General features: G+C 43.7%; 3 protein-coding genes, 1 long non-coding RNA gene and 1 pseudogene across 5 annotated transcripts; 4 read left to right on the top strand and 1 right to left on the bottom strand.

The window, feature by feature from the left end:
* Positions 1–15,419: 15,419 nt before the first annotated feature.
* On the top strand, positions 15,420–77,603 carry NUDT14 (nudix hydrolase 14). Its single transcript, XM_063333878.1, has 5 exons — positions 15,420–15,601; positions 43,238–43,281; positions 57,958–58,022; positions 62,857–63,094; positions 74,667–77,603. The coding sequence occupies exons 1-5, from the start codon at positions 15,521–15,523 to the stop codon at positions 74,905–74,907; spliced, it is 669 nt and encodes a 222-aa protein (XP_063189948.1). The 5' UTR covers positions 15,420–15,520; the 3' UTR covers positions 74,908–77,603.
* A 14,400-nt stretch (positions 77,604–92,003) lies between these two features.
* Positions 92,004–93,439, top strand: LOC134515111 (inositol 1,4,5-trisphosphate receptor-interacting protein-like 1; annotated as a pseudogene).
* A 4,121-nt stretch (positions 93,440–97,560) lies between these two features.
* LOC134514854 (inositol 1,4,5-trisphosphate receptor-interacting protein-like 1) lies at positions 97,561–99,087 on the top strand. Its single transcript, XM_063333171.1, has one exon. The coding sequence runs from the start codon at positions 97,561–97,563 to the stop codon at positions 99,085–99,087; it is 1,527 nt and encodes a 508-aa protein (XP_063189241.1).
* Positions 99,088–103,190: 4,103 nt separating this feature from the next.
* Positions 103,191–121,968, bottom strand: LOC134514101 (uncharacterized). Its single transcript, XR_010070645.1, has 3 exons — positions 121,901–121,968; positions 113,849–113,943; positions 103,191–103,343 (listed from the first exon to the last, which is right to left on the bottom strand). It is a non-coding gene; the product is annotated as an uncharacterized LOC134514101 (long non-coding RNA).
* An 11,323-nt stretch (positions 121,969–133,291) lies between these two features.
* Positions 133,292–205,439, top strand: JAG2 (jagged canonical Notch ligand 2). 2 transcript variants are annotated; one of them, XM_063333360.1, is made up of 26 exons: positions 133,292–133,624; positions 133,908–134,231; positions 161,030–161,084; positions 167,910–168,164; positions 169,200–169,260; positions 180,446–180,576; positions 180,961–181,080; positions 183,440–183,553; positions 184,374–184,487; positions 185,067–185,180; positions 185,736–185,782; positions 186,063–186,236; positions 188,616–188,766; positions 189,072–189,236; positions 189,836–189,949; positions 191,148–191,261; positions 191,640–191,753; positions 192,650–192,766; positions 193,751–193,778; positions 194,820–194,905; positions 197,140–197,253; positions 197,437–197,552; positions 199,181–199,426; positions 199,862–199,993; positions 201,003–201,159; positions 203,117–205,439. In XM_063333360.1, exons 1-26 carry the CDS (start codon positions 133,292–133,294, stop codon positions 203,587–203,589), a joined length of 3,969 nt encoding a protein of 1,322 aa, XP_063189430.1. In that variant the 3' UTR covers positions 203,590–205,439. The 2 variants fall into 2 exon arrangements, with proteins under 2 accessions (XP_063189430.1, XP_063189431.1); XM_063333361.1 differs by lacking the exon at positions 185,067–185,180 and having other exon boundaries at positions 133,395–133,624.
* The last annotated feature ends 82,919 nt before the right edge of the window (positions 205,440–288,358 follow it).

Below are 288,358 nucleotides of genomic sequence, written 5' to 3'. Positions count from 1 at the left end.
ATAAATTTCTTTCTATTAGTGAAGCAGCTATAGTGAATGCAATTATCCCTAAAATAAGGATGGAAAAGAAGAAAATCTGAACACAAATGTGTTGATACAGAGCAGAAGTTAAGCACAAGGAAATCAGATTCTTTGCTGTAATTATTTAATACTATTTTAGTATGAAATATTTGTCTCTATTATTTAAACTATTATGTCAAACCATCTCCATTTAACACACATATGTAATTACGGATGGAGGTACACATATTACATTTATCTATGTATCTCAAGAACACTGTGTTTTTGTTGGATCTCTCAGGATTATTTGGTCAGTACAGATCCCTTGATCATACTAAAGAAGAATTTTAAGTCAGGAATTTATATTTACACTGAACCAAAAATCTGAGCAAATGGGTATTTCATTAGAGCTAACTTTTCATCTTCATCCAGACCCAGTTCTCAAACACCCCTTCCTGGATATCCTCTCTCGTCTCTGCCCAAGGGTTTTGCCATCTCACTCTGTCTTTTGACACCACCCTGTTGTTTGGCTAGCGAGGTGCGTTGTTTCTCTACCCAGATCAAGGATTTTGCCAAGTCCTGTTGCTTCCACTTCTGTAGCATAGTTAGAATTCCTCCAGCCCTCTCTATCTCAAAATTCTTGGCCCTGCACAATTGTTTTATTTTGGCTGCTAGAAGCCCATACTAACCTAACCAGATTTTGGCTGGTAACACAGACCTTTTTAACCATGTCTGTTTTTCCCTGGGCACATCCTTGTTTACCGAGTCTGATGGTGGTGGAACCAGTACAGTAAAAGTCAGCATATAAAGACACCGAGGAAAATCCGTGACGACCCTTTGAAACAAATAAAAGTGCCACAAAAGAGAGCTGAGGACATGGCTTAGCCTAAGACTCAGGTTTTCTTTGATTTTTTTTTTTTTGAGGATACCTGTATCTGTCTACTGACTACAGCATCTTTTTAATGTTTCCAAAATGTAAGCATACGACGCACAATTTTAATTTTTTCCTGCCCAGTTTGCACACAGGTGAATGCCCACAAGCAACTGTCTCTGGGTAATGGCAAACATGATGCAGAGACTATGGGATTCTCCAATTAGAGCTGACTGAATTGGGCTATTACAGCTAATAATGTCTGTTAATACATGAGTGGATTGCTAGTTTAATGTACACTGGCAGATAAATGTAGATGTTGGTATTGATGATGGCAGTGATAAAAATATAACAGTACAAACACACTATATTCTGCTGCAAATCACTTCTTCTTCTATTACCTTCCCTAGCGTTTTAGGTAAAATTCAGCTTCAATTTTAATAGCAAGCCTTTAAGCAAAGCTCAGATAACATTTATTCCATGACCACTTTTATCACTATTATTTTCCTCCTTCGGCAGGTTAGATAGAGCACTAACTTCAACAGTTTTCCTATGCAGAAAATGCACAAGATATTGCTTTAATTTAAGAGTTGCCTCAGTGGTTTACTAAAAGACAAAGTTCATAATTTTTTATTTTTTTTTAAAAAAGCTTTTTATAAAACCCATTTTGGCTGAACTTGGAAAATGTGACTATACAATGGGAAAGGGCAGGCCGTTGTTGTTTTGTTTTTTTGTCTGAACACAATGGCAGGATAAGGGAGGCACCGCTCATTACAAGGAATACACTTTAATCAAGTTGCCCAGCACTGAGTATTCGTCTTTGGCCACTCTAGATGCCAATGTTTGTTTTCTGTCTGGGAGAAGAAACAGACAACACTTTTCATTTTAATAAAAATCTTTCAGAATGAAGCAAACAGATGACTTAATTTGGAGGATCTCCTTCTTGGTTTGCAAGTGACTTAGGAGGTAAAGATGGCTGGAGTGTCTCCCATTACAGCTTTGCTGGAGGAGATTTAACACTTTCCTGCTCAGTTTGCTAGCTGAGAAGTGTGATACCCATTGCAATGGTGTTTGGTATGACTCTCACGGCTTCAACAGCATTGCCATTACTATCACATACAGCTTCGCTTGAGTGGGAACTGCAAAATATGCTGCTATGACTAAAACTGCAGTTGGAAAGATGGAAATCTAGTTTTATTAAACACATGCGGGCAACTGTTAAAATTACTTCTGCCACTAAACCCAGGAATTCATCTTCAGTCTCGTAACAGTCCCATTCTCTGGTACAACAGCATCCAATGTTGCCAGTTTTAAGGATATCATCACAAGGCTTCTGATATGTTTTTTATCCTACAGTACTGGGTGTCTAAGTATATGAAGACAAGTAATCATAACCACAAAAAAGACTCATCTTTCACCTAAATAATTCATTTCAAGCCTCCAAGTTTGTGCAGAAAAACACAAAAGCCTTAAAGACTCCTAGTTCAGGAAAATTGAAATGCTTATTTATTTTGAATCCTCATTATATCATGGCCAATCTCCAGGACTTCGGGGTTCGAGTGATACATTTTTTATACTGTTTGCTGACAGCAGATACTAACAACACTTGAGGGCTCCAAGCATCTTGTCCTGTCTGGATGTAGCATCTGATAGCAGAGATTTATTTTATTATCTGTGACCAGCTAGAAATAACAGCCTGAAGACTCCTGTTCTAGGATTCATCTCCTTTAAAGCCAGATCTCCCACCCTTTTCTCCCAGCAGCACTGAACTCCCCAAAATCAAGGGAGGGAAGGGTAAGAGGAAGGGTGAAAAGGCAGAAACATGAAACCTAAGTCCTCTTTCCCCATCATCACCTCACATACCATGGGAGCAGCCCTGATGTCACTGAGCTGCAGGTAGAAAAGACACCAGCACTCCAGGTTGTCCTCTGCTGTGAACACAGGAGGGACACCAGGGAAGAGGAGACACGAGGTAGTGGTGGACTGGAACCAAGGTGTTTTCTGCCATGCACTTCTCCCCCGATAAATCCCTATTTGCCTTGGTCACACAGCCCATAACAGCTGAAACTTGGTGGGATCTGTCAACTTCTCCACAAACTTCAAAAAAATATGGTATTAACTGTCAGCTATCTGCAGATGGTTTCCCTTGGAACTTGTGCTCCAGTGGTGAATGACCCCCACTGTCGGAAACGCGTGTCTTATTTCCCATTCAAACTTGCCTCACTGGAGCTTCCTACCACTAATTCTTGGTATCGCAGTGCAATACAGCATCTCCCTGTATGGGTGCATGAGGCAAAACCAGGCACACAAAGACACTGCAATTTTTTTGCAAGTAGAAGCTGAGACCTGAACTGAACTGGAGAACACAGCAGGTATTACTGAGAGCATGCAGCTGTTTGAGGCCCAGGCTTCCTGTGCAATGTACTAACGTAAGAAATACATGGTCTGCTGTACGGATCTTGCAGTAATATCTGGCAAAACACACACTGGACACTGTATACCTTGAGAGGGGCATTCACTGGTGACAAGCATGGGATACAATCCTTGTCCCAGAGCCATCCATGAATGGATTAGACCTCATTTTCCTAAAATCTTTGTTTATTGTACTGGCCTACTAATTACTACTATTAAAGCAAATGGTACCTTGTATGGTCTTGCATATGCATTACTAACAGCACCGACAACCTAAAGCTGCCAGTCACCTAGATGTGTTGCAAGGTGCTGCATGCAAACGTCGACACCCATCAGATGGGCATTTCTTTGATTATCCTATTGTTTTACCATTTCAGAGGTGACAGCCAGGAGGATGTAGGGATTTATTTTCCTCTACCAAAACCAGCAACACTATGTCAGCAGAGGGTTTTTTCCCACAGGCTAAATTGGAGCTGGACATGCAGTACTCGTGGTGACTTAAATAACCGATTATTCTGGAGAGGTTCTGTAGAAATCCTGCTAAAGCTCACCCACGAGAGATGGTGAGAAAAACAGCTGAACTCAAACATCTCATCATTCATTAGTCATAATCTTTTCTCTTTTTTTGTAGTTGTGAAAAAATGTTTTTCTTCTACCCAGACCTTTAAAAACAGTTTTTGTTTAGCAGTCTGTTGTCCCTGCTTGGGAAGTGAAGAAAACAAGCGGAGAAATACAAATTCATTTTCTATAGATTGGAAATCTTTTTTTTCCGGTCAGCTCCGTTACTGAGTCAGCTATCCGTGTGCACTGCCAAAGGAAGTAATGGGAGTTGTCTATACAAAACAGAGCGAGCACAAATCAACAGGAGAGAAAATTGGGTTTCTCTTGAGCCACCGGCAAAAACAAACCTATCAATGATGTACAACAAGACAGGGCTCACTGCAGACTTGCAGATTCCCTGTACTGGATTGATGATACCTACGTTGCATGCCTGCTTTGCAGCTCCTTTTCCTTTATTCCAAATAGTATCAGCCTTCAGACTGCTTCTCGGCATATCTGTCTGCTTGCAGACACTAGTCCATTGACTTCCATCTGGTGCACGTTTTAAGTTTTCTTCGCAACTTTGAGGATTAACTGCCCCTTTTTTTTTACAGAAGTTTAGATTGTGAAGCATGCTCAAGAAAACAATCACAGCAAAGAAGCACCAAATCTCTTGCAAACTCTCCCCTGATCATTGGGCATTCAAAGATCTACCAGCAGCTGTTAATGTAACGTTATGGATGTTTAGCAGAACTTCCTGTATCTAATGAACATGGCTCTTTCAGTGAGGAGACAAAGTGCAATGCTGTCCCAGGAAAATAAAAACGATGTAACATTCAGTCAGGAATGCACTTACTACATGGGCTGGAATGGGGAATTGATCTCATGCTTCTGTAACAAAGATCTCATCTGTAGTCCCCACGCACTGCAGGCACTGGCGTGGCTTCAGAACGAGTTCCCAAAAGGAACTGATTAAGAGGGATCTTCCAGGAGTTATTCGATACAGGCAGCACAATCCAGAACGTCATTTATAGAGTAAAAAAAAAAAAAAATAAATACAACAATCTTAAATATTTTTATGGCTAAGAATCCCAACAGCATCATCTAACTGACAGGGAAAAATAAAAGCTTTTTAAGCAGTCTTATCAGCATGGTGTTCTGGACTTCAAGTGGGCAGAGTGGATGGACAGACGTTTTGGTGTGAGCACGGCACGGAAGAGAAAAAGGTCGGTTGTTTTCCACTGCTTTGCTCTTAACAGGAATTATACATGTAGGTCCATTTAAAATGCTACTGCTCATTTCTCTATGCCTTGTTGCACACAGAATGTATCCCGGGATATGTGAAGCAAAATGTAAAGGTGTGAGGTGAGCCAGTGCTGTTGGAAACAAGGAGGATGTAAGTAACATGGGCAACTTGTAAGAAAGGCTTTCGGCATCTTTTGCCAAATATACAACTTGTGGCAACAGTGCAAGCAAGGGAGTGAAAATGTACTCGGACTTTTGCTTCATCAATACTATAAAATAAACCTAAGTTAAAATGGGTGTTGCCCAATCCAATTGTCAAACATCGCTGCTCAATATGAAGACAAATGTTTATTGGCTTAACTTTGAAACTGCAGTAAATGCTCTTCTATTCAATTAGATAAACAAATACAGTACTGAGTATATAATAGGGTCCCTTCAAGTAAATTATGCTTCCTAAGTCATGTGTAAAAGAAAAATGACTTTTAATGTTTATATTCCTGTAAAGTAAGAAACCATCAAGGCTCTCCTTCTGTTATATTCCAAATATATGAAAAAAAGAAGGTTTAAATGATGGCAACATGAGCAAAGCAAAGAAGTATAGTCAGAATGACATTCCAGCTTTTACTCTCACTATTAGGAGAGAGAGGGAGAAAAAATTCTCTGTTCTGTTCTCATTTACAGTAGCACAAATCCCCAGGAACTACACTGACTTCAGTTGGTTATTCTGGAATTATGGCAGACTGAAAGAGATTAGAATTTGGTCACACATGAATGAAGAACAGGACATCCACATTCACTCTAAATATATTTTCCTTTCTTATGTACACAAAACAGCAATGCTGTCCTTAGCAATGACAGATTATGTGCTGTTGGTTAACCTGATTGCCTAGACATATTTATACAGGTACCAAGTGGGATGCTTCAGTGAAGGAAGTACACGGTTACCTTTTCCAGCAAATGCATCCCCATCTATGTCCTGAAAGAACTGCATTCTCTACAGGATCAGGACGTTAGGCAAAAGGCTAAAATGCATACATACAGCATTATGCATTCAGTGATGAGAACCACCTGTTTGTGAGTCTGTTCTATTGTTTCTGCCAAATATTGGCTCTAAATCATGACAATCTCTCATGCAGATACATTAGCATCCATGGATTGTATATCCTTAAAATACCAAGCAGAAAACTAGTAGTTATTGCAGAGCACTATGGTTAAAACAACATATAATTCCTGATCTTGATGAAGGAAGGCATTTTCTTCATCCAGCCTGCTTAATTATGAGAATCTCAGATCTAGTTTCAGCAAAAAAGCAATGCAATGAATAGCTCCCTATCGATTTAAAAGCAATGATGCTCCCTGCACAGCACAAACCAACTTCGAATCACAGAATCTTAGTGGTTGGAAGGGACCTCTGAGATCATCGAGTCCAACCACAAAAAAAAAATAATAATTTTTTTTTTTCCTAATTCTAATGCCCCATGCCTCGTCCGTCTTGTTCAGCTGAGGTGGAACATCCTTACGTACAAGGAAGCAGCCAAAAAGCGTCTTTCCTTTGGTCTTGACACCAATCAACATTAAATACATCCGCCTCTTCCATTTTGCAGGCTTTCTAATGAAGTGGCTGCAGGCAAGGAAGAGGCATTAAGAGAGGGAGCGTTGCAAAAGTAAAGAGAAAATAGGCTGCTCCAGGAGATCGACAGAGATTAGGGTTTGATACCCCATGGCTCACTTTTACTGTGAGCACACTAATCTCCAATGAAATGCTGTGGAAACCTTCTCTGCATCCTCCAAGAACACAGTACAAAATAATAAATCCAGCAAGACAGTTCACAAACAGGAAAGGGGTAAGGGTTGATTTTTGTGGTTTGCTTTTTTTTTCTTTTTTCTGAACTATAATCAAAGAATTGAAAATGCCTGAATATGCAGAACATTTATTAAAAAAACCACCAACATTGTCAAGGTTTCAAAGCCAAGCACTCAAAAATTAGGAAATGTCAGTGCCAACAGTTTTGAGAGTCCAATGTAAGATGCCTAGGATTCTATTTTTCAGATTTTTATGAAGACCCAGTCTCTTAAAGACCCAGTGTCTAACTTTGCAGCGAGCTCCCAACAACAGATCAGCTCAACTACTTGCAAGTTACTTGCTAAATCACCTCAGCTCAACCAGCCCAACCCTTATATTGTATTCTGACTTTAACTCTCCTATACTGTAAATCCTGCTGCTCCTTATCTCCAGCCCACGTCCCACACTGCTGTAGCACTCCCAGGCTCCGTTCTCCATGCTGCCCTTCAACCACACACGCTCTTTGATGAAAGTTACACCCCCTTGCATTAGGTTATGGAGAGCTTACCCTGTCCTTCCTCAGAGCTCTCCTCCAACTCACTCCTAACCATAAGACTCTCACAAAAGCATTTAGGCTATTTTGTTCTGTGTTTTGATACTGATGAGCACAATAAAGTTCTGGATTCCTAAGCACTGCTGCAACACAAATAAATAAGAAAATAATACAGTATGCCTAATGAAGAAGAAGCAGAAAAATGCCCAGGATCGCCTTACCCTTCTATCTCATAAATACATATATGTATATTTAAATTTGTCAAAATAGAAATCAGGTACCTGCTCTCTACATCTGGTGGAAAACAAACCCTCCGACTATTTTTTTTTCTTTGGAATGTCTCAATTTACCGAACAGAAACATTTCATACCGACAAGTATTCAATTAAATTCCTTCGGAAAACAGGCAAGCTTCCACTGGAGCTATGCCAGCCCCGGCTTCTGAGCAGCCCAGCTGGTAGTCTCCTGAGCACCATGGCTTCCAGCTCCCACAGCTTCTACAAATCTTGCTAGGCAAACTGCCTGAAGATTAAGGACCCTTGGGCTTATAATGCCTGCAGTCCAGGGCAGGCTACCAGGCATAGCACAGTGTCATGGTGATTGGAGAGCTCACAGATACCAGGGTCATGGCGAGAGCCATGGCCGACACTCAAGTATCCAACAACTCGGGCTCCAGTCCTTTTTACAGACAATTTCAAACTATTGGAACATCAAGGTTCCCTGAGAAATCAAAATACTTTTCTCCTTCCAGCTCTATTGCATACATATGGGGCAAACAAAAGCAGATTCTTCTTATTCCTTTACTTTCCTTCATCTGTTCCTTATTATTGTACGTTAGTCTTGTTTGTTCCTTTGTATGAATTAGTTTGCAGCTCCTTTGGGAAAGACACCATTTTTCTACCTGTATTTGAACAGTTTCTAGCATAATGAGACCCAGATTGTAGCTGTACATGGTACTGTAATACAAGCAACAAAGTGTTATCATTTTCTTTTTTTCCCTCATTAGAGGAGCTTATTGAAAAATCAAAGTCTTCCTTCTAATCATTTTCACTCTGTTAGCTGTAGGCAACATTTGTTGGATAGTAATTAAAATAATTTAAAAGTATCTAAATTTTTCATGCATATTGTCTCTTATTTTTTCACAGACTATGTGTTTGTTCTTCCCCCAGCTGAAAAGCTAGAAATCAGAATTTACTTCCCATTTTCTCACCTCCCTCTCTCTACTTTATACCATATTGCAACTTGTCATACTATATTATGAATATCTTATGAACTGTCTAATTGACATATTAGTTACATATTTACATTGAAAAGCTTTTTTCCTCCACTACTTTTAGAGAGATCAATTTTGCATGTCATGATACCATATCTATATTTATACTGAATGGATTTCAATTATTTTTTTTCTTACCGTATTTAGTTCAAGGATTTTAATGATGACATGCACTGAAAAAAAGAACTTTGTATCTGCCCTTCATTTCACAAGGCAGATGGATAAATTTCAGTTCTTCTGGGAAATCGCACTATTCTGCTAGACATAGGTGAGTTTTCCACTACAGCCATGCGACAGTACTTTGCAAAGTAACGACCAAAGTGGTCGCTTCTCATTAAAAGAGAGATACACTTCGGTTTTCTGAAAACAAGGAGGAGCATAATGAAAACATCTAAGGGCAAAAAACTGAAATATTCTAACTCGCTGTGGTGCACATCAGCAATACCACACACCATTCATGTCTTTCTCATGCTGTCAGTCCTTATGAACCAAATTCTGCAAACTCGTACATGAATAATTACTCTGAGTTCTTCGGACTGAGGCTATTCATGTGATTAAAGCAGCTCTCAACCAACTGGTGGTGAATAAAACTGTTGGAACATAATGTTATGTACTGCACTGCGGACCTCTAATTTTATATTTTGTAATAGAAATGTAAATTACTTTTTTAAAAAAAGTCGTCTCTTAGAAAAGTTACTACTAAAATAAAAACAAATTTCTCTAGGGCTCTATTTACAATGCCAGAAGAATTGCATAAGCACGATTCCTGACTTTCATGAATGTAACCAGGGTGGTTATGCCCCAGAACTGAATAATAATTAAAAGCTAGATATTGGCAGCTTCAGGCTTGCTTTTCCACAGGAGCCTAAGGGGTAAACTTCAGACGGCAAACTTCACAACAGCCACTTCATTATGGAAAGAACCTGCATCTGATCCCCAGAAAGGCACTCAAAACTAACGTCTCTGTGGCGATGCAAGGATGGCCCACATGAAGAGGACAAGCTTTCATGCTGCCAACCGTAAGGATTCCTAAAATAAGTTTACAAAATACACTGGATTTTGGACATTTTCATCCCTCTATCTCACTAAGCCTCTACAGCAAAGGTGTACAATCTGCCTGATGATACCCTTATTGTGACCTTAACAAAAACTGCACGTGTCCTGGGGAGCTGAGGAGGAAGAGGAGGAGGTTCTGGGAGAAGTTTCCAGCCAAAAGACTGGCTCCGCAGGCATCCGAGCCATCTGCTGATGGATGGGGCTGATCTGGGCACACGGCTGGATCCTGGGTCAGCCAGCGCCCACTGGCTTCAGCAGCCTCTGCAGGCTTTCTTCTGCCCAGACCTGGGAATTCGGGTTAGCTGTCACCCCAAGATCAAAGCCTTTCTACTATATATGTGGCATCACCTTGGCACAGGACCTCTGCTTAACAGCTCACAAACCATAGGTTTGCTGTAGTTTACATTTCCTGGTTTCTTTTCTGTAACCATGAGGGTTAGAAATCGTTTTTAAAAAATGAAAGCTGAGAATTGCAAGTCAGTATGCCCCTAGTTGCTGAGGCTTTTGTACTCACGGTATCTTAGGAACTACAGTACTCAAAAATATAAAAAAAAAATATACGAAAGTAATGATACTCTACAATATATTAAGGAGCCCTCTGGAGATAAGAAAGGCTCAGGACTTGATGATTTTTGTTTATTGAGCAATGGCATGTCAAAGAGCAAAGGGAGCCTGGTAAGTATTGACTGAACTTAAAAGCATGTGCAGAAACGTACACACGCAAAGATCACTATGAAAAATGTGCTGCCAAACTGTGCATGAACGAACCCAGCAGCTCAGGCAGCCTGCTAAGCTCCATCAGTAAGAGGGAAATACCGCAAGGGACATTCCTGGGTGCCCACCCAGAGTAAACAGTGGGGCTGCTGCCTGCACGGATGGGCCGGGGCAGGTGGGAAAGGACTGTCCTGACTCCATGCAGGCATGTGGAGTCGAGAGGGTGTACTGGCTCCCAGGGCCATGGTGGGCAGGAGAAGGGCAGTAGCACCAGACTTGCACGGGAAACATTCCCTGTTGTGTCCCAAAGCAAACAGCAATAAAACACACCGCTAATGAGGATGCAACCTGACCCTCTGCAAAGTACATGCCCGAGGACTGTGCGTTTGCCCATGTTTAAGGGGAAGGGAAGGACCGTGCCGGCAAAAACTTCAAGCTCAAGGGGATTTTTTTAAAAGAGCAACAAAAAAAACTGTTTGGATGTTTTGCTGGTAATAAAAGTTACTCACAAAGTAACAGAGAGCAAACACTGCTTTGAAGGAAAGAGAAGTCTATTAAACAAAGAACCTTACCCTGCGGAAAGAATTCCTCTTAACGCTAATGTTAACATATAATTTTTTATAAGAAATCCCAGTGAATCTTCCCTTGAGACTCTTCAGCTCCAGACAAGACAATTCACTTTTTCCTCTCTGCCTGTTGACCTACTCTGCTGATCTTTCTTTGCAGGAAAGAAACAAACTTTTACTCCCATTTTTTGCTTTTCTTTACTAGGCTGTTTATCACACCGTTACACAAACCGTTCTCAGACCCGTTAGAGCCTGTGCAGGCAAAACATCTAGATTTTAATATTCTACAGCAGGAGACCAGCAGCTCCAGGAAGCTAAAGAACCCATGATGAAACCGCACATGACAGCATTCATAACCTTATATCTGTTATTTTAAAAGTCAAGAAAACAACATACAATACAGAAGCCACTTCTAAGGAAGATAAAAGAATGTATTTAATGTAGTGAAAGGCAACCTGTCATCCTGACACCTTCCTGGTTTTGGGGGAGTCAAATTAACAACACTTAGCAAGGTAGATGTGACAGCACAAAGCGGTTGGGTTACTGAAGCAATCATCAACATCTATTTCAATTAGGAGCATAATGTTAAACATGGATAGTGCTCTGGAAAGAAATTAGGATGGTGGAGAGCAATCCAGGATGTAAGAAGTTTAGGAACTGATGACCTAGGGACAGTATCATAGAAGTATAAATGATACTCTATGGAGTAGTGCTAATCAAAACCAAAAGATTTTGATCTCATCCCTGGAAATGTTCAAGGCCAGGCTGGATGGGGCTTTGAGCAGCCTGGAGTGGGAGGTGTCTCTGCCCATGGCAGGGGGGTTGGAACTAGATGATCTTTAAGGTCCCTTCCAACCCGAACCATTCTTTGATTCTATATGATTCTATGATTTTGCAGGCAGTTAAACATAGGCTTATATTTAAGTATCAGAATCATCTCATTGAAGCTATTAGACATGAACACAGTACTCGAACACCTTGGAATGATGAATGTCTATTTTCACAAGTTTCTGGAGGCGCACCACCCCTAGTACTTCTGCTTTAAAAAAGGAGCAGGCACACAGGGATGTCAAATAACACACCACAGAGTAGTTCCAGAGATTTGCAAGCTGATCGCTACACGAGGCTATAAATCCATATGGGGCAGTGCTCTGTCTGAGCAAAAATGCCTGGTCTCTCGATGTCCTTTGGGATCAAGTTACCCCAGCAGAAGTGGTGAGTGCATGGTGGGCACTTCTGCCCTGGTGGGGCTTTATGTGTGAACACAGCTCTCCTGACCCCCAAGCCAAGCTGCTGAGTAGAATCTCTGCATTGTATCCTCTTGTACTTCTTGCTGTGAAGCCAGTGCATTTAGAGCCAAGTCAGAGTGACTGCGCCAGTCAGCAGAGGCAAGCTACAAAAGTAGCGCAAGGGAACAGGAAAGCAGGTGTGCATCTCACCCATCCGAAAGTAAGTTATTCCCCTGTGTTATTGACCATGGGAATAAGTGAGATCTGAGGGGCATCTCCTTCCCAGGAGTGTTCCCAGACTAGCAAAGGCAAAACCACTTGCTGCACCGGGTATCTAGGCCTTAATGAAGAATTGTAATGAAATTCAGGTCCAGCTGCTCAACACTAGTCCCACTATGCAGGACACATTTTTCCTATTTTCTCACTCAGATTTCACCTGTAAAATGGTAACACTAAGGCAGCTCCTCAATCCCATCCTTAGTTCAGCAGCATAATCACAAAGAATATTTTCTGATAAAGAAGAGCACGCTGAAATGCGTTTTCCTGCAACAACTGTTCTAGGTACCTTAGCAAGATCAGGTCTGTGACACATCACAACCCCAAAAGCTCCCCACCTTAGACTAAGAATGGAACAAGCAATCCATCACACGCTATGACACATTCCCCAAAACACGCACACACTCAAAACCCTAAAGTGGTGTCAGAATGTTTATTGAAGAGGGCGATCTAACTGGCTGAACCAAACCTGGGTAGCCGGTAACTTTTAACATAAGCAAACAGAGATACTGTAAACTTGCTGTGCATGGAAACTGTGTTTATACTTAAACTGGACTTGGAAGACTGAAATAATTTAATAGAAAAATACAGCTTAAGTTCCCAGGAGCTCTGAATGACCTCAAGATTGTTCTGAAAAAAACAGAAATATAGGGACATATCCAATGGTGCAAATAGAGTTACACAAATTTTCAAAGTCAACTAATAAAATACATTTAGTTGCCTATTTGTCATGATAGCTTTGCAAATATGCTTTTAAAACCCCACTTTTCAGTCCCACCAAACATTTTTTTGTCACTTGAGTTATCAGAACTGATGGTACGCGTTCTGCAATGTAAGTGCTGCCTCATTTACTTCTTAGTGAGTTTTGTAATTGCTGGATCTGTTCTTTCTAGCCATACTGTTAAGATTCTTACTAGCACATGACACGACAGTCAACTTAGTGATGCAGTGGAAGTAGATTAGAAGAGGAAAAAAAGGAACAGATGCAAGAATAAGAGAATGGTTTAGGCTGGAGAGGACCTTAAAGATCATCTTGCTCCAAACCCCCTGCCATGGGCAAGGACACCTCCCACTAGACCAGGCTGCTCAAAGCCCCATCCTGCTTGTTCTTGAACGCTTCGAGGTATGGGGCATCCGTAACTTCTCTGGGCAACCTGTTCCAGTGTCTCACCACCCTCATAGTGAAAAATTCCTTCCTGATATCTAATCTAAATCTACCCTCTTCCAGTTTAAAGCCAATACCCCTTGACCTATCAGTACATACTTGTAAAAAGTCCTTCTCCAGCTTCCTTGTGGGCCCCCTTCAGGTACTGGAAGGCTGCTATAAGGTCTCCCCGGAGCCTTCTCTTCTCCAGGCCGAACCACCCCAACTCTCTCAGCCTGTCTTCCTAGGAGAGGTGCTCCTGCCCTCTGATCATCCTTGTGGCCCTCCTCTGGACCCTCTCCAACAGGTACACGTCCTTCTTGTGCTGAGGGCTCCAGAGCTGGATGTGGTGCTCCAGGTGGGGTCTCACGAGACCGGAGTAGATGGGGAGAATCACCTCCCTTGACCTGCTGGCCACGGTTCTTTTGTTGCAGCCCAGGACGCAGTTGGCTTCCTGGGCTTTGAGTGCACATTGCTGGCTCTTGTCAAGCTTCTCATTGACCAACACCCCCAAGTCCTTCTCCTCAGGGCTGCTCTCAATCCATTCTCCACCCAGCGTGTATTTGTGCTTGGGATTGCCACGGCCCAGGTGCAAGACCTTTCACTTGGCCTGGTTGAACTTCTTAAAGTTTGCACAGGCCCACCTCTCCAGCCTGTCCCTCTCTCTCTGGATGGCATCCCTATCCTCAGTGCAGTCAATATATTGAAAAAATAATTTGATTCACCTAGCAATTAAAATAGCTGCACACTGGAACATCTGCATGGACAGTGAACACATCCTGGAGAGATAATGACCACGACAAACTGTGAGCTCTGTTGCTCATGAATCTAGAAAATAATTATTGGGAATATTAAAACACAAGGGGAATATAACCTAATGTTGCACAACGATGATCAAAACTCCTATGATAATCAGGAAATCATTAAATATAATAGTGTTTTGTTTAAAAAAAATGAAGTAAAAGGGGAGCGGGTAATTATTTTGTAACTTTCTTGCTGAAAACAGCGTTAACAGTCTAATGAAGCTGCATTTACTCTTCTGCCATCGGCTGGGTGCGTGGCCACGAACGGAAGCTGACCCTGAGGGAAAATTTGAATGGCACCAAATGACACTGCAGGTTACCAACTGTCTTGGTGTTTGTACCTGCATTTTCCATACCACTCACACAGGTCCCATTTTGACATAAGAACATCACGCAGGCAGACACGACACAATGAACAGCAAGGTCCTCATCCTGCAAAACTTGACATATGTCCAGGATTGGGGCGACCTGTGGCGAAATTTGGCACATCGGTTACATCAAGTCTTCAGAGGAGGGGGCCTGGTTTAGTGCAGGAGTACCCATGAATTCTGGTGTAACATGTGGAAATTCCCGACCCCTGGAGAGCATTCGCCAACCTTCTGAGAAAACAGCACCACAAATAGGTGTTTTTGTGGAGTAAAGGTGACAAGGCCCCTGTGTGCTGCTGCTGCGTCCCCGTTTTGGGGGGTGAAACCCGGCATTTCGGCTCCTCGCTGAGGGAAGAGAGCAGGAGGGCGCCGCAGCCCCCTCCCGACACCTCAGCCGCCTCCTGTCGCCGCTCGGCGGGCCGGCCGGCACGGGAGGGAGCTGCCGGACTCCCCACCGCGCCGGGGGCCCGGCCCTGCGCTGCTGCCGCCCGTCCGGCCGCGGGCACCGCCGCGGACTCTGCTTGCGCCGGGGTCGCGCCGCGCTCTGACCGGCTCGGCTCGGCCCGGCCGGGCCCTGCCCGCCGCCTTCGGCCCGGCTGCCAGCGGCTGCGCACGCCTCTCCCCTTCCTCCTCCTCCTCCTCCTCCTCCTCCACCACCTCCTCCTGTCGGCCGCTGCCCCTGGCAGGGATGGAGGCCATCGAAGAGCTGGAGCTCAAACCCTGCACCTCCTCCCTCTACCTGCGTCCTTTCCGCCTCTGTTACCGGCAGGTGAGTGGGGCCAGCGGCTCGCCCCTTGGCGCCCGCCCAGCCCCTTCCCTCACGGCCGGGCCCTCCCGTCCCGTCCCCCCGCCCCTTCCCTCCGCCGCGGCCGGGCGGCGGGGCCTCTGTCCCCTCGTCGCGGCGCAGAGAGGCAGGAGGCCGAAGGAGAAGGGCCGGCCGACCCGCCGGCCTCTCTGGTGTCCTGTCGCCCCCTCCCCGCCTCCGCCATTTTGGGACACGGGCGATGTCGCCGGAGGAGCCTGCGCCTCAGCCTCATGGCGCCCTCCCGCCCCACACCGCCCGGGACCGCCCCTCAGGCGGTTGCTCTGCGCCTGCCCGCCCGCCGCAGCCTTCCTTGGCCGGCGGGGAAGGTGGGGCTCAAGGCGGCCAGTGGAGGTAGCTCGAAAGACAGGTGCCTGCGGAGGGCACTGCCTCGCGGTGTGCCACCAACTCCAGCTCCTTCATGTCCCGCTACCTCAGCGGGGTTTGGAGCTGTCTCCTTATCCCCATTCCTTTTTTTGGGGGTTCGCCTTTGAGCAGGGCACGTCTTGATTTGGGCCTTGCTTTGGTGCAGGGTTGGTAGATGGAGCCCGTTGTTGCTGGCCAGCCCTCAGCGTGGCACGTTTTTACTTACGTCGGCAAGCTAATGCCGCTGCTCTGTCAGCCTCGGCGCTGGCAAGTGGGAAGCGGGGAAGGAAATCCCTTTCCTTATCATGTTTGTATCAACGTGAGTCACCTCGCACAGGATGCCTGAGAACTGGTACCTCCAACAGTGGCGGGAAAGGAAAGTGGCTTCTCACAGCATAAAGTGCTGCCTGTTCCTTTTCTGCGAGCGAGGTCATGCACAAACCCTGTTGTTTCTATGGCTGACAATGCGGCATTGGCTGGTCCAGGGTGAGCTTTTACCCAGGTTGGAGGAGTGGAAGTGGAAATGCGGAAGAATTTAGGCAGCCCTAGAAATGCATGCTGCAGACCACATCTTCTCTTATTCCCTCTTTGCTTTGCTTCTAAACACATCAGTTGGAAAGGCAGAAGAGGGAATGTATATGGAGGAGGTGTGTTTAAGTCCAACAGTGAGATACGATACAGAAAAGGAAAAACAAGGGTTGATAGCTTGCATCAAAGCAGATGAACTGATTTTTTTACCTTTTTTAAAGACATTTGGTACATGATTTTCCTAAAGAAATCTCTCTTCTTATTGGTTGGGATAAGTAAAACATTTTGATTTGTGAACAGCTGAAAGCTTTATACTGAATTATTTCTTTTTAGGTATGAGAAGAAAACCTGAAGAACATTCTTTCATGTTCTGAATTTTTGCTGGCTTAGTTTATAAGGGAGAAATCTTTCTTCTTAATTTCATTTTTATTTCTGAGTCATGCGCTATTTACATGAAAAATAGGATTTAATTAAAATGTACAAAACAGTATTACAAAATTACATTTAATTGAATACAAGTGCCTTAAATGTGATGAGTACAGTAAAGAAGAAATAAGGATGCGTTTGGTCACGTGCTGTGATTTGACAGAGGCCAGCATTGCCCCCCAAAGAAGCAGATTTGCCCTTTCTTCATAACTTGCTGCTTCCTCTCTTGCACAAGTGTTTGTGCAGCAACACAGTGAGCTGTATCAAGGGATCTGGTCCAGGTCAAACCTAATCTGGCCAAATAAAGAAGTTAGTTTTAACCTAAACAAGGTCTCTGATTCAATTCAAATGCTTATGCTGGCAGACAGGAGGTGGTAACGTGGTGGTTAGGGAAGAGCGTTTGGGGGCTGGTTGAGGGCAGAGATTGCTTCTCTTGGCCACAGCACTGTCTTAAAATGAACAGGAAAACGTAGTTTATATGGCATCTGTACAGAAGCTGGCTTGTGTCCAGCCTACTGAGAGCATAAGCTCAATGAGTGCACAACTGTCTGCACGTGACCTGGGAGACAGGCCCTACGTTTATTAAAAACACATTTTGCATTTAAAAACTGACTTACTAACCAGAGGAAATGCTAAATATTTTTAGTCATTTGACTAATTCTTTCAAAGGCATTTAGGCCTGCTGAAAACCCCATTAAATACCTAAACAGTAAAGTGTCTTAAATCTAAGGGAGTTAGGTGCCTGATCTGCCTAAGAATTTTTGAAAATTCCACCACTCGTCTAAAACTGAAAATGACTTCTGAAATCTAGCCCTTGATCTTAATGGTTTTATGCTGAGTAGATCTTCTCCTTGTCCAACATTTTTTTATTCATTAGCTGAAAAAAGGAAAGAAACTTTTCTTCTTCTAATTTGTGCTTTATCTTAGAGTAAAATTAAAACTACCACTTTTCTGTGCAAACAGGAAATTGAAAGAATTTTTACATACATGTGATTTTAAGATTATTTCTAGGCATTCATGAACACGTTACAGCATTGGTTTGTAGACATTTCATCATGAATGTGTATGTTACAGCATTGATTCTAAGACATTTCATGTAAAAATTATACTACTTGTGTGGAGGTAATTTTGATCCCATCACTATGGCTAAACCAGTTAAGTTTTCAACAAGTACACATAAATTTAGATATAGGTGATTTATATCACAGTTTACCCTGCAAGTCTGGTTTTATCCATTCCACCTGCAGCCCACTGAGCTGAAAAACACACTTAGTCTATCAGGTTTGCAGACCACCAGAAATCCTCAAGACATCAGAAAGGGATCCTGGAGGGGGGTGAAATCTAAACAAAATGCTGAGGAAATACTGTTGTAGGCCCACATAGGTTACACATCTGAAGAAGGTTGTGGTCACACCTGATCAAGTGTGGAGCCAGAGACTTGGGTGGTTGTCTACCTGTTCGTTGCAGGCACTTAACAGATTCAGAATTGTAGCCCCAAAGATCGGATTAGTGTTTTGGCCAGCTGAGTATTTTCCTTGGGTATGTTACTATCATGTTAGGCAAAACTCCAGCAGCATCTTTCTAGGTTTGTGCTCAAGTCCTAAGTTCCCCTTGTTCCAAGAGCTTGACTTGTCCTTTGGATTGGACCTGTTGCATTTGGTTACATAGAGAAATACTATTCGAAAATATCATGAGAAAAAAATGTAGGTTTCTGGCTATTTAATTGTAGTAAGGATTGTCGTAATTTTTAGGACTTCCTGAAGTTACAGCAATTTATGCCCACGGTGGATCTGCTCTTCTAATAGAGGGTCTTGAGATCTTTTTGTATGAGGTCTTTCATTTTTCTCTTCCTCTGCCCATCCATCTTGTTTTAAATAAAAGTCATGAGCGCTGCATATTTATTATTTATATTCTTATAAAGTGTAAAAGTAAGTGTACGCCCTTCTGGAAGAATTTTAGGCTTTGAACCATGTGAATGGAGGCAGCTTGGTGTTAGGCATCCAAGTTTTGGGGAGTAGCCTGGCTCTCCAGACAAATCACTGTACCAACCACTTTCTAACTCATTTGTTCTGTCTTTGTAAGTGCAAAGGCAGAAACAGAAGTGCAGCAAACGAGTCATGGAATTGGGCAAGCTGCAGGCAGATTTGGTTAGGGCCAATGTGGAGGGGTAAGGTACAGTTTAAAACTATGGTCTTCAAACTAGACACTGAACAGCTCCTCAAAGTGGACCTCACTTTTCTACTTGCGATTTTCAGCTGTCAACCCTTTCCTCAAGATGAGGCCGTCAGTCAAGTGAGCCATGTTATTTTAAGTGGGGTGGCCTGAGGGTAATAGATGGACAAAGTACCTCATATAGCCTGATGAATATCCTCTTCGTTTTGTCAGTAGGAATCCTGTTTATGTATTTTTTTTCTGCTTAATTCTGAAAGGAGAGAATTCATTTATCTCACATACAGGATGGCATCTGGCTAGTTTAAATGTGTGCTTGCCCTCAAAGTGCAAATTGATCTATTGTCTAAAGAGTTTTGGGTTTTTTTTTTTTTAAACATATATCACCTCCTGAAGAATTGGCTTCTTTACCAGAACTCCATGGTAAGTCTCTTTTCACTTTTTCCTATTGAAGTTTTTCTGCTTTTCATAAATAATTTATTCAAGAGACCAGAGGGATGGCTAATGAGAGATTAACTCAATGCCCAAGGGCTGGGGCATTTCCCTGGGATGTGGTAGAGTCAGGCTGCAAGATCTTGCTTCAATTAATATTGCTTCCCACATCACAGGAGAGCGTGCTCACTGCTGGGAAACACATTTGTGTGTAAATCCTCAGCTCTCTTTTGTGTATGTTAGCCAGCCACTGGCCTATATATTAGACAAAAAAAAATACCAAGTTTAAGAATTGTACTGAGACTAAGTCATGAAGCAGACTCCAAGTAGTAACAGTGGAATGGAGTTGTTGGGTTTGGGGCAGCATTAAGTATCCAAATGGGAATCTGGATTCAACATAGTCTTCTTAATCAGCACCTGCACAGGGATTTCAGTGGTTCTGCATGTTGGATTTGGACCCTAACACAGCATTTTGACAGACAGTGGTCTGGTGAATCTTGCTGTAGTAACTTAAGAAGTTACTGCCTGCAATTGTTTGTTCCTGTGCTAGTGGTTATTACCCTCCAAGAATCAGCAGAAAGGAAAGTAGTTTTGCTCCAGCTCTTACTCCGCTGTTCGAGGTCAAACCCACCTCCATCAGTCCTTGAAGCTAAATTACTGAGCTTTGCACAGGGCTAAGTGTAGTGCCTTTGCATATTTTTGGTGACCTCTGTGCTGGGGACAATATCCTTCAAGGAGAGGCAGAGCATCAGCTGTGGGGAAGCATCTAGCCAGGGGAATAATATCTTGAACCGTTACAGACACTTTTGCCCAGAGCTCACATATCAAAGCCTTTGTGGATCTAGACCAGACTCCTATAGCTTTGTTTTTGAAGGTTGTTCTGGCAAGGGAGCTCTTGCCACTGTTTCCTCGCATTGTATAAACATACACGTGCATTCTGCCCAGGAACTTTTAGAAGTTTGCTACTAGACTAATATCAACTGTCAGTAATTTTCCCAGAATGTATGTAAGTGAGTTTGTATTTCAAATCTGTGGAATGGCGAATGGGCACCTGTTCCAGCGATGCAGGATAAAGCTCAAAAACTCCATGCATATCTATGGAACCACACAGTCAGTAGGGGTAAATTGGAACTTTTTTTGTGAACTTCACGTTCCCTCCACACTTCAGAGTAGTCCAGTGCCTGAGCATCACATTTCCTCTATTGATTTAATGTATAGAATCATTCATTTTGAAGTTAAACATGAAAAATGCTCCCTTTGATTTCATTTTAATGCATAATGTTTACATGCAGTGTTAAGGGAATTCAGTTTTAATCTTTTACAGCTGTTCTACAGTAATTTTCAACACTATTGTAGATTTTAACACATCATGAATTTTTATAATGGTTGGAAAATGTACTTCAGCAGTAGTGCACAATTCATCATGAAGAAGGAATTTCTTATTTCTAATCTTAGATTTGCTGCTTTGCTTTCTTTTGTGACCGTGAGCAGCCACTCTGTTTCTGTGCCTTACAATTTAACTGTCTTGGAGATGTAATGAAGATTAAAACCCTGATTCTATGTATACATGGAGAGAGAAGTGAGGCCTGTATCATTGATGTAATGAAAACTTTGAAGATGAAAAAAGCAAAGTGGTGCAGTGTTACAATAATATTAATAATCTGATTTTACATTCAGAATTTTTTTTTATATGGTAATAGCAAAATGAATGTGCCCAGCTGCCTGAAATATTCTCTGGAACTTCCGTCTGCTTTTTTATAAACATAAAACATTCTTTTCTATTTTGACAGTTAAAAACGATGCTGTTGAGGGAGTAAACAGATTTTTAAGTTACCTGTTCAAACAAGTAAGTCTTCTGTTGAATCTTCAAAAGGCTCCAGTAGTAGGAAATATGCTACCAAGTAATACATTTACTTGCAGTTCAATTTTTCAGTGAAGAAGTGCAATAAAAGGAGATGCCATTTTCGCTGCAAAATTTGTCTCATTTTCTTCAGCTTGTCACGTCTGTTATGTCAGTATATAGTGTTAATCTTAAATGCAAACATACCGCTTCTAGCTCAGGAAGTCTCAGAGCTGCAAATGGCAGGAGACTGAGAGTACTTTAACAATATATTCTTCCTTAGGCATCTTGGCTTCTGTTAGAGACAGATTTTTGATCTGACTGCTCCTGTGTTAACCGGGAATTATGGTTGAAGTGCAGTATAATTCTTTTATATGGGTGAAAGAAAAGAAACGTGAAGTTTTTGCAACAACAGCATTAGGGAGTTAAGTACCAAGGGAACATAATTTTCTTTGAGAGAAACCGTGTTCTTTGCAATTAGAGCACAGGTATAAGAAAAGAAATGAAGGAATCTCGGTGTATCTGCTTCTGGCTCTGACATACACTTTGAATTAAACTCTGGAAATGTGTACAAGTTATTTTTGTAGGAGACAATTATGAATTACTAAAGGGGGAAATGAGAAGAATTAGTTAATAAAAGTAGTAGTTGAAAAGAACACTAGTACTTGTTTTTATGTCAGTGAATATTATTTTGTATTCATCTTAATTTCTTTATCCAGCAGGCTTTGACAAGTGAACGTAGGGTTCTTTGAAGTAAATACATGAAAAGTAGTTGGCAGTGACAAAACTTCACATTTTTAGGTCAGTCATACTATGATTTAACAAACTTACGACAGCAAATGTCGCTTATTGGAAAGGGTAAGGCTCTGTCAAACATCTTTTGTAGCATCCTTGCACAGGGCTGAACTGTGTCTACACTTGCATAAATGAACATTACGATCTCATTTAATGTCATCAATAGCTAGACTACTTGGGTTACTGTGCAATAGCTATGAAGTTAAGACTGACTATTAGGAGGAGGTATGTAAGTTGTAGTTAGTTTAACGCAGTATTTTCAAGTTCTGATATGTAGCTCACTGAGGGTCATTGGATAACTTGTAGGTCATCCACGTGAGTCGACGAAGAAAAGCAGATCAATTATCAGCAGATTTTAATGTGCTACCAAAGTCTGCAGCTTCACTGGAAGATGTTTCCAGGTCTGCAGATGAAGAGGTTGCAAACCATTGGCTTTGACAATACCACTCCAGTACCTTCATCTGCAAGGGCTTGTCTACACAGGACTTTCCTGATTAACTCCATGTCTCATTCTACAACAAAGAGTCTCATTCTGTTTACGTTAAACCATTTTCAAAGTACGATTGCACTTTGAATTCTTACCCTACCTTAATCCATGTTAACTTTTCAGTGCATGCCCTAAGGGAGCAGTAAACTAAACTGAATGACTGTGTCCACATAGGGGTTTAATGGAGTTTAACTACCAGAACTCAAGTTCATCAAGGTACTTATTTCAGATTCATTTTCTTGATGTCCTGGTATAGACAAGCCCTAAGAATGAAAGTGGTTTAGTTCTAAGTGAATGAACCATGTTATAAAATCCATCACTGAGATCTTACTATATTTTCTGTGTGTGTGAAATACAACTACTGCAGGGTATAAAGTAGGCTTTTGTGACTTGCGTGGTACCGTGTCTTTTGTAGTAATTGCAGTTAGATCTGAAAAATAAAACAGTGTTCATGTTCTTCTAGAACTGAGTGCTGTATTTGTTTTTCAATTTAGATCAAAATACATATGTTTGCTTAAATAGCAGAAACTTCTTTTTCCCAGTACAAAAAAATCTGTCAGCTGAATCATACTTTCAGCTATGACATTATGTGTATTTGGTATGTTTTAAAGCAGATGAACATTGTAACATTTTAAGTGTTTACAGCAAATCTGACTGTTCTGGAAATTAGACATTTTCTGTAAATGGGAATATTCTTTAAAATGTCTGGTTTTGATGGTCTATATGGGATGAAACTATACTTCATTATATTTCTGAAAATACAAGCGTATTTTAAATAACAATTTTACCTCAACTGCTGCCTATTTTAAAATACATTTGTATTTTCAGCTGTAACTCATAAAGGTTCATCTCCCATGCTTTGAAAACTCTACACAAGTTGTTGTTGCATAAATAAGCATGTTTTACACAGCAGGCACATAAAGCTAACTGCTCCTCTGACTTGCATTCAGATTAATTATTCTTCATAATTTTTAATGAAAACAAGGTAAAGAATTTGCTTTTTGGTAGTGTCCTTGAGACATTGATCAAAATCTTGTTAATACAGTAACGCTAAAGTTTACTGAAGTTTAAACAAAGTAAAGCTCAGTTTTTCCTAGTGGTCAGCTCATGTCACACTAAAGCCCCGATCAGTGATCAAAACAGCATTAATTACTTGTTTCACGTTGCGGTTGCTGTGTCAAAATCCTTTAAATACCTCTTGGAGCTGAGAGGGAATCTTACGGCCTGTGACAGAGCAGCTGGTCTGGACATGGGCTGATGCCCCAGTTGACAGGTTGTTGGATTAGAAAGAATATCAAAGGCAGTGAGTAAGATTAGGGATAAGTGAACATCTGACAGCAGTTTGCAGCAGGGGAGAACAGATGATAAACAATGGGAGCGGGGTGCGTGGGGGGGTGAGAGGTGAGAAGGCCATGGGAAAAGTGTGGCGGCAATCACTAAAGCTCCAGGTTGCTGAGCCTCATGAATAGAACAGGAAATGGGATTTGCTGGGACAGATGTGCTGAGCGGTGATGAATACATTATAGGGAAATGAGGCTAAACTCCTAAAGGTGAGAGATGTTCTTTCTCTGGAAATAGAAAATACGGGGGGAAAAAAGTTTACCCTCCTGGCGAAGTAAGCATTACGACTTGAAAATTAATACAGAAAGAAATAATGATAATGGTAATTTTAATTAAATGGTTATTCTGCAGTAGCATTCATGGCAAACTCTAGGTCATGTACTTCTGGCATACAGTCTTACAGTGCTGTTACATATAGAGTATTGCAAGTATTTATTTTAAACCTAAAATTGAACAAATGGTAGAATAGTTTGGATGATGGAACAGCCTGAATGGAGGCTCTGACTGGATAATGCTCAGATGCATATTCTCTATTTGGCATGTATTATATAGCACTCACATAACATATGTTTGATCCTGCCACCGTTAAAAGAGAGTTGTACTGAGTGATCTTGTGAGGTCCTTCCAGCCTTACATTTTTTCAATTCTGTAAAGTGATTGTATGCTGGTAGAAAATTAAACATAACTGTTCCTGTTCCTTAGGATATTGTTTCTATAATTCTCAGACTTCTTTAGTTTATATTCTTGATGGATCCCTTTCCAACATTTACGATATAATTTTCTCAGAAAGCCAACAGAAACTTTTTGTGTGGTTACTGATAGGACTGTATGTCAGTTCACTAACTTGGAATTTCTTCTATGGTTTTTGTTGTTTTATTTTTATTTTATTTTTTAAAGAAAATCTCATTTTAAAAATCTCACATTAACATTTTAATAGTGTATTACTTTAGCAGAAGGGGGAGATGTAGAAAGTATGCTGACGTTGCTCTGAGAAAGTATCAGTGAGATTTATTCTCAGACATCTAGAAGTTTATTCCACAGTGTGTTCTCCCAGTTTGTTTTACAAATATGAGCTTGTTAAAATAAAGTTGAAACACAACCTGTGAGAGTCACTAACTGGAAAACATAAAGCTCAATGGTGTAAGGACAAGAGGTGACTTGGCTGTAATGGGAATGCCAGCCATCTGTCTTTTCTGACCTCAAATCTCTCGCATGTGCTGCCCCTGTCCTCAAGATGAGGAGACATGTACCTGGCCTGCTTCAGTCCCTGTTTGCTCCCAGCCATGTGTATTGTGAACTGTAGCTCTGGTTTTTAAAATAACAAGGGATTGTAACAAGTATCTGGGATGAATAGGTATGTTCCATATCCCTGCTTCATGGAAGTAGCTCTTCATGTTGTAGAAATACCACGTGTGGTATTTTGATCATAGTGGCATCACTTCAATACAGCAACTGAATAGTCTGTGGAGCTCTGCAGTTCCAGAAGTTTGCAATATTAGTGATCAACAAAGATTGTACTTCAAATGGCCATAATAATAAAAAAAGAAAATGGTGGTGAGCACAGCAAAACATAGATAAAAAAGTATGCTTTACTAATTCCAGTCAGCATAAGTACTATCCTAATAGTTCTGTATTCCATAAAACTTTGATTTCTACATTTGCATGAAACTATAACTGAAGAACTTAACATTTCTTATGGAAAGTTCCCATTTTGGAGAGCGATTGGAGATTATTTGCAGTTGGCTTGCATAGTTCTTTAGTTTATATCCCAAGATTTAAACTGTTTACAGGATCACTGCCATTATGAAGGTTTCATAAATACTGCAGTAAAACACAGAACTGTATATAAATCACTAATCAATTAATCACTAATTAAATCAATTAATTGAATGACAGTTGTATATGACTTTTAAGCACCAGGTACGTTTCGCTGTACCAGTGTGCTCTTCAGAATAGATGACGGGTTAGAAGATGTTTCAAAGTTATTTTTTTAATCTTTCTGTGTACTACTTTTTCCCAGCGGGAAGATATGAGGAGATGACCACCACTAGGCGAATCAGGTTTCAGTCGAGTCTATCAAAATTGAGAGGTAAAAATGAAATTAAGAAAATAGCAAAACCTGGAGCTAGTTGCATCTGTCACTTTGAACTGATTTTTGGGGGGGTGGGGAGACAGGAGAGGATGAAAAGCCCTGAGGATCTTTGTGAGGAGGGTCTGTGAGAAAGTCTTAGGAGAAAAATCTAAAGATTGTTACTAAGCCTTGGCTTCTATTAGCCCCCTGCTGCTGTTCTTCATCAAGTTGTTTTAAAGGCTTTCAAAGCAAGTGAGTGGAAAATGGTTTCTCTGGAACTTTAAGGAGACTGAACTGAAAACTGTCATTGCTTTATAAGTAGAACACATCAAAGATTGATGGAAGAATTGCTTGTTAAACACATTGTAGATTTTAATTAAAAAAAATGGGAGATATCATAAAAGAGACATCAGATCATCATAACTACCTAAAGGTGAAAGTTTAATGGCTTGTCATCTGCTCAGGAACCTGTGTTAAGTATCTCTTTCATAGCTTTTGTGACCCTCTGTGTGTGTGCATGTGTGCAAGATTTTATTTTCTTTTCCCAAGACCTTTTTTTTTTTCTCCTAATGTACAGGAGAAGTACACAGGCACAAAAACGTAGGTGGTGGTTACTGTGCTTTTTAATTTTCTTTCCCCTGCATTTAGGGATGCCGCCTTCTGATATTTTTAACTACCTAGTGCTTCAAATTCTGAAATGTATTTCTTAAATATTTTTCTTTGTGTTGCAGTGTATAAGATATGTTCTGCGTGTTCAGTGTGTACAAAGTGCATTAATGTATCATCTAGTAATTGCGTGAGTGTTTCTTCTGCAACCTGGTCCTCTCACTTTCCTCTCCCCACCTTCTTTTCCCTTCACAGTCTTCCCAGACAGTAAATAGTGTGTTTTTTAGAGTTGTGTAGTAGATGTAATTAAAAAAAAAGTGAAAAAAAAAAAAGCATGCATAGTAAACAACATTTCCACTGAGACTTTGAGCTTCATTCTTTACGCCAAAATGCTTGTTCTGGTATGTCATGCTGCATATGATCAAGGTGCATGTTTGGTAAGCAGATACAAACAGTTGTTTTAAAAGACTAGAATTCCTCAGCAAGCTGATAAATCACACCGTGTATTATTCACTCTCTTAAGATTTCAGAAATGTTCAATGTTGTAGTTTCAGTTTTAATTCATGAGCTCTTTCTGGAGTTAAACAGCTACATCTATGCATGATTCTGACCCTAGATCTGATTCTTAATGTAGAAAATTGTTTTTCCCAAGAGCCTAATATGTGATTATGTGATGACTGCAATTACTGGATTTTCTGCACAATATGCTTAGAAAAGGTATATACCATCAAAAAGCATAACTTTATGTGAGTGATTCTGTAAGATTTTCACGATGTGCAAGATCACTTAAATTAGGAGTAGCGATATTGACTATGCAATCAACTACATAGAATTTGATAACTTGGTGTTACTGTTTTAAGGATTCTTGTCAATGATATTTGTCATTTTAACCGATGTTTTAATTAGCTATAATGGTTATTTGTGAACTTGGAAGGGATGTAGAATTTTGTTTTGATGCATAAAAATGTTCTAGACTAGAAATGGTTCTGGCCAGACACTAAGATGCTTAGCATGTATTTTTATAAACTTTTGAAATTCCAACCTTGCTGAATAAAATGATATTTTTGCTCCCCTCATTGGTGAGGTCAGGTCTTCACTTGCATTTCTTCTACTTAATCCTAGTGTAGGCAAAGTCTAAAGCAATTTGACTAACAGATTTTTTTTACATAGAAAGTAAGGTGATGGGAGTTGCAGCAGTTCAGTGCTTTTTGACCAGAAATTACATGTTCTGGCAAACTGAACCGCAAGTCAAGATGTGAAAAAAATAGGGGAAACAGGTAAAGTTGTATATTGAGTAGAACATTGTAAATAATTAAAAAAATTATTTAGGATATGAACCTTTACAGCTCTTGTCTATATTCTTATCTTGAACTGATGAAATAAGCTACCAATGTTGGCTTCATTCAATTTTGTTTTGGCTTTAAGACCTACTTTTGTTATTATTTGGCCACGTAGGCTTGTTGAGCTTTTGAAGCAGCAGGATTAGAAGAAAAGTTGGTTATCATATCTTTGGGCAAATCTGTTTTAGAATTTCATATGTACGTCTGCTCTGTTTTCAGCATTGTTACATTCTGACGCTTTAAAATATTGGGCATAGGTAGGCAGTTTCTGGCTTACTTTGCCTGCAAGGCTTGTGTTACTCTTTAGAGTGACATTCCCATAGCACTGCAGTTTGTACGGCCTTAAATTTGATCTGTAACTCATCTGATTTGTGCTGCTTAGATAGGTTAAAGAATAACGTGAGATTATTGGCTTCCAATTCAGTGAAACCAGTCAGTAATCATTAGTACAGAAATTACTACAATAGGATTTTATGGGGTAGTTCCTTCAAATTTGAAACCTGGTTGTTTCCCCTGTTGTTTCTGTAAAACATCCTTTTTTCTCATCGAGGAGAGATGGTTGACCTGTCAGTCTGGAGAACCCCGTTTCCTTTTATCTCATTACTTTCTCTTTGATCTGTCTAGGAGTTAAAACCTCTTGGCAGAACTCTCACAAGACTCAAGGGAACATATGAGCCTCCCTAGAGCATTATGGTACACACCATAGAGAAAGATTAATTTGTAAAAGTAATAATATAAATGTCAAGATTTAAGTGTAAGAATTATGTTGGGGGGGTGGGAGGGAGTAGAGATTTAATCACACCCAGGGGCTGAAAAAAGATAGTCAGGGAAACTATTTCACTAAACGGAAAAACTGTTGGAATATTTGCTTTTGAAGTATTTCTCAAAAAAACCCAGATGAATGCCAGTTGGCATTGTCTTCCCTCCCCTCTGTCTGTACATTCTTCTGCAGCCCTTACGATAGAGCGGTGGCATGCCTTCCAGTACTGCATTAAGTGGGATGACAAACCACACCTAACAGTTGTGCCTTGGGGAGAGGATGAAAGAGAAAAGAAACAACCTTCTGCAGTGCTATGTTTTGTATACTTTTTGGTCAGAAAAGTGCGTCTTGCTCTTGCAAGAGAAGGTGTGTAATTGTCTGTAGTACTTGTGGAAGTTACTTCTTCATTCTCAGACCAGCCCTGCTGAATCTGTGGAGTGAATTTGTGACCTTCATTCTTTGTCTAAGATTTTAGGCTGTTCTCTGTATGCTGGGTTCATGCCATTGCATGCTCAGGATAAAGTCTTAGAGCTTAAGGTGCGTTGGTATTCTGTTGAAGGAGCCAACAGAAATGGCAAAAAATAGTTTTAACATGCTCATGGTATTCAGTACTGCTGAGGAGACATGCTGAAAATCCCGGGACCGTGTATAGGAGAACACTTGCAGTAAGCGGTAGCCTTGAGTTCCTGTGAGACATGGTGTGCAGGAGGTGTCGTTCCCTGCTTTTGCTTCACCATGGAAACACCACAGTGCTGCACCTGGCTTTGCTCCCAACTTTGTTGAAACTTAGGATCTCCCAAGTGCTGCTTGCTAACCTTGTTCAATCTTGTTAATGCTGGTTCTTGGTTGGCATTTACTAGGCTGGTGTGTGATGCAAGGTGTACAGTTCATTGGCTGTATTGTTCCTGTATTGATTTGACTTTGGTATCAAAAATATTTTGTCCTTCATAAGTTATAAATAAATGAATAGATTTGTTAATTACTTTTTAAAATCATACTTACGTGACCATGCAATTGCTTTACAGGGCCATTTGTGAAACCAAATAACTTTGAAGTTATACATGACAGATTGCTTTCTGTGTTTGTTTGGTTGGTTTTTTTGTGATACAACAGTCTATACACAGACTTTTTCTTACCAGTGTTCTGCTTCAGGTGACACAATTGGTAGTTTTTGTTTCTGAAATTAGACCAGTGTTCATCAACTGCATAGTTTTTGAGTGCAGCTTTATTATCTATCCAAAAATGGAGCGGTCCAGTACTGTGGTAGAAGAGGGATAGGTTTTTTTGTTCTGCTGGCTCTTTGTCAACCAGAGAAGATTTTAATCAGACCCTGTATAAGTTGCAGTGGAATTTGTTAGAATGACTAAAGAGTTAATGAGAAATACTAGGCAATTGATGGTGGTGATTAGCATTTGGCTGAAATACCAGTGGCAACTTAAACTGTGGTTTTATGGTGTTGTCAGTGTTGTTTTCCTGAATGGCATAGTGAAATTAATGATGAAAGGACAGTTTCTTTCCTTCCTCTTCTGGATGAGGGTCATGACCTAGGGTAGCAAAGAAGAAGAAATTATGCTTGTAGGCGTAGTGGTTGCCCTGGGACTGATGATTTTAAGGTTCCTTTTCTCCTTCTACTTGCTATACTTGTGTTTTCTTCTCTCCCTGCCGTGTCTGCAGAGACGAGGTGAGATCCCTAAATCCTGGCAAAGTCAGTGGGGTGAATGTCTCTCTGAGTCAGAGATTCTACTTGAGGTTATCTTCACAGTCCCAAATTCTTTGGCGTGCTATAGCAGTAAGTGGTCAGGGGAATCACGAGTCGTGGGAATGAGATTTGGACCAAAGCAGTGTTTGTCCAGTATGTAATATTTGGAGTCTTCTTCCTAAGGTGTTGAAAGGATATTTTGACTAATGAGCTCACAGGATGAGTATGGGAAGGAGTTCAAGAATGTCAAGTGAGATTTCTCATCTACTGTGGGGTCTCGGACTCGCAATGGGTACTTTATATTGAATCTCACTCTGTCTTGAAACAGCTACTACAGACATAATTGATCTATGCATGTTATGATGAGTGCAGAATTATTTCCCCAGCCTGTCATTAAATATCGCTAGTCTGAAATTTCACAGGACCTTTATCTCGGTAACTCTGGTCAAAAGAAGTAGCTGCTGATGGGCCAGAAAAGATTGAAACAGGTTTTCTGGAGATGTTTTTCATTCTTTTGGTCTCTTTAAAATTTTAAAGTTTATTTATCTTATAGTTAGCTGTGCCTCAGTAAAATTTAGCAGTTTGGAAAATGTTGCCTTTAGTGACTTAGGAGTGTAAGTGCCATTTTCCAAAGAATCTGGAGGAATCAGGAATTCTCAGTGAATTTCACTAAGGCTCCATCAGGTAGCAGAGTAGAGATGGTTTTGTAACCTTAGGACAAATATTGCAGTTTAAATCCCACCACAGAATATGACACTATTCAGTAAAGGTGTTTCTGGTATTTGCTTGAAATGACAGTGGTTCAGAGTAAAGTCTAAATTCAGATCTTTCATATTTCCAGTGAGTGCCTTCAAATTTAAGGTTATTGAATGCTACAAAGCGCTTTCTAGAATTTTGTCTTTTGGAGTTGTTCATGAATTATTATAAATTGGAAGAGGGATATGAACCCATGGCTCTTGCTCCCCAGATTAGTTTATTACTGAACTACAAATGACATGTTTTTTTATTTGTTTCTAACTCAATGAATATGTAACAATTCATACAAATAAGGAAAACTCCAGAAAAAGAAATGAAACATAGAACACCTAGGAGTTCTCAGCAGCTCTCCAGTTGAGGTATTTCCCTGGCTTTTAATCTCTGAGCTGGAACAAGCAGATGTGCCTCCTGGATCTATGTTTCTCAGCCTCTTAAGTTGTCTAGGGAATTTTATTTTTCATTTCCCTTAACGTTCACTCAATGTCTAATGTGCAGAATAAACTAAAAAACAAATAAAACCATGCTCCTTTTCCACAAGGATGTGCTTCTAATGTTAGTATCACTTTGCTTGTCCTGATGCAGAATTCAGAAGACAAAACGTTACAATTTCTGATCACAGTTCACCTGAGTGCCTCACACTGAGACAACCCAGTTGTCTCAATTGCTTCTAGCTTCTGATCCTCTTCGAAGGTGTATTAATCCCATTGAACCTCATCAAGTCTGGTATGTCCTTAATTATCTGGCAGATCAGAATTGTAGAATGTGAGACATGAAATTACAGGTACAGTTGTCCCTTCTTTTGTGTGGCACATACCTTTATGTAGTGGCAACATGATTGACAATGGAGAAGCTTTTTTGTGCTGAGTTACTTTAGTCACCAGGTGACATCTTTAGTGTGGTTCAGTGTGTGGTTGCAGAAATGTTTATTCGGTTTGCACACAGAAGACTGTGCAGAAAGCAGGGAAAGGGAAGGTGGTACCATTTTGATGGAATCGCTGATTGAGGTCAGATCAAGCAGAAAGTATGGCAAAAGAAATCTTAGTGTTTTAAATTTCCCAAGTTTTTGACCCTTTGATAGTAATTTTGCAAATAAATAGTTCTGGCAAATTGAGATTTTTTTTCTTTAACAATAACAGAAAAATACAGAGAAAAGATTACAAAAAAATGGCCTTTGCTGTGCAGTTTTCAGCAAGTCTGGATATATGTGGTTGTATGAGATGTATAATAAATCTGTTCAAAAAACACAGTACTTAGAGAAAAGTATTTTGCTGTCACATCAGCTGAATGCACAGTTTGCAAATGATACTCTCTGTTAAATCATCTTTCCTTATTAGGAATATATTCTTTAACTATGTCCAGTCAAAGTTTCAGATTTCATGTTTTACTGTAACTTTGTGGAAAAAGTAGTGTTAGTGATTTTGTAAATATGGAAAGTGTATATTCCTTTTATCCCTGCAAAATAAGGAAGTTTGTCACAGGCTTCAAAGGGAAAACACACTTCAGTGAAAATGGGAAAATACATGATGCAAAATTTAATAATACGAGAGGAATTTAAGTAAAACACAGAGCAGTTGAATACTTGCTTTAAATTTTGTCATTTGTGTACTTTTCAGTCTAGAGTCTGAAAAGTCTATGTTAGCAATTGGTTCCTTTCAACAGAATTGGAGTTAGCTTAGTACTAGGAAAACCCCATCTGTATCTCAACTTACAACCTTAAATTATATGCTGACCTGGCAGTAAAATGATGTGAGAAAAGCCATAAATTTGACCTTTGCGCATATCGTGTTTCTTAATGCAAGCATTATATCCTTATTCTTTGTAGTATGGATTTCAATATGCTGTTATGTATTTGCCTTGGAATAAAGTATGTTTGATGTGTATATGCAGTTGTTCTCAATAATAATGTATATTAAAAACAGAAAAACAAGGAAAGAAAGGAGATTTGACTTAATTTAGTGTACTTATATATGCTTAATTCTCATGTTTTATAAATTTCATTCAAAGGTAAGTGATCTTACTGATAGCCGAATGCCAAGCTAAACTGCAACAACTCCATTGTTGAAAAGTACACACAAAAAACAAACTGTGACCTGAAAAGTAAACTTCCAGAGGATTATACAAGAAAGTTTACTTACACATCAAGTATCTTAGTTGTAATTGTTCTGGCAGTTGATGTACATAAAATGAACAAAGTGGCTTGGCCCAGTATTGCATTAACAGTTGAATAAATTAATGCGTTCTCCACTGTTTATTTTACCTCCTAAAGTGTGAAAAAATTGCACCTTTGAACAGTAAACTCTATTGCCATAACCATCTGTTTGCATTTTCATCACAAACTCCTACCAGAATAACCCTCACTTTGAAGAGAAAATTGATATGGGTTGTAAAAATTACAGTCTATGACCTGAAGTTTTGTGTTTCTTGAGGTATCCCCTGGTGTGGTCTCCGCTGGCATACATTATGATATCTTCAAGAAGTACCTTTATGTCTTCCAGCTAATTTCAGATAAGAAGTCAGGTCCATACCTCAAAGAGTTTGCTGTCACATAGAGCTGAGCGCCTCGGTCTCTTGTTCAAGATCCTTAAACATGAAATGGGTGTAGTGGAGACCACAGCCCTAAACAGAACTGCTGTGTCAGCTGGAGATGGCATGTTGTCTTTAGTGTATAGGAGGGCTTGTCCCCGTGAACTATGCTAGCTTAGTCTTACTTATGAAATTGTTAATATTGTCAGTTAAAACCAATTAGCAGCAGTAGTGTTTGTGCTTCATCTAGAATGTTCATTTTTAATATTGTTGAAAAGTCATCAGTTTGTGTATTTTTGGTGCAGATTCCACAATGGCACTAAAACCAGTCATTTCTAACTGAAACATTTGAGTACAGGTAAGCTAAAAACTGCAAAACAACACTATTTGTAATCATGATGCTTTTAAAATAAACATTCTGGATAGTTTAGTAATGAAATCTTACAAGCTTTGTTTAAAAAACAAACATTCCCCCCCTTCCTCTTGAGCTTAAACAGTGGCTTGTTTAAAAAACAGTAAAATTCCATAACACTTAAAACTCTTTTGAAGTAGTTCTTCAACATCAGCAAGTAATTCTGCAAATTGCTTTTGAAGATGAGACTTCATTTACTCCAGCGTGTGCAGTCTGATGGAGTGGATTAGTGGGTGTGGACTGAAATTGTAATGTAGGCTTTTTTGTGTGCATGTGTCTTTCTCTAAAACACTCCTTATCAGATACATCTCTATCCTCTTGGAATAATTTTGAATAGAGCAAGGCTGTTCTGTGTAATAGGCATTGATGAAAATTTGGTATGTATATAGTGGTATTACATTCAAGTTAATGACTAAAAATCAAATTTTTCATCAGGTTTTATAGTAGAGCTTTTTTTTTTTGAATTATTATTATTATTATTATTATTATCAGATCAGTTCCCAGAACGAGCTTGCTGCGTGGTTACACAAATGTCAATGATGGGGTAGGGGTAGAGCAGAGATGTGCAGCTGGGTAGGAAAAGGGGCAGCCTGCGTTTCGATTGACTTCCACTGGTACGGGACTGCACCCTGGGACTCAGTGAATTTAATAACCACACTTTGCATTTAAATTAGTAGTTGTGTTACAGGATAGCCAAGCATAAGGCAGTTCCCTAATACCGATGTATACATTCAAAAGGAAAAAAAGAGGGCTGGGCACTCAACTAATGCAAATTAGAATGATTTTATTGATTTTATTAGTTTTTTGAATTGAGTTGCATGGTTTTATGCCAGCTCCTTTCATTTTGAAAGATAGGTGATACTTTCTATGAAATCTGTAATTATATAAAAAGAAGACAGCTTTTCCCTGCTTATCACAAATCAAACCTTTAAAGTAGACAAAAAAACCTGTGAGGTTATTATTTCAAACAGATTTCGTATGCAAAATAGTCTGTTCAGGACAGGGTTTTTCTTATAGATGAAAAAGTTGAATATTAATTGTCCTTGAATTTCTTGACTGTTTCTTTGCACTGTTTTTTTGTGGATGAAGAAGATTTTTAGATACAGCATGGAAGCTCTCTAGCTTCTATAGACAAAAGTCCACACCACTAATTTATTAATCCAATAAAAACATTCAACAGGAAGCAATGAAACTTAAAGTGTATGGAACAGGTATTTTATTTCATTCTTATTTGGAAAACTTCACAAGTCCAAACTTGCTTTAGCTGTCTTTCTCTGTTTGATTTCTGTTCTTCATACAGGTTTCCAAGCGTCATGTTGACTACTAATGCTTTATTTCTTAAACACATCCCAAACTATGGATTTTTGGGAGTCAAAGCTGGTGTTTTTTTTTTTTTAATTTTTTTACATGATTTTTGTATGTGGTGTAGTGTTGAAAATACTATGAAAATATTCAGACAGTGCAAGGTCACTAATTGTATGATAGGAAAAGTGAAAAGCATAAAGTCGTCAGTCTTGAGTCTGGCCTGGAAGTAGAGCTTCTGTGGGCACGTCATTGCGGACACTGGAAACATTATGTATTGATTATATATAACAAAGAGTTATAGCATTAATAATTCAGCTGGCAAGAAATGGTTCATATATTAGATTATAAATCCTCATATATTTCCACTGAAAACTGCTACAGATGTGACATCAGATTCCATTAAGCTGAAAGAAGAAATGTAACCAGGAAATCTCAACTGATAGGAGCACTTCTGTAGCAGATGGAGAAAGAAACGGAAAGGTTCGTTTATAGAGGGATGAGGGCTTATCCAGTATCTCCTGTCTTGCCAGGTTTAGCACGGGGGAGGTCCACCCTGTTTAGCCCAAGAACTGTGGCTCAGGCAGAAGCAGCAGCTAATGCACACCTTCAGGGCATATTTTCCCATTGTAGTAGCATATATTTTATAAACCAAAAAAGCAATGAATTACTGAGTTGCTTTTATTGCAAATTTACATTGTGGCAGCTTTTATTGGTCATAAAAAGGTGAATATGACTGAAAAGCATTAAGCTAAGACCACTTAAGGAAATAAAAGTGGCAGGAGGCTGCAGGAGCTGACTGTGCTAGTGCCGATTTTTGTCTGTCTTCAGGAGCCAGTCACTTGATTCCCCAGGCGTGCCGCTCATCTGGATTAACCTGACGAAAACCCATCTAATGAAGTGACAAGCTTGGTGTTCTCTTACCATGCGGTTCTGGGCAACAAGTAGACACCTCAACGAGAGAATGCGTAGTGAATTTCCAGACAGAGGCATTGCTGTGCACGTTGGTATTAAACTGTGTAGATAAATTTATCGAAGATTAGTTGAATGTGAAAATGACTGTAATAGAAAAGCAAGTTTTACACGTTTTTAAAGAAAAAAATACCCTCATACCTTTAAAAAAATTCTTTGAGAACAGAAAAAAGCAAAATCTGTTTATTCCTGTAGGGAGTTTTATGCTCTGTTACATGTAAATCATTAAACAGAGACCGCACACTTGCTTGGCTTTGCTGACTCTGGTTTAAGACCGTTATTTGCCAATTAATTCTCCTATGTATTTTTCTTTACCTATAGTGTTAGTATTTTATTGGATGAAGAATGGTCATAATCCCTTTGCATTAAGGACAGTAACTGCTTTTGTGTCTTAGGAGCGTGGAAACAGTAAATGGAACAGTGAGGACAGAGTTATTTTTATGTTATAATTGCTTTGACTTCTTGAGTTGTGGGTTTTGGTGGGGGTTTTTTTGTTTTTTTTTTTCACGAACATGGAACATTTAGTTCTTGGATGACTGCTTTAAACCCAGTCCAACTGGTAGAGGCTAGGGGATCATGACTGTTGTTTGCCATTTTAACCCTCATAACTTGTGCACGTAGCTTATCTATACCATAATGTATTTGTCTTTTTTCCTTAACTGCCTCTGTTTGTTTACACCAACTTTTGTCTGGGCTCTAACTGAATTGTAAGATCATTGAACAGGAACTGTTCCCACTACATATGTTCAGTGCCTATCACAATGGGTCGCCAAACGTCGTGTTGTCTCTCCTGTAATGTAAACAGTAAGAAGTTAATCATTGTCACGAACAGATTTTTTTTTTTTCTTTTAGTGGCATATGTGAAGTTAGTTTGCTTATTTTGGACATAGGTCTCCAGCATTTTAAGCCATGTGCCTGCTTGGCTTGTTACCAGTCTCCTCAAAAATCTGTAATACAAAGTATGAGCCATGTGTACTGAGGTGGTTTTGGTGTGACTTTACAGCTCTTGGCAACTTTGGATTTGTCTGTCCCAGCAGAATTTTTCTGTGGATAAATGTGGGAGATGACATAGGGCAGCCGCTTTTAAAATTATAAAATACTTAAATAAGGCAAATAAGATAGGAGAAGCTTTAAGCAGCTTTTGGGTAAGTATCGTTTCTGCTTCAGTCACGTGTTGTCTGCCCAGAGCTCATGACAAGAAGTCATTTAAATCGGTGCAAATCCAACAAAAATTTTGATTTGCTGCATGGTCTGAACTCCCAACAGAGTAACTACAGGAAATCTGTTACTGTAAACCTGAGTGTTGAGGATTTATTTTAGACACCCTTGTGTGATGTTGTGAAACAACTATTACATAGAGTTAAAGGAAGCATTTAAAGAGGTTTTGTGAGTGTTCTTGTCCCTGTTACACTAAAATGTTTTCAGTTTACTCTTCAGAATAAAACTTTTAATAAAATCTAAGAAGTGTAAACCCTTAATTATGTGTGTTTAAAATATATATGTAATACAGTTGGCATGTAGGTGTTTCAGAAGCTATCAGTTAATGATTTTATACATAGAACAAGGCAAACTTCTCTGTGCAGCTGCTGGACTTTAGCACGGGGTCCTTGAAAGGAGACAGTTCAATGCCCAGATAAGCCTTAACCTTTCTCCTCAGGTAGCCAGCTATGATATAGTGCTTCTATATTATGAGAAATAGTGGATAATTGTTTCACATTCACCATCTCCATGTCATATATGATATTACAGACTTCTGCGATGTCAGCCCTTAGTGTGGCACTGTACCTAAGGTTACCTTTAGCTGCATGGCACGGCCTGCTGCACTACTATCCCTTTCTCTTCTCATTCTTTGGGAGGGTCCTTGGAGATGGTCCGTGGGGAAAGTCTGTCTCTCTAAACATCTGTCTACATCTGTCTCTCTAAAATTATGTTTAAGTACTTATTCTCTCCATTTGCAAAAGCCACATCTACAGAGAGATTGTTGTGAGTCCCAGCAGGGCTGTACACAACAGTAGAGACTACAGCCGAACTGAGGAGGGTTTGGTTTGTTTGGGTTGGGGTTATTTTGAAGGCCCAGAATAGTATCAGTGTAACGCTGAGTATTGATGCTTGCGGAGACACGTTTACCTGATGTGTGAGCTGTTTCAAGAGCTGGGTGCTGCCCTCAGGGAAAAGAGGGAGGAAGGCATTCAGGCTGCCCCAAATGGAGACTGGAGGGAAACTCCCAGGCGACTTGTTTCAGAGCATGTCCAGCGTCTGTCACATGTGGAGCACACCCAGTATCGCCATAAGACCGGTGCCAGTGAATGTTTCTTCCTACGTCGTTAGCATAGCATGGCCTTTTTATATGCTTCATTGGCTAGCCTGGGCTAAGTCTTAGGGGAGTTTCTCTAGTAAGCAAAAGTTATCCTTTGCGTAGGTGTCCTGACAGCAATTTGACCGTGTTGTTCAGGTATTGCCTAAGGTAGTGGAGGAAAGCAGAGGAGAGCGATATCCCTGGTGCAGTGATTCTTAAGGCATTTTAGACAGAGAGAGTGTAGGTGGGGAAAAAGAATGGTGTTTTGATTATAGGCTGCAGACAAATCTAACTTATCCGTAACAGACAGTGTGAACAGGTTCCTGCCTATAATTATGGCAATGTGCAGGTGCAGGAAGAGTCTTAGGAAAACAATTCCAAGGATGGACGGAGGACAGAGAATGTGGAGATCAAGTATGGGTGGCATCATAAACAGCTCTCTGCTGGTAGGAGCCACATCTGCTGAACTTGCATCCACTGTCAACAGTTGTCAGAGCAGAGAGCTCTTCGCAGTGCATGGTTGTCCTGGAATCACTTGAATAAAAGGGATTGAATTCTCCTTGTGCGGACGGTCAAGCTGGTAGCATACTGTTGTAATTCTGACAATTCTGTAATTCTAACAAGTCATCAATGCCATTATCAAGTCAGTGTTGTAGACAAGATAAGCAGGACTTGTGACATGCTATTGCACATTCAAATAGTATGGAAATGGCGATTTGTGCTTGCTTTTTGGGATGGGGGGAGAACTTTTTAGAGTTGCCTTTTTGAGGGATTGTCTTTTGACACTTTTCAGCTCATCAAAGGCTTAGAAAGAGTATTCTGGGGAAGCATTGCTGTATGCTTCCTCTGTTCTTAAATTTTCCTTTCGCTGTTAGAGACACGATACTAGGCAAGATGGACATCTCATCTGACCTGATACGGCTTTCTTATGCAATTTGTGCTTATGTAAGTAATCTGTCTTCTGTGTAATATGAAACGAAGTTGTCTCACATGCTGCCTCTCCTGAAATACAGCTTTATTAATTTGCACATACTATATGCACTAGTACAGCATTGCAACATCACAGAACCTGATCACTGAGCACAGAACTACAGTGTGATTACTTTGTGATTAAAGATTTACCAAATCAAGTATGTGTTATACAAGGTAGTTGCAGGATCAGAATTGCTATTCTGAACAGATAAAAAATAATATAAAATACTTTTGACATATTTGTCTTTATAAAACATCACAGGACACATCTATTTGAAGAATAATTTTTAAATCCTTCTCAAATGTAATAATATACTTCTTTCTCCTCCCTGTCATCAGTGTGTAGACCTACCAGTGATCAATTATACCTCTCTCACTTCATTGAGAGATACTTTGATTGTTCCTTATTAGATATTAGAGAATGGTCTATTTTATAATAATGTAAATGTATATGTTTATTAAAATGAAGAGTGTCAAGGGTTTGGTAGAGCTTTTGTATTTCACAGAGATAATTCTCTTTTTTGGGAGTGACGTTGACCATTGATACCTTTACATCTTTCCAACTATCTGTGGTGATAGGAGAGCATTGTCAAAGGCCGGGATATGTGGAATGGAATGGTTTAACAAGTAATCATGGCTACTTGGCTTTTAAAAGCATGAATCTTGATCAGTTTCAGCAATTAATATTTTTGTCTTAAAGATAAGATAGGGATATTACATACAGCTTGATATAGTTGGTTAGAAACTGGTTAGAATTAATGTTCTGTAAAGTATGTAAAGCAGCATAAGAACCATTGGTAACTGTTTACATGCTATTAATAATTAGCAACCTTCATACTAGTCTGTTAGGAAAGAACCACGCATTGGGTACAACAGAAACTCAACTCCATACGGTTGGGTTCAAATTACATTTGACTTGGACAATAGGGCATGAATGGGGCTCATTTGAGTTTCTGCCACTATAAACAATGAGATGTTGGAATGTTTCATTTGTTTATTGATTTATTTATTTGGACAGGTGCAGGTTGATCATAAGAAATATTTTTTTATTCAAATATAAGCAGAAAATAGCTTAACAAACATTGTCCACTCAGAGTGTATGATGATAACCAACATCTTGAATGGACAGACTCAAATTAATTTAGCCTCTAACTGGTTTTGAATTTGGATCTTAAACTAATCAAATCATATTCTGAAGAAAGTGCTTTATGTGCTGTCCAACCACTTAGAAAATAGAAAATATAGATTTTATTTTCTGATTAGTTTCTTTTTAGGTACTAAGTTCCTTCTTTTACCTTCTGTTAAAAATTATATGCACGTCTGTGAGGTAGATTCTGTTAATGCTAATGGGGCTTATCCTTGAGAAGAGGTCATTCATGTCTGATGGATCCCATCTGGAAGAGGATCATTCTCTAGGGTGTAATTTTCCTCAGCTATTTGAAACCCTTTCATAAGTGCTCCAAAGCAGTCAGGTTCTATAATTTGCAAAATGACGGCAGGAGGAAAGAGCCAGGAAGATTGTTGCTGGGATCATACGTTAAGAAGTAGCATCACAGGACTAATAGCCTAAATTAATGCAAGGAGAGCCTTGATTCAGGCTTTTTTGTCCTCTCCATCAGCTGGACACCCGCATTTCTCCCAAGTGGACACTACAAAGGGAGAATGGATGATGGTAGCACATCTTACCGTTTGGGGCAGGGGAAGGTTGTAATGAGAAACAACATGAAGGAACATGCAGAAGACATTATTCTTGGTCCTGAGTTTCCCAACTAACTCATGTTAAATAGAAAATTGCACAGCAATCTGCAAACAAGAGAAAAATCCCACAAATACATGTCTTACAGGTAGAAATAAACCTACAAAAGGATTAGGCAAACCTTAGACTTTTAATACCTTAAATTATCTTACCACACAATATAGCCTATGCTATTAAGTTCAAGTGTTGCAACTATGTGTTTTGTCATAGTCCTTGCAAAGTTGTTCCTCTGTTTCTCACCAGGTGGAACGGATTGGATATATGCTCATCTTGATAAACAACGGCTTTAATTTTTCAGCTCATGCTGAGAATTTGCTGTCTTAATTTCTCTTTCAACATTATATTGCATTTAAGCATCGACAGAGCTTCTCTTCTAATGCATGCGTTTGATTCCTGTCAATGCTAACAGAAGGTATGCACAGACACCAATGGAAGAGTAGACTAGAGTTTCTCTTGAGGTGAACAACTGTTTATAATTAGAGTTGTGGGAATGAAGGAAAACCCAGCTAGCAAGCAAGCAGTCACTCTTCCAAAAAGCTTGGTAAACTCATAAAGCTCAGGAGCTTAATCACTGAACCAGAGTGCTTGTTATCTAATCCCCACCAGCTGTTGTGTACTTGGTAGCCATGACATCTGTAATAGAGCTGAAGGGCCTGTCTATATTGGTTGGCACCTTTACCCACCAACTGAACTTGATTCTTCTTTTATTGCTCACATTTACCTGCTTTAAATCATTAACCAACTGTTGCTCAGGGTTTGATCATCCATTTAAGCATACTTTATAATAGAGATCTTGTGCTTCTTTTCACATTAAGCATATTTTAGGTATGTAGATTTTCAGCAGGTCTAGTTTTTGCCTTGCTAATAAGAGAAAGGTATCAACCAAAAGAATTTCCTTTGGTTGCATAGTAATTCCTTAGATAGACTTAAAACTGTCCTTAGAGTAAGATTTGTTGAGTTGTATTTCAGCTGAAAAATACCGTCACACTTCTAATAAGCATTTCTGTTAACTGGTGTGTATGAATTGATAGAGGTGATTCTAGAAGATAGAATATGAATGTAAGCAAGCGTGTATGTGTTCCTTATAACTGTGGAAGAATTCTTGTTTTCAGGGATTGGTTTCAGCTGTGCTGTAGTGGGTGTCATTCTTTTGACATAGCAGAGGACAGAAATGGGCCCAATTTGAGAAAAGAATCCATTTTAAGTCTCCTAGTGAGTGCTGTGACTTAAAGCCTAGTGTTTGGCACTATCCTCATCACCACAAGCAGTGCAGAGTAACAGCTGTTGGGCCTTGTAAGGAGGTAGAGGGAAGGATGTCTTGTTCCAGGATCCCAAATGAGTCTAGTTAGGAGCTAAGCACTGAGCTCCTAAAACCATTTTTGGACATGGAAGAACTTAGATCTATGGGTTATTTTACTGGTTAAAACTTAGCTGCTGATAGCTTCCTAGCACCTGAATGATTAGATTGGACATCTAAAGCTGATACTGTGGCCAAAATTGGCTGCGAAGACTACCACAGTTTTAAGTTAGCTGTCAGCATAATGTTGTGGATCTGAGATTTTTTAACTGTCCTAAGACAGTTCTCAGTATCTATACTACTTACTGTCAAAATCCAGAATAATAGTCTCATAAATAAAACCAGCTATACTAAATTTTCAAAGAAATGTCTGTTAAAATTTTGTCAAATTTCATTATAGTCAGTTTTCATTTGGAATTCATTTTACTGATGGATCTATTTATTTTTTTTCTCACAGAATGGCACTAAGAAGTTCTGGGATTTTATGAGGACACATGACAGGTAACAGATGGAATCACATTATTTCCTTTTGTCTTTATGTTGGTTTTTGCACTGTATTCTCTTCCATTGGTCAAATCTTGTTGATGTGGAGTTACTTTGTTTTCCTCCAATTTCCTCTTCAATTCTCACTTCTTGTATAATACCTGCAGCTATTCTACAAAAAATCTACTATTTTATGCAGAATTAACAGAAATTATAAACTCTTCTTATGGTTTATTATGTTTTCAGTAAGTTTTTTCTGTGCTTGACTTTTCAAATATTAGTTTTGGCACGTGATGTATTGCACATTTTAATGATTACATAGAAGATGGAACTGAGTGTTTGGATTGTGGACATTTTTGAGCGTGAATATATCACCTGAAGGAATGACTCTGCCCCCCCACATATTTAACCCTGTTGTTATTTGTGCTGTTAAATGGTCTAGTCCCACATGTGACCATATTCTCCCAGGTATTGTGAATATATAATCCCAGGTATTGTCCTAATATAAAGACTGTTAGAAAGCAATATAAAGTTATGCTCGTACTGTTTGATTTTTTTTTTCCCACTGGCAATTACTTGGAATAAGGTAGAGATTGTGTTTTATGTTTGAGCAAATCCTAGTATCATGCTAACTTTTTTATTTTAAACTTCTCTATCACTGCTATATAAGGTAGTTTCAGGCAAAGCCTAATTCAAGTAACTTTACAAATGCCTGAAACCTTTCAGGCCCTACATTCTGTACACGAAACCCCTCTCCTAAGCACATGGGAAGAAATGGATGGCCACCAACTTTGTTCTGTCTTTCCAATTGTATTTCTTCTATCAGGGAAGAAAAGCAGTTAATTCCTGACTTCAAACATCAGTTCATGCAAAGTTATAACAAATAGGATATATGTGAAACAGACCTAGTCTCAGAGTTACTAAATACTAAAATATTCTTATGTCTTTTTTTAAAGTATAAATATTTAATGTAGTCACTGAAAATTCAGGTACTACAAGATAAAAATAAAGAGCAAAGGTAACAACTTTTCCCTAGAAAAAGCTTTTCTAAATCTATTAAATGTAAAAAATGTAGCAAAACACGAATAGCAAAAGAAATTGTGGCTTAAAACCAAAACCATTTTGAGAGATGTGTTATTCTTGTGTGTGAAATAAGTAGGAAAAAACGATTGCATTTTTGGAAATTTTTCTCCGTTGGAACCCTCTAAATCCTTACAGGCAGTCTTTGTGTGTGTAGGTACCAGGGATGGACATAAAGGGATAACAACACTTTTTATCAATACAAATATTAGGAAGGTAAAAGTTCCATGAAGGCTGGGAAAAGAGATAGATTAAAAATGCCTGTACTGCTTGAGAATGAGGACAGAAAAGGGAGTGACATTTCAATACTGAACTTCACACTTGCTTTTGGAATTTGCCTGGAAGACAGTTCTGTCTTTGCACTGTGTCTATCCATATGGGCATGTGCCTGGATTTATGATTGCAGATACAAAGGCTGAAATGATAATTGATTGCTGGAAATTTAATATGTGCCCTGTACTTTCAAGCGAATGAATCCAGCCTCAAGTCACAGTGCTGAGAACATGACTTCCAGATGAATAATTTGTATTACTATTTTTGTTTAAACTTTAGATTATCGCTTTGTGATAATGTGTGAATATATGCAACTAACTGAGTGGGGTAAATATTAAAGGATCAGTTTTCCATGAACTTCTTGGGAACAGTATTTGTGAAGGACTTTTGTGGACATTTTTAAAATAGCTGAGAACATAACTGTATAAAAAGGCTACGGCCACATGTCATGCCAGTCATCTCTGGTCACATAACATTTGTTAGCTTCAGATGCACAACAGCTGCCATCCCAACTTATTAGTGACTACTGTTGAACTGTAGAATGTCTAATGCTCTTTCACAAGTAAATTCAATGCAACTTCTGATACCAAAGGTAATAATGTGAACTTTCTGTATAGGAAATCCATGGTTTTACATTAATTCTATCTGTGAATATGAAGCCAATTATTATCAGATAAATTGGTCAGGTTCAAAATCCCTTATAATGCATAAAAGTCCTACATTTTACTGTATTTTAATGGGACAGCTGTGAGGCTTGCTATATGGAAAAGCCATATTGTCTAGTTGCTGAAGATGATAGAGGACTTTATGCTTAGAAGGCTCTTAGAGGTTCATTACTCTTAATGAAGGATAAAATCTTGAAGAGGAGGGGTTTCCAGGACGCACGTCCTGTTGGTCAGGATTTCCTTGTAGGTATGTCTTCTTCAGGAAATTGTAGGTGTTTTCCATAATTAAGATCCCTTTTCCATAACACTTTTTCAAAAGTATTCAAAACTTATTTTAATTCTGAAAATTCTATAACACTGTTAAATGCTCTAACTGTTTTTAATAAGGCTGTTTACATAAATTGAACATACACATTGGAATGCCAGATCTGTAAAGTACACATATGTATGTATTATGTGTTTACATATAATTGATATGTTTAATGAATTTAATGATGCTGAATAAAAAAAAACCATTGTGCTAATCATATAAAACCAGACATTGAGCCTAACTCGTGTCTTTGTCTGTCATCCTCTTTCAGCAGCACAAGTAAATGTGTGCTTAAGACTGACTTCCTTGCCGTATGACAGTGAACTGAGAGCTTGTGTGCTGGGTTCCTTTGGGACCCAAGTGCTTGTTCTTGTTTCAAATGAGGTCAACATAAGCCAATATTCAATAGATTTGTATCAGAATATAGACTTGATACAGGAAAATATTTATCAGGAGAGATTAAGTTATTTTCCTATAAATTTATCCTTTCTAACTGTTCAGATGAACAGCTGATTAAATTATACAAAGACAAAAACATGAGGACTGCAGTAGTCATTTCATTTGCCTTAAGTGTGAGTCACCTTTTAAAATCTCACAATATATTGCAGTGGGACAAGATCCTTTAGCCATATGCAAGCTGGCGTAATACTAGCACAAGCTGAAATAGCAGAATTTTTGTTAGATGTTACTCTTTTTTTTTTTTCCTTTTCCTTTCCTTTTCCTTTCCTTTTCTTCTTAGTTATTGCAGATCTGGACTTGACTCTGGAGCGTGTAGCTCCTGAGCTTTCTTAAGATCAAGACCATCAGAACTAAAGTATCAGTCCTAGAGTCACCTCTGCTTTACATCGTTTGTAATTTATCCTGAACAAATAATTGCTTACTGTCAATCCCTCCATGCCACTTAAAAGACACACACAAAAAAAGTTTTGTGCAAACTTATTACTGGTGACACAATAAACTGTTACCAAGGCAGATGTCTAAACCCTGTGCTGCCACAAGTCAACTGAGTGTCAGTATAGACGAAAGATTCGGCATTTCCTACCATATTGAGGTTTGAATTGTAACAGAAGGAAGAGCCAGGGCATAAAGACATAGACACGGAGAGTAGTTAAGTCCTGAAATGCTTTGCCCCTCTGGGCAAAGCATTCCCTGGCGAAATTCAAACCTTGACTGGACAAGGTTCTGAGAAATCAGACCTAACTTAGAAGTTCACCTGATTTTGAGCAGAGGGTTGGATCAGGTGATCTTCCAAAACTCTCCTCTAACCTGAAGGTTTCTATGATTTTGTAAGTAGATAAAATACTTAATGAATGTTACAGTTGCCATCTGACAACTGTCAAAAATTTGTAAACTTGTCAATAAATTTGTCAACTTATAAACTATTTTTCCATTGGAAAAGAACACTTCTACTACCGTTCTTGTCCTGTGGAGTTACATTTAAGTTAATCTTTCTTCGAAACATGCAGATGAACAATTAGCAGAGCTCATTGCAAGATTTTATTACATCATCAGAAACAATGGTGAAGATTATTAAAAATGGATGACAAAAAGTAAAAATACTTGATTACCTCTTTTTGATTGTAATTATTTAACAAGTTTATTGAGGTGCTGCTCCGTAAATGTTACATAATTCTGGCCTGTTGTGTTAGGCAGTGACACACAGCAAAAGATGCTTTCTGCAGTTATTTTATGTAGTGCTTGCTTTTCTAACTAGTTTAATTTTCCTCTGAATGCTCAGCTGATGTGTTTGCTCATTATTAAACATATCCTTATGAAAATCAAGCAGAGTGCAAGCAATGAAAATTTAAATGCAAGGTGTATTACAAGGTGTTTCTTAGACTTGGGTCTGTTGGAACTAGTTAGCAATTTGTGGTGGTGTGATTTGCAGGGGGAGGAGTTGTTAATTTTTTTTAAGGTCAGTGCTTTTAAAAATAAAACACTTGATCAGGAGGACTCCTTTTTTGCTTAGCGATATGGTTTAGTGATGGTTTTTGTCAGTGTTAGGTCAGTGGTTGGACTCAATGAAGTGAAAGGTCCCTTCCAACCTAGACAGTTCTGTGATTCTATGACATTTTCCTTCTGCAAATGTATGGCGATTTTCTGTCAGAAACAGAAACGTACTAAGTATTACAAAGTAATCATCAATGCCTGTAACAAAAAATTATTCTCTAAAACCAGACTCATGTTCTAGTCATATTCTCTCATCCTAATTTTGCTATATTTAGTACAGTAAGAGCCTGAAATGTAATACTTAAGTTTTACATTCATCTACTTTATAAAGCAATAGATCAAGATCGTTTCAGGTTTCAGCAACTCCCCTTAAACGGATTCAAGGCTTTTAAAAGGCATAATTTGGGAACAGATGAAGGTCACGGTACAGTCATGTGCTCACTTTTGTGCTTTGAGTAATAACGTTCGAGAACAGAAATATAACCGTACCTTTTGCTAGTTGACAAGTAAAAGGACAGGTTTCCAACTGCATTGTGAATGGTTAAAAAGCAAAATTATGGCTACTTCTCTATTTAAAAGTATGAAAATTTCACTGTAAAGTACACTACATTTAAAAGAAAATAAAATTGAGAGACTGAATTGCATGTAAGATTGTTATGAGTTCCTCTCAACCCTGAAAATATCATGTGACAAGGAAAAGGCATTTGGACTAAAAAACTTATAACTCTGCATGGGCATTGAACCCGTTTTATACTGTGTTTTTACCTACAGAAACATGACACGGAGGCTCAGTAATAGTTCCTGCTTCAAAAATTCTTAATGGAAAAAAATGGTCTTTTCTTATCTCTTTAAAAAGAGGAAGAAATAATATTACTGCCTTATAAGATTGGCTTCTTTCAAGTAAAGAGATTAATTTATTTCACATTTAAAACAAATTAATTCCTAATTTAATTTAATCGTTTGCTCAGAAAAGAGGCTTCATACATTTTCTATTACAAAGAGGACTGAAAAGTGTAGTTTTCCATCAGGAGGGAGTTTGGAGGCTGAAGGGAACGAAGGCAATCTGCACCTTGGCGTGTTGTCTCCTGACAGGTACCGGCGCTGGGGATAAACAGAGAGAGGTTCTCGAGGCAAGTTAAAAATGAACATGTGTCAGAACAGGAAGGTGAATATACTCAACTGGTCACTCTGTGCTCTGGAGTTACCTGGCCGAGCGCTGGCTTCTGCGCACCGCTGAAGTCGGGGAGCACGGCTGCGCAGGGGGGAGCGAGGAATGCTCCTGCTGAACAGCTGCGCTGGGAGCCTGCCGCATCCCGGCCATGGCCACGAGAGCTGGCCAGGTGATGGGTCTCTAGAGCCACACGAGTGGCCTGGAGAAGCCAGGGTTGCTATTCTGGCACGGTGGCTGTAGCAGGCAGCTATGGAGACAGGGTGGAAGTCATGTGCCCTGACCACATTATAGGAGTGGATTAAATTCCTTCTCCTATTTCATATGCCAGATCATTTGGGCTTTATGGAAACTTAATCCTGTATGTATTTTTCTGGTTTATGTCCTAGTGTATTATAAGACACCGTGAAATTTAACTCAGATGCTCCCTTTGTGCAGGAATTACCACAGTATCTTTAAAATGGATAAAATACAGCTTTTTAACATCTTTATAGGTAAAAAACCAAATAATTCTTGGGTGGCATGTGCCTTTTATATGCAATGATGTGCTGTTGTGCTGTAAACCTTGTCTGTCTTTGTAACGTCTCCTCCAGGGTGTCAATGGTGTAGAATTTTCATTATTATCTTCAAAGATAGTGCAGAAGATAATGCACTGTTTAAAATAAACTGGATGTAGTTCAACAAACAACAAAAATGATGAAAAGTTTAGGGAAATAATAGCTGAGAGAAGGTAATGATGGCTGGGCATGTTCATGCAAAGGATAACACAACTGAAGAGAAAAATTACTACTTATCACAAAACTATAAAGGAATCTTATAAAGCAGGCTGGAATCATTTTAATTTCATCAGTAATCAATGACAGAACAAGAAATAGTGTCTCATGTGGAAAGTATTTCTTAAATTAAACAGTTAAGAAATCATTTTTACCAATAGGCAATAAGACAATCTAGGAAGGCATGTTTTGTAATCACTGTCATTGAAAACACTCAGGTCTAGACTTGATATCAGTCTATCAGATATTTGTGCTATCAAGATAATGGTATTTTTCCTGCTATTAGAAGGAAAAAAATTTAGTAGCCTATTAGTTGCCTTCAACCAAGTAATTACATGATTTGTTTGCATAAGATATTTGCAAATAAAATGCCCTTAATGCTTGTGTTTTTTTGGTTTTCATTTTTGTGTTTTTTTTTTTTTAAGCAAAGGCTTGACAGATCCTCTGCTTATGTGCCAGGAATTCTGCAGGCGTATTCTGTCTTTTAAGATGTCTTATTATGTTGTTACCGTAGGATCCGATCTAAATAAAATCACCAATGGGGCAAAAATAAATGTATTTGATGCTGTAAAGTTAGCAGAGAAAAACACAAAATCGAAAGCCAAATGTTTAGATTCTCATTTCACCTTTTTAAGTATGTGATATGAAAGCACCATATAGCATATAAACTCTTTTCTGCTGTATCACTGAAATAGGGTAAAATGGCGATAAAATATTTATTGGGAAGTTAAACATTAGTCTAGTTTTAAGAACGGAATCCATAAAAATTCTTAAAACTAAGCAGGTACACAAGAATTTTGGCAGATCAGTCATAAATTTCTAAATACAGGTTTCTGGTATTCAGATTAGAGGCATCTTGTTTGTACAACTTTAGGGATTTCATTTTTTAGTGTTTGCAATAATATGCAAAACAAGTGGATGTGTTTATTCTCTTATAGTCACCGAAATCAAGAAAAGTCTTCCCTCTGCTTCCAGGTGGTTTTAAAATGTAATCTCTTCTGTCTGAAGAGTGCCAGAAGTTTTTACATGATCTAGAGACAGTAGCGTGGTCGTGGCCTGCATTTGGAATTGGTAAAAATAATCTTACGAAAGCTAGGAAATGTTCTGTAATTGGAGTGCCTATAATTTTAGAATTTGATTTGAAAATATCTCTTGGAAAAGAGGAAAGTATTGAAACCATTAATCTAGAAATGGGAAGATGAGGTAAAATGTGAACAACTGCCAGTTTCTCAGTCTATGTTTCTCACGAACGGTAGTGAGACTGTACATTTAGACCTGGCTTCATATTTGGGTTTTGGTAGGTAAGGAACAAAAGTTGCTCGTTTGTCCGTTACTTTAGGTAGGGCAGAACACTTGAGCTTTTTTTATTTTGTGAGCTATCCTTGAAACCGGATATTGTTTTAGAACTTTGTTTTTTGCCATTTGAGAATGGAGTCATACCTTTTAGATGGATTATTTATTGGTCTTATTATGTGATAGCATTTATAAATGGCAGTTTCACAAATAATTAGGAATTGGAACAAAAGCCCATCAGGCTCTGACATCTGTTGCACATAATGCTCACAAAGCTTTATTTAATCGAATAAGTTAGCATAAAACCTGAATTTATTTATTAAAATATTTTGTTGAAAGAATCCCATTGAGATGCAATGTGTCATTTCCAAGGGTATCCTGGGATACGGGCCAAGATATGACACTTAAAGAATGTTACTGAGAGCAACATGCTTTGATGTCTCATTTATTTTGCAGTTGAATTTGCTTTCTATTTTTTTCTTTGTTATATGAAAACAGGGTGCTGTGAGGATTGTTCACTCCAAAGAAGTTGTCCTGCATCATATTCTCCTGTTGAGCACAAATTACTACTTTACAAGTAGACAGAGATTATGTTTTAAAAGTGCATGTATATGGATTTCTTAGCACTTCTTAATTCATTCTTCTACTGGTCTGATGATTAACCAAACATATGCTTCCTGCTTTATGGTGTCATGAACAACTTCCTGCTGCAGTTCAGTTTACTGAAACCAATCTTCCTTTTGATTTTTTCCAAAGTAACATTTATTTTCTTAAGCATACATGTCTTGCCACTTTATTCTGGTTTTACTTAGTATTTAATATTTAAGTTGTATTGGAGAAAGCGTTCAAATTTCATCAGAATACAGAAGTCTTCTAGCCGTCTCTAATTATCTTTTGCCAAATCCACTTTATCTGTGATTAGTATGAAAGGCTGAATGTTTTTGTCAGGAGCTTATAGCTTTGCTTTTGTAATAGGCTGCGTTTTAAGCAGCCAATTGGATTGGTGTTGGCCTTTGAAAAATGTAAAATGCTTTGAAGGAAGACTTAAATGAACCAGTAAAGGTTGTGCAAGCACACACATTTAATCTCAGGACTATCTGCATTATAGTTAAAGCTCGGGGGAAACTAAAGGAATTGCACTGGAGAATAATCAAAGGGTACAGCTTTATTACATGTCTGTTCTGAAAATGAAGGGACTGTTTTATCTGGCTTAGGATGCTAGGTGCTGCTTTGATAAAAGGAAGAAGACAGCACTTTAGATACCACATCAGACGTTTTCAGGGACGTGTCCAACTGTGAAATGGATGGTTAATTTGAATACAGAAGTGACACAGGGGCTGATGCAATTCTTTCTGATGGTCACCAAAAATAATTTTGAAATAACTTAAGATGAAGTAGGCCTTCCTGAAGTGTGAATCCTCCCAAAGAATTACTTTGGATTGTTAGCTCTCAAACAAGTTGGGGGGTTTTTGATTGTCACTTTAAAATTGAAAGCACAGTCATTTCTGATTTGAACAAGAAAAGGACATGTGTTCACTAACATGCTTTAATCCGGGGTGTTTATCAAACATAATATTTTAAAAAGACTAGATGGAATTATAGTCTTGACGTGGAAAACAATATGAAACATCAATTTGTCAACACTGTATGAACAAAAAAAGCCAAATTCATATAGCTTCAAGAAGAAAAACAAATTTCTACTTTAAAGCTAAAATAATTATGGGAATTCTAAATGATTTATTTATTTTCTTACTATCTTTCCTTCTAGTATGATTCATAAGTCTTGACATTTTCTCCGTTATGAGCTATAGGCAAAAATACTTCATGTGTGTTTTATATTCACATGCTCTCCAGCTGAGATGAATACATCTCTAAATACTTCTGTGGTTGCACACTACATTTGATTATTTTCTTCTGATTGTATTAAAGGGATTTTTAATACCAAATATCTGTTGAGAGTCAAGGGGACTGATTAAATCAATTACTTGTTTTTATTCCTGCGTGCCATTTTTGTGTTTCTTTTTTGGAATCTGCCATTCTTTTTTCGTTGTGTTCGTTGAGAATAGTAACTGAATTACCTGATTAGCTTTGATAAAGCTCTGATAGTGTTGAAGTGGTTTTGGTGTTTTGCTTTGGTTTGTTTGTTGCATTTTTTTTAAAAAATCAAATAACATTACTTCCTAAAGTCTCGGCTATGGAGCTGAGATTATTGTTTGTAGGCAGCACAAATAATATTAGACTTTCAGCTAATTTTGAGATAATTTTTAGCCTTTATAATAAGTAGGTGGAAATGGGTGAGGTTAATAGCTGGGAAGCCCTCACTTTCAATGTTAATGTCGATCTTTTTTTAGGTGCTTTATCTTCCATTATTCAATTCTGATCACAATTTTTGTGGCACACACATACCCATGCTAGACACAAGGAGATCCTGAGTTGCTCTTACCATGATTAAAGAAAGGCCAGTTTCTTTGCCCGTATTACCGCATCAATTACTTAGCATACTATAGTATTAGCACAAGATTATCATTAAAAGTCCTCATCTCCAGCCTTGAGAGTCTTATTTCATTCACAGAAACACAAGAGAATCTTGTCCTTTTCTTTGCTTTTACTATGTTGTGATTTCTTTTTAAATTATTTTTTAGTTTTGAAAATTCACATTTGTAAAGTATGCATTAAGGTCACATCTAAGAATAATGAAAGGCTGAATCAATCTTTATTTATTAAAGGATTTTAAAAGTTTGTCTCATGAAAAGCAATTAGTAAGTGTTAGCAGTTGCTTGTGGATTAACTGTAGCTCAGGTCAACAACTGACAAATCATCAAGATAGAAGATTACCAAACCAATGCCTACAAGGTGAAATTACATTTCTTCCTAAAAAAACCACCACCACCAAAAAGCAAGAAAAAACCCTCAAACAAAAAATACACAACTTAACCCCCCACAAAACCCCCTAATCCTCAACCCCCCAAACCTACCTTCAAGTATCGGAGCTCTAGAAGTACATACATGTTCTTGTAGCTTTGGCAAAGCTTATTTGCTGATCTTAATCACTAGGTTATATTTCAAATGAATTAACTTTCCGTCCCTCCATATGTGTGTGCACATTTTAACAGGATGTCAGTGTTCATCTGTCCCCTACCTCGTAACTGCTGTGGTCAAATACTGTGTTTTTTACATTGCTCCTGGAAACACCACCTTCCTTTCTCAGGTTGGAGTGTGTGAAGTTGTAGTAATATTTCTATATAAATGTCTGATCAGCTGGAATGTCATAAAGCATCAGTTACCATGAGTTCAATAAATACAGAGCTGTACTATATTAAGGGAAGGGAAAAAATTGGAAACAGTTTTGTAGGCCAATAGCACACAACAGAGTCATTTCCTAAACTCTTGTAAGGTACGTTTTCAACTATAAAGGTTGTATTCAGGTGAATATCTTCTCTTTCAATGAGAATCTTAATTAAGATTCTGGACTGCTGTGTTGCAGATGTCCATGGGTCAGCTGTATGTAATTTCTGCACATTGACTTAGATATTTTAAGGAAGCTTAATAGGCAGTAGAGAATCCTAATACCTACAAATTTCAGTCAGGGTTTTCTTTGACATTTAAATGGTTAACTGCTATGTGAGATGCGTGCATTGTTCGGGAGAAATGCTACTGTAATTGCAGCAGTGATCTATCGTATGTATAAAGTGAGCAGGAGCCACTACAGGGGGAAGACAAGGAGGGGGTGAACCGAAGACTGAGCAGGCCTGTGGTCTTCAACAGCCCTGGAAGACACTGTACAAACCTGTGTCATCTCTTAACATGGTGTCTTTCTGTTCCGTTGTAGTTCCTAAAGCAGCCACTGACAGATGCAGTGTGGAGGAGCCAAGTCTCCTTCATTGATCCGAGGTGTTCAATGAAGTTCCTAAATGAGATGTAGAGCACATTTTGAAGAGTTTGCTTCTTAGCCACCTCTTGCCTGCAAAGTTGGCATGTCCACTGGTAGTGGCAAGTACCGAACATGATACCTGTGTGTGACGGTTGTGTTGTGTGCTCGGCAAGTCCCAGGTGCGCAGGTCTGTGGCTCAGTGGCTTTGCGTTTGCATTAATGACCTCTTCTTTTACACGAGCGATTTCCCAGGGTGTCAGCTGCTGCAGGATTAGCCAACAGAGATTTACATCTGTGGAATAAGGTAAAAAGTAATAATCCACCACCCAAAATGAAAAGGTTGGCAGGTCTAAGGTGAGACAGTGTTTCACTTCTGCAAACATGTTATAGCTTGTTTTAAGGTCTGGAGGCAAGTTTTGGATCCATGGTGATCCTTTTACACCTGAATATTTTTTTCCTTTTTAAAAAATAACAAAAAAGTGATCTTGTGCTCCTCTTTGGACGCGGACACATGAAGCCGGTTGCTAGGCTAGAACCTTTGATGTCCATTTCAGATTAAATTCTTGTCTAGGATTCCTGCCTTTTTAAGGAAATTTGGCTGGGCTTTTTTATTTTCTTTTCTAGTGGTTATGTGTGATTTTTCTCTGATAACATACAGCTTGGGCTTTGTTTATCTTCTGTATCTTCTATTTGTGGAGATGTTCTCAAAAGTCATTCTCAAGGTTTTAATTTTTTATTTTATATGTTTACTCTTTATTGATCACTTTAAAGCTGACAGATGCATATATAATATTCTACAATAGAATTGGTTGTAATATTTTAAAGGGAATTGCCTTGAAACATCATTGCCCTTGTAATATCATGTGGTATACCACTGAAAAATGTATTTGCAACTCTGCTTTTGTAGTAGTCCTCTTTGGTAGCCCATATTATATGTACACCTAGTAACCTCGAAATAATTTTGTAGTGAATTCTTTGTATGATTATTTAAAACTCCAGCAGATAAATACTTTCCTTATCGCATAGGCCAGACCAGACAGCTGGGTCATTGCAGCAATAAAGCATTGAAAGCGGTGGACTGGGGGATCCACCACTTAGATCAATTGAACAGTCTTTCCCAAACTTCCTATAATACTCAAATAACTGTCCTGAATGAAGCTTCAAATGGGTTTTCAGAAGTTATAAACCTACTAAGCTCACGTTATATTGTTTCTTGTGGAATAAGAAATACCAAATGGCATTCGTCATGCCACACTCCTCCTAAGAAGGTGTAATTCTGAACTTTCTCCTCCGTGACTCTGCAGCTCTGACAAGAAATATTAGAACTTGTGTGTTGTGGTTTGTTAAAAAATGTAAATTTATGTTCAAAATTGCTTGTCACTGTCTCAGAAAATTAGAAGTAATTAAATAGAAAGTTCTACAGATTTGTGCCATTTCTGTACCCTCTCATCTCAAGATGGTGTGAGAAGCAGACAATTGTAATAACTTGCTGCTATTCCTTTCCAGCTTAATTTGATCTTGTTCCTTAATTCTGACAGATTGTTTTTAATTTTCCCATCTGTTCCATAAAAATCTCAAATGATTGACTCTTAGGAAAAAATAATGTCTAATAGCTGAGCCATTTTTAATGAGTTGGTGTGAGTTTTTTAATGAGACGTGCTGAAGAAGGCAAGCCAAGCGAAAGATTGAGCCTGGGGTGACGGGTGTAAAGAAAGGTAAAGGGCAACCGTATGCTTCAGGAAGTCTCTTCTCTTTAACCTCAGTTTTAGACCGCTGCTGTCTCCAATTTCAAGCAGTGCACATCCTTAGACCCATGGTCAAAAAACAAAGGTTCAGTAGCAGTAATTCCTTTTCCCCTTTTGTTTAGTGCAGTATCTACCCTCAAACAGTACCACTTTGGGGAGAGGAACAGTCATACAAAGGGAAAAAAAAACCAAACCAAACCAAAAAGACCAAAGAATTACACCTAAGTAAACTTAAGAACATTGTAGGCTGTGGTTTAACTTCATGTCTTCTAGCAACCTGCACCATAACTCACAGATATTCTGGTGGTAGGTCTGAATGAACCCCTGTGCCAGTAGAGAGAGTGAATGTTCTCCTCCAGCCTCTCTGAAGGTTAAAACCCTTTGCTTTAAAATTGCCTGCAGACGACATCTCCTGGGGCAGGAAGCCATCAGTATGCAGTACGAGTCTTTGAGAATGGCAACCATGAATATACACGTTAACATCTGGACTTCTCCCTTCTCTTTTGGTTTTTATATATTATTATAATAAACATTAACATTATTTTTAATAATCATCAAATAGCAGTTTCTCTGGCAGCCTGAGACTTCATTATTAATCAAATAGTGAAAATAAATATACAGCTCTTTTACAGAGAAAGTTGAAATTTTGACTCAACTCTGCAAATATGCCATTGTTAGTCTAATCTTTTGTAGAATTCGTAGAATAGTGAATTAACTTTACAATTGCACACAAAGTGAGGCATAATAAATGAGAGAATGCTACCATGGTAATAAGCAAAGTATACACTTGTTTCTGCAGGTTTTAATAGTCTACCAACTAAAGAGAGAGAGCTTTTGTCTACACTTTTTTTAACTAGTAAAATCTGAGGGTAATTTAAGTGAGAGGAGAACATCAGTACTCCACACTTTTAGAGCATCTCCAAATACTCAGCCTGCCAGGTTTCCCTATAACATTTATTTCAAACAACCAAAGAGGATGGTGCAAGGATTAAAATGTGACTTTTAAAAACTACTGAATGTGGTAGCAATTAAAATTCCTTCTGGTTTAAATTTGCACAAAGTTGGAGTTGGATGGTATCTGTTTTAAGGCCTAAGCTCAGCAAGTAGCCAGAGACAGGACATGCTCCGTGCTTATACAGAAGTGTCTGGCTCTGAATGAAACTAGACTGTGCCTAAGAGTTAACTATCCTAATCTGGGATGGATAAAAGGGAAGAAAATGTGTTTATTTTTAAGGATTTTTTTTCTTGTTATAACTATCTAGTAGCTAGAGTTGGACTTCTTTTTTTCTGTTGGAGAGAAGGAATCGATTGGTGGCGTACTTAGTCTGCACAGCAGGAGACAAAAGTGACTTAATTTTGGGTGAATTCTCATGGGCTTTGGGAGCATGACCCATTATCTATCCCTCTTGATGGATTCTGGGCAAGGACCTTGTTGCATCGTGGCTTTACTGATAAATCTTGTGTGTACTTATGTAGTGAAAACTAAATTCAGAAGACGTAAGTTTAATAGTTTTGCATTAAGCCTTCATAAAGCATTGATCTTTTGTTTTTTATCTTCTTCCTCAGTGTGTCAATCCTGATCTTTAATACTTCTCGGCAGTGCTTTGTTGTGGTGAAGCAGTTCCGCCCAGGTAATCCTCTTTTTTCAGATTGACTTTTGCTCTCTAGTGAAGCAAGCTTTTAAGGGTTTAGCAGTTAAAAGTTGGTGCATCTGTGGTGATAAAATCTTTGTTCTATATTCTGTTTCTTTGTATGATAGCCCACCCTCTTCAGTTGGTCAGAATTTCTTACCAGGGAAATTTCCATTACAGATGAAACGAATGATCAGGGTAGCCTTACATTCTGCTTTTGGGCTAGTCATTGTGCTCTTTTGGATGAAATTACAAACAGGTCTACAATGATCATGCAATAGATTGCTTTTATTTGAATTTCCTTCTTCATCTATCTAGTATTTAGTGGGCAGCTTCTGTGCAGAAGCGCAATATTTCTTTTTTTTTTTTGTCTTAAATATTCCTTTTTAAAAATGTGTTACTGTGCATTGTATAGTTGGGAATTTGGGACTTTAAAATGAGGGAAATTCAGGACTGTATGCTTTTTCATCAATACATGGACAGCTTCACTTTACCAGTTATTATTATGAGTTTAGGTTAATATACTAATTTTTTTTCTGAGTTTTTGAATCAGTTATTTCAATTCAAATCAATATTTACTTTTTAGAAATTAAAAATGAAATGCATATTCTCTGCATGCTAATTAAAAAAACCCCACAAGATACTTCACCGACTGTTGCTAAGAGACCGTCTCAAGACTGTTCCTGGTAGGGTTTATAGGAAGCTTTCTAGGGTGGTGTCGTGCTGTTGTTTCTTACCGACAGCAATTGACAGGCTCTTCAGTGTTGTACAGCACTGTTGTACTGACAGTGCATACTTCTCACGAAGCACTATGTTGACGGTTGTAAAGAGAAAGTGTTTGTTTATTTGTTGATCTATAGTCCAGTGTCTTTTATTTGCCAGCTGAATAAAATGGCTCATATAGTTGTTGCTCTATTTCAGGCAATCTTGGGTAGAAGCCTTCACATATGTGCATATATATGTACTGAACAGCGACACATTCATTACATCATCCCTGTGGAAGTGTAAAATCTGCCTCAAAAGACTGGACTATTCTTGACGTTAAAGTGTTTCAGAGGCTAGAGCTGCTCAGAAACCTGGCCTTAGGGGCAGTGGTCAGTCAGGCATCCCGTAGTAGTTCGGTGATTGCAACCATGCCCTAACATTACTCCCATCACTATAATTATATTTCCATTCTGTGGTTATTATCTGCCTTAGGGCCTGTTCCACAAACAAAAATTAAGGCCAAGACTTTTCTCATTGCTTGCTCCTATCAGGGTCCCACCAGGTAGCTCGTTGCTTGTGAGCAAACAGCTGCCGCTCGCTCACCAGGCATGTCCCCTGCACGTGTGCTGGTTGACATATGTGCTTGCCCTTCCTTAGGGTGCCGTGTCACGATCAGGTTTTCCCACTGAAGTCCGTGCTGCTTGTAGAGGCAGTCACCCCTCCCTCTGTGTACACTCCCACCCCATTCCCTCTGGCAGCACCAGCCCTTACGCAGCCACAGCGGAGGTTGTATATGGCTGCAGACTGATAATGTTGAGGATTAGGCAGCTTAACTGACTGGCCTGAAAGAGTTCATGCTGGCTTGAGGGGTACCAGAGCACACAACCAGGGTGAGGCAGGCAGGACCATATTTTTCAGTGTACTGGGGACTTAGATCATCTTGAATGAATCATTTGGAAAGAGCAGAGAGAAAAAAGTTACACACAGATCTCAGTAGTTTTCATAATAGTTCCTCACCTGTGACTGATTAGCCAAGGTCTTGGGCAACGCTCATTTTGGTAGTCAATTGTCCACGTGTTTTCAAATATAATAAAATAATATGTTCCTGGGAAAGGCTAGGGTTAGTACCTATGAACATGTGCCCTGTTTTTGTCACCGTAAGTATAATGGCCTTTTGATGGATTGTGGTGTTTATTTTTGCATTGACTTAAAATAAACAGTGACAAAGATCTGAATCATAAGCCATGTTCTGTTTCAGGAGGTACGAAACACTGGTGCAATCAAAGAGAAATCAGAAGTTTAAAGAAAAGCTAGCACATTCCCCAGTCAGCTAAACCCCACTAACCTCTCAGTCCATGTTTTCTTCTCTTTAGGGTTAGCAAACAAGTCCCTTTTTATATGAGTCATCTAAAAAGGCTGCTTTAAATAACCGTTATTATTTTGTTTGACTGGTTTGGTTGAGCCATCTTTCCTTTGTCCCAGTTTTGCAGAAAGGAAGGCAAGGTACCATCAACTCTACTGGAGTTTCCACTGTGAAACTTCTTACGGCTTCATGGCTCTGGGGTAATTAGTCAAAACGTTTAATGAGCACTAGGTGATTGAGTCCGCACTGTGCTGCTGCTCATCACATGTGTCCATCTGATGATGGAGGAGACTGATGGAGGTGATGATGAAGTGGCAGTTTCTGACTAAAGTAGCATAAGCCATCAGAAAAGAAGAGAGCAATCAGACAGGGGACTAGTGCGTGGGTGTCTGTGCTGGGAGCTGAGTTCGTGCTTCCAGTTTCTGCTCTCCAAAAGCTCTCCAAACTCTGTGCATTTGCAATAAGCTGACAACCTGTAATGAGGAAGAGGGGAGTCACAGATTTCCCTTTAAGAGTGTACCCTAGCCAGTAGGCCACAAACTCTATCTCCCTGGGGCATGTCTTGTGCAGGCGATTTTGTACCTTTAGGAGAGGTGTGGGGGACTGCTCTGTTCCCTGATACTGGCAGGCAGCTTGGTTTTCTAGGCTTTGCTTATCTATGAGGGTTAAATTGAGTTTGAACCTTTCTGAACCTGCTGATAATAGATTCATACTGTGATTCCCTGGTGAATGCTGTAATTTTTGGACTCTTACAGAAGAAGTGGCTCGTACCATTTCCTTTCTTCCTTATCTGCAGAGAAAAGCTGTTAGTGTGCTTTGAGTGTTGGCTTTGCCCTGAAGAGGACTGCTGGATTGGGTCCTGGATTGGGAATGTAGGTTTTGATCTATGTGGAGCCCAGTTGTGCTGAGGGAGAGCAGCAGGTGCCTGCTGGAATGACATGATGGGTTTGGGGGATTCAAGAGACTTGTAACAGAGAGTTACTTTAATCACAGTTTCATATTTCTGTACCCACACTCTTACCTGCATCCTGTTTTGGTGCCCAAGTCCTTTCCTGGGATGCGTGCGTTGTTTCTTTTTGTGTTTACTGATACGGATAAGTCAATACTGAAAAAGCAGTAAAATCTTAAGAGTATTTGTCTCATCTCAGAGAAATCCTGGAGGTAGTTCTCATTTATGGTAATTGTCGTAGCTTTTAGAAGTTTTTGGAATAAGGACAATAGACAAGCTTCAAAGATCTGTCTTTCAGACTCTGCCTGGAATATTTTTTTTTGCCACCTTCTTGCTGCATTTTAAAAAGAAAACCAAGTTCTAGTCGTATTTCTCAACTAAGAAGTGGAAGCTCCTTTCCTTAAATGTTTGACTCTCAAAGGCCTAGATGTATCTACTGCAAACACCTTTGAAAGTTTTAAGTTCTGGAGAAAGATTAATTTTGGGGCAAACTTCTGCACTTCCTGTTTCTTTTTAGACTCATCTAGACATGTCCCTTTCAGGTGCTGATCTTGCTATACTATACTTCTGAGGCAAGAAGAGTTCTAGAAGGAGCCTAGGCACAAACTTCTAGGGTATAGACTCCTCCCCAGAGACCAAGTGCTTGAGAAGTCACTGTGCTACTTTACTTTTATGCGACAATATTTCTTTAGGGACCTTGTTGTATATCACAGTTTTAAGCAATAATAAGCTAAATACAGTAATTGAAAGAACAAAAAGTTGTCCATTAAACTTGAGCTGTTTTATATACTAGTTAGATTTCGAATGGGAAATAAAAGATAAGCTCATTTGAAAACTGGTATGTGTATATGAAATATGTATGTAAAAATATTTTAATGGAATAAAAATAATTTCAGATTTGTAAATAGTTTTATTCAGGATGTTTTGTAACACACTCATGGTAACCTTTCATGAAAAGCAAAGTGATAGCCATGAGGAAATTTCAAAGAAGAAACAGGTGGGATTGTACCTGTAGATTAAAGTTATAATGATCTGGAATTGTCAGTAACGATTCTTTGTGTGTTAACATCCAGTCCTGCAGTTCCCACTCAGGCAAAATTTCTGTTGACATGAGTGAGAGGTTTTGCTTAAATAAGGGCTAAAATCTGGCATTTGCACTTTCTTTAGGAGTACATTACAGTGGCAGCTGTTTGTAGATTAATTCAAGAAGTCTTTTTCAGACTCCACACAGGAATCTGTGCAAGGAACTATATGTTCAAAAGAGGATTTTTTTTTTTTTTTTTCAAACAAACATACATGCTTTTCATACCCTTTCTAAATAACAGCTGAGTTGACAGGCTGAAAGACTCATCATTGTGCACATGGTACGTAATGTGCAACCCAACTTTCCTGCAAGATAACCGCATAGTTTAAATTAAATCCTGATATCCGCATTGCCCAACAAATGGAAGCTGTATCACACTTCTGGAACTTAGACTTCTTGGATGGATTAGCTTCCTTTTTTTTAATTCTTATTTATTTTAAGGTGTGCGTGAATTAATTCCAAATGATGTAAGCACAAACTGAGTTTAAAGAATAATTCTACAGAAATGGCAAGAGAACCTTTGTTCTCTAAAATTCCAATTTCAGTGTGTCGTAATTTTAACAGATAACACAAGTGAATTTGTTGTTACTCTCAAGTACTCTGATGGTTATGAATTTCCAGGCAAAATTTGTGTACCGTCTTTTTTTTCTATTTAACATAAATAAACTAACATCCCTCCCCACTTACTTCTTTTTCTTTTGTGTTTGGTTTGTTTTTTTTTTTCTTTTGAAAGCTGTTTACATGTGTGAAGTAGAAAGGCATCATCCTGAAGTCCTTCAGAACCAGGACAAGGAGAGCTTCTCTCGTCTCGAGGATCCCTTGCCTGCTGTGGTAGGAGTGACCTATGAACTCTGTGCTGGCATTGTAGACAAACCAGGCCTTTCTTTAGAAGAAATTGCATGTGGGGAAGTCTTAGAGGAGTGTGGCTATCGTGTTCCCATTACAGACCTAAGGAGGATCACTTCTTACAGGTAAATAGCAGTAAGTTAAAACACTTTGTATTTTGTTGTTTCACAGATTGCTGAAGTGGCTTGAACGTAAATCAATGTTCCCCGTTTAAGCAGTGTGTTGGAGGAACATGGACATCCGAAAGTATATGAAAGGTGTAATTTTCAGCAAGTGAGAGGAGGATGTACAGAGACTTAAGGAATTATAAACTCATAATTATGGGATTGAATTCACAGTAAGAATGATACTATTGTGATTTATTCCAAAGACTATTAGAACTGGGAAAAGTTGCATTGGGCTCTTCAGAGCAGTTTGTTACAGCACTAGAAAACAGCTGGTCTTTACTGTGTCAGCCGTTTTCCATCTCTGATTCTTCTTATTCTGATTAACAACAGACGCTGCCCAAGATGGACTCTGATTTACCATTAACACAATTTTGTAGAAGCATGAGAACCTGTTCCATTAGGTCTCTTCGTAATATTTGGGCTGTAATTAGGCCTTCTTGGAATTGGATAATAATAAATGTTATATGTGAAGATTTTGCTGATCTGACTGTGAAAAATTTTACATTATATTTTTTGCAGGGTTTCAAATAGTTATTGAAATAGATTTTAAGATGTTTTAAAACCTATGTTAGGAATAAAAGGAAAACTTAATATGTAAGAGGGAAAATACAAAATGTGAGGTTTTGGAGGGGAAAAAAACCCCACAAAACCCTCAGGAGAAACTTTGCACGCAGCTTTAATCCCATTAGATCTCCTTCCCAGCTTTTAGTATTGTTATCCAAAATGTATGTATGTTTCTATTTTATGGAGAAAGCAGCAGGTTTTTTACTTTCTTTATTTTGCTTGACATCTCCATTGAACTAGGCCCTGTCATTGGTTTTTAATTTGGGAATTGAATACAAATCCACAGCTGTCAATCCTGGCAAATGTTATTTCCTGATGGATTAACAAGCAGTGCTTCTGTTGAGGGGAGGGAGTGAATCACAGGAGCTGTCTTTTACAACTCCTTGAAACTAGATTAAGGATTTGTTCTACTGAAAGAAAAAGTGCCTGCTAGATTTATGAGCAAAAGCTGTCTATAGAATTTCATGGGTTGGGTGACACTGACAGGCCATAGCATGCAGATATGTACATATGTATATGTACGTATATATGTGTATACACACAGAAACAAAATAGGAGAGTGGAATATCGTTTCTGTAGCTGTAGAATTTTGTAGCTTCAGTGTAGAAGTTTGACTCAACATTAATAAGTCTCTTCTGGCTAAAAAACCATATGTTTTTTCGTTGATAAATGTCTTTGTATCTTACAGGTGGTTTTTCTTTCAGTTGCCTTTTTTTGTTGTTGTTTTAATTGCACTGACTTGCAAAGAGCGTATACAATTGCATTTTTCTCTGTTGAGACCCGTGTAAAGGATACTTAATATGTTAATCCCACAATCTTGCTTTGTCTGTGTGGACACAGCTTTCTGCCCACGGAGATCCACACTGAAGTCAGAAGGGCCTGTGTAGTATTTACTTTTTTAGATTAATATGAAAGGTTGAAGCCTCAAAGGTGATATTTTACAGTTTCTTTTGTTGGATTTACTGTGCCCTGTATTATAATTTTATTCTAAATGTTACGGTCTTCCTATTAGGAGTGTCCTGCTCTTCTTCCTTCAGCCAAAGACTGGCATATCTGTTTGATCCTTGACCATTTGATGCAAAGACAGGAAGTAACTGGTTCCCCTATGGTCTGCTAAGGACATTTTTTCCATAATGGCTGTATTACATATAAGAATTTCTGGGGTTTTTCTAAGTGTAACACGTTTTTCCAAATGGTTTATGCTGCTGTTTCATGGTGTGACTGCCAATACAAATCACTGACACAAAGTGTTAGGTTAACGCATATGTGTGCTGTTAATAGCTACAATACATCCTACACTTCTACTATTATCTGCCATCCCAGTGATCCATGAGGTAGCTGCTCGATATTATTTACTGATCCAGTGCATCAGGTCAGAGAGAAGCTTTAGAAAACAGAATTGGAAGGAATTTTGGGAGGATCTCATATAGACTGCTCCTCTTCCTAAGAGCTCAGCTGGATTTAAATCACTTCTGACAAATGTGCATCTGTGTTTTGTCTAAAATCTGATCATTTCATAGCCTCTCCAAGCATTCTGTCTGAAGTATCTATCTGTACCATGAGCAAGTTTTTCCTCATGTCTTGCCTAAATTTCCCTTTTTTTTACTTCAAGTCTGTGACTTACTGCCCTATTCCCTGTGGACATGAAATACTTCTACACCTTCCACACATTCATTTGACCATGTCTCCCCTTTATTTTTTCCCTATACAAAGCTATCTTAGTTAATTTAAGCTTTCTCTTTAGACCGTGTTTTCTAGATGTCTGATCATTCCTTCTGCGGTCCTCTGCCTTCTCTCCGTCTGGTCTGCATGTTGCTTAAAAACATAGTGCCCAAGCTGGAGTACAGTATTTTAGTGGGGGCTTTGCCAGTGTCACGTAGAGCCATTCACCTCCTGTCTGGATTTGTGCTGAACACAGAGCCTTAAGCTTGTCTGCACTGAATTGCACCCTACTTTTTTTCACATCATTTCTCCACGTTGTTGGGATGATTTTGAATTCTAATATTCATCTCTGGCTTCTTATAAATAATCCATTTCAGCTTTGCTATCTGCAGTCTGTATTTCGGCGTATAAATCCTAAAACGAAATACTGAATTCTATTGAATGGAGGAAGGTCCCCAGTGGAATCCTATTTGGTTTGTATTTCCAATTTGACAGTGATACCACTCCATGAATACCATTTCCATGCTGGTTTTGCGCCTACTTCACAGTTTCTTTGATTTCTAAGTATATCATGATCTCCTAACTTCTTAATGAAACCGTCACATTAGATAGCGTTCAAAGCCTTAATAAACTGAAGTTACATTGTTTGTGTTGCTGCCCCTATCCACAAGACCTGTTATCCTATTGTAGCTGATACTTGCCTACACTTGATATATTCCTGACAAATCTGTTAGCTGTTGTTCCTTTCTTGATGCAAATAAAGCCACATTAAAATGTTTAGATAAATATAATTAATAATTACTGAGTTAAGTCTGTTAGATTTTTGTAGATAAAAACTCAGAATTGCTTGCACGGTGAGAAGGCTTTCGTATAAGCAAGGGTTTCTGCATCATCACACCCTTTGGTCTGAAAGCAAGGAGTTGTCTTGTATTTCTAATGACAGCCCTTTCTGGAATCATGGTCACGAGAAGGAAACTGCCTGACTGGAATAAAAACAGGATTTAAGCTAGACTTGACAGAAGGACGTGGAAAGCAGAAGACACATCAAATGTAAAGGGAGAAACGTTTTGGGGTAAGGAGGTCAATGCAGTTCTCTGGCAAACGGATTAAGAAGGGGAGGGCATGGACAATGTGTAGGGAGAACTTAGACTAGGGGGAAAAATGGAATAGAAAATCCTTGAGTAGAAAAAGAAAAAGAGGAAGAAGAGATGAAGGACCAATGAAGAGAAGAAACTGGCTGAGAACTTAAAGGACTTGAGGAAAGTGTGTTCATATGGTGGAGGGGAATTCTTTTTAACAAAATTAGGAAAGTACTTAGTCTGTTTTTAAGCAGAACTTTGCTTTGTTCTCAGGCAGTGGATGCAGTAAAGATCGGAGGTAATCTGAAGATGGCATTTTCTTATTTATTATCAGAGACTGCAGCAGTGGTTTGGGGAGATTTTTTTTTACATTTCCCGGCTAAGCAGAAAAGATTAACTACAATACTGCTACGGATATTTCAAACACACGTACAAATAAGCTGTTGGACCCCATTCTTAAGCTCTGTCAAAGCTCCTGTGACATGATACTCATCAGATAGAAGTCAGGCACTGAATTAAGCAGATCTGACTTAATTGCCTTTATGATCCACAGAGTAGCTGTGGAGTCAATGAGAAATCAGGAAAGAAGCCAGGAGTTGGGGAATTTACGCTAGTTGAGCAAGAGTCTTAGGAACAAGTTGTTCCAGCAACAGGAGGATAGTATGGCGTGGGTGAATGAAGGAGACTGGATTGGGGGCAGATAATGAAAAAGGCAAACATGCTAAGAGGGACTTGACTGGAGGAGGTCAGAGGAGTTACACTTCGAAGAATCAGAAATATCTATTTCTGTAATAGAATAATGCCAGCCAGAAGGAGAATTTAAGTCCAAGTGGTTCGTTTTGCTGTGTAGATGGATGCAGGAATCATTCTGGAAAAAATTCTGTATTGTTTGCAGCCTGTGTGGTGAGCTTCCTCTTCTCATTGTGGCTACACAAACTGCTACTTTTGTGCTTGGCGTACAATAAGTAACCTCATTTTGGCATTACAAAAAGTTTGTTTTCTGTTCTGGCAGCAGCTAATCCACTTTTGGAGGCTTCACAAAAGTTTGGACGCCTACTGGTGTGTTGAGCTCTCATCAACTCTACGTATGGCTTCAGTCAGAAATGGCATAGGTGGTAGATGTGATGGGTATAAAGGAACAGTTTAGATCAATAATAAAATGAAGCTAATATAGTAGTATAATTGTAAATTGAGGTTTCATGTAAATGATTGTGAGTTAAATTCTTCATTTTCTAAAGCAATTCTCTAAGGTTCCCTCTGGTTTTTTTGTGGGTTTTTTTTGACCCTGCGTGCAAAATTTTGTAAGTGAATGACTTCAGACTTACTCATCTATCAGATATAACAAATTTTCTACCTTTCATGGTATCCCAGCATTTTACAGTTTGAATCCCATGTGAAATTCAGCTGTGAGTTAATTCCTTAGGTTGAAGTACTTCCAGTTATCTTCCTTGAGACTTGTTTCTTTACAAGACAGGGGCAGGGAAATATGTTGTTGTTGTTGTTAAAGATGTTATTATTGCCATTGCAACTTACAGTATTTTCTTTTAGTTCTTGAAATGTTTGGTCTTCGTGAAGAATATTTATAAAATTATTTGTACCTAAATAACATCTCAGAGCATCAGGATAAAGTTAAACCAGCACTTCTGGCTCCACATCCTTTTCCCTTCATTCTGTCTTTATTTTCCCCCAGAGGTTGTAATAAACTCTTGGCTATGAACTGGATACAATAGGAGCTGCAGGTTCTCAGCCCCACTGCAAGAAAAAAAAAAAAGATGGATTAGTTTAAGGGTCTAACTGTATTAACATAGGTACTTACTTTAATCTTCCTACATTTGATTTTCTTCCAAAAGTATACAACAAAGAAGAGCATTCAGAGAATTAATATTGGATGTTCCAATTACTGTGCCATGGCTATTAGCCCCTGTGCGATGAGGAAAAAATGGTTTGTATTCACAGGTTATTATGTAGAAAGAATAATAGCCTTGAAAATGTTGGAGTGCATTATAATTAGAAAGATCACCTGCTAGTACACCTGTTGGGTGATGGCATAATGTAATATAATTTTATGTTAATTACTTCTCTGCTTTTTTCCTGCACCTGCTGCTTATAATGTCAGAAGTGTACAAAGGTCCTAAGAAGTGACAATAGGAGCTGCATGTCACTGTTCATCAGTTTACATGTTGCATGCCTAAATAGGTCTTGATTTCAGCGTAAACAACAGAGATTTGTGTCGCATTTATTTGTCAGCATGAATTATGTATTCACTATATACCCAAATTATTTATAATATATATTGCATTTAGGAATTTTCACATTAACTATGTCAGATTAAAACCAAAAAATGTATTTCTGTGTTGATAGGAACAGTTAAATGTTGATTTTTTTAATATATTTTATATCTGTTAAATATTTAGAAATTATCAGAAATTTAGCTTTTAATTGCCGTCTATCAGATATCTGAGTTAAAATAGTAAGTCTTCACAATGGTTAGTCAATTTATTTGTTCCCCACATTGCAGCAGAGGAGTAGACTATAAGATATGGTTTATTTTCTCATGCATGTTTGTTCCTTCAAATTAAAAATGTAGTATTTATGGATGTAATAACTGGTTGGCATAGATGAGCATGCAGACATGAGAAGGCAGCGAAGCTAATCTTGAGTCCATGCTTTGAATTTCGACCCTGCTTATAAATGTATACACACGTGCACACACACACTCAGTTTGAAGAAGAAACTCGCTGTTACTGAGCGTGGGCAAACATACACGGTGGACTCAGTCTCACTTGTGGCCTTTAGGTGCTACTAAGCTTTCTTTTTTTTTTCTTTTTTAAAGCAATAAGATACTGTTACCAACTTGTGATAAAAAAAAAAAGTGTGTGTAATGTATCTTTATGCTTATGAACTTAGATATGACAAGTGAAAAGTCCCATTTTATGAGCACTATTTCACGTGTTACGTATTTCCTCGTGCATTTAATGAAAGGGAAGAGCTAAACAAAGGTTTTGTGCTAGCTGCTATTGACATGTTTCGAAAACAGATTGGAGTGACAGTCTGTCTCTTGTGTTTTCCCTGGTCTAAGAAGGAAGTAGATGATAGAAAATACTGTAGTTACAGGCTGGTTCTGCCAGCCAGTCCCACCCCTGGGCAGGAGGTGAGGAGAAGCACTTCGCAGCCATTCTGCAGAAACTGCTCTCCGCTGTGCTGTTGCCTACGAGTGCGTTGCCCAGAGCTTTTGAAAGCTATAGCATGATTTAATCACAGTGTTTGAGTGTTTTATTTAAAATGAAATATGGGAATGCAGCATACAATCTTGTTTTGATATGTTAAACTTACATTTAAGTTACTGTTGTGATGAAAACCATACCGCTTTGGCATCCTTACTTTGACATGCTTACATTCTTAGACTTGCTGTTGTCAAAGGTAATGGAGATTTCTAATTGTCTCTGAAGCAAGGCTAAAAGTTTAGTGCTAATACACTTTTGGTTTTAAAAATATCTCTCTGTTGAAGTTAGAGGGTTTGTGAGCTTAAGCCCTAATGATTTGACAAAGAGTATTTGTCAGCCACGTAGCTGTTAATTGAAACAACTATAAACTGTTCATAGGAAACTGATCCTCATGATAAAGAGACAAGGAACACAGAGCTGTGCTTTGTACAGATCATTTGCATTTGTCCCACAGTGGTAAATAAGAGTCAAGCACTGTACAGACACGTCAAAATACATCTGGAACAATCAGCTAGGTCAAGCCAGGCTTAGTAGGTCTGGGTCAGTATGAGCTATGACATGCCTGGTCTGGGCAACATGGTGCTAAACCCATGGAGTGAAACTGAAGCCTGGAGTCTCAGCCTGGTCCGGTGCTGTGAGTTCAGACCCTGCCTGCCCTCCCCCACTAGCCTCCCTTGTACCGGGAAGGGGAGACACCTTTATCAGGAAGGTGGTTTTCCCAGGGTGAAACTCATCCCTTGCAGTGCGGGTGTGCTGACCCCTGTGATTTCCACAGATGCAAAGCTAATGAATATAGCTGTAATCTGTTAATAGGTGACTAATTTCAGACCATGGCAAAAGCATTTTATTTGTAATGTGAAATACTAGGGCAAGGAAAAGGCTGTGTCACAGACTTGGGATAGAGGAAGAAGGCAGCAGAAAAAGTAATATAACCATGGATAAAGGCACATCAAAATTAGTTAAACATCACACTCGCAAAGTGCAAGTAAGCGTGCAAAAGCATAGGAAGCACCTAGTGACAGATAAACCTGAAATCATACTGAAAGCATAATAGCAGCCTGTTGCCTCTTCACCAGTCAGACCCAACTTCTCCCTCTCTCCTTTCTTCCTCCTCCAGCCCCAAGTACCCAAAGTCACTGAAATCCATACACATTTCCCAAGGGTATGTGTTAAAACACTTTATTTTTTTAACGAGATGGAAGCTCAGAATGGTTTCAAAGCAACAAACCTGCTGACTTTTGATTTCTATAAAAATCAAAGGTACTAAGACAAATGAGATGTCAATATTGATTTTTGGACAATTTTCTAAGGACAGGCAGGGTTCATTAATATCTAAGAGTCTGGAAATGTTGGGAAGGACAGCAGTAGGCAATATTGGAGAATATTTAATTTAGTAAAGGGCATTCCATGTGGGTCCATGCAAAAATGATCAATTGGCAGAGTAAGCCAGAGCATTTAGAGAAAAATAAATCAAATTAAAAAAGGTAAGAAATACATCTTTTTTATTATATAAAGTATATTACTGTATCTTTCAACCTCTTTCTGAAACCATTGAAATATACATGTAGTTAGACAATACAAGCCATGAAATATATACATAAATAATGATGTCATGCGATAGTCTCCACAGTCATCTCTCTAAATAGTGAGGGGATTCTGAGTAGTCTTAGAAACATTAAATTTGCTGGGGTATTTTTTGGGGGGGGAAGAGTAGAAGAGAATAACATGAGCATTAATACCATCACTCTTTGATTTTATTTATAACTCATTTGGAAGTTTTTATTAGTTTTTAATTAATAACTCACAGCAAAGTTGCACCAGAGCAAAGTAAGTTAGGTAATAAAATAAGAAAGAACGAACGTGTGGGTATTTCCTCCCTTGAATGTGTGTTGTTGCAAATTTTTCATTGGTTTCTGTGGCAAATGACAGGCCAGTATATGAGAAGAAGTGCCTTAAGTTTGGGCATATAACAAAGGAGAGATACTGATGTCCAGTGCTTTCCCCTTTTAAACTATATTCAGTGTAGTAGCCACTCTTGATGTATTTAGTTCATAAGAAAACAAACGCTGATTTAGTAGAAGTATCATGTGAGTAAATGCAATGAAACAATGGCATATTGAAATCACTCTATGCTATTTGAGTTACAGTGGCAAGAAACTGAATCTTATGGTGTGGCACCTCGGGAAGCTGTTTTCCTTTAAAGATGTGTGGAAAGGGAACTCCCACGATTTCTGCAGCTGCAGCTATTTCATAAGGAAATGGTCACAGGTGGTATAGAAGGAGATGATGCTGTACATAATCAAGCCAGAACGTTCTTATAGAAGGGCTTCTTAAATAAAGTCTCTGTGGTTTTGTAGCTAATCTTTACATAATACCAGGTGGACGTGGGTATACTCAGTTTAAGAGCAATTTCATTCTCCAGGTGGGGCATGCCAGATGAAGCTCAGAGTTGACATTCATCAGAAATAACATGACACTAAATATATTACGCATAATCCTGTGGTTTTTCATAGTACCTATGGAGATTAGCAAGCTGCATTCTTTGTCTTGAAAATTTTACTGTATAAAACAACGAGGTTTTTATTTTTATTATCAGTTTCAAAGAACATTTAATTTACTTAAAACATGTATTTAATTAATAAAAATGCAATTCTTGCAGAAACAATGGAAGAAAAAATAATCACTATATAAAGAGGAAAACAGATTTCATTTTTTAGATTATTAAGAAAAATCCTTTCTGCCTCCTCACACAAGAAAAGAAGGGAAAGAGGGAGCAAAAAATGAGCCAACAATCTACTGTTCCACCACAAACACGTTCTCCCAGTGAGGCTCCTTCCAATGGACATGGTAGCGGCAGTGAGGAGTGGGCACGCACGGGTCAGTGGTCAGTGACAGGTATCAGGGTGACTAAGCTGGGGGAGACTCTTCACTGAATGACTAGAGCTTAAATAGCCAGCCGTGATGGATTGTGGAAAAGATCTGTTTGCTCTTAGTATTTAATTTCCAGTGTTGCTTTTTAACAGTATATATTACTGCTTGATAATACCAAGAAAACTGTATTGTATTTTAACACAAAGGGACTCTAGTAAACTGTGCCATCACCCTCACGGCAGAAAGGGCACCGATAGCACATGAGCATAAAAAATAGCATTCCAACTTTTACGAGCTGGTTGCTGATAGGTAGATCCATTTTTCATCAAGTTGCTTACTTTTATAATGAGATCAGAATGGTTAAGGCAGCAGGCGGGCCCAGTGTGCAACTTCTCCTGCTTTCAAAGACTGCACTTGCGTTGTGCTGTCGGCTGGTTGGTTCTTCGGCTGAGGTGCGATGAGTGGCTCTTTTATTGGCAAACCATCTCTGGTGGTCATTGGAATAGTGTACAAATACCAAGGACAGGGGCTACAGAAAAGAGGTCGCTGGGGAAAGTAAACACTGAATCAGATTGACCGAGGGAGGAGGTCATATACTTTGGTGAAAATGGAAGAGACAGGGAAAACTCTTAGTCTGGCTTCTTGCTGGATCCTAGTAGGTCACATTTTGTTGGTTAAAATGTGTATCAAAAACCCCTCTACTGACACAGAAATAAAGTGGTGAGCCCAGAATCAAAGAAATCCCATAGCAGTCTCCCAAAAGTTCCTGGAAGTGCCAAAGATGATGCATAAGTTTCTTGAGCACTTCGTAGAGATACAGGAATGATTCTGGAGTTGTGGAATGTCTTTCCCAAAGTCACATGATGTATCAGTAGTAATTTTAGTAAAAAGAATTTCCTATTTTGTGTTTAAAAAAGGAGTGTATATTGATATAAGAAACTTCAATAACCACTATTCTCCAAACAAAATAATTGCTAGTGTTCATGGAGCATGGAGAGACAAATGATTAGTTCCTGCTATGGGGTGTGATTTATGCTGGATTAACGGAAAGATTTGTTGACTAGTGGTTGGGTAAGTATTGATACGCGCTCTAAGATCATAACACTGCTACAAATCTTAGAATCCTCTGTATGTATAATAATATGGAAGCTAATTTTTCGGCATGCCCTAATGCCAGATTGATAGTTTCAGTGAACTTTGGATTCAATGTGAAAAGTCGCTTGTAATCATGTGAAATGAAGAAGTTGCGATTACAATGTGAATATTTTCTTGGAAGAACTAAATGAGTGGATTATGTACTTATCCCTTATTTAATAATACCTAAATGAAATAGTCCTAAGGAAATAGAGGATTAACAAATAAGAAGTCTAATACACAGCAAGCGGTCTAGCTGAGGAAAGACTACATAATCTAAAATATCCTCAACTAAATCCACTGTAAAAAATTTAGCAGGGAGACTGAATTACTTCAGATAGATGCGTGCTTACAGTGGTCCATTTGGGTCAAGGCTAAAGTTCAGGAAGGATAGAGAAAGACTCCCAGGCTGCCTTTCTGTTCTTGTACCTATCCAGTCCATGAGTAGAGGGCTCCAGCTGTGAACGGACATAATCTTCTTAAGAATAAAACTTCTAAATATTTGTGTAAAAAATCTAAATATTTGTGTAAAAACAGGCAAAAATGTAGCATGATAGCATACAGATGCTCTGAGGAGCTTCATTCTGTTGTTTGTAAATCTCTGTGAGTGATCGTGCAGTCCAGCTCTCACTAAGGTCAGTTGGAAAACCTTCTGTTGACTTCAGTGTATGTAAAACAACAGTTCACCAATTCAAAACCCATTTGTTTTATTTTCTCCCAAACTAACATTTTTCCAAAGTTGCAGAATATATTTGAAGACAAATCCATTTCCTGTGCAACTGTGTTCAAAAGTGTTGGTATTTCTGCGTGAAAGTTGCAGTCAATTTCAATGTTAACAAAATTGCGTTTATAGGTTCTAAATGACATTAATAGACAGTGATGACACGCGTTTTGATGTTGCTTAGTGACACAAGTTAAGGACCCAGGTTTCCACTCCTACTTCCTATCTACCTTCTTTTTATCTAAAACAAAGTTTCCTCTCTGTTTTTTTTCCAGGTCTGGAGTTGGTGTGACAGGTTCTAGGCAGACATTATTTTATGCAGAAGTAACAGACCAAATGAGAACTGGTGAAGGAGGTGGCCAGCCGGAAGAAGGAGAGCTGATTGAAGTTGTCGAAATACCTTTAGAAGATTCCATGAAGTTTGCTTATGATGAGACTCTCCCGAAGACGATGGGTGTCATCTTCAGCTTCATGTGGTTCCAAAACAACATCGCACCTAAACTACCAAAAAAATAAAAGCACCATGATTTTAAGAAAAGTTTTCCTGCTGGGACTGTGGGTACAGAAAACTGCAAATCTGCCTGCCTCGATCATCTCCAACTTTTCACAGAGCAAATCTTTCTTGAAATAAACTTGGAAGTAAAATCTGAATTAAAATCCTCACTCAATTTCCATCATTAGCAAAACACTTACGGGCTTCACTGGGGCCAGGATTTACCTCCGAGTGGCAAATGTTGATTTCCACACACAGGCTAAGTAAATGTGTCCAGTTCTCCTTTTCATGGCATGGCTCTACCGCTATTTTGAAGAGTTGCTCAGGACCTCGGTGCAGCTGCTCCACCAGCCTGTCACTGTGGTCTGTACGTACCAGCAGCTGTGTATTCACTGTAGTTTCCGATTTTTTTTTTTTTTTTTTTTGGGGGGGGTGGGGGGGGATGCAGCAAACCTTAATAGTCACAGATATCCTAACTACGTTTCTAAGTTCTGCACAGCTTTCTGGGAGCAGCTTTCTCTGTGGTGCGTAGCTCCTGTACAGAGAAAATGTTTGCATTTCTAAACATGCAGACCTTTATTTCATAAGCAAACATATGTGTAAATCCTTCTGCTAATGTGTCATTTTGACAATACACCAGCTGTAAGATTATGTGCTTCTGTTTGTTCCCTCTATAATGCTGAGCAGCAGCGATGGTGATTGATAGAGAGATTAATGATGGGGGGCTTCTAGTGGAACACATGCTTCTTTGTTTGTTTTATGGGTAATACTTGATTAATTAGATCAAACTTTGTCCTCTAGAGCGGGACTTGAGAGGCCAAATTCCTTTAATTTGGGTCTGAGGTGACTAATACAAGTGATTTCTCTGAGGTGTTCTGTGGTCTCGGTTTCCTTATCGCCGAAATGGGAAGAATGGGACTTACCCCTCGGATAACGCTCCTTGAAATCCAATGATCGGAAGTGCTTTATTGAGAGATTTAATCATCATTTGGGCAGTTTACATTGAAGCCTGCACAGCCCGCACAGACGTACTGAGCAACACGATTTGATTTAATAAAGTGGTCTGATTAGGATGTATATTATTTGTTCAGTCAGCGTAGTTTAGATGTGGGATATTTGTCCTGTGAAACTGTTAAGAGCATGAATGAAAGAGAATCAAGGCTGGCAATTTAATTGTGCACTGGTTTATGTTATTCACAGACTTACTGTTAATTAACATGACTGCATTACGTGTGCTTCTAGGATTGCTGAGGTACTAAGTATGTTTAGAAGACGAGTACTGTGAACATGCAAACTTTCATATAGCAACTGGAGTAAATGCATTAGAGACACGTGATGGTATCCGGTGCCTGATTTAAAATCACTGCATATCGAAATAGGTGTATAAATAAATAATGTTTTAAAAAAATGCTATTAGAACCGATACTTGCTGGTTCTCCTACTGACGGGGAGGAAAGATCCTTGGAAAGCCACCGGAGAAAGAGCAGCCTTCATCTCTGGGAGTCAGACACCTTTTGTGAAAGTTCAGACACGTTTGCGTTGAACTGTGCCTGGTCTGTGGTGAGTCAAGGGCTGAGTTATCGTAAAAAGCAAATAAATTCTGTCTGTCTGATGTATTTACATTGGAAGGTGTTTTAAGGCTGCTCTGTGCCTTTACAGTGTCTGGTGCAATGTGTCCTGATCGCTGCTGAGGCCTTTACAAACTAGTACAATATCTATAATAATTAATGTTTTATTTCAGGCTGGAGTTACCACAGTATCTCTTTGATTCCATCAAAGTTATTACACAGTAGCTTGTTGATCTGTTTAGTGTCAAGCTAGTAAGTGTGTTCATATGCATGACAAAGGCCTTTTTTCCTGTATAATGCAGTAATTTGGAAAAATAAATCCATGTAGTGGAGGGGGGGTCAGAGTTTGAAACTCTTCAAAGCAGCATTTATGTATTTATACCGTTTGCCCCAGAATTACAAATGGACAAAACTCCACTTCTGATGAGGTTCTCAATGCAATGGCGAGAGCTTTCCCCCAGTCAGGACGTTCCCTCCCCTGCCACATCCAGGACCTGGAGTCGGCGCTTCACAAGGTGTGCTCACATTGCAGTAACGACCTTGGGGAGAGCCCAAGGCTTTGACCCACCCGTGTGGGTGACAAGCGTTCAAGGTGCGATTCATCAGACTAAACACACATTTCACCTATTAATCTGCCTGGAAGTGCCTTCAAGTCTGGGCACCTGCATTCAGTTTGGACTCATCAGACCACCCCTGGAGGAGGCGGGTCAGCCAGCACTGGATCTGTAGTGCCACCGTGAACTACGGGCTGCGGGGCCACCAGAGAGAGCGCACGGCCATACCCAGCGAGGGGGAGGATGAAGGCCCTAAAAATCTCTTTGTGCATCTGGTGCCAGCCGCTCGTGCATTGGCTGCTGGTCTTTGAGCTGGACAGGTTGAAACACACGCGTATTTTGCCCGCTCCAAGGTGCTGTGCCTGTCCCTCTAACATACCAGCCCTCCCGAAGAGCGTGTGTGCTGGGGGAGCACCAAAGGCAGGGCCAGACTTGCCAAAATCTAGCCCAAACTACTGCCGCTTGTCAGCAGAAGGCTGTTGCCGATCACTCGGCGAGTTGTAGGTGCCTGAAGCCTGTCTGCTTCACAGCCCAGCCCTGGGGCCGCGCAGGGTGATGCAGAGGAGCTGCCACCACCAGAGCAGCAGCAGGGGTTTCCCGGGCATGGTTTGGGGGTGGGGAGTCACGGCGCGGGCAGAGGGGTCGCGTGGGGCGGCAGCATGGAGGGGTGCGTGGGGAGGGAAGCCGCAGCCTTCGTGAAGGCACAGGGACAGCTGTGTGGCACCACTGTGCTCCGAGGCGACGTCGCCAATGCAAGCCACGGGCTTCAGACTAATTGATGCAATTGATATTTCTCTCCCAGTTAATCACGACGGAGGGCAGCTGGGTGAGCTGGGCAGTCCCTCAGCACTTCGTGATCCAGGAGGCCGGGCGAGAAGCCGAGCAGCATTGCCCACACCTCCCAGTCCCTCCCTCCCCAGGGGGTCTATGGGGCAGACACCTACAAAACCCCGGGGGATTGCGGTGGCTCTGAAGCCTTTGCACCCCAAGGGATGCTACCCCCTGGCCCTATGCTCTGCCTGGCCGTCCCCGCAATTTGTAATTCTCGAACAGAAACAAAATGGTCAAGGGATTGCTTTGGTTTCCTTCCACAGTCTGGCAGCTTTCCACAGAAATATCAGTGATGCAATTTAGTGAAAGCTTTGCATAAAGCGATGCTGTATCTGGTGTTTGGCTTTGTAATATTAAATACGAATGTATCTTCATCCTTTTCCCTTTTTTCCCTGTTAATTTTGGTGGGGATCTTTATAAGGAATCAGGAAGGTTTGAAAATGCTGGAGAAAGGGCTTGAACTTTTTGTGATGATTCATTTTTATAAAAATAAAAACAGAGCAATTCAGATGCCACTTCTCTCGTCAGGGCTCATTTCAAAGATCATAATTAGAGCAAATCCGATATACATCAGCCAAGCCCAGGCAGGAAAAAAGTGCTTCTAATGGAAGCTTGGAATCACGTCTGTGTTTTAGACACATCCTTCGGACGTGCCCCCACACATATGTCCACGGAGAGCAGACAGTTCAGAATAAAACAGGGTTCCCATTTGCTGCTAATGAATACTGACTCCAGCCAGCAAAACTCTTGTCTGATCTCATCCAGCCATCCCCATGAGATCAGCGTCTTTCTTTTATTGAGTACGACCGAGTGGTCCGCCTTTAAAAAACAAATCGTAGCATCTCTCGTCTTTATGATGTGGCTTTGGGATACAGAGATAATCTCATGAACCTGCAATTATGACTCAGGCTTCTAACGAAGCCTGAAATGACACAGCCTTGAATGTAATGTCACTGTCAGGCTCGCCATTAGATGTCAGAGGAGACATCACCAGCACCTTGCAAGTACATGGACCTCGTTCATTATTGTTGTTTATTACCCTGTTTGTAAAGCATCTACAAGCCCTGGGCTACTCCCACATCTCGTGGTTTTAAGCACTGAACAGTGATACAATTAAAATGCCTTCTCTAAGAGGCTGACACGTTAAATAAATGAGCTGAATTACACCGTGGGGTAGGTGGGGGCCGGAGCAGGGATGGGGCGCAGGGTCCCCCCGGCACAGGGGGATGCTCCTGGGGCTGCTGGCCGCGGCTCCCCTGGCAGGCGGCCGCTTGCCTTTTCGCCCGCTCCCTCATTTCCATCCCTCCCCGCCGATGAGAAAAGCGGCGTGCCCCGACTCCCCGCAGGGCCATGGCCGGGGCCAGGCCCAGGGCAACCGATATAATTGCTCCTGAAATACACGTGCCGACCGAGCAGGGCGACCCACTGGACAAATAGGATTTTTGCTAAATTAGGACAATTGCCGAGCACGCTTCATCCCCCTCGCCGGCGCTCTATACATAGATGAAAGGCACACCCAGTTGTGAAATCTGTTGAAATGGCACACCTGGCGCTGTCTGCAAGTCTATTCACAACCGTTAGCAGGTGCGACTTGGCCTTTGTGGCCATAAAAGTCTGGCTGCGCGGCTCCTGCTGTGCTCCCTGCGCCTCCACCGCCCCGCGCGCTTTGGCAAGGGAGGCTGTCGCAGATTAATGCGCTCGTTTGAAGCTGTTGGGAGCTACCGCCTCAAGCATGTAGCGGCTTCAGAGGGATCAGAATAAGGCCTGTGCACACAGGATGGATTTGCAGCTTCGGCCTCGGTGGCTGCACCGGGTGGGTGGGGGCAACAGGCAGGGCAGGGTGGCTGCCTGCACAGGGACACGGCGCGGCACCGTCTCCGCAGTCCCAGGGATGCTCTGAGTGGCCTGGCCAGCAGGTACCTGTGATTTGCAATCTAGCCCCTGTTTGGGCTCAGCCTCTGCGAAAAGGATTTTGCTTGCTCTGCTTTGCTACATCTCAACCAGGGGGGCAGCACTAAGGTGGAGCTCTGAAAGCCCCAGCCCTAATCTGGATCCAAATTTGATTTAAGGAAGGATGCCGTGGACTTTGGAGCAGGTTTCCAGCGGGAGTTTGCATTCCCGCCAGTTCACAAAGGATTTTGCTTGATTAGAATAAAAATGGGATGCTCATACAAACCCTGTGCTACTGCAAAAGTTACTAGTCAATTTGTCTAATCCTTCAGAGCCAGTCTCACTCTTTAATTGGGAGTGCATTTTTACAAGGGCTTTAATGGCTCTCTGGATGAATCACGAGGGAGGAGAAGAAGTTGTAATGCAGCTAAATGGCCCAGATTTGTGGCGCTCAGAGCTCTCTCTCTGGCCTGCCTCAGGACTGGCTTCAGTGCATTTCTCGTAATTGCAAACACAGTCAGATGGGTACTAAACCCTGCCAGCCGCGCACTGTGCTGCTTTGCTGCCGAAGCACTCAATATCCTGTGCTGGCTTCGGCCTCTAATAAAACATTCAGAAGCAGCAGCGGTGCTCTGAGAAACCCCTTTTGGACACTTGGTTACAATGAAAATGGGCTGTGAATGGGCAATGCGGGAACGACTGTCAGTCTCCTCAATTAATGGCTACCCTCATGCTCCAACCTCGTTAACAGAAATATCCCTGGGCTCTTCTTGTGTCCACCTGTGGTTCAGTGTTTGGGGTACGGGTGCAATGGGTAGAGCATTCGATAGTAAGATAAGCGTGATTTTATCATCTTACAAGAGCAAAACGTTGCTGTCATCACCACCGACATGCTTGTGGCAACCAGGAGCCAGCCCTGGCTCAGCACATCTGTCGAGCCAGGGACAGCCCAGGTGCCACCTGAGCCCCGAGCAGCGTGTGTGTGTGTGGGGACCTCCTGGGGTCAAGGCCACCCGTGTGAGAGCCCAGCCCCTCCGAACGGTGCTGTTGGAGTACACGTCCATCGCCAGGTACACACAGCCTGGATTTAACCCTGTTCCCTTGGAGTTGTGGAGGGGGGCTTGGTGAAAAAGAACAGTTAATTAATGCCCCTGAAAATAAGCCTAGGAGGACAACACCCCACCCGGCCCCGGGTGCAATGGAAACACGGGTGATGAGCCTTGCCCCGCTGCTTCAGGGTGTCTGTCCCAGCACCGGTCCTGTCCTCAGCCCTTTCCAAAGTCCTCAGTGGGTGCTGGCGGGCAGAGCCAGGTGCTCGCTGTGCCCCGTGGGTGGCAGAGCCTGGCCGCCACCTCCAAAGCCTCACAGGAGCCGCTGGCAAGGACCGGGGGTATGGAGAATGGTGTGTTCCAGCCTGCTGGTCCCCTCCAGGGCTGCAGCTGCTCCTGCGAGCCTGGGGATGAGGATGGGTTTCAGGGCCAGAGTCACTAATTGGGTTTCTGATGAGCCTGGCCAACGGAGGGGGTGGTGAGTAAAACACGCCTCCAGGTCCTGCCCGCCACTGTGTGTTTGTGGGGATGGGGTGTTCAGGTAACACTTTTGCTCGTGCAGCAATTGCCAAAATACTGGACAAGGCACAATCATGCACTTGAGAGTGCTAGAAACAATTTAAGAAATGTCCTTGGGACAAACGGCGGGTGCTGTGCAAACAGCTCCCCAGGGTTTGCGAGAGGGGCCCTGGCTGCCCAGCCTGCCCGGCCCCGCAGGAATGCACTCCTACCGATAACCTGCTCCGCTCCTTTCGTAACCTCCTTCAGGCTCCCCCCGCTCCCCCCCTGGGGTTTCGGGGTTCTCCTTGTGCAATAAAATCAGGAAAACAAAACCAGAGGTATTGCAAGCCCATGCCACGCTACCTCCAGCTCCTCTTTTCTATTCAATATGAAGGTGAGGGACTTTGTAAGGACTTTGACACTCCCCACGGGTCTCCCCAGAGATGTAATTTGGGTTTTGCCCCTCCACGGCTTCCCAACTTCAGCAGACTTTAAGCTGAAGCTGGCTGGCCCGGCCGGGGTCGTACCGCAGCCCGAGCACTGCTGACCCCGGAGCTGGCCATGCAGCAGGGATGCGAGGGCTTGAGTTACAGCAATCCATCAGCTGCTAATCCACTCTGCCAGCCCCACCGCTCCATGCTGCTATCAATCACACACGGAGCCCCGGGGCGGGTTTGCAGCATGTTTGCTCCTGCTCCTGCGGGTTAGCAGGGTTGCAGCAGTGCAAGGGAACCCTAAACGTATGGGGGCTATACACAGTCCCCAGAGCTGGGACCTTCCACGGGCAAGGGGAGAGGGAGGGGGACATCCGCAATGTGTCTCCCTGGTCTTTGGGACGGGTGTCAGGATCTGTCCCGTGTCTTCCCATCACGGTCAGGGAAGTCGGGGGACCAGCATCAGTGCACCTCAGGAACCGGCAAAGCAGCCGCGGTCATGTTCAAGATTTGTGCCTAGTCATGGAAGTGCTTCAGAAAACCCCATTTGCTGTGGTGAGCAACCTCTGCCTTGGATACTTTTGTCAGATATTTATGAAATGTCTTTAAAGAGCCGGGAAGGGGGTTTGCAACAGGCTCCCGCTGTAAAAAGGGAGCAGAGTTAGGCGGATGGTGGGTGTGTATCAAAAATTGCACGGTCTCATGTTGGCCCCCCAAAGCAGCCTCAACCCTTTGCATCCCTGGCCAGCTGGTGTTGCAGGGGTGGGGGCCGTCCCATCTGCAGCAGCCCTGGTTGGCGGCGGTGGTGTGACGCTGAGCAGCGCAGCCGGAGCAACGCGCGGGAGACGGACAAGCCAGGTACCAGCTTCGTACCCAACGTCCTCATCTGCTGCATCTTCCCAGCCATGCTGCCAGCTTCATCTTTTCAAATGGCTTTCCTTTACCTCTAATGCCTTTGTTCATTTTTTTTTTCCTTCCTCTATTTTTTTTTCTTTCTTTTATTGCTCTCCCACGCAATCTGATGCCAGACTCTCAGATGAGCACAGTCAAAATAACACCAATACATCAAAATAATAAGATCTCATTCCAGGGGCTCTCGCAGAGCCAAGGCACTGAGCGACGGCTAACGGGTTTATTGATCACAGCAGAGCGACAGCTCTCTCTAGCACAGGATTTAGCTCCTAAATGGACACCAGTGTGTAGATTTGGGGTTCTTCTCACCGGCAAAAGCAATGTGTAAATATTCTGCAGTTAATGATACAGGTCTGCTCCTAGTTCGATTAATGGGGGAGGTGTCAGCAAACATGAAAAGAAGCAAAAAAAAACTGAGGTGAAGGTCTTGCCTTCAACAACCGCATGACTGATCCTAATGCCCTGTCCTTTTTCTATCAATCAAGGCTGATTGGCAAAGCTTTTTAATTCAAGTCTCTAAGCAGGATGATCGGCGTTTACTTAGCTAGTGTTGATTTCCCCCCGACGAGGCTGGTCTGGAGTAAGGTATCGTCTTATAGCGCAAACCCTCTTACAAGGGATAAAGAAACTGAGACCACCTCGATCCTCCTTGTTACCTCCTCAGGCCTAACGATCGTCCCCAGCAGCTCTTGGTGTGGGCTGGGGGGACGGGGGTCCCACAGCAGCCGGGCTGGCACCCAGCGGGGACAGGGGCTGGGAGCGAGGGGGTGCAGAGCGCAGGGCATCGCCTTTGGCCCCAGCCCAGCTGCAGTGGCTGGCCCGTGGCTGCCAGCTCCACGTCCCCCCACTCGATCCCTGGCCCTCGCCCCCGGGCACCGCGCGTGGCCTGGGCCCGAGTCCCAGCGCTGCCGCAATATAAATCACACCTGGCACCGGGAGCACGCGGCCTGTGGCACATCTCCCCTGGCTATTTTTAGCTGCTTTTCCAGAGAAAATTGGGTTTGTGCAGCCTGCCTCCGAGTGCGGGGGCTCTGGCTACTGCCCGCCCCCCGCCACCTCTGCGTCTCAGGTGGGTTAGTTGTTCCCGGATGGGTTTAACAATGCTATTGGAGAGGGCGAACCCATGGGGCCGAGACACGAGCATCCCACAGCCACGGCCCCAGAGCTTTGCTACTCGCGGAGCGACACGTGTCTCCCAGTGTTTCTTCTGCCATCTGCAGCCGGGCACCCACCCAGGGCTGCCCGGCGGGGAGAGAGAGGAGACGGAAACGTGCGATGCCATGAGTTTAATGTTCAGTGAAGTTACTGATTTTTCTGTGTAGCGGAGTTGTTTCCCTGTAAAACATGTTCTCTAAGGCCCTGTTTTTCTGGAGAAGACCAGAGAGGGTCTTGCGGGTGGGAGCTGAGTGCGGGGGTTCAGCTTTGCAGGGCTGGCTTTGCCTCACCAGCTTCACAGAGCACATCCAGAACATGCATATAACAGTGCAGAATTAATACGGAGCACTTACTCTTGATATAAAAATGATGAACTTCTTTTTCCTCAGGTAATATATTTAGATCTTTTGTGTGGAATAAGAATTTTGGGGGTTTGAGTGTGTTCTTTTTTTCATGAAAAGTAGAGAACCAGTGCTGAGCCCTTGGAAGCAGGTAGATCTGGGAGGGGAGTCTGGAGCCAGGCAGGGCATCTCTGCACGCTTTGGGGGGCTCAGGACCCACCACTGGCCGAGACTCCCATGGCACAGGGAAGCCCTGGGTGCTCAGGAAAGGCCCACGAGGCTACAGAAGCAGTAGTCTGGTGTCCCGTGCAACACACCCTACTGCTCCAGCCGTCCTCCAGCTGCAAATGTCCATCTTATCCATTGCTCAAAACCAAAAGCAAAGCGCTCGCCTACAGGAAAAGGGTCGTATGCGGCTCGGGTCGTTTCACGGCTCCTCTCGTTTTAGCAGCAAAGCAGCACGCATTCTGCCACGTAACACCAGGCCGAGCTGTAGGTATGAGACAGAGGAGTCAAGAGGAGCCATCTGTGCAGGTTAGGAACTATTTCCCTCTCTTTAACCAGTTTCAGGCCAGCCGGGTGATTCTGGGGCACAGGGGTGTGTGCCTGTCCCTTTGTGCCACCTGGAGACGTCAGATCCCACGCAGCAGCATCCGAAACAGAGTGCATCAATGGTATTCCAGGTCATTAAGCGGATGCAACGCTCAGCCCATCCGCCAGCCATTTGCGTGCAGATCACAGCGGCTCCAGATCAAATTAGTTCTTCTCAAGTTTCTGTAATTTTCAACATTTGTGTACATAAGCCCAACAAGTAAAAAATGGTCACCAAAGAACCAGGACTTCAGGAACTGTATTGCAGTACAAAGGCAGGGATCCCATTTTTCTCTCTACCCATTTCTGTGATCCAGCCATCTGCGCTCTGCCATGGGGTCCGTGTTTGAGCACTGACTTTTTGAACGTGCTCGCCTCCTCTTTACCGAATTAAAGCATTTATCTGTTGTTGTTTAGTGTGCCAGTGTATTCACATAAACAAGATATAGTGCATCTCAGCTCATAATACTGTCTTAGCTTACAATAGGTTGGCATTCGCATTTAAAGAAATGTAAAGGCCAAACAATAAAAATATCAGATGATTCCTCTAAGCCTGTGTGTACACTAATATTCCTATTAGGCTACAAAACACCCTATTAAGCATGGAAGGACTATTGCACTAATGCCCCTTATAAAACCAGCCTGAGTTTTAGTACTCAGAAAGCTGCTTATCTGATCCTTCGGACTAAGAAGACTCAAATGCCTTTCAATTATTAAAAAGGCTGAATTATGTCTCAGTCTGAACTTGGAAGTCAGAGGAGCCACAGACCTCTCAAGGAAGTAAAGTCCTTTAAACCCAAGCCCAACTTTTCAGGAAGACCATCCGACTTCAGGAGGGATCCCTTATTTGTTTGTTTGCTTGTCTGTTTTCAACTGAACTTACTTCCAAGTGCTTTGCATTAACACGCTTCACGGGCTTCAGCTTTCCAGTCCTTCAAAGAAAGTCCCAGCCTCAAGGACTGTGCCGTCCCGTGTGATAACGGAGGGACGTGCAGGGAAGGACTCAGTGCCCAGTCCTCTGCGTGCAGGTCAGTCCCACTCCCTCCCAGCAGCATGCCACCAACCAACCTTTTATAAGGGATGTTGTTTTCACCTGAAAATTTGGAGAGCAGGAAGCTCAATCTGTTTATTTAGTACAACCTAACAAAGCGAGAGGTTTTAGCATCAAAGGCAATCGTTTCACTTAGGAGGTGCTAAAGCTTTGAAAATGGAGTTTTCCTTTGTCAAACACCAGCCCTGGGTGAAAGCCTAGGTCCCGAGGGTTGAAGGATGATAGGGAAATACAGCAGACCTACAAGGATACTGGATATATTTTCTATTTGCAGATTTATGTGCCTGTCCTGGCATGTGTTTTTTGTCATGCATACAGCAGGAGCACTGTATTTGACACTCTAAATCAAGGAATAAAGGACTCAAACAGTCGAGGAGACTAAATTGAATCGAATTGATTTGTTTATCCTGCAAATCAGCATCTGCTCAGACCTATTTCTTTCCACTCTGAAGTTGTCATAGCGGAATATTTTGCCTTCTGCTCAGTCTAATCATAGGCACACGAGCCAAAAGCTCTTAATTTTGCTCACAGCCGTCCACAGGAGCTTTGCTGCTGCACTGAGAGTGGGCAGGGTTAAATCAAGCTGTGTTTAAAAGGCTCATTTTCAGGAAGGTTTTTCCCAAGGAAGTTGTGCGTTGGGACCTTTCTAAGGTGATGTTTTTACACGGAATTCTTTGTATAGCTGCTTTTCGGCACTGAGGAAAATCATCACAAAAGAAGACACCCGATCCCAAAGGATCAGATCTGCCCAGGCTGGGCTGGAGGAAATGCGCTCGGTGGCACGTAGTGCTGTCATTGTCACCCTGCAGTGCCCAGGAGCAGCCGGACCTGTGCCACAGCACAAATGAAGCATCCCCCACCACAGAGGGCCCCAGAAGGGCTCCTAACTCCATAAATAACCATCAAGAAAGCCTTTCCTTCCTCCTCATGTGGAAGCGTGGCTCAAGAAAGCCTTTCCTTCCTCCTCATGTGGAAGTGCGGCTCCTGCAGGATGGAGGTACACAGGCTGGGGCAACCGTGGGGCTGGTGGCTCCACCAAGCCCAGGATAGAGATGCTGCGAGGCCAGCGGCATCAGCCTGGGGAGCCTGAGCCTGGTGCAGGCTTGTCCACACACCTTCGACTGTGGCATGTATATGACCTTAGCAACCATGATCATTAGGCTGCATTTCTCAAATTACATCCTTTTCCTGACACCCCCATGAGAAGTCCAGGTGTCCCACACTGTAATGGTAAAGGACGGTGGCTAAATTCTTACAGGTTTCATAAATTTTCTCGGAAATATGTGGCATCCCCACTTCAAGAACTCTCCAAAAGCAGAGGGAAATTTTCAGCCGCTTGCTGTCCTGATAGAAATGATACGGCTTTATTTGCAGCCTCAGGGCCAAACCAGGTTGGGTGCAAATAAATACAGCTCCACTGTTGTCAGAGAAGGATCTATGTTTACTTGCACTACACAGGAAGATAGCATCGCTTTTCTTTGCCTTGATTGTTTTGGCACAGCTCCTGAAGCGACATGTCCAGCCTATAAGGAACTGTCAACACCGAACTCCAGATCTGCTGTTGAAGAAAAGGAGCACTCACAAGGTTTCCATAACTTCTGACCATGGAGCTGATGAGAAAAAGGACACAGGGAGGGAAACGTGCAGGGGGAATTGCTTTTCCCTCCCTTCAGAGCCATACCCGTCTCTGAGCTCCTATCAGGACCTTTTTGTGGTCAAGAAAGTGTCTCCATCATCCATCAGTGGCTGCCCCCCACCCGTGAGGGCCTGCCCTGCGGCTCCTTGAGATGTTGTCTGCCTGCCTTACCACCCTACTGATGCTGCTGCTTATCAGCAGCCCTGGCTTGAGGCTACCCCAGTAATTGTTGGTCTCAATGCGTGGCCATTATTTCCTCTGTAGAGTTGCAGAGTTGGGTATAACAACAAGCTATTCCCAGCGTTTGATATTCACAGCTGTGGGTTGCAAACTAATTAACTCCCCTATCTAAAGTCATCTTCAGCACACCAACTAGGTCTTCTTTGAGCAAGGCTCATTTTAAAAAGAGCATCTCGTTAGCAGTATCGGGCCTCATACATTTAGGGTTTTCTCGGAGAGGCTTGGGGAGATGAAGAGGTTTTGCCCTTAAGTCACAATCTTCAGATTTAAGTGATTTTCTCTCCATTAGAAGTATGCCCTGGAAAACACATCTGCTGAAAGCAATCCCTGTGCATAGGTCTGTATTGGCGTACACACAGGAGGGGTCAGGATGGTTGTTTAACTTCCCTCCATGGATAGGTTTGGTTGCCTACAGCACCTTCCTTACCTGGTGCCTCTGGAACCTCGGTCAGAGTGGTTGCCTCAGACATCCCGTGGATCTCACCCCTGGTTATGATATATTGGACCAGAACTTTAGGTTTAATACTGCCATTGAGTTTAATAGTGCCATTTAAAAATATACAGTATTAAAAGAAAAGCTGCTATGAATATCAGCCCACCGATTCACATGAGCAGCTCAGTTGGAAGTTCATCTTGGAGAAGCAAAAGCACCTCAGTGAGAGCAAATGTGGAAGTGGTCCAGATGTTCCCTGCAAAATGTGGAACAAACAGCTGGGGGGAAGTTAGTGCTGGGGTTAGTTATTGTGATGCTGACTAGCAAATGGGCACAAGAGACCTGGGACAAACGGACATGGTAACCATCCTTATTCCTCCAAACACTGCAAAATGTCTGCCTTTCTCTGAAGGGTACCTGGCTGGTCTCTTCAGCTGGATTTTAGGTTCTCATGAACAATGAAACAGGGTGTGAGGTAGAGCAGGAATGTGCCTGGTGAAACCTTGACCTGCACAAGTCAATCCAGTAGTTTTGGTAGGGGCAGGATTTGACCCTGCCACCTGCCCTGTGACTGTAATCCTGTGTAAAGAGTGTGGCAGCGACTGGATGTAACTGCTATATCCCAAACATCTGCAGGGGCTTCTCTGCCAGTGGAACAGGCTTTCTCCAAGCTGTAAGGCTTGGAAAATGAAGGCAGCACTTAAGCAATATCCTCTCCCAGAGTCCGAACAGGAATTTGGAGCACTTAAATAGTCCATCCCCAAAGAATCTTTTCCAGGTCTGACCCTGCTCCTGGTGCATGCTGAGACAGGACTATGCGAATTCGTAATCAGTGCTGTAGACATGATTTAAGACCCTATAATATGTATCTCACTATCACATCACAGTGCTTTGAAAGGAGGAGCTCGAAGTATTGTATTTTCATGCATATAGCCTGCATCTCAGATAACTCGCACCACTGTAAAAGAACTGTCCTCTGCAAACAAGTACTTAGCTAATCTGCATCCTCAGATAACCCAGAGGTCATCTCAGAGTATCAGTTATGAGTGTGAAATCATGGGTATAGGGTGGCAAGCAGCAGTCCCTTCCTTCTTCTAAGCCTCAACCATTCGTTCCTGCTCCCACCAGCTTCCCACAAGAAGACGAGTTTTCTGCAGTCCCCGTCTCCCTCCCAGTGTGCAGCCTCTGTGACAGATGGGACAATAGGGCCTCCAGCATGTCATGCTGCTCACATCTACCCTCTGGTTCGGTTTGTTTCTACATGTAACTCTTGGTGCTGGCACCGAGCATGGACCGCTCCACGAGCTCCAGGGGATGGTCAGCATGGTGGCAGCCTGCGGCCACTGGGAGCTGTCGTGAGGAGGATGGAAAGATGGGGGGAAGTCACAGGTTTGGCCCCAAAACTGCTGAAAACCAAAATAATTCTATCTGTATTGCGTGGGTTGCCCTCTCAGAGGCAGCTCCATCCAGATGATACTTCTGTGTCTTGATTTCTTATTCTCAAATCGAGTGCAAACTGTAAAGCCTCCCTGATGCATATTTCCACTCCAGCCTACAGAAGCTTGGCAGACGAGCTGAGAATTTACAGCGATGCTCGCTGCAGCCAAGAGCCTAAAATTAGACTTTTAATGCCACAGCCAGCACCCAAGAGGTGACCTGATTTTCAGAAGTGGGGGAAAATTTCAAAGCCTGGTCCAAAGCTTGATACTCCATGGAAGCGGGCTGAGCCTGCAGCAGCTCTGAATCAGCTGCTTAAACCTTATTTTGCACTGCTTGGGCACTTGTGCAACATGGCAAGACACCACACACGAAAAACCCAACTGCCCTCTCATTAGGGGACTTACCTGCAGAGGTGTTTCATCTGTGGCAAATTTATTGGCCTACCTTGCCTCCTCCAAGCTCTTCTCACTTGCAAAAGTGTCCGATTATCCCTTTCAAGTTCTGCAGTTGAGCAACTTTGCACATGCATTTATTCAGCTGATGAGATAACGGCATAATGTATTTGCAAACATCAGCTCACGGGCACAGAAATTTGCCAGGCTACAGTGTTTATTTAAAAGCATAAATATATTTCATGGTTTTAAAATGAGCCAAAGAAATAACTCACTTCCCATCCGGCAGCAGCAATGCTGCTGGGTGTACACAAGGCCAGCCAGCTTCAGCAAGCCAGTGGCACATAAACCCTTTTTAATAACGAAACCTTTGAGTGTATCAACCCCTTTGCACATGCTGCACCTTAGGGCCTGTGTTCGGTTTTGACCAACGTCATCAAATGCATTACAGCCTCATTGCAGGGTTTGTTAGAAAGGTCTTTGAAAGCAGATGGGATTGTGAAACGCACTTACTACACCTAATGCATTGCAAATAGCAGTGAAAAAGCTGACAGCAGGCTGGAATGCTGAGAAAATTTCTTTGATAAACTAAAGTGTTTAAAATAAACTTTAATGTTTTTAACCCATGTCGGGAAGCTGAAGCAAGAAGCAGTCTTTCTAGAGTAAATGATTTCAGCTTCAAGTCCCTGTAGAATTTAAAAAACAATACCACAGGGAGCAAGAATTAATCTGTGAAAATTAGAGATGTATGAGCCATCATAGAAGAAAATAAACACAGACTGGGCATCCCCTAAAACTTGTTCTGGTTTTATTATTTTCTTTCGCAGAGGAATACGAGCATCCCAGCTGGCGCCGTGTGCCCTAGCGTGAGAAGGAGGATGGAGGATGCAGAGGGTGGAAGCACGCCGTCCCTGGCAGCGCTGTCCTTTGGGCAGTGGAGAGCTCACCAAACGCCTGTGCCAGGCAGCACCGAAGGGCCATCACCCGTGCTGGGGCTGAGCCAGGCCCCTTCCAGGCAATGTGTTTTAGAAGACATCTCATTAGATTTTCATGACAAAGCCACTCCATGCCTTTGGTAGCTCCTATATTGCCACATGGAGATGGCGTCCCATGGTTCAGTCTCTGAAACTGAGCGGACACAACATGTTCAACACCAGGCAAAGGCAGTGGAGAAGGGGCGGGCCCTGTGATCACATAACATTGTCTATTAAAGCTGTGAAACAAGGAATCAGCACTTGCTGGAATAAAGCTGGCAGAGAGTCGCTAAGTCTCTCGCCCCCATGTCATCCCAAGCATGGGGACATGGGGGTTATCTTTGCACCACTACACACTGGGAGGAGCAACAGTGACAATCTTCTACAGGCAAATGTCCCCAGAGCCACCAAAATACACAGAATCTAAATGATTCTATGATTCTTTGACTTATCATTAAGGTTGCCTAGAGTCACGGGTTGGATTGCAAAGATCCTTGTGGGCCCCTTCCAAACCAGGATATTCCATGATTATGAGATTGCCATTGGCAGACAGATGATAATAAAACCACAATATAGCGCCATGCAACTTCCTATGAAGAAAATTACCTCTAGCCCAGTGTCAACAAGTACACCAGGGCAGATGGGAGTCGCTGAGCTGAGGTGGCACCGCAGGGCTGGGCTGGTTGCCGGCCATGCCTGTGATACGCTCTGTGGCATGGGACACCACAGGGGACACATCACAATTTGGAGGGGTGGCTATAAAGGGCAGCAGCAGCAGCGCTGCCCCAGTACGGCCTGGGCTAGCGGTGAGTGGGCTGGCGGGGGGAGGCTGGGCTGGACCAGGGCCGGGGCAGAAACGCCGGCCCCCGCGGGGTGGGTTCTCACCCAGCATCGAGGGCCCAGCCACTGGCCCCTGGGCTGGGCACAGGCCTTGCTGCCTCCCCGCTGCCTCGTCCCCTCCCCTGCCTGCCCCCATCTTCCTCCGGCTCCCATCCCCATTCCCCCTGACGCCAGCTCCCTCCCTCCCTCCCAGCCCCACTGAACCCCTTCTCTCCCTACTCCTACAGGCTATGGCTGCAATAAGGGTCCTCACCTTGCTTGTGCTAAGCATCTTCCAGCTCCTGCCGATGGTCGGCGATGAGCAGGATGATGGCAAGCATGAGCGCGTGCAGCAGCGTGTGGAGCAGCTGAGCCTGGAGATGACTCGACTGCTGCAGGAGCATGAGTGGAGCAGCTTTGGGAAGCCCTGGTCTTTGCTGCCTTGCAGCAGTGGCAGTTCTGGGCGATTGCTGGAGTCCCAGGCCTGCTCTTCAGGCTCTGCTGGTGGCTCCGGAAAAGGAGCCAACGGCCAGAGATCAGCCATGAAGAGGAGAGCTCCAGCAGCAGCACAGAGCTGGAGGAGGAAGCGTGTGAAGGAGGAGATTCTGATGAAGAGGGGCGTCTGGTCAGGGATTATGCAAAGCGCATCCAATTGTCAGTGAAGAGCATGGCCTACAGGAGACAGGTGGTGGAAGAGCTGGCGAGCGACCTCCTCACTGTCTTACAAGAACGCTTGTCAAATAGTTTCTTCCCGGCGCTGCAGCCAGCCATCGGGGTGGGCAGCGCCTTTGAAGGTTGGAGTCCCGCTGGGCATGATGCTGTCTACCGCCTGCTTGTGCCCATGAAGCCCCCCCGGGGCCACACCTTCCACCTGGAGCTGGGCGCTGCGGGGGAGATGCCGGCAAAGAACTGCGTCCGCGTGGAGCTGGAGTGCACCTGCACCAGGGACCAAGGCATGGAGAATGTGCTGTGCTTCCTCCACCAACCCGAGGAGGGGCTAGGCAGAAATCAGGTTTCGAGCCTCCTAGGCATCCTCTGCACCGGCTCCTACCTAGATATCGAGAAGATTGCCCGCTGGTTCCAGAAGTTGGTGAGGTCAGCCTGGCGGGAGATGCCTCAGTCGCGTCTCTACACTATGAAGGTGCTGCCTTCCAGCCGCTCCTGCAAGCTGCAGCTGACAAACGCCTCCGGGAGATCCCTCTTCATTGAGATGATGTTTGGGGTGCAGCGAGGCGACTCGGACATCTTCCTGAGCAGCCAGACTGCAGAAGCCGCCTTCACCCTAAGCACCACGTGGGCAGAGACCTATGATGTGGCAGAGGCAAAGTTCTTCAGGCATGTGGCCAGGCAGGCCCCGCGTGACACCTCCCACCTCAAATGCCTGCAGCTCTGCGCTGGTAGCCTGGTGGGCACAGGCTTTTCCTCTGATGTCTTGAAAACGGTTGTGATGCGCCTCCTGAACACCATACCCCCGTCAAGCTGGAGAAGGAGGGAATTCCTGATGCGGCTGCAGGATATCATGTGGTACCTGCACGGCTGCTTGGAGGAAAAACGCCTGCACCACTTCTTCTTTGGTAATGAGAACATGCCTGAGGACATCGTCTTGCCCGCAGCCTTCCAAGCGGCTGAGCCAATCAACCTCTTCCAGTGCCTGCTGCAGGATCAAGCTGCCCACGCCAAGGCACTGCATGACTTTGAGGAAGTGCAAGGTCGGCTCACAAGACTGGTCTTCTGCGGAGACTGAAAGAGGTCTTCCCGGACAGAGCTGTGTTTGTGTCCCCTTGACTGCCCGTGCATCTTTGAAGAGCGTCCCTTCCTTCTAGGGCTCTACTTTGCGCAAAGTTGACAATAAAGAGTGTGTTTGAACAAAAGCTGCATCTCTGAGTGAGTGCGCATCAGTTTTTTGGGGAATGCGGGCACAGGGGGCTGAGTGCTGATGTGGTGGGCTCTGGTTTCACTGATTCTCTAGCTACGGCTCCCCATCCTGCCTGTGCTCCTGCACTGGGGCAATGGGAATAATTTGTCACCCTCCACAGCTGGGCACATTGCCTGTGTGGCTCCGCAGGGAGGGAGCCTGACGTGGCTTCCTTGGGGGCCATACACAAAGCAAGCCCTGGGAGCGCCATAGCATTGCCCTTGGGTGACCCCAGCGAGGTGGGAATGACGCCGGCCGAGTGGGGAGCCCTTTGCACGGGGGACGAGTGCCACGACGGCAGAGCGGGGCTCTGGCGGCTCTGGCTCCTGTACCAGCATGAGACTCATGCTCCACACCCTCTCGTCACCTCAAGCTTGGGTTCCCACCACTTTAACACGGGAGACTTAACACGTGCAGCAAGGTTAAAGAAAGCTTTTGAGATGCCTCCAATTCCAGGCATGCACTGGCGCAGTCCGTGCCACGTTTCTGAGAAGCAGTGGCCTGGCAGCAGCCATGGCGGCAGGAGAGCTGCACTCATCCCTGTCTTTGGGACACCTCTAGTGGAAATCCAAGGATGGTCTATGGGAGAAGATTTGGAAGATCTTCGATAGTTATCACGTCAAAAGAACTGCCCGTGTCTGAGTGCTAAAGAAGCCCAACGGGTGCCTGGTGCCCATCAGCCCAAGGGACGTGGCTTTTCCGGGCTCTGCGAGGGCCGTGCTGTTTTAAAACCAACTCTTGCCTTTTATCACAGCAGACCTAGTTGGGGCCAGCTCTGCTGTCTGTCTCTCCTGGCCCCGCGCTCTGAGCTTCTCCTCCGAGCCCAATCTGAGAGCAAAATGCCAGCTCCTCTCAGAAGCACCGCCCCAGGGTGTAGCGAGAGGTGCAGCGAGTCACTGAGTGTCTGCCCAAGCCATCGCTGCCCGTGGTACACTGCTGATGTGCCTTCTGGAGAAGTGGACACCTTCACAGCTGCCTTGGATCAACGAGCCACCCGAACTAGCACTCTGCGCTGTCACTGTGAAGCTTCATGCTGGAACTCAGTCGCGTTGGGGGCAAGATGTCCTGCAGACGGGGTTCGGCCACTGAAAGCCTGCCACAGCCCTTGACATACTGCTTCACAAGGGTCTCTGCACAGTTCCCTCTGCTGCCAGGAGATCTCAGGCTTGCAAGACAGCTCTGGGGGGTGTCTGAGGGCGTTTCTGTGCCCCTGACACCCTTGGGCTGTGTGTGGGAGGGACTGGCAGGTCGGCAGGTCCTGAGGCAGTTGGGGGGTGCTGGCTGTCCCCGCGGCCCCTTCCAACCATGGGATGGGTTTGGAAACCTTCACAACTGGCCTGTGCCAAGCCAGGAGAGAGGCTGGGATGCAAAGTACAGAAATTCAAGAGTAACGCTTTATTCATGCGCATGAGGTGTCCCGTTCAAATTGGCGCACCCTGAATGCGGTTTTACATGAGGTTCTTCTACCTCTCTCTACCATTCAGGTACAACATGATGTGGCCAATCCCTACTTAACACACGCATACTACAATTTTCAAAGCAGCTCTGATTCTGTGGCGTCGCCATCCATCTGCTTCTGTCTTGATCTGCACGACCCTGGGCTTGGTCTGGCTACAGCTCCTTCTCTCTGGTGCCAGGCAAGGGGAGGGTTTCACAGAGGTGGTAGAGGGGCTAGGATGCAGACATGATAGTCCGGGATTGGGGAATTCAGGGCATGGGAGTAACGGACAGGATTCAGGAAAAGTCAAGCCGGCAGAGTTGAGCCACCCACCCGCATTAGAACCTGTGCCACTAGGAAAGCACGCAAGGTATTAGCAATTGGAGATTCCTTACTGGGAGGCGCTGAAGCAGCTCTTTGCCGTCCAGACAATTTCTCCAGAGAAGTTTGCTGCCCACCAGGAGCTCACACTCGGGACGTCACTGAGAGGCTGCCAAGACCTGAACCCTGCAGGTTATCACCCACTCCTACTACACGATGTAGGGTCTGACGACACTGTGACGAGGCAACTTAGAACCATCCAGAGAGACTGTATGTTCCTTGGAGCAATGTTCAAAGGATGAGGAGCAGAGGTGGTGTTCTCCTCTCTCCTCCCAGTCAGAGGAAGGGGTTCAGGAAGGAGGAGGCAAATTGAACAGGTGAATGCCTGGCTGCACAGCTGCTGCTCAAGCTTCTGTGATTGTGGATCACAGAAAAAGCTGCTGGCTCCTGTGATCGTGGATCAATGTTGGAGAAGCTGGATCTGTTGGGAGCTGATGGCATTCCCCTGACCTCATACTGCAGGGAAAAAGACGGGAGAATGGGCGACACAGAAAGGAAAGGGAAATGCCCGCGCAGCAGCCCTCTGCCAACAGCGGCAGCGTGCTCCTCGCAATGGTCTCCCCAGCACACCAGCCAGTGAAGACCGTGGCGGCTGCAAAGATGATTTTTGCACTGCTTTCCCTTCACACTGTCATGACTGTGGTGGTGATTTGACAAGGGCCAGGAAACTCCCTGGCAGCTCTGGCTGGGCAGGGACCAAGTGAGAGGAACCGCTGAGGTGTTTCCACGTGTTCACCGGGATCAAGGCAAAGCATCTGCCCATCCCAGACACTCCTTGGGGAGTTGGTGCCACAGAACAGAACGTGCTGGACATGGAGAAGCTGGAGAAGCATGGAGAAGCTGCAACCCCCAAAGAGGGAGTTGCTCGTTGGGAAATCTCCACCCGCACCCCCAACATCACCCTTGGGAAATGGCTCCTTGGAAGCAGTGTCCTCTTGCCGTGGCACAGTTGGAACAGAGGTCCTGCTATCGACAGGCCCAATCCCTCCACCAGGATATGCACCACCACCTACCCATCAGTGTCATGAAGGCACCGAGAGCACACCCACCATCGCAAGCTCAGAGGCCAGCACCAAGGCAGCCGATTCCATCACTCAGGATGGGATCTCAAGGAGCAAGTAAAGCATCCACAGGCCACAATGCCCCTTTTTATGTTTGCTAAGGGTTTGGGGCTGCTTCTGTGATGGTGTGGTCCCCGCCAGGCACCATCATGACCTTTATAGCCCATAACCCTGCCCAAGCAATAACCACCTGTGGTGGTCACAATGGGTGCATCTGGTCATGATGGTGGCATCCGGGGCTCCAAGGTGGTTTTGGGGAGTCAGATAAAAACACAATAGCCAAGGACCAACTTAAGCAATGCTGGTACTCTGGTCAATATGCAAATAGGGCTACAGGGCAACCATCTTACCCCCATAAATAGTCAACCCCCCAAGAGCCTTTGTAATTCTCCTGCACGGCAGCATCTCCCCTTAAGTAGCAACGCCTCTCAAGATTACTTCTCGAGATGCAGAGATTCCTTGACACAACAGATCCTGGGTAAGTGACTAACAGCACGCTAAACTCTGAAATCTCAGCTAAGCGATACAAAGGATTGATTGGGAAGATACAGTCCTTTTGACATAAACCCTTGACCAGGGCTGGGACTGGATCCAGCTGCCCCTGGACTCCTCTCTGAGAAGGAGTTTGGAAAGCAAGAGGGTCCTCTCTGAACCTCCTGATTCCACGGGAGGCTCTCCCTCACAGTTCTGACTGACCCTGCCCTCCATGCAGTAAATGACCGATTGCACCTCGCCATCCAATCCTCTTAAAACACACTCACATTTACTACAAAAAGCTGTCACTGAGCCGGGGGGGTGCCCAAGGGCGGGGCTGGCTGCCGGCCTGTGATGCGCTCTGTCGCCTGGGACACCACAGGGGATGCGTCACAATGGGGGGCAGCTATAAAAGGCGCCAGCAGCAGCGCTGCCCCAGTACGGCCTGGGCTAGCGGTGAGTGGGCTGGCGGGGGCAGGCTGGGCTGGACCAGGGCCGGGGCAGAAACGCCGGCCCCCGCGGGGTGGGTTCTCACCCAGCATCAAGGGCCCAGCCACTGGCCCCTCTGCTGGGCACAGGCCTTACTCCTACAGGCTATGGCTGCAATAAGGGCCCTCGCCTTGCTTGTGCTAAGCATCTTCCGGCTCCTGCCGATGGTTGGCGATGAGCTGGACGAGGCCACGCGCGAGCATGTGCAGCAGCGTATGGAGCATCTGATGGCTCGGATGACTTGGCTGCTGCAGGAGCTGGAGCAGAGGAGCCTGGAGCAGAGGAGCCAGAAGCCAGCCTTTGCCTGGGGAGGCCTGGTCTTTGCTGCCTTGCAGCAGTGGCAGTTCTGGGCTATTGCTGGAGTCCCAGTCCTGCTCTTCAGGCTCTGCTGGTGGCACTGGAAAAGGAGGCGACAGCCAGAGATCGGCCATGAAGAGGAGAGCTCCAGCAGCAGCACAGAGCTGGAGGAGGATGAAAGTGAAGAAGAAGATGCTGATGATTATCAGAGGTGTCTGCTGAATTCTATCACAAAGCGCATCCGATTGTCAGTGAAGAGCATGGCCTACAGGAGACAGGTGGTGGAAGAGCTGGCGAGCGACCTCCTCACTGTCTTACAAGAACGCCTGTCAAATAGTTTCTTCCCGGCGCTGCAGCCAGCCATCGGGGTGGGCAGCGCCTTTGAAGGTTGGAGTCCCGCTGGGCATGATGCTGTCTACCGCCTGCTTGTGCCCATGAAGCCCCCCCGGGGCCACACCTTCCACCTGGAGCTGGGCGCTGCGGGGGAGATGCCGGCAAAGAACTGCGTCCGCGTGGAGCTGGAGTGCACCTGCACCAGGGACCAAGGCATGGAGAATGTGCTGTGCTTCCTCCACCAACCCGAGGAGGGGCTAGGCAGAAATCAGGTTTCGAGCCTCCTAGGCATCCTCTGCACTGGCTCCTACCTAGATGTTGAGAAAATTGCCCGCTGTTTTCAGAACATGGTGATCTCAGCCTGGCGGGAGATGCCTCAGTCACGTCTCTACACTATGAAGGTGCTGCCTTCCAGCCGCTCCTGCAAGCTGCAGCTGACAAACGCCTCCGGGAGATCCCTCTTCATTGAGATGATGTTTGGGGTGCAGCGAGGCGACTCAGACATCTTCCTGAGCAGCCAGACTGCAGAGGCCATCTTCACCCCAAGCACAATTTGGGCAGAGAGCTATGCTGTGGCCGAGGTGAAGTTCTTCAGGCATGTGGCCAGGCAGGCCCCGCGTGACACCTCCCACCTCAAATGCCTGCAGCTCTGCGCTGGTACCCTGGTGGGAACAGGCTTTTCCACCTATACCTTGAAGACAATTGTGATGCACCTCCTGAACACCATACCCTCGTCAAGCTGGAGAAGGAGGGAATTCCTGATGCGGCTGCAGGATATCATGTGGTACCTGCACGGCTGCTTGGAGGAAAAACGCCTGCACCACTTCTTCTTTGGTAATGAGAACATGCCTGAGGACATCGTCTTACCCCCAGACACCCAAACAGCTAAGCCTATCAACCTATTCCAGTACCTGGTGCATGATCCAACAGCCCACACCAAGGCACTGCGTGAGTTCAGTGTACTGCAAGATCAGCTCATAAGACTGGTCTTCTACAGACTTTGAAAGAGGTCTTCCCGGACAGAGCTGTGTTTGTGTCCCCTAAATGGCTTACGCCTCTTCAAAGAGAGTCCCTTCCTTCTGGGAGTTTTACCCTTTACAAAGATGACAGTATATCACTTGTTTAAAACATAAATACTGTGTCTGTGAGTGTCTGTGCATCCATTTTTTGGGGAACATGGGCATAGTGTTTTTGGGGAACACGAGCATAGCTGAGCTTTGCTCAGCTGCCCTAGAGTTGGGCAGCTTTTTGCTGAAGAGCTGATGTGGTGGGCGCTGGTTTCATGATTCATTGGGCTTTGGCTTCCTCAGTTGTGTGTTTAATCCCAGTAGTCAGCTTGGCATCACACAGCTGCTCCATCACCTAGAATCACAGAATCATAGAATTGTTAGGGTTGGAAGGGACCTTAAAGATCATCTAGTTCCAACCCCCCTGCCATGGGCAGGGACAACTCCCACTACATCAGGTTGCTCAGAGACCCATCCAGCCTGGCCTTAAAAACTTCCAGGGACAGGGCTTCCACCACCTCTCTGGGCAACCTGTTCCAGTGTCTCACCACCCTCATGGTGAAGAACTTCTTCCTAACGTCCAGTCTGAATCAACCCATCTCTAGGTTTAATCCATTCCCTCTAGTCCTACCACTACCCAACATCCTAAAAAGTCCCTCACCAGCTTTCTTGTAGGCCCCCTTAAGATACTGGTAGACCACTATAAGGTCTCCTCGGAGCCTTCTTTTCTCCAGATGGAACAACCCCAACTCTCTCCGTCTGTCCTCATAGGAGAGGTGCTCCAGCCCTCTGATCATCCTCGTGGCCCTTCTCTGGACATGTTCCAGTACGTCCATATCTCTCTTTTAATAGGGGCTCCAGAACTGGACGCAGTACTCCAGGTGGGGTCTCACGAGAGTGGAGCAGAGGGGGAGAATCCCCTCCCTCGACCTGCTGGACACGCTTCTCCTGATGCAGCCCAGGATACGATTGGCTTTCTGGGCTGCTAGTGCACACTGACAGCTCACGTTGAGCCTCTCGTCCACCAGCACCCCCAAGGCCTTTTCTTCAGGGCTGCTCTCAAGCCAGTCACCGCCCAGCCTATATCAGTGCTTGGGATTGCCCCGACCCAGATGGAGGACCTTGCACGTGGTCTTGTTGAACTTCATGAGGTTGGCACGGGCCCACCTCTCCAGCCTGTCAAGGTCCCTCTGGATGGCATCCCTTCCCTCCAGTGTGTCAGCCACCCCACACAGCTTGGTGTCATTGGTAAACTTGCTGAGGGTGTACTCTATGCCACTGTCCATGTCGTTGACAACACTTGCCCCCAGTGGGATCGTCAGGAGAATCTGAAGAGTAAATTTGGGAAAATTATGAGTTCAGCTAAGACAGTTTAATAGGCAAAAGGAGCTATACATCTAAGAAGTAAAGCAAAATAAATAATTCCTTCACTACTCCCCTGGTCTGCCGACCAGACCTGCCTTTTCAGGAAGCGTTCTGCCTCCCTGGAGCTCAGGTTTCCATGAAACTTCCTAGCCTTGTACAATCCTCAGATTATTATCATAGAACCATAGCATACCTCAAGTTGTAAGGGACCCATAAGTAACATCGAGCTCAACTCCCTACTCCTCACAGGACTACCTACCACTAAATCATATGATTAAGAATGTTGTCCAGATACTCTTTGAACTCTGACAGGCTTTGTGCTGTAACCACTTCCTTGCGGAGCCTATTCCAGTGACCAACCACCGTTTGTCTTAGGGAAGAACCCTTTCCTAATGTCCAGTCTGAACTTCCTCTGATGGAGCTTTATTCCATTTGTTCCTCCTATTGCTTGCATTTCTCCTGTCCATAGAGACAGAGTAGTGTTTGCAGCCCAAGGGACCAGGCAGTGGCCTCCCAAACCTCCTCCAGCAGAGACATCTGCTTCAGGGAAGTGGCAGTACACAGGGCAGCTGCTCCATGGATACGTGGCCAATGGATGTGCCGCGCTGGTGTGGACATGCCTGGAGAGTCAGGCCCATCGCACACCAGTCCTACCAAGCAGGCTGGAGGGGCAGCCAGCCCCATCCCTGGGCACTGGGATATCCCCTGTGCCAGCTGCCTGCGTCCTCTGGATCGTCCCTCCTGCCTTAGATGTTGGCATTAATGCGGAGCTGACAGGGCTTGTCCGGCCATTGCTGTTTCTTATCAATGCGATCGATCACTTGCCTTCTGAGATGAGAGCAGAACACATTACTCTCTCCCAGGAGCTTTTCTGCTTGTCCCCCTTCCTCTGATCCCGTCCCTCCTTCCTGGCTGTGCAGGTCCCATTTCTGCTCAAGGATTATGTCAGTCACACAGAATCACAGAATCACAGAATCTTAGTGGTTGGAAGGGACCTTTGAGATCATCGAGTCCAACCACATTAAAAAAAAAAAAAAAAAAAAAAAAACCAACACAAAAAAAAAGCACCCACCAACTAAACTCCACACCCACAACCCCACACACAACACCCCACCACAAACCAATAATCTTGGGCACTAGAGCATGCCCTGAAGAGCCATGTCTACACGTTTCTTAAATACCTCCAGGGATGGTGACTCCACCACCTCCCTGGGCAGGTTGTTCCAGTGCCTGACCACTCACATCCATCTCCGTTCGATGGTAGTCGAAGCAGAAGACTAAATAGCCAAACAAACACTATTGACAGTCCAGGAGAGCTAGGAAATGCTACCTCCTGCCCAGGCCATGTCATAGATCTGGGCTGGGACGGGGGTCTTTGAACTGACCCCGGATTTGAGGCTTTAATGCCCTGTACTGCCCCACATTCAAATCTCCTTGCACAGGCCTTGAACTGAGCAGAGGGTCAGATTTGTTAAGGCAGATTTGTAAAGGCCACTTGCTTACTTCTTTTTCCTGGAAATCTCCCAGCCAGCTGCTGCCATGGCCTTGTCTTGTTTGGCTAACGAGGTCTGATAGGATCACAGCCTGAGACAGTACAACTGCGGGCCAAAACGACTGGTGTCATCTGCTCCTCACTTGTAGGAACAACCCCGAGGACCCAGTGGTGACAGGTCTGTAGGGCCCCTCTTTGTGGTCCTCCTGTGTGCAGCACCCTCTCTGCAGAAAGGATGTTGCTGATACATATTCTAGGTCTCTGCTTTTAAAAACCACAAAATAACCTGCATTTGTCTCCAGGCTTTGGTAGATATGATTATGTAAAGCAGCTGCTTAACCCCTGAGGGCTCTGTGCTCTCCTTTTGTCTCAGAGTCTCAGGATATGCAAGCAAGATATAACCAAAATCTCACGGTGAAACAGCTCTGCTGGATTCAGGGACAGGGGACACACGACAGGAGTGCAGGACCCCCAGCTCCAGCCCCTTTTGTGACTTGATCTCTCTCTGCCATAACCCACTTTCCTACAGCAGCTGAGGCTTCGGTGCTTTGCTTTTTGCACATACCAACGCAACCCATCTGGGTATTAAATCCTACCTCAGGTCCAAGTCTTTAAAAATATATAACAATATGCACCATTTCTGAAAGTCTATTGGAACTGGAAATGGCCCTGGTGTTGGATTACAGAGATATTAGGGGATCAAATAATAATAATAAAAAAACTCGAATGAACCAGTTTAAGGTAATGACTGCTCCTTGGGTGGGCACTAAAGGCTGGGCCCCACGTGACAACGTCCCCCCCACCCTGCCCCATCCCGGCGTGTGCTGGTGGCCATGGCAATACCTACATTTGGAACCAGGGAGCCAATTGTGGGCCAAAAATGGCAGAGCATGGCATAAAAAAGAGGGTGTGATTTGGCCCCGCAGATGTATTTTTAGACTTTCTATTTCAGACTACTCATCTCTAGCATAACATCTGCTGGATCATTTTGTAGCTGTGATTGTTTACTGGTGACCGGCTGACACTGACACTGCACGGATTTGATAATAGTATTTTTTCTGTGTATCTGTAGCTACATGTTACTGGAAGGCAGTGGGGACGCGTAAAAGAGCTGTATTTAAACACCATGGCAAAGGGAATACATTTTTAAATCAATCATTTTCTTCCTACTTGTAGGATTGTCTAGTCTGTAGAAGACAAAAGAAGCAAGCTCTAGGCTAATGTTTGCTCTTCAGAGATTACCTTGAATTTGACCCTTCTGCTCAATTTACTCTGTAGAAGGTGCTGAAATGGTCATGTCCAAATGCCACAGAGTCAATTAATCCGGGCTTTGCAGTTGCAGGTCTGTCCAGGGACTCCATGGTTTCTGCACTGTCAGTTCCTGTCAGAGCCTTATCTGCAGGGCACATCGGACAAAGGAAAGTGAGGGGGTTTTAAATGATAAAATTGTGGTTTATTCCAACAAAAGAGGAGGGAGAGAGGCAGGGAGGACAGGCGGTTTCCATGAGAGGAGAATCAATCCGGGCAGAATTTCCAGCAAGGCACATTTAGGCTCGGCATGTAATGGAGATTACATTGATTTTCCTCCATTTACTGTAAGGTAACTGCGAGTGAAACTGTAACAGGAAACTTAGAAATGCACTTCACAGGAGCTATATTTAGGCAGACACACTGACATGATACCACTGAATAAAATAAACATGCAGGAGACAACCAGTCCTGAGAGACTTTCAGCTCCATCCGCATGACATGCAGCAAGGGGAGTGCATTATTCCCAAGCCATCTATGCGACCTTTACTGTGGAAACCTATAGAAAGCCAGCAGGCTGCTGGGCAACAACCTGGATAAACTGGGGGCATCTCACTTAAATGCAAAGGTTTTGCCCTTCCCTGCTAAAACAAAATCCCGCTAGCTGGCCGGAGCACAGCTCCTGGGGCTGCTGTTCCCTTTTATATAACAGGATAATTTACAGCTTGTTGTCAACAGAAAGAGGAACATTTTCTTTTTTTGCAGTGCAGGCTAGAAGAGATGAGTTTTCTCGGAAGTCGGGGTCATTTCTGGAGTTAAGGGGCAGCTGCTTCTTTAAAGCCTCTGGCATCGTCTCCAACATGAAATTAAGCTGTGCAGCAGGTCCAGCTGCCTGGTCTCGGTGATGCCAGCACAGTGTATGCAAGGGCCTGATTTTCCACAGGGTACCCAAAACTTGATCCAGCTGCCTGATCCAGCCGAATTCCCTATTGCTCCTTTCTCACCGGCAAGGGACACCTTTCCCTGAAATGACAGCTCTCCAGATCCCTGGGAAAGAGAGCAGCCCTGTGCCCTGGGGCTCTGCTGGCTTTTAGTTCCTGCAAGGGTCTTTCCAGAGCGGCCATGGACGAATGACTTAACTCCCCTGTAAGTGGGAGCGATGACGCTTTCCCTCCTCGCAGCCTGCACGTGACACACGCTATGTAAATATTTAGTATTTGAGCCAACTAATGCTTGCCGGAGTGGCACAAGTGAATATCAGATCTGCAAACATTATGTCCAGGAATGCAGCAGAGAACACTGTTTATTTTTATGAGCTAAGTGCACACCTTCTCCCCTTGGCTGCAAAGGCTGCTCTGTGATGGGAGGGGAAAGCGTAGATGTCTGAACACTGTCCCAGATCTCAGCTTATTCATCCTTGGCACAGCATCCACATTGAAGTTAGCCTTGTGGGCATTAAGGAAAAGATGTGAAATGACCTTCCCACTGGGCTGGAAGACCTCAGGGTGCCACCACCATTCCCCAAGAGTTGGGGAAGACAGTGAGTTTCGTCAGGCAGTAGTGAAACTCTCTGCCCAGGCTCTGAAGAAACGGGTGCTGAGGCCAAATACCCTCAGAGATGAGAAAGCAAAGTCAGAGGATAGTGTGGGGCTGACAGTGTCTGCAAAGGAGGCACGGGGAGCTACGCCAGCTGGTCTTTGCCATGATCCATTCTTGAGGATCCCTCCTGAGCAGCTGGGGAATAAAGATAATCCACGCAGACAGAGGGTATATTTCAGCCCAAGACGGTGACCCGTGTAATCTACTCTTCGTTATCAAGCAAGCCCATTGTTCCCAATCTTTTGGTTTATACCAAGTGCCAAAATGATGGATTCGTTTGTGGGAATCAGACGTGTGAAATCAAGCCTTTGTTTTTGCATACCTGGGGTTAAGTCACTTCTCTGTGCATTAAAGCAGGTTTTATCTCTCTGCCCACCAGAAAATAAATTCATGGCTCTTGACCCAGATTGATTGCCAGGTTGGGGGAGTTGCACAAGCAACACCTTTTTCCATTTCGTGTGCGCGCTTAACGTTTGGTTACATTAATCACACAAAACTGATCGCTAGGCTGTTTCTTCTGGCAGGCAGAGGCAAAACCTCCTTACTCCGTGGTTACAGACTGCAGGACATGCTTAGTGCTGAAGCCACGAGCTAAGGTAAATGTGTTGCGTAGACATTTCAAACATTTGCAATGGCTCAAAATCCAGCTGTTTCCAGGACGAGTTTCTGTACGAGCTTCACTTTCTACAGACAAGTGTCTGTAAGGCATCTCCAAGGCTTTTATCCTGAGCACACTCCATCTTTCAGATGACTACTGTGGTAAATCAGCACAAGACATCTACTGTAAAAATCTGCCGCATGACAATTAGACGTGTTTGCCGGTGCCACTCATCCTCGTTATTTTTAGCAACATGAGCACCAGGTGGGCCAGCGAGGGCTGACCCGCTGCAAGGGAGAGTGTGGATGATCTCACTCCCCTGCAGCCCAACGGTGCGGGAGGGGAGGAGGAGGCATCAGCAGCGGCCAAGGAGAACAAAGGATATATGTCATTTTTCAGCTATTTGTCTGCCTTTTTTATGGTTTGGTCCAGGTCACAGGGAGGCCACTGGCCAAGGCAAAGAGGCATCTCTGCCACCTCTCTGGGGAACGTTTCTCTGCAGCATCAATAGCTTGAGCCAAGTGGTACCCACTCATTAGGAGTGCACAGCCACAGGCAGCGGCTGGATATCTTTAAACAGGAGAAAGAGCATGGTCCAGCGGTTGCACCCCCAAGAGATGATGTGATGGGGCACAATGTTGGGGGAGGGAATTGGAGCCTGGAGAAGGGTGAAACGTGCGCGAGGAGTTGCGGACACAACACAAGCCGTCGAGTGCCATCTGCTGCTATCTGGAGATCATGTTAGCTCTGCGAAGGGCACGACACTTAGGGGTCTGCCTAATATGGAAGGAAAAGCAGGAATGAGCTCAGTGGTGCTGCATCTGCTCTCTCAGGCTAAGGACAAGCAAGGAAAGGGTCTGGAAATTGTATAGATCCACCATCTGGCTCGGCACAGCCCCGATGCAGAGCCTAGCTGTGCCCCTGCACCGGGGAGGAAAGCCTTTCCCACTGATGTTTTTCTTGTCACTAAACGTTAATAAAGTGGTGTGAGGTCCTTGCAGACAGGCAACTGCTGCCCTTTCTCCTCCTGCTGCAGAGCTCTCTGAGGTGATGTTTTTTGCTGCTGCAGGGACGGCTGGTTTTCATGGCCCTCGCTGCCACCCTGCAGGGCCTCCAGCAGCGGAGCTGGCAAATGGCTCATAGGTGCAAAGGAGCAGCTGTGTAGATCCCAAAATAGTTGGCTTGTGCCATTTCGGTCCCAGTGGGCCAAAGCCAGCACCATTGCAGAGCCATTGCGAAGCTGTTTGGGCAGCGTTCGCTGCTTGCACAACCCTTCCTTGTCTTCTCCGGATGGATGGAGCTGCCACACCAGGATGTCACTTGTTGGCCACCAAGGGAACTTCACAGCACAGAGGGTGTGTGACACACGGTTGCCTGACCTCCTCTGCCATAGCCCACAGCACCCCAAATCGTGCCTTAACCATGGCAGGGCTTTGCCAGAAGACAGAAGATACACCCTGCAGCAGCAGCACCACAGCCAAAATCCCCTTGCCCATGCCTGACTCAAGGAAATGCAACTCCTCCCCTTGCCTTCCTCCTTGACCTCTCCCTAAATGCAAAGTGAGGTCCAGCTCTGGTGTCCATGCCTTGTCTCGGTGCGTGGTGAGCTGTACATACCGGGCTGAGGTGGCTGAATTACTTTACTCTCAGGCAGTGCAAGACCCGCAATTTTCGAACAAGTGCTCCAGTGATTATTTCATTGCAGCATCATGTGAGTTTGGCTCCTCCTGTCATTCCATTGAGAAAGACTGACGCGGTTAGGAGGGCAGGTTCATTTGTCAGTGGTGTAACAGCTGCAGTTAAATCCAGTTCTCATCCCTGCCGCGCAGCTGACCAACTTGTTCGCAGCCCTACCCCGATCGCCCAGCTACGATACCATACCCTGCTCCATGCCGCACTCAGCACTGAGAATGGTGATTTCTTTAGAATTACAGATGCATCACATAAATGATGAGACAGTCTCGGGGTGGAAAACACTTTGTTTTCTGATGCCAGACTCCTCTTGTGCACTGCAAAACTCTTTCTTCCTCATTGAGATGTAAAGCAAACAGTAAAATGCTTTTCACCTATATGGGTCTTTGGATGTTGTGAACTACTTTATGTCGTCATTTCTCTGACTCCACCGGCAGCAGGACAGGTATGGGCAGAATCCGTCCTCGATGCTGGGGATGGGGGATGCCAGGGGAGAAGTGCTGGGGCTCGGTATGGAGGCAGGGGTGGAGAAAGTGGCACGTGCCATCTTCTGCCAGCAGCACCTGCTTGCATGTGAGTCAACTGCGGAGCAGGAGGCTCTTGAGAGAACATAAGGAGGAAAGCAGATATTTAAGAAATTAGTCACAAACATAATGGCTTAATCAAGAGCCTGTTGGAGGCAGTTGGGCTCCGTCTCACCAGAGCCTGCTCTGACCACCTGGGCCAAGATGCAGGGGTGAGGGTCTCATTCAAGAGCCTGGCTGGCTCTCGGCATTCCTGCATCCCTCCATGCTTCACCCCTTGCCAGTGCCAGGGAAACTCTCCCTCCACGTACCCACCCATGCTTCCTTGAGCCAGTCCAAGAAACTGATCCAGCTAGAAAATAACACGGGGAAGGAGAAAAAAAAAATATCACATTTTCCCCACAGACAAATCTGATCTCTGCTACTGTCCTCACCAGACCCTGGTACCCTCCCGCAAACATGGCCAAGAGGAATGAGCAGGGTAGGAGCAAATGGCTGTGAGGGAGGGGTGTGAAGGGCTGGTTCATCTGAAACTCATCATGGCTGGAGCTAATGAGCCTGGAGATGGGTCGTTGGCTTGGGCTGGTGCATCCAGGTGGGGTGTCGCACCACCCTGTACAGCACTGGTACCTGGGCCACCATGCTGAGCTGTGCAAGCGACACCTTCAGGCCTTCAAAGTCTCCAAAACAGACAATGAGGTGATGGCCTCCCCTCCTTCAGGGGGGGGAGTCTGATGCTCCTTTAGCTGTTGCTGCTTATCATAACAACAGTTCATATATGTATTTATAATGACAACCTGTGTATTGCTACAGTAGAACCAAGGGAACAGAGGGGTGAGATGCTGAAAAGCGTTTGCATGTTTATGCTGTTCACACTTGGTGACCGATTAGGTCTTTAGTGCAAAATAGACATTGAAGGTAAACTAAGTGCATCTCCCACATAGGAAAATAAGGATTATTGCATGAACAAAGAAAATTCAGACTGAATCATCTGAACCTAGGAATTCAGAGGCTGAAACTACTTTGTATTAATAGGTGTCTATTTAATTTCAAGTACTGACTTGAATGTATCCTACTCATAGATAGGAGCAGAGGGCACACTGCTATTAGTGAATTTAGTTGAAAGATTTCTGCTGAAACATTTTTGAGAGCAGAAACAGTAATTTTCACACGTAAAAGCCTTTCTCTGTTCCATAAAAGAAATCCAGGTTTTCCTTAGGAAAGCCAAAATGCTTCAATGTAGCTAAAACTTAATTTTGACAAAAAATATCTCAGTTGGAAAAGAGGAGGAAGAGATAAGGAGAGGATTTTCCTAGTCCACTCTAGCTATTAGCCCCTTTTCCCTTGATATCTTGATTTCATGACCTCTAATAAAATGTCAAGCTAAAGGACAGGGAAGAGTCCCTGAGTGATGAAGTTATTTTTTCTGTCTCTACAAAACGCCTCAGTGCAAGAGATTGGCCCAATGCAAGAAGCTCTGATAAGAGATATTGCCAATAAATTCCCAGCTGCATTAGGATGTAAACATAAAAGACAACCGTTACAGAAAAAAAAAAGGGGGGGGAAAAAAGTAACAAATTATGTTAAGAGCATTCAGGATGGAAAAAGCAGTTGCTATAAACAAAGCAAGAGGCTTGAATTAGATCTTTCTTTTGTTTAGCCCACCTACTTCAATCTGACTCAGGAACTGAAGGCAGAATCTGGCTTTTTCACTGTATGTCTGCAGTTTGTGTATCAGGTCTATGAAAATGTGCTATCAAACTTAAATTGTTACTTCTCCTCTGTTCCTTAAAGGCGAACCCTTTGCACAGAGGAGTAAAACCATGTGGCCACATTTTCCTTACAATAAAACAAATGAGAGCAAGGAGGGAATAAAAGCCACCAGCAAAACCCACTCCTTCTGTTTAAAATTATAGATGTAAGCAAAGAGCCCAGGGAGCAGCCCATATTAGGCAAAGTGCACTCTTTTCTTGTAAAAAGTTTGAAGAATTGAAGGTCTGCTGTCCCCACTTACAATCGTCAGCTCGCTTGTGTACTGCAAATGAAAACAAGAGAAGATGCGAGGATATCAGAGCAAAAGGAAAGGCTTTAAACTCCTTGCTGTGGGGAATGAGGGGTGGAGAGGGTGATGAGATGTGCAGAGAGGGAAATCACGGGGTCACCTCCGCTTCGGCTTGGTCCCCACAGCCGAGCCGGGATTGTCATCACCACTGCACCCGCTCTGCAGTCAAGAGGGGCTCTTTTGTCCAGGCTCCCAGGGAGAAGGGACAGCCCCAGGGAGAGCCGCATCCAGGAGGCTTCTCCAGGCTGCCCACCTCCATGCCGCAGGTAACGGTGATGGGCCATGCTCAGCCCCGCGGCTGATGGCACTTTGCTTGGCAGCCCAGCAAAGAGCACCCCGCGCTCCCAAAGCACCATCAGACTGTGAGCACCCAAGGCACAAAGCTCTGCCTGCGATGACAAAAATCAAAGCTCATTTTAGCTCCAAGAGCCTCACTGTACGTGACAGCACTGGGCAACCTAGCGAGGACATCGCCAGTAATCAAACCTGTTTGAAGCACGATGCAATGCTATACCTGGGTCAGGATCCCAGGTATGATTTCTGCCAGCTCTGCAGCTGAAAATGTGCTTGCTGGTATCTGGTCTCTCTCAAGCTTCAGGGATCAGATTGGTTTATGAACCTGCTTATATTAAGAGCAAACAATTTATCATGGCAGATTTTCCGTGGATTCGCCTCGCTGTTGTTCCTCTGGTTTCACAGCTACCTGCCCCCAAGAGCTTGAACCTCAGCCCGTGGCTTTTGGGAGCGGTGCAGTCTGTGGTGACTCCGTGGGTACCTCTTCCTCCTTCTGCCTCCAAGCCACAACTCAAACCTGGCAATTTTAACCTTTCTTTTTACTTTTCCTGTAATTCTTCCTGCAAGGTGTCTTTGATCACAAACATTGCATAAAGGGTGCTGGTGCATAACACGAGTGAGAATGGTACACTCTCTATCCTTTTCACACGGTTTTCTTCTTTACTTGCCATGGGTTTGGGGTTGGTTACACCACAATCAATAAGGTGTGGTTTTTTTCCATATAGGCTCCACATACCATACAGTATGTTTAAAATTGCTGCATCAACAAATCAAAGTAAACAACCTTCCTCTCCTCTGTGAGATGATGAAAAACATAAATTATGTAGTCTTTAAACAAATGGTAAAGAGTTTCCTTATTAGGCTTCAGGGTCCTGTGTGTGTATATGCCCCTTGTAAAATCCTTGTCATTCCTGGGTCTGTAGGTCTGTATAATGTTCTTCACAGATTCAATTGAGTGGTCAGCATACCATGCCTGGGCTGGGGGATTTGACATAGACACACACACACATACACATGCAGATATATATATATTTATCAACTGCAGTGAAAAAGTTAAAATCTCTGCTGATTCTTTTGCAGAAATTTTCTTGAGGGTGAAAGCTTGCCTTGCTTTTGGTAGATTGCCTCTTCCATTTCCCTTCTGTAGTATTTTGTCCATTTCTTGGCTTGCACAGAAATGTTTCCTATGTTCAGTCTCTTGCTTTACCAGGTAAGAAAGACACAGGCTGGGGACATGACCTTCTCCTTCCCAGCCAGGTGTGCTCCAGTCCACCTCCAAACAAAGGATCTGGTCACATCCTCACTCACAGCCCGTCCCTGCCCACCACCTTCTCCTGGGCCACAGCCACCACGGCACCTGAAAACCAGGGAAGACCTTGGTTCAAAATCTAAAAAGGACCCTGAAAACACTGAAGAAAAATCTATCAGCAGCTTTGCTTAGTTTCTCAATGGCAAGCTGGGCTGTAGCAGACTTCTGGGTGAGCTTCCCAGGGCAAGCTGGGTGGGAAGAGCCATGAGGTGCTGTGTTTGCTGCCCCAGGCTGTCAGCGCTGCCCGTGGGCAGGGGACCGGGGCAGCTCACCGCAGCCTTGCGGGAAACGGCTCCTTTGAAACAGGACATCGCCGTGACCATCGGCTACCCGAGAGCGCCTGCGAGTATGAGAGTCACAGCGCCGGCCTTCCCTACATAAATAATTTTGCTTGAACAAATAGCATCTAGTTCATTGTACTTGTTATGGGAAATATCTTGAATAAGGCAAATACTGACGTTATCAGAGAGATATGTCTTATCTAATGCAAATGGCAATTTTTAGGGGGGTCATCACTGTTGACTGATTAAACACAATCCTGATGGGATGTCTGGCATGAACTTATCCATAGAAATGCCTCACTTTTTCTGGGTAGCCTTTGAGAGCAAAACCCAGTCCTGGTCTATTGCCCAACTTCTATTTCCCATGCAATTACCTGTTATCTCAAAGCAAATGTACAGCAAAGGAGGAGAACCAACAAGAACTTTGTAAAATGGGGTGCTGAACCACAGCAAGGGCTACAAGGATTACAGCAACACAAATAAAAAGTGTGTGTAGCCAAATGTGCTCAATAGCTCACCATCCTGGCAATTCTCCATCTCCTTTCTACACTGGCTTTTCACCCCACCATGTTGTTGTGTCTAATTTGAGATGTAACTCACATTGAAGCTAGCAAATCTTTCAAGTTACTTTAACTGAGTCAGTGAACACCTATCCTAGGAACAAGCCATGAAACTGCAATCTCTGAGGATGATCGTTCTTTCCCCTCTTATTTCTCAAGGACAGGGAAGAAACTGTTCATATCTTTGAAACTATAAACAGGACTGGAAAACCAAGTACTGCACAGGTAAAACAGCAGGATTAAGGATGTCTTCAACTACATCATGACCTCTATTTTCTTGCCCCATTGCTAATGACTGCTCTTTGCAGTAGCTGAGCAGTTTGCCAGCATTGAGGAGTCCACCAGCATGACTCTCTGAGAGACTTGGTGGCGTTACCTCTTTTTGAAAGCTGGAAAAAGAAAAAAACTAGGAGATTTAGGTCAGACCTGCCATCTTCCCAATTACTAGGAGTGCTCAGCTTGAGATTTTTCTGAATGCTTCATGTTTTATAGCATAAAGCAGACTTTGTGGTTTGAACACAAAGACTTTGCACTGGCTGTGAGCGCTCAGACGAGTATTAATCCAGGGCTTGTGCCCTTACATCCCTACTGAAGCAAAGCCAAGCCAATGGATATCTGCCATCCCTCCCCTCTCCTCTCTCCTCCAGTGTGGACATACATGCCTGCTCAGCAGATCCATGAAGGGACAGGAGAGACCAAAGAGCAAATAATGAAATAATCATCGATGTCCAGGGACTACATTTTGGCTCTCCACTTCGCGTGGAAGGCACTGAGGTGTTATAAAGTGTGGTGGCAATGTATCACAGTAAAATAAATGAGTCTCTCATGCTGGGCACATAAAAAATGAGAAATTCATTAAGAAAATCGCATGTGGGTAATTTGTCACATACTTTGTGCAACTTGCATGATGGGAGGTGCAGGGGAAGAAACAGTTTCTCCAGCCTTGCGTTCAAACACCCTCCTCAGACCATCTCTTCTCCCTCAGCTAACTCACCAGCTGCTTTCTTTGGCAGACACTGAAAGACTCCCCCAGAGCCCTGTGTGCTCCCAGCACAAGAGTTTCCCACCTTGTCTTACAATCAACTGAGCCTCCAGTCAGCTGGATTCGCCGTATGTGCAGGAGCAAAAGAGAAGGCAATCACCTCTGTCGCTGCCACTGGGCAGGGTTTGCCCCTTGTGTTCCACTTGGCTGCCCAGCCCCGGGGTGTGGGACACGGACACCAAGCTGTCCACCATGGCACAGGTATACTGGTTGTGTGGGATATATCCCAGCTGCGTGACAAATAAGACCTTGTCCAGACTGCATGGGGTCTTGACTGAAACCAGTCTCTGAATTTGGTTAAGGAGATTGTTTTCAATTAAATGGGCACTTTCTAAGGTGATGAATAATTTGAAGGTGATTTTTGGCTTTGATGTCTTAACCCACCCTGCAGTTGGCTTCTTTAAATCACCGCTTTTTAAAAACCCCAAAGTAAGACTATCCACAGTTTCTTCTCCACTTTCAGTACCAGCAGTCTTTCATGATACCACATTATTTTTATCTGATTACTCCTAATTGTACTTGTCCTGCCTGGTGAGAATTCCCTGGAGTACCAGCCCTTGCATTCTCACCCGTGGCTTTCAAGCTGAAAGGTTCATGGTCTGGAAAAGTGGGTAAAGAGTTTCTGACTGTGAGAAAAAAAAACCAGCTCATGCAAGGAAAGCTAAAGATACGCATTTAAAAATCATAAATACCTGCCATTTTACCCGACTGGAGATTTTTCTTCCACAGGTAATTCAAAGCAGTTTAACGTAACGTTAAGGGCCTGATTCCCATTTCGTTTACCTCACTGAAAAAACAGAATAAATCCATTCTGTTCAGAGGAACTAAACCATTTTTAAAAGGATTGCAGGTCACAAGTAGGCGTATGAAATCTAGGCAAATTTACATGATGTAGGAGTCCCCAGCTTCTCAGCCACAGTGTAGCTATTAAGTGAATGATCAGCGGTTCATTATATTAGTGTTGGCACGCAGTACAAGGTAGCAGATGACTGGCTAACACATTTCAAGCGATCGCTGTGAATCAGATTTAACTGACGCTTTCACTGAGGGCTGCTCACCATTACTTCCTGCGCAGATCTTTTCAGGCACCAGCTTTGGGGGAGTGTACATGCACTGAAATGCTCTCTCCCTATAGATCAATAGACGTAGAGAGAGGTGGAGCAGGAGGTCAATGATCTGCACACCTGCGCCCAGCAGGACCAAGGTGGACACTGCAGAAAGCAGCCCCTACGTGGACCAGCAGAGCTTCAAAGCCTCATTGCAGCATCTCCTACCCAGGGTGGAAATCACTGCCCATCCCTGCACTCCCGGGACAGTTCGTGCTGGGGTAGCACCAACAAAGAGATGGTGTTTACATCTCCACTTCCTCACTCTAAATGTCAGGAGGGTTATGGGGTATAACTTGCTTTCGTGCGCAGCGCTCATGAGGTACATCCCACGTTTCCTGCTCTCGGTTTTGCCCGTGCATGCACTGATTGTGTGGATGCTGCCTTATCTTTACCCCAGCTAAGCTTTTTTATCTGGACTCTGCTGTTTATTGCTTAACACATCCCCATATAGTCATTTGCTGGCTGAACATATGCCTTGTGAAAGGAAGGAAAGAAGTGGAAGGGCACTTACAGTAGATTTAGAGACTTATTACAGTAACCAGCAGTTTGTGCCAAACACTGTACAGCCAAAGCACTGAATAGGATTTCAAAATCTACCAAAATCCAGAGATTTTAGGCTGATTTTTCTGTTATTTCTTTATCCACCATTACTGGCTCAAAATAGTGCTTTTCAGCGTACAGACCTATACCAGCACTATTTTTCCACATGGGTAAAATAAAGACCCCGAGCACAAGCACACAGGTCTCCAGAGGAGAAAAGAATTAGCAGCTCTGTGCCTCCAAACAGCTCCCCGGCAGTGGCGGTGGCGGCCAGACGAAGCTTTCTCCTGAATGCTCAGGGAGGAGGAGCAGCGCCCATGACCCAGCAATCTGCCATGGAGAAGAACCGCTAATGGCACTTCTTATCTCTTGGCAAAAGCTGCTGGTGATCGCAATTTCCATTTCTACCCATTCCCACCTCCCATTAGACCAATTTGTCTCCTGCAGCAAAGTAGAAGAATAAAGTATTTGCAGCACTGGTACACACGGTCACCTCAGTGGCCAGCATGCCCAGCTGTGCAATGCAACTCATTTGGAAAGTCATCACCAGGATTTAGAGACATTCTGGTGCTTTCTTTGCTTTTTCCTCACTCCTCTTTCTTCATCCCTCTGTTTTTTGCCACCAGGACTGCTGACTTCATTTGTGGCTTCCAACATGGGCAGAGACACCCTCAGCGACCGGCTCTGCCTGGTGTGTCGCTCAGCCTGAGCTGATACCTGCACAGCACCTGGAGCAACAACGTACCCCATCTGGGACAGACGGTCAGGTCACAGTGCCCCTTCCACATCCACGGGAGGACTTGAAAATAGCATAAATGTTGCTGTGTGCAGTATCTGCGTCCAGGAACAGGGTTTGCAATCCCTAAGCAGGCATCTGACCTCTCCAAACACCTTTCTCACCCATCCCAGTTTGCAGACCCTCCCTTCCCAGGAGATGTCCTGGCAGGAAACTGAGGCCTGCTGGCAACAGGGTTGCCTTGCCTACGCTACAGATCCACGTCCGTGTTGTTTGGTATGAAGTCATTTGTGCCAGCTCAATGGACGGATGGGATGGTGAGAGTGTGGGATCACCAGCGAAGTCTTTGAGGTCATGAGGACTCCTTACGGTGACACTGTTGTCACTTCCACTGCACCAGATGAGCCCCAGCTGTGGATCCAGCTATACACCACATTTACTCCCCAAACGCTGGGTGCAAAAGGTGGCTCTCCTGAGGCAGCAGCACCTCTCCTTGCTTTCCTTCTCACAGATGGAGGGCAGGCAGCCGGGGATCGGGCCCCCTGAGGAGAGCCAGGCTGCAGAGCTGGGGCTTGGAGCCCCTCAAAGGGCAGCCGTGTTTGGACGTAGGAGCTTCATTCAGTCTGCGGTGAAGACAGAGCCTGTTTGCAAATGTGGATTGTGGATTTCAGCAGGGCTCAAAAATCCCAAAGACATCCTGTGATTTAAATGGGGCATGTCTGTCTTAAACGTTCATTCTGGAAAGAGTTTAGCTCTTAATCCTTCCTTCTTGAGCCAGAAGGGAAGAATCTGTCCCTTCTGTTTTCCTCCTATTGTATAGCGCCGTCTGAAAAATCATTAGACCCTTAGTGATGTTTAGATATAACAGTGACGGGCACATCATGAACTCCTTAGAAAAATAAATTTGCTTTGACTGTTTTAAGTTAATTGGGGATTTATTTTCTTTAAAGCCTGTAGCCCCACCTCTTTGGTGTCTGGGTTGGTTTGAATAGGACTCAGAGGCCCAGTGTTCAACCTGGGCTTTGAATAGAGTCCCACAAAGCATTTGCTTCGCTCAGACCCCGAATGTGATGGCGAGTGCCCAACAAGTGAGTCAGTGAGGTTCTGTGAATCTGTTTATCAGACAGCAACAATCATTTGTGGAAATGTCTTTCGTAGCAACAGAAGAGTCTATTTGATGGTAGCACTGACTAATGTAAATGAGGATTAATTAATGTTTTCCTGCAGTGATGTTGGCACTGATAGCGCCTTATTCATGTAATTTAATTTCTATTGACAGGCTGCTAATGGAAATGGATAGCAATGGGTGTCTCTTCCATCAGGCATGCTCTGCCACAAAAATAATTCTCCGAACTGGCAGTTGGGCTCATTTGTTGCTGGAAACGTAAGGCAGTAAAAGAGGACGAGTCAGAAATGGGAAACAAAGGGACTTATTGTCCAATTCATAGCAGTCATCTCCCAGGTATTTGAACCAGGATAAATTTGGGGGTTCAGGTCCGGTTTGGGCTCAGCTACCCCTGAACCCCAGCTTCGATTTGGCCCCAAATCATGGATGCGTGGCTTCACAGTGGGAAGGAGCGTATTTAAAGAGGGCAGGGGGATATGCAGGCAGCTCCATCACTCAGGGCTTGGGAAGGTACAGGCTCAGCTTCTGACTTCTGCCTCCCTCGCAGCCCAGCACCGCAGCCGGGGGAGGCAGGGTATAACCAGGAGAGACTGGGGTTAATATGCACAAAGTCAGGTCTTTCCCTCCCCACAGGAAAATACTGCACGTACAGATGTAGAACAGTCCCTGAACAGGTCCTCAGGAAAGCCGCTGGTGTTATTCTAAAGCAGTAAACAGCAGCGACTGCTGGTGTTCAGGGATGGTTTGAGTCCAGCAAAAGACTCAGGCTTGTGAGCCCATTATGAACTGAGAAAAACGGGCCATTTTTTTTCTAGTCTTCAACTCCACACTGTCCACAACTGCTATCCTTAATGTTCTGAAGCGCAGTTGGGGAACTGCAGTTCATCCGAAATCACAGAAGCAGGAAAGCAGAAGGAAATAATCCGGTGAAAAAAAAACCATATTCCCTGTTACCTAGCTAGTTCATGTACAAAATTCACATACAAATACTTTTTCTGTTTAATGTAATTAATTCTAAACATTGCTTACTTCTTAAGCAAAGATACACTTTCTAAGTGTCCTTTTCTCCATGGGAACTCATGGTGAACTTCCAAGGGACCATCATTTTATCCTGTACTGAGGAAGCCCCACACAAAGATGACTGAAAGGTCCTCCGGGTGACTGGATTACCACCCCATCAGAGCCTGACACGTGCAATTGCCCCTCTCCTTGCAGAACTGAATGGCAGAAAACCACCTGTCAACACCTCTGCATCTTCAAGCACCACCAAATGTCTGACACAGAAGAAATTTTATCTGTTGAAGGTCTTTCATATGGGCAACCTGAAACAATCAAGGTGACATTTTGGGTTGTGCTCCCGCTCATATGACAGCCAGCAGAAAAATACTTTGAAACGTGAAATGTAAGTGTGAAATGTAAGACATAGTAAGTGTGAAGGGTGGAACAAGAGCAACATACCAACCTGCCACAACCAACCCAGCAATAAGGCACAGCAGCACCTCTCCCAGAGGCAGGAGCAGCCAAAGCAAGAGCCCCGTGGCCAGTAGCTGCCCCATAACTCTGCTTGTCCCCACACGTAAGGGCCTGCAGCTCTCCCTCTAATCTGATCACCTGTTTAGATGCTCACCATTAGCATTTGCTTAATCCTCATACCTTCACTGAACTCCATCCTTGTCCTTTCAAAGGGAGAGCAATAACCTCTCCCCTCCGGGTATGCTGCTGCTGATATCCCCATTCTCTAACCAAACCGGAGGCTCTAATTTGATGCTTCTGCTGCCCAGATTGCAGCAACAATGAGGAGAGCCCAGCACCTCAGAAAATTAAATCTTTGCCATTTAAAGTCAAGCACCCAGGACCGGAGGATGCTGAAGTCGTGAGGGGTCGTGATGTCCGAGTGAACCGCAATGCTACCCCATACATCAAGGGGGTAGATCATCTGGGTGAGATCAGCTGTGCTCAGAGCTGCGTCCTGGGTGGTGGCAGCAAAGCTGTGGTGGCCCAGCCTGCACAAACCCTGCCAAGATCCTGGTAGCTGAAACCGTTGCTGCAGTAGCATTTTATTCCCTGCTGCTTTTTGGGGTATCTCCTTGCTGCTGTGAGCAGGAAGGAGCCCAGCTATGGGGACCAGACCCCCTGGTTCCCACCATGGGCACGTTCAGAAGAGCAGCCAAACCCGCAGGATGGCACCTGTGCCTGGCTGGGGTACAGAGGCATTCATTCTCCATCCCTCCTCCCGCTGATGCTGAATCAAAAATAACTGAGGCTTTCCTTAGCCAGGAGATGAGGAGAGGAAACAGCTCCCCAGCCTCACACTCAGGGCACCCCTAAGGAAAGCACTTTGCATTTAAAATTAAACAGATGCTGAAAGAGTTGGGAGAAGAGGGGCAACAGCAGAGGGCTTTCCTCTCCCTGCCATTAAGCAAGGCCAGGGTTGTATGGAGATATAATGACCCTCATCAGACAAGCTCACATCGTTAGAGAAAACAGGTCTAAAAGCCCTTCTTTAGGTTTGAAAGAGAAGCAGCAGTTCCAGCCTAGGGATATCTGAGCACAATTTCTTGAGTTTGATTTTGTTAATTACTTAAAGTAAGTGAAAAAGAAGGGTTAGCACCTGCACAGAAGAGAGAACTATTAGCAAAGTGGTAAGGTTAAGAAAAAAAAGGAGCAAGAATTACTGCCTAAGGAAGGGAGAGAGGTTAATTCAAGGTAAGACCTGAGGTAAAGTATTAATAAAAGCCTGTGGAGTCCTTGTTTTTTTGCAGTCAGCAGAGCTATGGAGTCCGGTTTCCAGGCTCACCTTTGTCACCGAGGTATTTCTCTCCTTTGCCCTCCTTTCCTACAAGCACCTGCCTGAACAGAGTCCTAAGCATCTCATCTGTGACCAGGCAGCGAGAGTGCTCCCCTAAAAGGTGAAGGGAATGGGGCTTGGACCTGTCCTCTCTTACAGAAGTGCTCTAATTAGGTGATGGTATGCAAAGTGACTCCAGCCCACCTCTCCCCCCTCCCTGCCTAGGGCAGGGAGCTGAGCAGCAGCCTTGGCCCCTTTTAATGGGGATGCCAGATGGGGGGTTTATGCAGAATGGCTTCTCTTTCCTCTTTCAGCGTCGTACAGCCATGTGCTGTGGCTGCCGCCCGGATTGGGCCCCTCGTTGCCTGCCTGCAGGTAGGCAGGGGCAAGCAGGAATTCCCACCCAGATCGCAGGCTGGTAGGGGACGTGTGGGAGAGTGGGGAACGTATTTGGGTGACAGACAGAAACTGCAGCTGCGTGCCACGGGATGCTTGATGCTCAGCGCTCGATGCTCCCAGTTCATGCTCCGGCCGTGCCTGCACGTGCCCCTTTTCTGGGGATTCGGCTGTGCCGGGGACTCACTAGCTGATTTTACGGGGCTGCCCTGAGGTTTTGCTGCCAGGCTGCGTGCATGGGCAGTTCACACCCAGTGCACAGCACCCCTGGGACACCGCAGCTCTGAGAGAACCGAACCTGCTCCTGCCTCAGCAGTAGTGGGTGCCCAGCAGCACCCCTGTGTAGGTCTTGAAAACCATTGCCTTGACAGAGGCACGGCTAAGGAGGTTGGGCAGCTCTGGGGTGTGCAGAAGAGGTTCAACTTTGGGTGCTTCCTCTTATTTTTAACATGTATATCCTTTGCTGAGCATAGCTTACAGCAGCCCCGCACCAGGTTATGGCCCGTGGAAGCACGGGCTTGCACAGAGGCTGGCCGATGCCACAGTGATGGAACTGAAACAGTGGCACAGGTGATGGGAGGTGTTTTGTGAGAATCACTTTTGCACCGTTACGGGATCCTGCATTTTGGGCACTGACAAACGTCTTAAAAAACACTTCCATACATTTGATCCCTGGGAGGCTGAGCGCTGAGCTTCCATCTGCAAGTTTGTTTATTTTCCGACGGGGTACCAATAATTTCTTATTCTTTTTTCCCCATGCGTCTGTTGCTTGCTGAGCCCATCAACTGCCTTCCATGAACTTCGTCACTTGGATCGTGTGTCAAGGAGATGTGACCAGCAGGACTCGCTTTCTGCTGGGTCCATCAAGACCACCTAGCAGCGTCTGACAAGCATGCTGGCTGATCTTCCTATAATAATACCATGTCACCCTACATCTTCAACGCTCCTACCCCACGCAGGCTTTCCGTATCTGTTTCATTTACAGAACACAGTAATTATCCATTTTACACGTGAAGACACCAGCGGCAGCCCGGCATTGTTCGGCTCGCGGTGTTTCGCCGCAGGTTGTAGTCTACTCTCGCAGCCCGAGAGGTAAACAAACAGCCTATTTAATAAGTACCAAATTCTGTCAATGCTGGTAGTTGCTATGGTGAGAATTCCCAGCACGGCGCTGCAGCCCTTGGTCACTCCAGGCAGACACACGTGGGCGTTTCGGATCACAACACTCTGTTTACCGAGGTAGGTCTGAAACGCATCGGAGGGCAGGGGCGGAGGTTGCTGGAACGGGGAGCCTGCTAAGGAAACCACCAGAAAAAAACACTGGCGGATGGTAAGGTTTAGGAATAATCAGAAAACCAGCTCAGGTCGGCAGCACCGGATTCGGCGCTGGCTGAGAGCTGCTTGGTTTCTGTTGCACTGGTATTTTTCAGGGCAACCCAGAGTGCTCAGGGATCCAGAGCACAAAATCCCTCGGCACAGCAGCCAGCAAAGGCACCAGCCAGCAGCTGCAGATGGAGAAATATCTGCTCTTTCAGCCCTTGGGGAAGGCTGTGCAGAAGAGATGAGAAGGCTGATAGCACGTTGCTTGATCTGCCTGCTGCATCCTCACAGCGCGAGGAAGATTGCAGGCTCCAGGGCTGTCAAACCGTCAACTTTCACTTGGTTTGACAACAAACTCGCTTCACATATATGGTTACACTTAAAGAAAATAAGAGGAGGGAAAAAAGAAAGCTGTTGGAGCAAGCAATGTCCACAGATGCTTCCTAGAAGTAGAACGTTATTTTGCGATCTGGCACCGACATTTTAGCAGCCTATAAAAGGTAAAGTTGGTACTACAGCCAGCCATTTGTACTGTACAAATAAGAGCTGCGAATATATTCTGGAAGTAACGTCAAAGAGGACCAGATGGGAAATGAGCAGCATTCATTCTAATTTAACAAAGACAGCTAACCCAGAATATGCATTAACATGTAGCGTTTTTCGTCTGCCTCCATTCAGAACAGATTCTCGGTATCATTTCCAAGCAAAGGAAATTGAAGGAATACTTACTCCTTGGTGAATTACTGTTCTCTCGTAATTGGAAAAGTTTGGCATCCGAAGCTAGGTGTAATATGTTTTGCCTGGAAATGTATGCAAGGACACAATACACCCACAAAACCCTGCGTTTGGGCGTGCAGCCAGCTCCGTGTGTTTTGGTCCACGCTGGATGGATCCAGGGTTTCGGAGGCCCCGGGCACGTTGCTGGTCTGTGGAGGGAGATTTCACAGGGCACGGCAGCGAGGGGAGGCTGTGCCAGCCGTACGGTGGGTCTGACGCAGGAGCTGGGGGGGGGTGTCTCTCCAGGCAGGGGTCAGTTTGCACATTAAAGTAAGAGCAAGCCCGATTCCTTGTTTCCTTGCATACACCCATCAAGGCTTGTGTGCGACATAGGCTTTGGACACACACTTTGAGGGCTAAAACCAAATTTGGAGGCTACCAACTACTAAATGTAAATTTTAAAAACACAAACTCATTTTTTTAGCTCTTCCAGTACTGCATCAAGTAGGGTGAGGGTGCAATAAACTGTGGGATTTCTTCTTGTGTTTAGTAGAACCTCTGATCCTGTTTTTAAACAAAACACCATTTCCATTCCCCCCCTTTTTTTTTTTTCCTTAAATATTTAGAGGGGATTAACTACAGAAAACAAGCCACATCCTGAACATTTTTTTGCAGCTTGAACTCAATCTTTTTATTCAGAATTGTTCATTACTGGAACTTCTCTCAACTTCCAAGCTCCTTCGTGTAACATTTCTTTTTTTGAAGTCCAGAACTGCCGCAGTTCCCCCAACCCCCCCATCCCGCCACATTACAAAGCCAAACTTTTATAACATTCTGATCAGTGGAGCTCTGCGTTTAAAACATACCATTAATTTACGATAGCGATGCAACTTCAAGAAGTGGTTAATGAACATGTCTCTGCTCCACTCCAGAGCACTCTTCCTTTGCCAGGAGAAATGCAGACACAAATCATGCCAGGTCCTGGAGCTTTTTCTCTGCGGCTCAGCGGTGTTTTCTCAGTTTGTTATGCAGCCCCCAGGCCAAATCCCGGAAGGGTGAGCGAGTGGCCCTTCCTGAACCGAACTCAGGGTGCCTGGCCGCACAGCCTCTCTTAATAACAGCAAACGGAGCGAAAGCCTGAAAACCAGTTAAGGTCAGACCGGGTCGCCATCAAGTTTCCATCTGACCTTGAAAAATCTGATCAAAATGCACAGCTCTGACTGTGAGTTGACACTGTACACAAAATGCTTTTTGGACGACTGAAGCATCTGGTTTAATGGATCCCTTCAGTACCTCAGCTTTTTCTATGCAGAATCGCATTTGGAGCAGCTACGTGTAACGCCTGGCCAGTGATCTGCCTCCGCAGGGCACAAATCCTCTTTCTGTCTCTCTCAGTAACACCTACAATACATCCAGCTGGTATGTGAAGAAGCCACTTTCAGAAGCAGAATGGGATCTCCAGCTTTCCAGGCGAAGGCTCTGCCCTTGATCCCAGGGACAGCTGTGCCAGCCCGGCTCCGCGGGGGACCCCGGCACACTGGGGCAGAGCAAATCCCGCAGCAATTCCCGGCTAAGGTCTGCAGCCAGTGCCAGATCCGTCCCAGCGGACTCACCCAAATCTCCGCTTCCCCCATCTCTGGGATTCTATCCCATAGGTCCCTGCACTGCTTCCTACAGGGTCCCTGCACTAACATATATGAACTGTGTAATCCTCCATGAGTAAGATGCAGCGGAGCCTGCTGAAAGCGGTGGCAACCTGTTTCGCTCCCTGCTTCATGGCTGCTCCAAGTGCTACACAGGGGGAAAACTGGCTGCCGGTGAGTGAAGCGAGGTACACGCTTTGAGCCTTGCTCGTTCATGGCTTTGAGAACGTAAAGCAATACTGAACAATGTGAGACTGCTGCTGCGTGAGCATGCTAGGGATCACCACGGCCAGGAACAAAAGCACCGGCTGGAAAAAATCTCAACCTGCAATTACGTGCAGCACAGTGCACCAAATCCTCTACGCCCAACAACCTTTTTTTTTTTTTTTTTTTTTGCCACGCTTTCAGCCTCCGCAAAGCTAAGGTGCAGGTTGTGTCCTATTCATTAGGGCTGGAATAATGACTTACAACGGCTCCTGAAATCGCTATCCTTGCTGGCAAGGGCAAAGAAAGCAGCATGAATCTTTATAGGCAAGAAAGACTAATAATGTCTCTCCCTTCTCCCTTCCTCTAAAATCCACCCTCACCCCTCCTCTCCCGGAACAAACACACTTTTAAAAAGGCTTTTAAATAATCTCATGTTCCTTAACAAAATTACAGCAGCAGTTTCCTCCTTTAATAGCACTCTTCTTCTCAGTAATCTTGTTTTAGCTACAGTTTTTGATGGGAGAGTGCTGGTAGATGAATCATCTGTTGCCCCTCTTGGTTATTTTGCCTGCCTCCAGGAAGAAGGAATTCTTTTTCGGAGCAAGGTCTCTTGTTCAGAAGAGGAAGCTCCCATTTATGTCTGCTTTTAACTAGGAGTGATAAAAATTTTATTTGAATGGTTAATCAGGGCATAAACAGATGAATTGTGAATGTGACTGATCCAGCACAATGGATGGCATGGTCCTGGCTCTGAGTCACTTATCTCAAATGAATTGAGCTGTCTTCTGCAAGCTACAGGTCCGCTCCTGCACACTGCCTTCCTACAGAAAGCGCTGGAAGGCACTGGCTGCAAGAAGGGTCAAAGACTGACTGAGATCCCCGTGTTAATGGAGACAGGGGGCACAACTATTTTAGTTCAAGAGCTCTGATGTGGACGATCACTTCTCTGACAACCTCAACTATAGGTAAGGCTAAAGAGAGAATTTTTTAGAGAGAGATCTGATTTTATTTATCAAAATATAAGGGGCTGGAGGTGCCAGTGAGGGAGAAGAAAGATTGCATGAACATGCACATCAGATCAAATTATGCATCAAGCAGTGATTCAAATAAATGCATTAGTAACTGGAAAAAAAAATCTAGAGGAATGTCATAGCTATTGGTCTTTTTTTTTTCTTTTTTTAAATCAGTGTCACTGTGTAAATTCATTACCACGCCTTTGCACTAGAAGAGCTTCTCAGGCACTTCTCTACTGCTGAGGCTGCACTGGCATGATGCTCAAAGTGACATCACCAGCGTGGTGTTCAGCAGCGCCACATACAAATCTGCATTTCCTTAGGTCTGACTGCTTTACTCTCAAGCACGTTGTGTTACAGCAGTCCCTACATGGCAGAAGACCCTAATAAAAAACAATCCCTCCTCCTCCAGCATTGGGTAGGTTTTCCAGGTGACCAGAAATAGTGGAGGGTATCAGCTGAGGATGCTGCTGTGCAAGAGCCTAATATCAGTGAGGAATGCATGAACTCTACTCCACTGACAATGAGTAGGATGCTTTCAAACAAAGGAGATGGAATAATAGATTTAAACACTTCATGTTTTTTCTTCTGTCATCTACCATACTCTTCACCTTACTCACATTTAAGTTTCAGAAGCTGTGAGCTGGTCAAGGCCAACCACACGGCTAATGTGGTGAAAGGAATGTCTTTGTATGAAGAGAAATGTACCATTATATCTATGTACATGTGTCTGATACCTCAACCCATTGCACCTTAACAATTCATCGCAGAGATACATGTCTGCTTTCCTCCCTTCTCCACAGACGTGGATATTTTATTGCATTTTACTGAATTCTGCAACCTCCTCTTGGCATGACAACAGCACCTCCTGGTCAACAACAGCTCCTGCTCCGGCAAGCAGTCCAGATGCAGGAGAAGGATGTCAGGCCTCTCTCCTCTGACAGCAGATTATCCAAGATGTCAGAGGCTTAGTCTGAATTTAGATTGGGTTTTAATTAGATAAACTTCTAACTGCATCTTGGATGATTTCCCTATGAATTTTCCATGGGAATTAGAGATCTGACATGTTGGCAGTTGGCTAGAATCAACATATCCAGAGTGGGTTTTCTTAGCATTGGTCAGACCGGTTCATGTATGAAAGGAGGAAGGAAAAATTCCTTCCATGAATAAAGCACTAGCTATTTTGGTCATGAGTGGCATCAGCTACTTATAACTCTTTTCCTAGAAATGAATACATGGCTGTGCAGGTGGAATCACCAGGAAGGTTTTGACTTGCTTGAAATTGATGAACGTTCCAAGAAAAAGAACTGGTGATCAGAACTAGCATTCACCTCACAAGGCAGGAAGAGCATCTCTGTGCCCTGACCTGCTGCATTAATGCAACTAGGATCCTCAAGGACTGGTTTCAAAAGTGAACAGGTAAATACAAGCATCAAGTACTTGGGCAGACGCGTTATAAACTAGGGGAAATACCATTACTCATAAGAAAATCATCGGAGGAGTGCTGAAGAGGATAATGAATTGCCTGATAAAATAATGCAAAGAGCATAAGGAATAAATAAGGAGAGATTAAAACCTTGATACATAGTCAAAATGAGAACTGAATTTGACTCTAACCAAAGAGAAGGAACTGCTTATAACATGCAAGAGGAATGCAGCTTGGGTGAGAATGACCATGAAACAACAGAGTTCACAAGTCATAGGAAAGGAAGGAAGGAGAACAGCAAAATAAATACAATGGACTTCCAGAAACCATATTTCAAAAACCTCATAGAACTGATAATCATGAGAAACAAGTTTCAGAGAAAAGAGAATTCAGGAAAGCTGGCAGCACCTTAAAGAAACAATGGTAAGGACATCAATTCAAACAGTCCCAGCAGAGAAGGGAAACCAAGTGTTGTAAGAGACGGGTGATTTGCTTAAATCATGACCACTTCATTGATCTCCAATGCAAGAAAGAGTGCATTCAGAAAATGGAAGAGGGACTCACTTGCATGTGAATTTAAATGCATAGGCTGAAGATGTAGGGACCAAACCAGGGAAGTCAAGATGTAAAAAGAAATACAGGATCAACAGGACATTAAGAAAACATAAAATAAATTAGCAAGGACATGAGGGCCATGGAAGAACTACCCAACCAGGAAGGAAAGCTAGCAAGGCGTGATGGAAGCACTTGCGTTTTTTACTTCAGCTTTCAGTAAAAAGACCACTTGCACACAATTAGTGTCATGGATGACAGAGAAAGAACTCAGTCTGGAAGGAAGAAAGAATAAGTGAAGAATGCTTAGCTGGATTAAATACTGTATGCTTAGGCTGCTTGTTGAAGCAATCTCATGGATGTTAGCAGCTCTCTGAGACCCCACAGACAACTAGCAAGGTGTCAGAAGACTGGAACAAACAGAGAAATTTTCTATAAACATCCAGAAAATAACAAAGAAGTGAGTGACAGCTAACACAAATTTGTTAAATAATAACCCAGATATTTTTCCTGTCACTGGGGCAGCAGGATACACAAGAACTGGTAGATGCAACAATCCTATTGTTTATTAGGGATTTTGACACTCATATCACATTCTCATAACTAGAAAACATGATCTAAAGCTCCAAGGGTAAAAAGCCGCTCAGTAGAGGGCAAACCAAACTTAAGTCAACAACATCATACTGTTGCAAGAAAGAGAAGGAACACTAAAGCAAGCATCATGCTTGCACGTATAGCAAGGACTGACTTCTGCCTGGTCTGTGATGTATTCCTCCCACTTCATCCAGCGCTGCTAAGATCTCACCAGAACTCTGTGTCCAATCTGGGGCACTGGATTTTAAGAAAATCGAGGAACAATAGCAGAGAGACTACCGTAGGACCACAAGAATGATCAAGGGTCTAGAAAATATGGTCTACAATCATGTAAGACCAGAAAAATACTGGGTTTTTCTTTCTTTGTAAAGAAGAGACATCAGAGGGAGGCACAACCATAGTCTTCAAATACATAAAGGATAGCAGCAGAGAGGAAGGGAATATGCTGTGCTCCACATCCGCTGCAAACAGGTCAAGAAGTGGGATCAAAGCACAGCAAGGCAGTAGCATATGTTTTCTGATGGTTAACCACTAGAACAGGTTATCACAGCTAAGAAATTTCTATCTGGGGATGTTTTTAAGAAGAGGTCGGACACCCATCTGTTATGCAAGGAGCAGGCACTGTTTGTCCTTCTTTGTGGAATTTGATAAACTAGATAATCTCTGGATATCCCTTCTGACCTTATTTTCTGTGATTCTTGCACCAGGAAAATCACAGGTAGAGGTTTCTTTGAGGATGACTGCCATGAACCTGAAGAACAAAGGCCGGCTGTGGATAGCAGATGCAGCATGGGTCACTCAGTTTTGAGAGGGCTTCTCAGATGGGTTGTCTTCTGAAAATCCACAAAGAACCAGTTAACACCTCCACCCTTACCCCAAGTGTTAACATTTTAGCAGGGCTTTAAAAAACGGGAGGAACTCTCAAAGACTGTGTTCAGTAGATCTCCTTCATTTTACTAATATTGCTGGCCTCTAGTGCCAAGCTGTACAAACTGAGACCAATTGACTTCTCAGGCCAGACTCAGCATATGCTTCTGCTGGCAGAAGCCCAGGACCCAAAAGCAGAAAGGAAAGCATGCCAGGCAGCAAAGTTGAAACGATAGGAAACCACCTTCTTTCTGCTCTGGAGCCTGCAGAGACCCACGCCAGCTCAGAGCTGGGCAACCACTGAAATAGGAAAGGGCAGTGCCAAGATCTCAGCTTCTTTCCTGGCACAACTTCCATCAAGCGTAACTTTACTTTCCTAGTAGTAGTCAGGAAGGGAAACAGATACAAGCACTACCTTATTCCTTCTCTACTTGGTCTTCTCTTGGGCTGTACTAGCGGCTCAATCCTAACTAAGAGACGCCACTCCCAGGTCTTACATTGGAAGATATTTAAAAACAACATCCTCACAGTTCAAGTCTGCTTTGCTTCCATGAAGAGCATGCACATGCATGTACACACTCGTTAAAGACATTACATAAGCCATACAAATCCAACAGGACTCTTCAGTCAAAGTCAAGGGAGAAGACATGTCTTTACGCTGCCAAGTCCACAGCAAAGCTCAAAATACCTTGCTCCAGCCAAGTTCCACACAGAAGAGAGAAAGAAAAATCCTTCTCCTCTGGTTACCCTCTAGCTCTCTTCCTGAGCAGTCTTCTCCATTCATATTCTTAGCCCTGGCCCACAAGGCTTCCCATGGAGGAGGAAGGAGAGAAATTAATTCTTCACAGCTGGTTCTGTCCTGCAATGCCTTGCTCTCAGGACAGGCAGCTGTAGCCTTTCTAGCCAGAAAGGGAGGGTTAACTCCTGCCCTGCCAAGTTTCAGATGGACAACATCCAAAATGATCTTCTTGCCTTTAACTTTCCCAAGCGGACACATTCTGGCCTGGGTAAATGAGATATATGTCTATATCCATATCCACATGCATACTGACAAATGACATCCCTGTACCTCTGCTGTCTCTAAGACAAATGGATGAACCCTGCCCCTTCCTAGCTGCTATGATCCTCCAGGGATATTTTATGCAAATGATTTAATGAGCATGCTTGCAAAGGATTTGCATACAGGCATAAACTTAGCACAAGAGTGCAGCCAGAGCACAAAAGCAAAAATCCTGGCCCAGAGGGCTGGGAATGAGGAGGTGCGGGATGCCGGCACTCCACCCTGCCTGAGACTGGCGGTGAGCGCGTCCCTCCCCTGCCAGAGGGACCGATGTTCTCCAGTCGCGTCCCTTGTGCAGGATGAGTAACTGCTGACTGCAAGCTCAAACCCCAGTTAAAATCAAGCACGAGTTTCCTCAGCCCTATTTCCACCCCTCTCTCATACGTGGCCCCCCATTCCCACTTGCTACGCTCATCAGGGGTTGCTGGAGAAAGGAGAAGGAACAGCAGCAGGAGGAAGCAACAATGTGAGGATATTTACGGTTTTTTTTAATCTGGATCTTGACAGCCCTTGTACTGGTGGGGAAGGAGTGAAAGAAGAGCACCTCAAAGCTTGTGCTCGGCATAGGGAAATTTATATTGACTTCCCCTGAGCAGCAGGCAGGTGCCTGCAGGACACCTCATGGACGGTCCCACGACTAAAGGCAAAGGGACCCTTCTCCAGGAACGGCGAGGGGAGGATGACCCCGCAGTGGCAAAGGAAAGGTCCCAGCCTCACTCACCGGGAAAAGGACGGCTGCCGGTGCAGCCAGATGCAGTACAGCCGGGAAAGCCAGCGGGTTGGGTGACAGCAGGCTGGGCTGCAGGTGTGGGTGTAAGAGGAGACACGTTACACTTGGCAGCCAGGGCCTCGAGCGGGTCTTGGAGAGCGCAGCTGATTGGGAATGAGTTATGGAGCCTCCGGCGCGCTTGCTCAGAGCAGGGGAAGCCCGGTCCCGCGAGCTGTCATGCGACTGGAGCAGGAGCGGGGCGAATCCTGCCACCTGGATGCAGAAGAGTTCAATGGCCTGTTCGAAGTGTCCAAGCCACCCCAAGGGCTGCACAGGACCTTTTGCTTTTCATCTTATCTAACTTTATCTCCCCCCAAGTGCTAGTGGGAGGCAGCCCCCTCAGGAAGGCAGGGACTACACGGGAGGCTGGACTGTCCCACTTCGGGGCTGGTCCTACAGAGACAGTCTGAGGTGGGTTGTCCAAGCTGCAAGGGATGACTCCTCTTAGCCTTGCTCAGCATTCACCTCCAGATCTGGCCACTGGGCTTTTTTAGGAACTCAGAGTTTGTACGCTAAGAAATATTTTTGCTGCATTTCCTGAAAACTGTCACTATCTGTGCATAACTAAAATGAAACAACTTTGCATACCTGCAGAAGAAAAGAGTGAATCTCCATGGCGCTCGAGAAATAACGACCACAATAAGAGAACTAAGTAGTTCAGGCTGAAAATGGGGCTGCAGCACCGAGAAGAATAAAATGAAAATTCTCCTGAGCAGAGAGAATGCCTGGAAATAGCTGCACCTCCCCACTCTGCTCCTGTGAAGTCAGGTTACAGCGAGAAAAGGCATTTTTAAATGGCACCAGAGTTGTTGAGTACTGTAGGATATTTAAAAGGTGAAACCAAAGCATAAAAAGAACATGCAGCATGCTCAAGGTAACAAAGAAATTCTGTGATACAGCAGGTAACCGAGCTTGGCTCTGCAGAGACCGAGCATATGCTGTAACTACTGGATCATCTTTCTTCTGTATTACATTTGCTTAGCTTGCTGATAAAAATATATGTCTTCCTCCACAGGCATATTGACCGCATAATGCTGAACGAGGATTATGAGGTTTTATGTTTGTTTATGATGATACATGCAAACAAAATACCTGTCTTGCAAAATATTTTGGCTGCCATCCACCACAAAATAATCTTTAGGCAGTAAGCTAGTCTAAGAAACTCCTTCCCTTCAGCCACCAGAATAGGTAATTAAAACTAAAGAGCATTTGCCTGTCTATTTGGAAGCACGCAGCTGGGCAAGGGTAGGGGCCCAGCAAAGTTTCTGATTAACAAAAAGTAGTGACTTTAAAATAACACCTCAAACCAAGGCCCTGGCCCTCCCTCAGCTCCCCCTCCTTTCCCTTTGCCACCTTCTAAAGGCGGTTATACCAGAGGTTATCTTAACCAGAAAAATGCTTGAACACAGTTATGTTGGGAGGCACAGTTTCAAAGAGAGGACACATAAAATAATTAAAAGCAATATTCACCGCTCCACTTCAGAGAGCTCCTGTTTGAGCTCAAGGAGGGATGAGAGGGAAAGTAGGGGATGCTTCCTGGAGAGCAAGTAAGGTGAATCAGGACAGCAGAGGGGTAGGCTCAGGACAGCGGGGAGGTAGGAAACCGGAGCAGATTGTGGCGAGTGGGAGACGTGGGTGGGGAAGGAGAAGCAGGTCTGTAGGTGGGGAGGCAGGAAAGCAAGGGGAGCAGGGCGGACAAGAGGATTTTGGAGAGCGGCTAGCCAGCTGGCACACATATAGCAGCTGCTGCTGTGTCAGCCTAGGAGAGTAGCTGCAGCTGCAGGCTGGCCATGAATAGCAGAGGAGCAGCGTGCCGGCTGGCTGCTGGAGGGACGGGAGGCAGCCGGGGCACTGAAAAGGCAGGGGGAGGCTCTGTGAAAGGTTTTCCGTGCAGGGAAACATGACAGCCCTTTGATTTCTGAGCTGTTTGTTCTCCAATTGTCCACTCTGGTGGGTGATCAGCGCTAAAGAGTTAAAACGGGGAGAAGGGGGAGGGAGGGAGAGCAACAGAAGGAAAACTTAGGTCCTAAATGCAGATCCGGGCTTTGATACCGTATCCATAGCATGCAGTTTTCTGGATGTATAGCTTTCATAGTTGTCAGCAAGGATCAAAATCACAGGATCCTTATACTAAAGGAGAAATCTCTGCTCGCTCTCATAGTTGCTTGAGCCACCACTGGAGAAGGACATGATCCCACCACTTGGCCATCTGCTCTCTGTACCGCACACGTCACTGAGAACACTCTATAAGCGATCCTGTGTGAACTCCTATGTGGCTGTGGGTGCGCGCACCCTTTGTGCTTCAACATGAGTGTGGGCGCACACATCCCATGTGCTCCCCCACAGCTGCAGGTGCATGCACCTCACACACTTCTCAGGCTGTGGGTGCTCCCACCTTCTGTGTTTCTCTACATCCGCAGGTGCACGCAGCCCATACACTCCCCCACAGCTGCACATGCATCCACTATGCATGCTCTTCCACAGCCGAGGGACGATCCCACCCTGTGTTCTCCTCCACAGCTACGCTTGCGTGCACCATGTGTGCTCCTACATGGCTGCGGGCACTCCCAACCAGCACAGTCCTCCATGACTGTGAGCCCATACATCATGCGCACTCCTCCGCAGCTGTGGGTGCTCTCACCCTGTGGGCTCCTCCACAGCTGTAGGTGATCCCACCCTGCCCACTCCCGCACAGCTGCAGGTGCTCCCACCCTGCCCACTCCTGCACAGCTGTGGGTGCATGAACTATGCGTGCTCCTGCGTCGCTGGGGTGCTCCCACCCCAAGCCCTTCTCCTTGACCCTGTGTGCTTGCACCACGCGTGCTCCTCCACGCCTGTCTGTGCGCACACCCCGTGCGGTCCCACACCAGTGGGGATGCGTGTATCCCACGTGCTCCTCCATGGCCAGGGCTGCACCCACCCCACGCACCCCTCCACCGCCGCGGGCGCGCACGTCCCACGGCTGCTCCTCCGGCACTGCGGGTGCAGGCGCCCCGCGGGCTCCTCCCCACCCACCGACACGCGAGTGCGGGCACACGCACCCCGCAGCGCTCCTCCGCGGCACGCGTGGGGGCGCGTACCTCACTGCCCGTGGGGGTACTCCCCCAACATCCCCTCTGGGTCTAACAGACCCCCCGCTGCCGGCAAGGCAGGGCGGGGGCTACCACCGCCGCCCTTTAAGAGCCGCGGCGGGAGCGGCGCTGGCCCCACCCGCCGGCCGCGGGGCCGGGCCGTCCCCCTCATTAATATGAAGGCAGCGGCAGCGGCGGCGAATGGGTAATGAAGCTGTCACTCCGGCACCTACTTGTTGGGTGTCCGCGGAGCCGAGGCGCACAGAGGGCGAGCGGAGCCCGCGGGAGGGGAGCGGCGGCGGAACGCTCCGGGCGGCCCCGCCGGCAGCCCATGCCCTGCGCCCTCCGGCGCGCTGCGGGCGGCTCCCCCGCCGCCCATGCGGCGAGCGGCCGCCGGTCCGTGGCCGGTGGGCTCGGCGGGCTCCTCTGAGGCGGCGGCGCGGAGCGGCAGGCATGCGGGGCGCCGGCCGGCGGAGCCGGGCCCCCCGCGCCGCCGCGCTCAGCCTGGCGCTGCTCCTCGCCTCCTGCGTGCAGGTAGGGGGGCGCGGGGGGCTCCGCTCCCGGCCGGTGGCGCGGCTCCCTTCTCCCTACTCCGCTTCTACTTTGCGCACATCATATATCTATATATACACATATATGTATATAGTGTGTATATATATATATACATACATATATGTGCTGCCGCGGTGGGGCTAAACCCGCAGCCGGCGAAAGTTGGGGGGGGGGGTGTACCGGGGAGCGCTCGCCGCAGCCCCGCGCTGCCGCTGGGCCGCGGTAGTAAAGGAGGCTGTCTCTTCCCTTTGATTTTTATTTTTAGGTGTCCCGGTCCACGGGCTATTTCGAGCTGCGGCTTAACTCGGTGCGGAATGTAAACGGCGAGTTGTTCAATGGGGAATGCTGCGATGGCATGAAAAGCCCCCAGAACCTGGACTGTACCCGGGACGAGTGCGACACTTACGTGAAAGTCTGCCTCAAGGAATACCAGGCCAAGATCACTCCGGTCGGACCCTGCAACTACGGATTCGGATCTACCCCCGTTCTCGGTGGAAATATTTTCTATTTGAACAGCAACAAATACTCCCATCAAGGCAGAACCCCCGAGACGGGCAGGATTGTTATTCCCTTTCAGTTTGCGTGGCCGGTAGGTTGATGATGGGGCTGCTGTTATCGCCCCTCTTTTTGTTTGTTTCTGCCACCCCCCCCCCGCCGCCACCCCCCCCCGTCGGTTCTGCAGCGCCTGCCCGCTCCCCCGTTAGGAAGCCGGGCGAGCTGCCGGTGCGCTGCCCGGGCGGGGCCGGCTGCCTGCCGGGGCTTGCGGGGGCACGGAGCGGGGGTGTGGGGAGGGCGGCGGGGCACGCCGCCCTCGCCCCGCGGAGGGGCGCGGGGGCCGCGACAGCCTCGCAAGGGGCTCTCGGCGGCGGGGAGCGGCTGCGGCGTGGACGGCGGTTGCGGGCGGAGCGCGTGACGGGCTCCCGCACGAGCCGCAGGTGCGGCTCGTGCGCCGAAAATGTTTTTAAAAAAAAAAAAAGGGGGGGGGGGGGAAGATAATAATGGCGAAAAGCCGCCTGCGAAAGCCCGACGGCAGCCGCGCAGCGCGACCCGGTGCCTCCGAGCCCCCGCGGCTCCGCGCAGTGCGGGGTTGCGGCCGGCAGGGGGCGCCGCCGGGCGGCGCGCGGCGCAGGTGGGGGCGCGGCGCGGGGCGCGTGCCGCGGCTGGAGGGCGCGAGCTGCCGCCTCTCCCGGGGCGCGGGCGGGGCCGCGCGGCGGCGGCGGCGGCAGCAGCAGCAGCGCGCGCGGGGGTCGGAGGGGCGGGAGCCGCCGGCCGTGGGTGTGAGGGCGGGGGCCGGCCGCGTCCCGAGCGCTGCGAGCCCTCCCTGTCCGCCCCCCGACACACACCTGCGCGGGGCTGAGCGCGGCGCTCGCCGCCGCCCCGGTGGCGAAGGGAGGCCGGAGTTGGCCGCCTCCGGGCGCACGAATCGTGAGGGGGCGTCCGGAGCGGAGCCTCATCCTGTCAGACACCGGACCCGTGCCTCGGCCGTGTGGCGGCGGGAGCTGTGGGCGTCTGCCGGCGATACCCCGGTGCTGCCCCCGTCCTTCTCTGCTCCTCTCTCCCCTCAGGATCTCGGGGGGTTTTCTGCAGCCCTATCGGTTACCTCAGCCCCCACCTCCCCGTGCGCCTCCCCCCCACCCCTCCGTCAGGGTCTGCAGGCCAAGGCTCGTCCCCGTCCTCGGCGGCCGGGGGGGTGCTTCCTTCTGCTTTTTTGGGGGCGCTGGGTGCGGAGCAGGGCCCGTGGTGGGGAGCGGCGGGCGGGCGGGAGGAAAGGCCGGGCTTCCTGCCCGGCTGCAGGCAGGTAGGATCCTGCAGGGAGGTTCACAGCTGTTGCTCCTGGCCCTTCCAAGTGGGCCACGGGGTGGAAGCTGGCAAGTTGCGAGGCGCTGAGGAATGGGGATGGTGCAATGCCCTAGCTCAGGAGGGAGATGAGTATCGGAAGCGCTGGTACCTGCAGATCGTGTTTGGCACCTGGTGACTAACAGATGAAATGGCCCTTACCGACCTCTTGAGATTATGTAGCTCGCAGGATCTTTGTTACTTGGAAAACTGCTGCTGGGAATGGTTAGGGACAAAACTGCTCACTTGTATTTTGTACTAAGGGCAACCGGTCCCCATAAATCGCTTAACTTTCTGTGGTCCCTGGGACCCTCCACTCTCATGCTCATGCATCTCAAATTAAGAACTGTCTGCTATTTTAAGGCAGGGGTTTTGCTCAAGTTAGATGGTTAAAAAAAATGGTACAACTGATGAATTTCTCTGCACAGGAGTGACTACATTCTGATTTCCAAGTTGGGGTGTTTTGATTGCATTTGGTGGTGCTGTGGAAGTTGAAAAATTCCTGTTAACAGGTATAGCAAATACCATAAAACCAGGTTATTTAGAACTCTGTTCTTAAGTTATAAGATCAAAGGTAGAATTAAGATTCTTTCTCCTCTTTATTGACCATTTAATATGGGCTTCATGAAATCATAAACTCCTCAGTAGGAGATTTCAGGAGCATTAGTGCCTCAAACTTTATATGTTATCTGCATGAGGAAGTAAAGGTAACTTAACTCGTACTTTTATTTTGCCAGTTTCTAGTATTTCTACTTGAAATGAGAGGAGGGTTTGATAATCCTTACAATGCAAGTCCCTAAGCCCAGCCTTCTTCAGTTTTCCTCTGTTGGAATAAGCACATTCCTACCTTGCAGCTGCCGGATATTGTTGTTCTATGCTCATCAACTCCTAAGAAAGGCCTGTTTGACCTACCTCTTGCAGGTAAATTGCCACAGTGTCTCTAGCATACAATACCATGTCTGCTGCTATTTTTTTTATCACTGCCTCCAGCATTTTAAAGGACTTGAAATATTTGGTCTTTCTTTCCACTGTTTTTTTTCTTGCAGCTGTTGCAAAGCAGCCTGTAATTTATTTAAACAGTCCCAGTGCAGTTTAGTGGGTGGCTGGCTGATTTTTGGAAGGTTTACTGAATACTGTCCCTGCCCACCCTCAATTCTAAAAATAAATTGTGGAGTAGTTGTACTTTTAAAAACAGTCCCTCTACTGCAGTCCGTGGATGCACTTGTGGAAAGAAGTCCCTTCTGAATGTTGTAGTTACATCTTGAATTCTGGACATTCAGTCTGTTGATGGGGAACACAGCATCTTTGTCGGAACTGTATATAACCTCTATAGACTCTGCAACGAGAAGCTTAATTGTAATGCTAGTTTAATGCAATAGATTGAGTTCCTGGGTTAGGTTTCAACTCACTGGCGTAATTTGGAAATTATTCTAAAATACTATTCTCTCTTTACTCAAGTTTGCAAACAAGAAAGGACAATACGGATATAGTCTTTTCATGTGATTTTTTTTTTTTTTTGCTATGTGACACTAATGAAATTAATGTTCATTTATTGAATATGCTGGGAAGGGACAAGACTAAGGAGAATTGGAAATTGTGTCTTTTGCTTATGAAACGAATTTGCCTTGGTACTGGCAGTGGGCAAAGGAGTTACTGTGGTAGTTCTAGATTAGATTTTTAAGACTGAGAAATCCAACCCTAATGTAAGCCAGCAATGGTATATGTGGACTTCTTACTGAACCTCATCTGAGTGATAACTCGCTCACATAAGGAGACTAATGTGTTAATGTATAAATCACTCGAGGGAGGCTTTCTTGATGTCTGTTTGATATTGCAGTGTCCTGAGCTAGCAGTAGCTGTAAGGCAAGTAGTATCTTGAAAGGTGGCTTTTTGCCTTGGTTTTGTTAAACTGTTTTGTTTTTTGTTTGTTTTTTTTTTTTTTTAATTTTGCATGGTAAAATTTTACCTAAAATGTGGACAAGTGTCTCTTCTGTAAAGCTGCAGTACCAGAGTTCAGTGACTTCCACTGTTTGATACAGTGTCAGTTATCCAGTTTATTCCTATTTCCTGTCTTTTTAATAATGTTAATCTGATCTCTGATTTGCAAGAGGAGCTTGGGATATTGCCAAAAAGTTCTTAAAATTGCTACCTTGGGATACATCATCCACAGAAATCTGGCAGTGGGAGAGGCTGAGGAACAGCTAGAACAATACAGCTGTCTTCTTCACCCACCTACCTCACATTTTTTTCTTTGCCTCCTGCTGTAAAACTTGAAGCTTAATGCCCATTTGAGATTGTTAATAAACAAATGATGCAATTAAAATTTGTGTGCAACTTTAAAACAAAAAAGACAGAAGAATTCAAGTAGTTTTGAAGAATCGATTCTGGTAACTTACACAGTTCAGGTTTATTAGTCTTGAGCAATTTGTGACACAGAGCTGTTCGACACTGAAGCTTCAGAAATACCTTGCGCAGCAATATTTATCAATAACAATTAGGGTATTGGCAGAATTTTAGACTTGGATTTAATTAAAGGCTGTTTCTGAAGATGATGTTTTAAAGTTATAGGTGTTCTGTTGGGTCGGTTACGTGGAGCCATTTTTCATACTCCTTTGCAAGATGGCATGAAATGGAGTTGTGTGTGTGTGTGGTTTTTTTACCTCCACCCTGTTCCTTCCCTCAGGGAACTCGCAGCTTTTCCTGCACCGTAAATATTGGTATGGCATCCATTACTTCAGTTAATTAGTCATATAGAGGAATTGTTCTGACTAGTTGTGGATGTCGAAATCATACATTACAGTATGCATCACTATATCCCCTCAGCCCCTCTGTTTTTGAGATTCTGGTGTGACTGACAGTGCAGTATACGTATCAGTATAGTATACTCTGAACTCCACAGGTGAACTTCAGAGTTCAGGGCCTTGGAGATAAGTAGCAGAAACAAGCAATTTCACTTCTCTCTTTCCTTGAGAGATCACAAATCCTCTTAGCTAGGACTCTGTGTACCTATCTGAAGAAGAGGTTGTAGAGGCTCAGGCAGCCCTCACAGCTTGCTTGGGTAAAGGGTGCCTTCCCCACTAGAATGTGGGCAACTAGTTGATTACTTTTGTAAGCACTGATCTTAAGTTTTTCCTATTCGGAGTGTGATTGTAGCACCTCTCTCTAAACTTCTGAAGTACTGTTAACTTTCAGGTTGATAAAAATGGGTGAAAGTATATAAAACTAATATCCAAGCTCTGTGTGAGTTTCATCCATGTGCAGTCCACGTGTGAGTCTCATCCAAATGCCTGGAAGGGTTCAGTCTTGATCTGAAACATACACAGGAGCATGAACCATCAAATATGTAAAGCTGTTGAGAGAATAACTTGGCTGCAGCTGTAAATGCTGAATTTCTTAGAAAGCAACCCCTCCCCTGCCAAAACCCAAGCAGGAATACTTGACCTTATAGCTTTATTACTTAATGGGTACAGTGTTCTGTTTGGCACTTTCAGATGTTTATTTCAATATAGGATTCTGCGTCAAGCTCTCTCAGTCCTTCTAATGTGAAAAATTAAGTTGGAAGGCATCTATCCTTGAAGCGCCTTATCTGGGATCCTTGGTGCCTGTAGGGAGCTAGGCAGCCTGACTGTAGGAAGTGTTCTTGTCTGTTTTTGTTTGGCTGGTAGATCTACAGTTGGTCTACCTTCTGTCTTAACACAGCCATCACTGCTCTCTGATCAGGATCTTGAGGCTTTGTAATGAAAACATCCTGGATTAGATTACTCCGTGCTCCCTGATAGAGTAAACATGCATCCTGTCAGCTTGAATGACAACGCATTGTGACAGATAGGCTTAAATTAAGCAGGTTAAAGTTAGGCCGTTTACCACTGGAAAAGGTGCTTGTACACAGCTGTACTTGAGAAACAGTACATACGCTTCTTTCATGGAAAAAGATCAGAATTTGACAAATGAAGTACCTTCAAGTAATACACAGCAAGCTTTACCTCTAAATAGTTGTTCTTTGCTCCATTCAAATTCCCCTTAAAAAAAAAAAGTGCATGCAAACATACAGTCCAAGCAAGACTTGAGGGCAGGGAATAAGAAGTGAGAGCAAGACCTCATGCCAAAATGTAAAATTCACCTGCTATAGCGATGGGTTATAACGTACATGCATCACACCTTGTTAGCAGAGGAAATTATCATGAAAAAAATAAACTGGTTGATAGCCATATATTGATGAATTACATACATGTTTGTCTTATTTGCCAGCAGCCTAACTTTTTTTTTCCCGGGTGGAAGGCTCTGCTGATAGCTCAAAGCTTCCTTTTTAATGCTTGACCACTTTCCCCCTCCCTGAGCTTGCTGCTTGCTTACTGACTCTGCCTGATGGCTTTGCATGTAGACTCTAAGACTGCTGTGGTAACTGGCATGCCAAACTGTTTCTTATTTTGACAAAACACCTGTGGTCCTTGTGCTTATAAGGCCTTCCCTTGCCTGTTGCAATTCATGGAGAAGATGTAGTGTGGATCAGAAAACGTGGATCCGTGTTTTCTCAGTCTTGGAAAGTAGATCAGGGAATCAAATGTTTTCACCTGCTCACTACTGTATTTACTTTCAAACTTTTTTCATCAGAAATGAAAGGTTGAGGTCGGAGGAACGGTTTATTGTATAACTGATATCCCTTTAGTTTCAAGTTACACTAACATGAAGAGTAGCTTGCAGGTTTTGTTATACTCTTGGCTAAAAGAAGATAATTGGGTGATGTTTTAGAGACTGACTTTACCAATGCTGGGTAGTGACAACTCCAGTTGATTTCAATAGCAGCTGCAGGTGTCACCTCTAAAAAAGAATCAAGGCCTTAATGGTGAGCACTACTGAACCACTCTTTGAAAAAGGGATTTATTATTGGCATGCTGTGTGTGCCAGCAACTATTTGCAGCTTGCCCAGAATAGAAAGCCTAAAGACTTAAGTTTCATGTAACTATAGAAAATCTATCTTCTAACTTTAAGCAGAAGTGTTCTTTGCACTCTAGTCTTTCATACGTTGATGTCACTAAATCTAGAATTTGTTCTGACTTTGAAATAAATATGCCTCAGAGGACAGTATTCTACTAACTGCTTAAGCTTTTATACCTTAAAGTTCTAGGGGTTTTTTGAATGTCACGGAGGTGGTGAGATAGTAAAGAACACTTCTATTTATACTCCTTGAAAGCTTCCTTAAATAAACACTTGCTTATTTATCAGAAACACTGAGGCTGAACTCAAAACTTGCGGACAAATAACTTTACCTCCCAGACACTGAGAGTTGTATGCTTATACACCTCTTGTCAACTTTCTAATCTTTATTCCAGAAGGTACTCTAGCCAGCCTATCAGTGAAATACTACACTCTTAGCTACACAGCTGGTGCGGGCATTAAATCTTTGACTGAAAATGGAGTAGGTATTAAAGTAGTCAGGATTACTCTTACACTACAGGATGTGAGCTGGACAAGAGGGTGAGGAAGAAACAGAGTATGTTCGATTCACCGCAGTGTGATGGAAGCTTTGTAGCACTGTCTTTGGGCTGTTTGAAGATGTTTCAAACAGTGTTTTGTCAAAAAAAAAAAAAAGTCTGCTAACGACATGACTACTTGCAGCTGTAATCTTGAACAATCAGGTTTATCTGTAAAGTAGTTGTTTGGGGTAAAACCATAATTGCTTGTATTTATATCAGATTTGTGATGTTTGGCCTAATTGGGCTGCGTTCCCACTGTTTTGCAGACTTTCTGAGCAATCCCGTGAAGTTCAAGGAAGTCTGTTGGTGTAGATATTGAGGAGCTTTGTGTTGGAAAAGCTGCCTTCTGTGTTTGATGCTGCTGCTTGTATTCCTTGTGCAAGTCCAGCTTGCCTTGAGTTACTGTTACAGTTCACTGTTTGTCAGCACAAAAGCTGCAAAAGATTAAGCTTCTGTCAAACAATGGATGATGTGAAATGACTATGTTTTGTGGATGTAAAAAATGCGAAAAATAGTTTAGTACATTTTTAATCTGTTTGTCATTAATCAGTTGCCACAAAATTTTTCTTCATAGAATCATAAAATGGTTTAGGTTGAAAGGGACCTTAAAGATCATCTAGTTCCAACTCCCCCTGCCATAGGCAGGGACACTTCTCACTAGGCTAGGTTTCTTCTTGTGTAAGCAGGATTGTATTTGAGACAGATGTGCAGGTAAATGATGATGATTTAGTATTTTTTTTTAAACTTTTAAAATTAATTGTGTTTGTGCTATCCCTGTGGGCTGGTGGCTGTCTGGCCCCTCTTTTGAGCAACACCATCGAGTCACTTAGGTGTAGGTGAGATGAGTAGAATTCATCCTTTCTATGTAGTCTGACTCCTTCACTTGTTTTTTCTGTAGGTGTTGCTTTGTGCAAGTGTTGGCTCTGAAATACATGCTATGAACATACTTTAGAAACTACTTTATTAAGTTAATAAAGCAGCTATGATCGCATTGTATACTTAGTCATCTGCAGAAGCTTTAAATTACCGTGTGCCTGAAAGCTTCCCTCCCTCCTCTTCTGAAAACAAGGCCAATGTTTTGTCAACTCTGTGTGGGTCCTATTTGCATTTGCTTGCTCTAGTTCAGAGCTTCTCAGCCTACTGAAGAGACTAAAAAGGGGGTCACTTTCCCGCTAGCACATCAGTTTACTTTTCCTCGGTCCTCTACAATTGTATCTGCTAGTAATCCTCTGATCTGGAAGAAGCTTGGGAGCAGCAATTTGGAAGGAGAGAGGCTACTTCAAGGAGTGAGGAATAAATGTGTACTGGCATTCCTTTTGGCTCCTTAATGCTTAGCCAGGTGCTTAACGCAAAGGGTAGTTGCTACTGTTCCTTGCCAGTAGTTCCGCCATTCTCTTCCTTGTCAGCACTCTGGTATGCCTTTGGGCTTCTTGGTAGAAGGCTACTCTAGTTTATGGTTAGTGGGTGTATAAAATTGATCAGGTTTTGGCCAGAGATGACCACTGGCAGTACTGTCTGCCATACCCAGTTGGTGGCTTTTGAGCTGCACGTTCAGCTGTCATGTGGACAGGAGGTGGACATGTAGCCTGACAACTCTGCTCTGCCACTGCCCCCAGGGTTGGGGAATGAACTGGTGTGGATGGCTAAGACCATCTGTTGGGCATCTGCTGAAATTCTGCCTCCCATGGGGCAGTGGGACCCTTTTAGAGGTACTGCCTTCCCCTGTTGTACACTCAGGGAGACCTGTCAGGAGGGAGAAAGCTGAGGAGAGCTGTGTGATAGCTCTTGTGTAGATCATGCTGAGTCAGGGAAGAGCGGCCATCCCTGATTTAACCATAGACTTTTGGTGTCTTCATTTACTGCCTAAGGAAAAATATATAAAACTTAATCTTTAAGACTGCTGTCTTAAGTGAAGACTATCGTATGTCCATTGATATTACAGATGAGCAATGAAGCTAGACTACGGCTGAACAGATGAGTTTATTTTTCAATTATTCAGATTCTTGTGGCCACTTCTTTTTTTTTTTTGATCTGCTGGTCAGAGTTTTGCTGAAAGATACTTGGTTTAAGAAATCTAGTGTGTGCGACGTATAGATGCATTTCAGCATCACCAAGGATCTAAACATCATCCAGCTCTGTGGCTATTTCCCTGAAATGTGTCTACTGCTGTATTTGATATTAAGTGTTTTTCTTGTATCTGTATTCAGAGAATGTTCTACCATTATAAAATCTTGTTGTTTAAGACTTTGGCTATAACTTATGCTCGCTTACTAAACTTTATTTCCAAGGTCATTTTTTTTAGAGTTGTAGTTAGCCTTTATTTTATATAAAAAGGAGGAAATTTAAAGGTTTATTTTATTAATTGCTGTTTCAGATACTAAATAAAGTGTAAAAAGCATATTCGACATGAAGATCTTCTGATAGCAAGTGCTAAGAGGAACTCAGCTGAAACACATAGTAAGCATGGATTTTATCTGTGGTTGAAATGACTGTTTGCTCCTCAATAGCAGTTAGAATGCTATATTAGATGGAAGGGGCAAGACATTTCAAGGCTGAATGGCAATCTTAGTCTTGATTAGAGCTTGCAGAGGTTGCTAAGAAACAACCTAATAGTCTTTGAGTAACCAATTATATGCCTCTTGGACAGATGTACAGGTGCTCATTCTCTGAAGTTGGGGTTTTTGGTGTTGTTTTTTTTTGGTTGGGTTTTTGTTTGGTTTTTTGTTTGTGTTTTTTTTTTTTTTTATCTGAGATAAGACTGGTGTATTAGTACATAAACTGCAATCTGTTTACATCCTGCTTGGGCTTGAAAGTCCTGATTTTATATATCTTGTTCCTGGCAGGATGTGCTCTGGTGGGTTTTGTTAAGTACATTATTATTATAGTTAAATTGTTCTTGCAATGCCTGTTTTACTTCTAGATAGTCCACTAGGTCTCTAGTCACTCCTATGCTTTCTAGTACTCTGAACATACCAGCTTAAGTAACTTTAAGGATCTAATGTTTGAATTAAATAAATTGTACATTTCCAGACTTCCAGTGAGTAGGCAATATTAATATTGCTGCACTATCCTACAATTGTTAGAAAATGCTAGTTTCAGGTAGAGCTAGCTTTCCTTAATTCTTCTGAAGCAGTTCTGTACGTGCAAATTGTAGTGAAATACCATATAAGCTGGCAGTTAGGCTAAACCATCAAATAGGATTCTTTTAGTCTTTTTCTGGCCACTGCCGTCCCCCCTGTGCCCCCCTCCCCGCCACATTATGTATCATTCGGTTTATAGCATTGTAGAGTTGAAATGTCTGCCTTAAAATGCAGTCTACCCTTTTAATCTTCAAGGTCCAAGATGCCAGCTGGAGAACTTAAGTTCTAATTAGGGAGCTTGTTCATAGTTGGAAGACTTGACTGACATGTGCTTTAAGCAGTAAGTTGAGAAATATGTCAATAGTTTAATTATTGATCTACTCTAATCAAGACTGAACTAGAAGTTTTTTAGAGTGTGCAATTTTTGGTACTCTTTGCTGCTCTTCCCATGAGTTGAGGACAATTTAATAATACCGGTCTGGTGACCTGTGCTGCTGCTTAATAGATTTTAGTGGCAGTTAGTTTCTCTTATGCCATGTACACAGAATTTTTTTTCAGGTGCTTTTGATAGTTCTAGTTCTCTTTTATGTTACAATAAAATGATTTTCCTTATATCACAACATGGAGTTTTTACTGTAGCTGGCTGCATGTAATCAGCAAAGTCTAGAAGTCAGACCGTTTACTTGGACTGTTCAGAGCAAGTATAGCCATCTGCTGCCCCTCACTAATGACTGTTTTTTGTACATAGCAATGAGCTGATAGCACCTTCTGTGTTGGTTATAAACTTGTTTAAACCATATGTTTATATATAGGCCCAAAATATTTTAGTGTTGTATTTGGCTGTTAGAGAACTTTGTAAAACTGAATATTGTTTCCATAATTCATACACATAGAATGGTGCTTTCTTCTATTGGAAAGTGAGGAAGAGAAGGAAGTGGAGAAACTGAAATGTTTAGACTTGTCTACACACTTAAGATGTTGGTTGTCAAGTATTTAGTGCTCCTGCAGTGTCTTCTGATGTTTAGTGTTAAACCATGCAGCCCTGAAGTTATCGGTTTAAAGCTTGTAATCAACTTCACATCTTCTCTTGCTCTGTAAGAAGTGAAGGGTAAAGGTGTTGCTCAAACCTAGCTGGTGGCAATTCTTGAGAGGTTAATTCCCAGAATTCAAATACCTTTTTTCTACCACTGCATGTCGTGGACTTAAACTGTGGACTGTCAGAATTTAATCGTCACAGGGCTTAGAAGAACAAACTGTTGTGTATCAACAGATCTTCTCAAGCTGTTCACATCTACCTCCAGATCACCATAAACGTAAGGTAAATAAAATAAGCTTTAGCTGGCAGGAAAAGATAGGCTTTACTTGTGACAGCTTGTTGTCAGTGATAATTTGTCTGTAAGGCCTTAGGATATATTTTTAAGATTTGGTAGTCTGTGAAACTTATGCTTGGCAAGGAATCTGGAGAAGACAGAACATCAGAAGGGTCATTGGCTAATTAAGTACTAAAGAAACTGAAAAGTATTCACTAGTACTTTGCTAGTACAGTAGCTTACTCTGCATGGCTTCTTTCTGCTCTCCACTGATACACTGAGGAAAGCTGTAACGCTGGTACCCAGCAGAGAACTAACTAGGGGTCAACAGTGAAATGAACTTGAAGACTTGCTGAGATAACCTCCCTTTCATAGCTTCCCCTTCTCCTCACATTGACATGGATCTGGAAGGAAAAAAAAAAAAAGAAAGAGAAGCACTCTTAGTTCACTTGCTTAGAGTAAATTTACAGGGCAAGTGCCTGCTTTCAGAGGTTGTTCCGTGTACTTTACTATGCTTGTTAGAAAGCTTTCCTTCCAAAGGAATGCCAATTTGTGGGTTATGTCTGATTTGTAATAATATAAAGCTATATCAGATCCCCTCCAGTTTACATTAATCTGCAAGGTGTGATTTCATATTAAAGTTCTGTTGCTGCTTTGTTTTGGTGGGATTGATCAAGCCTTGGTCGCCATATAGTCAAATAGATATCTTGGAATTGTAGCCTATTTATACTGTTGTATACTCTTTTTATTTGCTGCTGTAAGCAGTTCATTTTTAATAGTAATTAAATGCAGCATAGTGGTTGGTGTTGCAAACATGTGATAAAGATTTACTGTAGCCACAAAGTGCTGTTCAGAAGATTCAGTCCTGCTACTGGAATATGATACAAGCATTTGTTTCAAGAACACGTTTATAAACTTATTTTTTTCCACAACTAAACTCTGGTGCTCCCACATATATTTAACTAAGTGTGCATGTCTGTGTGCAGAATCGCTGTTTAATCCTTTATTCAAGTTCCTTGCATGTGTTGATCTACATGAAAGAACTTGCACCATCTCTTACTGTGGTGACTGTTATTTTTCTGCTCAGCTTATTCCTGTAAATTTATGGAGAGCAGCAAGATACAGATACAGCTTTGATTGTGTCTGCAGTGTCCTGGTTCAGAGTGCTGAGGTGGTTTTCAGGGAAGGTGAGCAGCTATCTGTGAAGTTGACACAAGGTGTTTTCTTTCTGTTTGTTTCTCTGCCTGCCTCTTTAGCATGTGCAGAAATTAAAAACTGAGCTGTTGTTCAGTTTGGGGATGGTATGAAGGACAGCTTAAGTACATTATCCCCTTTTTTCTAGATTAATTACATTTTTGTTCCTAGCTGTGAGGAAATCTACAATCTGTTTGATAAATGTCTTGTGCAAATGTGAAGTTCAAATTGTCTGAAACTGTCGTGCAACTCATGTAGCAATAAAACCTAGACATTTGTGTTCCTTTAGGGCAAAAAGGCCTTTGACAATACCTGTGCTCAGAGCCAATGCCATTGGAAAAAAATGATGTATCTTGTTTGGAGCTATATGAATGTTTGATCAGTCAGCTGCTGCCATCACTGTGGGCCAGCGTGTCCTCTTCTAAATGTAACTGATGCTGCCCAACTAGCTCTAGAGTTGACTTCGTTGGGTAGGACTGATGAGGGAGTTGAAGAGGACTTAGAAAAACAGTGCTCTTGTCTCTGTGCTCCCTTAGGAACAGAGGTTGAGTATGGGCCTCGATCCTTCCTAGGGCAAGACATCTAGGCTCATTAGCTTGAGTTGGTTTTGTGTGGGCATTTGCTTTTTCAAAAACAAAGGGAAAGACTGCAGTGCTATCAACTGGTAACGTTATTTAAAAGGGTTTAAGATTAAAACACTACTCTATTCCTGGGAACTTTGCATACATAGAACTTGGGGGCATATCTGTTATTTTTTTCTGTATTTGCCTACCTTCTTAGTATGCATATTTCCAATACAAAAGAGAGTGCATGCAGGTGTTCTGTGTTTAGAACAATAATTAAAGTATGTTATTACATAGTTAGTTTAATTCCCTCTTGACTTCAAGTTGAAATTATAATGATGCATGGCTTGAAGTGCCCAGAGGATACTAATATCCATGCCACATGGAGCGTGGAGGGGAGGGGAAGAGCAGTATTAATTACTAGTTCATCTTTGAATTCTAAATATTAGCATAAAACAAGTCTTGCACTAACCATTAATGGGTCTTCATGGTCGTTACATTACACTTCAAAAGAGACAACCTAGCTACACTTTCATTAATGCAACAAGAAAGTGTACATATAATGGGCTTAATTTATCTTGGACTTCTTCCAAAACTTTAGGAAAAGAGTAGGACATGGATACTTGGTTAATATCAAGTTTGTCTGAAACAGTTCAAAGGTGGTAGCAAGGCTGAAAGCTTCCACTTAAATGTAATAAAATGATGTTAAGATGGTACCCAGCTATCTGCATGGTATTGTACACATCTCTCTCTAAAAGGCTTTTTTCTCTGTTCTCTAATTTCATGGATACTTTCTTCTGTTCTTTGCTATTGAATTAACTCAGTGTATTTCTGGAAGCTGCTAGTGCTAGCTCCAGCTGTGGTGGAAAGGACAATCTTAATAGCTGTGAAGTCATGAAAATATCTTAAGATGTAAATAGCTTGTTTATTTCCTTTTATGTAATGATCAGGCAAAACGTCTATTGAAACTTAGCCCTGTGTCCCTCCATCTAAAACAGTGTTTTCTGTCAGGTTTCTGACTGGTTTTTGTCCACTAAAATCGGATACTTGCAGGGAAACAGCTACAGGAATTCCTTCTCTTTTTTTCTTGTATATAACTTCTGATTTAATCTCAGTTTCTAATCTAAGTTAAAAATGAACACCTTGTGTTCTCTCTTGGTAGGATGGAAGGGAAGGCTATTATTTGAGGTTTTAGCAGGTTTACAGAGTTGATCCATGTAGACTTTATTTCATTTTCCTTCTTGCTGCTTCTGCTCTCGAACTGTCAAAAAGAAACGAGACCTGGGTAGGTTGCGTTAGGCTCTCCTGTTTGAGAGAGACAGGTACAGTACAAACTGTGGCACTTGTTTGACTGCCCTCAGTTAAACTAGTAGGCTGTTGTCTCTTCTTTTTGTATGGTTGTAGTATAGCATACCAAATTCTATTTCTTTGGTAGCTGTTATATTTAAAGTAGGTGGGGCTATTTGGCTGGCTGGCTTTTCTATGATCTAATTTCTTCCAAGGTATAGAAGGAAAGCTTGCTGATGCCATTTTATACCCCAATTTTCTTTCCAGAAAACCTCATTGGAACAGATACGTTAACACCTATATCAAAGGATATTTAAAGATGGGTTAGTTTTAATCATATTGCATAAAGGTTTAGTGTATATAGATGTGTTAGGTAAATTAACTACCAGAGGAGAGCTGTGGCAGTAGGAAGGATGACTAATGCTGCTTCTGAGCGCTGGTATTTTCTGGCTGCATTAGGTCTTTCGTGTTCTGTGCTCATCATTAGCTCTGATCAGCTATTGAAACAAAGCTAAATGATGAGCAGGATGGTTTATTAAGACTCTGTTTTCATGTGAATTTTATTTTGTGCGTGTATCATCCTTCTTTATAGTGTCAGTTGTTCTTCCACAGCAGTCATGTGTGAGCAGGGCATTACAGTGCTTGGGCATTTGTGGAAGAGCTGGCAGTTGGGAAAAGCTGTCCTTTACAACGTCTGTTTTCCACATGCCTAAAGCTTTTTGTGGCATGCTAGAACCTCTGCCCAGCAGATCTAAGGATCACCTCCAAGATGCAGGCAAAATCTGCCATTCTCGTTGTTGCAGATTGGAATGTGTATCGTGGCGGGGGCTGCTTTCATGTGCAAGAAAAGCAGTTTGACTGAGTTGTTGAAAAGTATTGAGTTTCTGGAAGTTATTTCCTATGACTTGTTAGGGATGAGAAGGAGATGGGTTTCTGTGCGTACTGACCAAAATGGTTTCCAAGACATTTTTTTCCCTACTGGACAGTGTGCAAATGTTCAAATAAAAAAAGCTTATCTGGAAATAGTTTGCCTCTATAGGTATGGTTCCAGAAGGCCTGTAATGTCTTAATTCTTGTTTCTCCACAACTGTTCCTTTTGGTCTGAAATGTCTCTCCTGAGGTCACTAAGGATTGCGATTGTGGCTCAAATTCTGAATCTGTGTTACCTGAGCCCTGGGCTGAGCCTACAGTGACTGTCGGGTACATAGAGGGAGATCCAAAGGGATAGGCAGACATATCTACTGTTTCCCTTTATCAGGAGTACTTATGGTAGCCGTGCAGACTATCTGGGGACATCTTTTATAAATCTAGGCAATTAATCTGGCTTGCTCTGAAGAGACTGGATCTTATTCCAGTAGCTTGTGTCTGGGATCTTGAGTTTAATGACAAGGATTCCTTACAATATTTGAAGATACATTTTACGGATAGCAATGTTGCATTTGAAGTGGTTGAGTCAAGTTAGGGAAACCTCTGCAGTAAGTCTGTGACTCTTATTTTTTTCCCTTCTGGCTTTAAAGTTCTGACATTTCTTCTTTCTTTTTAGTTGGTGTTTCCAGACTGTCACAGATGCTCTTGCCTTCACAGCTTCTGCACCAGTCATGCTAACTTAATCTTCACCCTTCCTATTCTATTCTTCCGCTAATTCCACCTGGAAAATGTAGGTGATGTTTTGAAAGCTGTTTTATTCCTTGTTAGAGAGACTGGTTCCTAAGTGATTGAGAGGTCTGGCGCTTTTAATGGAGGGGGGAGGGGGCGGGCAGGCATATTTCTTGCTGGCATTTCAGCTACCGTGGAAGAACATGTCTGTCTGGAACTGTGATACTTGGCTCAGCAATGTATATAGACAGTGCAGAATCATTTTCTTAGTGGAATAGCAGTAACTAGGGATAGCACCAGCCTTCATCTATGATGTTGCATAGCTGCCAGTAGGGGATTGGTTTCGACTACTGTAAATAGAATAGCTACAATTTGGAGGTGAATTGCCTAATTATTTCAGTTACTTTTCTGTGTAAACCTCAGTTTAGTCTTTCCCAAGGCAAATATTGATTTTTTTCTAATAGTTAAGCCAGGATTTTTATCACAGATGTGCTGACAAATTTTTGTGTGAAAAATTGCTATAAAATCAGTAAGCTTAGTATTTCACATGATACTTGTCGATCTTCAGCTACTTAATAAATTATAAATGCTTGCTGTATTTGTGCATTTCTCTTATCTTGCCTTGGGTGACAGTATGTTCTGCTTTGTGTCTCTTGACTTAACCCACACGGTCTTTAAAGAGTGATTACCTTTTCCTCAGGGGAAGTCTCAGAAGTCTATAGACCTCTAAACCTCTCTATTCCAAGTAGTAAGATCTCCCAGTTAATAGCTCTAGCTCAGCTTGTCTTTTTTCTGAATTGCATTTGTTGCATCTACTACCAGAGGTATGTGGCTTGCTATGTGTGTTTTGCATACATGATTGGTGATTTTTTTGAATTTTTTTATTTCATATGACACTTCAGTATTGCAGAAAGGAAAATCTTGATTAGCATTGAATTATGGCTGCTTCTGTCATGGCTTTCAAAGAGGAGTTCTGAGGTACAATAATAAATCTAATTTAGAACTGGTTTCTGTTACTCTTGGCTTCCCTTTTTTCCTCAGTCATTCCTTGGTCATGAGTTTGATTACCCCAGGATGGATACTAATGGCTCAGATGGGCATGTAAAATTCTACAGTGTAAATGTTGTGGATTTTATTTTTTTGGTAGTCTTTTGCTTTAATGTCAGCCATTTGAAAACATGGAGTGCTTGCTTCAGAACAGCACCTGTATTGGTTGAAACCAGAATTCAGGGAACATAAGCAAATGTTCATGAAAGGCTAAGGGCAAGAATATAGAAAATTTATTTTCATTCTCCCAGGCTTTGTTTTCAACCTGGTAACTTCCTGAACCTAGTCGTGATTGGTCTCTACTAAGTATTTGTGCCAGTCTGCCCTTGGACTCATAAAGCTCTTAAAACCAGTCTGCCCTTTGGCAATGTATGTAATGTTTTGCCAGGTTTTGCGTGATGTGCCCTCTTGTCTTGTTTCTTTTCTTCTGACCATGTCTCCTGTTAGCTTAATTTGATCCCCTTTAGTTTTTGTCGAGGACAAGAAAATGGATGATCTATTCCTAGCCGTTCCCAGGGTCTCTTCTAGCTTTGCAGACTCCTGTCATATGCTCCAGTTGTGTCTCTTCCAGGGTGAGTTCTGACTAATTCTTTCATTCCTCTCATGGAAATCATTTGGTTCTTTGCTCCTCCTTGTTGCTTTTCTCTGGACCTTTGATTTCTAACATCCCCCTCTTGAGCGATGCTATTCATCTCATCTCTTGGGAGAGGGGGAACAGGAGAACCATGCTGCCTTCCTTCATCTTCAGTTACAGAATCACACAGTGGCATAACACTGAGTGTCTCTTTCCCTGCTTTTCCTTTTGTTCTCTAGCCTCCCCTTCTAGCCAGGGTGCGCTTTCCAACTGACTTCTGAATATTAAGTAGTCAAGACATGGATGAGAGCGGGAAGCAGATCTCGTACTGTGATCTGATCAAAGAACTTGTGTTGAGCTTGTGAAGACAACTCACTTTGCTAGAAACAAGGTGGCTTTGGTGGATTGAAGGAGTAGCTGTTTACAGAATTGACAAGTCACAAGACGTATTTTGTGAAACCTAGCTTATCAATAAAAAATTTGCACAGAAGAACAAAGGCACAGGTGTCATTAACTCAGGGTTATACGAGAATCTCTGAAAATTAGTTTACATTCATCAAGGTTCGAAGTTTAAATTACAAGATTTGAAATACTGTACTCCCATTATGACAATTGGTACAAAGAATTCTCAAAGGTACTGTGGAAGGAGAAAGAAATAATTGGTAAGATTAAACTGTGGATATGTTAGTCTAAGAACTGGTTTAAAGACCACCTAGAATGCCATTATTCTAGTCACTAAAATAAAATTGTAGTTAGTTATTGTTCACCTGAGATTTAATTGATTATTTTTTTTCATAAGCGTTATGCTTGCTCAGCTGGTTGGCAAAAAAAAAAAAAAATTACATCTATGTCACCCTTGATGTTATTGATTAGTTTTATAAAGCAATTAGGTTTATAAACCAAAACTAGTTTTATAAACCAGTACAGGAGTTGCCTAGAGGTGGCATAGGCAGAAGTCATTTGCAGTAAAATAGAAGTGTTTCAACAAAACTGATAAGTGTGGTAGCTGATAGCTTGGATTGGTATTAAATACTGGTATTTTTTTCTTGCTGAAAAATCTCAGCAAAGGCAAGCTCTCACAGGAGCCCTTGTATCTGAGGAGCTCAGTTTTCACTGATGCTTTTTTTTTTTTTGGTTTAGTTCTGCGAGTATAAGGAAAATAAATTATTTGGAGGCCAGTCCTGCGGTGTTTGTTCAAATTTAAGTGACCACAGTTGACAGCTTAAACTTCAGAGTTGCAACTTGATCTCCCTGAGTACAGTGGAGGTGTGTATATGATGGAATCGGGGCAGGGGAGATGGAGTAGGGTGGGGATGAATAGCAGATAGCTATAAAAAGCAGAATTAGGAATTACTTCCATTCTATAGGACGAGCATTGCTTCTATGCATGTAATGGTGAAAGGCGCTGTTTTAAAATAGGGATAGACTCTTTTAGAACCTTGAGTGTTCTGTGAGCTGAGAGTACCTAGCAGATCAGCTTTTCTTCAGATAAGTCCTGACATGACTAATGCCTGGTCAGATCTTACGCAGATTTTCTAAATAAGAAGCTAATGACTTGCTTCTGGCACTGAAAACTCTTAGTGAGGTGCATTCTTCCTATTTACTCAAGGAGGATGTAGCTCTGTCTGCAGCAGCTGTCTGACTGAGGGTGCTATCAAAGGTCAGGGCCAGCGCTCAGGTATTGGGAACAAATACTGTGTCTCTAAGACTTGTCATTTGTCACAAGGTTGAATCGGCTGAGATTTGTTTTGAGTTTCTCTAGGGTGCTAAGCTACCAGAACAATGTGGAATCTTTTTCTGATGGTTTAGCTTCTCATGCATAGATCTCCAGGGAGCTTTCTCTTTGCTCTGTATGTGGTCTAAGGTGACTGCATTGATGTCATCCCTTGAGGAGCTCTAGTCAGAGACATGGCATTTTGTCCTCTTGCGAGCTACCTGAAAATGGGTGATTGTTTCTACAGGCATTAGGTAAAGCTACTACGTGACTTCAGATGATTTTTAGAACTCCAAAGCTAAAATGTTTGCTGTCCCATGATATATGAAAACACGCTTATATCAAGAAACTCCTGTTGCATTCTGCCATTGCAGCAGGTTCAAAGTATCTTCAAACCTTCAAGTGAAGCTTTTCCTACAGATATATCATCTAGTAAGATATGTCATGATCTAGTAGTTGGATCACCTTGGAGAGAAGCACGCTATACTCCAGTTTCACAAGGCCCTGGGCACTGCCAGATAGGTTGTAGTACACCTTTGAGTTCCTTCTTGAAGTTGTTTTATCTTTTAGATGCATGCACCTGGTTGTTGGTAGGATTATTGCACCCAGTTGCTGGGTAGTTTTTTTAACTGGAGGTGAGACTCTACCTGGGTGTTAAATTTGATATATTAACTCCAAGGCTGACTCTAACTTATTCACCTGTTGTTTTTATTTGTGCTCCTTTTGCAATAAATGAGTCTTAATAGTCTAGACATCTAGATTTCCCCCTGCCACCCCCATATGCATACACACATACACACCCCTCCAGTTTTGACTTTGCTTAGTTTGGTGGAGGAGTGGAATGAAGTGTTCAAACTCATGTGGGTGGACATATCAGCCTGTTGGCTGGCAACCGTGGCAAAAAATACCCCCTATTCCCCCTGATTTTACAGACTTCCTAAAGAGTGTCAGGTGGGGCTAATTCATAAAGAGTTCCCCTCACACAGTAGTAGGGTCCAAAGTTTGTAAACATCATGCTGCTTTGTGACTGGGCCAAGAGAAGTATAACTGCAGTAATTGCTCTCAAATAGAAGCCTTCAACTTGCACAACTGCTTTATGCTATCTGTTGCTGATGTTTGCAGTACTCTAACCTGGTGTTCCACAGCAGTCCTAACAAAATGGGATTGTTTCACCCCCTTTTCTAAAGGAAAGGCTGTAGTTTAGGCCTTGCTAGGCCAATGGTGCTTACTTTGCATGAAGTGAGAAATGAGGGTTTTAGGGGATGGGCACCTTTATGATTTTGCGTGGTGGGCTGGCATTTGCTTTCAGAAGATGAGTTCTTGCATGTGAGTGTGGCTGAAGCATACTTCCAAGTTTCAAAAAACAGCTCCCTTCCCTAACCACACCTCCCCGCCTCTCCCCCCGCCCCCAATGGGGAACACTTTTTCCTTCAGTAAAGGTCTCCATTACATCTTTATAATGTCTGCTTGTAAAAGATCCACCTGAAGGCTTGTTCCATCTGTCTGCCCTTAAACCTCTGTTGAAGATGCATCCTGGAACTTCTCAGAATCTTTCTTCATTTCTTCCTGGCTCCCTTTGCACTTCTGGCTTATTCATGAGGAAGTTGTAAGAACTTGCCTAGCTGCAGGGCTGTTGGGGAAGGAAATGGAATATGCTTGCCTTCAAGTCAGCTTTTTCCATGGCAAGCAGGCTGCTTGGGGGAGGGGGAGAGGTGGTCAAAAAGAAAAAAAGGAGGGGAGCCCCCAGACCCGTGCTTGCCTGACTTGTCTAAAAGTTTCTTAGGAAAGCAAACCTGAGAGTTGACCATGACTTAATGGACTTGATTGCAATAAATACCGGTGATGACTTACTACTTGTCCAATTTTTATAACTTCTGGTGATGACTTACTACTACTCTAAGTTTTGTAACTTCTGGAATACAGATAGTGATGTGCTGCTGGCTTTTGACCTGTTTTTACAGTTGAAATGTTCAAATACAAATGTTGTGAATCCTTGATTGATGTTAGAAAGGAAATGGTGCTGACTGGTGATGAGACCTTGTGTTTGCTGTGTGACACTGTAACAGGAAGACAATGTGGGCTCTGGATTTGTTTAAGAGACACACTTTTCTCTAATTCTTAGCCGATTCCTGATTTCTTCTGAGGTTTTTCCATGCAGAAACTCCAGTCCTCTTGTTCACATGAAATTGATAATTCTTTGTTAGAATAAAAGTATTTTAACACACAATAGCTTGTTATTGGTACAGATAATGTCAACTGTTGATTTCATGTGAACCTTAACTTTTTGGGTTTTTCAGACTTTGAGGTGGAGAATAGAAGTTCTATACCTGATGGAAAGTGCTGTCAGCAGATCATCTTTCTTGGGATGAAAAGTCTGACATGTCTGTTTTGGGAAAAAAAAAAAAAAGACCACTTTTGAATGTTGATTTGGAAATATCAAGGTAGTAGTAACAGTTCATGAAAAGACCATGCCAAACCAATATTGCAGGTCTTGTTTCCCCCCTCCCCAGAAAGTTAGGTAGCTGGGATAGTATGGGGAGTGTTTTGTTTAGTATAAACAGTGGAATAATGCTTTGAAGTTGCTTTTGTCAACACCAATCCTGAGAAAAACACGACTGAAGCAGCATTAGTAGGATAAACAGGCTTAATTTGTATCTTTGCAAACTGCTTGGTATATTTATTTAGTTAACTCCTACCAAATTGTTCTCTCATAAAGCTGTACTTTTCTGCAGAAGTGTGCTGATGCTCCTCTTCTGATTTGTAGCCTTTAACATCTTCTGAGAATTGATTTGATGAGCACAAATATGCTGTCTTGTGTTTAATTCTTTCTGGAGGGTAAACCTAGACACCAAAGTCAGTAGAATCAAGTGTGTTTTCAGTGCTGTATGTTCACCCCTATCCCCTCCCTCTCCAATCTGCATCGTGATCACTTTTAAAATATTTTCTAAATATTTTGTCAGTAGTAGTTGAACAGCAAATACTACTTCACAAAGCTTTTCTTTTTATGTACAAGAACAGACCAGAATGTACCTATGTTGTTTTTGTGAGGCGCTGGTCATATCAGCCTACAACGAGAGCTGTGTGCAAGTTAGAAAAGTAGTGTGTGTGGTGGTGTGTTTATTATGCATAAAATACTCATGATTTTGGGCATTTTTAGGATACTTGCTAGAAAAAGAGAGTTTTCTGTTAAATTTATGCAGGAACTTGGACATACTTGTATAGATATCAATCAGTAGCCTCTGTGGAAAACTTCTTACCTTAAATAGCTTTTAAGCTAGGCTGTTCTTATTACTTTTATGTCAAAGAGCCAATAGACCACTGGATGATGTGAGGGATTTAAAGATTCATAGTATGGGTACACCTTAGATTCTGGACAAGAGCTAAATTAATGCAAGTTCTGTAATTTAAGAAAGATCTTGTCTAGTGTGTAAGTGTCTGTGCTACAGAGGAGTTACTTGCAGCTGGTGCTAGCAGATGATGTGCTAGGTAGTCTGTGCTAGGCTTTCTGTCAAAGAGTATAGACAGGACTAATGCAAGTGAACAGTAGAGCTTTTTTATAAAATGAGTGTATCCATTATGTAAGCTAAAAGTATTCTTCAGAACTTACATCCATTAGCGTTATTCAGCCTATAGCTCTTATTTTGGTTATTGGACAGGGTTACAGTATGGGTGAGTCTATGGATATTAAAGTTTCCACTAATAAATGTTTCTGATAGTTGAACAAATGTTTCTGATAGTTGAGCAGTAACTGGAAAGCTGTCAGTGCAGCGTACCATGAACATATTTGATGACGCAGATGCTTCTTTGTAAGTTTTCCAGCCATTGGTTTAAAGTGAAGTGCAAAATTTAAAAGAATTCAAGCAGATCTAGTGCAAGACTTAATACTTGTGGGGAGGGGGGATGGAAAGGAAGAGAGGGGTTTTATTGAACCGGTAGATTAAGGATCCATTTCCTGTTTTGAGGTGTAGTAATTGTAACATGATGATCCATAGTGCCACCAGGGAGAGGAATTCCTGTTTGAAGTTATTGACTAGCTGGAGGTGAGGAAGAGATGACAGGCTGAGTTGGTAACCTTAGCTGTCTTCCTTTAGAGGTAGAATAGCCACAAAAATCAGTTTCTCTTCTGGTTATGTTCTTACTATGTCTGTTAGGGGTTTTCAGAGGCTGACTGTGTAACTGTCAGTAGAAAGCAGGAAGTTGCACAACGAGAACTGTCCCAGCTGAAACTGATTTTCCAGTAAATATACATTTATCTATCAATACTGTTTTACTGACATTTGAATAAGCTCCCTAATCTCCCACAAGAGTGACTAAAAGCCTTCCTAAAGTGTTATACTCCATATGCTTGCTCATGTGTAAATGGCCAAGAGCTTGCCTGTTAGCTCAGAAGTAGACACGGGGAAATTGAGGCTATGGGACGTCAGTAAGTAAAAGGATTTAATAGTCTGTATCTTGTCTTTGTTGTATATGTTCTTTAAGCTTTTTGTAGATGGGCTTAGATTTCTTGATGTTCACCAGTGGAAGGGGAAGATAAAGGCAAATGCTTTAGACCAGGCCTATGCAACCTGGCGTTTGCAGAGCCACGTTCTTGCCCTGCCAGCCACCAGGAGGCAGCACGAGCTGTGCGGGCTGCAGAGGTCAGTTATTTGGCCAGAAATCCAGTTGTTCCACGTCTTGGAAGACCTGTGCACCAAAGTCGTAGTTGCTTGCAATATACTATTAAGTTTCTGTAAGGTAGTAGAGGAACACTTTCAACCCCAGAATCTATGCCAGCTTAGATGGTCAGATTTGCTACCGGAGTTATGGGACTCCTTATTTTAAGCATCTTAAAATGGGTAGAATACCTCTTTATCCCCGTTCACACCTTCCAGCACAGTGCATTGCACAGACCTCTCTTTACCCACAAAAATTCACTAGCATACTAGGCAAAGACCCAAATCTGCTTTCAGGTGGAATGGCAGGGAGACATAGTTCACCGATCTGTTCCCTAAGAGAGCAAGTCCAGCTTAAAATTTTCTTCTGCCTTAGCCCGTGTGGGCGGTCAGATGCAACAGCCAGTGTGCAGTAGGAAAGATCAGCACTTACATAAGATGAGTAAGTGGACATCTGGAAGCACTTGACCACTATTTTGTACTTCTAATACAAATCAATGGAACACAGGAAAACTAAGGGATATGCTAGAAGACCAGTTGTTAAAAGCAGGAGAGGTTGATAACAGAGTTCTGGGTCATGCACCAATTTATGTAATTCTGCCTAGGTTTACACTTAATTTTGACACAAAATAAGGAGACTTGCAATTGCCAGAAGGTAATGTTAGGGTGGTGCTTTGGTACTTATTTTCTGATAATATTCACTCTGCATTTATTTTTCAGGTAGTGGTTTAGGAGAGGGGTGGCAGGTAGTGTTTTCAGAATACATTAGGATCCTATCCTGCCTTCCCTAAATGCTGAAATTGGAGGGGAGCAAGGAGAGCAGGGAGTTGGAGAGCGAAGCTACTGAAATCCTCCACTAATGTGTTTTCAAAGAATTTGTGGAGTTTTGAGTTGCGCTGTGTTGTCATACCTCAGAAGCAGAGGTCTTTGCTTTCTCAACTGATGTCTACCAGTTGTCCTTTTCCAAAGGCAGTTCAAGCCCAAGTATGCCTGTGTCCACTTTAGTTACTCCTGAGCTTCCTTTTTCTCTCCTTCCTTGAGTGTAATCTATTTACCACTAAACCTTTATCTGTTTCAGTGACAGAAAATTGTCTTCCCTAGCATTTGTCTGAAACTACAGAAGAAAGCCTTTTTTTTAAAGGCATAGTGGTTTAGGCATAGGTAGAGAAATACACACTCAGTTACTCTGATCCCTTGCTGTAGTCGTGAAGGAACTGAGGAAAGTGCTCTTCTGCTTAGGGTGCTGCACTGATCATAGAATCATAGAATTGTTAGGGTTGGAAGGGACCTTAAAGATCATCTGGTTCCAACCCCCCTGCCATGGGCAGGGACACCTCCCACTACATCAGGTTGCTCAGAGACCCATCCAGCCTGGCCTTAAAAACTTCCAGGGATGGGGCTTCCACCACCTCTCTGGGCAACTTGTTCCAGTGTCTCACCACCCTCATGGTGAAGAACTTCTTCCTAACATCCAATCTGAATCGACCCATCTCTAGGTTTAATCCATTCCCTCTAGTCCTACCACTACCCAACATCCTAAAAAGTCCCTCACCAGCTTTCTTGTAGGCCCCCTTAAAATACTGGTAGGCCACTATAAGGTCTCCTCGGAGCCTTCTTTTCTCCAGACGGAACAACCCCAACTCTCTCCGTCTGTCCTCACAGGAGAGGTGCGCCAGCCCTCTGATCATCCTCGTGGCCCTTCTCTGGACACGTTCCAGCACATCCATCTTTCTTCTTGTTGCTTCTGATGCTGCTCTAAAATGGGGAGACCAGTGTTATGATCAACCCTCCTTGGTAGAGAGGTGAGGGACATACAAAGCTCTTAAAAAGTATCTCAAGGCAAAAACATACATCTCATGCTGTAACGGTAAAATAGTCTGAAACACCCTATGAAAGATAGCTGAATTCATACATAATCCTCTACCTAAAATGGTGCTATTAAGTTCTTGGCTGTACGTCCCTAGGTCCATGTGAATTCATGGATTGTTAGCCTGTGAATTTTGTGCATATTAAGGCTTGGCTCTGCTGTATTTAATGAGCTTCAGGTTTTGGTGTGGCTTGCTTCTAAGCACAAAGATGCATACATGAGGTTTAGGATAGTGGTGCAATAATTCTTTCTGTTCTTGGAGGTTTTTTCCTTGGTTTTAAATGTATGTGAGAATCTCAATGTTAACTTGGACAGGTTGGAAAGTATCAAAGCTGAAGGGTTTGACAGCTATGCTTGTTAAACTCAGAACAGGCAAACATTACGTCTATGCATAAGGTAACTTATTCCTAAATAAGTTTAATATTTGAATATCACCATCTATTCTACAGGTTTGGTCATAAAACTAAGAAAAATGCCTGAAGGCTTGCTTCAGTGAAGTAAAGCTTTCATGTTTTTTCCAAATCATTTTAAAACTGTCTGAAATCATGCTTTTATTCTTTCCTCAGGGGAAGTGTGCTTCCTTTAACAATTATGTTTCTGCTGCATCTTTTGCAGGTCCATTTTTCACACTTCCCCTTTCACGAGAAAGAAGTCTACATTCTTGATAGATTAGATACAGGGTGGATTTTTGTGTTTCTCCTTTAGATATGTTTTTCTAGAAAATGGCAAACAGATCTGTGTTACAGACCTTTTTCTTTTTTTCTTTTTTCTTTTTTTCTGTCTTCAGTTGCTTAAGTCCTAAATATTCTAGCTGTTTCCCAGTGTTCAGAACCCCTGACTTCCTTGAAACCTTCTAGGGCTACTTCTGAAAAGGATTTCTGTGGCTAAGCAAAGCTGAGAATTAAATGTAGTGGGAGTAGAATAATAATACTTCAGTCTTTGGTGGGTGAGTGTGTGTGTGTGGGTGTTTGTTTTGCTGTTAGCATGCTTTGCCCCACAATTTTTAATGCTGCTATATTTTATGCTTTTGAGAAGATGCCTTCAAGGGCTTTCACATGACAGCAGAGAAGTGAAATTTTTAACTGCTTTCAGTTGGCTTTCTTGTAGCAACAATATCTGCTTATTCCAAATCACTGTGCCTGGCATGTAACTGTTTTCTATTACTATCTAACTGGTGTGTTGTTTCTTTTCAGAGATCGTTCACATTAATACTAGAAGCATGGGATTGGGATAATGATACAAAAGCTGGTGAGTATGTATGTAAAAAATGCAGTTTTCACTCACTCTGTGTGGTATGTATGCAGACTGGGGAGGGGGCGAAATGGTATACTGCTGCAACTAGCCGTCTGTCCAAATCAGTCTGAATGCAAGCCTGCTATCTAAGTAAAGGGCATGTACAAATCCAGGCAGTGAATACTGGGTTAGAAATGGTGAGAAGGTATTACTGATAGGAAAAAGAATGGACAATAGTAAGTGAAGGTTGCAATACATGACTTCTAATAATTAGCTTTAAATGTTTAAAAAACACGATAGGCCCTTTTTTAAAAAAAAAAGAAGGAAAAACATCTGTGCTGTAGAATTACACTTTGAATTCTCCTCGGTTTCCCCATAACCACATTGTGCAATACTTTTCATGATCAGGTAAACAAATAAGCATTCTTGCTCCCCATAAAGAAACCATGTTTGATGTTTTTTAAGGTGTTCTAAATTATGGTATGGTTCCTTCTCCTCAAGTACTGAAAGTTACCTTCCATTTCTGATGTGTAAATGCTAGCGCTCAGTATCAGAGCAGGGCTATTGATTTGAAAGAAAAGCAAGATTATTGTATAAATACTTCAAAATCCTATGAAGGTGCTGGTTGCCATATTGTTGCTAAAGTAGGACTCCAGCGTGAACCTGCTCTTTAGTAGTGGTTTACAAACCTGTCTTAAAACAATCGATGCTTTTGGCTACAAGTGCTAAGTGAACTTCAAATTTCATTGTGGTTAATGATGGACTATTGGACTAGGTAATCTTGGCTGGGATCAATATAGAGGAAGATGAGTGTTTGGACACTAAGTTAGCAAAGGTTTATGTCCCAAATGATCATCAATATCTAATTGTAGGTTCCATTCTCTGCGGCTTCACTGACCGTCCTTACAAAGATGCATCGAACATAAAAAGTTGGCAAAGCTCAATTGATGTTAAGGCTATGTTAGAGGTTTATGGTCCTTTTCCTTGAAGATTGTGATTAGTGCCACTTGCATTTTCATGACAGACTTTCCGAACTTAGAGATTTTCCTAACATACTCTGTTTCCAATAATAGACAAAGTAATGATGAGTTATAGTTTGTTCTTGAGCCCTCCCTCTGTTAGAATTAAGCTTTTCTCTTGTTGTTTACCAGCTCCTTCAACCTTTTCTAATAGGTATGTTTTCTTTAGATCTCTAGTAATTCATATTGCTGTAGCCCTTCAGTTGGTCCACAGCCTTCTTGAATGGCAGTTCCCAAAGCTGGACATGATATTCAAAATAAGATCTTATGTGCTGAGCAGAGTAAGCCCTAATCTTGAATAAGTTTAGATATCTTGAATAAGTTTAGATATCTTGCATAGCAACAGATTGGAAGCATCCTCTTGAATGCTTTGTTCAAAAAGCACTACAGAAGTTAATTGCTTTAAATAGTTTCCAGCTTGGGAATAATTTGCCTAGGGGCAGCTAGTACTGTGAATAATGGAATATTCATGCCCTAGTTCTAGATGGCAGATCAACTTATGAGGTGGTATAGAAGGGGGTGAACATGAAGAACCTATCCTGCAAAACAGATATGTATGCACTTAAGTGCTGAATTATTTTTTTAATAAGCTACTTAATAAATAATGGTCTTCTAATTTGCTATGTTTATGCTTTAGAATGTGCAGAATCCTCTTGCAAATCTGTAGCTTTAAAATCCATTTTTAAAAAAATACACTTGGTAAGGGGACAGTCACTCTAGGCTTGTGTTAAGTCTTTCTTACATCTTCTAGTTTTTTAACATGCTCTAACAAATCTGTTTACTTGCATTGATGTCACTTTTTTTTCCTGAATTTCAGGACAACAGGATATATAATGTCTCATGGGGGCACAGTGGGCCATCTCCTTAATTTAACAGTTTCCATGAACTACAGGAGTCTATACGAGTGTCAGATTACAGTTTAGCTCTCATGAGAAACTGCTAATAGAAGGTCAACTTCCCTTTAATATAGGCTGCAGGAGAGGTGCTGTTAAGTTGTATTGCATCTGAAACTTAGAAAGCTTGTCATGTGAATTTAGGAAGGCTTTCTTGGCCTGTAATTTGGCAGAAGACTAGCTAAATGCTTGCCTTGGTTAAATGTTTCTGTAGTCTGTTTACTGATTCCATGATAGAGACCTGTTGCTTTGCCGTTCTGTAATTTAGGCTTGTGTATTAGATTTCTAGGGAGAATTCATTAATACTGAAGATTTTGCCTTGTGAATCTGTCAAGATGCAAAGATGCTTCTCTTGTATTTCTGCAAGAATTACTGAACTGCCAAACTGGGACAGCTCAGTAAAAAATCATATGTAAGAGAATAAGAAAGGGAATATGGCAACTCTTCCAGAGGAGAGACAAACAATATCTGCATGCTGGAGGGGTGAAGAGAATATCTGTGGAAAGCTGAACTCCCTAACATATCCTGGACACTGAGCTGATCTCTGGATCCGGTTACATGTGTCTTCTGTTGCTACTGTAAGAAAGATTAATCAAAGTAATTGCTAGAGTCTGTTTATAAGCTGATTAATTAGTTCCAAAGTCAGGTTTTGCTTTCCTTTAATAGGGATGAGTAAGGCTGAAAGTTAAATGCAGGTCCTGTGTTCTCACTTAAACTTTCAAGTGGGTATTTAAAAAAAAAAAAAGGGGGCAAAACAAAAAAAAAACCCAAAACAAAACACCAACAAAAAAAAGAACAAAAAACCCCAACAAACCCAAACAAAACAACAAACAAACATAAAAAAACCCCAAAACCTGGAAAGAGGGGGTTCCAGTGAACAACTTGAAGGTTTTCAAGTGGTTATCATTCTTCCCTCCATGTCCTAGCATCCTGTATTCTTCCTTGCACCCATTGAAAGCAAGACGAAGGTTCTCAGAGCAGACCTGTGAAGAACCATCTCAAGAACAAGTCTTCCAGGGCAAGTGTTTCCCCAGTACTCACCTCAAAGTACAAACTCTAAGAGAGGCTTTCAGATCGATTCCTGAACTACTCCTGTGCTTTTTTCCTCCTGGGTGCAGCAGGGTTGTCTCGGAGGGAAGCTTGTGGCAGTATAATGTTACCACTTGTTTGCTTTGTGAGGGTGGAGGAGGGGGAGAGGAAACTGCCTTAGATACAAAGTCACTGGAAAGGTCCTGCTTTCTGTCATCTGTCACAGCAGTTTGTGCTACTTTCCAGGTAAGTCATTTGACTTGGCAAACTTTTAGTTGTATAGCAGAGGTCTTGGCAGCGCCTAACCCAGCACTGCCATTATGAAGCAAGCTGGCATCTTCACATGTGAAGTAACTTTCCATTTCACTACGTGTCTGCTGAGGGGATGCAGTGGTTGCTTTAGTCTTTCATATTAGTCTGTAGGAGACTAATGTGTCCTTACAGCTTTTTGAAATGGTTGCTTGAAAAAGGCTGAAGACAATGTACTTCCTGAGAAGGGCACCTCCTGTTCCGTTGGGCATGAAGTTCTTATGCCACCATGTGTGTGTTTCCTTGCACACAGCTACCAGCATCCACTTTTCTATTGCCCTGTGAGTGGCTTGTTGGGAGTGTCTGACCTCCGCTAAAAGTTAGCGTGTTGATGAGCAGTGTTCTTATTTAAGCGTAGTCATGGCTTCTGATTGCACAGTTATGGATAAGGATTCCTTCTTCAGATAAGGACTCCTCTCCCAAAAAGCAGATGCTTAATTAAAGAACCACCTTTTAGCCATCATCGTCTTTCATGCAGACATCTGTACCACTACCTGTTTGTCTAGAGAGACTTGTAGGAAACTTCTTAGTAATCGAGAAGCCCTATTGCTTCTGAGGTGTGTGTGGGGGAGGTTACAATAGTAATACATGCTGCTTTTTTGACCAATGAGCAAACACATTCAGTTATACAGCTCATTGCCTTTACTAAGGGCTGAAAGTAATGCGTGTGAGTTCCTAATGTGAATTTTAATGGTAAACCAGATGTAGGGAGCAAACTAGTCTCATCACAACAGTTAAATGTGAGAGACTGAATATCTTCAGAAACACTTTGGCATTGTGGGGGAGAAAGGGGAACCTTGACAAACACATTTCTCCCTGTGATTACAGATCTCTTTGGAAGATGCGCTTTCTGTTTGGGATAATTTTTAAATTTGAAGTAAATCAGAATTCTAATACTTAGGTACTTAAGAATTCAGTATTAAAAACTAAATGACTTGGAGCTGATTTCCTGATGCCTTTTGTGGTTCAGGGTAAATAATTTGGCTTTGTTAAGCCCTCCTTTTACTGATATAAGCTAGAGGAAAAGCTCTGAAGACTCAGAATACATTCTATTTCAGAGGAGTCTGTGAAGATAAAGTTTGAGTGTTCAAAAAAAAAAAGCACTATTGGGTTATTTCCCCTATTCTTGACCCCCAGTATCAAGAGGACTGTTCTGCATAGGTATATTTGCAATAGCTGTAGTGCGTGTTCCAGTTATTTAACTTTGATGAATCTGCATTAGCCTGAAGATGTTTGATAAGATTTTCTTTTTTTACTACGTAAGCCACTGCTTTCAATCGCAGGACCTGTTCTTCAGTCCACTTGATGCACTTTGGGGACACACTTTTATAGCAGTGGCTGTTGCAGCTGTTTTTAATAAGCCTGTGTTGCTTATTGTTGGAAAATATCTCTATAATGCATATTTGCTATTTGTTCAAATTTCTTGACCATCCAATGATTCAGCATTTTTCCTTTATAGTTTTTCATCAAGGTTTTCAGATCAATAGTCATTAGAGAAGAATGAGATTATGGAAGGATATTGAATCTAATCATGAAGCATTTAATGGCGACTGGTAATACGATAGATATCCTGTTCAGTCAAAAATAAACCACAGGCAGTCTTTTCTAGCTTGCAGGTTTCTCGTCCACTCTGCTACTGACCACATGCTGCTGGATGATAGAGGAGCTCACGTACGGGAATTTAAGAGTTAAAGAGCAGAGATAGACTTCAATATGTCTTGTCTAGCTATAAAAGGTTTTATGCAGACTAGTCCTGGCAAGCACGAATTGTAGCCTATACGTGGCAATACTACTTTAATATTAAACAGAGAGATACTTTGAGTCCTTAATAATTGGAGAACCTTTCAATGCTTAATTAAAACAGCTTTTTAAAGTCCAATATTCCGTAATTTTAAGAGGAAAGATTTTTATGGTAGAAGCAAGCTTGAAAAAAGATGTTACGATAAAATGCATTGCACACCCCACTGCAGTAGCTTTCCTTTTTCTTTAATGTTGGAGTTGAGTAAAAATTGTCGCTTGAGTCCTTTTACGTGCTGAGGGGGAAGTGCAGCCTTGGTAACAGATGCACAGGACACCTCTATGCTGTCAGTAACTTACTAGGTGAGAAACAGTCATTCCTTCTGGTTTTATTTTCTAAACTGATTAGGTTAACAAGTTCTATAAGGTAGGTGAAATGTATTTGCAGAAAATGGTAGTTTAGTATTGATTGCTACCCGTTTGGTGTGTTTTGTATAGTTAATAATCTGAAGTTTAGACTCTGTCTCATTACCATTACAACCTCTTGCTGAGTGAAAGTTTTTGGTTCTTCATTTCTTTTAACGTGCATTTTAAAGAATCCTTATTATTTAAAGAAAGTGGACACTGAAGTTTTGAGCTGACAATATTATTAGCTATTTCATAAATGGGTATGAAATTCATGTATACAAGTGGAGCTTCTGTACCTTTTCCTTGCCCTTAAATAGTGCTTGGAGTTCCATCCACAGCTTGCAGTGATCTAGAAAAACTCTTGCAGTAGGATGTTACCAGGTTTGAATAGTGAAAACACTTCAAAACTCTTATCACTGGGGCTACTGTCTAGCCTTAGTGTGTTTTGCTTATTCTTAACATTTACTGAAGCAGTTGTATCATTTCATTGTACTGACTATAATTTCTTCTCATCTTCTAGTACTGAAGCCTCTATACCAAGAATAAAATGGATAAATTCATATTCATAAAATAAAAATACTTTGTGTTGGCCGTTCCATAATCTGATATCCTAAAATCCTCTTTTCCCATGTGACAGCTAATACATTGTGCACGTTTGGTCTCAGTTAACGGAGCCTGATAGTAGCAGTGCTGCTGCTTTCTGTGAGGGCAAGGCAGGATGCTTACAGAGTCTATTGCAACAATGATCGCAATTATCAGTAGTTCCACTGGGGATAAGGATAAGCAGGATACAAAGTTGAGAATAGACCCTTGGTAATCCTGGGTTCACTTGTATATTTCTTTGCAAAATATCAAATTCTAGCTGCACAAAGTGTTCTATGAAATGGTTGTTAAAGATGATTTACCTTTACTGTAGAGAGAATGATAAAATGGAAAAAAAGCTAGTTTATGTACATAATGCAAGCTATTAGAGCATTTACTATTAGTTAGTAATTTTGCAGCAAATTGAGTATGTCTTTTGTTTTATTTTTAAAATTAAACCTGCACCAGAGAACTTGAATATCTCAGCTACTAGGTTATGCAGATTTTGCAATTTTATAAGAACAAAAAGAGCCTCAGATCAAGATAAAGCTGCTGGTTGTCAGCATGTGGGTGTGGTATGTTTGGCTGCCTTGAAAAATAAGCTATTTCCTATGGATTATGTTCCAGGGTTTTTTAATATTTCCTTTGGGACACTTTTTTAAATTGGCCTTCCTGTAATGAACTTTGCAAGGCAAAGGAAAATTCAGTTATACAGTAGATCTTTATCATCTTAACATTTTCTTTACTAGGTTTTCTCTTAACCAGTTGAATACTTTTGATTTGAATTCATATGCTTTTGTGTGCTATTAACTTATCATCTGAATACTGCCACCTGTTTTTTTTGTTTTTTTTTTTAAAAAAAGGTGAAGACTTATTAATAGAACGAGTGGCGCATGCTGGCATGATCAACCCAGAAGATCGATGGAAGACGCTACAATTTAATGGTCCTGTTGCCCATTTTGAAGTACAAATAAGAGTAAAGTGTGATGAAAACTACTACAGTGCTCTGTGCAATAAATTTTGTGGCCCTCGAGACGATTTTGTTGGTCACTACACATGTGATCAAAATGGAAACAAAGCCTGCATGGAAGGTTGGATGGGAGAAGAATGTAAACAAGGTAGTATTGTTTGCTTCATTTTACATTAGCTCTAATGTGTGTCTGTAGTAGGTATAAACTGAAGTAGGTATTTCTGTAGTGTCAGTGCTATGGAGCATTAATTTTAATGCATACATACTTTGTCGTTTGAATGAAAATCTTTGAAAGAAACATTCTCTGTGAAGAGTGGAGCCCAGGGCAGGATACAGTGTTGCTTGTGGGTTGTGCTATGGGGGCTACACAACAAATTTAGGATTCAAAATAGTGAAACATCTTTTTACTAATTGACTTTATTTGATGGTGGTGTTACTTCAAAGCAAAATGATGTATTGCATTTGTTAAGGTAAGATTTTATTGAATAGTCTTGATATCGGTAATACTGTAGACCTTTAATCCTGTAAAAATGCCCTCATAACTCTATTTTTGCAAATGAAAAAGTTCTAAGTGTAGCATACGCAAAGCTGAAAACTTTTTTATAGCTCTTAACGTGAGCAGAAATTCAAGTGTAGCCATCTTTTTTATTATACCACTCAATCAGATCTCTTTGCATTTTGCCTTCAGTCTCAACGAGTAATTAGTGCTAAAATTGCTTGACATACTCTTCTCTCTGAGGGCTTCTTGTTTTTGTTTTCTGTTCCTTTTCAGTAAAACCCCTGTTAATGAGAGGGGAGACCATTTTAGGGCTTACTCAAGGTCACGTGTATCTTTTGAAGCTTGGGATTTCCGGCATAATACTGGTCTAACACCAGGTTTAAAAAAAAACCCTGTATTTGAGAAATGTTTCAGTGCAGACATTCTTGCTGCAGCCCTATTTGTTAGCAACTTTTTCAAGGAGTTACCTTAAGTTATTTTTCAAACAGTTGTAATGGGGCTGTGTTTTGTGAAATAGCTAAGTGGAAGCAACAATTCTTGGAACATGACAAAAGACAGTCTACTTTGCACAAGCAACAAATAGGCTAAATGACAGAAGCCCTGGCTAAAGAGTTCCAGATTGCTGCTGTACTAATGGATTACCTTGCTGCCCAGACTGATGCCTAAACCTTTTTCTATTTACAGCTGTATGTAAACAAGGATGTAATTTGCTCCATGGAGGCTGCAGTACACCTGGGGAATGCAAGTAAGTCTGCATGCTTGAATATCTTTTTTTATGAGTGCTGATCTTTCTGGTATTTTCTGTGTATGTTGCTACTTTTAAAAAGTCTACTTCAAAATGAAAGGAAAAAAAGTATACAATTGTATGGATGAAAATGGATCTGAGGTAGATTTCACATGTGTAAGAACTGCATATAATTCATATTGTTTTGCAATCCTATTCTATTCTTTTGCGTGTACAGGACTGAAAAGATTTGCTTCATGTAATCCAAAACTATGCCTTTATCAAATGAGAATAATCTTTTTTCTTCTTTCTTTCCAAAATTCTTAGAGGCTTTGATCTCTATGTACTATCTGCTCCCCTCAAATAAAAAAGGGAGCTTGCTCGTTGGACTGTTATGATTAGGAAATGCTCACAGTGCTAGACACTCTATATACTTGATCACCGAAATATAGTAAACTTAGCTTTTCCAATAAAAAAGGGTTTTGTTGGTAGTAATGGAGATAACAGTAGCAACCCCAACTTAAACTTTCTACCCCAAGTGAAAGATTTGTGGCCCCTAAATCTGAGAGAACAGTCTGAAATGTTCCCTTAACTTTGTGATGAAACCTAAATAGCCTTTCTGGTAGCAAGAGGAGTTGATTGTTTCCTTGTAAAAGTTCAGGCATCCAACACAGTAGGTCAAGGGGAAATGGGTGCTATTTTTACACTGACTGTTGAAGAAATGAGACAGGTATGCTTGTGAGTTTGGGATCCTGTATAAGTTTTTGAGTTTATTTATGGTCAGAGTTGTATGTGTCATTTTAAGAGTGGATTTGTGCAGTGGTTCCTTTGTAAGCTGTATTGAATCTGGTTGCTTGGAATGATGTGAAGCTGAACTGGCTGCCAGAACCCCTGAGAGCTGACAAATACCATTTGTGGCAAGCTGTGATAGTTTAAGGCAATTCTGCTTCATCATCCTACTAGTAACTACTACAAGCATCATGTAAGTGGCAGGAATGGGATGCAGGTTGCTTAACTTTGCTGGGCTTAGAGCTAAGCTGGGGTTGAAGTGCCAGTTTGTGAGCTGTGGCAGCTGACATGCAAACAATTCTCATCCTGTTGAGAAGCCTGAAGTTTCTGACAGTGCAAGTGTGGCAGATAACAAAGTCAGTCCTATATCATTGCACCACAAGGTGGTTTTTTACCACCCTGAAACTTCCATCAGATGCTGTTGACTTGTAGATTTGCTGTGTTGTAGCTCTGAAATCTGACTGAAAACTGTGAATTCCTGTGTATGAAGTGCACTGTTTCGGTGCATGTACAGTTTCATTTCTGAAGAGCTCTAACACCTCCCTTATTTTTTTTTTTTCCAAGGCAGATGTTTAAACCATGGCTTCATTTCTGTAAGAAGGAATACTTCTATTTAATGTTGTTTGTGATCTTTTCTTATCATTAAATATTCTGCTTGTGATTTCAAGTATTGTGTGTCCGTACTGCTGTTGTGAGTTGTTTGGGTTTTTTTGATTAGAAGTAGAGATTGTGGTTGAGAGCTGGGCCAGTATCACTTCTACCTGAGTAAGAAGCGCTCCTTCCCTCGAGCCTTCCAAGGGCACATTTCCCCATAGGTTCTCAAAACCTACTCTAATGAATTTTCATTCATGTAAGGCTTTCTGGAGTCCTGTAGATATCAAAGGAGTGTCCTAGGGACCTGTGAACGTTTCCTTTTTGAATGCAAGGAGCATTTGAATAAAGGTGAAAAAGCATCAGGCTTAAGCAAATGCAAAGCAGTACCCTTTTTCGGGCAGGGTGAGAGGGGCTGGTGCGCTGTCGTGGTTTGGGCTGGGCTGGCCACTTTAGCTGAAAAGCAAAATTACTGAACAGAAAATAGGTTGTTTTATCTCAAACCAGGACACCTGTTTAGCTTTCATTTCTCTGTGATACCAGCTGTTATCTGGGAAAACAAAAGTTGTGGAGGAGGAGGAAGCTTTAAAGAAGGGAATACAAAACCTTTGAAGATGGGGGGGCTGGTGGTTATGGTACCTTTTTTTAGGTGCCTGTTGATAGTCTCATGCGAGCAAAGCTTTTCCTTACAGCATGTCACTGATGTGAAGAAGCATCTAATGATGTAAGTCTAGGTACCCCCTTCTAACCTGCCCAGCTAAATAAAGCTCACAAAAATAACACTGAGTCTATTGAAGCACTCTGACCAGAAATCTCACTATTTTGTTGGATGGATTCTCTCATCTGAAAAAAAAGTACTGGGGGAAGGAATAAGGACGTAATGTTTCAGATGGATTGTATGCCATTTGCCTTGTTTCTTAACAACTGTCTGCTGAATTGCTAGATCTGGTCAGCAGGTTAAAGGAAAAGAATAGCCTTTCTATGTATGGCCACTCTGCAGAAGGTTCTTGGCTACGTCTTTAAATATGATTTCGTAGCTTGAACTTGTTCACACAGATGTCTTTAGCTTATATTCTGTAGTAGTTATTAGGCTACATTAGAAATGTTGCTTTTAACCCAAATGGGTAATACTTGCTGTAGAAAAATGATGCTGAACTAAAAATAAGCAAGGCTTACAGACATGACCTTTATCTTCAGCAGTACAAAGGAAGCTGTTATTTAAAAGAAACTGCTATGTTTGGTGCTATTGAATTATAATCTAGATTCCTTCATACTGGTTTTTGGACAGTTGCCACTGTCATTTAACAGGTGAAAACAATGTCCTTTTTTTAATTCAGAAAGAAAATGAAAATGTGAGAAAAACATGGGTGTGAGATGTATGGAAATCTGGTGCCAATAGCTACTTGGTTGCCAAAATCTGCAGTGTCATTTATAAATAGAAAAGTTGGAAAAAGGTTTCTATCTTCAACTTGTATGAACATGCAGGTAACTTAACCAATGGCTCTGAGGCTTCAGCCTAACTCTCATAGCAAGGATCTACCCTCTGTGCTTTGATTTTCCAAAGTAATTTAGATCTGTTCTTGGATTAAATGTTATACTAAAAATGGATCTTAAAAGTAGCTAAGTGACTGCAGACTGTTAGTAAAGGATATGCCATTAGCTGTAACTGTACGTCATCTGTTGGGCAAGTTCGTGTACCCCTTGTTTTGAGGAAGTTAGTGTTATGACGTTTGCCATTTATTTTGTTGAGCTTTCACCAAACAATTGGAAAATAAGTAGGGGATGACCTGATGTCTCAAAATGACCTAATGTCAGAAATGATTTTGTGGTATGGCTGGCGGTAAGTGATAGGTTTTTGTCATTGTGGAGGCAGTTCAGAAAACGTAGTAACTTACTGACTAACGAGCAAAATTACATCCTTGAGGAAAGCAAAAGCAACTTAGCTGGCTCTTGCAAAGATAGGAAATTGCAATCTTCTTAAAATTAAAAAAAAAAAAAATCCCACCCAAAACAAAACAACCTATATCTAGACTCAAAGTGTTTGGCTGTAATATATTTATTTTTTTCCTAGCCTGCTGTGGCAGACTAAATAGTCTTATCGATTGACTTCACCAGCCGATATTAGTAGGAGGGATTGTCAAAGAAGCAACACTGCCAAGCCATGATGATTGGTGCTTTTTGTATGTTTTTGCATCATTTGAAGTACTTTGTTAAATTTCATTAAAATGTTTGGAGATGAATAAAGTTGGACCTAACAGCTTATAACTGGCTTAGGCTCAATCACTGTATGAAATTATCAAAGTGAACATAGAGAAACTAAAAGTGACGGTCTCCTTCCTTGATGAAAACTGCTGGCTTGAGTATGTTTGGTACCACTCACAAACCATGGTTTTGAGGTTTAATGGCTTAATCTTTCACTTCCTTGTGATCTAGCATATCTGGCAGAAGCCCAGATATGGCTCATATGCCTCATATCTGGGCTACGTTGTCATATTCCTGCCAGGGTGGTGGTATTTTCAGAAATCTTTGTACTTTTCCTGTTGCCTTTGAATGCTTCAGTTTCTATTTTCAAAGCAAAACAAAAGGGGCCAAATCCCTAATACTGCTCAGTTTGTGTTCAGTTTCTGGAGCGCTGCTAGGACCTAGGTTATGTCCTGGGAAATGCAAGTCTTACTTCACACAACTGTGATACAAAAAATTTCTTTAGAATATATAGACTAGCTGAAAGGAATTAGAAATGGGATCATTAATAGTACTTTAATGCAAATTTGTGCAAGGTGAATAAAGCAAGCATATGGTTTTTAAAACTTTTTAAGTAACTTTAAGTAAATTTATTGTTTAATCTGTGTACTTTGAACTGTCTTACTCTAGAATTACTTTTGAACTACATGTGACAAAATTTTGGTTTTACAATGTTTGTGACTTTTGTTTTTATTTAATCACAAGTCTCATGTTTCTCAAAGTTCTTGTCCAGCACCATACCTTTTGTAGTCCTTGTGTTCTGTTTCCATCCTGCTTGTGAGGCTAACTTCTTGCGTTCAGCAGTGCTTGCAGGTGCTGTATGCCTCTCCCAAGGGATTTTGCTCCCTCTTACTGTCACTGTTAGGGCCAGAACATGCTCAACTATTATTCAGTACTTTCTTTACAGAGATGCAGGAACAAAAGCCTGAGCTGCAAAATGAGATACGAGTACCTGGAGTGTTGTGGGTGTAATGGTGTTCTAGAGATCCTTTGTTAAAAGTTAAAGGCTTGCATAGTCTTCTTGTCCTTTTCAGTAGGAGGCCTACCAATATCACTAATCTCTTGCTTGTGTTTTTGTGACAAGTTGGGTGAATAACGTGGTTACCATCAACATTTGGGAACTCTGACTAAGCTTTGAGGAAGGGGAAAAAAAAAAAAGGCAGCTGGATTCTTGTAAACTTGTTCTTGGGTACAAGGAGATCTGGTGAGGCATCTCAAAGCAGATTGTTATTGAAGGACTGTAGAGAACTAACAAAAGGTCTTAGAGGACTGAAAAAAAGTAGTAACTACAATGCCAGCTTCCAAAAATGGGGAGAAAGTAAGAGATGGGAAACTTCCATACTAGCTAGATCAGATAGAAATCTCAAAAGAACACTGAAACAGGTATACCATTCCTAAATATCTAGAAAATGCTCACAGATGAGTTATTGGCTAAGCAGGACTTATCAAGAGCAGATGATAAATGATATGGCTTCCTTCCCCAACTGTTCCAGAATGGAATTATGAGAAATCTCATAAGCTGTCAAATTTGGAGAAATCTCATAAGCTGCTCTGAACAGTAAACTAGAAAGTCTTGTTTGAGCAGTGTGCTAGCTGCTGTGGCATCTGGCCGTTTCAGTTCCTGCAACTTGGACTAGCTGTGGTCCCTAAAGCGCATAGGGCTATTGTTTGGCCCTGCAGGAATGCATTCGGTACCCCTACCTGGACACCTTCTCCTGTCTCCTCTCTGATGCAAGGTATTGTATCACAACTTGAGTTTCAAAAAACTTGCAAAATTATTACAATTGCTCTGTGTCTCATCATATAAACTCTCTTGCCTGTTATCATAACCAGTATGCTTTTATTATTTTTATTTTTTTTTACGTCGAAGTGGTAAGCCTCCTGGGATTGTTGGCACATGTTTTACAAGTAGATGTATTAAGTTAAACAGAAAAGAATCCCATGTTTTCTTTCTTTATTGGTTAGGGAACTGAGGCATGTTCTGCTCTCACTTCCTTGGATCGTTAGTGGGTAGAAAGGCACAGAATATATCCTAAAGTTGGATGCTGCTTCCAGGAGAATGTGAGCCGGTGTGCAGGAACTAATAACATGTAGTACTCTAACCTGTGTCTACAATAGTAGGTAGTGCTGACAAATTAGAACAGTAGACCAAAGCAATGTTGAGAACACAATATCCATACTAAAAACACTTCATTTTTTTTTAATTTTAGACTAACGCTAGTATGGTCTTGTGGACTAGCTGTTTGCAGCTGGAACACATTAGGTGTGCTCCTGGCATACATTGTCTTACATGGCCTTAGCTTAACCTAAAAGGAGGTCCCGTTCCTTTGTTCCAGAACAGCTCTGTGATGTGAACCAGCACACCATCAACAGGAATGATCAGGCAGTTCACTTAAAAAGTGTGCTACTGGTGGGAACTAATGCAAATATAGAAACAGCCCCTTACTGCAAGTTAACTGAGCAGCCTTTCCCCATATGTTCTGGGTAAACAATTCTTAACCATCCCCTCTATCAGCTCCTTCACAAAACTCTAAAGTACTGCAGTGAGAATGCTAGCTTTCAATGACTTCCTTTATCAGAGGAGGAAAAAAAGTGTGTAGGGAGAGGTTTGTATCTTTTGGTCTAACAAGAATGCTCAGGGTGAGAGGAAAAGACAACAAGCTTTCAGGTAATTAAATTACTTGTGTTCATTAACGAGCATCTTTTCCTTCCCTATTCACAAAACCATTATGCCTTTTTCAAAGGTAGGAAAGTGGAGAAAGGACTTCTGTGAGAAATCCTTAGTGAGTACCGTACTAGCTATAACATTGAATCCGGATGCTTAGAGTCGTAAGATCTCCTAACAGCTAGACCATATTGCTGCCTGCTATGCAACAATTAATCTCTTAAAAGATTAAACAGACTTTCTTATAGTTATTTTAAGTAAATAACTAATATAAAGCTATTGTTCTGGCCTATGCAACACCATCCTGTTCACGTCATTAGAAAATTTAGTGGTTTTCCATTTAAGAGGGTTATTTCTCCCCCACCCCTGAATGATGCATTTTGCTTCTGCTCTTAATGTCACTGTTTTGCTTCGTTTTCCTGTGTTGAGTGTTTTGGCCACAGGTTCCAATTGAAATATGAGTGGGAGAAGCTCTCTCCAAAAAGCCTGGTTAAAAAATGACATGTAAATATAGCACACTTCAGCTTTTTTAAGATGGATGTGCAAGATACCAGAAAGGTGTAACCTGTCATAATTTAAAGGCCTGTACTGCATTGACTATGTCATTCCTAGGATTTTTTCAATTTATTTTTAGGTCCCATATTTTGACTTAGAGTTGAGAAGTAGTTTGGGTTTTATTTCCTTCACATTGATGGTTTAGGTGTACTTGTGCTTAGGTGCTGACAAAGCTCTGTAGCTAGGTGTAGAACAGAATTTATTTAGTTATCCTCTCATTCTCGTGTATTACAAGCCTTTTTGTAAGGTTAACCAGAGTAGATCTGAGATTGAGTGAGACCTGCAGTATGAAGTTTGTCAGGTGAACTTCCTGCACAGAAAATTCAGGATTCTCAAATAACCAGAAGTGATTAACTAGGACAATAAACCATGTGTGAAAATAGTATAAAACAGCTGAGTTAATATTGATGGTTAAGAGCACTCTAACTTTTTGGTATGTAACAGGCATCTTCCTTTTGAATAAGCATGAGTTAATCATGCAAGGTGCTGAGGGACCATGGTTTACAGGCCGTCAGGATTTGAGTACATTTCTTCACCTTTCCACATCACTTCCATAACTGCCATTGTAGGATTTATCATAAAATCATGGAGTTTGGAAAGTCCCACCTCCTGCCCAAAGTAGGTCTAGTTAGACCAGATTGCTCAGGGCCTTACAATGTATCTGTTTACATACAGCAACGTGGGATCTTCTGAACACCAGAAATGCTCAATTTAAACCTCGCTTTCACTAAATAAATGTGACACAAACATCCTCAGAGGAAAGCAAAGATCAGTATTCGGTGTTTTCCTTACTTAAAACTGTTTCAGAAGAACACTGGGAAAGCATAGTTCTGTAGGAAAAAAAAAAATAACCTCAATTTTATTGAACTTGACCAGTTAGGTTTTTTAATAGCCCCAGAGAAAGCAAAAAAAACCCCAAATCTTCTATTTCTTTCTCCTTTCCCCATCTCACCTCCTGGCTCCTGCCTCTGAGTGCATAGGTGTCTTTGAACAGTGCGGAATGGTGTGTGCTTTCTGCAGGATTCCTTGGTACTAAATTAAATACTTTAAACACATTGAGACTTACTGTAGAAGGCCTTTCTTCCTTGTGCTGGATTTAGCTGTTTGAAGGCCCACTTGCTTATTGTAACCATGTATAGACTATGAGTTGAATTATTGTGGCTTTATCTACTCGTCAATGACAACAGTATTTTTTCCTGCACTGTTGCAGTTTCTCTAATCTCAAGACTGAAATGTTATCTAGAAGCTTTGCTAATGTTAACTCCTGCCACCTCCCCTTCCTCCAGCCTTGTATTTAAATTCTCGTTTTCTATTGCCACGAGACTCCCACCTAAGGAAAATGGAAGCTGTGAAGCAAGTCAGTAGAATTATCAGGATCTTTTCTGCTTGTTTTTAGTTTTAAGATAACTAGCAATTGTTCTTCTATTCCTATTGCACTCTCTCTCTGTTAATCCTGACCTGAAGGGAGGCTTTGGTCTGGGAGCAGATGCCTGTACTTCAGCCTTCCATCAGGAAGTTACTAAACTGTAGCAGTCTATTTATGGTAGCTTCTTTTGTACTGCTAATAACCCAGCAAGGGCTGAGATTAAGCCATCTCGGATTGTTTTGCGCGCATTTAGTTGTAAAGGCAAGTTAAAGCCGATGAAGTCAGCAGAGGGGAAGGACAAAGGAAGTAGAATCTTGATTCCAATAAGAATTTTCTTTGTCTGTTAAACAATGGGAATCCTTATGATTCTCTAATATTTATTTATTTATTTATTCAGATGTGAAAAATTTAGGATTGCAGGAATTTCCAACAGATTATCCTCAACTGGAGGGGCAGAGAAGTAGTAACTTTAGCCCACCGTTAACCAGACTAGCAGTTTACTTTTGGCTTTCATACAAGTGGTTGTCATTTGAAAATGAATTCTGGGAGGGTTTTTTGTTTTGTTGTTGTGGTTTTGGTTTGTTGGGTTTTTTTTATAGATGATGTTGCTTTTATATCTGTACCTTTTGGGCTTCTCGTAGTGGATCATTAAACTTTTTTCATCTTTGTGTTGTGGCTTGGTATTTTTGTTATAAATTACAACATTCCTATTTCTGAATTGATTTCACTTTATTGATCACATCTTGCTCTAGGGGTGAGCTGAGATCTGTGTAAACATTATCTTTAGAAGGAAGTGGGATTAAAGCTGCTCTAGCACCTGCTAATGTAGGATGCGACCAGACTTCCTGTTCAAGAGGAAATCCTAATTTACTCTTCCTTGTAAACTGAAGGCTGATCAACTTACCACATAGTAACCTTTTGACTTGTAAACACTGTGTTCCTTTGGGCTGCTTTTAGCCTCTAGAAATTATTTTCCCTCGGGCTTGATGGTAACTTTAATGGTAAACTTTGACTCTATTGAATATCATGAAAAAGCAGCAACCCTTTTCTACTGAACTAATTTTAATGCAGTCAAGCATATCTACAAACTCAAGTAGGTGCTTAAGATGCCTTCAAGTTCTAAGAAGGTGGCTGTATTTTTCTTTACACTCTTAATCACCAGTGCAGTGTTAAACAAAGAAACTTGTTATCCATTGGGTATCGAAAACAAATTGAGCTATTGTGATTATTTGCTTTGTGATGCAGACTTTCACCCCTTGCAAATGGTTGTTGTGTTGTGGGTGGGGAGTTGGCTCTGGCTAGGATAGTCATGGTGAATCACTGGCAGTAGTGCCAAGTTTGGCATGGATGAAGATTTGGGTTGGGGCCAGTAAAGTGAGTTACAGTACTTTTTTTTAATTGTTTATTACCAGCCCCTGAAAAGATTTTTCTGTCCTTGAGGAGGAAGGAAGAGATCAAATTTAGCAGGAGCAGTATTTGTTTCCTCTTACTGCTAATACAGCAAAAGAAAGCTGCTTCTGAAATACGTATGTTCTCCAGGCGTCTGACAGCCTTGCTTCAATGAGTGATGGGAGGCTTCTGGACTAGGTACACAGCTGAGGATCTCCGTAGGGATCCCACAACAGGGAGGTTTTGAATGAGGAGCAGCTACTGGGACTCAGAGATCTGCATCTAGATTCCTTCTGCCTATGTAAATAGTAGCAATTTAAAAATGCTGACAGCATAACCTGTTCTGTTCTTCTGGGGACTGATACAGCTTACTGAAATGGTGGAGGTGGGTTGATTCACAAGGAACCAAGACTCCTCGTTTATACCTCTTTTCCTTGTCTTCTCTTACCACGCCCCAATGACTTAAGAATTTATTTTCTGTTCTTTTATGCTGTTCAAAGCATGTTGATAATAGAAAGGAGGTGTTAAATCTGAAAAAGTACAATTTCCTTTCTAATGCTTTTTTTCCCCCCTAGGCATTAGGGCTCCACTGGTATTCGCGTGCCCATTCACTGTGTTTTTACATGTCTCATTGCTAGTATGGCTCTTAAGTTGTTTATAAGAAATACTCTTAAAATAACAGGCAGAATGTTTTCTTGTTGGCCCAAAAGAGCAACCTTACTATTTATTTTTGATTAAAATGTGTATGAAGTTTAAGGTTGTTTTTTTAAAAAACAAAACAAAACAAAAAAACCCACTAGCCTATGTCCTTTTCTTTTTCTTTTTTCTGAAGTTCAGACTTTTAACGCTTTTCCTGTAGAATAAGCAGTTGCTTTTGTTAGCAGAATTCTGCTACAGATAACATAAATATATTGGTCCCTGAAGAAATCTTCTGACAAAATTTCAACTCTGCTTAAAAAAAATGAATTATTAATGTTTTTTGTTTCTATTCTCTCTCCTCCTTTCTCCAAAGAGCACCCTTTTCATGATGTCACTAGAGAACACTGAGGATATAATAGAATAAATCTGTAAAAAGGGTTCTTTTGAGACACTAAGTCCCGAGAAAATTGACAAGACAGCTGCATCTCTGACTGCCCTGATCTTTCAAGACTGTAGCACTCCAGAACAAACTATCTCATATCTTGAAAGCTATCTTCATAGAGAGAAAAATGCTATGGTGCTTGATGCAGTAAGCCAGTGGTCTCCTTTTGAAAAGTAATTTCAACTCTGTTATACCAATCACAATTTTTATCCTAGTGTGAGATGACTACATGAAGATGGGGACTTTTTGTGAAAGAACAACTGATTTACGTACAGTTCTCATAATGCGTAGTGTGTGGTGGTGTTTGTTGCCATGGTGTGTAATATGGTTGAGCAAGATGAGTTCCAGTAAGGATGTTCAACAGAACTAGTATGTCCCTTCTAAACAGGAGAAATAAAGTTTTGCTATTTGTTGCGCATTGAACATTGACCTTGTTCTTGAGAATGGTAAGTGTAGCGTTCTAAATACCTGTAATGCTGACAATTAAGCATCATGTTGCTAACTCTTAACATGTGAACTTACATCTTAGGTGTCATTATGGTTGGCAAGGACAGTTCTGTGATGAGTGTGTCCGCTACCCAGGCTGTGCTCATGGGAGCTGTAATGAACCATGGCAGTGTAATTGTGAAACCAACTGGGGTGGCCTGCTCTGTAACAAAGGTACTTAACATTAATGTACAGGAAAAATAAGTAAAGTTGCATGATTAACTGATAACTCATTAACCATTTTTTTTCCTGTTCGTGTGCAACTACCTGAGTATTTCTGTGCCTGATTCTTTTATGACAGGTGGTGCCTAAACATCATAAGTATAGGCAGTTTAAGACAAAAGGCTTGGTATGGTCCTGATTTTCCTAACTCATGCTGTTGTCTCTTGTTCATCCTTCTGTGTTCTGTGGATAGGAATGAGATAGCAGGCTAGCTAATGGAATATGGGGGTGATATGGGTGAATGACGTTAAAGCTAGAAAGGCATCTGTATGTCTGACTACGGATTAAAATGGTGAGATTTGTATTCCTTGTCAATTGACACCTTTCTCTGTCCAGATCTGAATTACTGTGGAAATCACCATCCCTGCCTGAACGGTGGAACCTGTATGAATACTGAACCAGATGAATATCGCTGTGCTTGCCCAGATGGCTACTCTGGAAAGAACTGCGAAATTGGTACGTCTGGATATTGCACATATCTTCAGTAATCTGAGACTGTTTTAGGCATGGCTATGTTCTAGTTGGCCAGGTGGCATTTCTATACGCTCATTGTTGCTGCTTTTTTTTTTTTTGGTGTAGAGTGGAGGGCCTGTTTTCTCCTTTCCAAAAGCTAGCTTGGTTTCTGAGAAAGGGAAGTGTGATAAGTGATGATGTGCAACTTGTCCTTTCAACTTGATTGTTACTTTGTGTGATAGTGGGGATGTGCCAGCTCAGTCACTCTTGTTTAGTGGCTTAGGCTGGCTATTCAAAAAAAACACTGAAGGTAACAAAAGTGCTGCAACATTTTCCCTTGGATTTAGATATGACTGAGTATATTTCTTCCCTTTAGCTCCCATGCAATTGGACTATAGTCTCATGGAACTGCAGCCTTTCCTTGTTATCTTTCTCCCTGCTACCTGTTTTCTTGTCTTCTGGCTTGCTTGCAAACATGCATCTTCGACAACCTGGTGACTAAGGAAGGTGGTAGTAATGGACACCTCAATTTTAACCATGGAGTGGGGCTTGGCCCAATTTTTAGCTGCCTGAACGTGTTGACTACCCTTTTTGATCAGCTGAAACTTGATTTTTAAAATCATCTTTTCACGTGTGACTTGTAATACATTTGGGTTAATGACGCAGATGTTAACTACTATGGAAATGTGTTCAAGCCCTCTTACAGAGTCACCTTGAGCAGTCTAAATGAAAAGTTAAGTGTAATCCCTGTTCCCATTGGTGAAATGGATGAAAGCATTTAAACTATAGTCAAGAAGGCATACTTCATCAGAAATAGAGTTTAACAGATCTGTGTCTGTCCAACATGAAAAACTGCTTCCTATCTCAACCACGCTACAAAGAGAGCATATAGCTTTTTTCATGTATATCTGTGTATGTTTTACACAAAGACCAAAATTTTAATGTACTGCAGACTATTTTGGTATTTGGAGACTTTTTCTGACTATTCTGTCTCTGGAGATAAAACGGCAGGTGTGCAATTTCTATTTCTTTCCTATTTTGCTTTAAAGATGTGATTTTTGGAGAAAAAAAAGAAAACTTTTGAACTTTTGGTTCAACTTTTTCACCTGTAATATTCAGTTGGGTGTTCTGCTGTGACTCTCTTTGCCATGATAGACTGTTAAATCCTTTTTTTTTTTTTTTTGAAACGTGATATTCCCCGTCTTCTCACTTTGAATTTTGCTGTTCCTTGATATAGTTAAAAGTATGGATGGAAATAACCCATTTTTTTTTTTCTTTAACTCAACAGTTTGGCCTTAATTTCACTAACCTATTATCACCAGAAGGTTTTCACATTTATCAAGATGTAGATCTTCTTTGAATTTCTAAAAGTGCTGTGTGGTTTTAGTGATAACTATCAAAACCTAAATTTTGCTTCAGCTGGTAGAATGCGATGCAAAGTTTGGGCTAAAATGGATGAAATCTTGTCTTAGCTTACTCCAAAAGTTGTGGGGAAACACCTTGGCTCTCCAGATGAGGAGACAGTGATAAAAGGAGCCATACATTTGATGAGTTCTATACTGATTATTAACACTAGATTGGTATATGAGCTGCTTTAGGTACTAGTGTCTAACTTCCTAGACAATGCAAAGTCAGTTTGCAAACTAGGTAACATCCCTGGAAGAAAGATTCCAAATATAAATGTCAGCAACAATTAGAAAGCTGTGCCTAGCAAAGGGATTGTTTTCTTCTTTCCAGAAGCTTCCTTGGCTTCTGAGAGGGGAAAATATTCAAAAGTGATGGTGTACAACTTGTCCCTCCTCAACCTTACTGTTGCTTAATGCAGCTTCTGCATACAGCCCCCTACATGGAGTGACAACAAGCAGTACTGCCTATAATTGCAAGTGCCTCTATACTTTACTGTTTCCAAGGAACAGTATTAGAATGAAGCTAAACAGACCTTTGATACTTAAACTACTACTACTACCTCTGCATACAGCATATCTGTTTTGTCTCACTGAAGGAAAAAAAATATGCTTGGAGCACTCTGGAGGTGGTAGTGCGTGGCTGGAAACAATAGCTTAAGGGGGAACTTCTCTAGCTCTTGGGTTATTGAGATATGAGTGACTTGTCTGCCTTCAGGCTTTCTAGTTAGTAGATACGAAGGATGCACCTTCGGTAAAAATCCTGCTTCAGTCTCCTACTGGGAATCTTACTCTCTGCAGCTAGGGAGAGGAAGCTCCAAATTTTTCTGTACAGGCACCTCTCTACCACTCATGCTATTTGTCACTTTAATCAGAATGCGAATTCTAACCATGTAAGTTCTCCTTAATTGATATTGGAAGAGTATTTAGCAAGAATTTCTTTCACTCTTTCTTCCCAGCTGAGCACGCTTGCGTATCTAATCCCTGTGCTAATGGTGGAATTTGTCACGAAATTTCGTCAGGCTTCAAGTGTCACTGCCCATCAGGGTGGAGTGGACCAACGTGTGCTATTGGTGGGTATGCGTTTACTGATGACTGACCTGTTAGGTTGGAAGGGTTGATACAGCTTACTTGGTAATCATGAACTGTGGATGTGGAATTTGGTGGTAATCCTTTACCTTACCTGTCCTTTAACAGCTCTGCATTGGGAGCCTCTGAAGAGATTAGTGGTACTGTGCAGCCAGCCAGCAGAGTATCTATTTGATGCAGTTGAGATCCATGGGTTATCAAAAGCTGGACCATATAGAAATAAATGCTGTTGCCAAAGCTTGTAGGACGATTTCTGACTCTTTAGCCTGTCTAAAGCAAAATACAGAATGGATTCATCTTAAGAGATACAAACGTGAACATGAAAGGTTCTGCCCTTCTTAAAGTTGTAGAAGAGTAGATTACTCGCTTAAATATTTAAGGGCCTGTTGCCCATGATGTGGAAGACAGGATTTTTATCCATTTTTCAACAGCAACTCCCCCCAAAAAAAAAAAAAAAAAAAAACCAAAAAAAAAAACCAAACAAAAAAACCAAAAAAAAACCCCAAAAAAACACCTGGCTAAACTTATGTCGTGATCCAGGAATATGGCTTTCAGTGAATGTGTTAATAGTTAGCAGAGTAACTGAATCACCTTGTTGTTTGCAGGCAGGGGAGAGAGGAACTCTGAAATTTTCTATATCAAAGATGTGAGAAAAGCCTAAGTAAAAAATTAGGTTAGAAATGTTAGTCTGTTCCTAAGCTTATTTGTTTGTATGTTCTCCCCCTTCATCTCAAAATAACTTATACCCCACAGTTTAAGCCAAATTTTAAACCATATAATGGAAGGCATACTTTGACTTTCCAGATATTGACGAGTGTGCATCTAACCCTTGTGCTCAAGGAGGGACCTGCATTGATGGTGTTAATGCATTTGAGTGTATATGTCCACAACAGTGGATTGGAGCAACGTGTCAGCTTGGTAAGTAAATTACCTTCTAAAGTTTTGAAGACCACTGGACATTACTCCTAAATAGCAAAATAACTCTGTAAGTGTGTTTCTGATACGATTTTTATTAAAGAGAACACTGAAGATGTGTGTTGCTATTGGTATCTTAGCTCTTCTTTAATAGATCTTAAAGCCAGAAGTTTCAAGTGAACCTGTAACTATTTAAGCCCCAAGTTAAGCTTACTTATAATAGTTCTTCTAGAATGCCCGATAACTTTTCTGTTTCAAAATGCAGCCTTGGTGATGGTAGCTCCTTCTTCATGGTGGCAGAACAGTGACTATAAGCTTACGGAGGCAAGGAAGGGATTTGCCCTCACTAACTAACATATTACCTTTTTGAGTTTTGGCAAAGGGAAAAGTAAGATAACATGCATGTGCTACTATAGACAAGTGCGCGTTAAAAACCTGTGGTATGTAAATGGTTTTAGTGCCATACCAATGTATAATATGAGCTTCTGATGCTTGGATTGCATGGGAACTTTGCTTGGTGCTGTGGTAATCTGTTTCTGGGTTGGTGCTTTATTCTCTTCTTTCTTTTATCTTCTTTCACAGATGCTAATGAGTGTGAGGGGAAACCCTGTGTTAATGCTTACTCTTGCAAAAATCTCATTGGTGGATATTACTGTGACTGCATTCCAGGATGGACAGGAGTAAATTGTCATATCAGTTAGTATTTCTTTAATATATGTTGATCATAGGATGCTTTATTCTTTTAAAAAAAGGTTTTATGGTGAATGATAGTATACAAACTTGTACAGAAAAGAACCCCTGTTGTCAGAATTTTCCTAACTTACAGCAATATAAATTGAAAATATGGCTTGAAAATTTATTTAGAGGTGTAATTAATATTAAAATGAGCTTAGATGTACACTTACATAACTCTAATAAACATCTCCCTACTCACTCATTCCTGATTCTGAATGATATCGTGTACTAATTCAATTTAAAATACTTTTTAGGTAAAATGATAGATGTGAAATTATCTGATAGCATTTGATTTAATTTCTATTACACTGTAATAGAAATATGTAGTATGTAATTTTCTGCTACATATTCTTTAAAATATTAATCTCTTCAGACATCAGGCATCCTTGCTTTTCATTGAAACATCTAGAAAAATCCTTTCTGAAAATCATTTGTTCTGTATTTTTATGCTAGACCTGTACTTTTCAGCTTTGTCTTCCAGTATAAATTCTAATGCCGTGCATATTTTATCCATAGATATTAATGACTGTCATGGACAATGTCAACATGGAGGAACTTGTAAGGTAACTCTTGTTTATTACATGCCATGTTGAAAATAAATCTTGTTCTGGCTAGTTATGAATTCTATCTTTTGCAATTACGTGTTGGTTAAATGAGGTTAAATGTTAAAAGTGTAGTATTGCACTTGCAGGCTCTTGCACCATTTCAAAAAATAATTTTATGTGGTGCTCCTGCTGTTCACAAATCCAGAATGTAGAAATAACTTGAATACTTGTATGCAAGTATTATTATCAATAACAATTCTTTCTACTTTTGCTTGGTTTTTTTTCCCCATCCGTGAAGGATGAAGTGAATGGTTACCATTGCTTATGCCCTCGAGGTTTCACAGGAAAAAACTGTGAGACGGAAACAAATGAGTGTGAAAGCAACCCATGCCAAAATGGAGGCCGTTGCAAAGACCTGGTGAATGGATTCAGTTGCCTGTGTTCACAGGGCTTCTCAGGAGTCTTCTGTGAGGTGAGAGCACTGGTGACATTACTGCAATACTTTTCGTGGATTGAGTTCTTGAAAGAAACATATATCTGGGTTTAAATGGGAGTAACCCAAGGCTAAACTATTAACTGACTGACGTAGCTGTTACTTGACACTCTGAATAAGTAAATTTGTTGTGCAGTGCTGTCATAGTAGCTGTAACACTTGAATTTGCAGCCTGATAGACTGCAAGTGTTGGCTCTCGTAAATGTTTTAAGGCTGCAGGTATTCCTTAAGCTTGAAACATTTTCCTTTGTAATTTTCAGGACCACGTCCCTTTGTTACACTAGAATGTTTTAGGTGTTCATCCTAATAACTCTGAAGTACATAACTGAATTACCTTTCCAGTAATCCCACTGCTGTTGGTCGGAGTATCTGCATAATTAAAGGCAGGCAGATACACAAGTATTGGCTCTCAGAACTTTCTGTTTGAGATCATTTTAGGAACATGTAGTTCTAGTGCTTAAATAAGGATTCAAATCTGAAATTCTGAAGTGCTAGTGATAATTCATAAAGTACTTCATGATAATGAAGATCTGTCTCTTTCTAGTGAGGACATTGGACTTCTTAATGTAAAATTATATTGCCCTAAGTATGTACTTTGTGGCTTTTACTTATAGCCAAATTCATGTAAGTGTTATAATTAGCAAGGCAGCATCAACTGGAGGCACTGGATTAGAATTGGGTTGATTTACTCGAGAAGTTTTCATGGAAGACATTGAAGTGATCTCACATAAATGCTGAAGTAATCTTATTCTGTCTTATATACATTATTAACAAAAAAAAAAAGCCCTCCTTTTATACAAAATTTAAAAGGGTTGCAGATACTGACCAGTTTAATAAAATTGGTGCAGTACCTAATAGCTCACGTACCATTTCTACATAAGGATCATAGCTTGAGTGCTTTACTCCTGGCTGATTCATACCATACTGTGTAATTAAAGTTTTAGCAAATCTGCTTGAATAATAGGGGGGAGTTGGCTGCTTGCCTTGTGTGTTGCAGGAAATATCTACCATTGATTCCAGATGCTAAAGTACCAGCTACTGAACTTGCATTGGGAAGGGGAAATTTACTCTAATGGAAGGAAACAAATGGAGACATCTGATAGAGGAGATCTGAGAATCTTTCTCAGACCTTAGCTATTTTTTGTAGTTTGCTTTGAATGTTTCATGTGAGAGCAAGAAATAGCTTGCTGAAAATCTCTCTAATGCAGCTGCAGTTGTTACGTGTTCCTCTGAATTAAATACTTAACACCATTTGTGTTCCTTCTGTTTTGGTTAGCTTTGAATTTTTCTCCTATTTAGCTACAGAACTACTGAAAATAGTGACCAAACCCACTATTAGACTTAATTTTAAGTCTGTAAGGTAGAAAAAGAGGGAAAGATTCACTTGAGGGAGAAGGAAAGGAATCCTTAAGAATAACGGTTTGGAGGAAAGATACTGTGATGTAACAGTAGCCCTTTTGGGGCCCCTCTGTAGATTTTAAGGCCAATTTAGGGCATCACCAGTCAGTGATACTGTGTGATGGTCTAAGATGTAGAAGAAGCAGAATTGCTTTGCTAGAGTAATTTGTCTGTGTCAAGGGTTACGTTATGAAAGATAGGTTTAAATTTTGCTTTTTTGAATCAGATGGTAAGAAGTGTTCAAAATATACCTAGTATTTCTGTGTGTAAATTGTCAGGGTGATAGTATTTGTAAGAATAAGGCCCTGATCAGCTTAGTTCTAACTAGACCTACTTTGAGCAGGAGGTGCAAGTAGCTGACCTCTAGAGGTCCCTTCCAAACTATGTGGTTCTATAGTAAATTCTGTGTTAATTGAGATGGGAAGAGAAGTTGCTCTAGAGAACAGGGTATTTTTTTTTTAAGGTTCTATAGTAAATTCTGTGTTAATTGAGATGGGAAGAGAAGTTGCTCTAGAGAATAGGATTTTTTTTTAAGGTTTTGTGTATTTTAGGTGTCTTGCAGACACACAGTTGACAAGTGCACTGTTACTTAACTTGCATAATAGCATTTAATATGTGAGTGTGAAGGACAGAGAAGTGACTTATAATGATCCAGAATAGTCACAGTAAAATGTTTTTTAATGGCTTGTTCTTAACTAAGTTATTGCAAATGTGCTTATTCAGCCTCCTGCGAAGGAATATGTTTTTAGCAGTATCAGAAATGTTTTGTGTTAGGATTGACTAAAGTAACCTGAAGTTTTTTTCTGTGTTGCAGGATGGAATACAATATTTATGATTCATAAACCTTCTTAAAACTTGAGGTTCCTTGTAAATTATCTTCATCTGTGTCTTTGGCAATGCAGATAACTGCTTACTCCTGGGAAATGAAGCAGCTGCTGCTAACTATGGTCTCTCTTACAGATGGATATTGATTTCTGTGAACCTAATCCTTGCCAGAATGGGGCTAAATGCTATGATCTGGGAGGAGATTATTACTGTGCCTGCCCTGATGACTATGATGGAAAGAATTGTTCTCATCTCAAGGACCACTGCAAGAACAATTCTTGTAAAGGTACCTGCTGTTGTCCAGAAACTTGTCTTAATGTAGTGATGCTACATTAAAAAACAAAAGTAGTATTTTTGGAAATAGTATAACGCATAAACTATTTTATTGTAGTCATTTGGATTTTTGTGAAATAATGATGCAGTGAAAAGACATGCTTGTAACAGCTTTTATTTATAAAGAGGTAGAGAGTAACTAACAGCTAAAATAATGTTTAAATTGTGATTAGTCTTAATTTTTCTATAACTCTTTTAAAACTAAAAACTTATGGGTGATACAGATTATAAGTCTGATGAAATACTTCTCGTTCTTAGTAATAGACAGCTGTACAATAGAGGTCTTCACTAATGCTACCCAAGAAGGAATCCGTTTCATTTCATCTAATGTTTGTGGGCCTCACGGACGGTGTATAAGTCAGCCAGGAGGGAATTTTACTTGTGCCTGTGAAAGAGGTTTTACTGGAATATACTGTCACGAAAGTAAGTAGGAGTTTCTTCTAAATTATTTTTTTGCTCTAAAACTTCATTCAAGTTTTTGTTATGAAGCTTTACAACATTAAAAATAAATTAAGATTTTAATGAAGCTGCATAGAACGTTGTTTCAGATGTGCAACTTGAAATCCAATTTCTTCTGGTAACAGTTGTCTTTGTAGTCGTTCACACTTCCTCTGTGAAGGAAAACTGGCTTTAGTCCAACTTCAATGTGAATGTGTCTGTACCCACTACCTTTATGTACAGTCTTACAAGAAGCCGTGGATTTCTCCAACATGGGGATGATAAAGAAGCAACAGACACATTGACAGCCCAACTTAGGAGCATGTGTATTGCCGTTCCAGGTATTTTTTGAACACCTGGATATTTTTGCTAGGTTAATGCTTAATGCTCTGGTTTGGCTTGCTACATGAAAGAAAATACATCTATAAACCTTACCAGGCTTGAAAATAGGTGTTTGAGCTGTTCTTATGTATGTACTAACGAAGTATAACTTTGTGCTGCTTTTCCTGCAGCCACAAGTGTAGATCACTTCTCTAGGTAGGTGAAGAGAGCCTTGAGCGATAATTGTTGACTTTTTGCCATAGATATCAACGATTGTCTTGGAAAACCTTGCAAGAATGGTGGGACGTGCATCGATGAAGTTGATTCATTTAGATGTTTCTGCTCAAGTGGCTGGGAAGGAGAACTGTGTGACACAAGTGAGTACTGCTGAGTGTTGCAGGGTCAAATAGTAGGGCTTTGCTGAAACAGTTAGTGGTGGTTGGTACGTGGTTAATAATAAGGTGGTTTGTCTGTTCTGTAATTACAGTCTATGTGGTGGTGTTTGCAAAAGTATTTTCAAGAAGGCTTTTGGGTAGTTGCTCTAAAAGGTTCAGTTCCTTTAATAGGACCATAATCTGATTCTTTACTATAGTACAGGATATATCTCAGAAGGAGAGAACTTTTTCTCCTGAGGAGAGGCAAAAGTGAATATACTCTGTTAAGAGGGTCTACTCATTATATTGCTTTTATTGCTATAAGCGTATATACTACTTAATACTTACTGTATGTAGAAGCTTGTCCCTTACCCAATCTACTCATACACAGTGGTTTCCAAACTTGAAAAGCTTTTTAGCTTTAAGCCAGTGCAAGCTATAATGTGCTTCCACCTTACTGAAGGAATTTATAAATTTAATATCTATTCCTTTAGTAAAAAAAAGACCTGCTGAAGCCTGAATTTGTACTCAATAAATATCATGAGTAGGGGTGTTGTATTCCTGGTTCAGTGGGAGCAGGCCTTTACTCTTGCTGCCATAGCTTGAGACGCTTTTGGCAGCTATCACTGCTTTTTGTGTGGTCTAGATGAAGTTTAGTCTGGAGTAATTATGTTCTAACTTTTAAAACATTTTTCTGAAGTGAAAAGAATCTTCTCTAAAATTCACATATGTATATGTTTGGTGTGTGTATGCACACACGTGTATGTATGTATATATATGGCTAAGCCATCTAATGACTTTAACTCTCTGTATTTTGAGACATAAAGCAGGAGAAGGGAGCCTTAACTGTCTCATGTGGATGTCCTGGGCTGGGGACATTGTGGTCCCTACTTAGGAAGCTTTCTCTGAAGTTCAGAATGCAGCTGTTTGCTTGAAAAATGAACTACTTTGGTGCTCTACTTAGAAGCCATACTGAATTAGACTTTTTCTCTTAAGCTGTCAGAAAATCTTTCATAATTCATGTTATTCTGTATTAAATCAGAGATTTTTTTCCTTGCTTATATAAAGATGACCCCATAACAATTAGGAATGCTGTCTTCCTAAATAGTACACAATTTATTTCCTTTATAAAGAAGTATTTTATACTTTCTCATGGCCTTGGCTAGGCTAGATAATCTAATTTGAATAACTCTTTCTCTAGATTTCAATGATTGTTCTCCTAACCCATGTCACAACGGTGGCCGATGCATTGATTTGGTAAATGACTTCTATTGTGAGTGTAAGAATGACTGGAAAGGCAAAACTTGCCATTCACGTAAGTGTTCTTTACTTTGATCTTTAGTTTACCCAAAGATTTGTTTTCTTTCTTCTCGTGAGACCAGAGTTCCTGAAATTTAAAATAAAACAATTGCAGTGAAATAATAGGCATATTTTCATTACTTCTTCCAGTTTCCTAGCAACAAAATGGAACATTTAAAAAATGTGTTCCTTCATGTAGTGAAAAGGTGGTGTAAGAGATTCTCTTAGATTCCACTCTTTTGGTTGTTTACTGTAATACAGCAAGTGGAACTATGCAATTTTCATACTATTGCATTTAAATATGAAGTCTCTTTAATTTTGTGATTAAAAAGTAGCTGATCTTAAAATTCAGCAAGACCAATGGAAATTAAAACTGGTTTATTGTGATTTATAGGTGAATACCAATGTGATGCAAATACTTGCAGCAATGGTGGAACATGCTATGATGATGGAGACACATTCCGCTGTTCATGTCCTCCGGAATGGATAGGAAGTACTTGCAACACTGGTAAGCTTTTTAAATCATCTTCTACAGAAAAAGCCAGAAGAAGTAGAGAAGTGTTTGATACTTAACTCTTTAGTAAATAGGCATACAGCTGGCTAGTTCAAATCAGTTCCAGTTGTCTGGTGACTGAAGTTGAGAGTAACTTCTTTCACTCAACTGACACGATACTGATTTTTAGGAAGCTGTTCTCTGCAGGTGGCTTATGTGGTCTTTTACATAGCTTCCCTTGGGCAGATTTGGAACTTCTCTATTAGTCTTTAGAGACCTTGTGTAAAGGTTTTCTTGTGAACTTAGTCCCCCACTTTGCTTGAAGGTTCATAATGTGAGTAAGTTTGTGATCAAGAGATGTATGAGCAGACATCCTCAGGAAAATGAAATGAAGCTGTTCTTCCTAGTGGATTTGCAGAGTTTCTGCCTGCTGTAGGGATCTACTCTTGGATCTTTTGGGGGATTGAATGTAGTCTCCATGGTACATTTTTCTGAATATGAAACTTCACTAGGACTAAGAAGCTGGATGAAGGTAACTTAGTATAGCTTTTCTACTTCTTGGATACAATTGTGGCATTTAATCAAAATCTGAACGAAGTACACCTCATGACTTGGGTAACTCACTGCCAAAGTAGGAACTTAGTAGTATTTGAAGGATGCTTATGCAGATGGGGAAAAAATAAATAATATTTTTAATAAAACTTCATGGTTCAATCAAACAATTGAATTGGGATGATAGTGAAGGTAGGTGAGAGACTATCTTGTGATGTGACTGTTTTTGAAGTCTTTTGACCTTATTGTAAGTCTTGCACTGTTGACTTAAGTGCTATTCATGATTGTGATATTGACATATCCAGATGATAGATACTTTTTGTTTTCTGTATTAATAGAGACCTTTTCTGTTTTCAAAGCTAAAAACAGCAGCTGTATTCCAAACCCTTGCATGAACGGTGGAACATGCGTTGGCAGTGGAGATTCCTTTTCCTGTATCTGCAAAGAAGGATGGGAAGGACGTACATGCACACAGAGTAAGGCCTTTCTCTTTTCTTCCCCTGCATTCTCCTGGGATATTAGGAGTGTTTGGCACAGAGCTGTTAACTGAAACAAAGCAAGTTTATAGAGTTCATATGCCAAAACATGTGAATCATTCAGGGTGGGAGGTAAGTAAAGAAGATGATGCTGGAGTAATGAATGAAGAACTTGTTGTGCTTCTTTTTGCACCTAGTCTCTGCCAAAATAAGACTTTCGGCCTTCTATAGAAATACAATTTTTGGGAACATGTGTGCAGAGGAAAAAAAAATCCTTGCAGAAATACAGATTTCAATAATGAAAAGGGCAGGCAGTAGTGTGTACTCCGTCATTTTCTCCGAGGATAGCTGTTAACTTCTTCAACATACCAATACAATGAATTGGTTAGGTGGAGTAAAGCCTGCAGCTTTGATTTTTATTCTTTTTTTTATTTTTAAAGGCATAACACAGGGGGGAATATCTAAACTTGAGCTCTGTTTCTACTCTAAATCTACTGTGAAATTACTGTTGTATTGATGTATGCCCTAATTAACTGTTTTAAAGCTGACAGTGCTAGTATAAATGCTAGCAAATAATTTTAAGTCATTTATAATGAGAAAGATTTGCTTAAGAAATCTGGCTGGTTGCACATATACATATGAAGTGCCAAAGTAACAGGAGTCTTTTAGAAAGCTTTTAGAGCCTCGTTGAATTATACACTACAAATCTCACCGATACCTTGTTTTATTTCTGTTATATTGCCATCATGCTGCTTATCAGTCTGTGCTGCTGATACATCAAAATACACCAAAGTTGTAAAATTTTGCATTTAAGGCATTTCATTGGTCTGTTAGGTCTAATTGAACTTTCTTTGCAAGTGTGGAAGAAAACATTCAATTTTGTATTATTTTTCTTTGCTTTCAAATGTGGTGTCTCTTGAACTATATTACGCATTAGAAAATAAATGTGCTACTAGTTACACTACTCCGTATTCTTTTTTATAGATACCAATGACTGCAACCCTCATCCATGGTAAGTATGCAGAGTCCAGTGCTGTGCCTATTGTGAAAATAAAAGTGAGCACAGTAATATGGATTTCCATTCCAGATTAGAACTAATTTTACCCTAAGATAAGTGAAGCCAGCCTCTGTAAAAATCTTAAAACAATTTTTTGCCATGCCTTGTCTATTCCTTGAAAGCAACAAAGACCACGAAACAATCCTAAATTGATTCATATATGAACAGGTAAAAGTACTTTAGTGTAGTCTTTGTGCCAGTACTTTGATATGAAATGAGTCAGACTTGATAACATTTTGAGCATCTACAGTTGAGTTAGTAAAAAAATGAGAAATCAAAACCTGTTAGTTCACAATAAATAATTTTAGATAACATAAAAAGTACTGTTAGATCAAATACGATGTATAAATGTGTTTTTAAAACAAGATTAAATTTTTGGAAGATACAATGGGAGTATTTTAAATATAGAGGTTGATACTTATGGTTGAAGAGGAAAAATACTGATATGTGAGTGAAGCAAACCATCTGCCTTATCTTTCTCTGTCCATTCTGGTACAATAACCTGTACTTCATGTATTTTAAAAAAAAAACCACAACAACCCACCTTGCAAAAGCTCAGACTTCCTCCATATTCACTTTACAGTGCTATTTTTATCTCCTTGCGTTCTCTTGATATACTTCCCCATGTATGCATGCACTTCTGTAGGATGTTGCTGTTTTAACAGGTGACTTACTAAGCAATACTGTTTATGTAGCATTATGCTTTCTCTATTGATGGGAATAGAACATCCCCCTAAACAACAGCAGGTTTAATTAACAAAGCTTTAATTAGAGACCAATGAAACAATGTATATGACTTAAGTAGACTCATATTATGAATTAGCTGGGATTTTTTAATTCTGCATTGTTGAATAGTGAGAAAGTATTATGAACAGGAACAACAGAAATTTGCATTTGAACACGCCGCATAAGACCTATGGGGTTTGCTCATCTTTAGGCTTCAGCGAATCTAACCTGAGAAAGCTTGGTGTAATGATAGGTTCATTATTTTTACAGTTACAATGGAGGCATCTGTGTTGACGGTGTGAATTGGTTTCGATGCGAATGTGCGCCTGGGTTTGCTGGTCCTGACTGCAGAATTAGTAAGTACCTGTATGGGTAAAGACCTGAAAGGTTGTACCATTCTGACACACAAATCAGAAAGAACACCCTGTGACCCTTTTTGCATTAGGTTAGCTGAATTCCAAATAATGAAGCTGAAACCACCTGTCAGTCAGCCAGGTACTCATACCTTGTAAATAATGGCAACTTGTGTTCCTTTCTTCATTTCGTTAAATGGAACTGAAATGAGTTGACTTAAATTATACTCAATACTTGGCTGATGGATTTCATCAGACATTTCTGAAGGTTTGGTGGTGCTGGCTTCATAGAAGCTTATTAAGTTTTAAGTATTTTTCTTGGTAAGCAACTTGTCATTAAAGGTGACATATATCACTAGGCGTTCCATTTAACATTAGAAACTGAAATCCACTGAGACATTGCAAACGAAAACAAAAACATCAGGAGTGTAATGCTGGCACGTGAATAACCAAGTATGATAAAGGTCTTTCAAAGCTATAAAACCAACCTATTACACTGCAATTATCCTGAAGGGTAGAAACTGAAAAGAGAGGGGAACCAAAGACCTTAAAGTTGCACTGAAGTGTTTTGGAAGAGTCCTTTTTTTTTTTTTTAAATGGAATATTACCATTTTGACTTGCATATAATAGATACCCTGGTTTTCACTTTATTTCTGCCTCTTCAGAAGATCACACTTTGAGGCTTCTGTAGCCTCAAGGCTGTTGGGCTTGGTCCTCCCACTCCATCAGTATGGTGGTGTGCTTTCAAGTTGAGATTTCATCCTCATTCTGGCAGATAGCAAATGAGCCAACACCTCTAGTCAGAGGGTGACGTAGCACTTGTGGTAGCATCAACTTAGTGATCTCTGGATATAGAATCAGGGATGGCAGATAATCGTGTATCTACATCTAGACATGCAGTGAGGGATACTGAATTCTCCTTTTCCAGACAAGAAATGCAGAGAGGACTTTTTGTAGTCAAAGATAAATACTGTGCATTACTAATGGCACTGCAGGCTTTTTTTTCTTTCTCGTTTAGAGTGGTATAGACAAAAGGAGTAGCTCTGACAAAAATGCCTTTTATGGGTGATAATAGAAACAGTTAATAGTCATTTTTATCAGTGTGCAGAGGCTGGAGAACCTTAAACCAGCTTGAAGAGTGGAGGAGAGAGTAGTTAAGCCCTGTAGTAGTTTCTATACTTCTTTATTTGCATAAAATTTCATTTTAGAGCACTTCTGAAGGAAGCTAGAATAGAACCAAAAGCCTTTTCACACCTATTTGGTATTTTCCATTGCCTACATGGGTAACAGTCTCACTACTACCACTTGTCACATTCACTTTCTAAGTCCAGTCCTTTAAACACAGAATATGAGCTGATACTGTGCATCAGTCAAGAATTGGAGTTAAAACAGTTTTTCTGAGGGGTTGGAGTGGGCATTCGTGTTCAGTGATTGAAAGATGCTTTGAAAGATAATGGTTATGGTTGAAAATGAAGCAGTTAATACCTGCGGCTCACAACTTGACAGGTTGGTTTCTGTTGCCTTTGGTAGACTGTTGTATGAATTGGTATTGGTCACTTCCCCGGGATAACAAATAACACATTGCTGTGCATCTGAACGGGCTATGCCTCCCTGCCTTTTTCAGTAGATTTCTATGGCTGAGCCTGAATCTTCGAAGGTTTTGTGTTGTGGGGTTTTTTATTTTTTTAAGAGGCTTTTGCGCTAAGTGTGTAGGTACAAAATTGATCTACTCACTATTTCAAGGTTATTAAGAAAAGTAACATCAAATGTCTAAACTATTCTTCTTCTTCCTTATGGTGAATTGTATTGCAGAAAGTCACTTTTTTTGAACACTGCTGAGCTAATTCATTGTTCATCTCTTGCACTGCGATAACTTCCTGAAAGCACGTGCTTTCTAGGAAGCCTAAATGTCTGAGATTAGTGCCAGAACAGCATGTGGGACTTCAGTTTTATAGCTGAACGTGGAGAAGACATTAGCACCTTCAGCTGTCCAACATCTCTGCTCTGTGAGATGAGTCAGCGTATGACTGCTTCTTTGATCAATTAGGGTGCAATTATGAGAAATCTGTTAGAGGTTACTGATGAAATGGTATAATCATCCAATTAGGAAATTAATTCTGAAGCCAAACTGTCCTTTGCTTGTTAAGAAAGCGGGTATTGTCAGATTACATCTCAGTAAACGTTTGATTACAATGTTCTATGTCCTTGACATTGAGTTTTACCTATTTTCTATCTAGATATCGATGAATGCCAGTCCTCCCCTTGTGGATATGGTGCCACTTGTATAGACGAAATAAACGGATACCGATGCACTTGTCCCCCTGGAAGAATTGGTCCTAGGTGCCAAGAAGGTATTCCCATATCAGCTATCAGTCTTCACCCAGAAAACAGTAGGGTACAATGTAGCAAGTATAGAGTTTATGTACAGTAGTCTGATGTGTAAGGAACAGTAGCTAGTATTTTTTTAATATTTAAATTTGTATAGCTTCAGTAAATCGAAGAGGTGAAGTGTCTGAGTGTGCTTTTTTTCTTAGTGATTGGAATTGGAAAGCCTTGCTGGCTTAGAGGAATGACCTTTCCCCATGGCAGCAGGTGGGATCAAGAATGTAACAACTGCCACTGTTTGGATGGCCGCATTGACTGCACCAAGGTGGGCATTTTGACCTATTTTCTTAAATCTTTCTGTCTGAAACAAACTTAATGTTCTTCGTGCACAAGTTAATCTTTGGTTTCTTCCATCTAGATTCTTGCATAGGTCTCCCCCAAACTGTTCAAAAAAAGGTGTCTAATAACTTCCTGTAAAAATACTGATGGGATTGTCCTAATACTTATGGGATTGTCCTTAAACAATCATAAGCTACTATCCTGCTCTCTACCTGCTAGAACCGTCTCTCTAGAAGCAGACAGGCACTTTTCGCAGAAAAGGAAATATGAACTGGAGTGGAATAACGATCACTCTGCCAAAGCTTTGCAAACAAAATTTAGAGCTCCTGATATTTTGAAACATTAGTTGTGAGGCAAAGGACGCGTAGGAAGACAGGTTTCTTGATTTGAGTAATAACTGCCTTTTTGTGTTGTCCTTCAGTAGGTTTATGAATTGAGAAATTGCAACCTTTGTATGTTTATAATGGACTATATCCTGGTGGTTGTGACTTTAAAAAAAAATTAGCCTAAATGCAGATTGAACATTTTGGTATATGTGCTCCAAGCCTTTCAGCCCTCTTGACATAGCATTTCTAAGTGGATTTTTGGTACCTGTGCAGCTGGAGACAGACAAGATCACTGCTGCTTACAAGTTGTAGGGCTGGGTGGGTGGCTCCAGATGAGCACTAATAGCACTTACAACATTGCCTCACATGGCAGTCTCCCACGTTTCATTGGAAGCACCGGTTTAAAAACGCCTTGGGTCTTACAAATCTATCCAGCCTTAGTCTTTATTTAGCAAGGTATGCATTTTAGGTAAAGAAATAACTAAAGCTTGCACATAGTCATTGGAAATGCTAATTTTGACCCTTTATGGTGTTGTGATGGCAAGTTTGAGATGTCTTTAGAAGATAACAGTACATGAAGGTAACTAGAATCTCAGAAATGGTCATGTGGTAAATGCAACTTATCCATATATAGTGTTTGGTTCTTTCATGCATAATGGAACAAATATGCTTTCTTGCTGGCAATTGTGCTTTAAGAAGTCCAGAGGTTCCTAAACTAGTAGCTGTACATTATTATAGAATCTTAAAGATTACATCATAAAATGGAGCTGCGTTTGGAAGCTTGCTGCACCTCAGTAACTTGGCGGGTACCAGCACACTGTTTTCTTTTGGGAGAGTGGTTATTAAGTGACAGTGCTTATCACCGATGTACATCAGCTCTTCACATCTTCAGCATTCTGTGGCAAGGATCTCAGTATAAATACTGAAGAGAAATTAATCTTTGTGGAGGTGTTTCTCTTTCTAGATTATAGAAGCCTATATGTCTAGTTTAAAATAAACGCTTGAACCTCTGTATAACAAATCTGTAAGCCTCTAAGGAGATATGCCCAGTCACTGGTGTCTCGGGTAATGTTTGCACAGTTTTTACTCTTTTCTCCATACAGAATGTCCTTGTTTTGTGGCAAAGCAACTCCATCTGCTACTAGGAGTACAGCAGTAATGAAATATGGGTTGGGTTGGTTTTTTTCAGTCAGTAATAGATAATTACTATCTGATGTGAATTACTTATTTTGATTTGATGCATAAGAGCAATTAACCGTAACAGTACTTTGTTCTTTTTAATTTCTAGGTGTGGTGTGGGAAAAAACCTTGTCTGTTACACAAACACTGGGATAATTCAAATAACCAGTGTCCCATGGGTCAAGAATGCCAGGAGAAGTATATGAAATGTTTTCAGCCGCCATGCACGGACTGGGGAGAATGCAGTGCCTCTGAACCTCTGCCTGCCAATATCAAGTGTCTGCCTAATTCTGGATACTTGGACAATGACTGTGCTAGAATTACTTTAATTTTTAACGGAGACAAAGTCCCACAGGTGAGAACAGAATTATTAATGAAGTATGGCAATACATGTAGGGATATAATCCATGTCAAAGCATGGAAGATTAATGTTTCTAATATGACTCCTTGCTGTCATAAACTTGCAAAATGTATTATTACACTCCTCTGTTGCTATTAATTGTGCTTTGTCTAAAGGGCAAGGCAAAATTAGGGTTCGTAGTGACTTTTATTTTCTTTTTTAAACCTCAAAGAACTATTTTTCTTACATTTCAACATGGGCTCAGACTGTACTGGGATAGTCATGCAAGCTCAGTTTCTCACCCTTCGTTCCAAATCCCTGCCCTGTGGTGCTGCCCTCTTTGTACCTTCATCATGTCTCAGTAACTGCAAAAACTCTGAAGATGTTTATTTTTATGTACTATTTTTTTTTCTTGAACTAAAGTCATACAATCTCCCTTGCTTCTAACAGGGCACTACAACTGAAAATATCTGTTCTGAAATCCGGTATTTACCAGCTACTAGGACTGTTTCTAGGGACAGAACTCTGATAATATTATGTGATCTGTCTTTCTCCACAGAGAATGCAGTGGAAGTTGCTATTGTAAGTATGAGACTTGTATTGATATATATAGACAAACGTTTTCTTATTAGTTTGAGCTGTGGGAAGAGGTGGTTTAAGCTTGTTTCACTTCAGTGCAGGTAGTGCAATCTGTGGCTTAGTCTGAATGCAAAGCAATTTTGTGATCTTGCAATTTCCTGTAGTGCTAGATAGCTGAAGCTGCAGGTTTCATTAATGACGGAAGGCTACCACAGCCTCCTGATAAATTACTCTAAAGACTGATTCAGCCCCAATTAGTGAACAGGTGCCTACCTGTTCTGTCAGAAAACTTGGGCTATTGACCTTTTCAGTAAGGAGATGTGGTTGCAGGTGACTGGATTGGATCTTGTGACGAAGTTTCTGCAGTGCATTTGAGTATGGCTGCTTCAGGATATTGATTAAATGCGTAAGTGGGAAGTGAGGAAGATGCAAGTTGAGTAAATGAAAGTTAACTGTTGCCTTACTGAGATAAAGACTTGCTTTAGAGGTATTTACAGCCAGATCACTCAATGCTTGCATACTGCTTAGTTTCCAATAAAAATTTAATTTTCGTAGTAAAGTGTTTATCCAGGCAGAAGCTGAACTGTCTGTCTCTACCAGTACCATAAAGAACATGCTGAGCCATGATGCAGGAAACAAAGTGTATGGTATAAATAGAGCAGACTGTTATTAGTCCAAGCTTCTATCTAGATGATCCACGTCTTGAAGTGCTCCAAACTATGACTAAGTTTAGCTCAGCAGTGTAAGTAACATGGAAGTCAGCTGCCTTTTATTTGAGGTATGCTGTATTAGCAAGTAGGCGTGTTACCCACCAAGTCTGACACTGCGTCTGCAGTTTCAATAGAGCCAGCCATGCTATTGCTACAGTAAACTTTTAGGGTACTGTTTGTAACTACTGTCAGGTAAATTCAACTTAGTGAACTCAATTAAAATGTAGCTGGATTTAAAAATGTGATTTCCATGGTTTAGGTGTTTGAAATAACTTTTTGGTTTTCCCCTTCACTCCCTGTAGTCTTTTGTCCCGCATCGAGATGAACAAGATAATAGTCTCATACAGAATGCTGCTAATACAATAGTAAATGCAATCACTAAGCGGCAAAACAGCACTGTTATGTTGGCAGTAACTGAAGTCAAAGTAGAGACCATTGTTGTTGGGAATTCATCATCAGGTAAGGTTCCCAATGCATACACCCTGTGTGTGTAAGTATTTTCTGTTCCCCAACTGTCGGTCTTTTCTTACCTTTCTTTACATGTTGGGGAAAATGTTAGATTGGGTTGTTTCTTCAATTGCTATTACTAGCTGAAGAGAAAGTGGCTTTAAAATCAAGATTGTGTGCTAGTTTAAACTTAACCTCATCCCTAGCATAATATCCCCACCTACCCTTGCCACTGTTTTGGCTCTGACTTCCAACCCTGTTCTCCAGTCTAAGCATACCTTTCACAAGATCAGGAGGAGTTCTCATGTGCTGTTCAAATTCTTTCTGATTTTCCTGCATTGACCTTAACCCAGCTTCAGCCTTGATGCTGCTGTACTGTAGAAACTGAGGCTGTGAGGTAATGAAAACATGGGGAAGGGGAAGACATAGTGTGATACCAAGTCTCTTCTGAAGTGCTTATGTGTTATTTACTTTAACAAGAATTAAAGATGTTCATTATCTTCCAATACTTGGCCATGATAATGTAAAACTGTTCCCTTTTTCAACATGTGTTTCAAACTAGTGCACAGCTGGCTTAAAATGTAATGTTCATTCCTCTTAATGAGGATATGGTGTGATTGGAGAGACCTTTATCTCTGAATATTGGCTCTCCAAGAGCTATGCCAAAATAAGCAGTTGAAGATTTTGCATCCCTGTGTTCCTGCCTGAGGGAGGCAGGAGACAGTCTTGTGGAAGACCCCTAGTTAGGCTCCAGGTCAACTAAGCCCCAGACCAGAAATCTTAGACTGGTAGGAGACTCTCCCAACTTTTTACTAGATGTCCCCAATGTAATCTTCTGGCAGATCTTCCACCCATAGTCCAAGCAAGTAGTAAATTTCCTGGTTCCACTTTCCTTGCATTTCCCTTCTAGGGAATGCCTTTCATCAGCTAAAGCCTTGGCAAATGTACTATTTCCTCAGCTCTCCTGAAGGAGTGTATGAGTTTTGTTCTTGTCTTGAACAGAAATTGCGTGACGATAAAGAATCGAGCTGAGATTCTGGCAATACCTCATCCTCTGTTCTTTCTGATTGTGTGTTAAATGCTAAGGCAAAAGGGATGGGGGGGGGATTACTTTATCTCCCTCCTCGATAAGTTTCAAAGATTCTCCTAAGAAAGTAGATAGACTTTGACTTCTCTTGCAGCTAGTGTTAGAGAATGGTTTCCAAACATACATCAGTTTTCAGGAATGGTTTCCTAGAGAAATAACTTGGGTCTGTGTGCGTGGGAGAACACTAGTGGGGTTTGTGATTGGGAATGTAGAGAAAAGCAGTTGCCTCAACTGGTTTTGTTTAATCATTGAGCAGTAAAGACTCTTACCTCTAGTGATAATATTCTAGTGTTTTACTCGGAATTCGAAGTGGAGCATCCTAAAGAATGCATGAGTGAATTGGTTACATAGCTCTAGCCTGAATGTTATTTGAAATAGTTGGTACCTAACTGTCTGTGGTCTTGATGGTAAAGGACTCCTCATTCTGTTGCAAGTGCCAGTAATTCTAGAGCTACTTACAGGCATAGTACCCTTTATAGCCTACCTCCTACAAGGATAGACTTTTTCTTAAGAATCATTACTGAGGTTTTCTGGGCCAACTTAGCTTAGGTGTGCGAGAAAGAGATGATGCTTAAATAACCAGTTTGTCTGTTGGGTGGGAAAAAACATCTTAGCATTTCCCCCCTCATCATTAAACAAGCAAAACTCTAACTTGGTTTAAACTAGTAAAGAGCATTTCTAAATGGAATAGTGCATTCAGACAGTTATCATTGTGTTGTAATGACATCTTGTTTCCTTTCTCCTAAAAATCTTTCTAGGGCTAACCTGTAGTTATGTATGGATACTTCTCTTGCAGATGTTAAATGCTATGTATCTAGTTCTGTTGACTCAAGACTTTGTTGTGTTTTTGTTTTTTGTTTTTTTTTTTCATTTGCCCTCTAGATTATTTGGTTCCAATTCTTTGTGCTGTATTTAGCATTGTATGGCTGACTTGTATAATCATCTGTGTGTGGTGGACTCGGAAGAGAAGAAAAGAGAGAGAGAGAAGTCGTCCTCCCAGAGAAGAGGGTGCCAATAACCAGTGGGCACCTTTAAATCCCATAAGAAATCCTATAGACAGATCTTACAGTAACAAAGACATTCGTTATGAATGCAAAAACTTCATAGCTCCTCAAAAAAGAACTTGTGATGCAGTAGAGGAGTACGTAGAGTATGAGGAAGAGGAGGATGAAGAGGAGGAAAGAGATGAGGAAATGGACAAATTCCTCTCTCACAAACTCGCAAAGCCTTTGCCTACAAAGGCATCTGACACATCTGAGAGCAGTCCAGTAAAGAAATCCCATCAAATAGGCAAAATGGACAACAGATCTGTAAAAAATGTGAATGCATCAAACTTTGAAGGCAGTAGAGACTAACCTGTATTTGGAGTGTAGGCAGACTGTGCCTATGCTTGCTGGGGAGGGGAAAAATTGACATCTCCACTTTGCATCAAGGACTAAAAATATCTGGAGTCAAATGTTCATAGTTTCTTTATTTTGCGTAAAAAAAATAAATAAAAATAATAAATAAAATTTATTTTGTTTCTTTAGCCTTGTATAAATTATTCAATAACTGTCAGATGAAAAAAAATGAGTAATCTTTGATAGTTGCTATTTTTGTAAAGTTTACTTATAATACACTCGCTGTGTGGCAGAGGAGAGGTTGTATTTTCAATATGTGTAAAGTTTATTACAAAAGACTGTACACTGTTTACAGAATGTATTTCTTTTTATTACTTGCTCTAATTTAATGGTGGCTTTAAAACCTCCTGGTTGAGGAAATTGTGTGAACTTTAAACTGCTTTCTTGACTTTGAATCTCTATTAATGGCAGCTCACTGCACTTGTTACGTTAGTAGCTTCTGTGAGATTTTTTCCAAATTTGCCTTATACACTTTGTAATAGGAACAAAAAAAAAAGTTATAGAGATCTTTCAACTGTGGTTTAAAAGTGGCCTTTTTGTTTCTGTTTAATTACTTTAGAATTGCAGTATTGAAGCATGTGACAAGTGCCTTGAGATTAAACTTTTTCTATAGCAACTGTCAAAGACTGCCATATCAATATAGTAAAATTGTGAGAACTCTAGGTTCCCCAACTGACACAGTTTATTTTCTAATAGTGAAAGTGCTTTTTTTGTAAATATGTACATATTAAATGAATCACTCTGTATATTTGATTTAATAACTTAAATATTTTGGTCTTTTTTTTTTTACATGTCATTCCTTTTAATTTATGTTGCAGAAAAGGAGGTTTTATGGCAGTTTATAAGACTTTTTTGGGTATTATGTCCAGATTAGAAAATGATGTTAATACAATTCAATGTTAGAAATCTGTTGGTCATTTGTATTTACATAGGAACATAACCACTTACGTGTAAATAGATCCAGAAATGTTTGTTTATCCCCATGTTCAGCCCATCTCAAGAACACTAACGGGTGCATCTACTGTACAGTACCAACATAGCGAGGCATTGTGGTTTTTTTCTTTTGTGAATATGTTAATTACATGTGGTATTACTTTTTTGCGTTTAAATACAGGCCTAATGAAGGGAACAATATTTTCCTCAATCCTGTTTCTGTTGTGCTTTATTCATCTTTTGCTCTAAAGAAAAAAGGCTGGCAATCTCAGAAGATGGGAGTACCTCATGAGAAATGGTTATTTGTAATGGAAGGCTTATGCGTTGTTGGTTTGTTTTTTTTTTTTTAAGGCTTTATTATTGCTATTAACTGGGCAGACTTATAAGTTTATTTTAAGTACTGAAGAAGCGTAACACTACATACACCTAGTTACCCTACCAGTGAGAGGAACGGATGTTTGAGAGTATAAACTCTGGCCCATGAACAATGTAAACATGAATTGAATGTTTTGAAACCAGTTATTTTATACAGGACCGCAGGATTTGCTTTGCAGGATCTTCTGTTTTAGTACATTTTTGTTTGACATGTTCTTAAAAAAAAAAAAAACCTTTCAGAAAAGAAACTATTTATTAAAGCATTTTATAATGATGTTTGTTGTAACTTTTTTACTTGTGCTAAATATTCAAAACTTATTTTGATAACCTGATTAGGAGTTAGTTTAGAAAAGGGTACTATCCTTCTCATGTTCCCCAGTATAATCCTGAGTATTTAAACCAAAAACACTTTTTTTCTGCTACTCTTGTAACTTTTTGTACTGTAATGCTGCTGTCTTCCATAATCTAATAAAATGATTCCCTCATTGTGTGTAAGATACTTCAGATTGTCTTTGCTTTTGAAGTGCTTGGAGTACTGATGTGATGAGGCTAAACGAAGGAGGGGAGTGAAAGTCCTGATGTAATACACGGTACTTCCTGTAACCGGAGCCTACAGCCTGCATCCAAGTGCCCATACTTCCTGAGCCGACTTGGCAGCGTTGTCCTCTGCCCACGGCCGCACCGCTAACAGTGTGCGCAGAGGTGGTATCTCACATGTGCTCTAGGGACGCAGACACCTGCAGGACGTAAACTGGGGCTCTCCCTGCACTGCCTTTTTCCAAAGTACAAAGGCTGATTTTCGCTGGCAGTTACTGACCGCGCCTATGATGTGCCTTTTTTGACATGGCTCTCCTCCCAGCTGCTGAGCGGAGGCTTGTCTATGCAGTATTGTTTTGCTTCCTTGGATGATAAAGAGGGCTGTCGAGCATGCACAGGCTTGAGGTATTCTTGCCAAATCAAGTTGGATTTTTAAGTAGTACCTTTCTCCTCTACTCTGCAGCCATTCAGACCTTTTGCTTGTCATGCTCCAATTTCAGTTTAGTGAGGTCTACGCCCATTTTTTAGGGTTTCTTGAATGGCTTTTGTACAGAATAATTTCTGTAGTAAAAGGTGAACTTTTACGTAAAATAATATGGAATATAAAAGTTGAATTTTCCTAGTAGCTACCAACCTCCAAAGCAGAATTCTAGATCCTAGCAGAGTTTTTATTTCAGTCATCGTACAGTTACTTGGTTATTATTTTCCTTGGAGTATTGGCTTGTCTTTATGTTGATGAGAGCTGTTTCCAAGTCAGTTCTCAAAATCAAATTCTATTGTTATCTTTGATTTCCACTTTTCAAATATCTGTCTCCTGCCTTTGAAGAAAGGCTGATGGGGGAGAGGGGAAATCCAAAGGTGAGACAGGGAACCAGCACTCCTTCAATGACGACTTTCTAAAACGTTCTAAAATCAGCCCCATGGTTGGTGCCTTGGGAGAACCTGGTGGCTGCTGTTAGCTCCCTGGAAATAGTGGGAGCAATGCTATAACCATTCAGGACAGTGCCAGGATAGAAAAATGTCTTTTTGCAGTGTTCTCTGCTTTCCAAGAGCAGTATTTGTGACTGTCTGCTGCAGAGAGCAATTTGTGATACTCACAATGTACGTAAAATACCTGAGAGAATGCTCCTTGTTGGAGGTTTTACATAAATACAAATAAACGTAGTGGGTTGCTGCTGTAGGCAGAAGGAGAAATCACAATTTTTTTTATACGCATATTAAAATGCTGTGTTGCTGCTGTTGCATTGTGCAGCAGTGGGCTGGCTCACTGCTCCTGAAGGCGCCAGTTCTGCTTCTTCGTATTACCGAAGTAGTATATAAAGTAACGGGGTCATGGCAGCGGGCATCAGAGTGTTCCCCAGCGACTGGTACCGCGTCTGGGACTCGTTCCCCTGTGGATTCACAAAACCAGCATGTGTTCAACCTGGTAGTGCTGTGTGCCTGCCAAAACCAAGAATTATTTTATGCCACCTCCATGTGATGACCAAGGGCGAGTTATGTAGACTGAGATAAGTGAAACAAGATGATTAAAAGTGGAGGATGAACAGAAGGTAAACTTTTTGACTTGCACAATTTAACTTTGACCTGTTTTATACAGATTTTATTTCTATGTTGCTCTTAAATTAATTGCATGTCTTCTCCACTTGCTCCACATTATATCATTCAGCAGGTTTGTTTCCTTTTGACTTATTTTTATGTGAAGTATTGAACTTGTACATCTCAACTTCTTGCACATGCGCTAAACATTACGTTACTTCTAGAACTCTATCTGTTGGAATAACTATGTAATGATGAAAATTAGTAAATGGGGTCATCTTTGAGATTTTTCTAAGCAATGAGTAGTTCCAGGTTAATTTTTCTTCTCTGTTCTTTTCAAGTTCTGATGCTAACCTGAAACACTTGGCCATTTGCTGTTGTCCGGTTTGTTCTTCATCAAACCGTGTAATTAGTCCTCTTGACATAAAAGTGTGCTTAGATGGAAAGTTAGTTCATATAGTAAAAAAAACTCGCTGCTGCCCCATACTTGTTTTCAGGAACAACCTAAAAGTTGAAAGGCATTGAAAGCTGCGGAGGACAGTAGTTGCGATGCTAGTTGTGAGGTAGCTTGGACAATAAGGGATTGGGGTGGCACAGAATTAGCTTGCACAGGTATTTGGGTTGGTTCAATTTAGTCATACGTGTGGGCTCTGTTTCATTGTTCTTGAGTGCCGATGGGCTACTTACAGCCTTTTGGATGCAACAAGAGAAAGGATGAGCCTGAAGAAGAGTCCAGGCAGCCTGTGAGCCTTCCTGGGCAGTGAGCGTCCCTTCTGCCAGGCAATCTAGCTGTAACCTTTGAGGGCCTTATTGTCAGAGAGGAGGGTGGAGGTTGGCTTTGCTTTTTCTCCTTTCTCAACAGTAAAATAGGCGTTTGAGTCACATACTAAGAATCTTGCTTTGGAAAAATTATGCGTATCTCAGACTTGCTCTGTTCAGGGCTGCAAAGCAGTCCCTAACTCGCCGCTTGTCCTTGTTTCATCACAGATGGTGGAATGAAGAATGGGCTTACGAAACAGTAAAGGAACAAAAGGTCCCCTTGGGAATGAGATATGACTAAATCCTTTCCATGTTCATCCCTTTTACAGTACCCGTTCTCATGCACGCAGTATTTCTATACGGCTACGTGGAACTTCTTGCTTTTGCTCTGTATAAAAGTGATTTCTTTCAGCGTAACAGGGCCTTAGTCTAAGGGCAAAGATCTTGCTTCTTCAAACACTTGATTGTAAACATCTGCTTGCAATTAAATGTTTGTAAATGAATGTCGTAAGTAATATTCTTAAATAGATTGTATTTTTTTTTTTCCTGCAAGCATCACTAAGTTTCATGGTTCATCGGGTCACCTTTTCCATTGCGAAAGCCAGTAAAATCTGGGTGGTTTATATGAGTCTCCTTTTAACACTGTATATACTACTTCTGGAGCAAGAAGAAACAGACATCGTACAGGGCGGTGTCTGTATTCATAGCACCACGTCAGTTACAAATGAGCTGGCGAGGGACCCAACTCTCCTGCCTCAAAGTTAAATATCCAGGTTATTTGCAGAGAATCAGCATGATTTGCACAAGGTATGTAATTTTGCCATGGAACAATGCTATCTTGATGATCCTTGCAGCCAATAACAAGTCCCACAGTTCATACCCATAACCTGTTCATGCAACTATGCAAATGGAGCGCGTATTTCTCAAAGGGTACTTTGCAATACCTTCATGAAAGGAGTATGTAAATCAACTGGCTTGAGTGAAAAATGACCTGGTCTTTAGAAACTCAGAGGAGGAACTTTAGTTAACTTCTTTCCCTGGCAACAACGCTGCTTGAAATTTTTCTAGATGGGCAAAAAATATCATGGAACCCTTAAACAGGCAGCGTTATCAGGCGTTATGCTTTTGTTCATATTAATGATGCTCCATCCATATTACTCTTTATAATCAAAGAGGCAAAAAGAATGTCTGCTTTTCTGCAAACCAGACTAAGATTTCTTTTTTTTTTGAGTGGTGGATAAGGCAGAAGGATCACTCTGCAGGTGTAAAAGTGGCAGTCCTGTAAGGATGCAACACTGTGACTTGGGAGTCACGCTGTTTTCTGGCCTGTTGCTTTCAGATGTTCTGTCGAAAACAACCCACAAACCCAACCAAATGCAAATCCTTCATCCCTGTTTGGTAGGGAAAGAGTTGCTAACTTGTAGATCTTTCTCAGCTGCTAGCCTATCTTTTCTCCCACCCATCTGAAGGAGGCTTGGGTTGGAGGGGACTTCTGCCTGTGGCAGATTTGCTGTGCCGATAGGCTACATATGAAAGAAGGTTGAGCAGGGAGCTGTGGAGCAGGTTTGGAAACTGCTGTGGCAGCGGCATGCATCAGGCCCTTTGAAGGTTCGGCCATCTGCCCGGAGGCATAACTCTGAGCATAACCCCACCTACTAATTAACAAAGCCCTACCTGTGGGCGGACGTTGATTCAGCCAACAGCCGTACTGGTGCAGATCAAAGGTCCATCTATTTTAGTGTCCTCTGTCCTGCAGTGGACAGTGGCAGATGCTTAGAGAAAGTGCAAGAAAGCAGCAAATTGCAGCACGAGTCCTTCTCATACCCACCCAATTCTGTCGTTCAATGGTTTAGGGGCTTCCTATGCCAGACGTGTTTGATAGGCACCTCTTCTCCACGGCATCGTATCATCCCTTTTATGCTTTAGGCATCCATAACATCCTGTGGCAATAAGTTCCACGACAACACCATGAATTGGGTGCAAAAGTGCTTCCTTCTGTTTGTTGTGAACCTCTTCCTTGGTGAGGTGACATGAATACAGCAAGCAGTTGTTTCCTCTCCACCATCTCTGCAACATTTAGGATTTACAGTGCAGATGCCTCTCTCTCCCTAAGTCTTGGGGTTTAGAGTCTCAGTCTCTTCTGTCTCCACTTGCAGAGATGCTGTCCCACGTCTCCGGCTGTTTTTCCTGCATGAGCTCCGTGCCCTCAAAATTATTTTCTGCCACTTTTGAGTTGAGATGACCAAACTGAACAGCATCTGCTGTGTGGGCACCCAACACAGACCAGAACTGTTCTCCACTTCATTCAAATCCTTTCTTGACAGTCCCCGGTGGGATGGTTACTTTTTGGCCCCTGCTGGCTTCAAGACTGATGAGGAAATGGAGAAGGCCGTTTCATGCATTGGTTGTGTGTGTGCCTGGTCCTTGTTAGACTGAGGGTGCAAAGATGTCCAAATCCCACTGGTGTGAGTGACAGGGTCCCTGGAGAAGCTCACTCTACCCATGACCGTCTGCAAGGAGCAGAACTGGAAAGTGGGGTGAGGGGGTCCACACTAGGCCTGAGTGTTGTGGTCCCATTTGTTTTGGGCGGGGGGAATACGCCAATGGCCAGGACTTGTGCACACAAGGCTAGTAGAAGAACTAACCCTGCAGCATCCATAGTGGGGCACATGAAGAGGACGTGCATCAGTGAGCACAGAAGAGGACTGCGTTTTGGGGGATGCTACATCAATAAGATCCAGATGTGGGAGTCAGGTAGGCACTGCATTGCATTGGTTCATCCCCCTTTGCTTTCTCTGCTGCTGAAAAGCTGTGTCACGGCTGGCACAGTCTTTCTGAAAAGCAGAGTATCCACAGCACTCTCCAAGCGGAGGCCAAAATGGCCATGCTCATGCTGTACCACCAGCACTCATGGAGGAGAGGCAAAAGGGAGAAGGGAGAGGAGACAAGGAAGGGTCGGGTGGCTCATGAACGTTGTCCTGTGCCCAGCCCTGGGCAGACACAGGGTTGCTCAAGCCAGGAGGAGAGCAGCCTGTGTGGCTTCTCCGCACCATTATCTGGCAGAGAGCGGCAGCTCCCGTTCGTGACTAGGATGCCTGTTACTAAAAGCTCTGCCACGTCTAAGAACTGCTGCAGACAATCAGTTGTTTTGGGAGCAGAGAAAATGCCCTGGCAGGGCTTTTCTAGGTCGTGGTACCTGCCAGTGCTGGAAAAAGCATCAACACACACAACTCCCTTCAGAAATGGCTCAGAATTACAGTTTTGTATATTTAGGAGCTGTGGTTTTACATAAAGTTGTGTGTTCCATAATTTATAAATAGTATATGATAGCTGTTGGGGAGAGGGGGGCTGTCCCTCCTTCTGTACCCTTGTTAGACGCAGTCCCAGGACCTGACCTCTTTTTGGATTAGAAAATTCAGGGACAATTCCTATCAGACCTTTTGCCACGTGGCTTATCTAGTTCATCCCTCTTTGGTGGTCCCTTCGCTGATGTATGTCTACATGACTGGGCTACACTCCAAAATCCTCCGTGCACTACTTAGAAGGAGGTGTGAAAGGGCCATTTGGTGCGGAAACCCCGAGTCGGCCCATGCAGGAGATGTGCAAGGCAGCCCTTGCTCTGGCCAAGGTGACATCCCTGACCTGGCCTGCCTTCCCTAGGGCTGAAACTCCCCTCAGCTCCCCTGGGCAGGGCTGGCCCCTCCACGGGGCACCAAAGGTTCAACCGCTGCAGCGTTTTCTAATCTCCACTTCCCAAGAGCAAATGGAAATGGTGAGTGCAGCAGCTTCTCCACAGGAGGCAAAATAAGGCATTGCTGGAGCTGAACAGCTGGGGAAGTGAAAAGATAGGTATGGATCAGCATCTCTCCTCCCCTCTCCCTCTCCCTCTCCCTCTCCCTCCAAAAAAAGAAGATGAAAAACATTGATAGCAAAAAGCTCTGCTCTCTCTCAACAGCCTTGAGTATGTGCTGGGAAGTTCAGCTGTGCTGCCTTGGCTCCCCTGTACCCCAGTGAGCTGCTGGGGGTGCCTGGATGCAAACCTCAGCCCAGCGAGGGTCCCCACCATGGTGGCAGGGGGACAGCCCTTGTGCACAGCCCCCCGGGGTGCCACAGATGCTGCGGGTCGGCAGGGAGGTGTTCTGACAGCCCGCTGACATCGCTTTCAGTACAGATAAACCGGCGAGGTTATCTCAAGTGCAACGATATCCTCTAAAAAAGTGAGGAGGAGAACCTACTTTGCACTGTGTCACCGTGGATAAAAACCTGTTAATGAGGAGCGGTGCTGGGAGCGGAGACCCAGCACCTTCTACAGGCATCGTGCAGCAGCAGCCTGGGTGTGCGGGACCCGCAGCGAAATGTAGCGGAGGGACTACGTGGCCAACATTTTCCAGCCTGGGTGTTTAAATTTTGCTCTATATTTAGTCCCCTAAATGAGCGCTTTGATTTGCAGTGTTTCCAAGCACCTGCTGCTTCCATTGACTCTGGTGGTCTATATGGGTCCCGGCAATCCTCAGGGTTAAGCTGCTCTATCTACATGCCTAAATTTGGGTACTCGGGCTGGGAGCTGCGGGTGCTATATTCTGCTTGGGTTTGTGTTTCTCCTCTTGTGGGGTATGGTGCTAAACTGGGGTTTGTGGGCAAAGTGTTTTCAAAACAAGGGCAGCTTTGATTTGCCCGTGTCTGGTTCAGCTCATCTGAGTGATTAACCATTTATTGGAGCAGAGAGCGATTAAAACTTCTGGAAATAAAAATTGAATTAAGGCGGACGACTTTTTTTCCTAGCAGCAGATGCCTGGTGCGCGCAGCGCTCGGCCGCTGCGGCCCATCTCTCTTGCAACAGGAGTGTTTTTCACGGCCTGTCCCCTGCGGACCCGGTGGAAACGCTGAGCTCTAATGCTGAATGCAACCATCCCGCTGTTAAAACCTCCAGCTGGCTGCCACAGCTCCGCGGGGCACCGCTGCCAGCGGAGACGGCACTTGCCTTTTAAGGTGCCCTGGTCTGGACCCGGGCATAAACAGTTTTCCCTTACATGCTCCTTACCAGGGCAGGTAATTTATATGTCTAGGTAAGCACTGGCAACCATGTCTATGTTTCTGTCCCTTTGTAATGTCCTGTTGTTGCTTTCCAGAGGAAAATACCAGCAGACAGTCAAGGTTACTTCCTTGGCATGCTCTGTGTGTTTTCAGCCTGATTGTATCTGCGCTGCTTAGACGTTTCCTGACATGCTGTATCTCCCCGGCTCTTGCATCACAGGCTGAGGGCTAACTTTGCATGCTTTGCTGCAACAGACCTGTCTTTCCTGACCACGACCCCGACTATCTTTCAGAGGCTTGCTTCCAGCCACGTCCCCTCCTTTCTGCTACTCCCACTTTCCCAGATTGCTCCTCAGATACTTCTTCACGGTGCTTGACACATGTTGGAGGTCAAAGTAAGTCTCTACCCAGAGCAGGAGATGCAGGATGAAGGTGGCAGGGATCACATGCCCACACAAACACGGGTGCTGGAAAGGGCCCTCAACCCTCTTACTTCAAGGCGAATGACATCTCTCAAAGTTGGTTTTATAAAGCGGCTCTCATTGCGGGCTGACTGCTCCAAGGCTGCATCCGGACCCCGTTGCTCTGGGTCTCTGCAGCACCTGGACGAGACGGAGCAGCCCCGGGATCCTCACCTGTGCCTGGTTCACTGACCTGACCCCGGGAAGTGTGAGCCCAGGTTTGCTGTTCCCCATTGCTTCAGGATGCTTCTGCCTTGAGATTCATTAAGGAGATTAGAGCCTGTACCCATCTCCACTCCCAGGCCTGGGCTTCGGCAGCACGGTCCAGCCCCCAGCACAAAGCCTGTATCGCGCGTGATGCTGCAGATGAAAGCTGTTGTTTGTTTACAAGCTTTCCTCAATTAGAACTCATTTGCTGCTCACACACTATATTTAAAAGCTCATGTTTAAATCAGTGCTGGTGATTTAGGAGTGTCTGTTTTGTTTTCTTTCCTAGATACATACGATAATTCCTCCACCTGTTAAAAATCTGTTGCTAATATTTGCTGTCAGGTTTCTTTTTCTTTTTTTCTTTTTCTTTTTCTTTTTCTTTTTCTTTTTCTTTTTCTTTTTCTTTTTCTTTTTCTTTTTCTTTTTCTTTTTCTTTTTCTTTTTCTTTTTCTTTTTCTTTTTTCTTCTTTTTCTTTTTCCTTTTTCTTCTTTTTCTTTTTTTCATTTTTCTTTTTTCTTCCAGAATAGCCAGAGGCCTGTACGTGTTTATTTAACTATAGCTGTTTATTTTTCATAATTTTCCCTGCCTGCAAATACATTTGGGATCAGGCAGGAAAAGTCTTTGCCATCAAGCTGGTTTTGATCAAAGTAAAAAGTTTCAGTTTGGGCATTTGGCAGCCCAGGATCTCCTTAGAGCTGCTCTCTCAGCGAGGCTTTCCAACACACGGCCCCAGAAGCGTGGAGGGGATAAGCTCCTGTCCCAATGACACTTTGTAGACCGGTGTCCTGGCCATTGTCAGGAGTTCCTGGCAGTGGGGCAGCAGCAGGAGCTCTGCCCCATGGGGGGCTTCCCTGAGCCCTCTCCGGCCTCAGGGGACCACTACAAGCAGAGCCCCTGTGCCCTCCCTCCAGGGTCTTAATTGTTGCAGGTCAGCAAAGTGGGGAAAAAGCTGATTGGATTTTTTGGGGTTTTTTTTTGTTGTTTTTTTTTTCTCAAGGTTATTGTTTTTATAACTTTCCTGTTATTTTCTTTCTGTTCTGTTTTTCTTTTGCTACGCCTTTTTGCTAGTTCATGGCAAACTTATCACCTGATGAATATGTGTACATTTTTCAGAAAATCAAATCAATCAGATCAGATTTACCCATGGGAGGATCACTTTAGCCTTTCAAGAAAAGTTTTGTATAGCTCTTACTATAAAAATTATCCTGTGTTTTTTGTGCACTTATTTCATCTCACTTTTCCATGAAAGAAACTTGTGAGACCTTCTTAGACAATTTCCAGTGTAAACTTAGGAAACTTGGGGTAAACCCAGAAACTTCCTTTCTGTACAGGTGAACTGATCCAGCAGGCTTCCAGGGAAGGGGAGCAGACCCAAGATTCGACACCTATGGCTTTGGGTTTCATCAGTCATTCCTCCCAACTGAACCCGTCCTGCCACAGTCTTATATGTAGAATTTTCCATTTTAATATTTTTCTGTCCACTGACCAAATTTTTGTGACATTGAATGTTTGTAAAGACTGAGGTGGGTTTTCCAACGGGCTATGAGCAGCGATGCTGACAGAAATGTTCCCACGTAGGTACCAGTTTGGAACACGGCACTCCTTTCTTCCGCGCCCCTGGACCTTCCCTATATTTCATGCTTTAGCCAAGGGCCAAGTGCCGACCCCTGTCTCCCACTTCCACACCATGGAAGTCAGCAGAATCGTTCTGGATTTTCCGCAATGTGCATGAAAACAATTTTTTGTTCCTTTCATAATTTTTAGAACAACTTGAATGACTTTGGGGATGAAGTCAGGAAACATAATCTTGAGTAAGATAGAAACAAGAAAGTCGAGTCCTTGTTGTATCCTCCATGCTATTTCCATCTCCAGTGTATTTCCTCTCTCAAATTGCTTCTCTCCAGAGTCACACTCTGCCAGAGATAACTAGGTGGCGGTGAGTGAAGAAAGGAACGGTATTGTCTACAGCTTTGAACCATGAATAGCCCTTGGAAAAACAGCAGCAGAGAGAGATACAAGTTCACGTTGATAAAGCGGGTTGCCAAGTGACAGAAGACTTGATCCTGTTTCACTGAAGTTGGCAGTGAACTCCCACAGACGTCACTTTTATTGCTGCTCTCAGCCCATCTCGGGTACCGTCCACCACCAGCCTGGGCAGAGGGTGGCTGTGAGGACGCCTGCAGGGATGGGGCTTTGCTGGTTGAGCGTCCTTCTGCTGCAGCTGCTGGGGCCACGGTAGCGTGCACCCATGAGAAGCAAGGTGGGTTAGCTGGGGCTTGCTGTTGTTGAAGGAGTGAGCCCACATGCATACACCTGTATACATCTTATTTATGTATATCAGGGCCTCATTAGCCCCCAGTTTGTAAGCAAAAAGCCCCAGCAGACAGTTCTGCTGATGTTGACCGGTTGCCATCGATGAAGACTGAGGCCCTCAGCTCTCCGTTGGTATTGCAACTCATCCTCAGTCCTGGCTCCATCAGCAAAAGCCACCCCTGTCTGTGTCGGTCCAAACTCCGGTATGCTCCTCGGACGGCACAACGGGCCGACTCCACGCAAAGGGCTCGCCTCCCTGGACCTTGTCCAAACCTAACACTGTGCCTTCTCCAGGTGATGGAAGGGGACAAAGCGATTTAAGGCCATTTCGATAGCTGCCCGCTTCCCTGCCAGCCTTTTCTGCCCGCTCGGCGCACACGACATGAAACATCAGGCAGCCCTGCAGCTGGGTCGCTTACTGTTGTCACCGAGACCATTCGTCAAAGCCCTGCGTAATGTCAGCCGACAAAGGGAAAAGGTTTTATTTCGGTGCCTCTGAGGGGGCTAGATGAATAGCTGAACCGCAGCAGCCTAATGGATTTTGGAGGGGGGGTGGGGGGAGCCGGACGGGACACGGCAACGATTTACTGGGAGGCGTGTGGGGAAATGTTGTTGCAGCGATGAGGAGCAGGAGATGGAGTAACAATGGCTCCGGTTTACATTGTGCTGCGCCGGTGCTGTGATCTGCTGCCAAGATCAACCCGGGAGAGAGGAACTTGAAAATAACACGAATAGTGTGGCAAGAGAGATACCCTACAGCATATCCTGCTCCCTCGGACTTCGCCTTTGAGTCAGGAGTGAAATATTGGAGCTATTGTGGTGAAGTGAGACTTAAAAATAGAAAGAAAAAATTGCTGCCTTTTTTTTTTTTTTTTTTTATCTCCAAGGGGACATTAATTGTTTTTAAGTTGTGCTACTTCTAGCTTGAGTCAAGAAGGAAAACACTTCAAGGCATTGAAAGGGCTAGAAAACATGTCACTCGTCAGCTGCGGTGTGAGGCCGCCCCTTATCTCCATTGCCATAGCAATGCTGCGGCTCTGCTTACTCTCCCCCATGGGTTTCACGCCGCTCCCCGCATTACCCTCCATGCTCAGGATCCCTTCACGGGAGGCCTGGTTATACCACATGCCCTGCGAAAAACCATCGCCCAAGCTCAGCTTTGGGCTCGGGGTAGCGTTTCTGGTTACCCATGTGCATGCCCCGCGGGGGAACGGAGGGCTGATGCCAGGGGTTTCTGCACAGCAGGCGAAGTTGTCTTCAAGGCAAAAGCTCTGTCTTGCAAGAGCAACACCCTGGGACCAAACAGGGTGTAGGGAATTACAAAGTTTACATTTCTTGTAGTGTTTTAACCTGTTTGTTCTTTTGCTATTGAGGGGATTGGTGGGCTGGGGCTAAGGGTAGTCGGCTGGTAAAGGTTAGGGGTTCCTGGGTGTTCAGAGAATTGCTTTTACATGAATGTGGGATGAAGCAGACCATCACCAGATGTGGTCACAGCAATGCAGATGCTGTTTATTTGATATCTCCAGGGGCAGCACACCCCTCTGCGTTTGGCTCCTGTCAGGGTGCTGCAGGATGCTGCTGATGTCGGACCTCTTAGAGGTGCCTTTCTGGGTCCACAAAACCCTCCCACTCTGCCTCTGAGCTTCCTTGGGAGTGGAGAAGCCAGTCTGGGATGCCAGCACCACCACTATCCCGGGACAGCCATGGGTGGCCTCCAGCCACCCTCCCGGGGGAAAAGCCCCCCATCCCAGACCTGCTGCCACCCTTCAATGAGTGACTGCTGCTGCATGGGGACGGGGTTGCTCCCCTACAAGAGGAATGCTGTACTGGTTTGTATAAATATAGCACATGACATTTATGTCTGAGTTTACCAAATTCAGCCCTTTCCCACTGATAAACTGTGAGAACCAGCAGGGTCTTAACTTTTATGGCCAGAAGGAATTGCTAAATCTGGATTTACCCAGATCACTGAGCTCAATCACTCAGTAACTTGTTTCACTAAAGCCCACGTTGCTCTGAAGAGACCGGGAGTTAGAATACCTCTTTTTCTTTGTCCCAATAACTGGTTGCCATCGTTGTTCAGTCGTGTGCTTTCCTTCTGGTTCAAGTATGCTTGTCCTTAACTCTCAGACCACCTACGCCTTTGGTAATGTTAAAGATTCCGGTAGCACTGAATATTTTCACCCCTTCAAAGCATGTATATCAGGCTGTGTCTCAGTCCTCTTTGCTGAAATTAAGGAGAGACTTCAGTCTTTTAAACTGCCTCTAAGGTCTGCCCTCCTCCCCTGTCCTTGTATTGCTCCTGTGCCTCTTATGCCCATGATGGATAGCATAAATCCCCAGCATTCAGCATTGGAGACCTGGTCTCCCACAAACAGTTTCCAAAACTGAGGATGTTTCTTTTTTCCTCAGGCTCTGGAAAGGGCCCGTGACAAAACCAAGTGCTTTGGGATGAGTTTAACTGAAGACCCCCCTGCTATGGCTGAGACCCTCCCGGCGGCAGCAGTTCCTGGGAAAGCGTCTCCATGGGCCACCACTGAACAACGGTTTCTGCAGGATGGTGGGGGACACAGCTGTGCCTTGCCCAAGTGCACAGTTCCTCCAGAAGCTCAGGGGAGCCACCATGCAACGGCTCATTTCTGCAGCAGATTGAATCAGCAGAAGGAAGTGAATAAAGAACAAACAACGGATTTTAAAAGATGGGAAAACAGCCTCATATTGACGTGAAGCCTGACAAAATACCCAAGTGCTGTTTAGAGATGGCACGACTTGATAAAGGTGGTGAAAACACAACATGGGGGCAGAGAAACAGCTTAGGACCCGATACTACACTGGACATGGGGGTTGACATCCCAGACGGGACCCCTGGCCAGCTGGGACAGGTCTGATGATAGTGCTGTGATGAGCGATCAGTGGTGTTTTGAGTCTGTCATGTGCTCAAGGAGGGGTATTGACTCGAACAGGGAAAGAGGAGCAGGCTCAAGTCATTAACATAGGAGTTTTTCAAATGACCTTAAAAAGAAAAAGGAGGAAAACACCAACAGCACCGAAACATTGGAGGAAAGGTGAATCACCACCTAAAATCTGCACTATTCATGCCAGGTTATGCCAATGCTTTTAGGCCCCATAGCTCTGAGAGAAGACTGGGTTGAGGAGGTTCAGGCTGTAGGACCTTGACTGCCAGAGCTTCTCACTGGAGAAAGAGGTTTCCTTTCCATAATGTGTTTTTCAGCTCAGCACCCAAAGGAATCCTCCCATCCACCCTTCTCTCTGCGTTCAACTTGTGGTGATCAGAGCAGACATCCACCTTCCTCTTTCCCCCCATCCCAGGGCAAAGCCCAAGAGCTGCATTCAACTCACTGTGCCCTTGGTTTTGCCCTAGGTGGAGAAGAGCCAGGAGCACCTGTGGTTTGCACCAGGGACAGGGAGAAAAACCCACTTGCTCCCCAGCTAGCTAGTGCCTGGCTTGGTACCTGCTAGGACAGAAAAATTAGAGGTCAAAGAACCCCAGTCTGAGCCCAAGTTTTTGCCACACATGGTCTCACCTCCAGTTTTATAAGTTAGAAACCAGACAAAGAGCACATTGGATCTGTACTGTGGGCCACATTTCTGGAATTGTCCTTCTCTCCACAGGAAGCACTGTCCAGCTGCAGCTCCTTCCCAGAGCTGGGTTTAGTTCACCACAGGACATAAACATATCCCAGAGCCTGCTATGGGATTATACCCCATTAAGGCTCACTTGGAATCAACGTATTGGGCTTCACTCACTTCATGGAACAATGACATATTGACGTCCTGGAGCAATGACATGTCAATGTCCCAGAGTGATGACATGCTAACATCCCGAAGCAATGACAAGCTCGTGTCCTAGAGCAATTCTAAAGTTCAGGAGCCAGAGGTAATAACCAAATCCTCACTTGAACCGTGGTGATATTTATTTTACCAGAGGACCATGTGAGAGATCAAATTCATGACTTGTCAATTTTGGCACAGTGTGACTTCATATAAACATGCGGGACTGCCTAAGAAACAGCTCGTTGCATTATTATTATTTTATTCTTTCTCTCTTTTTATTCTTCCACCTGAGCCCCAAGCAGCTCTGTTCATCCACTATTTCTATCCCCTGGGCACAATTATTGTGCCCTGAATTGTCCTTCTTGCTCTAGAAAGTCTTCTCTAAATGCAGAACCTTTGCGGAGTTTTATTCAGTTCACCAGGGGACATACGCCACAGCCTGCATTTCCCATCAGAATTCACCTGAAATTCTGACAATAAGCAGAAAAAAAACCCAACAAAACTCCCCACCCACAACGTGCCAAGAAAAACCCAAGCCCGTAGTCAATAATTCCAAGGAATTTGCAGAGACCTCACTCACGGTCACCAAACAAATTCCTTGCTGGGAATTATTAGCTTGCTTGAAAGTAAGTGTTTTCTTGCCCTCTGTGCAGTGTTGTGTCTTAGATGACAGTTTAAGAATCATTTGCCCAAAGCTGGCGGACTCCAGAGATGTGCAATTTATCATTTCATCCACCGATCCACACAATAATGTCACTAAAAGGGGTCATAGCATGGGGTCTGTTTGGTTGTCAAATAATTTCTCCTTTAAAATATAAAGTCTTTGCACGGGAATACTCTCACCTTTCTACTAACTTGTTGTAAATCATTCAATCTTCAGAAGGAACATTTAATATCTGTTGGTTATAATCTGGACAGGAGACCAAGGACCTTCTCCTGCAAAGCTAATTGAATGTCACAGAGCAGCCCATGGATTACAAACATGAGAAGCCAGTCTTCCATATGACTAATAAATAATAAAAAAGACCAATCTCAGGCAGAGGAGTGCAGTGATTCAGCAAATGCCCCACCAATGGCCTAGATGGCATTAATCAGCTCTCCTGTCAGAGATGATGTGTGAGGTCGTCTCAGAAACCAAGTTCATGGCAGCAGCTTCTGCACACCTCTGAGTCAGATACAATTTTGAAACCTCGAGGTGCCAAATTTCCCAAATGACCTCAAGGTGGTTTCCCAAATGGGGAGTCAAGTGCAGAGGGTTTGGAGCCCACACGTCTACAACGGGACTGGGACACCATCCAGCTGTGAATCTCCTGTCGAGTAAGCCAGCCAAAGGGCTCTTTGTGCAGGATCTCACCCGAGAGAGGGAATGTCACAGGAGAGGAAAATGTGCAAAAAACTTACTTCATGAGTCCAGTTTTTAGTGCAGCTTCTTTCTTCTGCCTTCCCCCCATGTATCCAGAAGCTGAGTTACTTGACGGAGAGTCAATGAGACCTGAGAGCACCTGCTTGGTTTCTGCCCATACACAGAGATGCTCCCAGGCTTGCTCCTTAGGTCTGGGCTCATGTTTGGGTCTGGAGCCAGCCATGGGGGAGGGATGCCCAGCCTGCCTTGAACCACAGAGCATGCCCAGCAGCCCAGCTCAGCACTGGTGGTGTGGGACCAGCCCTTGGCATGGGCCGCAGCCGTGCAGCATCGCTTTCCACAAACATTGTGGTGTGCAGCCACCGTGTCCACAAAAGCACTCAAATTTTGGTGGTGCAGGTGAGAGAACCTGTTTGGCAAGTGCTCCATGGCCCAGGAATTTGGGTCCCCTCTAATCTGATCTCCATTGCATGCCTGCACTGGCCCTGCGGCTGTTATCCCCTCTGCAGAGAGTCTCCTTCCTTGCAACTGTGTCACCGTGCTAGCGGTCTGCAGCAGGGCTTCCCGATGCCCCTTTGACATCTCTGGGAGTGGAGTCATGCCAAGAGCAGATGAAGAAAAGTACCTCTCAATATTCTGCTTTTCAGCATTTTTTTTTCCCCACTGCGGTGTGTCATGAAGCTGGATGTCTCCCCTGGGGTCCGTCTCTAGCCATTTCCCGTTTCCATTTCTGCCTGCACCTCCCCAGGTTGTCTCCTTTCAAAGGTCAGCAAGAGGTGGGGTTAATACAGTCACAAATCTACGGCCCAGCCCTCCTGAGCCAGCGCCTGGGCCACAAACAGCAGTATTTGGACTGAACTTGGAAAAGGTCCTTGCTGTGCTGCCTGCAACACCCCCCTCACCAGGGGATGCTAACAGGGTCACTGCACCCTGCTGCCTTTCATGCTCCTTACAGATGTTCCTCAATAAATTTTCTCCCTAATCATTTTGATGCTAAGTCAAGTGGATATCGATCTATTTGCGCCAGGGATGACATCCTCTGTGCTATGTATTTGGATACCTGCAGCCTTTTGATTTAAGAAAGTCCATTTTTGGAGGCGGTAGGTGGTGGGTTTTTTCCCTCACAGGCTTTGCCATTCCCCATGGCCCGTAAGTGGCTTTCTGCTGGCTCTGCGGGTCCTCGCCCCTCCGCCTGGCAGCGGCGCTGGCGATGACACTTTTTGCAGGTCTGCAGGGGAAATGAATAAATCTATGCAGGATAGGAATGTCCTTTGGGATGGTGGTGGGGGGAACTTATGTGATTTTGAAACTTTTAGTTTTAAATATTGGTTCCAAAAGTTTTAAATATTGGTTCCAAACCAACAGGTAGGGAAAAAAAATGTTTGAAATCTCCTTCCAGAGGTACAAGTGGGACCGCAGATGTCAGAAGAACATTATCCATCAATACAATCAATGCACCTCATTCCAGGCTCAGTCTTTTTTGAACTGCACTGCTGTTTGTAATAGAATATGCATTAAAAATTAATGAAAAGTTGTTTCAAAAAAAAAAAAAAAAAGAAAAGAAAAGAAAAGAAAAAAGAGACGAGGCTCTTGGAAAAGGCTGAGAGAATATCTTGACCTTCGCAGGAAAGTGCCAGTGTAACTTCTTGCAAAGTGACTTTTGGTTGAAAGGTCCATATTCCCACAGAAACTTACCATTTTTTTAAGAAATGTAATTTTCTTTTCCTTTCCTTTTCATTTTTTTTTCATTTTTTCTTTCTTTTTTTTTTTTCTTTCTGACAGAAAAGGTCTCAACCTGAATATTTGCAAGCAGCTGTCTAAATAAGCTATGTCAAAAATGTCTTCTTGTGACACTGAAGAATGAGCAAAAGTATTTTTGGTCACTGAAGTGGATGTACTTAATATTACACATTCTCCCTCTACTCTGTTCCCAGTGTATTTCCCAAAGCTGCTTGGCAGCGCACATCTCTGCTTGGGAATTTCTTCCTGGAGGTTTTGTTCCCTGTCTTGGGCCCATCTGAACCTTCTGCTGCCATTTCGTCCTGTTCCCTCTTGTCTGACCCAACGTGAGCCGATTGCTTCTTCCCTCTTTTTTGGCAGCCTCATAACCTCTTCGGGGATCACACCATTAGTTCACAAAGTGTATCGGTGCCTGCAGGCAAGTTTTAAGTCCCTAAATCCCCTCTTAGATGCCTCAGCAGTGCATTGAATCTGGTTCAACAGTCTCTTAAGCAATAGACCCTCTGTAAAGAGTCAGGGGATGGGCACATCCCTATTTTTTTTCCACTGCAGTTTGCCCTCCAGGATGAATAGGAGCATCCCAGCTTGCAGCTGATTATTTTTTTAACACTTGGAGACATCTGCCTGGGAAAGTAGCCACCTCCCCAGCATCCACAGGCGTTTGTGCATCAAGCGTAAGTAAATGGAGGGCGATTTTCCAGAAAAGTTGCTGGGCGTGTGTGTGACAGCTAGAAATTGGAGTGAGACCCTGATGGAGCCGTGAGAGAGGCTGCGTCCCATAAATGGCCTTTCCTGGAGGAGGAGGAAGAGGAGGAGGAGGAGGAGGAGGGGAAGGGTGGTGAGAAGCCAGTGCAACCACAGTGCCCTTTCTCCTTCTGCACAGAGGAAAGGCAAACACCAATCTCAAACGAAGCTGCGAGCATGGGGAAATCCTGCATTCTTTTCCGAAGATATGGCAGATCCAGCGGCTGACCAACCTGAGCCCTGGGATTTTCTCCCCATCCCTGTGCAAATAGCTTCGCCCTCGCTCGCCACATCTCCCCGTGGCTCGGATGCGACTGAGGGCTCTGTGGTTGCTTTCCCTGCGTACACGACATGCGTTCATGCACAATGCCACAAAGGAACCTTGTAAAACTGGGAGTGGGAATGGCGTTTGGCCCTCCGACCCTTGACCCTCCAACAATTCAGTTAATGATTCTGGTGATCAGATATACTGGCTCAGCAGTGCATCCATCACCAGGCTGACAGGGATTCAATCCCATAAGGGGAGGGAATGTACAAACACATTCAATCCTGGCCCCTCCAACTCCCTGCATGCCTCCCTCCGCTAAATCCAAGAACAAATAGAGCATTTCCATCAGGGGAAGATCTGCTGTGTTTTATTGCAAAATAATGTACAAGAAGGGCCTGTGGATGCTGGCAATGCCTCACATGCAGGACAAACCCATGAGATGCTGCATAGCTGCTAATGCTCCTTGCAGCTAATTGGGGGCAAAGAAACAAGCAATTGGGCTTTACTTTCCATGGCAGCCTTTGCCCGCTCCTCTGCAATATTTTAATTGCACTGAATTGAATTTTGCAGCCCAAAAATGAAATCAGCAGCTTTCTTTGCTGAACTTAAGGCTTACACCTTGCATCTGTACTCTTTCAGTGTCCTGGCTCTGCACTGAAGCCTCTTGTCCCATTTGTTTTCAGCCCCTGCCCAGGACACTGTGACCCTCCTTGTCCTGCCCACTTCCTCCACCCCCCTTTGCTAGATTATTCTGCAATAAATCACAGCAGTCTTCACAGGATGGAAAAGGTCTGTTTGTTCTTGGATTTGGGGGAGGTTGGTAAAGATGCTGTCATCCACAGCAGCCCCAAGGGCACCAAAGTGAGGAAGACAGAACTGGTGCTGCAAGAGCAACAGCCCAGGGTTGATTTTTCCACACCTGGACCTAACCCAAAGTTTCCCAAGGCTTGAACTGGATCACCCCTGTATTTTTTTGGACATCACAGTATTTTCGTGGTGAGCAAGGTATGAGACAAAACACTGAAATACGTCTGCTAAGCTCACCAGTTTTGTTTTTTTTAACAGGCTTGGAAAAATCTGGAGATGTTTCCTCTGCACAGACAGTGCAGAAATGAGCCTGAACCCGGAGTATCTAAAGACCAGTCCCTCCTTCTGCTCAAATGGCATCAGAAATCCCCTCTCCTGTTTCATTTTCTTGCCTTATTGAGTCACGCATGTGCAGGCCAGGCAGCAAGGAGGCACAGGACACCTCTCAGGCTGTGAATTTTCACCCTCCCAGCTCCTTCATGTGGAAGAAAACCCTCCAGGGTAGAGGTCCAGAGGAACCACCATCAAACCCTGGCCATCCAGGAGCACCAGGAGACGACCGACCACAGAGTAAGGCATGCATTAACCAGCCCAGCGTGCATCTGTTTTGCATAGCAATTATTTCAAATAGGGCCAGAGTTAATTAGCTGCTTCTGGTTGCTGCTGCCTGAAATGGGCCACCCTCTGTGTGAAGAGCTGCAGCTCGGAGCAGACCTGGCACTTGCCCTTGCTAATGATCGGAAACCAGGCAGGTAGCGCCAGACAGGCTTTGAAGGGGTGGCAAACACTGTGCTGGAGCTTGTATCTTGGTTTGGACCCCTCCAGCTGCCCAAAACCTTGGCTTAGCCTTCTCAAATCTCACAGGTAAGCAGGTAACACGAGCACAGGAAAGCTGGCTATAGCAGGGATAAGGCAGTACAGGCACCTCCTGGCTGATGGGTGCTCTCCAGAGTAAAGCTCCCAGTGCCAAGGCACTCTTCCTGGACCCCTGATGTTCCCTGTACGGGCTTATGGGTAGTCGAAATCCCCTTCACTGGGATTTACAACATGGCTGGGTGCAACATCTGTACACAGCACTGCTTGCAAGGGAGAGGCTGGCCCCAGCCTCGGAGCAGTGTCCAGCTGGGGGAAAAGCTGCAGCAAACACACAGGTTTCCCCCCGCACCCTTTTCCCTCCCTCCATGCTTTTATAGGATCCCCGAGGAAGCCGAACACGGCCATCAGCGCCACGAGGACTGCTTGACCGATGTCTGGGTAGAGCTGCTGCCCCAAAGTCTCTGGTCCCACGCTGGCAGCCTTCACACCGGCCGGGTCTTGGAGGGACCACTGTGTTTGGGAAGCGGCACTGTAGCACTGTGAGATAACAGCAGATAAGAGAGTTCCTGCTGTGATTATGGCATGACCAAACAAGTTTCCTGATCCCGTGCCTATGCCTGCCGCTCCTTGAGACAATACTGTTATCCCTGGAGGGAATGCACAGGCAAGCAGGAGCAAACCAGAGCTGTAAGCCCTGCTGCCCTGTGGCAAATAAACGTCACTATGTACCCTCATACCGTGCAAGGGGCTGGCTCGAGGACTCAGGGCAGAGAAATTTCCCAAGGAAATGTCTCGGGAAGGCAGAGCATCCTCACTGCATCAGGCTGCGAAGGGATGGGGAAAGGGGAGATCAAAAGTACAGTGAAAAAAGGATATGAACCAATGCAGAAAATATGACAAAAAAGCAACTAAAAGTGCAGAGAAACAGCCTCTCTTTGCCTAGGTGCAATTTGCAATTGGATGCTATAGGGCAGCAGAGGCTCACAGCGATGGAAATGTTCTTCACACCACCAGCATTTCCCAGCTCCACCACGGTTGCCGCGACTTGTCCAGAGTGTGGCGGGTCCAGCATGCCCCAAGGTAGCCACAAACAACCATGGCCTGACCACCTCGTCCAGCAGAAATGTGCATGGAGAAGCTCTCTCCAGCTTTGCGTGTGTGGTCTGGGCTTTGTTGGCTTGGCTGTAAGAGAAGAGTCAGGCTGGCAGACTGGCCCAAGCCTTGTCGGTGCAGTCCCTGCTCTTTCAGGACAAGCAAGGCTGAGGAACTCTCAGCGATGTTTTCTTCTGGGGCTGCTCACTCGCATGGGCACTGAGCTGGTAAAACGCTCAAACTCAACATTAGGCACATGGTTGCCAGGCTGGTGTTGGTATTTTAAGGCAGCCCATGTGCTGACCCACGGCAGGGAGACTTTGCTGAACTGGGACCTCACCCCCGGGGTTTTGCCTGCCTGATTTCCCTAGCCATTGAGGGATTATCGCTGTCCTTTTAAGTGAGCTAAAGTCTTTCTGGTGCTTTACCGTTTGCTTGGCTGCTGAGCCAGCAGCAGACCAGAACACAGAGCTCCAGGCCCACTCAGGACTGTGCCTCTCTGGTCTCTTCTACACAGTTTCTTGAAGGAAACACACCTGATTTTAGAAGCAGACATATTGCACCGCTGTTGTATATTCAAGTCCTACTGTAAGCATACAGACAGTTACCTTGTGATTCTTACCCTGTTTATGCGGCAGTGAAGTCACCGGGGCTACGCCAGTGGAAAACAAGGGCAAACGCAGCCCAAGCAAGGCCCATACCTGTGTGACTTGGTGTACAGCTGAAAGCGGTTTCTGAACCTCTTGTTTTTGCAAGCTCAGTGTGTCTGCGCTCATTTAATTTCAGTGCCCAACCTGCCGTCTGGACAAACAGCATAACGTCATGCCAGGGTGTGCATTCAGCACGTACAGTCAGTACAAAGGAGCAAATAACGGCCCGTTCGACCACGGTATTTAGCAAAGCCCACAAGAAAGAGCTTTCCAGCTATCTCAGAGGGCTCATTTGCATCGAGAGAGCCAGTTTGCTTCTCTGAACGCTTCTTGGCCTGCCTGAACAGTGCCACCCCAACAGCTCTCAAGAAACATCTTAATAGGTACCACTGGTTAACGCTTTGTAGCTGCAAATCAGAAAGGTGACCAGAAAAATTACTCTGAAGTTCTTTTTTTCCCCATTAAGAGTCGATTTGCATAAATACTGAGGGATCACCAGGAGGTTTTGCTGTTCTTCAAGCTGGTTTCTGCAAAGGATCCATGAGGCAGAGACGATCTCTTCCCCTCACCAGCAGAGAAAGTGCTCTGGTAAATACCTGTGCAGTCGTCCTGAGGTGCAATGGTTGAACACAGGCTTTTTGATGAATCTCCATGGGGCACTCAGCCCTGTGAAGACCTGCTGAGTGAGCAACCTCCTTTCATTCTGAGAGTTGGGTCAACGGTTGTGTCAGACCATCTCCTGGTGTTTTGCTTCTTGGGAACTGCATCTTAGCAATGGACTGGGAGGGCAGAAGAAGGCAGAAGAAAAGAAATCGTGTGTGTCATTTGGCCAGCTCAGACTCAGGAGATGAGAAGTTGTGTGGAAATAAAACACGTTAATGATATACTCAGACAGTGGTAGTAATTTCTACTTTACTAAGGAACCAGCTATCAAGTCTCCTGATCTCTGACGTTGCTCAGCAGATAGGCAACTCTAGTGTCAGAAGAATAGCAAGGATAATTTGTCATGATTAAAGGTGCAATAGGTCTCTCTAGATGTAATTAGGTGCCCTCTAAAACGAAGAGAATATGGCTAAGCCTTGCAGGCATGTTTACTTGACCACAGAGGGCCCTCATCAGAACATTCAGTACTAATACATTATCACTAATGATGACAACCAACAGCTTCTTCTCCACACGAATTACAATTACACATTCTCACTTGGCTGGAGAGCCCAATTTTCACAAGGAAAATTTTTTGCTTGTACAGAACAAGAATATTAGTAATACCTACATGTTGTTCTTTCCTACCTTTTTTTTAATTATTATTATTCTGTTTTCCACGGCTAATTTGTTTCAAATTATTTCCAATGTTATTAGGTTGGTATGACTGATCACCCACCACTTTTCTCTTTCGCCAGCTCCCATGTGTCTTTAGATGTTCCACATTTTTACAGTTAGCCCGAAGGCAATATTCGATCTCTTAAACCAGCCATCACAAGAGAGTTTGCCAATCTCTGTTTCCCCACCAAACACCTTTTCAGTCTGGCATTTGACATCTGAGCTACGTGTTCCTCTTACATCAAGTTCACCTTTGCAAATGTTCATTCTCTAAAACAAGCATATTTTAAGGGCCGCTGCCCCTGTTATCCTATGCTGTGTCCTACACTTAACATAACAAATTGCTCTGTAAAGATCATAGAAGGCTGAAGCAGCTTTGGAGGAAACTGCCTATCTCAACACAATCCAATGGTCTGGAGGTGGTTACTACCTCTGTGTAGAAGCTATACCATAACTGAGCCTCCAAAAGCAGTGCACCTTAAGAAGCTCTGTAAAGCACTGGAGGGGAAACGTGTTGAGAGGCACTAGTGTGAAGGGAGCCACAGAAGTATTTCAGCTAGACCCCAAAACAGGTGAAATGACCAAGGAAGGACGCACTCGGAAAGCCTGAGATTGTCTGAAGGGGAAAGCTGTGGCAATCTCAGCAGTCTCTGACAGGCAACATGCCACTCAGACATCCTGAGGTGCTGTGACGGATGGGGAGGTATTGCATTATCTGGGCTAAAACCACTTCCCAGCACTGGGGAAGCCCAGTGCCTCTGTGAATCATATCCTGAAGTGCACAGACCAGAGCTCAGCGGTGTCTGCTGCCACGTCCTTCTGTCTGTCTGGCTGAACTGCTCCTGCAGGAGGACAGAAGGCTGGTACCACCTTGGGAAAGCTCAGCAGTACCCAACCCGGCAGCCTGCACCCAGTCCAACATCATCGTCCCTGCAAGGAGATTTCTTCCAAACAAGATTTGACTCCCTGTATTTGCAAGACAGTCTCCAGGCAGAACAGGCTTGCTTTGGGGCACTGCTCCATCATGGCTCCATCCCCTGACGGATGAAGATACAAGTCTCTCTCCCTGCGCTAAATTTGCCTTCTGCTGTGATGCAGAGCCTGCATCTCAGGTTTACTCTCAGAAGTAACCTCAGAAGTAAACCTCTCAGCTTTACTGGCTGTTGTGGATGGTAATTCTAAGCCTCTTCTAGTAAGCTTCCTCTTTGATTTCTATCTTCACTGCGATCCTCAAATTATTACTCAGCCAAAAACCAGCTTAATTTAAAAAAAAAAAAAAAAAAAAAAAAAAAGGAAAGCTAGAAAGAAATGTGCCAGTTAGCTCAGGAAACTCTTTTCTCTCTTTGTTATGTCCTGGCTAATGACAGCTCTCCAGGCCCCAAGGTGCACACCAGAGAGACAAGGAGGTCACTCTGGAGCAGCCAAGGTACTTGTCAGTGGGGTCTGAGACCTTGTTCTGCCACTTGTGGTGACGCGCTGGCTCCTGCCCAGGATGCCCAGAAATGAGCTGCCCATTTTGGGCAGCCTCTTGTCCACGGGGCAGGAGGAGATTACATTCAGGTGCTCTGTCTTGTCAGGCTGAGGGATTGATTGTGCCTCAGGACTGCACGCGTACATTCGCCACTCAATCAAAGAGCAAGTTGCTGTCTAGAATGGGGCCAGGGGCTGCGTCTTCCAGGTTCAGGTGTCTGTCCTGCGGTAGAACTGGAGGTGAGCCAGGACTGGACCTGGCTTTACTCCACTGAAACCTGGAGGCAGCTTGTCACCAATTTCAGGCGAGCAGCTGGATCTGACCCTCAGAAATCAGAGCATTGCAATTGGTAGGTTTTGTTGCCTAGAAAGAGCTGAATGACACCCACATTTTTCTTGGACTCCTTGCTTGGCTCAAAGGTCCCACTCCAGCCTGCCGTGGAGCCTGTCCTCCAGAGATGTCCCCTCCTTCCCGCCTGGATGGGACATGGCACGCTGGAATCTCATTCATGCATCTGCTGTTGCACCGCTGCTGCCAATCCAGCCCAGGCTTTAGGAGAGGAGAACTTGATCGCTTTGCAGGGTGCTGGTGGAGTCACTGCACAAGCAGAGAAGACCATCTAATCCTCGCATTCCTGCAGGAAAGAAAGGGCCCAGAGAGCTAAACATAAATGGTCAACGGTGTGTGTTATTTTTAAGTCAGAAAGCCTGAAGGCAAGGTTTAAAGACGAATCTAATGGCATTTTTTTCATGAGCTGTCTTAAGTCCCCTTGTCTCTTGCCTGGATTGCGTCAGCCAGCAGTGACATATTTTGGTGCGGGAGCTGTCTCTGTCCCTGTTCTCATGGCGCTTTAAGCCTCTGTACGCGGCTGGACCAGGCAAACTGAGACACGGAGCAAATGCTGGCTTCCATCTACATATCTTGTCATCCGGGATTGACAGAGACCACAAAGTGGCCTCATGAAGGGATAAAGTCAAACGATATGCCTGCCTGATGTTTCGCGTTATACCCTGCCTCTCCTCCCTGGAGCCGGAGCCAAGGGGAGGCTCACCGTGCCCCACGGTGATTTCCCTGCTCGCCAGCTGTCCATCACCGACGGCCGGCGAGAGGCCACGGCCAGCCCCGCACCACCTCCTCCCTGCCATCCTGAGCAGGAGCTGAGGATGCAAATGCCCAGCATCTATCCTCCTTCCCCTCCCCACTCCGGGCCACGGAGAGCTGGGGCTGGCCCAACCCCACTGAGCGCCCAGGAGCATCACGACTCCCGCTCCCGCATGCTCCGCTTCCCCCGCCGCCAGAGCACCGTGTGTGTCCTGGCCAAGATGAAAATCAACGACTTCACACTATGGATATGTCCAAGTGCAATATTTCGCCACTTTGTCGCTGTGTGGGGCAGTGTTAGGAGATGAAATGAGGGTTGGCAATGCAGAAGGAGGAGAATGGCGTGTGCCCTCCAAGGAGCCCTGGGGAGGCCGCCCCTGTCTCGGCATGGCCAAGGGATGCACCCAGCATCCCAGGCACAGCAACCAGCACTCACTCTGCCTACACTACCTGAGCGCCCCACGTACACACTGATATTGCATGGCATTAAGTAATGGGTTCCTATTTTAACACTTTCTCCCTTGGAAGGACCTGTAGAGGCCATCGAACGGTCCCCAAAACTCCACAACGTCTGCCACACCAATGTTTCCATATTCCAGCAATCATTTCTGACAGCAACGCCATTTTTGTGAGACTGTTCCAGCCATCTCTGCCATCACTGCAAAATATAACCAGCTTTGACGTTTGCAATGTTTTATACTCTAAAATTAAGATGAATATTTTTGTTACAGTACAGACAGCTCTTTCTGAAACAAGCAGCCATTCGATCTGCGATGAAATCCAGAAGGTAGGTGAGGTGATTTTCTTGGCAGGAAAGATGACTGCTGGGGACAAAGAAGCCCAGGTCTTTCACCGTATAGAAAGTATTGGGGCCAAAATTGGAAACCATCATGCCACAATCCCAATCAATGTAAGAGGTGATAGGAGGCAGCTGGATGGGCTCCAGGGTTGAAGGGGAGCCTGAAATCCCCAAATCCCTAGCCTACGCACCCTGTTGCTCCCATCCATGCTTCTTGGTGTGAAGATAGAGACATACGACAGAAAACCACCACTGGTGCTTTGTTTTCTGAACACAAACGTGCTCAAATGGGCCGTCTTTTTTTTGTTCTTTTTTAGCTTTCGTTGTGACACCTTCTCGGTTGCTCCTGTTCCTGGTGATCTCACGTGCATTTTCTTAATCCAGGTTTTTCTGTCCCACCTTCTATCACCCTAGCTCTCACAGACAACAGAGATAAGGGAAATCAGCTATATATCCCTCAGCTTCCAAAATTCCCTTTCCTCCTCTGCTGTACCATGCTGGCAGCTATGGGGCATCTGGAACAAATGTGACTGATCTGAAAGCAAAGTCACCTGCACAAACAAGAGAGAGGACTGATCCTATGGGCCAGTCCCCACATCCCTAGAAGTGGGTATCTAGAAGTAGCAGTGGCTTGGGGGCAGCAGCATGATGTTCATGCAGCAGCACTCGGGCTTGTAACCAGGGTTTTGTCCCCGCCGAGTGAGGGAGTCTGGGCAGACTTCATTGTCTGGGCATCTTCTTCAGACTCCCTTGGAACTGAGAACTTCTCCTGATTTGGTGCAGAGAAAACAAAGGAGGTGAAACACCACCATCAGTTTGGGGATGGAGGCGAGAGGACCTTGTTTCTGATTTTTTTTAATTACTTGGGTCATGGCAGTGGAAACAAAACCAGTTTAAAGAAGCCAAACTGATCTTATTAGCAGTATGATTATGAATGCACTGCCTTTCCAGGTAGAGGAAAGGGCCTCATCTTCAACAGCTTCATTAAAATAATGACTTGCACCACGTCTCCCTCCCCCCAGCCCTCACCATAGGTCCTCCCTCTCCCATGCTGGCGACTGTGCTGGGATATGCCCCCGATAATCTTCTGCTATCCTGGGGGCCTGGGAGGCAGGAGGGCCATGGAAAGAATCTTAGAGTTTCCATCTGTCGAATTCCCGAGCGGCAGAAACCTGACCCCGCACGGAGCGAGTACGCGCTGCATTATTGCTGCTGTGGCAGAGCAAGCAGCCTGTGCTCCTTGTCATGCATTATTAAGTGAGCTCAGAGAGAGGGGAAGACACCAACGAGAGGGTGAGTGAACCTGAAAAGTGGAAAGCTCAAAGCTATCCTCATCATGAAAAAAAACAGGAAAAAAAAAATATCCAACCTTGAACCTCAGTAGCCGACATGGCAGCTGCTTTTATGGGCAGAGCTGACTGGACCTGAAACAGAGACATGACAGCCATGCTGATGGTTTGCTGCAATAGCATGGGTTTTTTCCATGACTTTAGCAACTTCCTAGAAATGGAAGGTGCCCGTGTGAAAAATGAGGCAGTAAATGTCAAAGTCTGCAATGCACTTGTGTCTGTCCTAATTAGCTCAGAGCTGCCCCAGAGCTAAACCCCACGGAAGTGGTGCAATCCCATACAGTGAAGTATGGGGCTGTGAGTTCGGCCAAGTGCTCCTGGGGTGGTATTGCTGGCACTCAAGGCTGGGGGATATCACGGCTGAAGCAAATCAGCTCAGCTTTGGCTCTCCAGGCAGCATGTCCCCTCGCTCCCAAAGAACATTCGGGAGTGGTGGCAGGTCCCCCGCCCCATGCAGGGCCCTGCCAGGGGCATAGAACTCCTAAGTCATCATCCAAGGCCACCCCGGGACCCACGTTTAACTGTGCAGGTGCATCCCTGAAGCTGTGCTCCTGGCCAAACTGCTGCAATGTGAAACTGCATGGCGTGAAATACAGGGGAAGAACACGGGTGCAGGGTTTCTCCTATGGGACTCCATCACCTGTAGAGATGGATGGGATTTGATGGTGAGGGGAAAGGTGGACCCCAGAAACCACCTGCCTCTGCCCAGCTGAACACTGTCACAGCAACAGCCGGAGGGTTTCAACCAGCCACCAACACTGAGCTTGCTTGTGGGGAAAGGCCACCCACCAGTGGAGGTCCTGGACCAGAGATGTAAAGTCAATCAGGTATGCAATTACTTCCCAATCTTTTTCCCAAGCTGCTTAGAGATGCTTTTATGGATGCTTTTGCCAATTTTCCAGCCCAGTGGCGACTATTCCTTATACAGAAAAACAAGAGCGTAGAGGAACTTAATGTGTTTCTAGCTGTTTTTAAAGAAATTTAATAACTTTGGCAAGGAAGCAGAATCAGACCATCTAATTCTTTCTGAACCCAAGACCGTAACTTGAAAGCCTGGCTCAAGCAGAGCAAAAATGGCCGCTCCTGTTATTTGCAGAAGAGGCAAAATTGCAAAGGGCCAAGTATTGCAAAACCCCAGGCTCTTCAGAAGGTGATTTATAGTTACCTGCAAAGACGTGACTAAGGAGCTTAGGAATCCTGAGCTGAACAACAGTCCATTGATAAGCCCCAAGACACTGTGGGCCAAACTCTTGGCTACCCCCTAGCTGACCCCTGGAAGTGTCCTGGGCTCGCCCAAAAGGCAAATGTGTGCAGGTGGGAGGCACCTGGGAGCACAGGAGGGCACTGCCGTGGGCCAAGGGCTCTGTGCACTGGCGCTGGTTTGCTTTTGTCAGCGGAGGATGAACCAAATCCATCGCTGGAGGCAACCGTCTTCGGTGCTGTCAACGGGCTGAGGGTCAGACCTCTGCTAATAGGGTGGGCTTTTTTCAGGGATGTTTTCTTTCCACTTGTGCTCCTGGAAATGGAGAGGCACACAAATAGACAAGGACAAATCGATAAGCATTTATGAGCCTTGAAAGAGCTTTCTTCTCGCTCAGGTAAAATCTTAGTTGTGCTCTTTATGTGGCTGGGATGATTCATTATGCTGCCCTCTCCCCCACAGGCAAGCAGAAATAAACAGGAATACTTTCCAAATTCAGGAAAGACACCCTCTCTCCCTCCCTCTTTTCTCCAGTATAAGTATAATTTTCTCGAGACAGCTCAAATCGTTCTCTCTGAATATGTGCAAACACCTGATCGTGCCTGGTTTGCTGCCCCATAGCCTGGCATACAGGCGACTGGTCTTCCTGGCCATGGCTACATCCCCAGTCAACAGCTCATTTCCCTGTGTGCCAAAACACTCCTCTGATCCTCCGAGCTTCGCTTTTGCTGCCACAGGAGTCAGAGGCAAAACTTCCCCCGGCTCCAGCGGGAGCACGTTTCGTCCAGCAAGTCCACGCGTATCGCCATATGTTGCTTTCTCTCCCCGTTCTGTTTTCCTTTCGTCCCTATCTGCTTCATCAAATGAAAGGGAGCTGATCGCGGCAGCCACGCGGGGTGTTTGCACAAAGGCGGTAATTCAAGCCCCGGCGCGAGCTGTTTTGGCAGCGTAGCCTAGGCACCGCTTGTTGTTTCAGCTGACCTCTTCGGCGGCGCCTGCCCCGGCCTCCTGGCTGGATGCAGGTGGCTTTCACACCAGCCTTCCCTCTCTGTTCATTTTTTAAAAACGTTTTCTTGTGAATCGCTTGTGGATGAAGCGGCTCATGTCCTGGTTAGCAGGGCACCTGAAGGTCCTCCCACCGGGCGGTTTGCACCCTGCATTATTTTTAAGAGCCTGCAGGGCCAAGAGGTGCTGGGCAAAGGCAGCGGTCCAATAATGACACTAACAGTGGGTGCTGCCAGGGATTTGCCTGGTGGGGGTCTTTGCTTGGGCAGAAGAGCCACATGCCACTCTCCATCCTGCTGCACATGGGCATGCACCCATCACGCTCGCAAGACACGGCTATCGGTGCCTCCATCACCTCACTCTGAGGACAGGCATTGGAATTCAGTGGAAATCATGACTTTCTTTCACGTAACCGTCCCCTTTGTAGGTGAGTCCTCGCACGGAGGGAGGCACCCAAGCCCTTCTGCTCATCCTTTGCAATGACCTGGGATGGTGCCCTCTGGCTCTTCCTTTGGAGGGACTTCATTCTGTTGCCATTCTCCAAGGTCTTCGTAGTGAGTTTGCTGGCCCCCGACGGGTTTGGAGAAAGTGCAGAGTGAAATTTCCTTTCACTGCACGCCTTGGTTTGGTTTCTCCCCACTGCAAGAAATTCCAGGATGGAGAACAGTCAGATCAAAGAGAGACAATCCCAGCTGAAACATGCACGATTTGCATATTCCATTAAAAAAATATCAAAGGGGAGGGTGTGTAAAATATTTGCGCCCTGGAGCATATACAATGTATGCCCCAACAAGATGCTCCATGTAGGGCTTATACTTATTTACTCTGATGCCTAATAACAAAAAAAAAAAAAAAAAGACAGAAAGAAAAAAGAGGCTGTTGTAATTTTCACATCCCAAAGGATTCTGGCTCATCTGATACGCAGACCATCTCCTTGAAAGAAGCACAGATACCCCTAAAAAGCTTGGGCTGACTTTTGGCAAATTACTTACTTTTGAAGGTCAAACTAAATACATTCCTTGTGCAGTGGGAGGTCCCCCATTGATAGAAATCTTTATTGCTCTGGTTCTGCCATTTCATTTAACATTTGATAGGCCCCAAACACAGGGGAGGTGAGTGGAGGTTACATGCATCTTTCTCTGCCAAATTTTAGAATGGTGCTGTGAAAAGTCAAAATGGCAAAGCTGAGTTTGTTTTAGGCTGAGAAAAGCACGGGTTGTGAATTTAATTCTGCTGCTGGCTGTGCCGCCAGCCAGCTGGATGACAGTGACAAGGTCACTGCTCTGTGCCGCTGTGTCTCCATCTATACAAAAATGTTATTGATCCTTTTTTGGGAGTATTTTGAGATCGACTGGTGGGAAAAGACCTGCCTGAACTGTAGGCCATTATTGTTAGCATTAATATTCTTATTGCCTTTTGTCGCCACTGTGGTGGCTTTTAACGCTGCTAGCCCATGTTGCACCACCCTGGTGTCTGAGCACAAGCTCAGCCTTTTGCAAAAGCAGGGTGATATTTGCATGGGGACATATGACCTGTGCTGCTTATGCTGAGCCTAACAACTGTGTTCTTCTTTCTGCCGACCATTTCCAGCTTCAAAGTCTGCGCTGATCTGCCCTGCCTTCCAGGAGACAAAAAATAAAAGACCCAGCCATGGAGCGGTGGGTCGCAGGGCTGCTCTGCCGACCCCCATCTCTGAAGCCTTTCTTTCACACGTGAGCAGGCTCTGAGGGATGCAATGAAGGCTGCAGGGCGGCACGGGGAGAGGAGAGGCGGGGAAGACGATGGGCGCAGCCCAGATGGGAAAACACCACCGGCAAGAGCAGAGCATCTCCTCCCCCCTGCGGCTGCCCCAGCCCTTCCCCGGGCAGGGACACAGTCCTCAAGTGTCCCCTGCAGAGCTACGGGCTGGAGGAGACACTCTGCTCCTCTTCCCCGCAGGGGTTTTCTCGTGGGTAAAGCCCTCCTGTATCAACGCTCCACGCTTGCCCAAAAACCTGACCTGCTGCATGCCTCATCCCACGGTCCCACGGCTGCCTCCAGCCGTCCTCCCCCTCAAAAGGGCCAGGCATGGTGGACACGCATGGTAATGCCCTAAGAGAGACGCCGGCTTCCTCCCATTGAGTTTTCCTAGCTCTTGGCACACCGCAGCAGTGCTGTATTGATTTGCTTAAAGGCAATGGTCAGGTCCCTCATAATTTATTGAAAACCAGCCGGGTGGTTTTTGCTGACTCCCACGCCTTATGCGGCTCACATTAATAGCGATCGGGTGCCAGCAACGAGTCGTTTTTGAGAATACAATCCCTCTCACAGAGCATCTTCCAAGAAAAAAATAATACGCAGGAAGAATGCACCTCGAGACATCAAGCGTTTTAGCGTTGGTTTGTTTGCTTTTTCCCAAGAGCCTGCCTCTAAGGTACATCATTTCTGGCATCAGGTTTCCTCACGTAGAGACCATTTAAGTACTTAAGGTGCTCTCTATGTACTCAGCCAAATGTTTTGCCAAGAAACCTAGAATTTCTTTGCTTTAAAGGCATAAAGTCTTCCATCTGAGTCTTAATTATAGGGTTGAATACACAATGAAACTGCAGCTAAGCCCCTACATGTATGGAATGTAACACCACTTCACTGCACCTCACCTGAAAGACAACTTGTAAAAAAGCCACAGATGAGTAATAAACTGGAAGGACACTAATAAGAAAAGAGAAAAGATTTAAAAAAAAAAAATTCCCTCCAGTAAATAATTAGCCTTTTTCAGATTACGCTCCTCCTGATAAAAGACAAAGAGCTCTGTCAGGAAGTGACTCCGTCTGAGAACCTACTTCCAGAAAATGTGGTTTCAGTGGTCTAGACCATCTGCTCATGGCCACAGGAAGGGTGGGTCTGAATCTGTCTGCAGTAGAACTGCTCCAACGTGGGTGCCGAAGCTCCCCCGAATCGTGGCCCTGGGCTGGTTGTCTCAGGGGAGGCAGCAGGACCAACGGAATCCCAAACCCCCCCTGGGAGAAGCAAGCCCAAAAGTCATCCTGCTGGGACACGTCCTTCGTGCCACTAAAGATCTGCTGTGCTGGAGTCAATGGGAAATTTGCCTAGGTTTCTGCAGGTTTGAGGTCCAGCCCATCTGCAAGGCTCCTTTGGCACCTGGGCAGGGGCAGAGGTGGCTCTGGTGATGTGGCAAACCTGGCTGGTCTTTTGGGACTCTCTGGAGCACAGCAAAACCATAGGCAGAGTGGTCTCATGGGCATGCTTGGGCTAGCTCTGACTTCAGCAGCACTTTACCCACCCGACTCTTGCTCTTCACTGTGCCATTTCTGCTGCCAGGGCTGTGCCATGGGGTCTTGGTAGGATGAAAAAGCGTGAATAAAGGGGATTGCCCAACTCCGGGGAAGAGGAAGGGGTGTATGGGCTCTCCTTCCTGGGACAGAGAGGGGACAGGCAGAGCTGGGATGGCGCATGGGGTGCAAAGCCCTGGAGAGGCAAGCTTGCTCTCCACGGCCGCAGCAGCCAGCTTTGCCTTTCCCCTCCTTGTGGGTGACATGCCACATCATGCAAAGAGCTCAACGGCAGAACAAAACTCCCCAGATAAATCCCCAGCATGGCCAGGTCGTCTGCTGGGGGACAGAAGCAGGAGGATAACAAACAACGAGATCAAGTTAGTGCTGCCGTTACTTCGAGAGAAACGTGCACTGCATTTCTTAGCAGGGGAAGAAGCCTCATCAAAGCATACCTGAAAGGAGGGAGCATGCTTCACCCAGAGCACATAATCTTCATTTTTAACCTGTAATTTATTTTTTTCCATTGAAAGATCAAATTAGCTACTTTAGCTCCATCCCTAATTAAATGTTTTTCTTTTTTCCTTTTTCCAAATGGCAAATTCCTGCAAATTCGAACAAGTTATATCACCTGGCAGAATTAATTTTTAGTCAGGACATGCCTGTCATTCCAAACAAATTAGATATCTGAAGGGGTGGGTTCAGCCGCATTTCTGTGCACTAACTAAAGCAAGCAGTTATGATCCACACGGGGCCAAAATCGATGTTCTTCAGGCGACAGCAACCCCTATGCATACCAGCACCTCGCTGAATCAGAGAGTAAACACCCATTGTACCCGGGCATATGCCGTTGTGGGTCTCTGAACCGATGTTTAATGACCTTGTCAGGGAATGTGTGTGCTGTACTCTTACATTTTTAAGAAAGCATAATAGTGCTTTTGTCTTCTGTTTCTTCCTGTGTGGCAAGTTGCAGCTAGTCTTCAAACTTTAAAACTTCACTTATTACTTCTGGACAGTTCTCTTGCCAGTTCTGTGCTTCTTTTTTTAATTTTTTATTTATTTTTTTCCTCTTCAGCTGGGTGTCTCAGCAGATATTGAACTTTTTTTTTTTTTTTAGTGCGGTAATTGATAGTTTGCAAACCAGTTGTGTGCCTGTGCATGTGTGTATCTGCAGACTCACAGTCTCCGGCTTACTGAACAAGCATACAGCAAGAGCGTAACTTCTGCCCCAAGACCTAAAATAAACAGTAATGCTCTGTTCAAAGGGCCCTGCTGTTTAGTGTCTCCTTATTCAGCTGGGAAGTTCACTAGGTGGCTGTCTTTTGGCACGTGCCAAAGTCCCACTAAATGAAAGGCTCTTGGAGCATTTAAGGGGAGCTTTTAAGACATTGAGAATGGAGAAAACACAGGATTCACTATCAAAGCAAAACATTCTTTCCTCCCACCTGGAGGCTCTCAGGAGAACTTCGGGCTCTTTTTGCCCATGTTTGTCTTGGTGTGGGCATGAGCGTGCAAAGCACACGTACAGCTCATCAGCCTGCCCTAAATTCACAGCTACAGAACGGGAAAGCTGCTGTTTCCAGCATCTAAACCTGCAGTTCAGCTACAGAAAGGAACACTCATTACAAATAAGGTAACAAATCGTGTGTATGCACCCAGCAAGCTGATACAGAAGCTTCATATAAATTTCTTGGGGCCTGTCATTGCGATTTGGAGGTTCAAGAGGATGTTTGGGATTACGAGGTAATAGGAACTACTCATTTGGAGCAATTAGAAGGCAGTGGGGGCTTTTGATGACTTTTTCAGTGCAGCTATGGATTTTTCATAATCCCTTATGTTCTTCTTTTTAACCAACTTTAATTACTGGAGAACAATGTTTGCAGCAGAAGAGTAGGGTTCATCTCACTGCATTTTAGACATTTGCAACTCTTCTGTCTTATCAGAGTTCCCTTCACAGTCATGTAACACGTTCCAGAGAAGGATGGATGTAATTGATTTTGGGCATCTGTTTTAGCATGAGATGAATCCCGCTTGAAGCCATTGACTCTGAAGAGACAACAGCAGGCTAGATGGTAACCAGCTAGATGGAGGTACCTGGAGTTAGGGAGATGAATTTCACCCTAGGTATCATTTAAGTGTAGAACAGGTCCACCAGCCAACTGCTTTTGCTGCAAAATTTGTAGGAAAATTAGTCAGGGAGCTGGAGGAATCTGGCTTTAGGCAAGGAACATTATCATCTCCTGGCAGGAAGAAAAGGCACTGGGAAGTGAACAATTAGGAAAGAGTATGAATATTAAAATCTTAATGGCTCCTGAGGTGCCTGTTAATTCTGCTAATACCTGGATGGAATGGAAGACACACAATGGGCCTTCCTAAAGAAGATGAGTATGAGGAGTTAGGGAGCCTTTTATAAACTGATTTTACTTCATGCCTTCAAATGCCTCTCAGGAATCAGCATCCCTCTGCAGGGCAGCTGAAGCGGGGACATGCAGAGCTCTTGGTCCCAGCCACGGAAGGCTGCTCTTCCAAAACCACCTGAGAGCATCCATAAGCATGCTGATGTGAGGGAACACCCTAGGAAACCTCCTAAAGGTTGTGACATTTGGTACAATGAAGTCTCAAAGAATTAAGCTCTGAAAATTTGCCAGGAGAGAGACACAGTTGCTTTTGCTCCCATTGCCTGAAGAAAAGCTGTGCAAGAGGCAGTGAGGAATGAGAAAGGTGGGCTGAAGGGCCCCTGTCTCTCCCCATTGTTCCATCATATGCCACAAACATGGGTGTGAGACACAGTAGGGCAGAAAGTGGTAAGTCATGAGATGAAGGATGGAAAGACACAAATGGGAGGGTGGGACCAAGGCCCTAAGAGGGTGATTTACCCTACAACATGCTGAGAAGAGGACTGAATTTCATCACTCATGCCTCATCTGAGTACTTCACTCCCAAAGACCCTATTCTTCACTTCCGATACAATCATAGAATCATAGAATCTTCATGGTTGGAAAGGACCTTTGAGATCATCGAGTCCAACCATACACACACACACAAAAAAAAACCACCAACAAAAAAACCCAGCCTACAATCTCTGTCACTAGAGCATGCCCTGAAGTGCCAAATCTACACGTTTCTTAAATACCTCTAGGGATGGTGACTCAACCACCACCCTGGGCAGGCTGTTCCAGTGCCTGACCACTCTTTCAGTAAAGTAATTCTTCCTAATATCTAATCTAAACCTCCCCTGCTGCAGCTTCAGGCCATTTCCTCTGGTCCTGTCATTATTCACCTGGGAGAAGAGGCCAACACCCACCTCTCTCCAACCTCCTTTCAGGTAGTTGTAGAGGGCAATGAGGTCTCCCCTCAGCCTCCTCTTCTCCAAGCTAAACATGCCCAGCTCCATCAGCCTCTCCTCACATGACCTGGTCTCCAGACCCCTCACCAGCCTGGTAGCTCTCCTCTGGACACGCTCCAGCGCTTCAATGTCCCTCTTGTACAGAGGGGCCCAGAACTGAACACAGCACTCGAGGTGAGGTCTCACCAGTGCCGAGTACAGAGGCACGATCACTTCCCTGCTCCTGCTGGCCACGTGATTCCTGATACAAGCCAGAATGCTGCTGGCCTTCTTGGCCACCTGGGCACACAGCTGGCTCATGTTAAGCTGGCCGCCCACCAGCACCCCCAGGTCCTTTTCTGCTGGGCAGCTTTCCAGCCACTCTTCCCCAAGGCTGTAGCGTTGCTTGGGGTTGTTGTGACCGAAATGCAGGACTCAGCACTTGGCCTTATTAAGCCTCATACAGTTGGCCTTGGCCCATCGATCCGGCCTGTCCAGGTCCCTCTGTAGAGCCTTCCTACCCTCAAGCAGATCAACACTCCCATAGTTTGGTGTCATCTGCAAACTTACTGAGGGTGCACTCACTCCCCTCATCCTGATCATTGATAAAGATATTAAACAAAACTGGCCCCAAAACTGAGCCCTGAGGGACACCACTGGTGACCGGCCGCCAAGAGGATTTCACCCCATTAATCACAACTCTCTGGGCACGGCCATCCAGACAGTTTTTAACCCAGTGAAGAGTACACTTGTCTATGCCAGGATTCGCCAGCTTCTCCAGGAGAATGCTGTGGGGGATGGTGTCAAAGGCCTTACCAAAGTCCAGATAGACAACGTCCACTGCCTACCGCCTTCCCCGCATCCAGAAGGCGGGTCACATGGTCATAGAAAGAGATCAGGTTGGTTAAGCAGGACCTCCCTTTCCTAAACCCATGCTGGTTGGCCCTGATCCGTTGGCTGCCCTGCACTTGCTGTGAGAGATCACTCAAAATGATCCCCTCCATGATCTTTCCTGGTACCGAGGTCAGGCTGACAGGCCTGTAGTTCCCCGGATCCTCCTTCCGACCCTTCTTGTAGGTGGGCAGCACATTAGCCACCCTCCAGTCATCTGGTACCTGCCCTGTTGACCAGGATTGTTGATAAATGATGGAGAGAGGTTTGGTGAGCTCTCCCACCAGCTCCCTGAGAACTCTTGGATGAATCCCACCCGGCCCCATAGACTTATGTGTGTCTAGGTGCAGAAGCAGATCATTGACTACTTCCTCCTGGATTATGGGTGGCTTGTTCTGGTCTCCATCCTTACCTACCTTCCAGCTCTGGAGGCTGAGCACCCTGGGGATAACTGGTCTGACTATTGAAGACAGAGGCAAAGTAGGCATTAAGTATCTCAGCCTTCTCCTCATCCTCGGTTACAACTTTCCCCCCCACATCCAGTAAGGGATGGAGATTCTCCCTGGCTCTCTTTTTGTTGATGTATTTATAAAAACTTTTATAAAAACTTTTTTTAGGATCAGGAGACGTTGACTCCATATACCACATCCCCATGCTGCCACATACTGCAAGCCTCCCAAGAGCCTGCCCAGGGGTACCATACCATGTTCTAGGGATGGACACACAGCTGAGCCCTGCAATAACCAGAAGTTGTGACTGTGGGCAGGTTGCATCCCTTCCCCCAGCTGGAATGTGGGTGGTTCAGCAGCCCCCACATCCAGCCCTATGCCTGTTGGTCACACCCCAACACTTCCCATGCACCCACACACCATCTTCCAGGAGGTCAGGAAATGCCACACCACGCAGTCTGCACAGGCACCGGAGCACATGCTTTCATATGTACCTACAGTCAGAGCTTTATAGCTTTATGAATACACAAACCTATATCTTTCCATAGAGCTATAGGAGACCATTACATATATCAGAGCATTAAGGCCGGCAGCTCAGGCCCTGTACAAGTGCCCCACAGAAGATAATGCTTCCTCTCCCAAAGCGCTTACAATCGAAACATAAGAGCAGGGGCAACAGGTGGACACAGACAGTCAGGCTGGAGGGAAGCACACGGCAAAAAAGGAAACCAAGAAATGCCTGCAGTGCCGATGAAGCTGCACGTCCCTTTCATTGAGATTGGTTTTGCCTGTTTCTTGCAAAGTAGTGCATCAAAAAGTTCACGTGCTCTATTCTGGGTTGTACAGACAATGCTGGAGAATCAAATGGATCAGCCATAACCATACACTTTAGTATGGGCCAACACTGTCAACTCATAAGGGCTTTTGTCCTGTAGAGGAGATCCCAAATTTGGCATTTTTGTTTAAATGACACTTCTGCCCTTACAGCTTTTCTCGCCAGCTGTCTTAGGAAGGACTATGCTCTATATCCGTTTGTTTACCTACTCTGCTGTAGGAACTGTTCCTATGACAGCTCCTACTAGAGAGAACACCTGCAAGTCTGAAACCCTGTGCTCCTTGGTTCAGAAATTAATTGTTCATCCTCATGGGCTGAAGCCTGAATCATTTAAAAAAGGGGACAAGCAAGAGTTTCCAAAGAGCAGTTAGAGCTGCATGTGGGGATTTGCATGTAGAAGATGGCAGCTTCAAATAACAATTTCCAAAATTTCCCTCTGCCAGCATGTTACATGATGGATTTGAAATGAAAGTCTGCAGTTGCCTTCCTTTGTTAACTACCTGTCTGATGAGAAGTCTCTAAGACCCCTGGACTTGCTGTAGCAGGCACTATGCAAACATAGAAAGGACAGAGCTCAGAGTTTACAGTAATATGACAGGATGGGCTTTTTATTCTATTATTCTTTTTGTATTCTGCTCATGAATAAGAGCTGGGAAAAGGTTGCTTGCAGCTTCACACAGCTCGGAATCAAAGGCAAGGCCAAATCCAGAAAGGCAAATCTCCCACTCGGACTCTGCTTCTGCATTGCTGAAATTAAACTGAGGTCCCACATGAAGTGCAAATTCTGGCAGTGTTACACACCAAACATCCAACAGCAGACGTCGTAAATGCAATCAAAGATTGCTGCACCAGTAAATGCTCCAGCAGTGGCATCCAATTTTGGTGTAACCTTCTTCAGCCAGCAGAAAAATGCCCCTTCACTGTACCAAGGAAGCCAACCTGGCCCACCACATCTAGACTGGAAACATGCTGTTTAGCCCTTCTCTATCTGTCAGCGGACTGTTCCTTAGGCTGTGCTTGCAAGAAGATTGGCCTTAGTTGTTCTTGTCATTTCCTCAGGAGACATTCCCATAATTTCCTAGAGTACAAAATCAGAAAAAAAAGATACTTTTTTCATGGGTTAAGTTATTTTGCCTTATCTTTGTGTCTTTCCACGCAGCAGGATGAAGTATGACTGCTTCACTTGTTAGCACACAGCTAGCATATCTCTAGGAAGAAGGCCATGACATGAGCTTTATCAAGCACAAGTAACAGAACAAACCCACCGGGAACCCGAGCAGCAGTGCTTTCATTGCCCCGCTCCTCCTCCTAGTTAGATGAAGATAGACAGGGCATATTACAGTGACTGCTTTGCTCTGCAGTCTCACCCGGGCTTTCATCTCCTGGCTAGTAACTCCTCCTTAGCGGGGGCTTTCTGTACTTCCCAGTTTGAAGGCTTTCCTCCACCACCTTACTTGTCAGTCACCACGGCTCACAAGCTCCATGAAGGTAGTAAGAGGCAAAGAAAAATACCAGTTGTTTAAAATCCTAATTTCTGCTTTTTGTCTCTAACCTGGTAGGATTCATGACGCCACTCCTTAGCTCTGTGCCTGTGGTTGAGCAGCCATGCCCAGGACTGGCCTTATGCACTTCATGTTGCTGGGTGACAGCAGGCTGAAGAGCAAGTGAAACCTCTGGAAACAAACTCTTCTGACTTAGAAGCACAAATCTAGGCATGTTATTTAACATTTTGGGTCTTACAGAGATACAGCTGAATTTCAGAAGCGTGAAACGCCTTGACAGGGTCTTGTCCCAAAGGCCAGATTTCAAGAATAATCTCAGAGGTCCCTTCAACCCCACTCCCCCTACAAAAGCCAACTTTGGGAAATAAGAGTCACGTTTCAGAGTCAGAACCACATATCTAGATGCATATGGTGGCCCAGCAAGCTGCTAAAGCAAACACTGGCAGCACTACCCCTTGGCTCGCCTTGTAACATAATACAGAGCAGCTCCCAGGACTGATGCTCTGCGGCGCCGTCACCCAAGGAACCACTGGGCTCTGCTGGTAAACTAATCCTTGAAGTGAGGCCGGGGGGCAAAGGGGAGAGGGGCACACTGAGGAGGATATTCCCCATCTCCTTTAAAAATGAAAAGTTGTGCTCTACATCTCTGACGCCAGGTTGCATTTTGCTCTGTGGAACACTCATGAAAGCTATGAAATTTTAGGTGTGCAAGCTGCCCAGCTCTTAGCTAAGTGCCACCCAAAGGGGCTTGCCTGGGTCCCTCTGCAGAAGGAGAGAGCAAGTACCATGGGGTGCCTGGCCTCAAACAGGGCAAACCCTCTCCCAGAGTGCCCTAGAGATGGAGAGACACCAAAAATCATGTCTCCTGCCCATGGACAGTAAGCTCTGTATTTTCAGTTTTCAATATTTTATTGTGACCTGCTCCTTGAGAGACACTTCCCCATCAGGTCTGGGACTCTGAAGCTGGTGCAGCAAACAGTGCTGGAGATCTTGCAGCCCAGGGACAACAGCCAGGGCTCGGATGGGACCACAGTTGTACGTACATCCTGGGTAGGTGCCCCTCTCCAGCCTTTCACAGGCTGCCACCTCACTGGGGTTATATTTAGTGAGGCATCTGCGGTGACAGCCATTTTTTCAGTATTTAGGAAATGCTAGCTCTGTCTTCTGGTTGGCTGCCAGGTGCTACTGGGAAACATGTGTTGGGATTATTTTCGGCGCTCCCACCACCAGAGTGCCCATCAATCATGCCTGTGGGGCTGCTTCAAGTCTGTCTGGACCATGGCAGCCTCTCAAAGTCCTCCTGCCTCCCCAGGGTGGGGGGAGCACGAGCACGAGGAGGCTCAAGGAAGGCATGCAGATCATTTTTTTTAAGAAATTCCTGTCACGCCAGGCTCGGCTGAGCCCACCCAAGCCTGTTGCAAAGCCTGGGGAAAGGGGTGACGTTTCAAAGGAGTGGGCCCGGGCTGGGGGCACGGTCTGGCTTCATGATGAAGGCTTCCGCTGAAATGGTTCCCAGGAGGAGAAACCGAGCGAAACGCTCGCCTTCCCTGACGTGCTGGCTCACAGCAGGGGTTTCAGCAATTGGGGTGTTGCTTCACTTCATATCGGCTTCTCCCAAGAAGCGGCTCCGAGTTTGCTTTCTGCAGGGGACTTCTTGCTACTTAGAAAGCAAAATGCACTAGGTAATTGATCGTAACTAAGTGAGACATTGGAGACCAGCAGAGAGCAGAGGGTTTTATAAGTGTCGTTATTACCGAATTGATACGGTCTGTTAAACCCTTTATTTCCTTTTAAATGGGATATTTTTTTCAATGTACTTTGGCTACAGCAGCATCAAAGAAGCATGGGTACAACAAACACCTCTGCCAGGTCTTGATTCGCTTTCTCCCAGGTTGCAACAGCCTTTCCCTGGTGGAGTTTGCAGGATCTGGACCTGCCTCAACACCTCAGTTCCCACCACTTCCCTCTGGGGCTCTTCCTTCAGGCTCTTGGTGCTCCCACATTTTCCTTCTCAGCCTCTCTCATAGCCACAGCCCCAAGCCTTTGCTCCAAAGCAGCCACTGAGGATTTGTCTCTTTCTACCACCAAGAATTTCTCCCTTCCTTGTTGTGCCCTCGTTTTAAAACAACGTTTTAATCTCCATGCTTTTGTCTGCTGTTCAATTATTTTTTCACTGGAATATATACATATATCAAGCTGCTGGTAACTGTAGAAATTTCTTGTGAATAATGTCATTAACAGTTACAAAGGGATAGCTGTGAATTAAAAATGATTTACAGAGGAAGTCTGGACACTGTTTAGAACAACTGATAAACGAGTTTTGCAATAAGTGTACGAGGCGGAAGAAGACAGGAAATTTCCCGAATACGTTGCCGGTGATGGATGGATGGATTCATCACTGTGTTTTATCTCTTGTTGCAGCTTCTGCCATATGTGAGATCGAAGAAGCAGCTTTTTATGAAATCGCTTTAGTTTAGGTTTCCCTGATATTGGTGATTTGTTGATCTGCATTACGTATCATGGCAAAAGCAGATAGGGGATGGCTGATTTGGTTGCTGGGGGTGGGGAGGTCCTGTTAGTGCCAAGAAAGACATCAGATACAAATCCCCTGCAGCTGATGTTTTTAGGATTCCAGTGGGTTTGTGGAGGTCCCTTTAGCTACATATGGTGTATGCCATTGTCAAAAGACAAACACATTATGCTACTTCCATCAGCAATCGCTGAACCACCCAGTTGCTCTCTCTAAAGCATCCATGCAAGTGTTGGAGCAGTGTTCACATCACCTTTCCACACCTAATACTGACTCCCACATCTCCCTTTTCCTTTGTTCTTGGGGATAAATACCACCAGCCACAAGCTTTCCATTAAATGCTTCTTCTCTGGTCAGGTAGGCAGAAGCACATTGCACAATCAGGGACAGAAAGATGAGTAAAAGGGTGAGTTTTCTACCTGTCTGCCACAACAGAGCAGCACGAATGTCCATCTCTCAGCTTGCAGGTCAAAGCAGTGGTTCAAAGTAGAAGATACCATCCAACACAGGATGGGAAGGCATTTGGGGCCATCCAGTCCAGCCTCCACAACTGCGTGAGCATCACTCAGCTTCCCCACGCTGCCTCTCCACACCCCAGCCATATGGCGCAGGATCAGGGCTGTCCTCAACACACAAAACACGTTTCTAATGGAAGGCCAGAAACCCCAATGTGCCAGAGGAAGGAAGCAAGAAGAAACAAGTTGTCACCTCTGTCCTGGGCCCAGGCAATTGAAGGGATTTTATCAGTGGAAATGTCCCTGCTGAGACATATCCCATTGCCAAATCTCAGACTGCCCAAGCCCCTCCCTAGTTATCATTCCCTCTGGAATTTTTGCTGAACTGGCAAGAAAACAGTTTCTTATCAGTCTCTTGCTGCCCCTCCTCAAACACGGGGTTTTGGCGATAGCCAGGTTTCTTCCCAGGGTTTCCAGAAATAGGTGAGAAGGGCTCTGCAGTTCATGTGCACTCTCACACAGGGGCCTGCAGAGGGTTGACAGCATCCCCAGATCCCACAGGCTGGCCTTGGTCACCTTCAAGCTGTACATGCAGCACGTGGTGCTGATGTTGAGTGCACCCTGGACACCTTGGACCTGCTGTGCACCAACGGTGGTGGAGATTTATACATGGGCAGGAAGCTCCCGATGTGCTGAAGACATCCTGCACAGTGCTTGATTCAGGAGCCCAATCCATCCAACACTACGTCTGAATCCTACCCACGTTGTATGGAGTTGCTCTGCCCATATCCACTGTGACTTGCCCAGACTCCTGCATGTTCTCAGCTGGGACAAGCCCACTGCCTTGCCTGAGCTGCAGACCACCAGTAGACCCAACTGCAGGACCTTTGAAGCAAATCTTTAGAAACCCAAGAGATTTATCCTATTCTTGCAATAGGAGCTTTTGCTAACCCAGGAGGGATGCTGAGGAGCATTTAAAACATTTGAAATTTGACATAACATTTAGGAAGTGTGCATGACTGACTTTTTGTTGGAGTTATACAAACTGAAATATGAAATTTAAACAAAATATTTTGGTTTACAGGGATTGCAATGTTGCATTTAAAACAAAGTGTTCAGAGTGTCTTCAGATGTCCTTTCTCAGCCAGGCACCCAGCTTACTCGTGCAGTCCTGGGGGAGGAAGGAGGGACAGAGGGAGTTGGCAGCCTCCAAAGCCCCTTCTCTCAGCTGTGGGGAGACCACAGATTTCAGTGGGATTTCCACATGGGTGAAGTCCAGAGTTCATCCATGACAGTGAAAGAGCTGATTCTTGTGTTTAGCTGTCCAGGTTTCATAAGGAAAAGGGGGAATCAAAAACTGGTTTTCCACATTAAATGGTTTTTACATGAGATCTACTGAGCTAATTTCAGGAAAAACGATGTGTGTGTACGTGTGTGTGTGTATGTTGTGTGTAACCCTGGTGACTGACTGCTCTGGAGCCTATACATACGAAGACTTCAATCAAGATTAGTTAAAATGTAATAAATCTAAGTAGGCAGACACGGTCTGCCCCGACTATTAATAGTAGGACTGGGGAACTCAACAACTGCTGGTTGCTCAAAGGGCTTAAATGGATAAAATGAAACAGAAGGTATACGTTTTATTATAGGGTGTCACAGTGTTATCAGATGCGTGGAAATCATCCTTGCAATGCTACTGCACCACTAAATCTTGCATGCAGGCTGAATGAAGAGGATTATTTCCAATATCCCTTTGCTCATGCTGCTGTCACAGCTTTTCCATATTTGACTTTGGGAAAAGAAGAAAAGACTTTGCAAAACGAAGAGTCATGGCAACACTGCAGGCTAGTGCCAAATCAGATCAGTCACGCGCTGCTCTCATTGGTGCATCAGAAGTTACCAAGCCAGCAGAAATGGCTCAAGATCCTTTGCAGCGGTCCTTTGGTATTTGGGTTTTATATCCATTTCAATGGGAGGAATATGTGGATAAAGCACTTTATGGCAGACTGGCGTATAGCAGTTACGAATTTAAGAGAGTAGGCAATTTAGTCCAGTATGCCAGAGAAAAAGTGCATTTAAACCTGGATTTTATTTTCATCTCGTTATACTGTCTGACTCCAGTTCGGACACTGCTTCTTAATCCTTGCCCACCTTTAGCTTCTCTTGGGCACTGGGGCTGCCTGTTGTGTGGCACAAGCACTGCTCAACATATGCTTATTCGAGGGCTACCCCAATGTGCCCGGTCTTAGTGTCTGTAGGAGGTATCATAATGCTAATACAACCCATGGGTTCACTTGAAATATTTTTAAATATCCTTCCAATATGGCTCTCTGTGTGGGTACATAGCTGGGTTTAATGGGTTTTCTGCAGATATTACTAGAACTGCTAGAAATGAATAATAGAAAATAAAACCTAATTTTCATTACTTTCTCTTGTCTCTTCCAGAAAAATGACAAAATATATTAGAACATTGGAAACAGGACACATTTGTTTGACTACAGCTATACCAACTTCCAGTAATAGCTATCAGTGACTTCCAAAGTTCCCTGTTTTTCTTTCAGCTTCCAAATGCATTGTACTATGAAGGATGGCAAGCCATAACACTGATGGGGGATTTTCCTTTTTGCTGGCACAATATGAAATGATGTCCATCTTACTCACATTTTCCATATAGGCCTAGGAGTCCGCATCCAACTTAGTCTTCCAGACTTGAATATAGATCTACAAGTTGGACCTTTGGTCCAGTGACCCTTTCAAATTGTCTAACTTCCTGAATATCTACCACAACCTTAGGAAAACCAAGAAACGGGAACCAATGGAACAGTGGAAACCCCATAATTGTTACCTTGGAAAACTGGGGTTGGTCCTGAAAGGCTATTTGTTCACTTGATGGGATCCATGCGATGTGCTTACTTGCATGGCAGAGAACTCCTGGACTCCTAAGGGACTACTCAAAAACAAGGAGATGTAGGCAAGCAACTGAGGCCCAGATGGACTGTGGGGTATCAGTGGTACAGGCACTTCTCTGTGGCACTATTGCCTGTGTGGCATGTTAAAGAGCAACCCTTACTAGGGCTGCTCCATTTCCATCTATCATGGTCCCCTCACTTCTTGGGACAGCAGTTTTCATGTAAAGCCCTCCCTCCAACTACAACCACTGTCCAGACCTGCCCATCTTGCAAGGATTAGTGGTTCTCCCTTGAGTCCCCCATCACACTGGAGGCTTAAAAAGTAGTATATTGGGCTATAGAATCATAGAGTCATAGGATTGCCTAGGTTGGGAGGGACCTTTCAGATCATCTAATCCAACCATCAACCTAACTCTGACAAAAAACCATCACTAAACCATATCTCTAAGCACCATGTCTACCCATCTTTTAAATACCTCCAGGGACGGTGCCTCAACCACTTCCCCGGGCAGCCTGTTCCAATGCTTAATAACCCTTTCAGTGTAAAATTTTTTCCTAATATCCAGTCTAAACCTCCCCTGGCACAACTTGAGGCCGTTTCCTCTTGTCCTATCGCCTGTTACTTGGGAGAAGAGACTGACCCACACCTATAGATGCATGGGCAGAGACTGCCACAAGGTGCTTCTGCCCAAGGGGAAGCCTGGGGCTGGCCTGAATGCACCAATACCTAAAATGAGACAGGGGACCTTTCTGGGACACCAAGTGACATAAATTCATTGTGTCCATGCTACGTAGTATTTGGGACTGGATCTCCTTTGGGCCTCATGTGATGACCCTCCAATACTAATATTTTTTACCTGTTTTTTCAGCTCAAACTTTCTGCAGTAGCACTGGGGTCATGCTGTCACTGCTCAGAATGGTCGAAATGGAGGTTACGCATTTCATGCCCTGGCGAGAAGTCATGAGAAGATGCAAGCCCATGGGGCCATGCTCCATGGGGCAAAGATAGGAAGACAACAGGAACAGGCAGTCGGACAAGGTTCTCTATATAATCCCTTGCATAAGGGCCAGTGCCAGCTACACCATGCCACTGTGTCCTGCACGGTCAGGAAATGCATAACAGGGTGACCCCAGAAAAGGAAAAATGAATTGTCTCTTCTATACATTGATGGGGTTGTCCTGTAGTGCCTGCGCTGTGTTGGCTGACTGTCTTCTCTCCAGCCATCTGGAACTAGGAAAAGCAGCACATAGTGTGTGAAGGCAGACGATAACAGTTGAAGCTGGAAAAGAGAAGCAGAGAAAGACTAAGGAAGATGTTTGTGATGCCAGCAACTATTCTGATAGATACAGGGATTTCATTTATTTAGCAATAAATGACAGCAATCAGGAAAAAAAATAGAAATAAGCCCCAAAATAAGGAAGACAGACCTATGAGAAATATTAAGTTTTGTATTGAAAAAAATTAAAATATTGGTATTGGTCTATTAAAATGCCTGAAATATCCCATTTTCTTCCTTGTTTTTCCCCCTTTGCTCTTCATTCCCAGTTCCTTTGTTCCTCACTTGTCACTCAATGTCACATAGATTTTACGCTATCTGAGGCTGCGTTTTCTTTTCAGCTTTCTTACAATCATCTGTTTGCCCGTGTCTCGTTTCTGTCCTAGTCACTCTGGGTGCAAATCATGTGACGCAATTTTAGCCATTTGAGAGTTAGCTACTCACTCGAGCTGGTCTCCTGGGCTCATTTTACAGTGGGCAGAGAGAGACCCAGCTGGCAGTTTGTCCCACGCTCTCTAGGAAGGGGCAAAAGGCTTAGCTTAGCTTTCACTAGACATCCAACTCAAAGACAGCGAAGAAAGAGGGTGACAAGCCCTGTCACCTGTGACTTCCCAGTAACTGCATAGTACTGGAATTAAAAGGACAAAAGGAAGACTAAAAGAAAGACAAGCTATAATTTGAAAGGAAAAAAAAGAAGAAAAAAAACAAAAAAAAGTAAACCCAAAATTCTCCACTTCTCAGAAAAGGAGATTTTTTTTTTTGAGAACTATTATATTTAGGAAAATGCAGAATGCTTCACAGACTTTCCAGATTCAGGGCAGAAAGGGCATTTTAAGCAAAATGTACAAATCAGCTTTAGAAACATTACAGACATTGTTTCTCTAAAATTCCTCAAGGTGTAGTCGGATAATTTATGAAAGGTAAGGGGATGTTTTAAGCAAGAACGATCTCTAAGCAATTACGAGCGAATTGTCCTAGCCCACAGAGTGGATGTGTTCTCTGATGAAGCAGATACACCATCACAGGCTGCACTGCGGCAATGACAACCAGGGAACCTGACACACGGATCAGAAACACATTTTATCTGGAAGCCCAGTGCATTGGCTATAAAAAACAATAAAGCCAAGCTAGGTATTAAATTTATCAAAAAATTATCTAAAACTTGAAGAAAATTCCAATATTTCCTTTTTTTCAAAGAAAAATAAATCTGTATAACTCTCCATGTGATTTTTAAGTGCCTCTATCTTCACTTTCCTGTCAGTCCCACACCGTCACTTGACATCTCTTCATTTCTCCCTATTTGTCTCAATTAAAACATCAAGTGTAATTTTCCATCTGATTTTCCTTCCCGAAATTTTTAATTCCCTTTTTCCAACATCCTATTAAATGTCTATCTCTCCACACACGCATAAATCGCTTAATAAAGCTGGGGGGGGGGGGGGGGGAGGGGGAAGAACAAGGGAGTGAGGGAACGTTAGAAAAAAATCCAAATAATTCACAAATGATGGCTAGTGAATAAATGCTACTAACGCCATGTGCATATTGATGCCACGGGGATGCTCTGCTATCTAAAAGCTGCCCAGTCACTTTACGCCTTCTAAGGGCCCCTTTGCACAGATGTTTGCGTGTGCCATTGCTGGGAGCTGAAAACCCAGCTGTGCCCGGCGCATCCTGCCGCAGGGGGCTGCCGTGGCCGGGAGATGCGGACTGTAAGTGGTTTGATAAGGGTGTTCAAGCCAGGTTTCAGGCCACGCACCTTTCTGCTTTCTCCTGAGCAGATCTGACCTGCAGTAATCCGCAAAATTTAGAGCAGGGTCCCCTGGGGCGGCGCTCTGTATAACGCCACCTTGCAGATAGTGTGTTAATATCTGTTAGATCCCCACTGTCAGTGTGCCATCGCACCGAATGGGAGCAACCGTCTCTCTTCTCATTTTAGTGGTAATTTATTCCATTGGAAATTACCCCAGCTGGTATGTCCCTGGCTTACAGGGCCATAAGAATGCGCAGCCCCTTCTGCAAACAGAGGCTTTATTTCCTTCCCAATTGCTGTGAACTGGGGTGACGTTAACTGTACCAGTGTCCTGTACAATCATGGCTGAGATCAGGATTTGATGTTCGCAAGCTCCTGTCCAACAAACAGGTTTTTTGTCAGTGGATTTGTTGGAAAGGTTGTCAAAAGGAAGCACTTCTTCCTTCTAAAAGCATTATCCTTGTGAGGTACCTGGGCCACCGTTATTCCAGGCTCGCCGTCGCTTGTGAGCGTTAACTGCAGTGCTCGGACAGAGCCTGTGAAAAGAGGAATTCTGCAGATGGGGAAACGGAGGCACAGTGTGGCCCAAGCCAAAGCTAATGGACATTTTCCCCCCGTTTGTGTTGCCTTGACATCAGGGTTTCCCAAACTGGCATTCCAACAGTCATGATGACTCCCAGGCCGTGCTTTGATGACCCTTTCTCCTGTAAAGGGTTTCCCTTGGCACTGACGCTGGAGTTCAAGATCGCGTGCTGGTGACGAGCAGATGCAGGCAGTGCTTTGGAGAACTGTCTTGGATCCTCTAGGATTTCCTTGGTATTCTCAGCTGCCTCCAGCCACCTTCTCCCTTCCCACTGTCTACCCCTTGGTGTTTTTCTTCTCCTCTAAGCTGGTAAATCAATGCGCTTCTGTCTCCAAGTGCCTTTGAGCTGAATTCATTGGTGTTCATAAACATGCAAAGGCAACTATAAAAGCGCAAAAAAATGAATATATGTTAATGTATTCTGTGATCATAAAACCAGAAAAGGGAGAAAAGAAAGCAATGATTTTATCTCTGTGGAAAGAATAATTTAAGAAACATTACTGAACATAGCTACAGGAGATGGACAATGACTCTGTTTCAGGCCCTAACCTCCATATCAACCTGCTCATAAATGAGGTATTTTTTCAACCTTATGTACTTCCCAAGCTGCAAATAATCTGCAACATCAGTGATTCCAGTCTCATTTATTTGCACCAGTGTGACTTTATTTTTCAAATAAAAAGCACGGTGCCACACATTTTGCCTACAGCTGGAATAACACGCAAGTTGTTAGCTGTTAAATTCACCCAAGGGGAGCAGTTTAAGGTAAAGCAGCATTAGCCTGCAGCACATGTCACAGCACGACAGAACCCCTTGGAAATGAAAATAAAAAAATGCAAATCTGCCCTCTGTGTTGTCTGCTACACCGTGTCGCCAATTGAGCCCAGTCTCGAGGCTTTAAACATTAAGAGAACGGCCCTGTTTGATTTTTTCCTCCCAGGTTGGTTCTTTAGCTCAGTGCACAGATATTACTCTGCCAAATAACTCCTGTGTAATTCGAACCACGCTACAAGATTAATCCCTTCTCTTTTTTTTTAGAGGACAACCTGATGGAAAGAGCTGCAGTTAGCAGGTGGGCTTGTGGCAAAGAAAAGAGAGCAAGGATCAATTATAGCCTTGAACGTGGCTGCTCAACTATGTATCAGATAACCACCAATTCCCTTAAAATCTGTCACTACCCGGCAGTTGCTATGCAAGGGTGAGCGCGAGGCTGCGTAGTTCATGTTCACAATCGGGCCAGGTGGGTGATGCCTTTTAAGGCGAAGCGGCATGAGGAATGCGTTGGGACCCAGGATGAACAGCCCTGTCATTTTTGCCAGCATGAAATGTACCTGATGGCCCGGGAGCTCTAGTTTTGTCTGCAAAGGGATTTTGCAGGGGGGTCTCACGGAGAAGCGGAGCCCTGTCAATCAAATTGTGATGGTGCCGAGTAACGGGGCGATGGCCTGCAACAAGCAGTATTTTCCGCTTCTAAATTTGCCCTTACACACAGGCCTGGGTCAAAGCTTTGATGGCACGGATATTTGGAGGACAAAGAATGGGTCCGATCTTGGAAGCGCTTGCTTTCTCCTGGACTCAGCCCCCATTTGAATATCCCCGTTTTTCACTGTATCATATGTTTCCTTGCATTTCAAAGAAGCAGAAGCTGGTGGTTGGTTTAATTGGTCAGACAAGATTATCACAGATAAATGCTTAAAATTGCTCCCTTATCTGTGGGGATATATGAAAAGCTCTTTGACGAGAGAAAAAACATGCTGGTTCCTCATCTCACCTCTTCAAATGATCCCCCCAACCCAGTTAAACATCTGGCTGATCTGGCTTATCTCATCAGATCTTCAGCAAAACAAACCCAACTCTCTGCTTTACACCACCTCCTGTTGTCTCACCCGAGAGCAGTTTCACTTGCACTGCTGAAACAGCCAATGGAAAAGAGACCTGAGAGCATGAGCTAGAGACTCACCAACATTATCGGGTATGGAAACAGCTCTCGGGCACAACCAAACTCACAGATCAGCTCTACATGGACAAACTTTCCAACACGCATGGGCCTCATCCAACTTCTTGTGATGGGCATTTGTCAGGATTGCCCAAGATTTTTCACTGGGCTATCAAAAAGGTTGATCAAGGCAGTGCAAGGGTAGATGGGCTTGGAGATGAGGAGACACATCCTTGGCAATATAAGCCCTCCTCTGCATGGGACAGGAGCACCAGACCTGGTGTGACTGTACCAGCTGGACCTCCTCTGAGGTCTTGCAGAGCCAGATGATTCTGCAGGAAAATAACAAGAAAGCAACAGGTAGTCGAATGGATAAAGAAAGTTGAGCAACAGGTGAAGAAAGGAAGGGGCAATGGAACACATCCCTTACACGGTGATCACAGACAAAGCTGTCCCCACAGCTGTGTATTTCTGAAGTGCGCTGCAGACCAAAACCGACTCATAGCTCTTCTTCAGCAAACCTTTTTAAAATCTGCAAACAAGACCATAAAGAAGACAAAGTCCTGCTCAGAGATCAGTAAAGAACCAAGGCAAAAGAAACGCAACAAAAGAAGCACATATGTTAATGCCAAAAGACCAGTAAATTCTTAAGTGTCAAGAAACGAAGCAAAATTTTCAGAAGTGACCCCGAAGATTGAGATAATGGGAGCTCAGGGGCTTGTGATTGCCACTATATAACGGGACAGCTGAAGTCAGGGACTGCTCCCAGCTGTCTTCCTCGTGCTCCCCACCCAAGAGAGGTGCCTCTGCCGCAGAGGCTGAGCAGGACACGTCTGCCTCAGCCGTTGCGTTTTTAACTCCACAAGTCAAGACCCTTAGGTTCCTCCTTTTGAAGACGGGGTGTAGGTCCTTACATCTCTTAGTGGTGTATAAAAATACTTACCAAGAACCAGCATGAAGTTACAGGGCAGTGACTCACAATTGCCTGTTATTTACTAAACATTTTTATGGTGTACTAAGCACTTATTATGTTCTTCACTGCCTTCCAAGGGAATTGTTGCAAATACATTTTGAGAGATGGTGTCTGTCCCAAAGTACTTGTAGTCTGGACAGACAAGACAGACAAAGCGTGGAAGGATAAACAGTGGGGCAGAGAAGTGATTTGCCCAAGGTCATAGCCCATTAAAACTGGGACTGGCTCTCCTGATGCCCCATTCCCTGCCTGACATCAGTTCTGATGCTCTGTTATTTCTGGCAAAGGAAAATGCGTCAGAACAGAATACCACCGATGAATGATAGAGGCTTTCATTTGATGCCTATTTACAGGAGTAGTTATTACAGAGGAACTAATCCTGAGGGTTCTCTGCTCCATGAAAACAGGTTGGTTGTCTCTAATACCATTTTTATTTTCTCTCTTCTACCACTGAGAAATGGTAATTTACCTGCACAGGATGGGAGATTCATTGCAATAGCGTTTGAGGTAGATCCTATTGCTCCCATAGGTCTGAATTATATATCCACAAGTATTCCATCTCACCTGTGGCAGACCGCAGGGATGTCCTCTAACAGCTGAAGAGGGGATGAAGAGCGAGTCCCCTGGCTGCTCTCCCCAGCCGCCAGCTTTGCAATCCTACCCTTAGTTCAGCCGGTGGCTGGTTTTGGGGCGGCCAGCCACGCCGTCCTGTGAACGTGGGGTGCTCCGCGTGCCTGTCCCGTCTCTGTCCCTGCCCTTGTGTTGCAGAGGTGTCATTCCGATGTTTTCCGTTTTACCAGGAGGCGATGGCCATGTGCGCTCAGAGCACTGTGGGACCTGTGGACAGAAAGGGAAGGGGAGGGGATTACATCTGCTGCCTGGAAACCTCGAAAGAGGCACTGGAAAAGCCAGCGCTATAAGCTAAATGTTAACACCTGCCGCTAAGAGCTCTCTGCTTTATCTATAATTGGAATATTTGTCCTTGAAGCAGCTCAGCTATGCCTCTGAGGAGGGAGAGCAGTGAGAATATCTGAAGGCACTGTAAGAGCCAGCGAGTTCCAGGAAACAAAAATGTGTGTATCGTAGGCTTTTGTGGTTCCGGTAAAATCTTGCTAGATGTTGGAAAGATAGTAAAGTTTTAAGAACAGCAAAGGATCCAAATACAAAATAACTAAGAATTCAAGCCCTTTGCAAACCACCTGCATTTTAATAACATTTACTCCTGCAGACAGGCAGCAGAGAGAGGAGGCACTGAGGGCTCACAGAGATATTCTAGCCGCATGAACATGCTTCCTGTGGCACTTACTCCTGATTTCCTAAACCCACAAATGAGTGTGGATGGGGAGAGGGGAGGGGAGTTCTTGCGGGAAGGATGGAAGAGGAACACCTTCCCCTGGTGGTGATGTGCAACCAGATTTGTGAAAGGTCTCTCATCCTTGGAACTATTTTGAGGGTATTTTGTGTGGACACAAGCATTTGTGCATGCAGCGGGCTGTGAGTTTAAGCTGATGAGAGCCATCAAACTTCAGAGAAGCTGCTTCTGACTGTGGAGGCCATGGGCAGGGAAGGGGTCTCTCCTGGGGGACTGGAGGCACAGTGTGTGAGGGTAGGACCTCTGTGTGGGTAGCAGACGGGTTTGCCTGAAGGGACAAGGTGGACCTTGAGGCTTTTCTAAACCAAGGGGAGATACGCTGAATCCCTCCAGTGGGCGCAGCAGTGGGGGTTGGATGAGCAAAAAGGCGAATCTCTCAAATGCTTTGCCCTCCACAACAACGACCTGAGCCTTCAACATCAGATTTGTCCATCCCTAAGGTGAAGAGAAAAATGGCAGTGCTATCCCCTGGTGCAGCCCGCAGTAGTTCTCCCAAATAGGTGTGCGAGTGTCTGAGCAAAGACACGTTTACAGAAACAGGGCTAAACCATCATAGCTTTTTAGCCGAGTTCTGGGCAAGGTTGGAACCTGAGCACTGAGTGAATCCCCCTCTGTCCCTGGAGGATGAGCTCCTTTACGAGACAGCGGGAGCGGGAGCAAAGTAAGTGTCAGAGGAATGGGCACGAGCGGACCTTCCCCGGCTCGTACCCCTCGGCGGCAAAAAACTAGTCCAGCCGATCCCCCTGCCGCTGCCGCCAGCCGCGTGCCAGCGAGCCTGCCCAGCCTTGCAGCCGTTTTATCATTTTAATTAAGCTCTGCAAACCCGGAGCTGTTAGGACAGGATTCATGCCTCTGGTATTCGCTCTTGGCTCTGGTGGGGACACGCTCCGTATGGCTTTTGGGTGCCGGGGAGGGGCCCTGCACACCGCGGTGCTCGCGGGGCACCGGCGTGTGCCCAGCAGCTCCGCCGACGTCCCGGTGCCTGATTCCTGCGGGGTTACTCAGCTGGCTGGAGCACATGGGGCAGGAGGAATAGGCTCCCTCCGGGCATGGGCTTGGCTGCTCTGAGTGAGGTCCAAGCAATGCTGGTAGCAATCCCACCTGCTGGTGTGGGGTGACATGGTGGTCAAGGGACGGCCACAGGGTCCCTTGGCGAGGCAGGGATGTGGGCTGCCTCTGCTTGGCTCATTGCAATGGGCTGCGATGCCCGGGCTCTGCCCCGGCTGCACACTGAACTGGGGGAAAAGCCAGGCTTTCGTAAATGGGCACAGCACCACGCCAAGCTGTTAAATACCCCCCTCCAAAGAGATGTGGGGGTTGAATGCGGGGTTGCTTTTGTCCAGCCTGGTGTGATGTTGTAGCACTTCCCATGGGGTTCCCTGGCCAGCCCCTGTGGCCCCCAGCAAGCCCCAGACCAGCGGGGAGGCGGCATGCTCAGACCTGGCATGCCAGGGCATCTTTCCAGCCTCTTTCGTGGGGGCCATACCTTCCCTCCCGTGCTGGCCCATGCCGCCTGCCCACGCTGTCTCGAGCGCTTCCTGCAAGCACCAGCAATGGTGCCAAACAGAGGGTGCAATCCCCCGGGGGCTCCGGAAAGGTGCATGGCACGTTCCCGAGGAGGCTCGGAGGTACACACCCAAGGACAGCCTTCTCGGTGGACATCTCGACAGGCTGCAGCTGCAAGCCGGCTCTCCTTCAGCGCGGGATGTCATGGAGTCACCTCATTAGTGCCAGAGCGGCCACTTCAGCATTGCCCCGGGTTTGAATGGGAAGGGATCCTGCTCTGTGTTACACCCTCCAGCAGCTCCTCAGGAGCATATTTCTTTCTACAGGTGAAAGAATAAGGAAATTGCTTTGTTTCCGTTTTTGAAAGCAAAAGGTCTCAGCACAAACATTTTAGATCGAATAGCCTGACTAAACTTTGCATTCGTGTGGTCACAAAGAGTGTTGTCTTAGGAACATCCATAAAAACTTCAAGCATTAACCACAATTTTTCCCTTGCTTCTTTAGAGGCCGCAGGTGATGTGTTACAGCGGCGCAGACTGTGCCCCAGCACAGGACAAAGGCTGAAGGAGACAAAGGCTGCAGGACAAAAGGACCGAGCCCTCACCAACCACGTGCATCAGAAAATCTGGAGCAGTGTCTGTAGCTGAAGTTAGCGGAGCTGCTCCAGCTCTGTGCCGCCGTAACTGAGATCCCGCGTCAGCCTACCACATTTCCAAGCAGCCTCAACAGCAACGCCACGGTGCACCTCGGCACAGGGAGAGGATCACGCATGGCAAGTGTGCCTTCTTCCCTCCAGTGCCATCTTCATCCCTGCGCAGCTGAGGGCCTGTTTAGCCTCCCAGGGTTTTCAAGATATTTTGTTTGATTTTTATTACCAATCGAAGGATTTATATTGTACTTAATGCAGTGATTTGGCTTTTAATTGTTTTCTCTTCTAGGAAATGACTTCAAACTTTTATTGTTGTTGTTTTAAAAGTTAAAATAGTTTCTTTCCCATCGTGTTTCCTCCCTTCCTCAAAAGAAATGTCATTTATAGGACACCAGTGTCTGCACCCAGAGTTTTAATTGCTTGTGGAAACTTGTCTGTCGACATGTGTGTCAGCTGTTTTATAGCAGAATCAGAAGTGTATTTAAAGAAAGAAAAAAAAAGATAAAAGAAAATGAAGTGTAATAAAAAGTATAGCTGAAGGGTTTTGAGCGGTATCTCCATATCAAGAAAAGTTACATCACCTGTGAAAACATCAGATATACTCTTGCAGCTCTGCTGTCATTATCCTTATTAGCAGTGTTGTTATTACGGCTGGAACAAGCGTGAGCTCAGGGCCATGGAAGCAGAAGTGCTCAGGGCCACATCCTGCAGCACGCGCGATGGGGGGCCTGACCTCGACCAACAACAGCAAACAAACTCGTACCAAAGAGATGAAGGAGCATTTTTGGTAGCTGCATTTTTGGAAGAAGTGTTTTTTTTGGGAAGGAGCGTTTTAGAAAATCCTCTTGCTTCTCTCGCACGTTGTGCCCGGCTTCTTCTGGCTGCTGCCGGTGTTGTGGTGCCGGGGCTCAGCCTGGCACTTCTCTGCTCTGCCTCTAGGAACGCGTGTCGGGAGGGCAAATCCTGCCCATTCACCTCAGAAATGACCCCAAACACAGTTGGCATAAGAAACTGGGCAGGTTCCTAAAAAAGGAGGAGGTTTATTTATAAATCTCTCCCCTAGAGAGAAACAGCCTGTAGCCCGGCAGAGGTCTGCCCGCCAGCCACGGGACAGGCACACGCTGAGTCCACCTTCACCGCCAGTCACCAGCAACCTCCCCAAAATGCCACACAATCTTCCTGCTCTCCCAGGGACCATGAAAAACTTAAGTGCTTGGTTTTGCTTAGGTCCCATGTGTGGCAGAGGAGAGAGACGGACACCTCCGGGAGGGTGTCTCACCCTAAGGGTGAGAGGAAAGGGCTGCTTCTCTTTGGAGGCCCATAGCTTGCCCCATCAGTGATAGACAACAAAGTTGAGTCAATGTGTTCTCTTTAAAATTGGCTATTCCAGACAGGTTGTCAGAATTAAGTCTGACCAAAGGTGGATATTTTTTTAAACAAATTATATTAAAAAAAAAGCCAACCCTCTTTCCTAGGAAGCCACCCACTTTTTGCATGCCAGCTGCTCCGCCGCCTGGAAGCTTTCCAGACAAAGTGTAAAAAAGTTTCTGGATGGGTTGCAAATTAATTCAGCAGCAGTTCATTTGTTTCCCTTAGCTGCATGTACCAATTGCAAATAAGGTTAACAGATGATATTTGCTACGTAGAATAGTTTATAAAACACTACAGGAATTATTTATAGCCTGCCTTCTCTGCATGCATGGAGATTTGATTTGAGGTTCAAGAAATCAAGCTCTCTAGCACAAGTTAAACCCCCTCTTGTGAAAGTTTCATAAATTAACATCAAGGGAGAACACTGTGCAGACTTATACCACACCAGCTGGTATTCTGGAAGACGGGTTTGCCACTTCATCAGAGAGAGGAATCGCACCAGTTTTCACAACTAAACAAGAAAACAGAGGAACTGATGTTCATATTGTTTTGCACGGGTTGGGTCCTCTGCTGATCTGTGCTGATGGAGCTCCATTGCAATCAGCAGTACCGCCACAATCTGCCCCCAGCTGGGGAACCAAATTACAAAAAGACAAGAAGGCCATTTAATCTAAATGTCAGCATTTTACAAATAAGCCTCTAGATAAAATCCCTGCGCTCCTCAGTATGCACTGTCTCATTTTTAGATAGTACCAACGTCCCATTTACAGGCTAATTAGGAGACTAATATACATACATTTCCATAAGTGTATGTATGGATGTGAATATAATTTTATGGCTATCGTGTTGACAGGAGTATCATATGTCCAATCTGCACTACTGGCTCCATCAACTCATCATCACAAATGTCTCTTCTCCGAATCAATCACTTCCTCTTAAACCATGTTTAACCCTCAGACTTCATCATTACAGGATAGTGTTGGATCGGATCACTACAATTTAGCAGCTGGTTACATATGAACCTGGAAAAGTCCTTCTGCATGTACCGTTACCTATTTTGCTTTTCAAAATGAGATGGACCACTTACTTGTAAAAATGGTCCTGAGGTATACCTACAGCACCATAAAAGATTAAAAAATCAGCCTCAGAAAGAGGAAAGTTTATGCCCCCGGAGACTGCTGAATGAGCTCTGTGCTGGAGAACCCCTTTGGAAAGAAAACAAACCAGAAGTGCCTGTGCTAGCAAGGCTGTGATTTTTTCCATGGGGTGTATCGGCACCTGTGATAGTGCTGCCAATTTAGCTCTCGTCCTACAAGGAAAACTTGCAGAGGTCTGGAGCTATTGAAGGTAAACCTGGTTCACCTTTCTCCTCCATCATGCCTGTGAAAAATGGTGATCCACCTCTCCAGGAAAAGCTTGGAGATGACAGGTGAAGTGACCATGAGGCCTTCAGATAGTAGGCTGGAGGTGGCTGCAGACATTTCCAAAGGCATAAGCATCATCTATGAGTGAGCTCTGTGCAGCGAGCCGCGAGTACAAGGCATCCAGTACATGTAAGTGCCAGGAAGTGCCTGGCACTTGGAGAATTTATGTACTCATTGTTCACATGAACATTGAGTCCCAGGGAGCCTGGACACCCAGAAACAAGACAGGCACTGTGGGTGTTTGGGGACCAGCCATATCGCCATGCTGACTTTGTCAGAGTCTTGGTTTGAACTGAGGGTCTCTTCAGCTTGCAGAATCATAGCTTCTCATTTCCTTGAGTCCTCTCTAGATTTGAACCAGGTTGAACAATTGGAGGAATTAAGTGGGGTTTAGATACATGGCTCTTGACTCCTTTAAAAGTCGGACGAAACAGGGCTTACTTCCTTGAACTCCTTCAGGGAGCTCATGTCCAACAGGAGGGATCTAATTACCTAGTCCATAGGAACCCCTTGAGATACTGTTTTGCTTCAGAGATGGAATGCAAATTTTGTGCTTGACCCTTGTGTGGTGGAAGGGTTTGGCACAAGTACAGAGGTGGGAGGTACAGGGGGCACTGCTGTCTGTCTGTCTGTCTGAGGGATCAATAGCAAGTAATGGCAGTGCCTTACCACAAAAAGGCTAGAAGATAAAAGTCTTGCTAGTTGCCATTCAGGATTTGTTGTTGTGATGCAGGGACTGCCTCAGACACTGCAGGGCCTGGACTGTGGGCCAGAAGTGAGACCCAAAATGATTTTTAAAAAGCAATTTTTTTTTCCATCCCAAATTCAAAGACCCTTAACTCCTTCCAAGGCATCTTCTCACAACCCAAACCCTCTGCCTCTCCCAATACTCTGGCATTCAGCCACCACTTCCTTAGGTACCATTCTCACTCCTGGAATACATGAGGACCGGACTGCAAGCCCTGCCTTCCCTGTGGGAAGGTGGTTGTCCCCCATGGCCATTCAGGCATGGGCTGATAAGGTCTCACCACTGAACACTAATGTGGGGGGATGGAGGCTAAGAGGAGACTGAGAGGACAAGGAAAACCCATGGGCTGCATCTTTTTCATTTAAAGTATCACCTCTCCCACTCCTTCTCTCTGCCCAAGGCCACTGGCCTCCAGAGTTTGTCAAAATCTTGGTCTCAGTGGTGGCAGAGATGAGCTAGGGCATCCAGTTTGTCTCAGCTTCCCCTCATCAAGGCTGTTTTCCTTCTGCTGTTTCTCCCATTTGTTGAAGTGCAGACACCTCTTCTCCTTTCCCATCCCACTCATTGTTGGTCTGAAGTCAACACATTTCTCACAGGTTGTAGAGTTGAGCCCAGGCCACGGTGCTCAGCCCTGAAACAGGAATCAAATCAAATGAGAACTCTGACCGAATGCAGTGTTAACTGGCAATAGGCAGCAGCACGTTTCTGAAAGAAACCTCACTCGGTGGGAATCGGTGCTAACATGTCCCTTGAAAAGGCTCCTCTTGGTCAGAGCTTGCAGAAGTCATGCAGACTGGATGTGATTTCCAGACAAAAGACTGCACAACACCCAGATATTGAAGACTGTTGATGGCTTCTAGAAGGGGTTGAAAACATCATCAGTGTGGCATAATTATTTGTAAGACGAGCCAATTTCAGCACTCAGCACAATACAGTTTTAAACAACACTTGATGAAAATCAATTTCCAAGTCTGTTGAGAGGCTGATAACATCCCTGGTTACATTGCTAGTCTCACTGATGTGCTTATTCTCAAGTAATCATATTAGAGGAAGATGTCGCACAAGAATGTGACTCCACTAACCATTAAGAGACACTAAGCTCCTTTGTCTTCTGAAGCAAGTTTCCATGGGATTATACTGGGTAGAATAATTTAATATTAAAAAAAAAATAACAATCCTGAAATCATTTAATGGGATATTCCTTTAATCTTCCTTGTATGGAAGAATCCAAACTGATCAGGGGTAAGGGGACACCTCTCCCCGGGGGTAAATGGCCATGAAATGCTAGCTCACATCCAGTTTCTGTGGGACCAGGGCATTTAGTGGTTGCTGGTATCTTTGCAAATCTCCCTCCTAGGTGAAATTGCACTCTCCCATTCTCTTGCCAAAAGCAGTAGTCATTTTTGGTTTTCAGGGGGGCTTTCTTTTCCTAGATGAGAATATACAGATATTCTCATCATTTTAGAGAGGCTTTCAAAACCCAGGTGCAGAACTTTGGCATCGGCAACCTCCCCAGAGCATTTTATAGCACATAAATCTTGCTCCCAGTTAATCAAACAGTGATGGAGCAAGCCAAGGAACTATGAGAAAGTAAACCACTCTCCCCCTCCCTTCCCACTTAGCAGAAGTTGCTGCTGCTTCTTCAGAGGCAGGGGGGGGGGGGGGGGGGGGGGGATTTGCTTTAAACATGACTTTAACACGGGTAAGGTTGCTGACTTTGTTGGACATGGGCATTTTCTGTGCATGGAAGGTTTTATTTTTTTTATTTTTTTCCAGAACTGTCCTTGGTGGGACAGCTGCTCTTTTGCCTTCACCCTGCCCTGGAACAGGCCCGTTGACGCTCACCTTTGCAATGATTTATGCTGGCTTTAACCCCAGTTTGAGTTCTCAGCAAGGCTGGAACTGCTTTGCAGTTGTGGTCAGGGACAATCACACCGTTTCTCCCAGCCAGAGCCTTGGCTGGGCACGTGGCTGCCTTCCTAACACTGAAGCAGAGCAAAGCGCAGCGCTGTGAACGGGATAAAGTGATAACCCTTCTGTTGAGGCTGCTTTGGTCCTCTGTGCTCCCAGGGTGCGTGCTACAGGACAACCCAGGGTGCATTGCCTTTTGGTGATGAAGAGTTTTGCAAGGGTGGGAGAGGAGGCAACACCACTGGGACCGTGCTTTTCCCACCAAAGGCGTCTTTGAGCAACACCCTCTTTTTGCCCAAAGTTAACGCTGCAGGTGCCAGACTGGTTTACAACCAGTGATGCACAGCTCAAGCTGAGCCGTGTAGAGCCAGAAGAGAAGACTGTGCCTCCACCCCGTTAGGAAATCAGGATTAGCCCCTGAAGCAGGGACTGCTTTTAGAGGTTTATTCAACCTCCTGCTTAACTGAAGTCCTGACTTTAATCTATAATGGCATCTTGCTTTGTCTTAATGAAGTTATGCAAAAAGTTCTTCACTGAAAAGGCCAACCCAGGATTTTCTTTCTTGCCTTCAAGTTGAGATGAAAAGGACTGCCTGCAGCTTGAAAATTTGTTTCCTTAAGGAAACAGGAAGCAAAGAGCTTACATTAATGCTTCGTATCAAGAACCTTTGAATTTCAAGGGGTAAAAATTAGCCTTGACCCTGCTTTTGTACCTAGGTTTTTACAACCTTTTTCCCTCCAAGGTCAGTCTGTTGCACTTTTGCTTCAGTCTGTTTTAATTCTGGTCTCTTAGCGCTGATTTCTGTGTGCAAGCCATGGAAGCCACACCCCAGTGCATGCTACTCCCAGGCATTAACAGCCTTGTGCTAAATAAACACACAAAGATACTTCTGCATCTGGCTTTATTGGCAGCAGAAAGAGACATTATATGTCTCTGGAAATCTGATAAAGCACTGACATATAAATGCTGGATTGCAAACATCGCCAGTTTAACTCTACTGGACTGAATTTGCTGCAATGCTTAAGGATGAGAATAAGATTTCTCACTTTTTCTAAGCACTGTAAATCATACAATTTTAAAATTAGCATTTGGCAATATCTACAGCTTTCTACCAGCAGACAATAAGCTCTCAAATTCCCTTTCTGCAGTCTGACACACTACTACAGGGTAATGACTTTTCATTTGTTCTGCCTTATTTGTGGATCATTGCACAAACCTGTCTTTCTTCCATGAATATTTAAAAAAGCCGGATAGTTGCTTGGTAAAAGCCTGGGCTGGTGCCTGAGCATTGTGCAGCCTGTACCAAAGTCTGCCACAAACTTTCTGCGTGACCTCAATAAGTGACCGTGTTTCTCCCATTTCTCAATTTCCCATCATTGCATTTCCACCATTGCATCTCTAAATTCCTCAAACTAGGAAATATCCCTCTATATACGCATCTTTTTACAGGGTTTACCGCAGATCTTGTTTAAGTTTTTAGATGCTAGAAGCAATATGATTAAGTTGTGAAAAAAAAAATCTATTGTTGGTTTTGTTGCTACAATATTTGAGATTATTTGAGCATGATATATATATATATATATTTAGCCCATGTTTGGCATTCAAGTAGCATCAAAGGTGGAGAAAATAGCCAGGAGATGCAGCTGAGACGAGGGAAGAAGAGCAACACCCATTAATCACTTGCAAGTGAGATTCAATACGTGGAACAGGAGAACCTCGCTACAGAAGAGGACCGCCAGACCTCGTCTCTGCTACGCGCTATGTGCCCTTTCCCAGTGGTGGACTGAAATGGCTCTGGTGCCGTATTCAGGAGTCCTGAAACATGTTGATCCCCCCACTCCCCAGCAGCAGTGTGAGCAGTCCCTCACAGCTCAGCACACCCCATCCCACTGCCACCAGTGTTCTCATCCTCCCTCCTCCCTTTCCAGCCCACCCGCTGTCCCCTTTTGAAAGGAGGAGGCCAGAAGGATACTAGGGAGGAGGTGGTTCTGGCAGCATTTTTCAACGTAGATGAGGAAAGCAAGCATGGTTTGGGGAAACCTGGAGCAGGGATGGGCTTGGAGGATGAGTTTACAGAAGAGCAAGAGGGCAGAGTTGTGATTGTACGGGAAAAGCAGAAGGAAACATGGTCAGTAGAGCACTAAGGACAGGGTAGATGGAGAGTTTGCCAAGAGTGGTGGAAGAAGATGGAAAGAGCATGGACTGGGAGTGAAAACACGGAGCTTAGCTTTGGCCATTGCTGATAGTGAGTCCTTATGAAGAAAAACATGAGCAATCAGGACATGAGCATTTCCTTCAGACCCCAGAACCTTCCCAGCCTGGAGAACCCAGAAGGATCTCACAGTTATTAATGGGGAAACAAAGTCCGCACCTGTTTAAAATATTAGTCTCTTCCCCTGTAGTCCCCATCCCTGCCCTTTTAAAGAATTACAAGTGTGAGAGTTCTGGCAAGACACTTCCCTCCCTGCTACCAAAACAGAACCATCACCTTTCTCAGCAAACAGGGCAGCAGTGATGGAGAAAGCCGTTGCTGAAATACTCGATTTAATGTGTTTAAAGAGGCTTTACCAAACAAAATCAGAAAGAAGAATCCTGAAAGGGCTAAGTTTTTTATTGAAGTAGCAAAATTTGCATTATTAGTGGTATAGCCATTCACAGTGCACGCATACAGGCTACATTTAAGGAATGTATTATCTATACATTAAGAAGTCACTCAGAGTGTTATGGAAAAACGAGTATCTACAGATAACATTGACACAAGCAAAGCTGTGAGTACTTAACTGCTTATCTTTGCTTAAGCGTCCTCTTAGAAACACACATCTTCATATGCAACTTAATTTACAGAGCTTAGGTATGAATGAAATTTGCCCCACAGCTCTTCCATTTGATTATTTCAGATACTGGGCTAGATTCTTTTCTTGGCTGCTTGATTGAAGTGGACATGTCTGTCTGTAAAATCTGGACCTCTTCTGAAGAAATGTTGCTAGTGCTCTTGCCCATGTTTTGCTATAATTAAGTAGTTTCTCTGTTTTGCCTTGATGAAAGTGTAGGATTTGTCCTTTGGGGTCTATGTTGCATTTATAGTTTCTAAATGGGCCTTTGTAGTTAAATCCTAGAGATGTAATTCATTGCGGAGCAACGGTATACAATTAAGCTTTGTTAAGTAAGAAAATACCTACTATATGTGTGCATAAGAAGAGTTTGAGGGCAAAATTCTTCTGTCTGAGACACACTATGGGGGCAGAAGATGTGCTGGAGATGTACCGTGGCCAGCTGCTTGGGTGCAATTATGTGATATGTTCACTTTGATGGTAAAGCTAGCTTCAGATGCGAAATAGGAACATCCAAACACTGTGCTTAATAATGTAATTTCCCACTAAAATATGGGTGTCCTTCACAAATGCATTTTTGCTGAAACAACTTAATCAGTGACAGACACTATGACAAGGAATAACATAGATCTTCCACGTGCCCTGTGGCTCAGAGGAGAGCTTGGCCAAGCTGGACCAGCCGAGGGGCACGGCGTGCTCGCAAGAGAAAGATGAAAATAGCTGCAGTGTGTAATTGTCGTCCTGGAGTTTGGTGGATTTGACACTTTACACCAGCACCACTTGAGAATCAGGGAGGGTTACCGGAGCTGAGTGTTAAGTACATGAACCCGAGCAGCGTAAATGTCACAGGAATAAGGCCTGTTTGAGAACTGGTGTTTTCTCATAGATGAGTCTCCTGCCTTTGTTTATAGACGCAGCTGACGACCATGTACCAGTATGCTCAAGCACTGTCTTGCTCCCCTCTCTCTTTCCCTTTCCTTCAGGTAAGAGCATAACGCAGGTTATTCTAAGCTTACAGGAAATGACAGCGATATTAATCACTGATTAATCAGGATCTCTAACAAAGGCCCTGCTATTTTGAATATGCATATTACCATGGCATTAGGAATGTCAGAATTGCCATTGTTCTGCTGATAGTGACACATCCCCGCTCTTCCCGCTCAGCATCCCTGGGATGCAGCTCTGACAAAGAGTGAACCGTGCTGTTTCTTTCGAAGTGCTGCCCCTGTTCTACAGATTGGAGGCAGAGGCACAGAGACATGAAGTGACTTGGCCAGATCACATGGGATCCCAGGGAGAGCCAGGAAAGGAACGCAGGTCTTCTTAATCCTGGCACAGGGAGGGAACTTTGTTTCTTATAAACAAAATAATTCGCATACCTGACATGAAAGGATGTATCAAGGTGATGAATGTATGTGTGCATACATGTGCACGTAGATAATTCATATATAATGTGTGTGAGGTATATAATATTAGATCTGTAACTCATTCAGACTTGGCCAGAAAGAGCTATTGTAATGCTGGTTGAACAAATTTATGCAAATCAGTCACTGGTAAAATTAATAAGCTTTACAGTATTCTTCAGGCAAATCAAATGCTTGTGAAACTGTTAGTCCTGGAGCCCCAACCCAGGGAATAGGTTATGATGAAAAAATTAGTCTTAACGGAGGGTGAAGGTATATGAAGAAGGAGTTGTCCACCTCCCCACCACCACCCCAAGGCCATTCCCCTGGGATTAGCCTTTGAGCCAGGACCTTTCTCACACAGTTGGTAATCAGCTTGAGGAGTTTGTTGCTTTAGGAGGTTGTGGAGGCAAGGCGTGTCAGCAGGGCCAAGGGGGATTAGAGAAACTCATAAACAAAAGCAGCAAGCAGGGATGTGCCCTCTAATGTCACAAGTTGGAACACGGAAAATTCCGGTTCGATTTAAGGCCAAAAAATTTTTTACCATGACGGTGGTCAAATATAGCACAAGTCACCCAGAGAGGCTGTGGGATTTCCCGTCCTCGGAGGTGTTCAAGGCTGGACTGGACAAGTCCCTGAGCAATCTGATCTGATTAGCCTTACTTTGAGTTGGACTGAGTGGTAGCCAGAGGCACCTTCCAGCCTAAATTATGCCTTGGTTCTCTGAGTTACCAGCTCTTCCTTTCACTTCTCTCTCTTCCCCCCTATCTGGCTTGCTTTTTCCCTAGCACAGATGATCATGCAGGAGGATGGGTTTGCCCTCCTCTTTTGCCCAGACACCCCCAGGCTGTGGCCTTCAGGATTCCCAAAATATCTTCAGGTCTTATGTCTTTTAAGGCTAATTTCTTTGCATTCCTCCCTGGAGATTTTCCAGTCCCAGCTTCTTGAAACTGAAACACTGGTTTCCTCGGGAAGCAGGTCCACGGCACTCTCACTCCAGCGGGAATCCATAGGATTTACCTGGCCAAGGAAAGAGCTGACCCAACCCTGCCACCAAACAGTGTTTTCCACGGTCAAGGTGCACCAATTTCCTGACGTTCATCATGCTCTTGCATTTTACCTGGCCCGTGTCCCCACATTGCCAGCCCTAGTATGGGAAGCCTGCAAAGATCTGGTAGATTTTGGCTGGGCATCAAGGAAGAATCCACTCAGAAAAACATCAAACAAGCTTGGCCCATCTAGCCCATGTTCTAACACTTAAAAAAGTGGAGGATGTACCCAACTTAAATTGGATTTGGTCTCTGCGCAGCAAATGCCTTGCTCTAGCTGGCCTTCTCAATGCTCGTTTATGTCGACAAGAAGAGGCAATGACAACACGAGATGTATTAACGGGAAAGAAGACACTGAATTTCAAGTATCTGTACTAGAACTGGGAGACTGTTTTAATGTTTTGTGCGTCTTCCTGCCCTGAAGTATTTCAAACACTCACGTCTTGTTTGCTGAACACTCTGAACAATACACATGTAGTTACAGATTGATGTCATAAATCACCTAAAGAACAAGACGATCTTTCAGAACAGAAAGGGGACAATTTTGAGGAAGTTTATTTTCTAAACGGCAATATTTATCCGTTTAGCACTTCAGAAAGAAAAAAAAATATCTCAGCTGTTGAGCCTGAAAACCACCTGGAAAACATTAGAAAAGGCCTATATTCAGTCTCTGACATTGTATGTTTCTGTGTATGCATGAATGCACATGTGTATATGTGTATGTGTCTATGTATATAAAAATCAAACAAAATAAAAGTGTATAGGACAAAATTTCACAAGCCAAGTGAACTCCAAAGCTCAAATTTTATTTTAGATAAATGCACATTTTTGAGCCCGCGTAGGGATGGGAAGCTAAACAGGAACAGACTGGATAAGCAATGACGGAGGGCGAGTTTCTCCTTCAGAGGCTGTGCTGGAATGGCTGCATTGGCAGAGACCCCAGATGCAGATGTGTATATACTAATGACAGGAGCTCCGTATCTGATACAGTTACACTGTGTCTGCCGGTAATATGAGCTGGGTCAGCAAAAGAAATCTTGGAAGGTCCTACCTAATGTTGGTGTTCTGCCTCCAGAAGATTTCCAGAGTTTGTCTTTGTTCTGAGCGGGGTTGAAAACCTGAAATTTCAAAATTACTGTAAGGGAAAACTTTAGGGAAAAAAAAAAAACAAAAAACCCAACAAACAAACATGGGTTATGGTTGCTTGATTTTAATTCGATCTATTGATCTGATTAATTTTGATTTTTCAATGTTTCCATTTTGCAGTATATTGTGTGAAGATTTTCTTACAGTATGATCCATGCTATAATAGAATATTAAAATGAGAAGCTGTTCTAAGGTGAAAAATGTAAATTACTTTGTTCTCAGAAAAGTGGAATAGGTTGTTTCAACAACTTTTCTGCTTGATTTTGCAAATCTTCCAGATTTTAACAGAACCAATTAGTCTTACTTCCATTGACATTTCTCTGCCTAGCCCAATTTTTAAATATTAAGTAATTAGAGAGTAAAAGACGTGCCTGATGCCTGGCATCTCCACATAGACAAATCCTGCTTGTAAGTTAGGAACAGTTTTTCTCTTAGTCAGAGAAGGCAATATACCATCGTAAGAGGTTGCCAAGGGATGCAACAGATTCCCTAATACTTAAATTCTGTAAACCAAGATCAGATAATTTTTGAAAGGCACACTTTACATCAGCTAGAAATTATGAGGGCAGCAGCAGGTACTGTGAAATGAAATTCCATAACCTGCGTAAATGATCAGAAAGATCTTTTTGACCCTACATCAAGCCATGATTTTCTGATTGAGTACTGAGTTCAGTGAAAGGGGATGTGTGCAATGATGTGCCACACTTATTACCCTATCTGACAAACAGCTTTCTCTTTCAGAAAAAATCTCCATAACAGATATAGCACAGCTGTATTTTTCATTTACTCAGGTGTGTTATTTATATACATTTCTATGGGATCAACTTAATTACCCAAGGAGTGATAACTCCAAGTTTTGCAAGTGGGGCTACTAAACACAGCAAGGGTTCAGCAGCTGGAATATGAAGTGGTTTCGACTTAAAGAGGTGTGTGACAGCTCATGCTGTTCCCTCAGGCTGTCCTGGGAAAGGTCACATCCTCTCACTTCACACCGGCCTGTTTCTGCGCAAGTGATAAATTGGTGCCGTACATTTGCTCTCTGTCATGAAGTGAACAGAGGAAACGATTATCATCGCTGCTTTCTTCCAAATAATATTCAAAGTATCCCTTTCATTTTCATGGACTCTTCAGTATTTGATCACCTGCCCCTCTTGAGCAAAGTGTCCTCTTCCCAGGGGCACATCACGGGATCTGCCAGCCTTGCTGGGTGTTCAGCTTGGCTCCAGCTCTTCTGTGCTCATGGACAAGTCTCTTCTTGGTACAAAGAGGTCCTGACTTGTGATGTCTCTGTTCTGCAAAGTTTTGTTGCAACGCAGTTATGCAGCAAACCCTCTGACACAGAGGAGGAAGGATGCTGCTCAGTATCCCCCATGCTCCGTCATGGATCACCAAAATTCAGATCAGGAGTGAAAAGCAAAAAGAAAAGCGTAATACTAAGTAAGGCTGCTGTCTTTCCTAACAAAGAGAAAGAGAGAGAGAAGCTAGATTTATCTTAATTTTTTGCCAGTCATGTCTGTCTTCAGCTCTTCCCAGCCATTGTTAGCGGTCAGTGACGTTCTTAGCTTTTAAACTGGATCCAGCTGTGGTCCTTCTTCACGCTGCTGGAGTTGAGTACACAAAACTATGCACAGTTTGGACAGGATTTCTGTGCTGATACTTTATAGGGAGGCCAACTGCTGCACTTGGTGTTATCCACAACCCTTTCTATACACCCCTGCATGATGGCTGATCATAGAAGAAAAAAAAGAAATCAGAAACTGAGTATAGGGGACAGGAGAAGAGAGTCGACACTTGTTCTCCAAAAATATGACCTCTGAAAAATCAAACCATTTCCTTTCCATTTTTGTAGAGGCTGCACAGCGCTGCACCTTGGAGCTCACTTCTGGTAAGAGTTAAAGCACTTCTCCTGTATTTGCCTGCACTGCTCTCGTGTCCATCCCTGTCTTCTGGACTCCTTCCAGGCGCGATAGATATGTCATGACCCAGGTGCAGTGATGCCCTTCTGTAACATGCATTTGGGATGAAGAGGTTTCAGGAGACTTTGTGAAAAGATGGTTTCACAAGGAGAAGACCTGTGCTGCTGCTGCTCCAACCTCCACCGCAGGCAGAGCCCGGGCTCCTGGACTTGCTCCATGCTGGCAGAGCTCCTGCGGGGCCACAGTGTCCTTCTGAGTCACTGCCCACCGCTGGGCTGCATCACGGGAAGCGACGGCATCTCCAGCAATGTCCCCACTTCCCTCCTTGCTCTTGCCATAATTTACTAAGGAACGATGCCAGGAGCAAATTGTCATCTGTCACCAGCTCAGTGGGGTGCTGGATGGGAGAGGAGTCCAGCCCTGCCACCCACTCCCTGCCCTCTGCATGGGGAGGGCACTCCCTGCCCTCTCCGAAAGGCCGTTTTCTGCTCCTTGGGGCTTCTCCAGCCTTTCGTAGGAGGAAGAGGCTCCCATTGCAAACTGGGCCCGGGAAAAAAAGAGAGGGAGGCAAAGAACAACTGGGAAGGAGGAGGAGTGAGATGAGGGCTCAGAGCCACTAAACAGACATGTGGCATCCAGGCGTGCTGTGCTTGTGTAGTTTCAACCCCGTGGCCGAATAGCCTTGGCTCTCCCAGGCCTTGGTTGTGGTGGGGTTGAGGGAGAGAGGGAGGGGGGCAGAGGTAATAGTTTCACAAGGACATACTGTTCTTGAGCAATTTCTGTGCAGGTATAAACATGATTGCCTGCGGCACTGATTGGTACATAAGTCTCCTCGCTCAAACAGGGCTGGGTGCATTTGTTTACTGTGTCTGATGCAAGAAAAACTTCTGACATATGTTTTATTTATGAGGTGCCCTAACGCAGTGATACTTTTGGTGTGCATGAGGTAGGGAGGGAATTGGTTGCCTCTCCAGGGTTCCTAATTTGAATGGCTGAGGACTGGGTTTAGAGACACGTGTGAAGGGATGACTTATAAGCTATACAGACCTTGGCTGCGTAAGAGGATCAGCAAAAGTGAAATGCCTACTACTAGGTGTGTTCACAGACCCTGCAGCTTTCCCTAGGGCTTACTGCTTCTTTAGAGGTGTCTAAAAGACAGCAAAGGTAGCCCCAAAACCAGGAGGAGCAAGTCTGAAAGATCTCGATCTTTCTGAGCTGCTGCTGCGGGAAATTGCAGCAGATACAAAGACCAGCGTGAGGGGAAATGCCAGTGACCTCCAAAACCAGGAAAGCACAAAGACAGGAACTACAGCACAGACTGGACAAGCCCCATGCCTGCAGTGGTGCTTGGGACAGCAGAGCATGACTACCAAGGAGAGGTCTGGGCAAGCTGGTGTCCAGACCTTTGGCAGATTCAACCTTTCCAAGTGTCTGAACTTGCTCAGACTGTCCCCTTCCTTATCAGCTGTACCTGGGTGGCATGAAGGAGACAGACAACTGACATGAGTGCTGGGGGCTTGGGTGCTGGCTCTGGAACAGTAGATGTGGAGGAAAAGTTCATCAAAACATACGAAGGGTTGTACCAATTCAGTCATCAGATCCATCTTTCCCAGAAACCTCTTTCTTGGCCATCACCTACTAGTTGTGGTGCTTGTAAAAAGATAAAAATGTGGCAGTTGTGTAGGTTGCTGGAATATTGCTAGCCTCAGGGACCATATGGTACTCTTACTTCCTGGGCCAGGACTTGTACCCATGTGGCCCTCAATAATTTCTTCTGTTGTGATCTGGCGTTGACTCCGTGAAAAGATCTGGCCTCTCCAACACCGTGCAGTAAGGTTTTTCAGGAAGAGCATGAGGAGGGGACTGATGTTATGCTAGTAGAGAAGCAGGGAGCCCTTGGCAGAGGGGGTTAAAGGACATTTGTCCTGGCTGGGCAAAGATCGTCTTTCTAGAGACTGAGGAGATGGCAGCTGCTCAGACAAGGAGGCTGGAACAGGCAGCAAAATGGCAGCAGAAGGTGAAGAGCCAAAGCAAGCCTGAGGAAGAGCACCGGTACAAGGTAGACACCCAATGAGACTGACTACAACCACAAGGTAAGAAAAACACAGAGCCTGGGTGAAGACTCCGAAAAGAATGAAACTAGGACTCATTGCAGACTGTGTCAGGAAATAATGGAAAAGACAAGGAAGACAGAAACTGTCCAGATGGGGAGCTGGGAGAAGAGCAGCTGGGACTGTTTGGGCCCAAGTGCAGGCAAGAACTGGGGACAGTGTGATAAGCTTCAAAAAATAGCATGCACTGAGCAATGTGCTTCTCCAAAGTGAGTCATTTAAAGGCAGTTTGGGTGCATCTGCCCTGCAGTTACTTCAGTGAAGGCAATGAATTATTAGATTTGCTGGCATGGGCCGTTCTGCACAGGGCAGGTTACTATAGCAGTGTTTACTTTTATGGCAAACAAACTTATCCAGTGCGAGTTACCTTGGGGACAAGCCTCCTTGCTGAGCAATAGCGATGTTACAGGTCAGCCCATATTTGAGCCTTTCCTTAGGCTCTACTCCCAGGGGGATTTGATGGAAAAAGGCTTTAATAATCACTTTGGGAAAGAAAAATGTACCTATAGCTTCCTGCTGACTTAAGTGTTAGAGCTGGATGGGGCTTCTATGCAAACCGGTCCATTCAACAAACCTACAAAGAGAGTTTTGGAGAAATGGATGCTATTCAGGAAAACAGGTGAAATTTGCAAAAAGTTTTGGCCCAGGCAAATAAAAATGCACTGTGTAGGGGTGCGGTGTAGGGGAAGAATGCGAAGATAATAAAAAGGTCAAACAAGATTTAAAAATTTTGAATTTTCTTTGGTTTAGCACTTTGGAGACACCATCTTTTCTTTCCATTCTGATCCTCTTTTCATAGTCCCCTCCTTCCAATTTTTCCTAACGGCTTAGGTAACTTGCCAAGAAATTACACACTTTTTTTTTTTCAGAAGGTCTAAGTGGTCTGGTGTTTTCAAAGTTCTTTTCCATCTCACAAAGAAGTAGTAACAAGGAATATTCTACATAATGTAAGTGGTGGAAATTAAGCCTGGTGCATGGTAGTCAGTTTGGAGCTGAGCCCTTGGGGAGCGCCGCCTGGCGTTAGAAATGGTTGTGCTCTGTAGGAAGGGGAAGAAGCAGTGTATGCGCATGCCACTGCTGGGGCAGGGTAGGGGAGGAAGCATCCGAGGATCTGGTCCCTCCCTCCGTCACCCGCAGGCCCATTGTGTTACAACTCTTGCGTGTCTGTGTGTAATATCCACCCTGATCTGGCCATGAGCATAAAGCATGAGGCACTGACTGGTCTATATATACTTGCCTGCAGGAAACGTCAAAGTCACTTCCCCTGCAGTGTTTCTTCACCGACTCAACTGGAGAAATGTCTGCGGTGACGTGGTGAGGAGGAGAAGCGTCTGGCTGCCACCACAGCCAAGTGCAGGCTACCCAGGCTCCCTAACTGCAAGAGCTAATTGCATCAGCTTCCTTATTGCGGAGATCTTCCTTCTCCTAACAAGCACACAGCCTGCTTTCTTTTCCCCTTGAAATATCCCAGTCTCTGAGTCATCCTATCCACAGAATTCAGGGCAAAATTCAGCCCATCATATCCTGCTTTTTATTTGAAGAAAACAATGAACAACAGGTCTGCCAAGAGGGTCCTAATGCACTTGGGGCTACTGCAGGCCCCACATGAAGTCCAAGCGGATGTGGCTGACATCTGTCCAGGAATCAAGATAGCTTCTTCAGTCCACGCATCTGGATGTATCAGAGGACAGAGATGCACTTGAGTTTCTAGACAGGCCTCTTGCTTGTAACAAGTCTGCTGGTGATGGTGGCAGTTTGCAAGGCCACTGCAACCAACTTAGGGTATGGTGATTCCTCTGGACTTCAGCAGGACGCACTGCAACTTGCTTCTGATGCCCACCTTGTGCACCTTGGCTTCCAAGTCACTTCTAGCTGCTGAGTTTAATTTATTTGGAAAATGCTCTTTGTCCCTCAGTTTTTAGGTAGCTCATTGACTGATGAAAAATCCCCATTTCCTTCATTTTTTTTTTAGGGTAGCTTTAATAGGAGGAGGGTGGCAGGAGATAGTACCACAAAGCTGACAGAAGGAAAGTTCCTGCACAAAATGCTTCTGTTTCTGAATTCACTTGAAGGTTTGGAGACATTTTAGCATCCAGGTACAAATGTGACATGGTCTGTGTTGTACACAGCACCATTTGTCCACTTTGTTCCAGCCACAGGCATAAAAATGAAATTTGCTTTCCATCATTGTCAACATGTTCTGCAAATTCTATCAACATCCTATGTCTTTCAAAAATCACAGGTGTCTCTTCTTTAGAACGAGGCACAAGAAAATGTGCTTTGGAGTTATAAGCCAAAGCAATTCTCCTTTGACTCCTTAAGTCACATGCAGAAAGTCCAAGGTAAGGCTGTTTTTCTATGGATTTGTTGTTGGGTTTTTTCCCAAAGCCCAGTTTGACTCTCTAGAGGGTATGTGAGCCATAGCTAAAATCTCTTTGGGTTGGGTAGTGGAGACTGCGGCTCCAGTAGCTGCTCGGGGATTTTGCAGCTGTTCTCCAGCAGAGATGTGCAATAACTGCACGCGGTAACGTACACGTATTTTCTTTCATGGTGGATGTTAATTTATGAGCTTGCTTAGAACTTTAACACTCGGTTGGTTTACGCTGCACCTTTTTTTGTTACACATAGACAGCATTTCCTGAACCAGGATGGCAACTGGATATGGGATTGCCTCAAATCCTTGGCGAGGTCTGCCGCTCAGAAATTCCACCCTAAATCCGGCCAGGTCTTTTGTCACGGAATATTATTAGTTCCTTCTAAAAGTCCCTGAGAGTAGCAGAGCACTTTTTTTAAAACCCAAAGCTATCTCAAACAGGAGGGAGAAAAGAGTAAAGGTGATGAGAGGCTTATTTCTGGTGAGAAGATAAAGACCGAGTATAGGACACTTTTCCCTGGTGCTTTCATAATATGTGACACATCCGCAGGTCTGAAAAGAAACCCTTCACCCATTATATCTGGCTCAGCATTACTAACATAAGAAACCACTTGCTTGTTTCGGGATGGAGGCCACATAGCATGGATTTCTGACAGCCCCCCTGCAAGATACAACCCTCTGAGAGGGACCCTAAAACACAGGTTTTCACGCAACCAGCACTCTGCAAATGGGTGCTTGAGGCACACACCTGCAGGGAGGGAAGGAAGGAAAAGCGGAGATTTACATGGGTGTCCCAGCACAGCAAAAGGGGAATCCCATGCAGTATGTGGGCACGCTAATCACCGGGCTGTGGCATAAGGCTAGCATCCAGTCCCTGCTTCCCTATCCTACACACACTTCCAAAGATCTCTCTGACTCTGACCCCTTTCCCCCCAAATTAGCCTTTTGCTTTCCTTTAAAAGAAGCCTTCAAGTAGTCCCAGGTGAAACAGATTGTTAAGGTTGAAAGAAATGTTTTCTTTGATCTGCTTTGTAAAAACTTCATTGGCTTTCGAAACTCCCATCAAACCAAAAAAATCAGGTTATTTCAAGCGTGGTTTAAGTGTGTGGTTCTTCTGGTTTTGAAAGGTACTTTCTACAATACTTGGAGGTAAACGCATGCCCAAGTGCTTCATTGACTGAATTTCCCCTGCTCTTCGAACGCAGGGAACAGACAACCATGACAGCACAGTATCGCAGAGACGTGTGAAAGGACCTTTTCTTGGGCTTCAGTTCAGAGCAGCCTTTCAGAGCTTCATTTCTAAACCCAGGCAAATCTCTGGAAGTTGTTCTGACACGTATTATAACAATAAATAAATAATCACATGGCATTTTATTACACCATAAGAACTCTCTTTGCATGGGATACCAGTGGATCTGGATGAAGCCAATTCTAATTACAGATAAAAGGTTTGATGCATGAAAAGAAGCTGGTATTTACACCCAATTATCTGAGGGAGGAGAGATAGGGATGCGCTTCCTTTTATCATTTTCATTAAGTTTCTTTTGAAATTAAAAGACTCCTTGAGTTTCTGAAGATGCAACAGTCTTTTCAACTTGCCGTCAGTGAGACACAGGCTGTTTTCCATTAAGCGTTGCGCAAGCTCGGACACTGGGATCTCTCCCCCCTCCCTCGGCTCCAGTAGAGCACTGCATGGTGCTTGTTCACCCAGTTGCTCCTTTAACATCCCTTTGCTGAAGGTTTAATCTCCTGGATTTCCATTTCATGTATTTCAGGTCTGAGGCCAGGCACCCTGTACTTGTAAACTGCCTCTGCCCTCCCATCACCTGAACTCAATCACTTTGAGGGAAGGAAACCTCCGTGCCTTTGGGCTCGGTCACAATGGGTCCAACAGCCTAGGGATCATTAGGGAGGGGTCACGCAGGACCATTCCATGCTAACAGAGGGCAGCTGGACCTACAAATGCCATTTTACCCCAAAGAACACTCCAAAGGAACAGAGAGAGGGGATGGGAAGCAGCCAGGTGGACATATTATCCCAAAGAAAGCAGCTGTTAGGGATGGGGGAGAGCAGGACCTTATCAGCTCCATGTGCTGCTCGCTGTCCAGAAGACCTGGTCTTTGTCACTCTTCTCCCTCCCTCCTGGGAACTCGGAGCCCAGCCTCTTTTCTTGATCTCAGAATAGGTCGCTTCCTTCTCCTCCTCTTCATTCCTCCATCTGCAAATTGGGGATGATGTGCGTAAAGCTCCCTGAAATCCTCTGCAGGGAGGTGCCACAGAAGTGGAAAGTATTAGCTATCAGTATCCTTGTTAATATTCTGCTCGACTCTGAGTGAAGTCACATAATCCTGTGTTTGGGTCATCACTGTTTGTTGCTATGGAAATGTGTGTTATCAGATATTACAAATTCAGTATCTTAGGACATCTGAGGAGGGGGAAAATCTTTTGTTTGAAGAGACACTTGTGTTGGTGGCAGGAAACTTAGCCAGAAAGAAGAGAATTCACCTATTTGTCTTTCGTTCTCTGAAATTTGCTGGAATGAGTCAATACGAGCTCCCCCTGCTCACCCCCTGAAAGCGGTATCTCTTACTCGATGCACTATTCCAAAAAGACTGCACATGCTGGGTGAATTTCCTGCAGTCATATGTGAATGCATCTGGTAGGATCGTTAACACTAGAGCAGAAGACAAATGCAAAGTATGTGCTTGACCATATGGGTGAACGTGAGCTGCTTAAGAGTGTGCGGCGTAATGGAGATGGAAAGTCTTACGAGAGAAGATCAGTATCCCCCCATCTCTTTGGTTAGGGATTAAGGCAGTTGGCCTTGCAGGAGTATTCATAGAGCGTAAGGCCAAAGGGGACACTTAGGTCACCTAGGCTAACCTCCTGAATGTTACAGGTCATGGTATTTCATCCAGTGACCCCTGAGCCGAGCCCTATAACTTGTGTTGAGGCTACAGCAAAGCTTCCAGCCAGACCAAAGAGGCACACGTTAGCAGCAACCTGCCCGGTTTGTTCCAGTGAATAAGCACTCTCATTGGTGAGGCACAACCGGTAAGCGTGGCTGCAGACCGAACCAAGCTTGCTGCAGCGGGGTCAAACCCCGAAATGGATGTGCTTACCCAGTGCAGCTTCCAGATCTGAGCTGGTGCCATTACATTGCCCTGTGCCTTGGCCCCTCCAGGCTCCAAACCTCAGCAAAGCTCTCTGTTCCATATTCATGTGTGACTGTGCCTTTTCCCTGTGAATGTGCTTGCTCACCGAGTGACCACCCGGTCTTCTTTGAGTGCAACAGAACAGGGTTTTAAGAAAGCTCACTGCTCATGTATACAGCTCTCTATTGCACCTGCACAAAATCTGACAATATTTTTTAAATCTAAAGATGCCCAATACAAGTAGGTGCTCACTGTTGGTCCTACGCGTTGACTCTACAGATACAAAAATCCCCTTCTGGTATATATTCAGCATCCCTCATTTCTAGACCTTACTGTCAGGTTCCCCGAACAAAGGCTGCTGTAAGAGAAAACATGGTTCAGGTTTTGATAATGTCTCTATTTGAGGTATTTCATGGCCACACTCTTATCTCACGCATAAAGATGAAACACAAGCCACACCTTTATTTCCCTTTGGATCTCTGTATTGAGTGCATTCCTCATCCTTCACCAGTTTCTCATTGGGATTTTTCCTCCCTGCTTCATAGAAAGCTGATTTCAGACTAAAAGCAGGGAGAAAGGCGCCTAAGACCAAGCTGACAAGCTTGAGTTTTCTTTATTAAGGTCTCTATTTTCAGCTATTCAGGCAGGTTGTAAAAGCTCAGCAATACTTGGGGGGATGCAGCCACTGGCAGGCAAGGCTGATAAGAACTGTTGCCTGAACATCATGCATATACTATTTTTAGCAAGCAAACACCTGCATCCAGCACTAACAGAAGCCTCTTGCAGTGAGAAATGGCCAACTCATGAAAATATGTATGTGTGTTTTTATGCATGCATATATGTATACATGTGTATATATATATACACACACACGTATGGGTACATATACGCCTTTTTTTTTTCTGTGACAAATATTTAATCCATTTAAACTATTTTTTCCATATTTAATGGAAAGTTCTAGTGAAAGACTTTACTCTTCCAAAAGGAAGCAATATACTTGTTGTAGGATAATTGTATATTGCGCTCTATAAATTCCCTGTCTGCTAAGAAAGATGATACAGCTTTTATTTTGTACAAGTTTCAGGTTTACAACTCAGACAGTAAAGATCAGGCGGGGAATGTGAACAGAGGCTTACTACTCCTGCATCTCTACTACCATAGTGATTTTTGCCATCAGAACTGAAACCGCCAATTACGGGGCTGAATCTTGAAACAAGACAGGGTTTACTTGGCTTTTCCACCCAAATCAGCAGAACCTGCAAAGCTCTGGTACTTGGAATGAATGTTAAAATTCTCCAAGTCACATTTAAAAATCAAAAAGACATTCAGAACTGCCTCAGGCATTGCTCATCAGGAGCAGAAATTTAGGTCTTGTTTGTAGGAAGCCATTTTTGGACATTTTCCGTTGCCAGCACCATGCTATTACAACTTACTCCAGTGCCTGGGACATCGTCAGCTCCTTTCACAGACTGCCGGGATTCAGAACAAGTATTGCAGACGCTGCTAGGAAAAATGCTGATGTGAAAAACAAGTATCCGTTCTCCCAAGTGTGATGGGAGAATGTAGGTGCTACGTGTTTTCCAGCTTGACAAGTTCTTCTTCACAGATCTCAGCTCTTCTCTTTGCTGAAGCACAGACCACAACTCTGACCTTGCAGGATGGTTTAGCAAGAATTATACAGACTCAATTGTTATGTCTGTTGCAGGTAAAAAACCCAAACAGACATATAATAACACACAACACAGTGCCATATAATTTTAGAAATATTTAATGCATCCAAATTCTGTATGTGATAGCCATAATACACACCACTCCTTAGTAAAACTCTACTTAATTAAAAAAAAGTTAGAATTTTGTAGCTTCGTTTCATTAAATTTCTCCAGTTAGCCTTTGCAAGCATGTTTGTATCATTCTTTTTCCCTCCAGGTCAACTTTTGATCATTTTGGCCACTTGCGACAAATATTTGGCAGAAGGGGAGGGCTCTCAGATATGATATACTCCTAATATTTTTGTGAATATTTGTGTCTGCTTTAAGAAGAGAGAAACCTCAAGAGCTTGCAGGGAGAAGCTGCAAAATGACCTCAACCACAGCAGGCACAAAGGGTGTCTACAGAAGATGTAGCGGCCCAGCCACAGCTGCATCCCATGTTTTGTTAGACACCGGAGTCTCCCGTCGTAAGACACGCAGCCCTGGGCAGCTCGGCACTGCCTCTTTGGAGCTACTTATTTTAAAACCTGGCTGGGTGCACATCAGATGCCAACATGAGAAACTCAGCCCGCAGCCCGCGATTTATGAACCACATCAGCAAGACACTCTTCTTCACCTACACATCTCTTTGCTGAGCTCCAGCCAGTTTGAACCAAACATGGTGTTTCTGCAGATGGGTCTGCTGAGCTTTAGCATCAGTCATCTCCAATCTCGATTTCTGCAAACCCCTTGATGGCATCAAGACCCAGCAGAATAAACCAAGGGATCGTCATGCACTGGAAAGCAACCGCCCTGGATGCTGCCAGCGGCCCTGTAGGCTGTTGCTAAATGCAGCGCTGCCCTTGGGTAAGGAGTTTACTCAATCAGTAGTTGATTAAGACATCTCCAGGGTATCTTCAAAGGGATACAGGTGTTAGAACACAACAACAGACATAGTTTTTTGTTCTGGGCTGGGCTGGGCAGGAAGCACTTGGATCTGGTTTAGCAGAACTGACTAGTAAAACCCATACCCAGTAAGTACCATTATCTGACCCCTTTTCGGGAAGCTGTCCTGTGTGGCTGCAACATAGCAAACCTCTTCTCCTGCCCCAGCTCCCCAGAAATCCTGCCCTGGCATTGCCCCATGGCTAGTTGCCATTGCCCCTGGGGCTGTGTACTCCAATATCTGCTGGCTTGGCTTCTCCATGCAGTGGAGGAGATGCCTACAGTGCATGCTGGTGATGTGCCCCACATACTGATGGGTGTTTCCTGCTCCCGACTGCGTGACTGGTCTGCTCTCTGCTTGTGTACAGGTACATGGGGATTTTCCAGCAAAAAAATATATGCCCCTTCCCTGCTCTTGTGCTCCCTTTCATCGTATTTAAATGGTGCCAGGTAAAGCTTAAGGGTTTTCACTGAGCAAAACAAAAACGATGGTGAAATGAAGCCATGGGCATACAAGGTAAGACCAATTGCGTGTTTGCTACAGGCACCCGAGGGGAATGTTTTATTTTTTATTCACCTTGGCTGCGCCAGGATGCCTCTCAGCTCACGCACATTTCAGCTCGGGCCCTTACAGCAGCATTGAATGATGACTCTCGGTCACTAGTGACATTTTCCCTCTCTCTTCATGCACTCGCTTTTCACTCTCCAGTTCCAGCCACTGTTTTCTGGGTTATTTTCCACTTGGAAGCAGTTCTCCACCTCCCCCAGACATGTCTGCCTGATGTGTCCCTGCTCCTTCCAGCTCAAAACCTCAGCCCTTTCTCCCACATCTCACAAAAGCTGAGTCCTCCTTGTAGGGACAAGCTGTAGGGACAAACTCCTTTCCCAGCTCTCTCCCCTGCATCCACATCAGCGGCACACTCTCCGAGCCTCTTCCTTCCGTGCTCTTTTCTGAGGCTGAGCTCCCTTCTCCAGCTCCCCTCCACCACCTCCCCTCCTCTCCGGGAAAAACCAGCGCTCGCCCTGCCTCCATCCTTGGGACGCCGACTTCCTCCTCCGCGAGCAGCCGCAGCGGCTTCCTCTGACCGCGGCTGTCCCAGACACTCTGGCTCCGCGGCACACCCTCCATGTGCACAAAAGCACTACACCAGGGCTTTGCTTTCTTCTTCAAAAATTCAGCTCAGCCCGAGCAGCTGCGCCGTTGAGGAAACACCTGTAATGCGTGTCGCCCACTGTGCCACCACCGGCACGGACACCCCAACCGGCACCAGCAACCATTGTGACCCACAGTCGTGGAAGCCATCGGGGACTGTGGCATTTGCTCATGTCCTTATGCATCCATGTGTCATGTAGGACCACCCCGATGGTCCAAAGGTGAGTGGTTTTTTTGCAAACAGTATCTTGGCTTGCTGCAATACCCTGTGGTTTGCAGAGGGCACCAACATTTTAAGTGGATCTGTAGAAAAGCACCCTGCTTGGGTGGAAGTTTGCACAAGAGATGGGGAATATTCATCTGGAGTGAGTGCCTGTGGACAAGATTGTCCCAAGGGGCTGTAGGGAATGGGCAGGGAGAGAGGAAGGCGCATCTGTCCCGGGGGAACCCTGTTCACTCAGTTGCCCTCCCAAGTGCCGTGACTCACCCTCCCGCACCGTCAGCTTGTGTAACGGAGGGCGAATCCCTCCCTGCGAGCGGCTCCTGTTGGAGCTTGCTTGAAGGTAGGCTGCTCCGCATGGGGCAAAGCTGTCAGGGATAAGGACAGGACCTGGGCGTCCCCATGCAGCCTTGCCATTGCCACACAGCGGCGGGGCCACTAATGCGAGTGCTAACGCGACCATCCCCGGTGGCCTGTGCCTGGTCTGTGCAGATGCCCACGTGATTGCTGGCAAATGGATAACGCAGCTCTTAGCACAGTTCTTGCCTTTGATGCTGCCAGCTCTTAGACAGCTGACTGTTTTCAGGTCTCATGAACTCATCAGGCTTGGAACAAGCTGCAACTTGGCAGAGACATCCAAAGAAAATCCAGATGTTGCAGGAAGTGCTGTCAGGCTGGGTCAACCTAGGACTAATTCAGTGCCGGTAGGGGCCACAGCGTTGCTGGCCTCCAGCCTCCCAAATAGAAAGCTACTTTTATTTTCCTGGTGGCTTGTGTCCACTAGAACCACCATGATCTCCCACTTCCAGATTTTGGAGTCCAAGCATCATTGGCCAAGCTCAGTTTTAACTTACTTAATTTTGTGCTGCAATTTAAACTGGACAAGTTTACTTGATTTCCCCCTTTCTGGGCAGTGGTTGTGTAACACTCCTGGCTTGGGATAGCTGCTTTGTTTCAGCCCAAAGCAGCTGTGTTGCAGTGGCAGTTTTTGGTGATCCATATTACTTAGATATAAAGTTTGTCATCTGTCTGGACATCCTTCAGTCTGGGGGGAACTCTGTGATGATAATGAGTTAAATGCCCTGACCTCGTTTGGGAATTTTACTGGGGAACATGTGCAGAACTTGGCTAGCGAGGGGTAGGGATAGTCAGCCTGTTCTTTATGTTTCTGTTCGCTTTAACTACATATGCTCTGACAAATGCTATCTGGAAATCCTGGCACAGCTGCAAGCTCTCCATCTCAAGCAAACCCCGCATCTACCTACAGGATGGGAGACTGTTTTGGGAAGCAGCGCCAATGACATCAAGAGGTGCCCTCCATGCAGTGGGGTGACAAGAAAAATCTACTTCTTTCACAGAGGGTTGGATGGTGGAGTGATGTGTAACCA

This window comes from Chroicocephalus ridibundus, chromosome 4 (assembly GCF_963924245.1).
Source record: "Chroicocephalus ridibundus chromosome 4, bChrRid1.1, whole genome shotgun sequence".
Taxonomy (NCBI): Eukaryota; Metazoa; Chordata; class Aves; order Charadriiformes; family Laridae; genus Chroicocephalus; species Chroicocephalus ridibundus.
This window is presented reverse-complemented; position numbering and strand designations above follow the sequence as displayed.

Coding starts and splice junctions, on each gene's coding strand:
- NUDT14 (XM_063333878.1), top strand. CDS start 15,521: ATGGAGGCCATCGAAGAGCTGGAGCTCAAACCCTGCACCTCCTCCCTC. Junction 43,282..57,957: donor TTTATGAGGACACATGACAG/GTAACAGATGGA, acceptor CTTCTTCCTCAG/TGTGTCAATCCTGATCTTTA. Junction 58,023..62,856: donor GGTGAAGCAGTTCCGCCCAG/GTAATCCTCTTT, acceptor TTCTTTTGAAAG/CTGTTTACATGTGTGAAGTA.
- LOC134514854 (XM_063333171.1), top strand. CDS start 97,561: ATGGCTGCAATAAGGGCCCTCGCCTTGCTTGTGCTAAGCATCTTCCGG.
- JAG2 (XM_063333360.1), top strand. CDS start 133,292: ATGGGTAATGAAGCTGTCACTCCGGCACCTACTTGTTGGGTGTCCGCG. Junction 161,085..167,909: donor GGATAATGATACAAAAGCTG/GTGAGTATGTAT, acceptor TTTTAAAAAAAG/GTGAAGACTTATTAATAGAA. Junction 197,254..197,436: donor TGGTCCTAGGTGCCAAGAAG/GTATTCCCATAT, acceptor TTTTTTTCTTAG/TGATTGGAATTGGAAAGCCT.